The sequence below is a fragment of the Lynx rufus genome, unplaced genomic scaffold (assembly GCF_022079265.1).
Source record: "Lynx rufus isolate CCGP_SWC_20201006 ecotype Redwood Valley unplaced genomic scaffold, mLynRuf1.p SCAF_5, whole genome shotgun sequence".
Classification (NCBI taxonomy): Eukaryota; Metazoa; Chordata; class Mammalia; order Carnivora; family Felidae; genus Lynx; species Lynx rufus.
The window spans coordinates 59700579-59988936 of NW_025814867.1; the positions used below are offsets into that span (position 1 = coordinate 59700579).

The 288358-nt window shown below is 34.6% G+C and overlaps 1 pseudogene; it reads left to right on the forward strand.

Annotated features, from left to right (window-relative positions):
- The first annotated feature begins 42005 nt into the window (after positions 1–42005).
- On the forward strand, positions 42006–158741 carry LOC124527173 (dysbindin-like; annotated as a pseudogene).
- The last annotated feature ends 129617 nt before the right edge of the window (positions 158742–288358 follow it).

Genomic DNA, 288358 nt, shown 5'->3' on the forward strand with positions numbered 1-288358 from the left:
ACTATATAAAATTTAGAAAAGCATGATACCAAAGAAAATTTAGGTAATCTCAGAAATCAGTGTTATTTTTTCACCAATATGCACTTATTACTTATAACTATTTTGTTTTTCTTGTATTCATTTATTGTTGATTCATTCAACTTTTATTCATTCATTTTTTAGATAGGTCTTTATTTCATTGAGAAAAATTTCTCTCCAAGAAGTTTTTATTCCCTGGAAATAGTTCTATTCCTTATCAGTATTTCAACAATTCTTATTTTATCTTCTCAAATATTATAATAATATTATTTTCTCAAATTTATCCTTTTCATAATAAAAAGTTACAAGGTCAAGATTTCCTTATTTAACTTAGTTTGAAGTTCCCTCATTGTTCTACTTATTTCTCTTATTCAGTTTAGTTCTTGCAATGATATTCTAAAGTTGAAGTTTCTGTGTGGGGCACAGACATATGATACATGTGAATTTCAAAAGCAAATGCAATATGTAGATTGTTAAAACAAATTGAAGAGAGTTTGTTCCAGGGTTCTTGTCGACTCTTAAACAGTTTCCCTTACATGAAGAATAATTAAAACTCAAGAGAGTAGCAGAAGGGAAGGTTGTGAAGACACTTATTTGTTAACAGGGAATAGGTTTGTTTTAGATTTTGCTTACTGCAGTCACCTGGAGGGGAGAAGCGAGGTCAGTGGAAGGAAATTTAGCAAACCAAGGGAAGTCCTGTGGCTAGGAAAAGAAATGTTCACAGCCACAAAGACTCACTCTCTTGGGTAAGAACTGTTCATGGATGTGCCAGTGATGGAGATCTCCATCTCAAAAAGCTCTCAAAAACACCGTGAAGAAAAACCTAGCTTTAAGCCTCTGACATCTTAGAACCCTCTAAGCCAGATTTTGAAGATGCTAATTCAAACAAGAATTTATTGATCCTTTTCATTCTTCCCTTCGCATATTCCTGCTCCAACAAGGGGAAGTGTTGTACTCCAGATGGTCCTATTTGTGACTTCATTTTGGTATATTACTTTATTTATTTATTTATTTATTTATTTTTTATTTTTAAATTTTTTTCAATGTTTTTATTTATTTTTGGGACAGAGAGAGACAGAGCATGAACGGGAGAGGAGCAGAGAGAGAGGGAGACACAGAATCGGAAACAGGCTCCAGGCTCTGAGCCATCAGCCCAGAGCCTGACGCGGGGCTCGAACTCCCGGACCGCGAGATCGTGACCTGGCTGAAGTCGGACGCTTAACCGACTGCGCCACCCAGGCGCCCCATTTTGGTATATTACTTTAATTACAACTCATATTTTCCCTCCTGAAGGGACGTCATATTTTCTGAATTCTAGACTACATGTTTATTTTAGTTATTGTTTTCTTTGTTGTCATTGTAAGTATTTCTAAACTATCTGGGTTTGAAAAAGTTAGGGGTTCACGATTTTAGTCCCCTCTATCTTTTGAAATCTACTGTTAAGGAAAATAGACCTAAAATAGCTTCTATATATATTTTTGGTTACGTTTTAGGTCATCCGTTTCTTTTACTTGATCAATGTTTTTGAACCGACTAAAAATAATCAAAATTGCATAAACAAGGTGTTCTAGCAAATTCCACTTCTCTTATACTTAATTTGTTCTCTTATTCATGATAGTCCCTTTCTTTTTTATGTTTATCTTGTTAGTAACTCTGTGACTCCTAAAGCCTATTACTATGCTCAAGAGTTTTTAAAAGTAGTGCCACTTCTGTATTTTAGGTGTTTATAATTTATTTTTAAATCTGTGAAATCACTGTTCCTATCAACTAAATATCTCTCCTAGGTATTATCAGATATATTTTTATTCCATTCTGTTATCTTAATATCTTAACTTCCATTCTTTAAGCAATGGATTCTTTTTAATCTGATGCAATTATGAAGTAGTTTTTACCTAAAGTTAAATATGTTCTTACATCTATTGTATCTCTCATCTGTTCTTTCCTATATAGGAATTTCCTATATCATTTAGAATTTTTCCAAAACATCTGTGTCATTTTCAAACTTTTGTTTATTTCCCTGTTTATCTTTTAATGACAGCAATAATATCATGGATCCCTGTAAGTATAGATATGTACAGGAGTTTTCTTTTAAAGAACTTATTGCACTGATTAGGGAAAAACAAATAATAAAAAAAATCAAATGTATTTATTGGTTAATAGTGAAACTTTGAAAAAGCTAAAGCATCTTTTAAATTATCAGAAATTTTTGCAGTAATATCGTGCTATTCTCTAATGTTAATATTTCCAAACATATAAGAAAATATGCCAGTAAAAAGTAAGAGCCTTTTTTTTTTTTAACCAAAAACTCAGGGACATATGTTCCTCTTGAAAATCTTCTACTTTTAGGGGCGCCTGGGTGGCTCAGTCGGTTGAGCCTCCGACTTCAGCTCAGGTCACGATCTCGCGGTGCGTGAGTTCGAGCCCCGCGTCAGGCTCTGGGCTGATGGCTCAGAGCCTGGAGCCTGCTTCCGATTCTGTGTCTCCCTCTCTCTGCCCCTCCCCCGTTCATGCTCTGTCTCTGTCTCAAAAATAAATAAATGTTAAAAAAAAATTTAAAAAAAATCTTCTACTTTTGACAACAAAAGTAAGAACTAACTTTGGTAAACAGTGGCCAAGGTATCCTATTCCTTTAGGTGATATCTTGAAAATTGAATAATTCTACAGTTTCTCTACAACAATCAATTAAGGTGAGCATTTCCTATTAAGAAAGTTGAATTTCAAGGGGAATTCATCACAAGCCACACTTACTTCTAAGTGTTTTGGCTGGCATATGAATGGTTCTCAGGAATGAAGAAATAAAAGAGTATGGCTACAGTTGTTGTCAAGTGTCTATTCTTGGCTTCTATGGTCTCAGTTAAGATATCTCGTATGTGTTTAGGCTTAAATTTGTTATTCTACAAAGTTTCAGAAATTACATAAAGTCTTAAATGGAGGATTTGAGTTATATATTCGTACCAGATATGATACTTATCTTTTACAATATGTCTAGGACAGTGACTTTAAATTTTTAACTTTGTCACATAAAAAAATATACTTTTTAGGGGCGCCTGGGTGGCGCAGTCGGTTAAGCGTCCGACTTCAGCCAGGTCACGATCTCGCGGTCCGTGAGTTCGAGCCCCGCGTCAGGCTCTGGGCTGATGGCTCAGAACCTGGAGCCTGTTTCCGATTCTGTGTCTCCCTCTCTCTCTGCCCCTCCCCCGTTCATGCTGTGTCTCTCTCTGTCCCAAAAATAAATAAACGTTGAAAAAAATTTAAAAAAAAAATATACTTTTTACATCTTGACACCACACACACACACACACACACACACACACACACACACCTGAAATGTATGTTTATGCATACAATCTATGATACACTCTGTTAATTCTTTTTGTCTATTTCATTATAAATTATAATAATGGTTTTTACCAATTAAATTTATTTTGTATACCATAATCAGTGGCAAACAACAAATTTAAAACACTACCCCAAAAAGCCAAGGCCACAATATTTGAGTTTGAAACCAATTTAGAAAGATAGAAGCCTATGAAGCCAAAGATAATTATACTAAAGTATAAGTTTTGTTATTAGATTGAGACAAGACCTAGAAAAGATGAAACACAGGGATTCTCACATTTTATGTGATTCACCTCCAGGTTTATTCAAGAATATTTCTATTGCCTTTGTCTCATCAGAACCTAGAACTCTCTGCATCCAACAGACTCAGCTAGGTTTCTCTGTGTAGAATTCATCCTCTAAATGAGTCCATCTGAGATACTCTAGGCTCTTTTCTTTAGGAACTGTTAAACAATGATGTATATTGATAATATATATTATCTGTTTTGTCATTAAGCTGTCTGGTATCCAGGTGATAGTACAGTTTGGAAGTTTGGTTTCTGGAAGCTTTTTCTCTGAATGTGCTTAACCAGAAATACCTTATTAAGATGAGAGATGGGTTACTCAGGATTCTCGATATTTTGACTCACCAGAACAAGCTAGAAAATTTCTTTAAAAATTGGGCTAGAGAAAAGTTACTCTTTATTTGTTAGTTTAGTTAATATTTCTACATAGTCCCTGTTTCAAAATTTTGTGAAGGATGTTTCCTTTCTGTTAAGTGGCCTTCCCAACCTACCCATGGCTAAGAACATCTTCCTTCACAACTCTTTTTGGTATAAAATAAATAACTCATTTATTTGCTGTCTATCTTTTAATAATATTTTTGAATGTTTATTTTTGAGAGTGAGAGAAAGAGACAGAACATAATGGGGAGGGGCAGAGAGAGAAGGACACACAGAATCTGAAGCAGCCTCCAGGCTCTGAGCTGTCAGCACAGAGCCCAAGGTGGGGCTCAAACTGATGAACCACAGGGTCATGACCTGAGCCAAATGCTTAACTGACTGACCCACCCAGGTGCCCATTTACTGTCTGTCTTCTAGACTTATCTTCACCAGCCTGAGTTTGGGGATCACCATGTTCAAAATAGCCAGCCACATCTCTACCCTTATCAGTAAGTCTGCAGATAATAGAAATTTTTTACAAGTTTTTAATCTAATTACTGTAACAGTTCAATTGAATGGTAAGTATAAAGTAGACTACTGACATTCTTTTTCTATGTGTTCCATAGTATTAACACACAGATATAGTAAAAAAGTATTTAAAATTATGGAATGTGGTGTAAGTATTCCTTAGTTTTAGAATATATTTTTCAAATCAATTTTGGATCTTTGTTCTATTAAGTGGTGTAGTGTTCTGGCATTATGAAAACATACACATTTTCTCTCTTTCAGGAAGTCTTGGTTACTCAACTTTGTCTGAAATTTTTATTGTATTGTCAATGACAAATATAACCACTATTTTAATTATTTTTATTGTTTAATTCATATGTAGATATATTATTTTTTGGAGTATAATATACATCTACCCAAACAAGTTGAGTAAAAACTATTTTATTTAAAATTTTCTAAAAAATGTATATCCGTCTTTTTAAATATATAGCATATGAATTGCACTTTAATGATTATGAAATATTACTTAATTTTTATATATCTCTGTACTCTTAATTATATTCTAATTATAGGATTATAGCTTCCAATTTAACCTTAATACAAATAGTCTAAATATACATTGGTGTTCTTTATTTTCTTCAGTTATCTCCTTGAGATAATAAAAAATGACATTAATATTACAAACACTTTTATACATTTTCCAGATTGTTTTCCTGAATTTTTAAGAGTATTAAAGCAAAAAAATATATATAATATCATTATTATATCATAAATTCACATAATTTTAGAGCAAATATGACAGAAGAATGTAGAACAGCTTGGAGCTGGTAAATAATGTCTAGGTCACTAGTAGTAGGTGATAATTTCAGTAATTTAAAAGAAAAATGAATGTAGCCTGGCGTAAATTAATGTGACTGGACAGGAAAAGAGTTAAGGACACTGGCCTTCCACTAACCCTCTTTTTATTAAAAAACAGTAAACATGTTAGTCTCAGAGATTTTTTCTTCATAAATCATAAATTCTTGATACATTTATGTTTAAAAATAGTTCTGGTGAGATAAACTTAATTTGGAAAATTACAAGAAAGTATGCCTTAAAGAGGTACCTGTTTTAGTTATTTAGTTTATAAAGTAAGTGGCCAGATGCCTGAAATAAAGTGCTCAGAGATTGAAAACCATTGTTTCCATGTGTCCAAAGCAGCAGAGAAGGGAAGTAAAGGAGAATTGAACAAACTGTTGGAGAGTTCTTTGACTGGAGAAGAAAATTCACATGAAGATAAAAAGGACTTTATGATCTTTGTTTCTTCTGACCGCAGTGGGCACAGAAATAGTTGAAATTGATATTTTCCTTATTTTCCATTGATAAAAGCTACTTAATCAATGGGGTAAAAGGCCGTCTGGGTAGGAAGTTCACAAAGAGAAAATAATGTGCTAACAAGGTTCTTAACTTCTTGAAAGTTTTACAGAAAATTAAAGATTTCCCCTATCAGAGAAGAGGGGCAGGAGAAGTACTTGTAAAAGCCTTTTATTGTCAAGTCCTAAAATAATCTGGGACTAACATTCAGAAAGCATTAGTTACAGAGAAATACTTCAAAGCATATTCATTTTTAGACTTGGTTAAGACTAGAGTTTCACTTAGCAGTGATTAACAACCTAATTTAAATTTGGTATTAGAAAGGTAACCAGGCATTAACATTTTATCAAACTATCTTCTAATGTATCCATTCTTTAAAAAGGCACAGAGGGGCGCCTGGGTGGCGCAGTCGGTTAAGCGTCCGACTTCAGCCAGGTCACGATCTCGCGGTCCGTGAGTTTGAGCCCCGCGTCGGGCTCTGGGCTGACAGCTCAGAGCCTGGATGGAGCCTGTTTCCGATTCTGTGTCTCCCTCTCTCTCTGCCCCTCCCCCGTTCATGCTCTGTCTCTCTCTGTCCCAAAAATAAATAAACGTTGAAAAAAAAAATTAAAAAAAAAAATAAATAAATAAAAAGGCACAGAAAATCAGTGTTGAGTGATTATCAATTCTAGTAATTTATTAATATTGTGTTAGAGACTAAATTACGTCTCACCCAAATTCGTATGTGTAGACTCTAAACCCGAGTTCTTTAGACTTTGACTTTATTTGAAGATGAAGCCTTTAATGTGGTACTGAAAGCTTTTAAAAGAGACCATTAGGGTAAGCTTTTAATCCAATCTGACTGGTGTCCTTATAAGAAGAGGAAATGTGGGTACTCAGAGAGATACTAGAGGTGCACAAGAACAGAGGAAAGACCATGCATGGACACAAAGAGAAGGCAGAAATCTGCAAGCCAAGGACAGACGCCTCAGAAGAAACTAAACCAACAAACTCCTGATCTTGGACTTCTAACCTTCAGAACTGTGAGAAAATAAATTTCTGTTGTTTAAGCCACCTAATCTATGGTACTCTTTGTGGCAGCTCTAGCAAACTAATACAATATGTTTCTTGAAGGAAAAAAGAAAAAATGAGCAGTGCTAAGTAAGTGTTCTCTCTCTTATTGTTTCACAGTAGCAGAAAATCAAATGTTAGATCCATTAAACTGAAATTTCAGTCACTTTGTTTCACTTAGTATCAAATTTCTAAAATGTCATTGTGGTGACTAGAAGATAATTAGGAAATAGTGACTTAAGAATAAGTAGTTTTACAGGACAAAGTCAAGATGGTGATAAATTTCACTAGGTATATATGAGGAGGAAAAGGAAACAAAACCATAAATAAACCAACAGTCTAGATTCTCTAATGGTCTCAGCTCAGTAATATTAAAAAAAAATCTTTAAATATCAGAGTTCTTAAGGAATCAGCTGGAACTTCATACAGGTGTGGCCTTAGGTAGGTTTCTTAACTGTAGTGATTCATTTTTCTTGTGTTTAAAACGTGGTATAAGAATACGCACCTCATAACATTGTCTTGTGCATGAAATGTTAGTGTACATAAGGCACTTAGAACAGTATTTGCCACAAAGTACATGATAAAAAGTGTTAAGAAATACTGATTCTGACCTGAATATTTTTCAATATTCAGTGCACATAACAGAATATTTTTCAGTGAATTAAATATTCCCTGGAGGCTAACAAATAAAATTAATAAAAATATTATTACTAATATTAACAAAAATAATAAAATAAAGTAAAGGCAATGAGATAAAAGGAACCCAGAAAGAAACAAAATAGAAAAAGTAAGAATTAGCAAGAATATATATGAAGAAGCATGAAAACGCAGAGAACATTTCCTTCTATGAATCTATAAATATTTCAAATACAGAATGGCAATAAGTGCTTGCATTTTAGGCAGGGAAAATAAAAGCCATCTTAGAGTTGTGAATTTTCTGATAAGATATATGGTTTTAAATATTCAAATTAAGTATAACAATATCAAACCATTGTCACAATTTATCAAATAAAATATTTTTTTTGCCAATCATATTGAATATTCAAGCTCAGTTTCACAGACAGCCCACGTTCAATTTACATGTACTATGTGATATGTAGGACATGAGCTAGGAGAGGAAAGGCATGTTTGCTAATTAAGATGTCAACTTTTGTTTTTGATGAAGTGACATTTCTTTCTTTTTTTAACATAAATTTTATTCTGTCACTTTAAAAACTCTGCTTACCCATAAGAATGTGTCATTTTGGAGGCTATCAATATTGACATTTCATTAGTTCTTATATAGACCACATTTCATAGGTAATTTAGTTTCTTCTCTGACTTGCCTTCTCTTCTCTTGATGATCTGGACAATACCCTGAAATTTAGAATACAGAGCAACCAAAAACAGTTGAGAAGGAAAGAGGAGGACAGTAAGACTTAATGATTGCTTGCATGTGTCAGTAAGGGAAATGAAAAACTCACATGTAACACTGACTAAGTAATTACAAATAGTGGCCCCATTCATTGAAATGGATTAATACTGAAGGGAAAGCAGATTTTAGAATTGTTGAATTTGCTTGTAGAGATGTTCAACATTGATGTGGTAAGTATCCATGGGAACTAGTAGGTACATCTGTGTTGATGTGTAGGTTTCTGGATATTTAATATATCATAATGCTAGTAAATATGGTAATGGTTACTGAAGAAGAAAGGTTACCCTTTCTGAATATTATATACATGTATACATGTATATATATACACTGGTAAATATGGTTACCCAAGGAAAGGTTACCCTTTCCTTGTCCAGCAAAGAACAAGGTTAAAACCGCAAGGAAATCAGTTTTAAGAGAGAAGGCAATGAAAAGTATTTTCTAAGGTGACTTAAAAGGAGCAGCCACAGAAGGGGGATTGAAGCCAGCAGTCTAGAAGAACAGAAACCAAACAAAGTGTTTCAGAGGTCAAATGCATTTCCCCTGGAGAAAAACAGAAAGCATTTGGTTGATTTGGTAAGGTTAACTAGATGTGTCTTCTCTATTTCATATCATCTTACATAGGAGAAATTCAAGTGTATTTTTGCTGCTATATTAAAGAAAAAACTGAGAGTGCTTTTTGTTTTATTGTAGCAATTGTTTTTTGCTCTAGTATCTGATAATTCCTTTATGATTTAATATATATCCTTTCTTTCAAATATGGGACCAAAATTGCAAATTTTTGGCTGAGCATCATCACCTAAAGGAAGTTGTCCTTGAACTCTCAAGTTTGGCTGAGTTTCCAACTCCAACTCTTCCACAGCAATTTGTCCTGCAATCATTTAAAATCATCTTCAATTTTTTGCTATGTTCAATAGACTTTCTGGGGCGCCTGGGTGGCTCAGTCGGTTAAGCGTCCGACTTCAGCTCAGGTCACGATCTCGCAGTCTGTGAGTTCTAGCCCCACGTCGGTCTCTGGGCTGATGGCTCAGAGCCTGGAGACTGCTTCCGATTCTATGTCTCCCTCTCTCTGCCCCTCCCCCGTTCATGCTCTGTCTCTCTCTGTCTCAAAAATAAATAAACATTAAAAAATTTTTTTTAAAAAAAGACTTTAAAGAAGTAAAACATGGAACCTCAGTATACACAGAACTAAATTTTCATTTATATGCTTTCTAAAATTGAGGTTAGCTATGTCCCCCTTCTGATCTATAAGAAAAAATATTTTTGCTCAACAAGAATTCTTCTATGAACAAACAAATTGAATGAAATAATATGAGAATTTTCTTCATTCTTTACATACGGAATAATAGGGCAAGGAGCAAAGCCATATAGGCTACATCTGGTGAGTCCTTTTCATTTCTTTGCTGTACTATCAGGGATCATTAGGGGCTTGATCCTCTTGGTGGTAAAAAAAAAAAAATCACTCCTTTAACTGCAATTCTTGATTTTGTTTTTTAATCCAAATGTACAGAATTCTTGTGAGTTTCTCTGTAAAGAAAGTTTCTGACAGATCTAACATTTTTTATCTCTTTGTCTCCTATGTCAGAGTAGATTTTCTCATCTAGTCAGTAGTATTTGAAGGTCATGAGGGCTCCAAGACAGAAAACTGCATGATTCTTCCTTTCTAAACTGCTGTTGTCATCATTACTTCTCTCTAAACTGTCCATCCATTCATTTATTCATGTATTCATTTTTTCAGAACCACTCTATGACTTTTTACATAAGGAAAGTGGGAACAATCATATGTCAGAGTTTAAGTGATTTCTAAGAATGTTTATTAAGGGAATTTAGCTAACAGAGCAGTATAGATTGCAAATATTCCAAATCATTTATATGGGTTAAATTCAATGATCTTTTCTAATCTGGCCCAGATAGTCTACACTTGTTATATATGTAACCATTTAATCACAGTGGGGAAAAACTACTTAGTTTGACCTTCATTTGAAGAGTTTGTAATTATAGAGTTGTATCATACTGTAATATGTATTTTGTTTTAATGACTTTTAAATACATATATGTATATATATATTTAAAACCATAAAAGATAAAACTTATTTTTATTAAAACTTGACTAATATTTACCCACAGTTTCTTGAAATCAGGAACCCACCCACAGACTTGAAAAAAATCAACCTCAACCCCCTAGTATTTGGAAATGAATACAAGGAAAAAAATGTGCCAATATATTTATAAGAAATAGTAAAACAATGGAAAAATATATAGGGGTGCCTAGGTGGCTCAGAGCACCCGACTCTTGATTTTTGTTCAGGTCACGATCTCATGGTTAGTGAGTTTGAGCTTTGCATCTGGCTCTGCACTGATGGCACTGAGCCTGATTGGGATTCTCTCTCTTTCTCCCTCTCTCTGCCCCACCCCCCACTTGCATTTTCTCTCTCATTCTCTCTCGCTCTCTATAAATAAATAAATAAATAAATAAATAAATAAAGTAAGTCACTCCTCGCTGTGACTTTCCTCTTTCCATCAATGCCCCATTCCACAGAGGTAGTCACTTAATTAATACATATCTCTTCTGGTATTGCCCTAGATATTTCTACCAAAACTATCCACAAATTGTTCCATTTTATCAATTTTAGACTGACTTCCAATTATAGCAGTTGAAATGTTGATTTCCTTACATCACTGTGTCTACCCTCTAACCATAATCACAAAATAGTCAATCACAATCTCTTGGCCTAGTACTTGTATATTTTTTGTAAATGTTGTATATTGCATATCTTTATGAATAATTTCTTGTTGCATATCCAAGCTGTGTTCTATGATTAATTTTTTTCTTGTGTCCCTTTCTGTTATCCTTGACACTGAAAATTCCTTTTCTGTGTGCTTAGTTTACTTTAAATCCCCTATAAGCTATCCCTGTCTAATAATATTGCAAAATCTACCATTATATCTGATTTCATCCAAAGCTATTTAGGAAGTTTGTCCATAACATTTACTCTTTTCTGCGGCACTGGTATCCTACCTGTGTTTGTTGCAGTTTGGAATGTTCCCCATAGGTTTGCTATTGGCTGTCATCTGGGCCTTCCCTTTCTTTTACTCTGGAAATCAATCTGTTATATTCCTTTAATTTTAACTTCTAGCACCTTTATTGATTTTTTTTTACTTTAGCATATAAATAATGTACTGTAAATATTGTGTGTGCATACATGTGTCTCATTCTGTTTTCTCTACTATGTAACATTCTACTCTTGTTTCCCCATTAAATAGAGCTCTTTTGGAGTTTTCTTCTGCTGATCACATTTTCTCTGTTCCTTTAATACTCTTTGTTTGGGCTCTGTGTCTTTCATATTGGAAGCTCTCTGCAAATGTCTGATGATCCTTCTGTATGCACTATATTTGAATGAAGCCCTGAAGAGTTGACTAGAATGTCTTTTTGGAAGACTCCACTCAGCTAACCTTCACCTGCCAGAGACTAGAGACATAATTAATCTGATTGTTTGTTTATATTACTAGGCAGTCAGCATAATTGTTTCAAAATAAAGGTGAGAAGAAAAAAGGAAAGGAAAGGAACAGAAAGGAAAGGAAAAGAAAGGAAAGAAAAGGAAAGGAAAAAGGGAAAGGGAAAGAGAAGAAAAGAAAAGGTCAGGCGATGGACACTGACCAGGGAATTAAGTTGTGTGATTGCAACCCCCACCCTTTTTTTTTTGACAGACCAACTCCAGTAGTTGGCAGAAACTTAATCTAAAATTGAATTTGTGGTTTCAATTTATAAAGCAGTGTGAATGGGCTTTATTAATTTTGGGGTTTTCCTATGGAATTTTGAATAATTGGAAGCCCTGAGTTTTACATTCAAAAAGGATTGTGGTCTTTCCTCTGGGGCGAATAATCTCTAGACCAGTTGTTTTTTTCCAAAGCATCATGCCATAATCACTTGCCTGGAGTATAAGTGCCTGACGCCTAAATTTCTGAGATCAAGTGGAGCACATTAACAATGTGAGGGTATTTTCATTTGGAATATTATTTCAGTCCTTCTCTGGAACAGGATTCCAAAGCTTTCTGTCCTGGAGAAATGCTTGTTTTTTTTTAGAATTGGATTGAATTGGTCTTTAGGCCCAAGTACTCTTTAAACAGATGGTCACATAATTCCCCTGTTTTGGGGGGTTTTCTTCTTTCCTGCCACACCCACCTTTTGTTACATGTTTTTCCAACTTCTGAGACTGTAGAGCTACATGAGTTTTATTAATCCACTGGCTCAGGATATTTTCTTCTGTATGCACAAATTTCACCCTCCTCATTTCTACAAAATCATCTAGTATTACAATTATTTTTAGTCTTCATGTACAGTAATGTAGTCTTACAATTATCTCCCAGTTTCATCATAATTGCTATTTGTGTTCTTTTTCCCCTGTTTTTAAAGTAACTTTTCAAAGAAGAAGGAGTATAATGTCTATACCTCACCATCAAAACAGGGAAGTTGTATTGCTTTTAAATTAACCAACAAGCTTTGGAGGAATTGTAGGCTGTTAAGACAAAGATATAGGAGAGTTTAGATCATTGGAATAATCAAAACTCTTTCCTCCAAGAGAATGGTAAGAAATAATGTTTCAGATTGACAGAATTCAGTCAAGGAACCAAAAATGATCTTCTGCCTCATACACAAAACAAAGTTCAAAAGAAAGAAAAAATAAGATTGGAGGGTGATTTAAGGTGATTTAAAATAAGGAAAGTTTTTGCATTTGATTTTGAAGTTTGGATTGCAAATCACAAAGATTTCAGGAAGTCTTTTGATCACTGAAGTGTGAAAGAGAAATATATATGTATACACATATGCATATATGCATTCATAGCCACGTAGAAACACATTTTATATGTTTAAGGTAAGATGACTATGATGGGTAATTTTATGCATCAACTTGGTTAGTCCATTGTACCTACTTTTTGGTCAAACACCAGTCTAGACATTGCTATGATGGTTTAGTTTAGTTTAGTTTAGTTTAGTTTAGTTTAGTTTAGTTTTGTTTTGAGATGTGATTAACATTTAGGTCAGTAGACTTTGAATTAAGCCGATTACTCTCCACAATGTGTATGGGCCTCATCTGATTGGTTGAAGGCCTTAAGAGAAAAGACCAAGGTCCTCAGAAGAAGAAGAAATTCTGCCAGCACTCTGCCTTTGGACTCCAGCTGCAACAACAACTCTTCCCTGGGTCTCCAGCCTACCATCAAGATTTGGGATTTGCCTTTCCCCACAATTGTGTGAGCCAAAATAAAATAAATTTTCTTTTATTATATATACACATTCAATTGGTTATGTTTCTCTGGAGAAAGTTAACTAATACAGTAACCATTGTGCTATTTATCAGAGACATGAAACATTCATCACTATAGTAGGAGAAGTTTGGATCTCTACAGGTATCAGTACATGTGCTACTCTAGATTTTAATATGGATCTAGCATAAGTTTACAGAGCTAGAAAACTTCTCCATCTTTCCCTACAGATCCCTAAGCCCTTTGGGCAGCGCAAACTGACAAGGGGATATAATAGTGTGATGTCTCTGCATTATGCCCAATTGGCTCTTACTTGTACATCAGTCACCTGGACGGGATTTTCACTTTGTGGAAGAGTAAGGGAGTTAACACCAACTTTAATCAAAGGGGATGGAAGGGATGAAGGGAAGGAGAAGCATGAGTATGTTGTGGTCAGAAATAAGACCAATGCTTCTCTACCACTCATGGCCTGCTATGGGCTGATCTCAGACACAATAATTCCTGGGTTCACTATGAAGATGCCCCATGAAACTGAGCAATTAACTGAACTTGTTTGGAAAGTGTGGATAGCCTAGAAAACATACCCTTATATTTGTTCTACTTCCTTCCTTGCTTTACATCCCTTTTATCCCTCATCCCTGCCTTCTTGGGATTGTACTGCTCAATTAACTGCTAGCACATACACTTTTGCCTCACATTTATTTTATATGGGACTCAGGCTAAGATAGAACCCCTGGAAATTGTATAATATTTTGTCTGGGTAAACTCACGATTCTGCTCTTTAGTAAGAAATGAAGATGTATCTGTGCTGCATCAGAGATGAATACGATAAACAGTAAAATGTATAAACTTCAATTACACGCGATTGGTAGGCTTCATTGAATATAATGAATTGATGAATAAAATGTGTCATTTATTAGTAGGAAAACATGAATAATAAGAATGTTGTTTGAACTATGATTTTTTTTAACTGAAAGTATCAATAGATTTTGAGCAATGCATCTTTAAAGGTAATAAAATTTGCAGTAGTGGAAGAATAGATCAATTTCAAAGGGTATCTCCTGCATGTTTTTCTTACATTTTGTTATTCTAGCTGAGAGTTAAATATAAAGATGGAATTCAAATTCCAATATCTCATTCTCCAGAAAAAAAAGCATAATTCTGTGAGTGTATAGTCTATAGTGCTAATAACCATTTAATTCATAGGCACTCACTATACTAGAAGACAATTGCTTTTTTTTCCCAGATATTAGTGACAATTCCCAGAATAATAATGTTATCCCTGGGAGTTAAATAATTCCAATTTTTAGATCCATGCTTATGAAAAGATTTATAAGGGTTACTTACATTAACATACAAATGTGGAGAAATAAATTTTGATTTTGGTGACTAAAGTCAATCTGAGAATTAAATCTTTGATGATATGTGTTATGGGTACCAATACTAGCTCACACCTTTAGCTTCTCAATCTCACTATATCCATCTATGCATAATATTTTTCTGAATATCTTGAGTCTTTTTATTTTTAAAAACAAAATATACTTTCTAGAACCACTTCTTTTCCCTGCCTTTAACCCAAATTGAAGTTTCCCCACTTAGTCCTTTGGTTCAAAGTGGCTAAGTTCTATGTACTTTAGCTAAAGTGTCTCAATTTTTAAATTTACTTGCTGAACAAATAGGGTATCAATGAGTAAGTGTGCCCGCCTTCTGCGGTGAGATTAAAAGTAAATATGTGAAATTGAAATATTTTTGTAATTCCATAATTCAATTTTAATTTCAATCTGTGAAACATTTTATTCTAACATGATTATACATCTACATTGAATCTACAAGACAATATATGACTCTACAGAACACATGTTTGTTATGCAAAGGTCATTTTATATTATGTATAATTAGCAGTGATGCTTCCAGTTGCTCACCATCTTATTTTTTAAGAAAGAGAGAGAGGGTGTGAATAGGGGAGGGGCAGAGGAAGAGGGAGAGAGAGAATCTTAATCAGGCTCCAAACCCAACACAGAGTCCAACATGGGGCTTGATCTCATGATGGTGAGATCAGTACCTGAGCTGAAATTGAGAGTTAGACACTTAACCAACTGAGTCACCCAGGTGCTTCACTCACCAACTTTTGTATAATTTTTCTTTCCCTTTATTATTTCTCTGAACCATATACCTCCTTAATAGGATCACTTTTGTTCAATAAAGCAATTATTTCCAAAGATTTTCCTGAAAATATGTTTAAAGAACATGTGGGTTTTTTTGTTTGTTTTTATTTTGTGGTTTTTTTTTTTTTTTTTTTTTTTTTAGGTTACATAAAGACAAATGTAGTACAACACGTAAAAAGGAAAAATGCATAGGCATTGGGGAGTATCTTAACAAGCAATTTGAAATTTTGATATTTTCTTTTCTATAGATAATAGGAGAGGCAATATAGGCTTTTGATGGAAATGTGACATAATTTCATTTGAACTTGAGAAAGCTAACCTGGTATCCATTCAATGAGTGAGTAGACAGCATAGCAATGGGGTGATCAAATGATAAACTAAAGAAATTGTTCAGGTAATAGGGAGTTTTTGAACTGGGAAGCAGGAGATAAGGATGTCCGATAGGATATGACCTCCACATTTCCTGCTCATAGAAATCAGTTCCGTGTTTGGAGAACCTCTACTCCCACGGTTGTGTTTATTATGCCAATTTTAAAGTTGGTAGCATTTGTTTTTTGAGTTTTCCATGAGGCTGCCCATCACTCCTCATCATTTTGGTGATAAGATCCCTTATTTTCCCATAGTATTAAATCCTGATCTAAGAAAATATGTGATAAACTTAATTCATAAATAATAGGTGAATAACAAATAATGTTTACTGTATCATCTTTCTTTAATATAAGAAGGAATATTTATAATTGTTGATGAAGTGTGGACCTCTTAGGTGTCATCTAGCATATGAGATGATTTTTAAGGGTGTACTCCTAATGTTTCCCCTTAAAATAGCACCACATAGGTGACAGCCTATTTTAGCTATGTGTAATGTGTATCATATCAACACAATAAATTTAAACAAATAATGAAATGGGAAATAAGAAATCTGATTTTTCAAGTCACCTTAGATTTTGAGAACTTTAGTTCACTTCTTTAGGTCTATAGGGCCATGATGAGCAAAATATGACTCTTTAATACCCTTCCTACTTTAGAATTCTATATTTAGATCCATTCTTAGTTTTAAGGTGGTAGGCTAGATTTAGACTAAAAAATAAAGACCATTAATATTAAGGACACCAATATAAGTTATATGTTAAAAGGAAACTTGGTAGTTTACAAAATAAGAACAGCCAATTCAGTCATTAAGTTACCTAGAACAGAAGTAGAATTTTACATATAAAGGTATTGATAATTTAGTCAATGATTGGACAAATTTTCAAAATTATAAAGAATATCACCTCCCAAATTCTAGTGATCTTTTGTGTCATGTTACTTTGTATCTTATAATAAAATACTCTATTATTTCACTCTTCACTTTTTTCAGATCACATATCACTTAAAATATATTGTATTTCACCTCTTTAATTATTACTTGCTTTTCCAGTTCTTCCTGAGTTCCACAAAAGAAAGAATTAGTCTTTACTATCCAGTGTATCACCTGTCCCTGCAGTAAAGTCTAGCACTTAGCATTTGATATTTGATGGATGACTATTACAAAATTGTAAAAATGGGGAAGTATTCAAATACTTTAGTTATTGAAAACTCACAGTCCCTGAAAATTATTATGACAGATATATCAGAGATTAGTACATTTAAAGTAGAAATCATATATTAACATTTTTTCATATGAAATCTGCAAACATGACACTCTCATTATGTTACAACTACTAGGGGAAAAAGAAGATACCTGCTGGGTTCACAGAGCTAAATTATATTCATAAATGAAATCAGAATGAATTTTGTTAATGTAAAGGAAGCATGGTTATGTCACTAATGATAGGAAGATCACTTCCCTACAACCTCTAGCAGCTACCTGCTGTGTGTACCAAAATTATAATTTAAGGCTTTCTAAGTCTCAGTTTTCTTAAGAATCAGATCAAAACTCCTGTTTTGTCAAACACAGGATCAGGAGACTGCAATATTAAAATGTCAGGATATGTTAGAAAGGTAGGAAAGACTACACCAAATATATTTGAAATTTTTCATCTTAAAATGAGCTAAAAATATTTTGTTAAAATATTCAAAAACAGAGTTTGAAATCATCTTGAAATTCTAAGTTTAATAGAGATAATATCAGTAAATTGGAGGTAGGAGGAGAATGAGAACTTTTAAAGGCAACTTTTTTAATAATTTTTTTTAACGTTTATTTATTTTTGAGACAGAGAGAGACAGAGCATGAACGGGGGAGGGTCAGAGAGAGAGGGAGACACAGAATCTGAAACAGGCTCCAGGCTCTGAGCTGTCAGCACAGAGCCCGACGCAGGGCTCGAACTCACGGACCGCGAGATCATGACCTGAGCCGAAGTCAGAGGCTCAACCAACTGAGCCACCCAGGTGCCCCAAAAGGCAACACTTTACAGTATTATTTTGCAGCTGGACTTGGTACTTTTAATCCAATTTCTCCATAACTTCATTGGAGAAATTAGAGAGCATCTTTATCAATCAAGGCACAATAGATATTTTTAAAAGAAAAAAAAAAACTAAAAGGGATATATAAAACAATGTTGTACATACTAAGAATCTTTTAGACTTTTTCTACTGACAGTTAAATCATGTTGGAATAACTTTGTAAGTTGATGCCCTTGCTCATTGTTCTTTAGAATTATAGTGATTTTGTTACTGACTTGTAAACACACTCCAAAGAAATTTTTTTGATATTTTGAAAAACAATGAAACTGACATCAAACAAGTTTCCCAAATCATTTTTTTTCTCTTCTTCCATTATGTCTTATAAGATTATATTGATTATATGTCATTTTATAAGATTATGTTGACATATGCCATCACATTTTCTTATAACATGTATGATGTGGTTATACAAGGTCTTGTTGCTTGTCTTCTAGATCCAGAATTTCTATGATTCTCCAAATTTGTGTGTAGAACTATTGTAACATCGGATAAAAGTAAAAATATGTAAAACACTGTCACACTTTGATAGTAACTCTTTTCATCATTTTTATTTGTTTATTTAAACTAAGACTTATTCATGGGTAATTATATTTTTAGGCATTGTTCTAAGCAGAGTATTCTATTAGTTAATACACATAAAAATGCTTTTTTCCTGCTTTATTGAGATATAATTGACATAATATTGTGTAAATTTAGGTGTACAACCTGTTGATTTGATATACTTATATATTGAAAAATAATTACCACTATAGTGTTTACCAACACTGCATCACATCACAAAATTACCCTTTCTTTTGTTGTGAGAACATTTAAGATCTACTCTCTTAGCAGACATTTGTTTTGATGAGCACTGTTATATATGTGATGAATCACTGAATTCTACTCCTGAAATCAATATTACACTACACGTTAACTAACTAGATTTTAAATAAAACTGTGAAACAACAATAATGACAATAATAATAATTAATAGTAATAATACTGATGCCCATTTATTCTAGGTGCTGTTCAAAGTGTTGAGACACAATAATGGGGAAAAAAAAACAACCAGAGATTATTGCTGTCATAGCACTTATCTGTTTTATACAGAGCTGGATTGAGTTTGCTAAATTTGTTTATAATTTCTACATCTATGCTTTTGAATAAAATTGGCCTGTAATTTAAGAATAAATATCTACTTCCTCAGCAACTTTCAAATACATAATACAGTCTTATTAACTACAGTCACTATGCTGTCCATTAGATCCCCAAAATTTACTCACCTTATAACTAAACCTTCGTACTCTTTACCCGGAATCTCCCCTTTTCCCCTAACCACCAGCCTCTGGTAACCACCACTCTAGTCTCTGTTTCTATGAGTTCAGCTTTTTTAGATTCCACTTATAAGTGATATTATACAGTATTTGTTTTTCTGTCTGACTTATTTTTTTTTTGCAGAACAATTCTTGAGGTAGATATATTATTATCCCATTTTATACAAAGAAAAAACAGAGTCACAGAGATACAGACTATAGGCAAGGAAAAGGAAAAAAAAAGATAGTGATAGTGATAGTGATATGAAAAATGTACTAATGAAAATGTACTAGTGAAAAAAGATAGTGATATGAAAAATGTACTAATAATCAAAACAAAACTTTATTTTAAAATATTGTTAATTATTTCATAATTTTAATACATTTAATCTTCTAATACTCAAGGGGAAACTCTTTATTAAGCCAAGGATGAAATTCCTGGTCATACAGAATGGTGATCAGGGTAGTATGAAACCCAATAATGATAGCATGAGATTATATATCTATGTCTCCATCATCTGTATCTCTATACCTATCTCTATCTCTGTTATCTCCATCTGAGTCTTCTTTGGAGTTGGATGATCTATGTTTATATACTGAATCTGCCAATTAATAAGTATGTGATTTTTCTAAGTTTCAATTTCTTCATTGGCAAAAATAAAAAGAAGTAAAAGATAAAGAATTAGGAAGATGAGGAAGATGAGAAGAAGGAAAAGAAGAATAAAAATGTAGGATATGCCTTAAAGCAATGAATCTCAATTGGAATTGATTTTTTCCCCAAAAAAACATTTGATAATGACTGACGACATTTTGGTTGTCACAACTGGTGTGGTGGGTGTATTACTGGCATCCAGGGGATAGAAGCCAGGGATGATCCTAAACATGCTATAATTCACAAGACAGCATCTCACAACAAATAATTATCTGGTTCAAACTGTGAATAGTATCGAGGTTATGAAATCATGATTTAAAGGGACATATTATGAGGATCAAATGCAGTTAACATATGTAAAAAAATTCTAGTGACGTACTTAAGATTTTTCATGTCTCTGCCCAATTTCTATTGAATGACATTTCATTGGCAGGTTGAAGTTGGCCATACTGAGAGTATTTATACTACAAAAATTGACAAAATACAAATCAGAGCTCTTTCCCACTCCGCTGCTAGTCCCAGTTTGTTGTTAAATATTTACTAACCATCATTGTCTGGCCACTGGTTAACATATTGTAACCATTGCATAAACGTTAGCTATTATTATGATCATTATGAAGCCTTCTCAATTCATCTGGATAAACCAGTCTATATTTTATTCTTTCCTTTCCCCATTGTATACCAATTGTTCAGGTTCATAAGCACTGGCGATAAACTGCTAAGTGCCCCAATTTGTAACCACTTCCTTATCTACCTTTCACCCTTCAGTCATAATGTTATGGAATGCAAATAATTTAATCCTGCTACTCCTATATTTAAGGTTCTCCAATGCCTTGCTATTTCTTATGGTATAAATCTGAACTCCTAAAACAAAAACAAAAACCCTGAACTCCAACGTGTAGCATTGTGGGTCCTTCAGCATCACTCCAGAGTGCCCTGCAAGTCACAGACCTTCTATTCAGATATCTGTACCGTTGTCTATTCCACTGTTTTTCTTATATTATACTCTCCCTCTTCCCAGTCAAACTAATCTGATATATTATTCAAAGTTAGGAAAAGCTAACTTTGTCATCAAATACTGATCCAGTATTTTTTACATATGCCTAGACCTTAGCTTTCATAATTCAAAAGCCAATGATTTGACTTTTTTTTTATTGTTGTTCTGAGGAGTCATACTTTGTCTGAGAGACATGACCATATGATGCTCCAAATACTTCCCCAAAAAAGAGAAAGGCCAAAAGAGGTAATATATCAAAATTCAGTTGCCTTGTTTGTAACAATTTGAACATCTTTACGTTCTAAATTCTACAATGTAAATATCTCTATTATATGTTTTGTATAATTTATATTATTCAAACTGTCCATTACATTCCAGAAACCCGATAAATGTTAAGTATAATAGTTGGATATTTTAGTAAGAACGATACTGGACAGTTTATTCATATGAAGCTCAAAATTGTTTGGAACAAATTTCATGTAAACTATAGCATTATTATAAAATCTAGAAATAAGTACCTGTTAACATAAAATTTATTTTGAGCAACATTTAACAGAAAACAAAGGAAAACATGTCCACTAAGACATTTATAAATGTTATGCCTTATGAATTCCCACGCATATATGTAAGAAAACAAAAATAAAGATAGACTCAGGAAGTATTTTCCACAGCAAGATTCCACTACTTCCAATTGTTAGTATTAAGCTAAACAGAGGAAGCCATGCACACCATTTCTAGTAACTATATAATGCTTCTCCTTTGTAGAATATCTTTAGATTTAACTCTTTAAACCAAGCATATCACAATCAGAGACTCAATGGGGATCCAGGCTCTGACTGGTAACATAATTGTAAGAACTTAATGTAGTGGTTATCACATGAGAAAGATATAGCAAAAACCTGCACTAGCACCTACTGCACTAGCTTATGACTTTCAATTATCAAACATTTATGGAGCATCGTAAAATCCCAGGGTAGAAAAATGAATAATACATGGCTTCTGCCCTTGAGGATATCACAGGCTACAGAAAAGATGGTCTTGTAAACAAATTACAGGAACTTTGCATGATGAACGTGAGTAAAAGGAGGTAAAATACGTGGCACCTTAGGGTAGGGAAAGACTTCTTCAACAGAAAATCCTAAACTGGAAGGTAAATGATCAACAGATTAATACATTTGATTATATTATTTTTAAAAAATATGGGTATCAAAAGACAACATTTAAGAAAAAAATGATAGTCAATGGCTTGGAGTAAATACTTGCAGAAATGTACAATTTTTTTTAATGTTTGTTTATTTAATTAATTAATTAATTAACTATTTATTTTTGAGGGAGATACACACAGAACACAAGTGGGGGAGGGGCGGAGAGACAGAGGGAGATCTAGATTCTGAAGCAGGCTCCACACTTGTAGCTGTCAGCATAGAGTCCGATGCAGGGCTGGAACTCACAAAGTGCTCATGACCTGAGCTGAAGTCGGACGCTTAACCGACTGGGCCACAGAGGCGCCTCTGAGAATGTACAATATTAATGTAAAAATATATTTTAAAATGTTTTTTAAAACTAAGAAAAAGAAAATTACTACAGTAAAAACTGGAGGATAAAATGAATGGGCAGGTTACAGAAGAAAAAACACAAAATGACCAAGAGGATATGATGTTAGTGAAAATTAAATGAAAAGCACAGTGAGATACTGTCACATCCCATTGAATTATGAAAACATAAAATATCTAGCAACGTCAAATGATGATAAACATGTAAAGCCATGGGAACTTTTATGAACTATTAGTTAGGTATAATTGGAATACCACCCTGGAAAATAATTCAGCACTATTCAAAAATTAAGGTAAAACATGTGCATCCTAGATCCTAGCAATTCCCTTTCTTGGTACGGAGCCTACAGAAAATATTTCACATTTATGTACAAGCATTGGAGTACTATTTTCCATAACATCAAAAAAATCAGAAATACCCAAAATGTTATCAGGATAAAAATGGAATAAATTATATGTGTGCCATGCAAGGATATTGTGTTTCCTCATGAATACCACAAATATATTGAACCCCTTCCACAAAAAAGTCAGTTATAGAAGAAAGAACACATATGTACATAGTACATAAAAGCTTTCTCTTTTATGGGGAAATGAAAAAATATATTTTTTAGTTCCAGTATAATTAATGTAACAGTGTTATATTAGTTCCAGGTGTACAATATAGTGATTCTACAATTCTACACATTACTCAGTGCTCATAATAACTAACTGTACTCTAACTCCCTTCACCTATTTCATCCATCCCCTCACTCACCTCCCCTCAGGTAACCATCAGTGTGTCTCTGTAGGTAAGAGTCTGTTTTTTTGGTTTGTCTCTTTTTTTTCTTTGTTTGTTTGCTTGGTTTGATTCTTAAATTCCACAAATTAGTGAGATCATATGGTATTTGTCTTTCTCTGACTGACTCATTTCACTTAGCATTTATCATTCATCTATCAATGAGCATGTGGGTTGTTCCCGTAATTTGGCTATTATAAATAATGCTGCAATAAACAAAGGGGTGCATCTAGTTTTTTGAATTAGTGTTTTTATATTCTTTAGATGAATAACCAGTAGTAGAATTACTGGATCATGATAGTTCTACTTTTAATTTTTGAAGCATCTCCCTACTGTTTTCCAGAGTAGCTGTACCAGTTTGCATTCCCAACAGTGCACAAGGGTTCCTTTCTCTCCACATTCTCATGAACACTTGTTGTTTCTTATAATTTTGACTTTAGCCATTCTGACAAGTGTGAGGTGATCCCATTGTAATTTTGATCTGTATTTCCCTGATGAGTGATGCTAAACATCTTTTCATGTATCTGTTGGCCATTTGTATGTCTTTGGAGAAATGTCTGTTCTTGTCTTCTGCCCATTTTTGATTGGATTATTTGTTTTGAGGGTGTTGAGATGTATAAGTTCTTTATACATTTTGGATACTAACTGTCAGATTTGTCATTTGCAAATATCTTCTATTCAGTAGGTCTTCTGTATGTTTGTTGACTCTTTCCTTTGATGTGCAGAATTTTTTTTTTTATTTCGACGTCGTCCCAATAGTTTAATTTACTTTTATGTCCTTTACCTCAAGAGACGTATCTAGAAAAATGTTGCTATGGCCAATGTCAGAGATTACTGGCTGTGCTCTCTTTTAGGATTTTTTATGGTTTCATATCTCACATTTAAGTCTCTAATCCATTTTCAGTTTATTTCTGTATCTAGTATAAGAAAGGAATCCAGTTTCAACCTTTTGCAGGTAGCTGTCCAGTTTTCCCAGCACCATTTGTTGAAAAAAATTCTCTTTTACACATTGCATATTCTTGCTTCCTTTGTCAAAGATTAATTGACCATATGATCATGGGTTAGTTTCTGGGGTCTCTATTCTGTTCTATTGATCTATGTGTCTATTTTTATGCCAGTACCATACTGTTTAGATTACTACAACTTTTTAGTATATTTTGAAATCTGGGATTGTGACATCTTCAATTTTGTTCTTTTTCATGATTGCTTTGGTTCTTCAAGGTCTTTTGTGGTTCCATACACATTTTAGGATTATTTGTTTCCATGAAAAATGCTGTTGGTATTTTGATAGAGATTATCTTAAACCAGTAGATTTTGAGTAGTATGGACATTTTAGTAATATTAGTGCATGCAAAATCTTTCCGTTTGTTTATGTCATTTTCAATTTCTGTCATCAGTGTTTTACAGTTTTCAGAGTACAGGTCTTTCACCTCCTTGGTTGAGTTTATTCATAGGTAATTTATTATTTTTTTCCAGTTGTAAATGGGATTTGTTGTTAATTTCTCTTTCTATTTTTTAATTATCAGTGTACACAAATGTAGTGGATTTCTGTGTAGTGATTTTGTATCCTGCACCCTTACTGAATTCACTTAACAATTCTAGTAGTTTTTTGGTTGAGGTTTTAAGGGTTTCTGTATATAGTGTTATTTCATTTGCAAATGGTGAAAAGTTTTACTTCTTCCTTACCAACTTAGTTGCCTTTTATTTTGAAAAGCTAATACTTTAAGTTTAGTGTCAGGGTGCTTAGAAAGTATAAGAGAGAGACTGTGAATTTGATGGCACAATTGTCTGTATCTGTTATTATACACTTAATTGTACAAGGACATTATAATTTGGCAATTAAGATGATGAACTCTAAAGTCATAAGTCCTGGCTTTGAATTCTAACTCTGCAATTTACTACAAATAATCTTAGACAAAACACTTAATCTCAGTGTCCTGACTTATTTTTCTGTAAAATGAGAATGATAACATTGTCTAATGTATAGATTCGTGAAGAGAATTAAATGAGTTAATGCGTGCAAAGTGGTGAAACTTTTTTCTAGGAAATGATAAATACCAAAACAAAATGATCTGTAATGTAGGTGCCTGTAATACTGTAATATCTGTAGGAGATACAGTTCCATGGATGCTGTTTTGGGATTTTGGAAAAATTATTCTTTATTGTTACCAGCTGGGAAAACGAACAATAGATGCCTTTGATTATAGGGCCTATAGAATGAGCTTTCTCTAAATTCAAACAGGGACTTTTTACCAGCCAGCTTTTTAAAAATGAATTGGTTTGATGGTTTGTGTTTGTTTTTGTTTTGTTTTACATTTCTTTTTACCATATATTTTGAGTTCACACCCACCATTTGACTTATTTCTCCTATGTATTTTTTAACAAACTATTTTAGAATAATTTTATTTATTATTATTTTTTAAATTTTTTGTTTATTTATTTTTGAGAGAGAGAGAGACAGAGAGAGACAGAGAGCATGAGCAGGGGAGGGGCAGAGAGAGAGAGGGAGGCACAGAATCCAAAGTAGGCTCCAGGCTCTGAGCTGTTAGCACAAAGTCCAATGCAGGCTTCAAACTCACAAACCATGAGATCATGAACTGCGCCAAAGTCAGATGCTTAACCAACTGAGCCATTCAGGCACCACTAAAATAATATTTTTAAATGTTTAGTTATTTTTTAGAGAGAGAGAGACACACAAAGACAGACAGAGAGAGACAGAGACACATAATCCGAAGCAGGCTCCAGGCTCTCAGCTGTCAGCACAGAGCCCAATGCGGGGCTCAAACTCATGAACTGCGAGATAATGATCTGAGCCGAAGTTGGACTTTTAACTGAGCTGAGCCACCCAAGAGCCCCTAGACTAAATTTATTTTTGAGTTGCATTTCTCTGATGATTAGTTTTTGGGAAAAATAAAATTGCCCACCCTATTTTATTTTTATAAAAATACTGCAAAGATAGTACAAGAGTTCCCCTACACCCCATACCCAGTTTCTTTGATGTTAATTTCTTACATTACCATAATACAGTTTTCAGAATGAAGAAACCAATATTGATACTATTCACCTAGTTTAGGACTTTATTTACATTTCAATAGTTTTTCCATTAGTATCTTATCTCTCTTCCAGCTTCCTATCCAGGTTACTACACTGCATTAAGTTGGCATCTCACTTTCGTTGTCTGTAATCCATGACAATTTCTGTTTTTCATTATTTATCATGACATTGACATTTTTTTGGCCTTGACATTTTTAAAGAGTCACAATATTTTCCCTTTGCATCTTGCTTATTTAATTTAATGTAATGTTTTCAAGATTCAGCAATGTATCAGAACTTTATTCCTTTTTATGGCTGAATAAGATTCCATGGTAGGTATAAACCATATTTTGTTTTTTCACTCATCTCTTAATTGGTATTTGCATTATTTCCAGCTTTTGACTATTTTTGGAAATACTGCAATGAGTATTGGCATGCAAGCAAGCATCTGTTTAAATTCCTGTTTTTAGTTCTTTGGGGTATATATTTAGGAATAGAATTTCTGGGTTATTTGTTAATTCTGAGAGAGAGAATTAGAGAGAGAGATACATTATAAGGAATTGGCTTACATGACTATAGAAGGTGAAAAGTCCAAAATCTGCAGGATAGGCTGGCAAGATGGAAACACAGGGAAAAGTTGATGTCTCAGTTCAAACCCAAAGGCAGTCTGCTGGCAGAATTCCTTCTTCCTCAAGTGAGGTCAGTCTCTTTTCTGTTAAGGCCTTTAAGCAATTGGATGGAACCCAACCAAATTACTTAAAGGCTACCTATTTAAATGTCAATCTCACCTAAAAAATATCTTCACAGCAACATCTAATGTTTGACCAAATATCTGAGTAGCATGACCTAGCCAACTGACACAGAAAATCAGTCATCACACCCAATAATTCAGCTTTTGGACCAGTAATTACAACATAACTCATTTAAATTTATTTTAGTACTGTATAAATTTGGTTGACTACTCAGATGTTTTCCAAGACATAGTAATGTAGAATTTATCTGTGATCAACTATAAACATGAATTTGAAAGACCAAACGCGAGTTTTAGCTGCTACCCAAAAGTAGATCATTCCTAGAAAATGCTTTGTAAGCCATAATTGTGTAAAGTGAAGAAGCAATCACCATTAATCTATATGGAGAATTTTCTGAGCATTTCCAGACCCCAAAAATAACTTCTCTTGGGCTTTTCTGACAGCTCAAGACACATCTTGCTAAAAGATGCACAAAGTAAATTGAGCTAAAGGACAGATTCTCACCAACACAATTCAAAACTGTGGTAGCTTGATGCTGAGGTGCTGAGTGGAGCTCCTGGGGAAGGAGCTTGGCAGGGCCATTCCTACTGCTCAGGGTGCATGCTGCAAGTGTTGAATGCTATTTTTGCTTTTTGACTTTTTTCATGAAAGCAAAAACGCTCTTCAGATTTCTTTCAGTTAGCAAAAACAGCTACTAATATAGGTCTAATATAAAAGTAAAGTGGCATAAAGCAGACTTTCAAAAAGCAGGGATACTATAGACTTTTGTTTGGGTACTTTAATCAGAAAAGTTTCAAGTTTGAAATATTTCATCTTTAATTTCTATGGAAATCCAATTTATAAAAGTGAGATGGTAATTATACAACATATTTTAATTTAGAGCTTTTGGAATACAGTTAAAATGATCAGTCTTCTGACTTTTAACATTAACCCAATATAGGTAAGCAATGTAGTGCACCGAGAATGAGTTCATTCTTTAAAAGGTATCATTTTTGTAGGTATTTTTCTAATATTTGTGCTCCAGTGTCATGTTGAAATTTAGAGGAAACAGTGTGGCCAATTTTTGTTGGCTTACTTATTAATCATACTGCTTCAAATCAGTGATCTAATCTATATGGTCGGTTTTCATGATAGAAAGAAAACTGCATCAGAGAATGAGACGTAGATTCTAGGTATGGCTTAGCAACCAAAGCAAGTGGAATTTTAGGCGAGTGGTTTAATATCTTGGAGCTTAGATATCCTTCTTTGCCCAGTTAGAGAAAAGATTAGCCTAAATTTTGATAAACATATAAATATCAAACTTTATATAAATATTTTTAAATCAATTAAAAATGAGATCATAGAAATCAAAGGATTTATTATTGCAGTAGTAAAAGGTACTTTGGTGTATTAACACAATGTGTTTCATGCTTTTGGTAATTCCCTTCTGCCCCATAGCCCTTTCCCCAGTCAGCTTATTGTGTGCAGGATGAAATGCTGCCTTAGGAAAGCAGAAAAAATGATTCTGAGTATAAAATGTATGTGCTTTCATGTTGTTACATCCTGAAATTTTGGGTTTTAATCCCTGAGGGAAACTGAACATAAATTATATTTCATAAAATACCATGAATTTGCAAGAATGCTTGATTAAATAAGAGCCTGGCTTTTACCTTTTTCTAACACCGTGCTGGATATTCTGTTCTTTCCTCTCCAGATATATTCTTCGCCTACACATGTGCTCTGTGTCCCAGGAGTCTGCATAGTATTGACTGTATCAGTGACCTCCTTGCCCTCTGGCAGAATATCAGAGTTGAAACAGAGAATACAGTCGGGGTATGTATTCCCCACCTCCCTAGACCTCTCTTGCCATTTATCACCATTGGTTATCTGTGTCCCTTTTCTGGGGGGCATTCTACTAGTTACCCTTAACATGCAATTAATTTTTCCTATTTCCAAATCTATTTCCTTCCTGGCTCCTCTGAGCTAGGGCTGCTAATATTTTATTGTTGTTTCTAGTTCTGGGGAGTAGCAACATCCTGTATTAGTTGAACAATCCATCATTTGAAAATAGTCTCTTCTTTAAACCCTCCTTAATTGCTCTATTTGAATGTGCCATCTTTTCCTACCAGAACACTGACACAGTGCCAAGTGATTTAAATATTTATAGATTATTGTTGGAAGATAGAAGAGAAATCATCTAGGTGTGAGTATATGTTGGAGTTTACCCCAATAAATCCAACCTCTGCCTTTGTGCTGAATTTAATTGGGCATCCGAAAATTGGCCTCTACTGTTGGCTAAATTATCTAAAGAACACTGAACCCTGATCAAGGCAAGAAGCACACTGATGAATGATGTTGCTTGGTAGCCACGGGTCTATGGAGTTTGGAGATGGTTTGTATCGGATAGTTAGCATGTTTTATTGATAAGAGTGAGATTGATGATTTGCACCCGGTCTCAATGAGATCTCTGGAGTCATTTGCCTTTGGGGCTGACTAGGTAGAATATGTCTACATGACCATTAGGAGCCTCATCTGAGTTCCTATTATGGGCTTTATTTCTGAGGTATTTTGTGCACATATAATGGCCCAGATCTTAGAGCAAAAGTGTGTCTGGTACAGCCCTAAAGAAAGAGGACAATTGTAGCTCACACCTGGCTTCTTTTGACACTATCCTATGAGGCAGATGTGTGTGTGTGTGTGTGTGTGTGTGTGTGTGTGTATATATATATATATATATATATCTGTGATGTATATATCCTTACATTAATGTTATTGTACTGTATCCATTTTCCTGCAATAGACTATATATGTATAATTATACATGTGTGTATTTTTATTTGAGGTATATGACTGTCTTTTAGCAATCAAACCCTTCTAACCAAAACTGTTAATGTAGCCTCACTTTCCATATGTAGCCTGAGGAGTTGGCAAGCCTCACTGTATTCACTGGCATCTGGCATGGTTCACAAGTGGTAGATCAGAGATCGTAGCAAGAGCTCTTTAGTCACAGGGGCCTATGAAAGCTTCATTAGGATTTATGTGGCCATCTGTGAATGAATTTTGTTTCAGGTTTGCCCAAGAAAGGTGTGGACATGGTATTGACAGCCAAGTCTAGAAAAGTCTTGTGATGAGAAGGAGGCCCAGCCATACTGCAAGGCCTGTGACACTCGATAGGGACAGAAATGACTCAACCAGGGCCAGTGGGGTGAGATGATTCCCACCAAGTAAACTAGAAGCTCACGCTTGCTGTGGGTTACTGCCTAAGCTCCAGATCATGGGATCTACTGGGGATGAAGGAGAACTATTTGGAATGGGAAAAACACATAATGGATTAAGTTTTTCATTATTGATTGGGTAATATTTTTCTATCATAGAATGTAATAAAGCTCATTTTATAAATTAAGTTCATTAATAGAAAAGTAAAGTTACATTGGAAATACCTGAGGTTCTAGCCTAAGATTGATATCCATTTAAAAAATTGACTTCTTTACTTCTAGACCACACAGAAGTCTCATAAATTTAATACCTGTAGAGAATCTTACCCAGTAAACCACACTTAACAAATATTTATTGAATATGTGGTAGGAAACAAATAACATTATGAACAAAGTAAGAGTCTTGTTGAAAATAGCCTGGCAAATAATCACAGATAAATGTTAATTTATTAGTTAATAAAACTTCTGAATTATGAATACAAAGAGCATGGTCCTAGGTATCTGTTTAAAGTATGGTCAGGCCTAATACTGGAAGGATGGGGCAATGAAGGTATATCTCTTGAAAAGTAATTTGCATAAAATGTGAAAGATCAAAAAGAGATAAATAGGGAAATTTGAGTATAGTGAGACAGGAGGGAGATCTGAGGAGGAAAAAGCAGGATGAATATTTAGTAAGTTAAAACAAGGGTATTGCCAAGTATCTCTGAAAAATCCTCCTGCTATCTCACCTGTCTCTGATAATCTCTGTCTCTGTGTGTGGGTAGGTGGGGGGGTGTGAATGTGTGTTTCAAAAGCAACTGTAATAACAATAGGATTTATTATCAAGAATGAAAGAGGCTTTTTTTTTTTTTAAGACTTTGACTTTAGCCAAAGATCATAAACTCAAGTTGCTCTATGGCCAAAGAAAACTTTAATCATACTAGGAAATGATAGACTGGAGAGCTCATGCTCATTCAGAGTGGGTAGTTACCAATATTAATAATAGTGTTATTGAGTATTCATCTCAGGTTGAGAATGATACCAAATATTATGTGCTAATAACTATGATAAAAATTATAGCTGCACAAGAAGGCAGATGATATTATTGTTCCTTCTTTACTTCCAAGAAATTGAATCTAATAAAGTTACCCTTTAATATTCATTCAGTTTTTAGAAGTGTTGATCTTCCATAGTGATAGCTACACATATATTTATATTTTTGTGCTATGAAAGCTCTGAATTAGGAACTTATATTTACTTTTCCTAAAGAAGGTATGGAGCGAGTCTTTGTGGTATCCATGTTGTTCCATCCCAGTGTGCAAATGCTGCTTTTTCCTTTTGTAATAGAAACCTGGCTCTTTCCTATATGCTTCCCTCATGATCTTATCTCATGTGCCTCAAGGAAAACTTATGGGTGCGGGACAGTCTATTCAAATCCTGGTAAACCCATTTTCCCTTGCCAGTAACTGACTTACAAAAGGGCAGGCCTAAGCAAATTTGGTCAGTTAACCTATCAACAATTTGATAGAGGGTTCCTGGAAAGAAGCTTCCTTTTATTAAAATACAGCCTGAGGAAGACAGGCTTCCCTGATCACAACAGTGCTTAAGGAAGTATAGTCTAAGTGGTTGTCATAGTCTCAGGATGAGACTGCTGGGGGCAGTGCAAAGTCAAGGACATTACTTAGTCATTTGAGCAAAAAGTTTTGTCTCTGAATCAACCATTTATCTGCATTCTTTTTAAGACTCTGTTTCTGTAAATTGGTGGGAGTATGTGTGTATGTTTTAAGCAAATTTTAACTTAAATTTATTTCATTTGTTTAATTAATATACTAATAATATATGCAGCCTTAAATGATAGAGAAGCAGTGCTTATTTTTTAAACAGTTTTTTAATGTTTATTTGAGAGAGAGAGAGAGAATGCAAATGGGGGAGGGCAGAAAGAGAGGAAGACAGAGCATCCAAAGGCTCAGTGCTGTCAGTGCAAAGCCTGACATGGGGCTGGAACCCATGAACCTTGAGATCATGAGATCATGACATGAGCTGAAGTCAGACTCTCAACTGACTGAGTCACCCAAGGTGCCCCAAGAAGCAGTGTTTAGAGGAAGAGTTTTCAAACACACAGAAAAGGAAGGAGGATTTTTAGGAAGATGGAAACGATGGATTGGAAAGAAAAGCATGACAAGTGGTCTGGAACCAAAGAAATTTCAGTATTATTGAAGCAGAAGTTAAAGTTAGGGTAAAGATAGTTTAAAATTTCAGAAAAGAAGTTCTATTTCAACTGATTGCTCAGTTAGGGAATCCTAAGGCAAATTATTATATTTATAATTATAAATATACACATGCTTAAATAACTATGTAGATTTTCTAACATGGAGTTTGATGAGTAAGGAACACAGTGAAATCTAAAGAGTCACAGCAGTTATGAAAATAAAAAAATGGAACTATGCATACATGCCAATAAACAAGCATAGCACTAAATATTTTATGAAGGCGCATATATATCCAAGGATAGAATTCAAATATACTAGAGTACGTGTGTGGTGAGAGAGAAAAATGGTACCACGGATAATGTGGAAAAAATAAAATGATTTACATTTCCATGAATTTATACTGAGTTAAGGGACATGGTTAACTCAAGTCCCTGTATCTAAGGTTTAAAACAAAACAAAACAAAACCTGTGTTTGTGTACATATATGAATAACAATACAAAAGAAAATTAAACATAATAGGAAGAAAATTTTATAGTCTCAGTCCTTGTCAAATAGTCAAATTGATATAAATATAAGGTATAAGTTAGTATACTGAACAAAACATATATATAATTAATAAGACTGACTTAAGTTTTTCCCCCAAAATTCAGTAGTAGTTTAGAGAAAATACTCCCACTAGAAAAAAAAAAAAACTGAATTCAAAATCCTTTGAATATCCGAGTTGGACATTAAGTGGGAAAATTCCAGGTACCCTAGAAAACTGGTCAATATAGGACAAAATGAAAGATCCTGTGTTAATTCTCCATCCCTTTGGTACCAGAAGTGCAAAAAGAGTTGGATTCCAGTATTTTCCTGATAACGTTAGAGTAGGGATAGTAACCTAATCACATGGTGACATTGAAATATTTTTAGTATTTATCTCCATACTAATTACTTTATTCTCTTCATTGTTTCATATTTCATAGAAAAAAACAGAGAATGTATAAGCCACTTTGTATCGACTAAGAAAACTATGGAATAATCAAACTGCCACAATAATCCCATAGTAAATTTAATTGACATGTTCATTTTCTAAAATTTCTCAGTGATGTTTCCAGAACTATTAGGTTTCCTTGATATTTTCCATTGCATTAGTCTTAGCTATACTTCTCTTCCTCCCAGCTTTACTGAAGTATAATTCACAAATAAAAATTATATATATATATATATAGTGAAATGTTTGCCATAATTAATCTAATTAACATATCTATCAACTTACATCATTACCAGTCTTTTCATGTGTTTGTAGCAAGAACACTTCAGATCTATACTCTTAGCAAATTTCAAGCATACAGTACAATTATTAACTATAGTCACTGTTCTGTACATTAGGTCTTTAGAATGTATTCGTCTTATAACTGAAAGTTTGTACCCTCTGAACAACAGCTCCTGTTTTCTCCCACTTACAGCCCCAGTAGCCACCATTCTATTCATATGAGTTGAAATCATGTAGTATTTGTCTTTATAAGTGAGATCATGTACTATTTTCTATTTGTGGCTAGGTTATTTAACTTAGCATAATGTCTTCCAGGTTCATCCATGTTGTTAAAGCTAAGTGATATTCCATTGTGTGTGTATATATGTACGGGTATATGTATATGTATTTGTATACATACATACAAATATTTATATGCACATATATACATATCAAATTTCCTCTACCCATTCATCTATTGATGGACACGTGGGTTATTTCTGTATCTTGGCTACTGTAAATAATGCTGAGATGTGCATGGGAGTGCAGTATCACTTTGGGATCGTGATTATATTTCTTTTGGATGTATTCCCAGAAGTGGAATTGTTGGATCTAATAACAGTTCTATTTTTGCTTTTGAGAACCCTCTATACTGTTTTCCATATAGCTAGATAAATTTATATTGCCTGAAACAGTATAAAACAGTCCCTTTTTTTTTGCCAATACTTATCCTTCATTTTTTTGGCAATCACTCTCTGCCAGATGGAGGTGATCTCACATTGTGGTTTTGACTTGTATCTCCATGATGAATGGCAATATGGGGAGCATCTTTCACACCTGTTGGCCCTTTGTATATGTTTTTTGGAAAAACGTCTATTTAGGTTCTTACCTATTTTTTAAATGGGTTATTTCTCTTGTTGAGTTGTATGAGTTCCTTATATATTTTGGATATTAACCCCATAGTCAGTATATGGTTTGCAAATATTTTCTCCCATTACCAGGTCACACTTTCATCTTTTTTATTGTTTCCTTTCCTAAAAAGCAGAAACGTTTTAGTTTGATGTAGTCCCACTTGTCTGCTTTTGCTTTTGTTACTTGTTTTTTTGGTGTCAAATCCAAAAAATTACCCTGTCCAATGTCAAGGACAGTGTTCTATGTTTTCTTCTAGAAAATTTATGACTTCAGCTCTTAATTCAATCAATTTTGAGTTGAGTTTTTGTGTATGATATAAGATAAGGAGAAAATGTCATTCTTTTGCATGTAGATATCCAGTTTTCCCAACATCATTAAGTGAAGAGATACTATTCTTTCCCATTGAGTATTCTTGATCTCTTTGCTGAAGATTAGTTGACTTTATATATATGGTTATTTCTGAGCTCTTTATTCTGTTCCATTGATTTTTGTGTCTTTTTTTTTTTGCCAATACCATACTATTTTGATTACTATAGCTTTCTAATATAGTTTGAAATCAGAAAGCATGATACCTCCAGCTTTGCATTTCTTTCTTAAGATTACTTTGGCTATTTGGAGTCTTTTATGCTTCCATATGCATTTTAGGATTTTTTTTTCTAGTTCTGTGAAAAATGCCATTGGGATTTTGATAGACATTGACTTGAATTTATAGATTGCTTTGGGTAGTATTGGTAATTTCAAATAATTTGTCTACTCTACATAGCATTTAAAATTTTTTTTAATATTTATTTTTGAGAGAGAAAGAGAGAGAGCAGGGGAGGGGCAGAGAGACAGGGAGACACAGGATCTGAAGCAGGCTCCAGGCACTGAGCTGTCAGCACAAAGCCACATCTGAGGCTTGAACTTACGAACCACGAGATCATGACCTGAGCTGAAGTCGGATGCTTAACCGACTGAGCCACCCAGGAGCCTCTCTACATACCATTTTTAATTTTATTCATCGTATCCCTGAGCTCCAGAATTTCTGTTTGGTTCTTTGTTATGATATTAATTGTACTTCTTTTAACAATTGTAAATGACTTATATATCCCCCTCTTTAAAATGCAGTTCTCTACAATTTTATCATTATCCACATTAATATATCCTATTTTTGAAATAAGATAGTGCTCATAAAATAGATGCATTTAGTTCATAGTCATTTATGTGTGGATTTCATTTCTTTTTTCTAAGTCTATTTTTTATTTAGAGAGAGAGACAGGGAAAGAGTACAAGCAGGGCGAGGGCAGAGAGAGAGGGAGAGGAAGAATCCCAAGCTGACTCTGCACTGTCAGTGCAGAGCCTGAAGCAGGGCTCAAACTCAGCAACCATGATGAGAACATGACCTGAGATAAAATCAAGAGTTGGACACAATAAACCATGCGATCCTGGTGACCCTGGATTTTATATTTATATGAAGTGTGACTATCCATGTTTTCAAATTAAAGGATATTCTCTGAATGTAGCAAGAAATTATGAAATAGATATCTATTTTGTATTTTTTCAAAAGATGAAACTATGACAAAGCATTTGATCTTAGTAATCTAATGAAGGAAAATAAATGGAATTGTATTCAGAAAATATTACATTTGTGGGGGAACAACAAACATGTAAAATAAATAATGTAATGTAATGTAATGTAAATAATGTAATGTAATTCTCTACATGGTACATTAAAAGCTGAGAACTTATATAGGAAGTAGCAGTTAATAAATACATTCATGTATTTAGACATTCTTCCACAGGTTTTATTGCTTGCCAATCTTAGTTCTTCCTTACAATGTGGGAAGTTGCAGTCATCAGGTCAATTTACCTAGTTGGTGAAGCAGTTTCATTCATAACAACACTCAATGAGCCATAAAAGTAATTTTGAAATATAGAATTGGGTGACTATTTTATTATAAACATAATCTAAAGTATGCATAAAAATAGGTTATATATTATAGAATATACAGTTTTAGTCAATTATAATATGTAGTCATCAACTTAATATTTTCAGAAGAAAGAGGAAAAGAGTAAGGATGTTATGGTTGTTGGGGTATTACCATTTTCTCTTACAACTAACACAAATCCTAATTATATGCCACTTCTGGAAAGCAAAACTATGTTCTAAATTCATGGTTTTCAGTCTAATGTTTCTCAACTTCACTGCTTCTGCTTAGACTCCTTTCCCCTCATTTGTCCCTACATTTGTGTGTTGGAATTGTATTAACCTATCAAGACCTTCTTCTCTTACAAGATTTGCTAGAAGACGTAAGTTAAAATTAATTACTCATTTGTAGCATTTATAAGGCCCAACTATGCATTAATACTATTTATTACATTCTGCAATATCATTATTTTTTCAGGGATCTTTTTCACATTCATGTTTGTAGTATACATTTATAAGGTGAATCACAAATGTTCACTATAAATAGCTGTGACTGGTTTCAAGAACTCATTTTGCCCATGGTAAGAGATGATGAGTAATTGTGATTAAGTTTCAGATAGTTTAAAAATATTTTTAAAATAAAAATAAAATTAAATAAGCCTCAGATAGCATAACATAATATAAAAAATAACATGCTTTGGAACCATACACACTTGCATTACAATCCCAGCTCAGTAACTTGGTAGTTCTACAATATAGGTCAAGCTATTACCCTTGAACTGCATGTCCTTCTCCTTTATATAGTAAGGATAATATTACATAGCATTCACAATAGGTCTGAGAATTATAAATCATAAATGTGAACACCTAGAGTAGCATCTCTTATAGCGTAGGTGTTCAAAAATTGGTAGCTGGTACCAGGAGAAGTATTACCAGTCAAAATTTCAGTCATCTAAAAACTGGCTAGAACACCAATCAACCTATCATGTTGGAATTAAGATAATGAATAATTTTGCTAGGACATATACATATAATGTTTTTAGTTGGGTACTTATGAATCTAAATTGAGTGTCCCAAAACCTTATGATAATATTTATTAAAGATTAGATCTTCCCATCAGAGTAAAAGCTAGAAATAATAGACAAGTTTAGCTTCATCAGGTATTTCATAGTTGGTTGTGGGGTAATGAAAACTTTAAAATATGTAATAATAGCTGATATGAAAATGTATGCTATTAATTGACAAAATAAACTTGTTTCTCTTAATTGAGCTAAAATACTTATTTGACTTTGATGCATACAGATCTTTCTTTATATAACTTGAAATGCAATTGCATAAATACCCCAAGTATCAGAGACAGCTATGTGTACGCCTCTTTGAGTTCTACCTTATTTGGCAAAAAATGTTGTATATTTTCCAGGCAGTGTAGGGGGAGAGATGGGAAGAAAGACACTGCTATCTTTCAATGGGATTTAAATTTGGGAGGAATTTTGTATGTTCCCCTAATTGTAGTTATCAAGGATAGCATATACTTACATTAAAAAAATACTACTCTGATTTTCAGAAATCATTTTTAAAATAATTATTTTCTAAGAACTCGTTTTGTGCTGTCAAATGGAGTTAGCATTCACAGTCTTACATTCAATTCTTCAGAGGCACAAATCCTTTCAAACACAAGAGGATCCTAAAAATAGTCACTGGCCAGTAAGGATTAATCAGACTCCCCTCATGTTATCAGTTATTTATACACCATTTTCCCAACTGAGCATCCCTACTGCCATAATGGCCTGAATGCATGCAGTGCTCATCTGCCAAGGCGATGCTTACAAGCTGATTTTATTGCTTTAGACACATTGAACAACAGAAGAGCCCATCAGTACAGGAACATTAGGATGCCAGAAGTGTGTTCCAATCATTTGTGATAGGAAATCACTCTACAGTATGAGTATGTAGAGGCATACGTATGCTTTTTCCCCCCAAAGTCTACAACACCTGACAAACTTACTTTAGTAGTAGTGATAAATTGATTTGCTTAACTGAAATGTAAATTATATCTTTATGATATCTTTATTTGATATTTAAGTTAAATGATCACCATCCCATTAATGGTTCTATGGCTAGCCTCCTTGCTTTCTTGGCTCTACTAAAATTTGGAGCATATTGAATAATCTTCTATTGACTGAGAATAATAACTTATATCAAGTAATTCATTTCCATGATACAGAGTAGTACTTTTATTTTTTGGGTTGAGTCACAGACCTTGCATAGAATATTCCTAGGCTTATACCATAGTAAGTGAATTTTTGTTCCCTTTGAGTCATTGAGTTGGATAGTTATTTATATCTTATTCATCTGTCATTTAAAATAAAAGGGATTTTGCATGTGAATATATACATATAACTGTAATATATCCATTCCAGAAGCCAAAGAAAAGAAGGCATAATTGTCTCTAGTTTGCAAATTTGAGTCTAAAGCTTTTTCTCCTTAGAAATTTCACATATGTCAATTTATAGTCAGTATGGTTGATGATTTCATATTGTGATATTCTTATCTTATGCAAAATAAACATATGCTTAAAGCCATACTATGCTAGTAGGTTGACAGAATTAGAAATTGTTGTAAAAAGTATCTCTGTAAGCACTTATTTTGATATCACAATTTCTTTTCTTGCCATATAAAATCTCAGACTGGTAAAAACGTCCAAAATACTTATTCACTGTCACAGTTCCATTATGGAGAATAATAATATAATAAAATTGTAGTTTTTTTTTTTAAATCCTATTTTGTTTAATCTTATGTTGATGGCTTCAGTAAGAATCAAAAGCTTTTAAATATTTGACAAAACATTTGCAAAATGAGTAAATCTAAAAGTAAATTTTTAAAATGCCACCATTCTTCCATTTCTGTATTCTGTTGTGATAGTAACATACCTATGTATTTAATTCACTAAACTTGTCATTGTTCATGGATATTTTTAAAGATAATATTGTTGAAGTTGTCTATTTGAGCCTATCACCATAACTTGATCAATTTACCAATATAGATGTGAATAAAATCTCGCTTCTATCTTAATTATTTAACAATACATTGCAAAAAATAGCTGATAGAAATAAATACAGGGTAAAATGTGTGGCCTGTGGAAGTGCTCACTTTCCTAATAATGAGTACAGCTCACACAAATACATTAAGCATAAATCTGAATGATTGTGAATAATAGAGCCATACTTAAATTGTGAAATACTCTGTGGCATGAATTAAGTTGTCAGGTCATCTAGCAAAGTTCATGGCTTGTAGCATGTGCTTAATAATATTCATTTTCTGAATTAGTTATAAAGCAATATTTAGAAACACTAGAGAAAATACTAGATGAATACATTTGAGAATCCTGTGGCCTTGTTGAACAATTAGAATTTTTGATAGTTAAACATTTAAATATTAAAATGTATTTTGTCTTGTCTTGGACCTTCAAAGCATTGAACTGATTAAAAATAATTCAAAATAATTCAGAGTAAAATAGTATTTGGAAATATTCTCTTAGATATTAAAATCGTACTACATGTAAAGATGGAAGTGATGGTATGATTTCGGTCATGGTCAAGGTGTGTCAGTAAAGGTGGATTATGGGTGAAGGATATAGAAATCAGTAGGACTAAAGGACCAAAGAGTAAAATTGTGAACTTTAATATGCTATTGATTTTAATATTCAGTTCAAAGATGGTGTGACCATACATGGATGATAGTTAAATATATATATCGCACTATGATCTCATGTCATGTTGACCAGGACGCTTGGGCATTTTCTTTTAAAGTTCTCGGGTGATCCAGAAGAAAGACTCTGACTGATCTATAATTATGGAAAATATCAGCTGTTAATTGGATAAGTAGTGGAATAACTACAATTAAAAAGGACTTGAGGATTTTGTCTACGGAAGTAAAGTTTATTATATGAAAAACACGTAAGGGTGAAAACTGGCAAAACAACTATATTATTCCTCTATGGAAACATAAATGCATGTTATTTTAAACATTAATGTATGCTACTTTACAAAAATATCAGAAAAATAGGAAAGGGGAAAATCATATGGGACAAGTAAAATGCAAATAGCAAAATAGCAATCCTAAACTGAATCATAAATAGCATATACATAAGAACATTAAATACACATTGTCCAAACAACTCAATACATAGCAGAGATTATCAGATTGGAGCAAAAATCAAGCCGCAGCTCTATGATACCTATTAGAAACCCATTTTGAATATTGATATACATGCTTACACTAACAAAAAAAAATTGGAGTGATTATATTAATATTAAACAAATATTTTAAAGAAAATAACAAAAGGCATAAAGAAAGGTATTCCATAATGATTTGGTGTTCAATTTATCAAAATAATGTTGTTGAAGGAGGGAAAGATGGTGGTAGTGTAGGAGGACCCTAGGCTTATCTAATCCCACAAACACAACTAGATAATTAGCAAGTCACCCTAAATATCCCATAAATTGACCTGAAGGATGGCAGAAAAAAACTCCTCAACTAAAGGTAGAGAATAGGTCACATCAAAGAAGGTAAGAAGTGAGGAGATGTAGCTTGGGAAAGAAACAGATCTTGGCCATTATGGTATGTGGGAGCCTCAGCCACAAAGAAAGGTGAGAGACCAACTAGCACAGAGGGGAGCACACGGATCAGGATCACTTAGAAAACAAAAAAAGCCAAATTTCATGAGATCTTGCAAACCAGTGGGGCTTAAGCCTGCAATTCTAAAGGTCACTAGGCTTGGTTCAGGGAGAGCCCAGAGGGCATTAGGGCTGTTCTTGGAGAAAAGGCAGGGCAAACAGCCCGTTGACATATAGCATGGAAACAGCAACCTAAAGAGCACCTGGGCACACAGTGGGGAAGTTATCCACTCATTTCAGAGTGTGTCCCAGAGAGATAGCATTCACAGAGAAGAAAGAAACTGGCAGGTGCCATTTCCCTCCCTTACAACTCAGCATAAACACAGAGCCACCCCGTGGGAACCAGCATAGCACCAACACTCACTACCTAACTTGCTTACCTCCAGCCCCACTCCCACGTGCTTTGGTGGAACCACCCTTCCCAGTCACCCTTGCATCAGTCCCAGTGTGGTGGGCCCCCACCCCTAGAAGACCAGTCCAAACCCCTGCCCACACTGCATCTCATAACCTGGGAGTTTTTTACGACCTTGGTTCTGGTGGCAGTGGCAACAGGTCGAATTTCACAAGCAGACCAGAACACACCTAGTTAAGACTCACCATATTCAGGCTAGGGACCAAACACTGCACAATAGGCAAAGAGAGCCTCTGCCGATGACTAGCCTGAAGGGTAAAGTGGCCAAGACACAAGAGCAAAGCACATGCAGCACAAATTGGAGACACTCTGAAGAGCCAGGCCCTGGGAGTACAGGGGACACTACACTGCAGGGCACTACAGGACCTCTTCTTTATAAGGCCATTACCCATAAAAACAGGAAAAGTGGCTCACTTTCCTCATACCCAGAAGAAGGCACAGGACTTAGACAAAATGAGAAGATAGAGGAATTTGTCCAAAATGAAAGAACAAGACAAGGCCCAACCAAAATTCTAAGTGAAACAGATAGAAGTAACATTACAGATAGAGAATTTAGAGTAATGATCATAAAGATACTCACTAGACTTGAGAAAAGAGTGGAAGACATGAATGAGACCCTTAACACAGAGATAAGAAATAACATAGCAGAGGCAAAGGGCTCAATAAACTAAAAGAGAAGCTTGCTTGATGGAATGAACAACAAGATGATAGAAACAGAGGAATGAATTCTATCCATGTGACATTTGGAAAAAAAAAAAACTATGGAGACAGTAAAAAGATCAATGGTTACCAGTGGCTGGGGAAAGGGACAGATGACTAGGTAGAGCACAGAGGATTTTTAGGGCAGTGAAAATATTTCATATGATACTATAATGGTAGATATATGTTGTTATGCATTTGTCCAAACCCATAGATTGTACAACACAAAGAGTAAACCATAAGCTGTGGGATTTTGGTGATGATGTGTCAATGTAAGTTTATTGGGAATATGGGAAATCTCTACCTTCTGCTCAGTTTTGCTATGAATCTAAAATTGTTCTAAAAATGACCAAAAAAAGCACTTTAGCATTTTTTCCTTTATAAAATTCAATAAAGGATAATTGAAAAAATAGTCATTGGTGAGGTAAAATATAAGGATCAGCAATCATCTTTTCTCATGGGGAAAAAAAAAAACTTTGACAAGTATTTACCTGAAACTATAGGAGAGATCAGTGGTTCACAGAATCTTGCAATTCACCCATTTACACAGGAAACAACCACTCAGGAAAAAAAATACAGTGAAAAAAATTTCATACTATATATATTCTGTGTCTTTAATACCTTGGTAGTATTCTGGTCTTATACTTCATAAAGCATTGGAAACACTGAAATTTGTAGCCACTTTAACATAAGTGTGAAGTCGTAAAATTCTATACGTTGATCCAGGCCTGGAAGACATTAGAGCAATCCACCTCCTAAGTCATACATATCAATTCATAGAGGAACATATTTCTCAAGCCAAGTCAATGAAATTGTTGTCAGGAAGTACACTAGAAATATTTTCTGTTAAATTGTCTGAGTTTGATGGGATAACTGTATGGCTCATGGAATCCAGAGCTCTCTAGGGCCATTTTTGTACCACAGATATTCTGGTTGAAAACAAATTAAACAAAAAGAAGACTACAGTTGAAAGATAGAATGAGGGATTCTTAAAATAGTGTTTGCACATTTGAGTCTAGCTATATCTTAAGCCTTTATGTCCCTGGAATTCCAGCTCTATGAATTGATAAATTCAATTTTAATTTCAGTTTGAGAAAATTATCTGAAAATAATAGTCCTGAATGATACCAATATCATATTTAAAAAATGAAGAACTCATTCAAATTGATGAATGAAAATCCCCTTAACGAACAAATGATGAACAGATTATACACACACTCACATGCACACACCTCTATGTATCAATCAATTGAAAAACTACTGAAATTTATTTGTAATTGAAACTAGAAAACTACGTCTTTTTTATTGAGGTAAAATTGACATAATGCTATATTATTCTCAGGTGTACAACATAATGATTTGCCATTTGTATGCACTGTAAAATGATCACCACAATAAATCTAATTAATGTTGATTAGTTATAATTTTTTGTGATAAGGACCTTTAAGGTTTATTCTTGGCAATATTAAAAAAATTATTCTGTTAACAATTTTAAAAAATACAATATAGTATTATTTAACTATAGTCACCATGCCGTGCATTATATTCCCAGGACTTATTTTATTTATAACTGGAAGTTTGTACCTTTTGACATTATTTTATACATCAAATCTTAATGGTTTAAAATGATGTTTATTTTAGTAATGATTCTTCAATTTGGAAAGTCCTTGAAAAAGAAAGCTAGTCTCTGCCATCCCTGAGGCAGCTGGAGGGCTGCTTACTGGTGTTATCTGATGGCTTGCTCACTCACACATGTGGGACCCACGATAGGAAGCCTCAAACAGCTGGGACTCCTTGGGCATTTCTCTCTGTCTCTAATTAGTATCTCCTTGTGTCTTTCCAACATGGAGTCTTTAAGGTAGCAGAATTTCTGACATGTTGGCTGTTCGCTCATAAGAGCCTCAGGAGCTTCCCAGTTGTAATCTGAAACTGGCCCCCAAATGCAGAGGTCAGGGAGACAGCAAAGAAAGAGGCAGGCCACTCCAGGTTGGTAGGTAGCTGTTGTAAAATGCAAAGCATACTTTCATATGAGTCTTGTCTTGGGCAGCAGCAAGACTGCCAAACTTTAAAAGTTTATATATGGAGAGGGCTTAACTGGGTTTAATCAAGTATACTATGCAGGTGTCCTCAATATCACTAACTCAAGGCTATGTCCCTGGAGCACCTCTGAGAGCAACAGGAAAGGCAAGCAGAATCCACATTCCAAAGACAGGGAAGCAGACGAGGAGCCTCTGATTACCCAGATCCAGCTCATGGGTCACTGGTGGTAACATCATCTTCCCCGTCATTTCTTCCCCGTCTTTGGTTCATCTATTCTTAGGTGAAAACTTCATTGTCTTTTATGACCTAGATCTCGGAAGCAATACAGTATTATTTTTACTGTATTATCTTCATTGTGGTAGTTTCAAAGACATGGCAGCAGTTCTGAGGGAGAGAAAACAGATTCTTGATTGAAGCAAGCTTCTGAAAGATCAGGTGAGAATAAAATTACTCTTATGGCTATTTTTAGAAAATACTGTGTACCACAAGTAGATCAGAGCTAGAAGTTTTCACTAGAAAATTCCCCCAGAGATTCCCAGTCACGACTATTTTAAGCTTCTCTCCACCCAAATCACTTCAATACCTTTCCTTTAAGACAGTCTGATCACTGCATGAGTGGGATTATAGTTACTTTGCATGTGTGTGTTCTTCATATAGACTGTTTCTTGAATATAGGGACCATATCTCATTCATTTGTGTGTGTGTGTGTGTGTGTGTGTGTGTATGAAATGGTCAGTGATATATGTCACATAGTAAATGTACCTTGAAATATATTGACTAAAATTGAATTGCCATACTATTGGTCTAATTTCATCCCCTGTGAGCGCAAGAGTCAGTAGACTGGTAGAGTTAGTATACCATGTTGGGTCCCCCAGAAAGCAGAAGCATAGAGAATTGAACATGAACAGAATTTATTGAAGGTAATATCTAGGAAAGTTGAAGGGGAGGGGGATCAGAGGTTGGCAAAGAAAACTTTCAATGCAGATCTGATAGCTGTAGAAGAAGGGGAAGAAAGAGAGTAGATAGTAGGAAGGACCTCAGACTACAGTTATAGTATCTCTAGTTCCTCTGCCATGCTCAGGCATTAGCGGGGAAAGCCCAGAGAGAGAGTATGGCCTCAGTGCTACAATGAACTCAGAAGGAATAGAAGGCAGAGGCTGTCATCTCTAATTCTCAGAGCAGGGTTCTATATCTGAAAAGTGGTTCATGTCTGGGAAATGAGAAAGGGATAAGTTTTTATTGGGGAAACCACCTTCAGATTCCTGCTCCTCCATTCATGCTTTCTTCTGATGATAGTTAATGAACAGCAACTTCATTTGCTGTCATTTTGCCTCAGCAATGTCACGTTCTATTAATTAAGTCACTAATTCCCTCTCTGTAAAGCCCCTTTTACCACTCTCTGACCTTGCTGGTGTTTACAGCAATTTGTGACCCTCTGGTTTCAGATTTGTTAAGCAACAACACCTGACCTTTGTTACTCTGGGGACCCATTATTTCCTTTCTGTTAACAATATCCGCGGCTATATCTTCTACCATCAGCTTTGACTTGTGGAGGAGAACTTTCTCTTAGCAAAGCTCGTGTCCCTCTCATCACTGCAGTTATCATGTCTTTAGCTAAAGGTAAGTCCTCTGGGCCTTCCCCTGGAACAGTGTTCTTTTGTTATTCATTAATGGTTATTCATTAAATAACCATTTTATGTACATGCCCCTGAACATTTTTATCCTTTTATCTACCATTTGCCAAGGTAACTCAGGCACTTCAACCTCACTCAGCTATCAGTTCAGTCTCAGCTATCAGTTTCTCCAGGTTTTAAAGAGCCACCTAGCCATTAGTTTGCATAATCCCTAGGGTCCTGGCCAGGGAGTTAAATTTTGTTTTCTATAAAAGTGCCCCTAAATCAATGAATTCTTGTTTACTTAGTTTATATTCCAGGTCCCTTGAAATACAGCAGTAGAGGCCAGGTGGTGCTGCTTAACCACTGTAAAAATCAGCAAGGTCAGAGAAGCAGCCAAGGGGGCTTTACTGACAGGAAGTTGATGAGTTAGTTAATAAAACATGGTGTTGCCGGGGACAAAATCCAATATCAGGAGTACTCCCTTGGATCCTGTTGTTACATGCTAGCTAATTTTTGCAGCTCCTTTGGGTTGTAATCTTTTTCCTCCTCTATCAAACTTAGCATATTGCCAACCTGGTTATGCTGAAATTTAACTATAATTATCAGCCTGGGACATCACCTGAGGGGGTTGCCTATTAGTCTGCAGTATCTCCCCAAGAAAAGGAAATACTAGTTCTTAATGTATCAGGTGAGCCATCTCTGTAGGCTCCAAGTGTTCAGAGAAGTCTGAGGAGCCCCAATGATCACAACTCACTCTGATGTCTTCATTCCTGGTTTCCCTGTCTTAGGTAAGAGACTATCTTGGCTGAGAATTTAATCATCTCTGGATCTCTGTAGAGACAATTAAAGTTCTGAGTAGGACACCTCCATGTCTACTATCCTGGATTATATAATAATAAGTGTTTTTTTTTGGGGGGGGTTCAAATGCATTAATCTTGAGGAACTAATATTATTTATCTTAAAAATTTACAAATACACAAAAAATGCAGTACCCCTGTTTCTAGGGTTGATGCAAAAAAAAAAAAATCAGAACTGATAAGGATGAATTTAAATTTGTAAATTATTAACTCTGGTAGATTTTTCCCTCCTTCCCCCAAAGAAGACTTTGATTTCTCAAGACATATTTTTAAATAAATCTACTGACTTTTGATTAGAGAGCAAAGGGAGTTTATACTATAAATTTAATTATCCAGAATAATTTCTAAGACCAGATTAATAGATGAAGTTAAATAATATCTCCATTTTTTTACTTTTTGAAATAGTTTTTTGTTTTTATCTTCCAGTGATGTAAGTTTAATTTATTGAAAATAATTTATATGAACTGGTTAGTCACTACTTGGTAAAAAAAAAATTAGGAGTATCTTGAGAGTTGAAACACGGAATGCCTACTGGTATTTTGTATGTCAAACTTTTTATGAGATTAAAGTTTCTATAGTGTTGTCCTTTCTTTGGCAAAAAATGAATTCCCTTTAGTAAAAGAGGTTCCCATTGGTTTATTCTTTAATAATCTATAATATTTATTGAGAAATCATGTAAATTATTAATATACTTGGATGACACATTTTAGATAAAATAAACAAATTTCAAATACTAGAGTTAACAGAAAATAATACTGTTAAATGAATTCTTTGATGTTTACTGTATTATAAATATACTCAGTTTTATGGATTCAAAAATGATGTTTATTATTTTTTTAGTTTTTTAATATTTATTTTGAGAGAGAAAGAGAGGGCTGAGAGAGAGAGGAAGAGAGAGAGAGAATCCCAAGCAGGCTCAATGCCATCAGCACATCCTGCAAACTGCGAGATCAGGACCTGAGCCAAAATCAGGAGTCAGATGCTTAACTGACTGAGCCATCCAGGTGTCTCAAAAAATAACGTGTTTCAGGGCACCTTGGATGGCTGAGGCAGTGAAGCATCGGACTTCAGCTTGGGTCATGATCTCACGGTTCATGAGGTCTCGTGCAGTTCTGTGCTGACGCTCAGAGCCTGGAGGCTGCTGAGGCTGGAGCCTGGATTCTGTGTCTCCCCCTCTCTCTGCCCCTCCCCCACTCATACTCTGTCCTTTCTCTCTCTCTCTCTCTCTCTCTCTCTCAATCTCTCTCTAAAATAAATAAACATTAAAAAAACCTTAAAAATAATGTTTTTCAAATAAGATGGTGTAAAATAAAAAATGTAGACACCAAGTGAAAAAACAAATCATAAAACCTGAATGAATTGGACTCCATTGATCCATCAATTTGATAGCTTCCTCTGGGTGCCTTGGAATTCATTCTCTTATTTTATTACCCAAGAGATGGCTTGCAATTATATATTAGTGGAGAAAATCCATACTTTATCCTTAAAACAAATAAAATATTTTATTTCTAAAAATATTCATTTTTTTTAAAAAATGATTTTATATGTGGTACAAAATGTGATAGGTAGTGGGAAAAACAGATTTTTACAAGTTAAGTAATAACTCATCAAATAATATGAAGTTTAAAATATTTTTCTGCTTCGTCAATGACATAAAACCAATCCTCCCCATCTCATCTCCATAGAGTAAACAATGTTTCTTTATGGGAGTGAGATGACTTTCTATAATATCAATCAGTTTCTGACTAAAGTGAAAAGACACACAATTTAGATGGATAGAAAATAGGACCTATACATAAATTTATCTCTAGGATTGTTTTGTTTTCGTGTGTCATAGTGTTCAGTTTTTATTCTATATTGAAATGTTCTATCACTTAAGTTGAGAACAATAATAGGTTATAATCAAAATAATTGTTATATTTTAAGCTAATTTCCATGTTGATAACACAGCTAAATACAGAATTTGGTTAACCATTAGATTGTTCACCTATTATCATTTACCATTAGATTGTTCAGCTAATATCAATCTATGATCAAAAAAAGATCATGAGGAATAATAATTTTTGTCATTATGCAAATGTCAAATGCATATACAATTACTTTACTTTTTAGAACCTTCTAAATTGTTAGCAGAGTCTCCCATTAAGAAGCTGATTTGTATTTCTACAGTTGACCTTTGAGTAAATGGGTTTGAATTACACAGATTCACTTATATAGGGTGTGGGTTTTTTTTATAAATACAGTACCATAAATGTATTTTCTCTTCCTTATTTTCTTAATAGCATTTTTCTCTATCATACTTTATTATAAGAATACAATACATGATACATATGCAAAATATGTATTAATTGACCATTTATGTTATCAGTAAGGCTATTGGTCAACAGGAGGATATTAGTAGTTAGGTTTTGAGGGAATCCAAAGTTACACATGGATTGTCCATTGACTGGGAGCTAAGCACCCCTAGCCCTATATTGTTCAAGAATCAACTATATATTTTTTTGTCAGTTTCTGCAAAAGTTTCAAAGCTGACAGCTTGCCATAAACTCTTAGAAAATGAAATGGTAAAACAAAAAATAGAAAATCATAGTCAAAGAAGATAACAAATGCACCAAAGGCATTTGAATGCCTTTTTTATGTATGAGCTTCAAGTCTGTATCAGAGTTTCACAGAGAACAAGGCACAAAGGAAAACATAAGCAGTTATCCAGTTTTCATTGTCAGAAAAGATGATGAATACAAGTTCTTTAGGAGAAAAGCTCTCTTTCACTAAAATTCTGAAAGATCTCTCTCTGCAGCTTTATAAAAAGGAAGAATTATATAAGAACATGATATATCCTTAATAATCCCAGAAATGTTAAGTCATTTTCACTTAGTGTTTTTTTTGTCTTCTAGTAATATTAGATTAGTGTTCAGGGGATGATATTGATATGTAAATAGATAAGGATTTGCCTTATGATAAACTTTATTGATCTATCATTGGAACTTTTAATTCCATAAATATCAGTTTCCTAATGTTTATTGACTGAAGGACCAAGAATGCTAAGATGAGTTATTTATTTCAAGATATGGGGAAAGTCAACGATAGACTATAATGACTGCTAGAAAGACCCCTTCACTTTATTCATTTAGTCTCACTGAGTTATATACCCTTCTAACAACTTGACACCTGTAAGTTATTTACTTGATTCATTTTGAACATTTTGTGATTTGTCCTTAAATCACAGGTACAAACAAATGGAAGGAGGTGATGGTTCTAATGAAGAGACAGGTAAGGCATGACAAATGAGATGGTGGAAGATGCAAGGGGTAAGAAAAGAAAAGAAAAGAAAAACAACAACAACAACAACAAAATAAATGAAGTCTCAAAATGAGTAAGATCCAAGGAAAAAGAAGTAGATCTTGACAGAAGGAGAAGATACAAACAGTAAAACCAAAGAAAGGACAATATGATGCAGATTTCACTTACAACTATACTTACAGCATGTTGGACAAACTTAAGTAAATTTTATATCCTAAACCTTTTAGAGAACCAATTCACTGAAACAGCAGAAACAGACCCAAAATAACTTCAGATACTGAAATTATCAGACAAAATTATAAAATGTGTTTAGTGTATTTGATACATTAGAAGATAAAATTGTGAGCTTGGGACAAGAATATTTGAAACAAAGCACAATGATATAAAAATATAATGAGGCAGTTCAAATTTAAATCCCATTGATGAATTAGCTAGCAGATTAAACACAGCTACAGAAATAGTAAACAAACGGTAAGGTAAAATGAGTTATATAGAATGCAGTTTAGGGAGAGAGATAAAAAATATGAAAGAAGGTTAAATCATATGAAGAATAGCATGAGATAGTTGAATATATATCTAATAAAATTTAAACAGCAGTATAGAATGGAAAAGAAGAAATGTCAACAATATAATGGCTGGAAATTTTAAACTTTTTGTTAAAAGACAAAAATCCCCAAATACACAGACTTCCTGAGAACCTAAGGCATACCACATTGGCATCTAGGAATAAAGGAAAGTGTATACATCCTCATGATGGAAAGAGTGATAAATCATTTGTACAGTCCTTTTCTGTTGCTGGCTCACTCCACTGTGAAGTAACTCCTTTTTTCCTGAACTCCTGTCGATGTTTTCTATCATTGTTTCTTCTAATGAAAGTTACTTACATCTCATTTATGGTCTCACATCTGGATGTAGTCAAGGCCCACTATCATCCAATCTGTCCCCTCCATTTCTCTCTGGTTCTGTAAATACGGAATTCTTATCTAAGTCCCCTATATGGCCCTTGGCTAAATTATACACTCCAAAGATTCCAATTCAAGTTCTTTTCACTGTACTATGCCTTATTCTTTGAAAGTCAGCTCTCATTCCCACATCTCCACTATGTTTACTTTCTGCTCAAGAACCTCTGGATCTCTTACATGCCACATAAGAAATGAGGAAAGCTGAGGTGCCATAATCTGAACCAATCTATGCCTACTTGTACCCTCCTTTCATCTTTACAATACCAAAACATACATGATGTTGGTGAGTTTCTAGAATTATAACAGGAACTCTAGCCCAGGTGTCCCTTGTTTTGGTTTTATGCTCCTCCTATTTGGCTTCTATTCTCTCACACTCCCCCTTTCCACATAGCTAAAAGTCTAGAGTGGCAGAGAAGCTGTGTATATTAAGTCTTGGGCTATACAGCTTGCATGATTTAGTCCTATTGTTTGTTTGGGTTTTTTCTTCAAATTTTTCTTTAAATTCTAGTTAGATAACATATAGTGTAATATTGTTTTTGGTCGTAGGATTCAGTGATTCATCATTTACGTATAACACTCAGTGCTTAACAGTGAGTGCCGTTCTTAATACCCATCCCCCCTTTAGAACATCACCCCCCACTAGGCCTCAGTTTGGTCTCTGTAATAAAGTCTCTTATGGTTTGTTTTCCCCTTTTTCTCCCTTCCCTTATGTTCATCTTTTTGTTTCTAAAAATCCACATATTAAATAATATGGTATTTGTGTATTTCTATGCCTGACTTATTTCGCTTAGCATAATGCACTCTAGATCCATCCACATTGTGGAAAATGGCAAGATTTCATTTTTTGATGACTGAGTAATATTCCATTGTGTGTATACGTGTGTATACATACATACATACATACATACCACATCTTCTTTATCCATTCATTAGTCGATGGACATTTGGGCTCTTTCCATAGTTTGTCTATTGTTGATAATGCTATAAACTTTGGGGTACATGTACCCCTTTGAATCTGTATTTTGTATCCTTTGGGTAAGTACCTAGTAGTGCAATTGCTGGCTCATAGAATAGTTCTATTTTTAATTTTTTTGAGGAACCTCCATATTATTCTCCAGAGTGGCTGCACAAGTTTGTATTCCCACCAACAGTGTAAGAGAGTTCCCTTTTCTCTACATCCTCACCAAAACTTATTGTTTTTTTGTGTTTTGTGTGTGTGTTTTTAATTTTAGCCATGCTGATAGTTGTGAGGTGATATCTCATCATGATTTTGATTTGCATTTCCCTAATGATGAGTAATGTTGAGCATATTTTCATATGTCTACTAGCCATCTGGATGTCTTTTGGAAAATGTCTATTCATCTCTTCTGCCTGTTTCTTAACTGGATTATTTATTTTTGGGGTGTTGAATTTGATAAGTTCTTTATAGATTTTAGATACTAACCTTTTATCAGATATGTCATTTGCAAATATCCCATTCCATAAGCTGCCTTTTAGTTTTATTGATTGTTTCCTTCACTGTGTGGAAGCTTTTTATTTTGATGAAGTCCCAATAATTCATTTTTGCTTTTGTTTCCCTTCCTTCTGGACATGTGGTTAGTAAGAAGTTGCTAAGGCTGAGGTCAAAGAGGTTGCTGTCTGTGTTATCTTTTAGAATTGTGATAGTTTCCTGTCTCACATTTATGTCTTTAATCCATTTTGAATTTATTTTTATGTATGGTATAAGAAAGTGGTCCAGTTTCATTCTTCTGCATGTTACTGTTCAGTTTTCCCAACACTATTTATTGAGTAGACTGTCTTTTCTCCAGTGGATATTCGTTCCTGCTTCATCAAAGTTTAGTAGACCATAAAGTTGTGGGTCCATTTCTGGGCTTTCTATTTTGTTCCATTGATCTATGTGTCAATGTTTATGCTAGTACCATACTGTCTTGATGAGTACAACTCTGTATTGGAGGTTGAAGTCTGGAATTGTGATGCCTCCAGCTTTTTTCTTTTTCAGGATTGCTTTGGCTCTTCAGCATCTTTTGTGGTTCCATACAAATTTTGGGATTGTTTGCTCTAATTCTATGAAAAATGCCAGTGGCATTTTGATAGGGATTACATTAAATGTATAGATTGCTTTGGGTAGTATACACATTTTATCAATGTTTATTCTTCCAGTCCATGAGCATGAAATATTTTTCAATTTGTTTGTGTCATCTTCAATTTGTTTCATAAGTATTCTACAGTTTTCAGAGTATAGATCTTTTACATCTTTGGTTAGGTTTATTCCTAGGTACAATTGTAAATGGAATAGATTCCTTGATTTCTTTTTCTTCAGCTTCATTATTGGTGTATAGAAATGCAACAGATTTTTGCATGTTGATTTTATACATTGTGACTTTACTGAATTCATGTATTAGTTCTAGTAATTTTTTGGTGAAGTCTCCAGGTTTTCCACATAGAATATTTTGTTGTCTGCAAATAGTGAAAGTTTGACTTCTTCCTTACCAACTTGGATGTCTTTTATTTCTTTTTGTTGTCTGATTGCTGAGAGGCTAAGATTTCCAGTACTAAGTTAAATAGTAATGGTGAGGGTGGAGATCCCTGTCTTGTTCCTTAGCACAGAGGAAAAGCTCTCAGTTTTTCCCCATTGAGGGTGATATTAGCTGTGGGTCTTTCATATATGGCATTTATGATGCTGAGGGATATTCCATATATCCCCACTTTGTTGAGGGTTTTTATCAAGAAAGGATGCTGTATTTTGTCAAATGCTTTTTCTGCATCTATTGAGAGAATAAGGTTCTTATCTTTTTTTATATTAATGTGGTGTATGATGTTGATTGATTTGTGAATATTGGACACCATTGCAGCCCAGGAATAAGTCCCACCTTATCATGGTGAATAATTATTTTTATGTACTGTTTTATTTGCATTGCTAGCACCTTGCTGACAATTTTTGCAACCATGATCATCAGGGATATTGGAGAGCAATTCTCCTTTTTAGTGAGGTTTTTGTCTGGTTTGGTTTTTATTTTTTATTTGTTTGGGATTTTAATGCTTGCTTGCTTATTTATTTATTTATTTATTTATTTATTTATTTTAAATATTTTAAATGTTTATTTTTTGAGAGAGAAAGACAGAGCATGAGCAGGGGAGGGGCAGAGAGAGAGGGAGACACAGAATCTGAAGCAGGCTCCAGGCTCTGAGCTGTTAGCACAGAGCCTGACATAGGGCTCAAACTCACAGGTCATGAGATCATGACCTGAGCCAAAGTTGGACATTCAACCAACTGAGCCACCCAGGTGCCCCAATGCTTATTTATTTTTGAGAGGGAGAAAGAGAGAGAGCGAGAGAGAGCGCACACTTGAGTGGAGGAGGGGCAGAGAAAAAGGGGTCATAGGATCCAAAGAGGGCTCAATGCCTACAGCAGTGAGTCCAATGCAAGGCTTGAATCAGAAACTGTGAGATCATGACTTGAGTCACCCAGGTACTCCTTTTTAAAATTATTTTTTAATGTGTATTAATTTTTGAGAGTGAGAGAGAGCATGAGCAGGGGAAGGGCGGGGGGGGGAGCGGTCAAAGGATCTGAAGTGTTTATCTGGTTTTGGAATCAAGTTAATGCCAGCCTCATAGAATGAGTTTGGAAGTTTTTCTTCCATTTCTATTTTGTGGAACCATTTCAGAAGAATAGGTATTAACTCTTCTTTAAATTTCTACTGGAATTCCCCTGGGAAGCCATCTGGGTCTGGACTTTTCTTTGTTAGGAGATTTTTGATTACTGGTTCAGTTTCTTTGCTGGTTATGGATCTGTTCAAATTCTCTATTTCTTATTTCTTCCTGTTTGTTGCCATATAATTTTTCATAATAGTCTCAGAATTGTTTGTATTTCTGTGGTGTTGGTTGTGATCTCTCCTCCTTCATCCATGATTTTATCTATTTGGTTCCTTTCTCTTTTCTTTTTGATAAGTCTAGCTAAGGGTTTATCAATTTTATTAATTCTTTCAAAGAACCAGTTCTTAGTTTCATTGATCTATTATATTTGTTCTTGTTTCCCTATCATTTATTTCTGCTCTAATCTTTATTATTTCCCTTCTTCTACTGGCATTAGGCTTTATTTGCTGTTCCTTTTCTAGGTCCTTTAGGTGTCAGGTTAGGCCTACTTGATTTAGGCCTGCATTGCAATATACTTCCATCTTGGGACTGCCTTTGCTGCATCCCAAAGCTTTTGGACTGTTGTGTTTTTATTTTCATTTGCTTCCATGTATTTTTAATTTTGTATTTACATTCCTGGTTAATATATGCATTATTTAGTAGGATGTTCTTTACCCTCCATGTATTTGTGGTCTTTCCAAATTTTCTTGTGGTTGACATCAAGTTTCAGAGCATTGTGGTCTAAAAATATGCATGGTATAATCTCAGTCTTTTTGTACTGGTCAAGGGCTGATTTGTGAACCAGTATGTAATCTATTCTGGAAAATGTTCCATGTGCACTTGAAAAGAATGTATATTCTGCTTTAGTATGAAATGTTCTGAATATATATTTTAAGTCCATCTGGTCCAGTGTGTCATTCAAAGCCATCATTTTCTTGTTGATTCTCTGCTTACAGGGTCTGTCCTTTGTTGTAAGTGGGTTGTTAATGTCCCATACTACTATTTTATTATTAGCACTGAGTTTTTTATATTTGGTATTAATTGATTTCTATATTTCAGTTCTTTCAAGTTGGGGCATACATATTTAAAATTGTTAGATCTTGAGGGATATACCCTTTAATTATCATATAATGCCTTTCTCCATCTCTTGATACAGTCTTTGATTTAAAATCTATGTCTTATATAAGCATGGCTATTCTGGCTTTGTTTTCATGTCCAGTAGCATGATAGATCATTTTCCTTCCCTTCACTTTCCAGCTGCAGATTTCTTTAAGTCTAAAATGAGTCTCTTGTAGGCGACATATAGATGGGTCTTGTTGTTTGTTTTTTTTTTTCTTTTACTCCATTCTGGTACCCTATGTCTTTTGATTGGATCATTTAGTCCATTTACATTCAGAGTGATTATTGATAAGATATCAATTTAGTGCCATTGTGTTACCTATAATGTTGGTGTTTCTGGTGATGTTTTCTGTGTTGTTGTTTTTTTTCCTAGACTTTGTTGCTTTTGGTCCTTTTTCCCCACTCAAAGAGTCTCCGTTAATATATCTTGCAGAGCTGGTTTAGTGTTACAAACTCCATTAGTTTTTGTTTGTCTGGGAAACTCTTTATCTCTCCTATTTTGAATGTCAGACTTGTTGGATAAAGTATTCTTGGCTCCATATGTTTCCCATTTAGCACAGAATATATCATGCCACTCTCTTCTGGTCTGTCATGTTTCTGTGGATAGATCTGCTGCAAACCTGATCTGACGTCCTTAAGGACTTTTTTCCCTTGGTGCTTTCAAGATTCTGTCCTTGTCTGTGTATTTTGTGAATTTGACTATAATATGTCTTGCTAATATCTGGCTTTTGTTGAATTTAACGGGAGTTCTCTGTGCTTCTTAGATTTTGATGTTGGTTTTCTTCTTCAGGTTAAGGAAGTTTTCAGTTATAATTTGCTCAGATAAAAGTTCTACCCCTTTTCCTCTGTCTTCATCTTCTGGGACTTCTAGGAATGAATGTTATGATGTTTTAAGGCTTCCCTGAATTCCCTAAACTACATTTGTGATCCAAAACCTTTTTTCCCCCTACTTTTCAGCTTCATTAGTTTCCATAATTTTATTTTCTACATCACTGATTCATTCCTCTGCTTCATCCATACTGCTTGTCATGGCATTATTTGGATTTGCATCTCAGTTATACCATTTTTAATTTTGGCCTGACTAGTTTTTAGTTCTTTTATTTCTGCAATAAGATTCTGTAGTGTCTTCTATGCTTTTTTTAAGCCTAGCTAGTACCCTTATAATTGTTGTTCCAAATTCTAGTTTAGACATCTTACTTATATTTGTATTGATTTAAATCCCTGGCTGTCATTTCTTCCTGTTCTTTCTTTTGGGGTGAACTCCTTCATCTTGTCCTATTGTCAAGGCCAAAAAAATAATAAAATAAATTAGCATTGTTTTAATGTTTACAAACTTTTTTTCTGTATCCTAAGTGGAAAAAGGAAAACAAAGGAAGCTAGATTCTATTTCTCCTACAGCTGAAGCTTTGTTCCACTCTATGTTCAGTAAACTTGGTGTGTGTGAGAGGTTTGTGCTGGTCTTTTGGGGGTGGGACCTGCTGCACTGATTCTCAGGTAGACTTGCCCTAGTGTCGATGCACATGCAGGGTTCAGGGTGGTGGGGTTTGGTGTAAGCAGCTCTGACCTCCACTTGGTGGTACTATTTTCCTCACTAGAGGCAATCAGTGCTGATGGAGAGTGTTGCCCCACTCTCTTGTTCCTGGAATGGGGAGCTTATCTCTGCCACTCTTCAGGAAGCCCTTACAGAAGAGCAAACAATCACCTCTCTTATGTCCCTGGCTTCTGCCAGAAACTCGCCTTCACTGTGCCTATATCTGTGCTGTACACCTTCTAGGCAGCACAGCATTCCTGTGTTTTATCTCAGGTACACGGCTTGGTTTCAGAACTCTAAGTTTTAGAGATATGTGTTGTGTGGATCTGCACTGTTTCTCTGGGGGAGGGTCTCACTGCACTGTGGCCTTTGCTGGCTTGCTCCAGAACTCTGTTGTGTGACCACACAGCATTTCAGAGTTTATGGTAAAGCACAGCAGAAAACTGACACCAAGACTCACTGGCAGTATACCTGTTGCTGTTTTAGTGAGTGGGGCAGCTAAATGTTGCCTACCAGGTCTTTTGCCCCTGGAGAGGCTATGTCACCTCCAAGCAGAGGAACCGCTTCTTCCTGTGTGACCCGGTGCATGCTGCCTGCTCCCGCACCTCAGCCTTCCTTTCCCAAAGGAACACTGCTAAGCCCTCCAGATGCAACCCTGGTGATTATATGGACCTCCAAAATTTCAGACCCTGTGCTCCACCATTTATAAAACCTTGTGGAATTCAGGCCCTCTATTTTACCCAGTGAGTGATTTGGGGGAAGATTTTTTCTTGTGAAATCCCCAATGAGCACTTTCACTCTTTTTCTTTTTCTCTCACTCTTCTCTGTGTGTTCAGGGCTCCCTGACTATCACAAGTACCTTCAGCTCTTCTCTCATCAAATCAACTCTCCACAGCTCCTACCTTCCATAATGTGGCATTTTTTTTCACTTCTAGTTGTGAATTTTTGCTCTCTTGGTCCTCAGATCAATTTCTTGGGTGTTTGAAATGATTTGATATTTATCTAGCTGTGTTCAAGGGACAAGGCAAGCCTACGGTCTCCCAACTCCTCTGCCATCTTAACTCTTCCTCTGATTAACCTTTTTGTTAAGGTGGCATAGAAGAGGAAAATGAAGGTGAATTCCAAAAGAGGAAAATGTAAGGAAGCTTGGGTCAAATCCTATGACAAAAAAATATTAGTGAGCTCACACTTCTTTCTCTCTTATTTAAATGTACACCTTCAAGCTGGCTTTTAATTGAAAGTCAATGTAAATACATTTCAAATTACCAGAATTTTATAAAGTAGATGTACAATAATTATTTCCTTATAAATTATTCATTAATATGACATGAATTAAGACAAATATTGGGGAAAAAAAGAACAAATGTTTTACTTCATTTAATATTTTTTACTATGTAATCATTATACTTCATTGGGTTCTTAATAAGTAAGCAATGTTCATGTATTTTTTATGTTATGTATTATGCCATAATTCATGAAATGGCATCTTATTTATTTGATATAAAATTTAATGATCCATTATTGATCTCAAAAGGACAGGGAAATAATATTTATGCTATCTCAAGATTATAATATTTTACATATAATAATTTGCATATTAAATAAATATGAGGTCTATCCATTATGGTAAAGAATCAAGTTGTATTGAATTTATAAAATTATTTTATCAGAAACCTATGATATAAGTAATAGGGAAATTTGCTTAAATAATGACTTAAAGATATTATAAATTAACCCTTAGAAAACCTATGAAATTTATAATTATATAAAATGTTAATTTTTTTTTTTAATTTTTTTTTCAACGTTTATTCATTTTTGGGACAGAGAGAGACAGAGCATGAACGGGGGAGGGGCAGAGAGAGAGGGAGACACAGAATCGGAAACAGGCTCCAGGCTCTGAGCCATCAGCCCAGAGCCCGACGCGGGGCTCGAACTCCCGGACCTGGATCGTGACCTGGCTGAAGTCGGACGCTTAACCGACTGCGCCACCCAGGCGCCCCTAAAATGTTAATTTTTAACTTTCATAAGCAACAACTATTTTGCATATGTCGACATATCTTCATTTTTCAAAAAAAAGGTCATTATCGGTCCAAGGGCATGCCAAACCCAAACAAATTTATCAGTCTCATACCACATACTTTGGTTATTCAAGTCATATTCCCAGAATACTGACTTGGCTCTGAGACTAATATCCATCATTTTCCCAGTTAGCATTTCATTTTAATGAAAAATTACTGTGATGTCCAAAGTATAATTTACCAAATTCCAAACTGTAGGAAGGGGATATAATACAAATTATAAAAAATGTTTGAAAAATTGTCACTGAAAATATGTAATAAAATTTAATCAGATTTCCAGCAAAATATAATTATTCTAGAGAATCCTGTAATTTCAGATATTACCCCCTTCCAACAACAAAAATAAATCTCAATATTTTATAACTACTCAATAAATAGATATTTTAAAAAGAAGCTTATGCGTACTACAAATTATGGTTACTTTTAATTGGGAGTGGGGCATTATGAGCACAGAGTAAGAAAGGGGAAGGGACAGATTGGAAAAGAGAATATGGGGGGGGGGGTAAGGAACATAATATAATTTTGGGAGTAATATTTTAAAATTAATATCTCCATAAATCAAAGGGTCTTGAAACTTTTTTCATTACAGTAATGTAACAATAGACTAGAATTCTTTTACAGAGTTTCACAACAGTTGTGATTCTCAATCTGAGCAGTCTCCTGCTTTAAGTGGGAACAAATTTTTGTAATCTGAATAGTTGCATTGGGGGACTATACCATGAAACCAACCTCTATATACAATAGCCTCAGTTTCTCGCTTGCTTGCTTGCTTCTTTTCACTCACAAAAATGCCAAAAATATTCTACTTTAAAATGACCAAAAGTTGATTTCTCAGCATGTAAAACTAGAGGACCATATCAATTATCTGATATATTTGAAAATTATAAAAATAAAAAACTTTGCATTTATGACCATAAATTTTCATGAGGCTCTATATATGATCTTATTATTTAATTCTCAATGATATAAGCTTATTCAGAGAGAGAAAGGTAGCCATAATTACATATATATATATATATATATATATATATATATATATGCTACAGAAGAAAATAAATTTAATATAAGAATGTAGCTATATTGAAAACTATGCAGATAAAAACAATAGCTTAAAAATAAAAGTTTTTTGGGAGAGAAGAAATTTTGTATTAAGCTACTAGAATATAAGCATCAAAATAAACAAAACCTAGATTATAGTGGCATCCACATTACCTGATGACTCATGTGAGAAAAATGGTGACAATGAAGATGAAGTGCATATTTTTTTCTAATATCATTCATTTTCTCTTCCCTTTCTCTTCTCTCCACTCCCCTCCCCTCATTCTGTCTCTCTCTGCCTATAGAATTAGAGATTTGTGCTCAACATAACTTTTAATTTCTAATTTTAAATTTAAAGCTTCATGAATTAATTGTATATGTATGTATGTAAAATGAACCATATTTAATATATAATTTGCTTCTGTTTATATGCATTTGGTACATTTTCAATAAGTAGATGATAGATATGTTTAATTGAATGGGTACTCTGTGATTAGTGCTTTATAGTATCAAAGTCTGGACACTGAAACTCAGAATTAAAACTCTGTTATCAGTCACCTTATACTTAAGCAGTAATTCAAAGACTTCTCTTCCAGGAATATATCTCTCTGACTATATAACAAATACCTGCATTTAACATTAAATTACAATATCTAGGTCCTCCCTCCCACAAATTCTGACAATAAATATGAAAGTTTCTCTAAATTTGTTATTATTTTGTTCCTCAAATCCAAGGGATTCTGATGTATATTTCAGTTTTGGGAACATAAAAAAAAAAATTGGCCAACCAGAGTTAGCACTTGCTGTCCCTCTAAAAATATGGAACTATTTTATCTTCGTCTTGCTGACCAGGATACAGTATCTTTTTTGTTTTGTTTTGTTTTGTTTTTTGTTTTGTTTTGTTTTGTGGTACCAAGCCACAGGAATGGACTCTTGATAACTGAATCAGAAATAAATATATGTATATTTTTTTCACATGACATGACAAGGATGACTGCAAATATGTGCATGTGATATTTGTACATGCACACACACATATTGTTCATAACATTTCCATATAATCCTTTTTATTTTTGTAACATCAGTAATAACATACCCTTTTTCAGTACAGATTTTAATTATTTGAGGCTACTCTTTTTTTTCCTGGTTAGTTAAGCTAATGGTTTGTTATTTTTAAAATTTCTTCAAATAGTAACTTTATTTAGATAAATAGAACGAGACATACATTTATTAAGCATACATACATAATTATCTATCTATCTATCTATCTATCTATCTATCTATCTATCCATCATTATCTATCTATCATCTATCACCTAGCTATCTTAAAGATTGGGGATTTGGAATCACTAACAGAATCTACCAGAAGGATGCAGATTGAGGTTCAGGCAGTTTATGAAACAAGATAACATTTGGTATCAGGTGATTTGAACCAAGAATGCATGTTGATGAATCTCCCAAACTTGGACTGAAACCACATTAATACCAAAAAAGTATTCGTGACTGTATCATAGCCTATGAAAACCATCATTCATTAATTTTTTCCAATTAAATGTTTTATTTGCTAGTTTACTGATTGAACATATTCCAAGCTTCATAATAGAGTTGTCATACATATCCATTGCTTTAAAAAGATATCTCAGAAGGTGCTAGAATTAGAAAGAATCTAGAAATCAATAAAATATTCTATCACTCTCATTTTTACCAATAAGGGTACTCAGACAGACTCAAAGAGGAAAATTACTTGCACAAGGTCACAGGAGCTAGTCAGTGGCACAGCTAGAACCCAGATTCATGATTTCAAGTCTTATTTTACAATTTGAATACCAAAGAGTAAGCTCTATCTAACCTGCAACTGTATTGTAACCTGAATAAATCTTACAAGGTAAATAAAGAAACTAAATGGAATTTTAAAATGGAGTTTCTCTTAATAGACTTGTAAAATATTTAGCAGTACTCAAAATTAACACTAGGTGTCAGATCATCAGATTTGAAAAGTTAAACCTGAACAGAATTTTTATGTATTTGATCAAAAATTATCTTCCAAAATTTATTACAAAATTCTATAATTCATTAATATTTTTTAAAACACAGATGAAATAATAATGGCAGCATCACATTGTCAAGACATTTAACTTATGCACTAAAATTTGATTTAAAAACACCCATATTGATCAGCATAAACTTTCACTTGACAAGGCTTGACTGCAAATATCACAAACCACTTTAGTAAAGTTAAGAGAATAAAGCTATAAACTTTTCTGAAATCCAATATAGTAATTTAACCTTTCTCTAACAGACTCCCATCTTTTTTGACATTTGAAGCTCCCTTTAGGAAATAAAATGCCCTCCATTGTGAATCTTTAATTGGAGGATTTTTATAATATATATTGTCTAAAAGTATATTTTATTAATAGATTCCGTAATATAATTTAAACTTATGTTCAGAAAAAAATTACTGTTACTGATGTATTCACTGACTGAATAAAATTCACATTTTGAAAATATAGCTTCTTAATTTTAACCTACTAAACAATTCCATACTGTTCTAGTTATTTATGACAAAAACTAACTTTTGGCAGTAGTGGTCATCATTGACTTTAATGACCAAAAGTCAAAACCTATTGCCGTATAAATTCCAATTTGAAAATCTATCAGGCACCAAGACACTGGATAAAACTGGGGGGAAATGCAAGTAAATAAGCTAATATAATAATGGAATTTAATAGATATAACATTGTTTCTTTTTACATTCATTAAAGAATCTAAAAATATTCACTAGAATAACCCATATTTTTTCTCTGTTTTAAATAATGCCTGTCATTTCCTTAAGTCTTTTTAAGCCTTAAGTCATGTTATACCTCTTTATTGCCTTGCCTTATTTTATTCTTATCTTCCATTTTGGGAGTTCTAACATTAACAAACAGAAGATCTCAAATGAATCTTATTAATACTAGATTAATAGAGAGTACTGGCTCATTGGAAACATTAATTTTGTGTTCTATGTTCAAATAAATTCTTCTTGGAGTCAAATTATTATATTCAGAAAACAATCTTACCATCTTTTTTACACAGCTTAAGTTGACACGTGAAATGTTTAAGTATATCAGATAAAGTCGATGAAGATGGATTTTCTTTTCAAAATAGAGTAACTTTTTTCTTACTTGAAAGTATTCCTTTCATTTTTTAGCTAAGTATGTCAAATCTGGGAATATTAAAAATGTGCTTATAGTTGAATTAAGACATCTGATTCTAAGACTTGTAAAATTCCTATTTGGGGTCTAATATTTCTATTCCCTCTCACCCACCCAGCAAGTGTCACTGATGATACAAGTTACTGAATTTATCTGTAACACAGATTATAGAGGTCATTAATTTTCTTCTACACCTGTTATATACATACGTGCCATGCAGAATATGTATCTGTCTTGCTTTTAGGTCCAACACTGCATACTCACTATGATTAATATGCATTGACAAATACTCCTCATTTTGTGGTGAATATATGCATTTCTGAATACATTTTCTATTGCACATATAAGATTTTAATAATTATGTTACACACATAACTATATAAAAATATTGTTTCTAATATCTATGTAGTCAATTCTTACTATTTTCTTAGGCACAAATTAACTAGCATATTCAGAAAAAAGTTTGCCTTTTCTTCTGGTCTCCCTTGAGCTTAGTTATAGCCAAATGATTAAACTTTGGCCAGTGAATTATGAAGGGAATAATGTATGCCTTTCCCATGCCAATTCTAACAAAATTGCCTTATTACCTCATCCCCACTTTCTTGTAGTGCCTGCTCCTTGTTGAACTGAGTGTTGCTCTCAGGTAAATCTCAGTAGCCAGATATAAAACAAGCATTCTCTATCTCCCGAGTTAGCAAATTCCTAAAAGACTATGAAGCATAGTGCCAACACTCTTACCACCGACAGTTGGAATAGTGAAAAAGAAATAAACTTCTGTTGTGTTAAACTGTTATTTTGGGGGTACCTGCCACAGCGACTTCTGTTAACATAACTAGTACAAATTCTAGTTAGTGTTACCTTGTTTGTATCTGTGTTCCTTTGGTATTTTATGGTTTAATGGACATTATTTTATTAAGTTATTATGACCTAACCTAAAAATAGAGATAGAAGAAACAGAGTTGACTGTGAAGATAATCATTGTTGGAGAGGTAGGTGTAGTTATGATTTTTGTTTTCCTCAAATTTTGAAAAAAATGGATTATAATACAGAAACACAAGAAAAGCAAACCAATATTTACTGAGCACCTATTATATGTAGCTACAATGTGCCATTTGATTTGCTTGTTTTTTACATTGATTACTTCATTTCATTCTCATAGGAATCCTCTTATATATGAAGAAACTGAGGTTCAGACACATAAAGCAAATTGTAAATGGATGTGTTGGAACTGGAATTAGTCCTATATACTATTATTATTCTAATCTTTAAAAATGCAAAATTGAGGCACCTGGGTGGCTCAGTCAGTTAAGCATATGACTCTTGATTTTGACTCACGTGGTGATCTCACAGTTCGTGAAATCTAGCCCTGCTTGGAATTCTCTCTCTCCCTCTCTCTCTACCCTTCCCTAGCTCATGCACACATTCTCTCTCTAAAAATAATAAATAAAGAAAAATAAAATAATAAAATAAAATGCAAAATTTAAGGATGCATTATACTACTTTACTGTTATGAAATTTAATATGTGTTGTGATATTTTTACTTTAAAATTTTTATTTTCTTATTTTTCCATTCTAACAAATATAGAAGAGTCATAGACATTTTCCTCTTATAATATTTGTAAAGTACTTTTCATTTAAATATCTGGTTGCTTTCTGCAAAGCTTAACTGTTCCTAACTGCTGAATGACATCATTCAGCTGATAAACTGTTTCAGCATCATTCAGCTTGGTAAGCATTTGTTTTTGTTTTTGTTTTTGTTTTGGGGGGGTTGCATAAAATATGGAATTTGTAAAGCTCATTTTGCAAAATGATGCATTCATAGGAATTTCAATGTGCATTTCTCATATTTAATTTGCATCTGCCACAAGGACCTAAGAACATACATTTGATATATTCTGTAGGTCAGGAGATACAGTTTCAGTGATCATTTAAAAAGTTTTAATTAATATGTGCAGAAAAATACATTTTATGCACAGAATAATATCCCAGGGGAGATTTACTAAGGACAATATTGGTACTCAGTTTCAATATCTAATTCCAGCTTAACACTTAATTTTTAGCCAGTCATCTATATTTATAGTTAGTGTCTACATATAGAGAAAGGACACTAATAAATATTTATTTGACAGTAATCCTGAAATTCAGATAGAAGCCCTAAGGACCATAGTATTAGAGTCTATCCTTATCTTTCTACTCCACCCTCTCCTCATTACCATTTATAAGTATTAGGCCATTCAATAAATAAAGTAAATGCTTGAAAATTTGACACCAATCCATACTAATGACTTCAATTGCATATTGGAATTCACTTGAATTGATAATTCCTTAGTGTTAACATCACTCCACAAAGCTTACAGGCCTGGCTGCTGATTTTTCAAGTAGGTCATGCTTCTTCTGCATCTGTTTCAGATTCTCTGTCATAATTAGAAAACAAAGAAAGAGCAGACTCAGCAAATTGAACAAACTAATTAAAAAGCAAGCATTGAGATGATTTGTCCCCATCCATGTGAAATGACCAAATTCCTTTAAAAAGTGCAACTGTTTGTACCCTTGGATAAATACCTAGTAGTGCAGTTGCTGCGGATGTAAATTTAAAAAAAATAAGTTAATTTTTAAAAAGTGCAACTGTTTGAATAAGAACATGAAAGTATAAGACAACAGATTGTTCAAAACTAAACATATGATCTCAGATTTTAACTGTCTATTTTGGAGAAAGCTGATCTCATTCTCAAGAAGAAATCGGTTCTTATACACTTAGACATAACCAAATGTTATTGCAGTTTCCATAGAGATGATAGCTACTAAAAATTGAGAAAATATCACTCAGACAAATACATATTCTAAGAAAATTCTATGCTTCACTATAAACTAGTTATCATTAATGTGGGATCAGTCCATGTGTGAAGAGACCAGCCACTAAATTGAAATTTTTAATTCAATCAAATAATTCAAGATACTTAATAAACTCTTAAGCTGTTTTTATTTTTCAGGGGTCCCAGATATATACATTGCATCTTCTTTAATTATGCTCCGCATTTATCACTTCCTTTCTAACCATTTTTCCCTTTTAAATTTGGATTTTTTTTCATTTCCATTCTCTAGTTTGTTTACTGTGTTTTTTGTTTTTTTTTTTTTGTGGTGTCTATTGTGTTCTTATTTATTCCCCCTAATTTAGCCTTCATTTCCAGAAATGGTTTTAAATTTTTGTTTATATTTCCTTATTATTTTCACTTCTCATTTTTTTTATTTCTTATTATCTGGATATCTCATTTCCAAGTTACCCTATTTCTGACTTTTTCATTCTTTTGAGGCCTGTATAGCTTTATTAATTTATTGTATTTAAGTTAAAAATATTAGATAATTGTTTCATAAGATTTGTAGTCCCTACTTTTCTAATGTATCTATTTTATCTTGAAGAAAATTTGATTCAATTGTATATTTTCTCAGGATAACTCTGAATAAATCCTTTTTGCTCTCCATATTTGAATACTATTAATTCTTTGTGAATAGGGTGGTGAAGTCAAGGAATTTTCCAAAATTTCACAATTTCAATGTTTCAATGGTTCTTCATGTATTATTACCGCAATCCACTCAAAATGTGACCTTTGTGTAGCCTCAAGATCTATTAGCTGTATTCTCATTGAGAACGTTTTTGTTGTTCTCTGTGTGTTTCCTCATTTCCAGATCTTTCTAAAGCTCTATAGGTGCTGCCTTTCTAGAAGGTGCTCTCAAGTTTTTATGATGTGTTATTTTACTATCACTGTACTTTCTACCATCTGCTTTCTTTCTACCCCTCCATCTTCTAAATTAATCTCTTTTCTTTTATCTCAGGTTGTCTGGCTTGCTAAATTTGAATGTTGCATGCAGGGTAGATTTCTGTTCTTTTGAAAATGAGTATTTAAAGTATATCCCTGAGATCTTTACGTGCTCTGGCCACCACACTGCTATTTGATTACTGCCGACCCAACAGGTATTTTGTTTTTGCACTTACCCACAACTCAAAGACTGTAACTTATTTTCCTAGTACTTCAAATCATTTACAAATTCAATTCCGTGTGTTCTCCCTCATGAGAAGTCTTTTCCTTTGAGCCTATTTGTTGGAGGGTCCATAATTCGAAAGCTCTCAAAACTTGGTAACATCTTCCTACTAGCCCCTGCACAAAGCTACTGATGCTGCCCAGGTTGTGCTTTTGGGGATGATGGTTTGGATAAATTCACCACTAGATGCAGTTAGTACCTTGTGTTGAGTAATTATATAATAAAGGAGTTCTCATCTGATAACTACTCTTGTCTCTGTAAAGCAAGGTAATTTTCTGAGAATAATGGGGAGAGTTAGAAATTTCAGACTGAAAGAAAATGTTAAATCTGATTCATAGAGAGTTGGAGAACAGTTAGAAACATGATAAGTCTGCTTAGTATTTCTAATCACCCCCTATTGTTTGTTTGTTGTGAATTTATGGTGGAAATAATTTGTCTTGGTATGTTTTTTTCAGAACTGCTAAAGGGCCAGTGTAGATAATATTCAGAATTAGATTCATTCAATACTGTGATTTTTCCAACACGATTTGATAAAACTTAGGCCAACAAAGTATCTTTGTGAATTAGCAATCTAAGCTGGATCATGAGAAAATTAAAAATAATAGGATAATTTAAAATAATATTAATGGAATGTAAAGAAAAGGTAGAGAAATGGATTGCATATTTTGAAAAGACTGAAAAGAGATCACAGTGAAATGAATAAACAGAGTGGCCAAAGATACACTCAGAGGAAGATAATTGAATGAATGATTTTGAATTTGGATTGATTTAATGTGTCAACAGAGCTGTAGGTATCAGTGTGGGAGTGGCTGATTTAAGTGAAGTAGAGAAGTGGTTATGAACAGGCTAAGGACTTCACTGGACAGAGTGATTCATGAAATGTTCGGCTTCTCGTAGAAGTTGCACAGTAACGCAGCAGGGCTTGGAGTTTAAAGACAGAATAAGTTATATGCCAACATAAGATGAATTGTTGGTAGCAGGAATCAATGAAGGGCAACCACAAGGATGTGAGGGAGAACATGGCGTGTTTTAGTCTGTTCAGGCTGCCATAACAAAATTACACAGACTGGGTAGCTTAGAAACACCAGAAATTTCTTTTTCACTAACTGAAAGCTAAAAGGTCAGAAAAAGGGTACTAGAATGGTCAGATTCTGGTGAAGGCCCTCTTTTGGGCTATAGACTTCTCTCTGTATACTCACATGGTGGAAGTGACTGGGTAGTTCTGTGAGATCTCTTTTTTAACAGCATTAATCTCATTACCTAATCATCTCCCAAAGACTCCACCTACTAATACCACCACCCATCACCTTTGGAGGTTAAGATTTCAACATTTAATTTTGGGAGACATAAACATTCAAACCAATGACAGTAAGGTTTTTGTTTGTTTGCTTGTGTTTTTACTTGGGGGATTAGAACAATCTCTGAACTATCTGTACAAGATAATGGGCAACACTGACAAAAGATCCAAAAATCTGCAATAATTAATTACCCAAAAACATGACTGAACAGCTATAACTAGGGTGGTGTTCTCAATAGTGAGTCATGCAAAGAAACATGGAAGTGGAAAGAACTTCTAGCTAGGAGATTAAAAATATTGGGGGGCGGGTTTCGTAGCATGCATAATTCTTGAAAGTACAATGGAAAAGTTTGGGATTCAGGTAATAAGAAAGTTCAGAACACCTAAGGATGATAGAAAATAGACGGTCCAGGCCACATGCACTTAATTTTATTTTGCATTTTAATTTCAGTTAACATACAGTATTATATTAGTTTTAGGTGTACAAAATATAGTAATTCAACACTTCCATACATCACCCTGTGCTCATCACAGCAAGTGTACTGCTTAATCCTCATATTACTATTAACTAGTAAAAGCAGAATAATTAATGTGGAGGACTTAGTCTCTTTTAGGAGAGTAGATCCTGGGCCAATTATGCAGAGGTCCTACCAATGCAGAGTTCCTGCCCCAGTCTAGAGTAATGATCAGTGATGTATTCTGAAATATAAACAACATTTTACTGATATAGAAACTATGTTAGCTTAGACAATTTACTCAAACTGTTTGTTTCTTCATCTAAAAAAATGACTATAATATCTATCTCAAAGAAAATCATACTAAAGCTTAATAGTATTTATTATATTATTACTTGGCACATAAAATGTATTTAATATTTTATATCATTAGTCCTTTTTAAATCCCATACCTGTTCTTTATGACCTAATTCAAATTATATGGAAATAATGAGTTCTTTATGTGAAAAGTCATGGTGTTCTATTTTTTATCAAACTATGTATTTCAAAATTGTATCCTTCCGAGACTATTGATCTTGTTAATTATGTATTTAAAAGGGGGAAATCTATGTTAAAGCCTGAAAGAGAGATCTAGGTAGACTTTCTGGTTTATTAATGTAAGATATTCATCAAAGTATATATCCAGAAACTTGAAAATTTAATTGCTCAAGGCATTCAGCATCTGCATTGTCAAAACATTTGCGAGAGTAACTTTTTAGGTCATGGTACAATCAAACAATTTCAAAAAATTTTATTGACTCTGTTAATAAATATTAAACAGTATAATCATGAGACTGCATATGAAAAAAATAACAAATGTGTTTTCTCACTCAAATTTATTAACCCCTTTGGCAGCCTAGTTAGAGATTTTCTAAGCAGAAATGCTAATATAAAATGTATTAGCTCTCATACTGAAAGCCACACAGGGCCTTCTTGTAATGCCAGCATAAATTTTTAATAATACATTGACAGAGTTTTCCACTGTTGTGAGATCTGTAGCAAATGATCCACAAACATTTTTCCAACTTTGGCATAGAGAAGTTTCAGTGCAATAATTCATAGATAATACTGATGCATATGTTACTTCACATTCCTTTGTGTGATAATACCATTTATTCCATTAAACCGACAACGTGGCTTTAGAACAAAGGTACTATTAGTGGGTGGCTTCTGTGGGAATACTGTCAGTATGAGAAACTGACCTTAATTGTATGATAGTAATTCATTTATTGGGCTGGAGGGCCAGTGCAAATAGTTCAGAGAATTTAGCAGAATGTATTCTATATGCTACAGCACAAATTCCCTCTTTAATTCACAATTTTCTCCCATCTTCATTGGGGCATTTTCCCCTCCAGAAAACTATAGTTTTCTGTTTGTTTGTTTGTCTGTTTGTTTAATGTTTCAGTTCTTAGCAGATTTTTAAAATACAATTAAAATCTAATTGTTTGAAATACAACTGTTGACTTGCAATTTATTTTAAATCTGGTATGTTTTCCTTAAAATTCTCCATTGCCTAAATTTTGAAAGGATAGCTTTGTATTTTCTGCCATTACAGGTTACAGGAAACTTTCTATATTTGCATTTGAGCTTTACACACACACACACACACACACACACACACACTTTTGAAATCTAAGGTTTATGCAGAATAGCTAGTAAATGTTGTGCCTGTTTAGATAAAAATTATTACTGACAGGAATTTTCTAGTTTGAGATACTCTAAATTGCTATTATATAGCACTTGAAGTGGTTAAGGCTATACAGCAGAAGTACATCGTGTTGTAAGAATTCTAGATGAAGAATCAGGAGAGCAAGGATCTTGATCTTGTTTTGTCTATATGTGGTCCTAAAAAGTTCTTTCTTTGTCTTTGTTTGGGACCTCAGTTTTCAAATTGGCAAAATGAAAGAGTTGGAATAGAGGACATCCAAGAGTGACTCAATTCCTGAAATATATTCATCTTCGTTGGGAAGTTGATTTGGCATAGTGCATCATCTTATCCCTTCTCATTATAACTTTCTCTAATTGTAAAAGTCTTAGGATTACAAAATAAAAATCACTTTAAAATGTAAATGTATAAATATAAGCACCTAATATTACCCACTTCTCCAGGGGGAAAATTTTAGTAAACAGAAATTGAAGTTATTTAAAATTTTGTTTGTTTCTATATGTATAAATCACTAAGTATCAAAATTTTTATTCCCAAGTAGTTTGGGAAAAGCCCATATGGATTTCTAGTCTAACAAAAATTGTTTTAAGTCTAGTCTCCAATTCTATAACATAGAGAGTCAACATCTATTTCAAGCTAGAATTACCTTAGTGGGAAAAATAGGGAAAAAAAAAAAGATCTATCCTCTTTACCAGCCACTAACAGAACTAACAGAACTTTGATTTATTTTTAAAAGTATTTGTTTTACTATAAGAGAGGAAGAATCCTTTACCAGTTTCTTCCCTTCTAATATTTTAATCTTTAAATAAACAAAAGGGCTTCGCAAGTGTCAGAAGAGAACTTTCAATACCTTCTTGACTTCATCTATTCTTTCTTTCTCTATACTATATTTTTGTTGTGCATTCCAATGGTGCATCTTGCCAGAGGCATGATGTAAACATGAAATCAAACACTATGTTAAAAATATGACTTTGGATGATGCTTTCTGTCTTTTCATTTTGGAGTCGAGAGAACTGACTTGATTCTAAGTCATATAGATTAACCCAGCCTTTCGAACTTGGCAGGTATCCATTAATTATTCTGCCTGCAAGATTCAATTGTCTTAAATACTGTGATCTTTAAAAAACAATAGAGTCACTTGTACAATGGAAATAGATTTATATTGTATACAGCGAACAGCATCTCTGGGTGCTTTATATTTTATGCAACCCTAATTGGGAAGTTAATAACTAGGCAAATGTACAAAAGTAATAAATACTTCTAGAGAAAAAAATGATCAAAGCTTTGAAATTATTTATTTGATTATAGACAGATGGACAATATAGGGTCTGAAAGACAGTCTGCAAAACACACTTGAAAATTGTTTAGCATCCAGTTTTTCCCTTGCTCAATTATTCAAGTGCAAAGAAATTGTATGGGACATAAAAGTAACAAAATCAGATACAAATTAAGAGATAAGACTTCTTGATTTTATATATATCCATATATATATATATATATATATATAATAATTTTAGATTTAAATTCTATTTAGTTAACATACATATACCTATATATGTATACGTATATATATATATATATATATATATGTATATATATACGTATGTGTGTGTATGTGTATGTGTTGCACTCCCACCAACAGTGTGAGAGGGTTCCCCTTTCTCCGCATCCTCACCAACACTTGTTTCTTGTGTTATTAATTATAGCCATTTTGACAGGTGTATGATTTGGATTTGCATTTCCCTGATGATGAATGATGTTGAACATCTTTTCATGTCTCTGTTAGCCATCTGTATATCTTCTTTGGAAAAATTCTATTCATCTCTTCTGCCCATTTATTAACAGGATTATTTGTTTTTTGGGTGTTGAGTTTGATAATTTCTTTATAGATTTTGGATACTAACCCTTTATCAAACATCGCATTTGAAAATATATTCTCTAATTCCATACGCTGACTTTTAGTTTTGTTGATTGTTTCTTTCACAAGGGAAGATTTTTATTTTGATGAAAGCCCAATAATTCATTTTCTCTTTTGTTTCCCTTGCTTTCAGAGATGTGTCTATTAGAAGTTGCTTATGGCCAAGGTCAAAGAGGTTGCTTCCAGTGTTCTTCCCTAGGATTTTAATGGTTTCCTGTCTCATATTTAGGTCTTTAATCAATTTGAATTTTTGTGTACAGTGTAAGAAATTGGTTCAGTTTCATTTATGTATGTATGTGTGTATTTATGCATGTTGCTGTCCAGTTTTTCAAAAACCATTTGTTGAAAAAAGTGTCTTTTTTTCATTAGATATTCATTCTTCCTTTTATGAGGATTAATTGGCCATATAATTGTGGGTCCATTTCTGAGTTTTCTATTCTGTTCCATTGATCTATATGACTGTTTTTGTGCCAGTACCACACTGTCTTGATCACTACAGCTTTGTAATATAATTGAAATCTGGAATCATGATGCCTCCAGTTTTGTTTTGTTTTGTTTTTTCTTTTCAGGATTGTTTTGGCTATTTGGGTCATTTGTGGCTCTGTACAAATTTTAGGATTTTTTATGTCAGTGCTGTGAAAACTTCTAGTGGTATTTTGATAAGGATTGCATTAAATGTGTAGATTGCTTTGTATAGTACGGATATTTTAACAATGTTTGTTCCAATCCATGAACATGGAATGTTTTTCCATTTCTTTGTGTCCTCTTCAATTTATTTTATAAGTGTTAAATAGTTTATAGATATTTTATTTCTTTGGTTAGACTTATTCCTAGGTGTCTTATGGTTTTTGGTGCAATTGTGCATGGGATCGATTCCTTGATTTCTCTTTCTGCTGCTTCATTATTGGTGTATAGAAATGCAACAGATTTCTGCACTTTGATTTTATATCCTGCAACTTTGCTGAATGCATGTATTAGCTCTAGCAATTTTTGGTGGAATCTTTTGGGTTTTCTACATATAGTATCACATAATCTCTAAATAGTGAGAGTTTGACTTCTTCCTTACTGATTCAGATGCCTTTTATTTCTTTTTGTTGTCTGATTACTGAGGCTAAGATGTCCAGTACTATGTTAAATAGTAATGGGAAGAGTAGGTATCCTTGTCTTATTCCTGACAGTTGGGAAAAGACTCTCAGTTTTTCCCAATTAAGGATATTAACTGTGGGTCTTTCATATATGGCCTTTATGATACTGAGTATGTTCCATCTATCCCTACTGTGTTGAAGGTTTTTACCAAGAATGGATGCTGTATTTTTTCACATGCTTTTTCTGCACCTATTGAGAGAATCATATGGTTCTTATCCTTTCTTTTATTGGTGTATCACATTGATTGATTTGTGGAAATTGAACCACCCCTGTAGCCCAGGATTAAATCCCACTGATTGTGGTTAATAACTCTTTTAATATACTGTTAGATTTGTGTTTCTGGTATCTTGCTGAGAACTTTTGCATCCAAGTTCATCAGGGCTATTGACCTGTAATTCCATTTTTAGTGGCGTCTTTGTCCGGTTTTGGACTCAAGGTAATCCTGGCCTAGTAGAATAAGTTTGGAAGTTTTCCTTCCATTTCTACCTTTTTGGAAACATTTCAGAAGAATAGGTATTAACTCTTCTTGAAATTTCTACTAGAATTACCCCTGGAAAGCCATTGGCCCAGGACTCTTGTTTGTTAGGAGATTTTTTTTTTTTCAACGTTTATTTATTTTTGGGACAGAGAGAGACAGAGCACGAATGGGGGAGGGGCAGAGAGAGAGGGAGACACAGAATCGGAAACAGGCTCCAGGCTCTGAGCCATCAGCCCAGAGCCTGACGCGGGGCTCGAACTCACGGACCGCGAGATCGTGACCTGGCTGAAGTCGGACGCTTAACCGACTGCGCCACCCAGGCGCCCCTGTTAGGAGATTTTTGATTACTGATTCAATTTCTTTGCTGGTTATGGGTCTGTTCAAAGCTTTCTATTTATTCTTGTTTCAGTTTTGGTAGTTTGCATGTTTCTAGGAATTTGTCAATTTCTTCCAGATTGCTCAGTTTTTTGGTATCTCATTTTTCATAATCTCATAATTGTTTGTATTTCTGTGGTGCTGGTTGTGATCTCTCCTCTTTCATTCATGATTTTGTTTGTGTGGATCCTTTCTCTTTTTGATAAGTCTGGCTAGGGTTTTATAAATTTTATTAATTATTGCAAAGAAACAGCTCTTAGTTTTATTAGTCTGTTCAACTGTTTTGTTGTTATTGCTATTTCCCTATTGTTTATTTCTGCTCTAATCTTTATTATTTCCCTTTTTCTGCTGGATTTAAGCTTTATTTGCTGTTCCTTTTCTAGGTCCTTTAGGAGTAAGGTTAGGTTGTGCATTTGAGACTTTCCTTGCTATTTGATTTAGATCTGTTTTGCAATATACTTCCATCTTGGGACTGCCTTTGCTGCATCCCAAAACTTTTGAACTGTCGTGTTTTCATTTTCATTTGCTTCCTTGTACTTTTTAATTTTTTTCTTTAATTACCTGGTTAAGCCATATATTCTTTAGTAGATGTTCTTTACCCTCCATGTATATTTGGTCTTTCCAATTTTTTTCTTATGGTTGATGTCAAGTCATAGTGTTGTGGTCTGAAAATATGCATGATATGATCTCAATCTTTTTGTACTGGTTCAATGTTGATTTGTGACCAGTGTTTGATCTATTAGGAGTATTTTCCATGTGCATTCAGAAGAATGTATATTCTGCTTTAGGATAAAATGTTCTTAATATATCTGTTAAGTCCATCCAGTCTAGTGTGTCATTCAAAGCCATTGTTTCCTTGTTTTCCTGCTTAGATAATCTGTCCTGCTGTAAGTGGAGTGTGAATATCCTCTAATATTATTGTATTACTAGTAATGACTTTCTTTGTTTGCTTTTAATAGATTTATATATTTGGGTGCTTCCACGTTGGAAGCATAAATATTTAGCATTGTTTGATCTTCTTTTTTTTTTTTTAATTTTTTTCAACGTTTATTTATTTTTGGGACAGAGAGAGACAGAGCATGAACAGGGGAGGGGCAGAGAGAGAGGGAGACACAGAATCCAAAGCAGGCTCCAGGCTCTGAGCCATCAGCCCAGAGCCTGACGCGGGGCTCGAACTCCCGGACCGCGAGATCGTGACCTGGCTGAAGTCGGACGCTTAACCGACTGCGCCACCCAGGCGCCCCTTGTTTGATCTTCTTGATGGATAGACACTTTAATTATGATGTAATATCCTTCTTTATCTCTTGTTACAGTCTTTCTTTTAAAATCTAGTTTGTCTGATAGAAGTGTGGCTACTCTGGCTTTCTTTTGATGTCCATTAGTATGATAGATGGTTCTCTATCCCCTCACTTTCCACCTGGGGGTGTCTTTAAGTCTAAAATGAGTCTCTTGTAGGTAGCATATAGATGTGTCTTGTTTGTTTATTCATTCTGATACCCAATGTCTTTGATTGCAGCATTTAGTCCATTTATATTCAGTGACATTTTTAAATTTCTTAAAATTCTACTTTTTAAAATTTTATTTATTTATTTGTTTGTTTGTTTGTTTATATTGAGAAAGAGGGAGTGAGTGCAAACATTGGAGTGGCAGAGAGAGGGAGAGACAGAATCCCAAGTGGACTCCAGGCTGTCAGCACCAAGCCTCATGTGGGGCTTGAACTCACAAACTGTAAGATCATGACTTGAGCCAAAATCAAGAATCAGATGCTTAACCAGCTGAACCACCTATGCTAACTTAATTTAGTATCATTGTGTTACCTGTAATGTTGGTATTTTTGGTAATGTTCTCTGTTCCTTTCTAGTTTGTTGCTTTTGGTCCTTCTTTTCCCCAAAGAGTACCCATTACTTTTTATTGTAGGGCTGATTTAGTAGTCACAAACTCTTTTCGTTTTTGTTTTTCTATCAAACTTGTTCTCTCTCTTTCTTTTCTGAATGACAGCCTTGCTGGATAAAGTATTCTTGGAAGCATATTTTTCCCATTCAGCACATTGAATATATTCTATTATTCCCTCTGGCTTGCTAAATTTCTGTGGATGAATATGCTGCAAATCTGATTTTCCTTCCATGGTATCTTAAGAACCTTTTTCCCTTGCAGTTTTCAGGATTCTTTCCTTGTCTGTATTTTGTGAATTTGATTAGTGTATGTACTGGTGATGTCTGGCTGATGTTGAATTTTTGGTAGCTCTCTGTGCTGCTTGGATTTTGATGTCTGCGTCCTTCCCCAGATTAGGAACATTTTCAGCTATAATTTTTTCAAATAAACCCTCTGTCCCCTTTTCTCTATCTTCTGGGACTCCTATGATATATGAATGTTATTATCTTGTATTAAGTCGCTGAGGTCCCTGAATCTGCCCTCATGATCCATTACCTTTGTTTCCTTCTTCATTTCAGCTTCATCATTTTCCATAATTTTATCTTCTATATCACTGATTCTTCCCTCTATTTCGTCCATCATCATTGTTATGTCATACATTTGGTTTTGCATCTCAATGATAGCATTTTAAATTTGGGCCTGACTAAATGTTAGTTCTTTTATCTCTGTAGTAAGGGATTCTCTAGTGTCTTTGATGCTTTTTACCAGGCCAGCTGGTATCCTTATAATTGTTGTTTTAGATTCTAGTTCAGACATCTTACTTATATATGTATTGACTAAATCCCTAACCATCATGTCTTCATGTTCTTCCTTTTAGGATGAATCCAACCATTTTATTATTTTTTTCAACGTTTATTTTTTTTTTTTATTTTTGGGACAGAGAGAGACAGAGCATGAACGGGGGAGAGGCAGAGAGAGAGGGAGACACAGAATCGGAAGCAGGCTCCAGGCTCTGAGCCATCAGCCCAGAGCCTGACGCGGGGCTCGAACTCCCGGACCGCGAGATCGTGACCTGGCTGAAGTCGGACGCTTAACCGACTGCGCCACCCAGGCGCCCCCAACCATTTTATTATTTTGGCAGAAAAAATATAAAACGAATTTTTTTAAATAATAAAGGAAGTCAGATCCTAGGTTTGTTGTGGTGTGCTTGTTAAGAGAAGTTTGATAGAAACAAAAGATAAAAAATTAAAAATAATTCAAATAAATATTTACTTCAAATTGTTGTTTATGTATCCAAAAATAAAAACCAACAAAGAAACAAAACAAATAAACAAACAAAAGGACCCAAATGGAGCTAGTTCCTGTTTCCCCTAGAGCTAAGGATTGCAGCACTCTATGATCGGTAGATTTAGTGCCTGTGAGGTGTTCGTCCTGGTCTTCTGGGGAAGAGGCCCGTTTCACTGATTCTCAGAAGGACTTGCCCTAGTGGAGATGTGCCTCCAGGGCACAAGGGGGTGGGACCTGGTATATGCCAGGCCAGTCTCTAGTTGGTGGTGCTGTTTTTCTCTCACTGAGGTTGGTCACTGGTGGTGGGCAAGGGGTGAAATTGTGTTTACCTCCGTCTCTTGTCTGTGGAACAGGGAGCTCACGCTTACCACTCCTCAGGAAGCCCTCACAGATAAGCAAACAATTGCTACTCCTGTGTCCCTGGTCTCCATTATATCCCTTCCCTCACCCTGTCTTTTTCCAAGCTGTCCACCTGTCAGATGGTACAGTACTCCTGTGTTTTATCTCAGGTGTAGCTAGGTTTCAAAATCCCACAATTTAGAGATCCCCCCATGGCAGGGGCCCATGCTGATCATCTGGGAGAGGGTCTTGCTGCACTTTGGTTATTTCTGACTTGTCCCAGAAAATAGTCACAGGACTGTGCAGTGGTTCGGAGTTTATGGTACATCACAGCACACAGCCAGTGCCAGGATTTGCTGCCCTAAGTTGGCATTTCTGTTCCTATGCTGGTGAACAGGGGAGCTCAGTGGTGCCTACAGGGTCCTTTGTCTGAAGAAAGGCTGTATCACCTCTACCAAATGCACTCCAAGCAGGAGAACTGCTTTTCCCTGCATGACCCAGGGGATCCTCACACCATCCTGCCCACTCCTGAGACTCCAACCTCCTTCCCCTCTGGAGCACCACCAGGTGCTGCCTTAGTGATGGCACTGACCTCTGAAACTTCAGAGTCTACGCTCACTATTTATAGAGAACTGGCAGTATTTAAGTCCTCTCCTTTTTCCCAGTCAATGGTTTTGAGAAAGTGTCCCCTGTGCATGTTCTGATTTTTTTTTTCAGTCTTTCTCTGTCTCTCATTCTCTCTTTCTTCTCTCTCCACAATCAGGGCTCCCTTCCTTCCACCACAACCGCAGCTCTTTTCTCCCCCAAATCAATTTTCTGCACCTCTTACCTTCCATGGGTCACTTTTTCTGCATATAGACATGCGGCTTGGGTGTTCAGAATGATTTGATATTTATCTAGCTGTGTTTGAGGGAGGAGGCAAACTTAGGGTCACCTTACTCCTCTGCCATCTTAACTCTCTGAGAGATGTACTTACATTAATTATAGTTAAATTTTACATGTGAAAATGCTTATTTTTAAGTTTATTTACTTTGAGAGAGAGGGAGAGAACAAGCAGGGGAGGGCCAGAGAAAGAGGGAGAGAGAGACAATCCCAAGCAGGCTCCACACTGTCAGCACAGAACCCAATGTGGGGCTCGATTTCACAAACCGTGAGATCAGGACCTGAGCAAAAACCAAGAGTTGGATGCTTAACTGACTGAATCAATCAGGATCCCTGGAAAATGCCTAATTTTAAAATATTTAAAATATTACATACTTGTCTTCTTTGTGAATAATTTAAAAAATTATAAATCCTAATAGTAACATCTCAGATTTGTATCATTCACTGAACCTTGGTCTTTTATGCAACCCAATTTCCACATCAGACGTTAGAACAGTAGAAAGTCTTGTCTCCCTGAAGTCAGGATGAAGATGCCCAGATACCTGGCACAACTCAATATGCCTCCCATTGTAACAGTTGTTTCAAGCTTCAAATAAAGCATTTATTATCGCTCACCTAGTTAGAAAGCTACTGACTCCAATTTCACAAAATTTCTTTAAATACTCTTGGTTTTCTGTATAGCACATAATTTTAAGGAGTATAGCAGAGACCTAAAACTTACATTGGGAACAACAAAGTAGCCATGAAACAGGGCCAAATAGTTTAGCCTTTTGACAAAACATAAACTGCCTATCATCTTCAATTATATCTGGAGTTATGTTTTCATATTACTACCATTTTGGGTGGGAAGCTATACGTACAATGAGGAACAAGGATTATTGTATAGCTTTATTTTTTGTTTGGCTAGAATTATTTCAGCTTTCTTTATGCTGTTTCTGGCATTGTTCACTTTTATATTCAGATCTAATTAAGAATTTATCGATTATATAGATCTAGATCTAGATCAGTATATGGATATCTCAACTCATATTCTTCTGTAGATAATTCTTTTAGCTATTGTCCAGAATTTTAGTGTCTAAGATATGACACATTTACCTAAAATATCCAGGATTTCTTCCTCAAGGATTCCATTAATACAGCCATTGCATAAGTCACAGAAATACATAAAATATTGAAAGAATTGGAGTTTTAACACTGCTTGAATATGGACATAAATATACGATCTCTGCAAAATCCTTGGTAAAGGTACTACAAAATGTCATTTGCAGTGGCAATGAGATGAGTTTGTAGAAATCTTTTGATTTAGATAGAAGAAACACGTCTTTTGGGATTCATGTTTGAATTTCACATTTAAAAATATTTTTCAGTTCACATTAAAATTCAGTAATTCTGATTTTTGAGATAATATATGACAGTTAGCCACCCCAAACTTTAAGGGATTAACAGCTTTTGTTTTCTTTAGAATGCTTGCTCTGGGGAATCCAGATGCCATATCAGTAGTCCAGCTACCCTGATCACCATGCTGTGAGGAAATTTAAGCAAACCATGGGGATAGTCTTTATGGAGAGAGAAAGAGACTGAGAAACATATATACACACACAGGTGCTTGAAAACTCTTTGATTCTTTAGATATCTCATCAGGAACAAGATATATGAGTGAAGTAGCCTTTGGATGACTCTAGACCCATCTACTATGTAACTGCAACTGTATGAGGGGCCCCAGAGTATAATCAACCCTCTGGCCTGTGAGGAATAATGATAAATTATTGCTTTAAATCTTGAAGTTTTACTGTGGCTTGTTATATAACAGTAGATAACTGGAATAGTGATGGCCTCTTGGTTTTTATTTTCTCTTTAAAACTAGTTATTTCTAAATTCTCACAAATAAAAGGTATTATTTAGTAATAAAAAACTATTTACAATATCTCTGTAGACTTAACAGTTGATGGTTACAGTATAATATTGCCTCATTTAGGTTTTTAGTTGTACCTCTGCCATGCTTATTCTATGTCAGTTTTATGTATGGCCAGCTGGTCTCATCATATCTGACATAACTCAATTCTGATATAACTTCACCTCCATCGCCATGAGCTACTGTCAGTGATTGGTTAAGGTTCTAGTGTTGACATATCCTTGATTAAAAAATTAAGTTCATGTCTAATTTTACTGCTTAATATTAATTGCTGGATTAAATCAGAGACACTGATTTAAAAGGCAGTCAAATGAAAGCTATCATTTTTAAAAGAACAAATCCTATACCAGTCACTCTTCTAAGCACATTAAATGTATTTAATTATCAGTCATTTTTTTAACATAAGAACTATTATCCTATTCATCTTAGATCAGAAAATGGAAACCCAGAAAAGAAAATAACCCATGCAAGATCACATAACTTGGTCTTATCAAACTAACATGAGAGTGCAGATTCTGTAGTCAGCCTGATTTCAAAGGCTGTTTTATCCTCTGTCTTAGTTTACTCATGCCTAAAATGGAGAAAATAATAATAATCTACCTCAAAGGACTGATGCGAAGAATGGGAGCTTGGTAAGAATCTAAATTTAAGCAGCATATTTATCCTCTTATACTATTGTTGAGAGAACTGAATTAGTTAATAGAATTAACACACTTAGGACAAATACTGGGAGTGAGTAAACTTTCACTAAATATTAAAAATTATATGAAAAATGTTTCAAACAGGCTGTCAGGAAAGTCCAAATAAAAACGGTGTTTCATTTTCCAAAGTAATTGTTTCTTAAGTGAATGCAAGATAAGAGAATGGGGGGAAATGGACTAGTAGTAGGAATAACTGACCCCCAGATCAACCAGTTATTAGCCATTGAACTTGGGCAAGTCACTTTTCTTTTATCTTATTTCTTCACTTATCAACAAGAATATCTACTTTCCCTACTTTACAGGTTGACTAAATGGAATCTATCTGTCTATCTATTCAAATAATAACCCTCTCTCAAATTGTTTGCCAATAGATTCCTCACGTGCTTGTAATTATCAGTGTAGAAAACTTCAGGGTAGAAAACAAGGTATATCTCCTTGTATTCATTTTCATAGATAACTATCTCTTTAAAGGGATATTATTAGCAAGAATTAATGGAATGTTCCCAGGATGAAGTCAAGACTCAGATTAGCCAAATTGTACAATAATTACATTTTTTTCTTACAAATTTCATAATGCCACACTAAACTTATTTTGTACAATTTTTCCTGGTCATTTTTTTCTGCAGACTTGTGATTCTGTCACCTAGTTTTTTAATTTACATGATAATTCTAAAAACAAGACCCCAGTAGTCATGGCTAAGAGTACTGCACAAATGAACAATGACCCACATATAAAATCCAACTTTTCACACACATCCTTTACAAACTGACCTCCTTAGTTTTAAGGTGAGGATTGCTACAAATAATTTAGCAGGAAGCAGAATCTAAATAGGCACAGAGTGTGGAAAAAAAGATACTGGATGAAGTTGATTCCAGATGGGGGAAATGATTGATTCCAGGCAATTTTGTTTCTAGCCATTTATTAGAAAAATATTGTTATTTAAAATAATGCTCCTGGGGCACCTGGGTGGCGCAGTCGGTTAAGCGTCTGACTTCAGCCAGGTCACGATCTCGCGGTCCGTGAGTTCGAGCCCCGCGTCGGGCTCTGGGCTGATGGCTCAGAGCCTGGAGCCTGCTTCCGATTCTGTGTCTCCCTCTCTCTCTGCCCCTCCCCCGTTCATGCTCTGTCTCTCTCTGTCCCAAAAATAAATAAACGTTGAAAAAAAAATTTTTTTTTTTAAATAATGCTCCTAACCCAAGTTTCCACATTTATACAAAAATGGTATTTACAATGCTTTTTTTCCAAAGACACTTATTGAATGCTAATCTTTGCAAATTTTAAAATTGAATTTATGGATATTACACAGAATATTGAAGGCAAACATGTACACACTGCCTATTGTAGAAGACAAAATGTTTCACATTGTAAATAAGAGTAATACTGCAGATAAATGGTAGAGGAAAAGCTTTATTCCCACAGGAAAAAGTTTCATGTGGATGTGTCTTTCAGTTACGCTGGAAGAAAAGGCAGTGATCTTTTTAGATAGAGGTGATAACTTTGCACTCCAGGTGTAGTTAAGAGTCTAAGCTGAGCTCCAGTAGAGGGAAAGATCAATGTGTTGAGGACACCTCAGGAAGTCTGCAAAGGCCAATGCAGAGAAAAAGAATGGTATGGATATTTCATGGGGATATATATAAAAATAGTAAGTAGAGCATAGGAATGGTTGATGACTATGCCAAAGTGGCATGGATTTTTATGCTAGTTAAATTATTAAGTCCCTGCAGTATATGTGAAGCCTTGACCAAACACAACTAATTGGAGAGGTAACCAGTTTATTAATCTAGATACAAAGTCCTGCCTGGAGGCCTCTCATCAATTGGGAAAGAAAAGAAATCACACTGAGTGATTTTGTTCAGAACTCAAAGCAACTAAACATTACAATAGTTATCAATGAACATGTTAACTTAATTTTTTAAGCAAATAAACTTTTTACTCTTATTTTTATAAGAATAAACTTCATATGTACATCTTGGAGTGAACATAAAAATAATCACTGGAAATAGTATAAGTTCTACCAATACCAATATTAAAGTTTTATATTATTTTCCTCTGTTTCCTTATAAGGAAAGAGATACAGAAAATAATTTTCATCTCTAATTTAGAGTAGTTTTGATCAACTAACATCCATTAGAGTATATCACTTCTTTTTTTTTATTTTTTATTTTTTATTTTTGAGACAGAGAGAGACAGAGCATGAACGGGGGAGGGGCAGAGAGAGAGGGAGACACAGAATCGCAAGCAGGCTCCAGGCTCCCAGCCATCAGCTCAGAGCCCGACACGGGGCTCAAACTCACGGACGGGACCTTGAGATCGTGACCTGAGCTGAAGTCGGACCCTCAACCGACTGAGCCACCCAGGCGCCCCAAGAGTATATCACTTCTTAGAAATAATACTAATATATTTTGTAATCAATCATAAATGCATTGCAATTGTATGTGACAAAAAACTGCAAAGTACAAAGTAGTTGCATGTGTTTAGAATTAAGTGGATATATAACATAAATATTGTAAAGGATATTAAATTAGGTATATATATAATATATATAAAGACAAATCTATCTATTTCTAACATATTGTTACAACTGCAAGAAAGAAGAAAATATTATGCATTAACTTCTAATGGATTGATTACCACGACAGATAAGGATTTATAATATTATGTTAACCTTTCCTTATTATATTTGATTATGTTCTGTCCAGGGGGTGAAAAATATTTTAGTAATAATATTTTGTGAGTTTTTTTATTGCAGTTTTGTTTTGTCTTATTATTTCTTATGTTGCTTTCTCTGGCAGACAGAAATGCCAATGAAGCCACTGGGGCTGATGACTTTTCATAACTACAAGTCATGGTTCATTACAGGTAGGTTATTATGATAGCAGAAAACAAGGACTTTCCAAGAATAGTTAATTGCACTTTAAAACTGCTTGCAACGGAACTGCAAAAATCAAATGGTAGTTTGAAACAGTTGCTTGGTTCGCAGGCAGAGAAACATTTTTAAACACCTGTGGTATAAGAAATATTCACATCCAAATTATGAGAAATATACCTTTCACTTATAACTTCAGTGTTTGGTGTGAAAGTCTGTTAAAGCATTGAGAGTGCTCTGTGGACAAATGGGGAATAGGCAAAGGGACCTAGAACAAATTCATGAAGGTGGAAATTTGTAAAGATCAGAGTCAGTAATGGAAGACTTGACTGTGGGCACATCACAATTGTCAGCACTTGTTCTAACTTTCCGGCATATAAATGCAGTATAAACCCAATACTCCTTATAAAGGGTCATCCATGAGAATTCTGTAGTTCAGTTCTGCTCTTAGTTATAAGATTAAAGTTTCTGCATGAATAGCTTAAACATAGAAAATTATATGATTTATCATTATGTCCCTGTATCACTTATCACTCCTTCCTCATAGTGATTACTTAATAATTGATGATGATGATGATGATTAATGATAAAGCTAATCACAATGGTTGCATTTATTTGATCATATATTGAGTGGCAGAAATTTTGAAAACATTATTTTATATAATTCCAAGAATACACATCCTAAGCGGATACTGTTATCTTCTTTTTGTAGACGAGAATAGTGAGGCACAGATAAGTTGAGGAGCATAGCCAAAGTCAAATAATTATCATGTTGAAATTACCATATTTAAAAAGAAACTGTCTCTAAACCCAAGCACTTTAGGCAGGTGGATGAATGAATGCTATGAGTTAAGCCTCCTGTAAGTGCAGGGTGAGGGGTGTGCACATTTCCACACATACTCAAAATGTTACAATTTAATACTTAGTAAATGTCCATAAGAAGGAGAGGGATTCATTTATGCACTTAGTGGAAAAGTATTAGTTCTTTTCCAGATATTTTCACACTGCAATATTTTGATGTGTTCATCTCCACTTGATCACTTACGGCTTTTATATTGAATTCCAGAACACACAGTAGTCCATTCCACACAGACTCTATCAGAGTATGTAAGTAACTATTTAAGTAACCCATCAAGTAACTATCAAGGGAAAAGATTAAGATATCATCACATGAACTCTTGTTCATCTTGTCTCTTCTGGTCTACACAAGGTCAATTGGAAATAGGCCATGTACCCATTCTCCCCTCATCTTGGAAGTAATTTATATTTTAGTTTGCTCTGATAATTTCCTGGAAAAAAAATTGAAAACAGTGATTGTTTCAATTATTATTTTTTTAAATTCTGTTTATTTTGAGAGAGAGAGCGTGCACACAAGTGGGGGAGGGGCAGAGAGAGGGGGAGAGAGAGAGAAAGAATCTCAAGCAGGCATCAAGCTGTCAGCACAGGGCCTGATGTGGGGTTCGAAATCACAAACTATGAGATCATGACCTGAGCTGAAACTGAGTCAGATGCCAAACTGACTGAGCCACCCAGGCACCCCTGTTTTAATTTTATTTTAAAGGAATTTGGCTTTAATTTTAGTTTTAAGTAGAGATGAATATCACAATGAACCCTTTGCTAGTTCAGGCTATTCCACATATTTATCTTTAATCACCCATATCATTTTAGAAATATAATTATCCAGACCATCTTAGAAATAATTCTATCGACTCCTTTCCAAGGTAACATCTAAAAGAAGATTAGTTCTACTCAGACTCAACATTATCAAGTTATGGCACAGTTGATATTTGGATGCCAAACAGTCCAGCTTGGGTGAGATTATTTTTTTCCCTAAAAGAGAAATATACTCTTCGATTGTAGAATATACTCTTTGGTTCAGGGATTATACCCTCTCTGAGGCCAGTTTCTTAAATGTAGGAGGGTAAGGCTTGGTCATATTAATTGAACTGCTTTACCAATGAAACTAGGGGATTGAAAACATTTTAATAAGGATGGGTGGGATTTATTGAAAACACCAGGGAAGACAGGGAAAGGAGGGAAAAAAGGAGAAAGTGAAAAAACACACAACATTTAACTTACTGGTTCCATTTCACTGCTATTGTCTATTCCAGGCCCTTCATTCCTCTTTTCTCTTCATAGTTAGGCCTTTAAACTAATCTAAATATATTTCCAACTGAGGACACAGTATGAGAGAAAATACTGGGAAAAAGAAATAGAACATTTTCTAGTTGCTAAAGTTACATATTAAAAAATATGAAATGTAAACACAATGAATTAGAATTTTACAAAATAATGTAAATGTTTCAACATGTATCCTGGAAGATTATTTAAAGTTTTTTTACATTTTAATATGTAACTAATAATTTCCATAAGAGTCATAATCATGTATGCATATTAAATTCAGTATTAAACTAAATATATGTGTTAAGTTTAAGAATACACAGAGTCTCCATCCTCTAAATAACACCAGAAAATGATGTAGTTAAATAATTAAAGGAGTGTATTTCTGCTGCTGAAGATCTCAGAATAAGACTGGAAGAAAGTGTCAGCTTCATTAAACTGGGATTATTTTTTATAATATACTCTTCCCATTTGCTTTCAAATTTACAGATGAACTTTTAGAAACCTCTAAAAGACATATACCATCATAATCAAACTGATAGAAAACATTAGATCACAATACAAACTAAGTTTATTGCAATATAATTAAAAATTTGGTGATGGAAAAAGAAACATAAATTTGTAAGTAGTATTTCACATAATCAGTGTGTAGTGAGAAGTAGTTATTTTATCACTTATAGCTGTAGAGGAATTTAAAGAGGAAATATATCTTAAGTGATAATTTGCTGAGCTAAGGAGCTGTGAGAATGACCCTGGTTTACAAGATATTTCTCTATTCAAATTTAATTTACTTTTACTTTTCTTCATACATAAAATGAAGCTATGATGAATTCAGTATTTGAAAGGATTTTTAGCTCTCAACAACATTGGTTCGTAACCCTCCCTGGAGCCTCCTTGTAATCTGAAACTGTCCCCTGTACTCAGAAGGCAGAAACCAAAGAAACCAAAGAAAGAAGTAAGCCACTCCAATTTGGTAAGTGGCACTTTTAATGAGCAAAGGAAATTACACAGGAGGCTGGTCTTGGGCAGCAGCAAGACGAATGGATCCCCGCTCCTGCCCACCAAATCTTAAAAGTTATGAAGAGAACTTAACTGGGCTCAGTCGTGTATACCATGCAGGTTCTCAGGATTATGTTTCTGGAGCAGCCCCTGGGAGTGGAAAAGATCAGCAGAACCCACATTCCAAGGACAGGGGAGAGGGTGAGGAGCCTCTGAGTGCCTGGGTCCAGTTGACAGGTCAATTGGTGGTCATGTCTTTTCCATGACATTCCCCAACAAGCAAACCCTAAATTCTAATAAAGTATTTCTCTTTCCAAATTTCCCTTTATGCTCCAACACAATTACCTTATTGTTCCTGATTATGTACTTTATTTTAAACATTTCCTTAATAGTAGTTTCAATTTTTAATAATCACTGTTTTGTCAATGAAAACATCTTTGACTCTTTTTTTTTTTTGCCAACCCACAAAACTTTTGTTTCCTTGCTTCCTCCTGTCTTTCCCTAATGTGAGTAAATGGGAACTCAATTTTTCTATTGCTCTGATTTAAAACTATGGTGTCATCTTTGATACATCTCTCTCTCTCTCTCTTTCTCTCTCTCTCTTTCTCTTTCTCTCTCACTCACTCACTTATGCAACCTTTTGAGGCTTTCTTTGAAATATAGCCAAAATGCAACTGCCTCTTAAAATCACATTTGCTTCCATACCAGTCCCTTATAATCTTTTTTTTTTTAACTTATTAGCCCTTAAAATGCAACCTTCCATTTTTAGTTAAAAATGTAAAGAACTTGAAAATCATCACTGTTTTTAAGTTTATTTACTTATTTAATTAAAAAAATTTCTTAATGTTTATTTATTTTTGAGAGAGACAGAGACAGAGTGTGAACAGCGGTGGGGCAGAGAGAAGGGAAACACAGAATCTGAAGCAGGCCCCAGGCTCTGAACTGCCAGGACAGAGCCCGATGTGGGGCTCAAACTCACAATCCATGAGATCATGACCTCAGCTGAAGTTGGATGCTTAACTGACTGAGCCACCCAGGAGCCTCCTTATTATTGATTTTTGAGAGAGAAAGATGTAATTAAAATAATAGATAACATGTGAAAATAAATGTATAAGAAAGACTAAAACTTAAGAATCAAAAGGAACAACTAGAAATAAAAAATGTTGTAACATATGTGAAGAGTTCCTTCAGTGCAGTCATCAGTAGACTCAAGGCAGCCAAAGTAAGAATCAGTGACCTTAAAGACAGATCAAGAGAAATGTTACAAACTGAAATGAAAAGAGAAAATATATATTTTTACAAAAAACATGTGATAATTTTTAACAGTAAATATACACATAATTGGAATACCAGAAGGAAAAATATAGAGAATAGAGCAAAAGAAAAAAGTCAAGAAGAACACTATACTTTATCACAAGAGAAATAAGGATGCAAATTAAAATAGACTAGTAGGAAACTATGAAACTAAAAATAAACTAGAGTGAAATATTTGATGTTAAAAAAATCCGAGAATTCTATGTTCAGAGAAATTATCCTTTAAATGTGAAAGATAAATGAAGAGCTTTTCAGACAAACAAAAAATTATCATCAAGGAATTTGTCACCAGCAGACTTTCTCTGAAAAAAATGGTTAAAGAAGTTCTTGGGGAGAATAAAAACGATATGCATCAGAAACTCAGATCTACAAAAAGAAAAAAAAAGAATCAGAGAAAGAATAATTGAAGATAAAATTAAATATTTTAACTCTTTCATTCATAATTACCTAATATGTAAATATTTGAAGTAACAATAATAGCAACGTGATGACAGCATATGGCAAAATAAGATGAATCACAGCAATGCCACAAGGAATAGCAGGAAATGGGAGTATTCTCTCATACGATACATGCACTAAATATGAAATGGTATAAGGTTATGTGAAGGTGGATTTAGATTATTTAAAAACATATTATAAATTTAAGGAAACCATTAAAGAAAAAAATTTTAAGGAATACTGTGCTGAGAAAGGAGAAAGAATGGAATCATAGAAATGCACAATTAAAACAAGAGAAAGCAGAGAAATAAAAGAAAAAAGAAACAAAATGCAATAGATAGAATAATAGCCACACAGGTAGCAAATATTAATCTAACCATATTGATAGTCAGTTTTAAGGTTAATAGTCTAGATACAATTAAAAGATGAAGTTTCCGATTGGATTAGAAAAACAAACCCACCCAACTCAAATTGTTATTTATAAAAAAACAACTTTAACTCTTTAAAAAATTTTAATTCCAGTGCAACTAACATATAGGGTAATATTAGTTTCAGGGGTACAATATAGTGATTCAGCAGTTCCATATATTACTCAGTGCTCATCAAGGTAAGTGTACTCTTTTTTCAATTTTTTAATGTTTATTTATTTTTGAGACATAGAGTGAAAGCGGGGAGGGGCAGAGAGAGAGGGAGACACAGAATCTGAAGGAGGCTCCAGGCTCTGAGCTGTCAGCATAGAGCTGGACTCAGGGCTCGAACCCACGGACCGTGAGATCATGACCTGAGCTGAAGTCAGATGCTCAATCGACCAAGCCACCCAGGTGGCCCAAGGTAAGTGTACTATTAATACCCTTTACCTATTTCACCCATCCCTCCACCCACTTCCCCTCTGATAACCATCTGTTTATTCTCTAGAGGTAAGTGTTTTTTGGGAAGAAAAACTTTATCAACTGTAAGATAGTTTATTTTTTTTCTAATGTTTACTTATTTTTGAGAGAGAGAAAGAAAAAGACAGCACAAGCGGGGGGGGGGGGGCAGAGGGAGGGAGACACAGAATCTGAAGCAGGCTCCAGGCTCTGAGCTGTCAGCACAGAGCCCAACACAAGGCTAGAACCCACGAACCTCAAGATCGTGACCTGAGCCAAAGTTGGACACTTAACCTACTGAGCCACCCAGGCACCCCCAACTCTAAGATAGTTTAAAACTGACATGATAGGAAAATATATTCCATGGTAACACTAAGTGAAAAAAGTTAGCTTTAGGAGGCTACATAATACATGATTCCATTTATATGACATTCTGGAAAAGGGAAAACTAAAGATATGAGAAATTTATCAGGTTTTCCAGGGGTGAGTGGGGAGGAAGTGTTGATTGGATGAAGCTCAGGGAATTTTTAGGGGATGAAACTCTCCTGTATAATTCTGTAATGATACACATATTATCCTATGTTTTTGTCAAAACTCATAGAATTTTGTTGAACGAAGAGGGAACCTAGTGTATGAAAATATCTAAGAAATCATTTAGTAGACCAGGAGATCTCAGAATGATATGCTTAATGTGACAAAAGAAATTAACTTTATTATAAATGTATGAAAACAATCTCACTGAAGAGAATGGGAGGAACTGTTGCTGGTCCAAATGCTGTTGGGAGTGAGTCGCAACCTTAAGAATAAAGGCAAAGTAACTGTGTACAACACTGTACTCTAGTTAATAAAGTTGTTTCCTATCAGTTAATATCTGAAACCACTGTACGTGTATACTGGAATTGAACAGTTAAGTACATGAAGATGGATGATTGCAGCCAGCTTTCTTATAGTTGGAGTAGGAGGTTACAGATGAGCAAAGAGAGTAGGCCACAATATTCTATGTGGTAATAGTTTGGCTTGAAAACATCAGTATGATCTCATATTACCCTAATACAGATACATATGGGTACATATAGAACTATTCATGGATATAAATATATTGTACCTTACCCCGCTGAGAGTGTCTAGAAGCATTGACACCCAGTAGCTAGGAACTCACCTATCTTCCAGATCTAAGCTTCTAATACTTCTCTCCAATTAAATATCTATATCTAAATATCTTTATCTATATCTAATCTATCTTATGCTCTCACAATATTTCAAAAGCATCCTATCTTTTTCAGAATTAAAGCAAATCTTACCACTGCTGACAAGCCCCAGCTCTCTACTATCTGGAGGATCTACCAACTAATTCCATACTGGCCTATTGGTTGTTCCTTAGATATGCTTAGTATATTACTGCCTCAAGGCCCTTCCATTTGCTTTTCATTCTTATTGGAAAACTACCCTAAGAACTGCCAGATATCACTTATCAGAGAGATACTTCTTGTGTTCCTGATACAAAATAGACCTCATTGTTATTCCCATAATTTTACTTTATTTCTTTTCCTAATACTTATTTCCACCTGCTATGTATGTATGTATGTGTATGCATATGTGTTTGTGTGTGTTTAATATCTATCTCTCCCAGCAGCACATGTAATTCATGAGAGAATTCTTTTCTCTGCGTGCACTACTTTGACTCTAGGGTCTAGAGCGGTTCTTGTATAAGATAATGCTTAGGAATAGTTGTTGAGGGGCGTCTGGGTGGCTCAGTTGGATGAGCATCCGACTTCAGCTCGGGTCATGATCTCACAGTTTGTGAGTTTGAGCCCTGCGTCGGTGTCTAACAGCTCAGAATCTGGAGACTGCTTCAGATTCTGTGTCTCCTCCTCTCTCTGCCCTTCCCATGCTCATGCTCTGTCTCTCTCTATCTCTCAATAATAAACAAAAATTAAAAAACTTTTTTAAAAAAAGAATAGTTGTTGAATTGGGACGCCTTGGTGCCTCAGTCGGTTAAGCATCCAACTCTTGATTCTGATTCAGGTCATGATCTCACAGTTTGAGTTTGAGCCCCACATCTGGCTCTGTGCTCATAGCTGGAGAGCCTGCTTGGGATTCTCTGTCTCCCTCTCTCTCTCTCTCTCTGCCCCTCCCCTGCTTGCTCTCGATCTCACCCACCAACATGGGTGTTAAAGGTAACATAAGTAAATATGTAAATGAAATAGTACTCGAAAGTAACAACCAAGTATGTACAACAAAATATATAGAATGTACATAGTTATTTCAATTCATAAAAGTAGACTATAAAGAATCCCATTTATATATATGCAGGCTAGAAATTAAAAAGAAAAGCTAATTTTATTAGTTTTACCTCTCATCTCATACTAACCCACTACTAAGCTTTTTTCAACTTTGTCATGACATGATCCATAAAGCACTCACCATTTAAAAAAAAAGTAGGGGGGAGGGGAAGGTGGGTGATGGGTATTGAGAAGGGCACCTTTTGGGATGAGCACTGGGTGTTGTATGGAAACCAATTTGACAATAAATTTCATATATTGGAAAAAAATAAAATACATTGAGACAAAAAAATTTTAAAAAAAAGTGGGGAGGGGCACACCTGGGTGGCTCAGTCGGTTGAGCATCCGACTTTGGCTCAGGTCATGATCTCACAGTTCATGGGTTCGAGCCCCGCATCAGGCTCTGTGCTGACTGCTTGCTCAGAGCCTGGAGCCTGCTTCAGATTCTGTGTCTCCTTCTGTCTCTGCTCCTCCCCCGCTCACGCTTTGTCTCACTCTGTTTCTCAAAAATAAATAAATGTAAAAAAAAAAAATTAAAAAAAGGATCATATATTTCCTTCTTTGATATACACAACTACAAAGGGATTTTTCCGATATTTAAAGAGATTTCTGACAGAAATGCTAGCACTGACATACAAAGTATATAATTTCAGATTCTACTGTGATTTATACTGACTTTCATCCAACTTTATTTTGATCTATATTTAAAATGTTAGAAATGAAATTCAATGATTTTCCTCAGATATGAAGTTTATTAACTATCTTCAAACTCAGGGTAAGTTATTTCGTGGACGTAAATGCTGCTAGCCACAATCTTTTTGAATTATTATGACCTGTGACCAGGAACTACTTCATGGCTAATACAGCCAAAGTGCACTTAAAAGTAAAAGCATGATTAAAGAAATTAAAGATACTGTTATGTATTCACATTTTATATTGAATAAGGACCCATAATATGCTAGTTAAAAGATTTGTTTACTGTTAATTTTAGAGTTCAGTTTATCATGGTATTCAAACCCCACTGATAACAGGAGTTTGCTAAAACTCATGTTCTATCCAGAAGACCACTAATCCTGCAGGTAGCATTGTAAATCTTTCTTTAAGGTTTGTATTATCAAATTAAAAATATTTTACCAGTTTTTCTTCTAGCATGTATAACTTCAGTTGAGTAATAAAACTACAGTTTTCCATTTAACTACTACAAATTATATCTCATTCCAGGCATGATTTGAACTGCTAGTTCATAGAAAGAATTCTCAAGCACTATTTGGAGGAATACTTAAATTCCAGAGTAATAATTTGTTGCCTTGCCATTTAGTTTCCAGAGAAAATTATTCATATGGAATTTTTGAGATATATTCCTTTATAATTTTATAAAATTTAATTAATATGTATCACCTTACAAGCTGAGCTATAAAACCACCAAATGCTCATAGTTTTGACTTATCAATTTTTTTTTTGGTTTTTTTTTTGTTTTTTTTGTTTTTTTTTTGTTTTTTAGGAAGAAGTAATTACATTTTGAAAATAACAAGTTACTTTGAGTGAATGCTCCTGATTTATCTTTGGAGACCTCACCCTCAATAATAAATTAAAAATTAATGCTATATCACCAGTTATCTAGTCTGCCCCTTCCACAGTCGCACATTTCTTTAGTGGCCCATTAAAAAACAAATTTAAAAAAATGAATCTACAACTTGCTTCACCTCTGAGAGTTGAGGGGTTTACAAAATTGTTTCTCACCATGTAGTTCTGGAAATTCCCAAGAGATATTTACATATCCTACAAATATGTCCTGATTTCCCCTTGTCATCTTATCCAGTCATCTAACCTTAGACAATCACTAGCTTTTACTGCAGATCACATTTTGCCAACTCATAACTGTCTTCACAAACTGATGTTTCTTTAGAAAGGCCATTGTGTCAAAGTAGCAATAGGATCAAAGATATTACCAAAGATTATGGTATAATTAGAAAAAAAATTAGAAAATTAAAAACTTAAAATAAATTAGATATTTTTTAATCAAGCCATTGTATGTCCTTATTCCAGAAAACAATCCTCATTTTGCCTTCAAATCAGTGAAGGTCTAATTAAGAATTTATTTCCCACCACCAGCAATCATTTCCAAAAATACAAATTAAACATAACATGACTTCAGAGGAGAATTTGGACCTCAGAAAAAAATCAATCTCTGGCAAATGTCAGACATACACAAAAATATCCACAAAAATCTCTATCCATTACCCTGTTTCAGCAATGATCTCATCATAGTCAGTCTTGTTTCCTCTGAATCCAGACTTAACTCCCAACTTCAACCACCAGCAAGGTTATTTGAACCTGATATCAGACACAATATGACTTCATCCGTTAATATTTTAGTGTCTCTCTAAACAACAAAGAATCAGTTGGAGAAATAGGACAACATACTTGATTTTGTTGGTATTTGTAATTACTGAAAAATTTTAGGCATGATTGTGTTGTGATTCTTTGTGACAAGCTTTTTTACAGTTATTTTTTTTTGAGTTATATACAAAAAAGTCCACACATTGTAATTTAGTATTGTCTGAGAACTCTTATTAATGTGAAGTCTTTGAAATGTATGTATTTAAAACTTAGAAAATATAATTAATGAATATTTTTAATTTATAGGTTTATGTACTATATTACTTAAAATTATTTATTGAAGAAACAGTTGTTTATACTATACAATTTTCCCCAAATAAAATTTGCTTATTTCATCCAAGTGGTAAGGTTGCACATGTTATTCTGTAACGTGTATTTTTTTATTAGTTACATCTAGAGGTTTGATCCAATTAAGTGTGATTTTTGTTTTTAATTAATATGCCTTCCAGGAGGAGGCACAATAATGTTTGGTCATCTTTCTTTTGGTTATGTTAGTAGATATTGGTGATCATGTGACCTTGATTCATTAATCACATAAAGATTGTAATATGATCAAAAGATACTTCTCTCATTCCTATTTCACTTATAAGCTGGAATACCTCTATAAATTAGAAATTTGCACTAATCAACATTAGGGTTACCCTGAAGCATAATATTAGATAAAATGAGATTAATTATAATTATATAATTATAGTTATATGAATGCAATTGATACATAGCCCAGATTATAATATAAAAAGGTGAGTAAAAGGTATTTGCACATTTATTCCTTTTTGACACAAAGTATTCTATTGCTGCCTTAGCCACTGAATCTAAGGTAGGTACTCTTAGATGTTTACATGTTAATTTTTCCTTTCCCCTTTGTCAACACATTCTGATTTCTTTTTATAAGGGGATGTGTGTGTGTGTGTGTGTGTGTGTGTGTGTGTGTGTGTAATGTATATTATATATGTATATACACAAATTTTTTCCTTCCCAATATAAACACATAGCCTCCCTCACCATCAATATCCCAAGCCAGAGTGATATGTTTATTACAATTGATGAGTCAACATTTGCACATCATTATCACCCCAAATCCATAGTTTGCATTAGAGTTTGCTCTTGGTGTTGTACATTCAATGGGTTTTTGCCAAATGTATAATGGCATACCTCCACAATTATAGTGTCACACCAAGTTTTTTACTGTCCTAAAAATCCTCTATGCTCCACCAATTTATTCCTTTCTCTCCCACAAACCACTGGCAATGACTGATCTTTTTTACTATCTCCATAGTTTTACTTATCCCAGAATGTCTTATATTTGGAACTTATATGATTGTTCAGATTGTCTTTTTTCAGTTAGTAATAGATATTTAAGTTTCTTCCATGTCTTTTCATGGTGTATTAGCTCATTCATTTTTTCTACTAATACTTCATTTTATGTATGTACCACAGTATATTTGTCTATTAATTTTTCATTTGTCAACCAAGAAAGACATCTTAGTTGCTTCCAAGTTTTGGAAATTATGAAGAAAGCAGGTTTTTGTACAGACATGTTTTCAACTCCTTTGGATAAATACCAAAGATCACAGTTGGCTGGATCATATGCTTAGTTTTGCAAGAAACTACCAAACTGTCTTCCCAAGTAGCTGTACATTATGTATTCCCACCAGCAATGAATGAGAGTTCCTATATCTCTACATCCTTACCAGTATTTGGTGTTTTAGGTGTTTGGGATTTTGGCCTTTCTAAAAGGTGTGTAGTGGTATCTGTTTTAATTTGCAATTTCCAAATAACATCTGATATTGGTCATTCTTTCACATGCTTATTTGCTATCTGTGTGTCGTCTCTTAAGGTATTCAGATATGTTCATTTTTAAATTGTGTTTCTCTTATTATAGAGTTTTAAGAGTTCTTTGTATATTTGGCATAATAGTCTTTTCTCAGATATGTCTTTTGCAGATGTTTTCTCCTAGTTTATTTCTTCTCATTCTATTGACTGTGTCCTTCATGGATAAGTTTTGTTTTTGTTTTTAATGAAGTCCAGCTTATCAATTTTTTCCTTCATGAATAATACCTTTGGAGTTGTATAAAGAAAGTCATCATGAAACCACATTCATCTATCTTTTCTCCAATACTGTCTTCTTGGAGTTTTTAGTTTTGCATTTTACATTTAGTCTGTGATTCATTTTGGATTAATTGTTGTGAAAATATGTAAGATTTGTGTTGAGATTTATTTTTGCACATGGATACAAAGCTGTTCAACACCATTTGCTGAAAAGACTATCCTTTCTCCATTGTATTCCCTTTGCTTCTTTCTCAAAAATCTGTTACCTATATTTGTGTGGGCGTATTTCTGGGTTCTCTTCTGTTCTATTGATCTACTTAATTATTCTTTCACCAATACTTTGCTTACTTGATAACTGGAACTTTATAGTAAATCCTGAAGTTGCATGGTGTCTGTCCTTTGACTTTATTTTTTCCTTCAACAGTTGTGTTATTGACTATTCTTAATCTTTTGCTTTTATATATGAGCTTTAGAATCAGGTTTCTACATACATAAAATAACTTGCTATGATTTCTTGCCTTACTGCATTAGGTAGGACTTCCCACACAATGTTGAAAATGAATTGTAAGAAGGGACATTCTTGCTTTCTTCCTGATCTTAGTGGAAAATTTTTCTAATATCTTACATTAAATATAACATTATCTTTAGGATATTTTTGTAGATGTTCTTTATCAATTTGATGAAGTTCCCCCATTCCTCTTTTTTTTAGTTTTTATCATTAATGGGTGAATTTTATTAAATGCCTTTTCTGCATCAATATAATCATTTGATATTTCTTCTTTAATCTGTTAATGTTATGGATTATACTAATTGATTTTCAAATATTAAACCAGCTTTGAACACCTGGAATAAGTCCCACTTGGCCATCGTGTATAATTCTTCTTATAGGTTGTTTGACTTCATTTGTCAATATTATATTGAGAATTTTTAAATCTATATTCATGAGAGATCTAGATCTGTAACGCATTCTGCTTTGAAGCAATAATGGGGCCAACTCCAAGCCATGGTGTGTGATTGGTCCAAATTAACTGTAACATTGCATAACTTATTGTCCTCTTTTGCAGATAAATGTGGTCAAGTGATTAAGTTCTTGCCAGTGAGACAAAACCTGATGAGAGGAAAGGGTTTCTTTTTTGGTGGTAAAGGGGATAGACGTGGTTTTCCTCAGTCCTTTATCCTTCCTACTTTCACATTCTTCATCACTGAATGTAGGTATGGTGGTTTGAAATGAAATAGCCATCTTGTGATCATGAGAAAAAGGCCCAGAGAATTATAAATATGTGTGATATTTAAGTCACTGATAAAATTCCAAAAGAAAGGATTAATTATAGATTTTGTTATATTAGCAAAATAAAGCTTTATTTTTAAGTTATTATTTATTAGTCATCTGTTTACTTGCAATGAAAACATTTCCAATGATATGGTTTCCTAAAAATATTGGTCTATTTTATTTTCAAGGGACTAATGGTTTTGAATTATGTCTGTGTGTTTCTAAGTATGTTTTATAATAGGAGACCAAGAGGTAATAGTTTTCTATCAGTCATTATTTTAACAATATTTTCTATTATTTGATAAGAATTTACTGAGCACATACTCTACATAATAATAGCACAGGTAAACCGGTGACCAACGGGTTAATGGGACTAATAAGCACAGCTGCAACTTTTTGCCCAGGCTTTTTTATTTGCCTTTAAATTTCCCTGACTCTCCTCCTCTGAGTAGGTGGGTTTAAGGCTTGCTCTCCCACTTCCTTATTTTGCTGCCTCTCAAGTATACCCTTCTCTTGTTGCATACTTGATGTCTCAGTAACTGGCTTTGCTGGACATCTGGCAGACAAACTTGGGTTTGGTTACAGATTTGGCCAGCCAACCAGGAGATCTTTGCCCATGATTTGTTAGGCCCCAGCCAGTAACCAGAGACTGGTGACAAGTCCAAGCAGCTGCCTAGGCTCTTTGTTCTTGGGCCATCCTGCCCCCCCACCCCCTGCTGGGAGCTCTAGCCTCAGTGCTTAACTTAAATCTTGTGACAAGGAAAGTTTTTGGGTTGGGTTTGGTTTGGACAGACATCTCTTGGTGAGTATTTCGTGTGTAATAGCACATGAACTTATTCCTCCCATTTGGTTTGACTTAGAATTTTTCCATTCAGTTGCCTCCAAATAGAGGATTTGTGTTCTTTTCTTGCTTAAGAAAAGGCTGACTAGAAAGCTGTTTAGTTCAGTGAAACACTGACTTTTAGGGAGAAACTAGAAATCGGGAAGCCATTTGCTTCAGTTACTAAAGCCCTGACTTTTGGGGAGGAACCAATGCTCACAGCAGCACTCAGGGCTTCATTTGGTTGGTTTGTTGATGCAGATTTTAGTATCTTTGAATAAAACCAGCCATGTTCTAATTGAAAAATGGGAAATGAGAATTTGATCCCCACATGCAGGCCTTCAGACTGTATTTTCCAAAGTTGTCAATTTTTTGCAACACTGCTTGGCCACAATATTAGACACCAGAGAAAAACGACCAGTTAATGCATCCATAAATTATAATACCATCTTGCAATTAGATTAGTGTTGTAAAAGGGAGATACCTGGAAACTGTGTCAAGATTTGTTTTTCATTTTGTTTGTATATTTGTATGTGTGTCCATGTATGTTTGTAAATGTGAAAGATTTTCTCTACCCCTGGATGGTACTGATAAAATTAATTTGTAAAGAGGCTTTACTTAGTTGGTTTAAAGGTAAGTACTTGTAAGAATTGTGTACTTTAAATCTCAGAAAGATAGACACTAACTCAAATGATTTACAAGTCAACATGATCTGGGAAAAATAGTTGGTATTAAAGGTAATTTAAGGTTATCTTAATTAAGATAGGCTTGTCTCAAGAATTATCAGTATTACATAGAAAACTTTTATTCTGCCTATGGTTACTGAAAGTCAAGTAAGTTCATGTTATCTCTACTGCAAAATTTGTAAGAAAAAAAAAAACCTTGAACTTTGTCTAATGCCTTATTTAGTTCCATGGGCAAGCTTTATGGGCAATCTAAGAACAGAAGCAGAGGTAAGTGATATAGATAGATAGATAGATATAGATTTATTAAATTTTTTTGACGTTTATTTATTTTTGAGAGACAGAGCATGAACAGAAGAGGCTCAGAGAGAGAGAGGGACACACAGAATCGGAAGCAGGCTCTAGGCTCTGAGCTGTCATGACAGAGTCTGGTGTGGGGCTTGAATTCACAAACTGTGATATCATGACCTGAGCCGAAGTCAGATATTCAACCTACTGAGCCACCCAGGTGCCCCGAGGTAAGTGATTTTAATAAGTGTAATAAAGACTACTGAAAATAAGGGAAACAATATGCAAGGAAAGAGACCAGTTGTTTAAGAGGGAAAACTTAGGACAAAATCTGAATGAATGTAAAAATGTATGTTGTAGAGGTTTGTGAGAAGGAAACATTTAGAAAAGAATTTTGGGCATAGTCAACAGTAAGATTAAGGAGAATTAGTATATAAAAAAGCTTATTAGGGACTGATCAACACATGGAGAAGAGAAGGGAGAATAAAGAAGCAAGTTTAGGCAGAATGTTGAGAGGTGATACAATATTAACAGAACACTTCGTTGATTTTCTAAGAAGTTCTAAAAGTTGGATTGCCCTTGAGAACCATCTTAAATTGGAGCAAAGGGCTACACTTTTATAATGGTCATTGGATGTGACTACCTGGGAAAAGGAGATAACCTTAGCAAACACAGCTGTCTTTCATCAAGGCAATCCCCAATAACATCTGAGAGTTGAGAGTTTTGGTGGCCTCCCTACAGCTGGAGGCCCTTCATTCCTGTTGGAGACTCTGAACATTTCAGCACTTACCACAAGAACTCAGATCCACACAGTGCTCTGAATGTCCTAGTCCCAATAAGTATATATCAACATGGGAGTGACAGGAGGAAAAAGGAAGGATTACATAAAGTGTTTAAAAAATCCATCTAGTAGAAATGAATGAGTTTTAATTCGGAAGTACATAAGATTGCCATTTGGTTTTTCTCCTTGCTAAAATGGCAGTGTTATTAATACTATTGGTCTAAATTGTAAACAAGTGTTTTTATTTATCTTTAATAAGTCTAAAAATCAATCTAATCAGTCTAGAAAACGAAATCTCTGTTTTGTCGTTATAGGTCTTTAATTACTTCAGAAAGTTGAATCTTCTCAATATCAAAAAAGCTGTTTTGGGGCACCTTGGTGGCTCAGTCGATTAAGCGTCCGACTTTGGCTCAGGTCATGATCTCGTAGTCTGTGAGTTCGAGCCCCGCATTGGGCTCTGTGCTGACAGCTCAGAGCCTGCGGCCTGCTTCAGATTCTGTGTCTCCCTCTCTCTCTGCCCCTCGCCTGCTCACGCTCTGTCTCCCGCTGTCTCAAAAATAAATAAAACATTTAAAAAATTTTTTAAATAAAAAATAAATAAAAAATCTATCTTGTTAACAACTATATAACCCTCTGCATTTGCCTTTAGAATCTCTTATAGCCACCTTCTCTAAATACATAATTAAGTTTTCTAATAATCTATATTTCAGACAAAATTCTCAAAATTCAACTTATGTTTTTAATTTTTTAAGTTTATTTTACTTACTTGGAGAAAGAGAGTGAGAGAGAGCACAAGAGGGGCAGAGAGAGGGGAGAGAGAGAGAATGTCTAGCAGGCTACACTGTCAGCACAGAGCCCAATGTGGGCTCAAACTCTCAAACAGTGAGATCATGACAGCCAAAATCAAGAGTCAGTTGCTTACCCAACTGAGCCACCCAAGAAGCTCTCAAAATTCGACTTCTAAATAAAGTCTTTTTGAGTAATTAGGCTTGTTGATCTGGTATATCAAATTACAAGGGAAGCATTGTCAAATAAATGATGGTAAATCTTCTTAGGTTATATTGTATGGGTGAATGTGATCACTGTTCCAGAAACTTTCCTAAAGTTTTGATATGTGCTAGTATAATCACAGAAATAATCAAATCTCCTCGTCAATTGCATTGGTAAACCACGGCCCTCTTTGAGTCTTGCCATTTACAGTTATAGTTTTACTCTCATGCTCTTGCAAATGTATTTCTTCTTTAAGGAAATTCATAAAAATCTTCATAGAAATATTTTGACAACTACAGGTCTGTGATAATTTCTACAATTGGAAAACAGCATTCAAACAGACATGGGATTGAATGAATTGAGGAAGAAGAGTTGTCAGTCTCAGATGCTATAGAGTCCTTTTGTACATTGAAGCAAATTCTATTAGCAATAGCAAAGGACAGAAAAAAAAGGCTTCCAAGTATGCATGTAAGTATGAAACACTGATAGATTTATCATTTTATGCTATCTAAGAGATCCAAGATGAATAAAACCTGTTTAGACTCATTGTCAACTTGTCCTATCATTTTTTATCATGAATTTGTTAGGGCTGATTTGGCATCAGCACTCTTTGAAGGAAGCCCAAAATATGCAGGTGACAACCCAAATAAGGATCATGACTTATTCTCTGAACATGTGATTGCAATAAGAGCAGGAAGGCAAAGAACTGTTAGCAATGCCATAGTAACTGCCCAGATTCAAATATTTCTGACTTGAAGTGGTTTCTTAAATCATTATCAGAAAGATTAAAGGTGGTTCCTGGAGAAACAATAGATCAAATTTCCCCCCAGCTATTGAGAAAGTACACTGTTATGTTCAGCAATATGTCTATCCAAGGCTATCCACAGAAGCTTCCCAGATTCCTAAAGATCTTTACCTTCAGCTCTGGAAACAAAGCCAATGGTTAAATAGCTCACCAATCACTGCTAGGGAGCTGGATTATCTGATTTATCTAATGAAGGCAGGAGCAAGGTTAGAAATGAGAGCAAAAACAGCCAAAGATTCTAAAGATTTCAATTTTGTCAACTTTGGAAGACTGCCAAAGAGCTATACATTCAGGTTCCTGATTTAAAAGAACTACCAACTCAATACCTCCAGGGATTACTAGAGAATATGAAAAAAAAAATACTATGACTCTCATTAAAAACACTGCTGATTGTCTGTTTACTCTTCCAGATTTAAGAAAACTGTTTCTTGTAAGCTATGTATAACTTAAAGAAATTTGGTAACAAATACCCTTTTCCTCCCTCCAGAATTCAGAAACTGAGTATTCTTATATTTTCATGGCACTGCATTTATTTGCAGAAGTTCTATAAGAATCTGTTCTCCTTATGATAGGACACCATTGGAAATGTTGGTCATATTACCAAAGATTTGACTGGAATGTCATATTTAGGGAGATATGCATAGACTCAGATATGACCTTACAGCTTTAAGGAACTAAGGTTGGTATTATGGAGCCAATGAAATCCCTTGGAAAAATCAGCCTGTTACCTTGTTTATTACATGGTTTCCAACAGCCTTGACAGGTGAGTAAAGAGGGTCACTTCCTGGCAGGTGCTAGATCCTCAGGATGTTTTGAGGACCTTGAGAAGAGAGGAATCCATCAAAATGTATAGGTATTACAGGCAAAACTCTGATGGCAAATATTTGGTTTGGCTTTTTAGCCCCAAAAGGCTCTTAAAAGTAATTTTAAATTCCTTTTCAAGGAGTGAAAAGTTGTAACAAAACAAATTAAACAACTATGTGGCCAATCATTATTCTTTCTGTGCTTAGGCCAAGTTTGTTAAAAGTGGACTTATTCTTTTTTTTTTATTTTTCAATATATGAAATTTATTGTCAAATTGGTTTCCATACAACACCCAGTGCTCATCCCAAAAGGTGCCCACCTCAATACCCATCACCCACCCTCCCCTCCCTCCCACCCCCCATCAACCTTCAGTTCTCAGTTTTTAAGAGTCTCTTATGCTTTTGCTCTCTCCCACTCTAACTTCTTTTTTTTTCCTTCCCCTCCCCCATGGGTTTCTGTTAAGTTTCTCAGGATCCACATAAGAGTGAAACCATATGGTATCTGTCTTTCTCTGTATGGCTTATTTCACTTAGCATAACACTCTCCAGTTCCATCCACGTTGCTACAAAGGGTCATATTTCATTCTTTCTCATTGCCACGTAGTACTCCATTGTGTATATAAACCACAATTTTTTTATCCATCAGTTGATGGACATTTAGGCTCTTTCCATAATTTGGTTATTGTTGAGAGTGCTGCTCTAAACATTGGGGTACAAGTGCCCCTATGCATCAGTACTCCTGTATCCCTTGGGTAAATTCCTAGCAGTGCTATTGCTGGGTCATAGGGTAGGTCTATTTTTAATTTTCTGAGGAACCTCCACACTGCTTTCCAGAGCGGCTGCACCAATTTGCATTCCCACCAACAGTGCAAGAGGGTTCCCGTTTCTCCACATCCTCTCCAGCATCTATAGTCTCCTGATTTGTTCATTTTGGCCACTCTAGCGTGAGGTGATATGTGAGTGTGGTTTTGATTTGTATTTCCTTGATGAGGAGCGACGTTGAGCATCTTTTCATGTGTGTGTTGGCCATCCGGATGTCTTCTTTAGAGAAGTGTCTATTCATGTTTTGTGCCCATTTCTTCACTGGGTTATTTGATTTTCCTGGTGTGGAGTTTGGTGAGCTCTTTATAGATTTTGGATACTAGCCCTTAGTCCGATATGTCATTTGCAAATATCTTTTCCCATTCCGTTGGTTGCCTTTTAGTTTTGTTGGTTGTTTCCTTTGCTGTGCAGAAGCTTTTTATCTTCATAAGGTCCCAGTAGTTCATTTTTGCTTTTAATTCCCTTGCCTTTGGGGATGTGTCGAGTAAGAGATTGCTACGGCTGAGGTCAGAGAGGTCTTTTCCTGCTTTCTCCTCTAGGGTTTTGATGGTTTCCTGTCTCACATTCAGGTCCTTTATCCATTTTGAGTTTATTTTTGTGAATGGTGTGAGAAAGTGGTCTAGTTTCAACCTTCTGCATGTTGCTGAAAAGTGGACTTATTTTAAAAATTAGTCTTAATTTGACTATCTTTGGTGGAAATGAAGCTTTTAGAGAACCACCTTTCAGTAACACACCTTTGTGTATGTTAGATCCTATTTCTGATTAACTGTCTTTGAATGTTTGTTTGCCTATAAAACTGGACTGGATCCTAAATTCTGATTTCCTCTAGGTCTGGATATGACTATTCAAATTAAGGTTTCCAATTTTCTCCCATTCTCTTTATTTATAATCATTGAGAACTAAAAGTACTATTTCTTCCTGTAGCCCTGCCACCTGAAGCTAGGCAACTTGAGGTAATATCCAGAGAAAAATTGCCACAATGGCCCTAGACAATCTTCATGCCTGCAGCTGTATGGGCTATTCAGAAAGATCACCAGATACCTACAGGTAATTGAATATGTTTATTCCAGCTGTCCTGATTTGATAGATCAGCAATTGTAAAATCCAGACTGAGATGTTCATGGTAGGGAACAGTTTTCTGGATCAAGGACAATGAAGAGCTAGATACAGTGATGACTCAGCTCTTGTCCATTGCAGAGGACCCCAGAACAATTGGGCAGATTAAGCTGCCAAGATGGCAGCCTATACAAGATTCCAAAACTCTATAATGACTTCAGTACCAGACACAGACTTCACTAAATAGCAACTCTAATATTCCCTGGAGGTCCTGAGATGAGCAAAAAATGGGACTTAGACACCATGTTGGCACTAAACACGGCTAGAAATAGAATAAATCCTTATCCCAGAACTTTTTATGGAAGAAATAATTAACCATATTCACCAAAGCACCCATTATGGGTGAGGCGCTACTCCAGTAGATCCAGAAATATATAAAGGTCCCAATCTTCAGAGACCTGTTTTAAAAATGTGACATTTTTGCTAAAAACAATCCTAAAACAGGAGCCCCAGCAGTTCTAAAAGCTATACAACTTAGAGGCATCTTTACCTGGCAGACTTTACCATGGTGCCGAAAACAGGTAATTTTCAATATTTGCTGATCTATTTTTTAACATTTTTAATCAGAGTACAGTTGACATGTAATGTTATATGAGTTTAAGTGTACAACATAGTGATTCAACATCTCTATACCTTATGCTTATGACTAGTGTAGCTACATTCTGTCACCATACAATGCTATTACAATATTATTGACTGTATTTCCTATGCTATACCTTTTATCCCCATAACTTACTCATTATACATCTGGAAGCCTCTAGTTTCTACTTTCTTTCAACCATTTTTCCCATCCTCCCACTACCCCTTCCCTCTGGCAACAGTTATCTGTATATTTTTTTTCTGATTCTATTTTGTCTTATGTTTTTTGTCTGTTTTGTTCACCATAAAAAAAAAGTGTGGGATTTTGCCACTTGTGACAACATGGATGGAATTAGAGGGTATTATAGCAAATGAAGTAAGTCAGAATGAGAAAGATAAGTACCATATGATCTCACTCAGATATTTGCTGGTATTTGTGGACACCTTTACAAGCTGAGTTGAAGCTTTTCCATACTATTCAGAGAAAACTTTAGAAGTTGTAAAATTTTTAAGCAAAATCATTTTTAGGTTTGGATTGCCGCTAACAATGCAGAGAAACAATGGAGCAGTATTTATGGCAAAAATCACACAAGTAGTGTCCAATGCCTTGGGCGTTCAATGGAAGTTACCCTTCCTGGATGCCCTCAACAATCTGGAAAAAAAAAACAGAAAAAATCAAGTTTGGCAAAGATATGCCGAGAAACCAACTTAACTTGGGAAAAAGCCTTACTAATTACCCTGAGGTAAGGTAAGAGTAGCCTCTAGAAGTAGGCTTGATTTAAGCCCCTTTGAAATGTTATATGGAAGACTTTTTTGACACTCTTTTCATGACTTGATGGGGCTCACATTAGAGAATTAGATACTATCAGGTACATTAAGTACATAAATTTACTTCATCAGGTTTATGTACCCCACAGATGTGCTTTTATACCACCTGAATCTTGGAGACTTATTAAAGACTTGGAAGAGCAAGCACCCAGAGAACCAAATCCAACTTTGTTGGACAATACTTTTATGAGGTGCTGTTAACTACCAACTCTTCAGTGAAATCATAAGGGATTTAAGCTGTGGATTCATCACACTGAAGTTACAAAGAATCCACAGGTTCCCTATACCCTGTCAGCAAGGAGAACATCAACAAGAACACTGGTTGGACCAACAAGCCTCTGAGGGACCTAGAAATATTTGGGAGAATTGATCCAAAGAAATCCATCTGTAAGTACAACAAGCTATTTAGTTGCAACAAATCTCCGCTAAGGCTCTAGATAAAACATAGTATAAGCACTATTAACCAAAGTACAAAAACCTTGTTAATTCGGAATGTTGGGATTCAACCTTGAACTAAAGAATATGTATAAATGGGTGAAGAAGGGTTCAATTCCTATAATTGTGATCTTCACCCCATTTCAGCAGGAAGTAACTAGAGAGGCCATCATCCCAATTGCCTCAAGAATGAGAAATGATGAAAAGAAAGTGGGGGTTGGAAGCCTAATCAAAGGGTTATTTGGATTAAGAAGGGCAACTGCAACTTTTTACCCAGACCTTTTTTTGTTTGCCTTCCAATTGCCCTCACTCTCCTCCTTTCTGGGATGTGGTTTGAGGCTTGCCTTGTCTTTCTCCTGTTTGCCTGCCTCTCAAATAACCCCTTTCCTTGTTGCATACTTATGCCTCAGTAATTGGCTTTTCTGGACACTGGGCAGATAAACTTGGGTTCCGTTACAAGTACCTTGAACCTGGTGTAAGGAATAAGATTGTTTAATATTGTTAGTACTGATATTGTTAGTATATTTTTGAGTGACAATTTTATTTGCTTTAAAATGTCTTTTAAATGTAATAATGTTTAAAGATGACTCACAGTCATGGTTTTGAAGGTAGTCATTTCTATTTCAGTAATTAGAATGCATTTCAAAACAATTTCAATAAACCACTGAAGCTATTTATTGAAAAATAGGTATTAAGTGTCAACAGTATCCAGTATTCTACATTCTTGAGTTACTGCAACAAACAAAGCAGACAAGTTCTTGCTTTTATGAAATCTATAGTATACTTAGTGGAAAGAGACAAGAACAAAGTAAAACAATCGATAGATAATTTTAAAGAGTATTGTGATCAGAAAAACATTAAGACAAAGTTTTAGAACTGGTAAAGTGAAGTTACTTAGAGTGATACAACATAAAATTACATCACAGGAGTAATTTAGAACTGTCTTTAATGTCTCAAAAGAAATCTAACATTTGAAAAGATGAATAACTTCAATAATAGTTTCAGCTTAATGAGCCTTGTCAAACTGCTTGCTCAGAGATGAAATAACTTACACTCTTACTTTAAAACTCTGATTTGGACTAAAAATTCTATGGCATTCTTTTGGATAACTTTACTAAGGTACCTGGTCATTTAGATCTCAGGATGGGGGAATCAGCAGATCTGGGTTCTAGTCCCAGCCCTATACTAACAAGCTACCTGTCTTTGGAAAATCGTACCATTCAGTTGTAGGGATTTAGTTCCTCTGAATTCAGGTTTTCTCATCTGCCTACTGAAGGGCTAAGGCTAATGATATTTAATGCCTGTTAACATCGAAGGGTTGGGCTTCATCAGGGTAAGATTCTGGGGAAAAAGTTTTTGGTGAGAAATACAGTACATGAATATCAAAGCACATTGTACAAATTTACAGATACAGAGGGTTGAATACTTTTTTTTTGCAGTTTCTTTTTTTTTCCTGTATTATATCTTTTATTTAAAAAAAAGTTTTTGAGGGGCGCCTGGGTGGCGCAGTCGGTTAAGCGTCCGACTTCAGCCAGGTCACGATCTCGCGGTCCGTGAGTTCGAGCCCCGCGTCAAGCTCTGGGCTGATGGCTCAGAGCCTGGAGCCTGTTTCCGATTCTGTGTCTCCCTCTCTCTCTGCCCCTCCCCCGTTCATGCTCTGTCTCTCTCTGTCCCAAAAATAAGTAAACGTTGAAAAAAAAAAAAGGTTTTGATATAATTTATTGTCAAATTGGGTTACACACAACACCCAGTGTTCATCCCAACCAGTGCCCTCTCAATGCCCATCACCCATTTCCTCCCCTCCCATACTCCCCATCAGCCCTCATTTTTTTCTCTGTATTTAATAATCTCTTACAGTTTGCTTCCCTCTGTCTCTATTTTTTCCCCTTCTCCCCCCACACCCCTGGTCTTCTGTTAAGTTTATCAAGATCCACATATGAGTGAAAACATAGGATATCTGTCTTTCTCTGACTGACTTATTTCACTTAGCATAATATCCTCTAGTTCCATCTATGTTGCTGCAAATGGCATGATTTCATTCTTTCTCATTGTCAAGTAGTATTCTATTGTATATATAAACCACCACTTTATCTATTCATCAGTTGATGGACATTTAGGCTCCTTCCATAATTTGGCTACTGTTGATAGCGCTGCTATAAACATTGGGGTACATGTGCCCCTATGCATCAGCACTCCTGTATCCCTTGAGTAAATTCCTACTAGTGCTATTGCTGTGTTGTAGGGTAGTTCTATTTTTAACTTTTTGAGGAACCTCCACACTGTTTTCCAGAGCGACTGCACCCATTTGCATTCCCACCAATAGTGCAAGAAGTTTCCTGTTTCTCCATATGCTCACCAGCATCTGTAGTTTTCTCAGTTATTCATTTTAGCCACTCTGACTTGTGTGAGGTGATATCTCAGTATGGCTTTGATTTGTATTTCCTTGATGATGAGTGACGTTGAGCATAATTTCATGTGTCAGTTGGCCATCTGGATGTCTTCTTTGGAGAAGTGCCTATTCGTGTCTTCTGCCCATTTCTTCACTGGATTATTTGTTTTTTGGGTATGGAGGTTGGTGAGTTACCAATTTTGGTAACTAGCCCTTTACCAATTTTGGATACTAGCCCTTTATCCGATATGTCATTTGCAAATATCTTTTCCCATTCCATCGGTTGCCTTTTACTTTTGTTGATTGTTTCCTTTGCAGTGCAGAAGCTTTTTATCTTGATGAGGTCCCAATATTTCATTTATGCTTTTAATTCCCTTGACTTTGGAGATGTTTTGAGTAAGAAATTGCCACAGCTGAGGTCAAAGAGGTTGTTGCCTGCTTTCTCCTCTAAAGTTTTGATGGTTTCGTGTCTCATGTTTAGGTCCTTCATCCATTTTGAGTTTATATTTGTGAATGGTGTAAGAAAGTTGTCTAGTTTCATTCTTCTGCACGTTGCTGTCCAGCTCTCCCAGCACCACTTGATAAAGAGACTGTCTTTTTTCCATTGGATACTCTTTCCAGCTTTGTCAAAGATTAGTTGGCCATACATTTGTGGGTCCAATTCTGGGTTCTCTATTCTATTCCATTGGTCTATGTGTTTTTGTACCAATACCATACCATATTGATGATTACAGCTTTGTAGTAGAGGCTAAAGTCTGGGAATGTGATGCCTCCTGCTTTGGTTTTCTTCTTCAATATTACATTGGCTATTCAGGGTCTTTTTGTGGTTCCAAACAAATTTTAGGATTGTTTGTTCTAGCTTTGAGAAGAATGCAAGTGCAATTTTGATTGGGGTTGCATTGAATGTGTATATTGCTACGGATAGTATTGACATTTTAACAATATTTATTCTTCTAATCCATGAGCATGGAATGTTTTTCCATTTCTTTGTGTCTTCTTCAATTTCCTTCATGAGATTTCTATAGTTTTCAGCATACAGATCTTTTACATCTTTGGTTAGGTTTATTCCTAGGTATTTTATGGTGCTTGCTGCAATTGTAAATGGGATATTTCTTGCTTTCTCTTCCTGTTGCTTCATTATTGGTGTATAAAAATGCAACCAATTTCTGTGCATTGATATTGTATCCTGTTACCATGCTGAATTCATGTTATCAGTGCTAACAGTCTTCTGGTGGAGTCTTTTGGATTTTCTATGTAGAGTATCATGATGTCTGCGAACAATGAAAGTTTGACTTCTTTACCAATTTTGATGCCTTTTATTTCATTATGTCTGATTTCTGATTCTAGGACTTCCAACACTATGTTAAACAACAGTAGTGAGAGTGGACATCACTGTCATGTTTCTGATCTCAAGGGGAAAGCTCAGTTTTTCCCCATTGAGGATGATATTAGCTATGGGCTTTTCATATGTGGCTTTTATGTTTAAGTATGTTCTTTCTATCCTGCCTATCTTGAGGATTTAATTAAGAAAGGATGTTGTATTTTGTCAAATGCTTTTTCTGCATCTATTGACACAATAATATGGTTCTTATTCTTTCTTTTATTAATGTGATGTATCACATTGATTGATTTGTGAATATTGAACCAGTCCTGCAGCCCAGGAATGAATCCCACTTGATCACGATGAATAATTCATTTACATGATGTTGAATTCGATTTACTAGTATCTTGTTGAGAACTTTTGCAGCCATGTTCATCAGGGATGTTGGCCTGAAATCCTCCTTTATAGTGGGGTCTCTGGTTTGGGAATCTAAGTAATGTAGGCTTCAATAGAATGAGTTCGGAAGTTTTCCTTCCATTTCTATTTTTTTGGAACAGCTCGAGAAGAATAGGTATTAACTCTGCTTTAAATGTCTGGTATAATTCCTCAGGGAAGCCATCTGGTCCAGGACTCTTATTTGTTGGGAAATTTTTGATAACTGATTCAATTTCTTCACTAGTTATGGGTCTGTTCAAATTTTCTATTTCTTCCTGCTTGAGTTTTGGTAGCGTGTAGGTGTTTAGGAATTTTTCCATTTCTTTCAGGTTGTCCAGTTTTTTCCTATAGAATTTTTCATAGTGTTCTCAGATAACTGCTTGTACTATGAGGGATTGGTTGTGATAAATCCATTTTTATTCGTGATCTTACCTATTAGGGTCCTCTCTGTTTTCTTTTTGAGAAGCCTGGCTAGAGGTTTATCAATTTTTTTTCAAAAAACTAACTCTTAGTTTCATTAATCTGTTCTACTTTTTTTTGAGTCTATATTGTCTATTTCTGCTCTGATATTCATTATTTCTCTTCTGCTGGGTTTCAGTTTTTTTGTTATTTTTGTTCTGCTTCTAGTTCTTTTAGGTGTGCTGTTAGATTTTGTATTGGGAATTTTTCTTGTTTCTTGAGATAGGCCTGGATTACAATGTATTGTATTACATTGTATTTTCCTCTTAGGACTGCCTTTGCTGCATCCCTTTGTATTGTTGCATTTTCATTTTCATTTGTATCCATGTATTTTTTAATTTCTTCTTTAATTTCCTGGCTGACCCATTCATTCCTTAGTAGAATGTTCTTTAACGTCCATGAATTTGGAGGTTTTCCAAACATTTTCCCGTGGTTGATTTCAAGTTTCATAGCGCTGTGATCTGAAAGTGTGCATGGTATGATCTCAATTCTTTTATATTTATTGAGGATTGTTTTGTGACTCAGTATGTGAACTATCTTGGAGAATGTCTCAGGTACACTAGAGAAGAATGTATATTCTGCTGCTTTAGGATGAAAAGTTCTAAATATATCTGTCAAGTCCATCTGGTCCAGGGTATCATTCAGGGCCATTGTTTCTTTACTGATTTTCTGTCTATATGATATGTCCATTGTTGTAAGTGGAGTATTAAAGTCCCCTGCAATTACCACATTCTTACCAATAAGATTGCTTATGTTTGTGATTGTTTTATATATTTGGGTGCTCCTGAATTCAATGTATACACATTTATAATTTTTAGCTCTTTTTGATGTATAGACCCCATAACTATGATATAATGCCCTTCTTCATCTCTTGTTACAGCCTTTAGTTAAAAGTCTAGTTCGCCTGATATAAGTATGGCTACTCCAGCTTTCTTTTATCTATCCAGTAGCATGATAGATAGTTCTCCATCCTCTCAATTTTAATCTGAAGGTGTCCTCAGGTCTAAAATGGGTCTCTTATAGACAGCAAATAGATGGTTCTTGTTTTTTAATCCATTCTTATACCTTATGTCTTTTGATTGGAGCATTTAGTCCACTTACATTCAGTGTTATTATTGAAAGATATGGGTTTAGAGCCATTGTGCTATCTGTAGGTTTCATGTTTGTAGTGATGTCTCTGGTCCTTTGTGGTCCTTGAAATATTTCACTTACAGAGTCCCCCTTAGGATCTCTTATAGATAAGGTTTAGTGGTGATGAATTCCTTCAGTTGTTTTGTTTGTTTTTTGGGAAAACCTTTATCTCTCTTTCTATTCTGGATGACAGGCTTGCTGGATAAAGGATTTTTGGCTGCATATTTTTCCTGTTCATCACATTGAAGATCTTGCCATTCCTTTCTGGCCTGCCAAGTTTCAGTAGACAGGTCTGCTCCTACACTTATGTGTCTGCCCTTATATGTTAAGCCCTGTTTAACCCTAGCTGTTTTCAGAATTCTCTCTTTATCTTTTTATCTTTTATCTCTTTGTTTTTGCATCTTTATCTTTGTATCTTTTGCCAGTTTCACTATGATACGTCATGCAGAAGATTGATTCAAGTTATATCTGAAGGGAGTTCTCTGTGCCTCCTGGATTTCAATGTCTGTTTCCTTCACCAGATTGGAGAAGTTCTCAGCTATGATTTGTTCAAGTACACCTTCAGCCCCTTTCTCTCTCTTCTTCTGGAACTCCTATGATACAGATATTTTTCCATTTCACTGAATCACTTAGTTCTCTAATTCTCCCCTCATGATCCAGAATTTTTTTTCTCAGCTTCCTATTTTTCCATAATTTTATCTTCTATTTCACTTATTCTCCTGCCTCTTCAATCCTTGCTATGACTGCCTCTGTTTTATTTTGCACCTCATTGATAGCATTTTTAAATTCATCATTACTATTTTTAGTTCCTTTATCTCTGCAGCAATAGACTCTCTGCTGTCTTCTATGCTTTTTTTCAAGCACAGATTATTATTTTATTATTCCAAATTCTTGTTCAGTTATATTGTTTATAACTGTTTTGAGCAATTCTTTAGCTGTCATTTCTTCCTGGAATCTTTCTTGAGGAGAATTCTTTTTCATCATTTTGGCTAGGTTTCTGTCCCTTCTGTATTTTAAAAGATTGTTATGTGCCCTGCACCTGCAAGCACTATTATTTTAAAGAGGGGTCTGGGGCGCCTGGGTGGCGCAGTCGGTTAAGCGTCCGACTTCAGCCAGGTCACGATCTCGCGGTCCGTGAGTTCGCCCCGCGTCAGGCTCTGGGCTGATGGCTCAGAGCCTGGAGCCTGTTTCCAATTCTGTGTCTCCTTCTCTCTCTGCCCCTCCCCCGTTCATGCTCTGTCTCTCTCTGTCCCAAAAATAAACGTTGAAAAAAAAATTAAAAAAAAAAATAAAGAGGGGTCATACACTGTCCAGGGCCTGACCCTTCAGGAGGGTGTATTTATATTAAGAGAGAGCACATACATATGAGGGAGGGGCAGAGATGGAAAGAGAGCATCCCAAGCAGTCTCTGCACTTCCAGATGAACCCAGGGCTCAAACTCACAAAACCACAACAACATTACCTGAGCCAAAAACTGAGACAGACTTTAACCGACTGAACCACCCAGCTGCCCCTATTTTTAACTTTTTGAGGAACCTCCATACTGTTTTCCAGAGTGACTATACCAGCTTGCACTCCTACCAGCAGTGCAAAAGCGTTCCCCTTTCTCTGCATCTTCACCAACATCTATTTCCTGAGTTGTTAATTTTAGCCATTACAACAAGTGTGAAGTGATAGCTCATTGTAGTTTTGACTTTTATTTCCCTGATGAGTGATGTTGAACATCTCTTCATGTGTCTGTTAGCCATCTGGATGTCTTCTTTGGAAAAATGTCTATTCATGTCTTCTGCCCATTTCTTAACTGAATTATTTGATTTTGGTTGAGTCTGGTAAGTTCTTTATAGATTTTGGATACTAACCCTTTTTCCAATATGTCATTTTCAAATATCTTCTTACATTCCATGGGCTGCCTTTCAGTTTTGTTGATTATTTCCTTTACTGTGAAGAAGTTTTTATTTGATTCAGTCCCAATAGTCCATTTTTGCTTCTGTTTCCCTTGCCTCAGGAGATACACCTAGTAAGAAGTTGCTATGCCTGAGGTCAGAAAGCACAGGTTGCTGCCTGTGTTCTCCTCTAGGATTTTGATGGTTTCCTGTCTCACATTTAGTTCTTTCATACATTTTGAATTTTTTTTGTGTGTATGGTGTAAGAAAGTGGCCCAGTTTTCCCAACACCATTTGTTGAATAGACTGTTTTCTATTGGATATTATTCCTACTTTGTCAAAGATGAGTTCACCATATAACTGTGGGTCCACTTCTGGGTTTTCTATTCTGTTCCACTGATCTACATGTCTATTTTTGTGGCAGTACCATACTGTCTTGATCACTACAATGTTGTAATATAACTTGAAAAAGAAAAGCAAAGCTGGAGGCATCACAATTTTGGACTTCAAGATTGCTTTGGCTATTTGGGGTCTTTTGTGATTCCTACAAGTTTTAGTATTGTTTGTTATAGCTCTATGAAAAATGGTGGTGATAATTTGATGATTTCATTAAATGTGTAGATTGCTTTGGGTAGTATAGACATTTTAACAATATTTGTCCTTCCAATCCATGATCATGGAATGTTTTCCCATTTCTTTGTGTTGTCTTCAATTTCTGAACAAAGTCCAAGACAATGGGCCTGGTAAGGATAAGTTGTACTTCAAACACTTTTCTGAGGTATAATCAACAGGAATTTTCAGTCAGTCGGTCATAAAGAGGGAGAGGGTTGAGGTAATTTTCAATTACTGAGCTTTCTACCTTGGAAAATGGAACAGTAAATGAATTTAAGAAAATTGAAATCCTACTATGCATCTTTACCAATCACAGTAGTATGAAACCAGAAATCACAAGAAAAAGCCTGGAAATAACACACACACTTGGAGGCTAAACAATGGGATACTAAACAACCAATGTGTCAACAAAGCAATCAAAGAGGAAACTAGTTCCTTTCGGTATAAGGTTACATGGTTTATTTGAGCTTTTTCTTGTTCCTTCAGGTAGGCCTGTATTACTATATGTTTTTTCGCTTAGAATGGCTTTTGCTGCCTCCCAAAGATTTTGGACTGGTTTGATTTTCGTTTGTCTCCATATATTTTTTTTTAATTTCCTCTTTTAAATTTATTCAGGCTTGTTTTGTGCCCTAACACGTAATCTATTCTGGAGAATGTTCCATGTATACCTGAAAAGAATGTGTATAGGGGCACCTGGGTGGCTCAGTTGAGCATCTGACTCTTGATTTTGGCTGAGGTCATGATCTCATGGTTCATGAGATTGAGCCCTGTGTTGAGCCCTTCACTGGCAGCATGGAGCCTCCTTGGGTAGACTATTCTCATTGGTAGGTGTATGTTTCCTACCCCCACCCCCTTTTCTACATGTTAATCATGTCCTTCCCTTGTGGCTTACAAGGTTTCTGCTGAAAAATCAGGTTTTCCCACGTAGGTCACTTTTTGTTGTGATTTTACAATTTCTTTGTCTTTGATGTTTTAATTATGATGTGATGTGCTGTGGACCTCCTTGCATATATCTTGTTTGGAACTCTCAGTACTTCTTGGAACTTGAGGTAGGTTAGTGAAGTTTTCAGCTATTATTTCTTCAAATCAATTTTCTACCCCTTTCTCTATTCTACTGGGACCCCTATAATATGAATGTTTGTTCACTTGATGTTATCTAATAGATGTCTTGACTTATTCTAATTTAGGCAGAATGGTTCCTCTTAAACTTGCTGCAATGTTCTTATGTATCCTTTCTTTGGTATCTGGCAGGAGCTATGTTTTTATGTTAGTTATTCTTTTAAATTCCGGCTTTTTCCTGAATGAAGAAAATAAGAAATAAGATGACAAAAAAATAGAAAGTACAAAAATGAAAACCACAAAGTAAAAAAACCCAAAATTTATAATTTTTAGTTCATACATAATACAAAAGATAAAACAACCCATGGTTTATTTTCTATGTTCCAGCACCACACAGGATGGTGTGGGCTTGAGAACTCTGGGCTCACAGTGTTTGCCAACTCACACTGAGCACCAGATCTGTTGATAATGGCATCTGGATCCCACTCTAGTCTAGGCTTTTAAGGTGGGGTAGTAACAGTTTCCCACCCCCTCCACTCCCTGATACCTGGAGCGTGTTCTTGTAGCACTTTGCATTGCTTGGTGTAGTTCTAGTTTTGTCTTTCTTGTGCTAGTTGCTCTTTTAAACTGTGGCTATTTTCCTATTTCCAGAGACAGGGGAATCTATGCCTGGTTGCTCAATGCTATCCCTCCCTATGACCATTCCACTGCTTTGGAGTTTCCTTTGTTACAGTGTCTCTTGTTCTCTTTTACTATTCTATCTTTAGTTGTGTAGAAGATGTTTAATGTGCCCTCAATTCTTCTTCAGGAGGAATTATTGTATAGTTATAATGTGGTGTTTCATCCAGGAGGTGAGTTCAGGGCCTTCCTATGTTTCCTAAGGAAACTGTTCAACTCCATGAATGGCTGTTCACTGAAAAACAACAGTATCTCTAAACAAGGTTTTAAAAGATGGGAATTACTAGTTTTAATGAGCTCAGTTGCCATACTCACTTGCTATTACATGAACAGGCTTTGTCAGAGCATTTCTCTTAATATCATTTTCACATGGAACTATACTTGTAGAAAATGTTTGATGTTAGTATGTTTTAATGATACCATTGGCCAATTACATCTGATATTGAACATAGAAGTGATTTTTATGCAACATAAGGTTGTTTTTCTTTTGGAAATTAAATGGAGAAATATATTCTTTGTCATATGATCTATTTGATCTACAAACAGAATATGTATAATTATTTAAAATTTACTGTTAATACTTCAAAGTTGTACTTTTTCTCTTAAAGTCCTGTATTCCCATTTTTAATATAAATTTTTATACTTAAATATTATGAATGCCTTGATGGAATAACCATACCTGCTGTGTGTGTTTGTATGCGTATCTATATATTATTTTATGGAACACATACAAACTTTGATTATAATGTAAAAAATGATACTTTGAAAATTAAGGTCAGAAGTGGTGAGATATTGGTGAAAGGGTACACATTTCTGTTGTAAGATGAATAAGTTCTGGTGATATAATGTATAGCATGGTGATACAATAGTGTTAAGAAGAAGATCTTAAATGGCACCACTACATATGCAAAATAGGAAATTATGTGAGGTAGTGAAGGTGTTACCTGTCAAAGTTTATATATGCTTTATCAAGTGCTTAAACTTACACAATGTTGTATATCATTTACATCACAAAAAGAAAAAAAGAAAACGTTATGGTATATGAAAGAAGTCCATAACAAATACCACAAACTACTCCATTTATATGAAAGGTCCAGAATAGGGAAATTCATAGAGAATAAAAATAAAATAGTGTTGGTCTAGAGCTAGGAGGGTAGAGGGATGTGGGTAATAAGTGCTTATGTGTACAGGGTTTCCTTTTGGGGTGTTATAAGTGTTTTATAATAGTGGTGATAGTAGTGCAATTCTGAATAAACTAAACTATACTGTACATTTACTTTTTTTATTTAAAACATTTTTATAATGTTCATTTTTGAGACACAGGGAGACACAGAATCTGAAGCAGGCTCCGAGGCTGTCAGCACAGAGTCCGGCGCGGGGCTCAAATTCATGGACCGTGAGATCATAACGTGAGCCAGTCAGACGCTTAACCAATTGAGCCACCCAAGTGCCCCAAATATAGTGTACATTTTAAACGGTGATTTTATTGCATGTATATCCTACCACAATATAGCTATTTCTTTCTTTATTTATTTATTTATTTTTGTTCTCAGTATAATATTCTTTTTTTTTTTATATGAAGTTTATTGACAAATTGGTTTCCATACAACACCCAGCGCTCATCCCAAAAGGTGCCCTCCTCAATACCCATCACCCACCCGCCCCTCCCTCCCACCCCCCATCAACCCTCAGTTTGTTCTCAGTTTTGTTTTTTTTTCAAAGCAAATATTTTATTTTATTTTTTTTATTTTTTTATTTTTTTTTATATGAAGTTTATTGACAAATTGGTCTCCATACAACACCCAGTGCTCATCCCAAAAGGTGCCCTCCTCAATACCCATCACCCACCCGCCCCTCCCTCCCACCCCCCATCAACCCTCAGTTTGTTCTTAGTTTTTAACAGTCTCTTATGCTTTGGCTCTCTCCCACTCTAACGTCCTTTTTTTTTTTTTTTTTTTTCTTCCCCTCCCCCATGGGTTCCTGTTAAGTTTCTCAGGATCCACATAAGAGTGAAACCATATGGTATCTGTCTTTCTCTGTATGGCTTATTTCACTTAGCATCACACTCTCCAGTTCCATCCACGTTGCTACAAAAGGCCATATTTCATTTTTTCTCATTGCCACGTAGTATTCCATTGTGTATATAAACCACAATTTCTTTATCCATTCATCAGTTGATGGACATTTAGGCTCTTTCCATAATTTGGCTATTGTTGAGAGTGCTGCTATGAACATTGGGGTACAAGTGCCCCTATGCATCAGTACTCCTGTATCCCTTGGGTAGATTCCTAGCAGTGCTATTGCTGGGTCATAGGGTAGGTCTATTTTTAATTTTCTGAGGAACCTCCACACTGCTTTCCAGAGCGGCTGCACCAATTTGCATTCCCACCAACAGTGCAAGAGGGTTCCCGTTTCTCCACATCCTCTCCAGCATCTATAGTCTCCTGATTGGTTCATTTTGGCCACTCTGACTGGCGTGAGGTGATACCTGAGTGTGGTTTTGATTTGTATTTCCCTGATAAGGAGCGACGCTGAACATCTTTTCATGTGCCTGTTGGCCATCTGGATGTCTTCTTTAGAGAAGTGTCTATTCATGTTTTCTGCCCATTTCTTCACTGGGTTATTTGTTTTTCGGGTGTGGAGTTTGGTGAGCTCTTTATAGATTTTAGATACTAGCCCTTTGTCCGATATGTCATTTGCAAATATCTTTTCCCATTCCGTTGGTTGCCTTTTAGTTTTGTTGGTTGTTTCCTTTGCTGTGCAGAAGCTTTTTATCTTCATAAGGTCCCAGTAATTCACTTTTGCTTTTAATTCCCTTGCCTTTGGGGATGTGTCGAGTAAGAGATTGCTACGGCTGAGGTCAGAGAGGTCTTTTCCTGCTTTCTCCTCTAAGGTTCTGATGGTTTCCTGTCTCACATTTAGGTCCTTTATCCATTTTGAGTTTATTTTTGTAAATGGTGTGAGAAAGTGGTCTAGTTTCAACCTTCTGCATGTTGCTGTCCAGTTCTCCCAGCACCATTTGTTAAAGAGGCTGTCTTTTTTCCATTGGATGTTCTTTCCTGCTTTGTCAAAGATGAGTTGGCCATATGTTTGTGGGTCTAGTTCTGGGGTTTCTATTCTATTCCATTGGTCTGTGTGTCTGTTTTTGTGCCAATACCATGCTGTCTTGATGATGACAGCTTTGTAGTAGAGGCTGAAGTCTGGGATTGTGATGCCTCCTGCTTTGGTCTTCTTCTTCAAAATTCCTTTGGCTATTCGGGGCCTTTTGTGGTTCCATATGAATTTTAGGATTGCTTGTTCTAGTTTCGAGAAGAATGCTGGTGCAATTTTGATTGGGATTGCATTGAATGTGTAGATAGCTTTGGGTAGTATTGACATTTTGACAATATTTATTTTTCCAATCCATGAGCAGGGAATGTCTTTCCATTTCTTTAAATCTTCTTCAATTACCTTCATAAGCTTTCTATAGTTTTCAGCATACAGATCCTTTACATCTTTGGTTAGATTTATTCCTAGGTATTTTATGCTTCTTGGTGCAATTGTGAATGGGATCAGTTTCTTTATTTGTCTTTCTGTTGCTTCCTTGTTAGTGTATAAGAATGCAACTGATTTCTGTACATTGATTTTGTATCCTGCAACTTTGCTGAATTCATGTATCAGTTCTAGCAGACTTTTGGTGGAGTCTATCGGATTTTCCATGTATAATATCATGTCATCTGCAAAAAGCGAAAGCTTGACTTCATCTTTGCCAATTTTGATGCCTTTGATTTCCTTTTGTTGTCTGATTGCTGATGCTAGCACTTCCAGCACTATGTTAAACAACAACGGTGAGAGTGGGCATCCCTGTCGTGTTCCTGATCTCAGGGAAAAAGCTCTCAGTTTTTCCCCGTTGAGGATGATGTTAGCTGTGGGCTTTTCATAAATGGCTTTTATGATCTTTAAGTATGTTCCTTCTATCCCGAGTTTCTCAAGGGTTTTTATTAAGAAAGGGTGCTGGATTTTGTCAAAGGCCTTTTCTGCATCGATTGACAGGATCATATGGTTCTTCTCTTTTTTTTTGTTAATGTGATGTATCACGTTGATTGATTTGCGAATGTTGAACCAGCCCTGCATCCCAGGAATGAATCCCACTTGATCATGGTGAATAATTCTCTTTATATGCTGTTGAATTCGATTTGCTAGTATCTTATTGAGAATTTTGGCATCCATATTCATCAGGGATATTGGCCTGTAGTTCTCTTTTTTTACTGGGTCTCTGTCTGGTTTAGGAATCAAAGTAATACTGGCTTCATAGAATGAGTCTGGAAGTTTTCCTTCCCTTTCTATTTCTTGGAATAGCTTGAGAAGGATAGGTATTATCTCTGCTTTAAACGTCTGGTAGAACTCCCCTGGGAAGCCATCTGGTCCTGGACTCTTATTTGTTGGGAGATTTTTGATAACCGATTCAATTTCTTCGCTGGTTATGGGTCTGTTCAAGCTTTCTATTTCCTCCTGATTGAGTTTTGGAAGAGTGTGGGTGTTCAGGAATTTGTCCATTTCTTCCAGGTTGTCCAATTTGTTGGCATATAATTTTTCATAGTATTCCCTGATAATTGTTTGTATCTCTGAGGGACTGGTTGTCATAATTCCATTTTCATTCATGATTTTATCTATTTGGGTCATCTCCCTTTTCTTTTTGAGAAGCCTGGCTAGAGGTTTGTCAATTTTGTTTATTTTTTCAAAAAACCAACTCTTGGTTTCGTTGATCTGCTCTACAGTTTTTTTTAGATTCTATATTGTTTATTTCTGCTCTGATCTTTATTATTTCTCTTCTTCTGCTGGGTTTAGGCTGCCTTTGCTGTTCTGCTTCTATTTCCTTTAGGTGTGCTGTTAGATTTTGTATTTGGGATTTTTCTTGTTTCTTGAGATAGGCCTGGATTGCAATGTATTTTCCTCTCAGGACTGCCTTCGCTGCATCCCAAAGCGTTTGGATTGTTGTATTTTCATTTTCGTTTGTTTCCATATATTTTTTGATTTCTTCTCTAATTGCCTGGTTGACCCACTCATTCGTTAGTAGGGTGTTCTTTAACCTCCATGCTTTTGGAGGTTTTCCAGACTTTTTCCTGTGGTTGATTTCAAGCTTCATAGCATTGTGGTCTGAAAGTATGCATGGTATAATTTCAATTCTTGTAAACTTATGAAGGGCTGTTTTGTGACCCAGTATATGATCTATCTTGGAGAATGTTCCATGTGCACTCGAGAAGAAAGTATATTCTGTTGCTTTGGGATGCAGAGTTCTAAATATATCTGTCAAGTCCATCTGATCCAGTGTCTCATTCAGGGCCCTTGTTTCTTTATTGACCGTGTGTCTAGATGATCTATCCATTTCTGTAAGTGGGGTGTTAAAGTCCCCAGCAATTACCACATTCTTATCGATAAGGTTGCTTCTGTTTATGAGTAATTGTTTTATATATTTGGGGGCTCCGGTATTCGGCACATAGACATTTATAATTGTTAGCTCTTCCTGATGGCTAGACCCTGTAACTATTATATAATGTCCTTCTTCATCTCTTGTTACAGCCTTTAATTTAAAGTCTAGTTTGTCTGATATAAGTATGGCTACTCCAGCTTTCTTCTGGCTTCCAGTAGCATGATAAATAGTTCTCCATCCCCTCACTCTGAATCTAAAGGTGTCCTCAGGTCTAAAATGAGTCTCTTGTAGACAGCAAATAGATGGGTCTTGTTTTTTTATCCATTCTGATACCCTATGTCTTTTGGTTGGCGCATTTAATCCATTTACATTCAGTGTTATTATAGAAAGATACGGGTTTAGAGTCATTGTGATGTCTGTCTGTTTTATGCTTGTAGTGATGTCTCTGGTACTTTGTCTCACAGGGTCCCCCTTAGGATCTCTTGTAGGGCTGGTTTAGTGGTGACAAATTCCTTCAGTTTTTGTTTGTTTGGGAAGACCTTTATCTCTCCTTCTATTCTAGATGACAGACTTGCTGGATAAAGGATTCTTGGCTGCATATTTTTGCTGTCTAGCACCCTGAAAATCTCGTGCCAATTCTTTCTGGCCTGCCAAGTTTCAAAAGAGAGATCAGTCACGAGTCTTATAGGTCTCCCTTTATATGTGAGGGCACGTTTACCCCTTGCTGCTTTCAGAATTTTCTCTTTATCCTTGTATTTTGCCAGTTTCACTATGATATGTCGTGCAGAAGATCGATTCAAGTTACGTCTGAAGGGAGTTCTCTGTGCCTCTTGGATTTCAATGCCTTTTTCCTTCCCCAGTTCAGGGAAGTTCTCAGCTATTATTTCTTCAAGTACCCCTTCAGCACCTTTCCCTCTCTCTTCCTCCTCTGGGATACCAATTATGCGTATATTATTTCTTTTTAGTGTATCACTTAGTTCTCTAATTTTCCCCTCATACTCCTGGATTTTTTTATCTCTCTTTCTCTCAGCTTCCTCTTTTTCCATAACTTTATCTTCTAGTTCACCTATTCTCTCCTCTGCCTCTTCCATCCGAGCCGTGGTGGTTTGCATTTTGTTTTCCATTTCCTTTAAAGCGTTTTTCAGCTCCTCGTGACTGTTCCTTAGTCCCCTGGTGTCTGTAGCAAGAGATTCTCTGCTGTCCTGTATGCTGTTTTCCAGCCCAGCGATTAATTTTATGACTATTATTCTAAATTCACTTTCTGTTATATTATTTAAATCCTTTTTGATCAGCTCATTAGCTGTTGTTATTTCCTGGAGATTCTTCTGAGGGGAATTCTTCCGCTTGGTCATTTTGGATAGTCCCTGGTGTGGTGAGGGCCTGCAGGGCACTTCCCCTGTGCTGTGGTGTATAACTGGAGTTGGTGGGCGGGGCCGCAGTCCGACCTGATGTCTGCCCCCAGCCCACCGCTGGGGCCACAGTCAGACTGGTGTGTGCCTTCTCTTCCCCTCTCCTAGGGGCGGGATTCACTGTGGGGTGGCGTGGCCCGTCTGGGCTACTTGCACACTGCCAGGCTTGTGATGCTGGGGATCTGGCGTATTAGCTGGGGTGGGAAGGCAAGGTGCACGGCGGCAGGGGGGGCAGGCTTAGCTCGCTTCTCCTTAGGTGATCCACTTCAGGAGGGGCCCTGTGGCAGCCGGAGGGAGTCAGATCGCTGCCGGAGGTTTGGCTCCGCAGAAGCACAGAGTTGGGTGTTTGTGCGGAGCGAGCAATTTCCCTGGCCGGAACCGGTTCCCTTTGGGATTTTGGCTGGGGGATGGGCGGGGGAGATGGCGCTGGCGAGCGCCTTTGTTCCCCGCCAAACTGAGCTCTGTCGTCCGGGGGCTCCGCAGCTCACCCTCCCTTTGTCCTCCAGCCTTCCCGCTTTCCGAGCAGAGCTGTTAACTTATGACCTCCCAGAGGCTAAGTCGCGCTTGCTGTCGGAACACAGTCCGTCAGGCCCCTCCGCTTTTGCAAGCCGGACTCGGGGGCTCTGCTTGGCCGGCGAGCCGCCCCTCCGCCCCGGCTCCCTCCCGCCAGTCCGTGGAGCGCGCACCGCCTCGCCGCCCTTCCTACCCTCTTCCGTGGGCCTCTCGTCTGCACTTGGGTCCGGTGACTCTGTTCTGCTAATCCTCTGGCGGTTTTCTGGGTTATTTAGGCAGGTGTAGGTGGAATCTAAGTGATCAGCAGGACGCGCGGTGAGCCCAGCGTCCTCCTACGCTGCCATCTTCCCAGAATCCCTATAGCTATTTCTTTAAAAGGAAAATCAGTGGAAGGATAGTTTCTATATATAAGTTACATTAAAATAAAATTCAAGTTTAATTTTCTTAATCTACCCGTGGCAAAAAGAAAATAGGAAAAAGAGAATGTAACTATTTTAATTACAGTAAACGTCATAGTTATCAATAATAATGAGGCTTCTAAAAAAAAGAGAATACCAAATGTGTATCCAGAAAGAACATTTAGCTAAATATGGCACATGAAAATGCATTTATTCTCCCTGTTAAAATGAAGGTAATGTATTGTAATGCATATAGTTCCAAGCAAAGTGTTTGACATAAAAATCATCATTTATTCTGATAGACCTGAATTGGATTGGTAAAAGGGATCAGATATATGAAATTGAAGAAAGTCAGAAGTGGAATGGAGAGTAGCAGTGGGCCAAAGGAAAAAAATATAAGGTATTATAAGATTCTCCATATGGACTGGCTATCCAATTCCTCATCCAAATTCTTCAGTTCAGCATTATTCGCTTAAGCAGAAATTTTTGCAATATTTATTTAAAAAGCTGAACTATCCCAGACACAAAATCTTTATCTATATTTTAGAGGTCACTCAAAAATGTCAGGTCCCTTGTTCAATCACCCTAGAATAAAGCCTTATAGTGAACAAATCTTCTGATTGAAATACACTTTCCAAGGTTTTTCTTAATGACTTACTTTGAAATTTGAAAGGATGGCCATGAATTTTATTCCACTTGAGGAAATTTCTAATGGAAATATCAGAAAGCACAGTAGGCAAATAAAGGTGTCTGGAGAAACACTGACAATTCAGAGCATACAAGAAAATTTAAATCAAGAAAAACAATGCAACATATTGCATGTATTACATCCATGCAGAGAAGAGCAGTATCTTTCTGAATAATATATAGTCAAAGAACAAAATACTTTAGGGTAAAAGACCAGACAGCAGGCAATGAAAGATAATTAAAGGAAACTTCAAATAGATACACACTGTGTCAAAGAAAAAATGAACATGGACAGTTGATAGAGGGACTTATCAACGAAGTCCTGAAAAAAAATTTTTTTCCCAGAACTGAAGGATAGGAATTATCAGTTTGAAAGCATAATCCAAATATCTAAATTTAAAACATTTAGAGAAGTCCTAAAGACTTGGAGTAAGACACAGGATTTAGGAATACCAAGAATTACAATCATAGTATCGTTGGTCTCCCAAATACTAGTTGTTAGAATACACAGAATAATTTAAAAAACTTTTTCCTTCAGGGAGTGAAGGAAAAAAAACCTGTTATATTTTCTAGCAGATATATATATTTAATATATATGTAATTTATATACATATAAATTTATCTATCAGATTATAAGAAAGATAATAAGAAAAGTATTTTCTTATAAATGATTAAGTGATTAATATTCCATTTTAGTTTTGTTGATTATTTCCTTTGCTGTGCAGAAGATTTTAATTTTTATGAAGTCCCAATAGTTTATTTTTGCTTTTGTTTCTCTTTCCTCAGAAGACATACCTATTAAGAAGGTGCTATGGCCGATGTCAAAGAGGTTACTGCCTGTGTTCTCCCCCAGGATTTTAATGGTTTCATGTCTCATATTTAGGTCTTTAATCCATTTTGGATTTATTTTTGTGTATGGTATAAGAAAGTCGTCCAATTTTCCCAACACTATTTGTTGAAGTGACTGTCTTTCCCACTTTGTCAAAGATTAATTGATCATATAATTGTGGGTCCTGCACAGCGAAGGAAAAAAATCAACACAACTAAAAGGCAACCTATGGAATGGGAGAAACTATTTGGAAATGATATATCTGGTAAAGGGTTAGTGTCTAAAACATATAAAGAACTACAAAACACAGCATCTAGTGAAACATAATACAAGTAAAAATGGGCTGAAGACATGAATAGCCATTTTTCCAAAGAAGACCTACAGATGGCCAACAGGAACATAAAAAATGCTCCTCATCCTTCATAAGCAAAATACAAATCAAAACTAAATGAGATATTACCTCACACCTGTCAGAATAGCTAAAATCAACAAAAGAAACAACAGATGTGGAGAAAGGGGACTCTCTTACACTGTTGTAGGGAATGCAAACTGGTGCAGTGCAGCCACCATGGGAAATGGTGTGGAGATTCCTTAAAAAGTTAAAAACAGAACTATCCTATGACCAATCAATTGTACTACCAGGTGTTTACCGAAAGAATACAAAAATACTAATTCAAAGGGCTACATGCACCCCTATGATTATAGCAGCATTATCTACAATAACCAAATTATGGAAACAGTCCAAATGTCCATCAGCTGGTGAACAAAAGATGTGGTGCATATATGCATGGTGGAGTATTACTCATCCATAAAAAGAATGAAATCTTGCCATTTGCAAGGATATGTGGATGGAGCTAGAGAGTCTAATGCTATGCGAAGTTTAAGTCAGAGAAAGACATTTGCCATATGATTTCACTCATATGTGAAATTAAAGGAACAAGGAAAATGAGTATAGGGGGAAAAAGAGAGGGTGAACCAGGAAACAGACTGTTCACTCTAGAGAACTGATGGTTACCAGAGGGGAAGTGAGTGGCGTGATGGGGATTGAGGAGTGCTCTTGTGATGAACACCGGGTGTTGCATATAAGTATCAAATCACTAAGCTGTACAATGAAACTAATTTAACACTGTATGTTAACTGCAATTAAAAAAAAAAAAAAGGTTTAATATTCCCAGCACCTTTTCTTCATAAGCTCCTGGAAGAGTGCAACCAGACCCAAGTGAAACAGTGAGACTGAGAAACAAAATAGTAAGTCTGCCTTTTGGGCAAATAAGACAAACAAAAAGTATATGTATTTAAACTATGACAGTACTAATAGGTCAAAATAAGAATTGGTGTTTGCAAATTTGTAGGTGAAACATAAAGCAGTATTATAACCAAACATTGCACACAAGAAAAAAGAATCATAGTGAACTACATAGATAACACACCATGAAATTACTGATTCAATCAGAAAGTGTGATATAACTAACGAGTAAACAGAGACAGAAGTGTATTGTGTTGGGGTAAAAAAGCTAAATGTTCATCTCTAATTGATCAAAATAGAGATATAAAATTATCTGGAAATATCAAGGTAAGTACCAGGATAAATGGATTACACCATTAGAAATTTTACCTTGTCATAGTAGAACTGATAACGTAGAAGGATGAGATGAGATTGTTAAGACTTAAACTGCTACTTGTATATCCCTAAATAATAATTACATATGTATATATAATAATTACATAATTACTATGTATATTTATATATCTATATCTATATCTATTTACTATTTTAATAAAAATAAAATTTGTATGCCTTTACCTTGTTATTTTCCAGCACAGTTGCTAACATAAGAAAGCTGTTCAATTTGATGTTAGCAGCATTTTTTGGATTCAATGACTTACTTTGGCTGATGACTTCTAGGTCCAACTGTGACTTGCTTTCTTAGCACACCTGTCAATCTTAATATTATCAATTTTGGTAGTCTATTTCTTTTTCATTTCAGTTACAGACTTCAGTGAATCATAAGAAACTGTTAAACAGAAAAGGATATAACATTTCTCAAGTACGGTAATTGAACAATGTTAAAGAATAACTGCAGTAAAATGCTATTAATGTCAAAACAACCTTGGAAAAATACGGATTATTTCTTAAGTGACAGTCCATTCAATTTAAATAACTAAAGGAAAAAAATGTGACAATTGCTATCATTAAAAAGTGACATCATCTGAATGTTTTTGAATATACATATGTTGCTAAAATACTATTAGGTTTTATTTCATAATCATACTAGGAAAACATTATCAATACTAGATACAGCTTTGTATCAGGAATATTCCATTCATACTAATGATCAGAAATATAAATTAGTCTATATTTATGAAATACAGATATAAATCAATCTAGATTATGGTTTGTGATTACATTGCAAATTTTTTTCTCTGATTTGGTGTCTATTCTTTTGGAAAATAACAGGAACTTGAAGTTGTAATATAACTGGAATTGATAGGCACATTTCAAAGCTAAGAACAATTTGATAATTACTGCTAAATAAACAAAATGAAAGGGACTTCAACGATTTTGCTGCAAATCATTACCAAAATCTTACAATAAAGCAAGGGATAAGTAAGTACTTATTTGTATTAGTTGAATAGAGGAGAAAATTGATCCCTTACATGTAAAGTAAATAATAAAAGAAAAAATACCTCAGAGGACACACAGAGAGAATGTATTCTATTTTGTTGATGATTATAAATTTTGCCAGGTTGAGTAAACTTATCTAGTGATAAAATACAGGGGATATGATGCATTTGAGTAATGCACTTAGGTTCCTTAGTTCAGGCCTCCTGAGATTGTTTTGTAATTGGTATTTTCAAATAAGTAGTTCACTATTTTCTGCAAAGACCAAAGTGCTAAAGATTGTGTCAAAACATAGGAGGAACATACAAATATGTAGATCCTTTGGCTTTCTATAAGGAGATGATCATTAAATTTTAATGTTTCATAGGCTTTCTTTAGAATCAGTTCTCAGATACTGAATCCAAAGTAAAATCATGACATTTAAAGGAAATAAAATACTTCCAAAAGTTTAAAAATAATTTAAAAAGAGAAGAGGCAATTTTGTTGATGGAAAAGATCAACATTTTGGCACTAAAACTGAAGATTTATCCACATTAGCATCCAAAATGAAGCATTTTTCCCACTGTCCCAGTAAACAAATACCCTTGTGATATTCTACAAATATAAATAGGGGTTATAAGGCTTCCACACTTCAGCCACCATAGGCACAAGGACATTAGGGCCATATCCTCTGATTAAAGATGAAAGTCTGCCAAACATTTCTTTTATAGGTTTCTCAGACATTTGAAGTACCATGTAAAAGACTTCATTAGGACACTGCTTATAGACAGAGAAGATGTCGTTAAAAGGCCCCAAAGATTGGCAATATCTCTAACTTTGCCTTAGTCCATGCGAATGACTAGAACAAGGCCTTTCCTGGGCCTCTAGAAGATTTGGAAATTGTCAAGAATTTCTGAGAACAGGAATCCATATCTGCAAAGACACAAGAACTTGCCTGAGAAAACAAACTCCGTATATGTGAACTTGAAGAAATGGAGGTGTGGATTAGGATTTTTCAACATCCACATATACCTTTATGTAGGTAAAGAGATTGGAGAATAGAAATTTATGAGTGTGGTTATTAAGCAACTAAATGTAATAGAAAATCTGTACAGTGGGGAATTTTGAAAATCTTATTCAGTTGTAGATTTTATACATATTTTGCTGTTGTTTCCTTTGTGTAGCTGAGTTTATAAGACTTAACTTTATAAACTTGAACTAAATATATTCTAATACAACCACAATTTTGTGTTTGTGGGTAGTGAAGACAATATGAATGACAGATATTATGCAGTGATATAAAAGCTTATAATCTGCAGAACTTATAATTTTTATTTTTCAATTATATTTTAGGAAATAGTTAAATGTGATTTATGCATTTTTCCATGTTAAATACATTTTATGGTTATTTGTAAAGAAAATATGTGCCAGTTTACACATACAAGGACACTTGCAGAAACTACCTTGAACACTCTCCACCTAACTTGCTAATAGCATGCTTCATCCCTGTGCTCTTCTGTGGGTCCATCCTTTCTAACCAGCTCTCAGCAGTTTTCCAAAGATGGTACAGGCATCCTCCAAGCATATCAGTCCAAACTTTACTAACACCATGACCGGCCACCACAAACATGACCTTGGCAAGAATCCATCGAAAGCCATACCACAGACATGACAGTGTACAAGCAGCCCAGAGGCAAATATGACTTTGAAGTTACCCTTTCCCTGGGGAGTAGGGAAGATACCCACCTAAACCACTCTTATTGTGGCCCCAGCACTGGACAGGAAGTAGACATCTGTTCTGAGAGCAGGCCCTGCCTACAAAAAAAAAAAAAAGATTCTCAGAGGACAACATAGGGATTATGTCCTACAGTTCTATACAATGGTAGCTTTGGCAAATGCCTTGTCTGAATCAACTCTGGCCCGAGGTTACTCTAGACTACTAGTCATTAACAATAAAGGGACTAGGGGTGCCTGAGTGGCTCAGGTGATTAAGCGTCCACTGTCGATTTCAGCCCAGGCCATGATCTCATGGTTCATGAGTGAGCCCAGCATCAGGCTCCATGCTGATGGTGTGGAGCCTGCTTGCGATTCTCATAAGAGAGAGAACTTAAAGTAATTGTCATAAAGATACTCACTGGACTTGAGAAAAGAGTGGAGGATCTCTGTGAGACCCACAATAAAGAGAAAATATAAAAAAAACTATTCAGAGATGAAGAATTCAATAATTGAAATTAAAAATACACTAGAGGGAATAAATAGCAGATTAGAGGAAGCAGAAGATACGTGAGTGACTTGAAGGACAGAGTAATGAAAAGGAACCAACCTGAAGAAGGAGAAAGAAATAAAGAATAAAAAAAATGAGAATAGATTAAGGGAACTCAGCAACACCACCAACCATAATAACATTTGCATTATAGGAATTGCATAAGGAGAAGAGAAAAAAGTGGGCAGAAAATGTATTTAAAGAAATAATAGCTGGCAACTTCTTGAGTCTGGGAAAGGAAACAGAAATCCAGATCCAGGAGGCACAGAGCGCCCCTAACAAAATCAACTACAGGAGGTCCACACCGATGTCTAGTAATTAAAATGGCTAAAAGACTGACAAAGGGAGAATTTTAAAAGGGGCAAGGAAAACAGTTACATAGAAGCAGAACCCCATAAGGCCTATCAGCTGTTTTTCATCATCAACATTGCAGACCAGAAGGGAGTGGCATGATGTATTCAAAGTGATTAAAGAAAAAACCTGCAACCAAGAATACTCTAACAAGTAAGGCTATCATTCAGAATAAAACAAATAGTTTCCTAGACAAAGATTAAAGGAATCATTACGAATAAAGCAGCCTTAGAAGAAATGCAAAAGAGGATTCTTTGGGAAGGAAAGACCATAAACAGGAGTAAGAAAAGTAGGAAACACAAAAGCAGTAAAATTAAGTATATCTATAAAAATCAGTCAAGGGATTCACAAAATAAAAGGATGTAAAGTATGATACCATATACCTAAAATATGGCAGGGAAAGGAGTAAAAATTTAGTGCTTTTAGAATGGGTTCAAACTTAAGTGACCATCAACTTAATATGCTCAAGATGTTATATACAAACTTAATGGTAACCATAAATCAAAAATTAATATTTGCAAAAAAAATGAAGAGAAAGGAATTCAAGTATATCAATAAACAAAGCCAGCAAACTGTGAGAGAAGGGAGCAAGAGAAGAACTACAGAAACAACTGTAAAACAAGTAGCAAAATGGCAATGAGCATCTACCTATCAATAATTACTTTGAACATAAATGGACTAAATGCTCCAATCAAAAGGCATAGGGTGATGAAATGGATAAAAACGTAAGACCCATCTAGTTGTTGCCCACAACAGACTCATTTCAAATCTAAAGACACATGCAGAATGAAAATAAAGTGATGGGAAAGCATTCATCATGCAAATGGAAGTGAAAAATAAAAGCCAGAATGGCAATAATTACATTGGAGAAAATAGACTTTAAAACAAAGACTATAACAAAAGATAAAGGACTATATAATCATAAAAGGAACAATCCAACAAGAAGATATAACATTTATAAATATTTATGCACCCAACAGTGAAAGAACCCAAATACATAAAGCAGCTATTAACAAACATAAACAAAGTAATCAATAGTACAATGGTACGGGACTTTAAAATCCTACTTAAATCATTGTATAGATGATCCAAACAGAAATCAACAAAACAGTGCCTTGGAATGACATATTGGAACAGATGGATCTAATGTATGTATTTAGAACATTCAATGCTAAAACAGTGTAATACACATTGTCTTCAAGTGCACATGGAATATACTTCATAATTGATCACATGTTAGGTAACAAGCCTCAACAAATTAAAAACGATTAAAGTCATACAATGCATCATTTCTGACAACAATGCTATAAAACTAGAAATCAACCACAAGAAAAAATCTGGAAAGAACACAAATACATGGAGACTAAATAACATGCTACCAAACAATGAATGAGTCAACCAAGAAATCAAAGAGAAAGTTAGACATACACAGAGACAAATGTAAATAGAAACACAATCATCCAAAATCTTTGGTATGCAACAAAAGATGTTCTAAGAGGGAAATTTATAACACAGGCCTATGTCAAGAAGCAAGAAAGATCTCAAACAACCTAACCTTACATTTAAAGAAACTAGAAAAAGAAAAAACAAAACACAAAAGCAGTGAAAGGAAGGAAATAATGAAGATTAGAGCAGAACTAAATGACATCTAAACTAAAACACCACCACCACACAGGAGAACAGATCAATGAAAGCAGGAGCTAGTTCTTTGAAAAGTTTGACAAAATTCATAACCCTTTGCCAGGCTTATCAAAAAGAGACAGAGAGAGGACAAAAACAAACAAAATCAGAAAAGAAAGAAGAGAAATAAAAACCAACATAACATAAATACAAAGAGAATATTATGAAAAATCATATGCCAACAAACTGGACAACTTAGAAGAAATGGACAAATTCTTAGAATCATACAACTTCCAAAAATAAATCAGGAAGAAATAGAAAATTGGAACAGATTGTTTACCACCAATAAAATTGAATCAGAAATAGAAAACTGGCAACAAACAAAAGTCCAGGACCAGATGGCCTCACAGGTGAATTGTATCAAGTTTTTTGTTTTTTTGTTTTTTGTTTGTGTTTGTTTTTTAAAGAGAGAGATAATGTGAGTGGGGAGTGGGAGAGAGAGCGAATCTTAAGTAGTCTCTGTGCTCAGTGTAGAGCCCAATGCAGGGCTTGATCCCTCAACTCTGGGATCATGACTATTACTTTTTCTTCCTAAACTATCTCCAAAAATAGAAGAGGAAAGGGACTTCCAAATTCATTCTATGAGGCTAGAATTACCTTGATACCAAAGCCAGATAAAGACATTACAAAGAAACAAAAAGGTGGGAGGGGGGGACTACAGACCAATATATCTGATATGTATAGATGGAAAACTCTCAACAAAATATTAGCAAATTGAATCCAATAATACAGTAAAAAGTCATTCACCATAATGAAGTGGGATTTATTCCTGGGTTGCAAGGGTGGCTCAATATTTGTAAATCAATGTGATATATCAACAAGAGAAAGGATAAAACTACACGATCATTTTAATACATGCAGAAAAAGCATTTGACAAAGTAAAACATCCATTATGATTAAAAAAAAAACTGCAACAAGGTAAGTTTAGAGGGAATATGCCTCAACATAAAAGGCTGTATATGAAAAACCCACAGCTAACATCATTTCAATGGTGAAAAACTGAGAGCTTTTCCCCTAAGTTCAGGCACAAGGCAAAGATATCCACTGACAACTTAAAAATTTTATTTATTTATTTTGAGACAGAGAGAGAGTGAGCATAAGCAGGGGAAGGGCAGAGAGAGACAGAGAGAGAGAATCCCAAGCAGGCTCCATCCTGTCAGCACAGAGACCAACACGGGGCTTGATTTCATCAACCACGAGATAGTGACCTGAGCCAAAATCCAGAGTAGCGTTGCTTAACTGATTAAGCCACCCAGGTACCTGTACTATCAATGATTTTATTCAACATAGCATTGGACATCCTAGCCAAAACAGACAAGAAAAAAAATAAAAAGCATCCAAATTGGTAAGGAAGAATTTAAACTTTCACTATTTGCAGCTGACATGATACTACTATACATAGAAAATCCTAAAGATTCCACTGAAATTTCCTAGAATTTACACATGAATTTAGTAAGGTTGCAAGACACAAAATCAATATTCAGAAATCTGTTGCATTTCTACACACTAATACTGACATAGCAGGAAAAGAAATTAAGAAAGCAAGCCTATTTACAACTGCACCTAAAATAATAAAATACATAGTGATAAACTTAACAAAGGAAGTGAAAGACCTGTATTCTGAAAAGTATAAAACAGTGAGGAAGGAAATTAAAGATGACAAATGGACAGATATTCCTTGCTCATGGATTGGGAGAACAAATATTATTTAAATGGTCATACTACCCAAAGCAATCTACAGATTATATGTAATCCCTGTCAAAATACCAACAGCACTTTTTATAGAACTAGAACAAATAATCCTAAAACTTGTATGGAATTGCAAAAAAAAAAAACACCAAATAGCTAAAGCAATCTTGAAAAAAGAACGAAACTGGAGATATCACAATCTCGGATTTGAAGTTATACTACAAAGCTGGAGTAATCAAAAGTAAGATAATGACAAAAAGCAGACACATAGATCAACGGAACAGAATAGAGCCCCCAGAAATAAACCCACAATTACATGGTCAATTAATCTATGACAAAGAAGGCAAGAATATGCATTGGGAAAAAGGCAGTTTCTTCAACAAATGATGCTGGGAAAACTGAACACCTACATGCAAAGAAGGAAACCAGACCCCTTTGTTACACCATACACACACACACACACACACACACACACACAAACTCAAAATGGATTATGAACCTAAATGAGAGATCTGAAACCATAAAAATCTTAGAAGAGACAGCACAGGCAGTAATTTCTCTGACATGGGCCATAGCAACTTTTTTCTGAATATGTCCCCTCAAGCAAGGGGAATAAAAAACAAAAGCAAAAATAAACTATTGAGACTATATCAAAATAAAAATCTTCTGCATAGCAAACAGTCAAAAAAAGGCAATGTACTGAAATGATATTTGCAAATGATATATTTGATATACAAAATATATAAAGAACTTATACAACTGAATACCAAAAACCAGATAATCCAATTAATAAATGTGAAGATGTGAACAGACATTTCTCCAAAGAAGACAAACAGATAGCCAAAAGACACATGAAAAGACGACCATCAATCATCAGCAGGGAAATGCAAATCAAAACTATAATTGGATATCATCTCATACCTGTCAGAATTAAAACAAAACACAGGGCATGACAAATATTGGCGAGGATGTGGAGAAAAAGGAACCCTCATGCATTGTTGTAAATATTATTTAAAAAACCCCTTTATTTAACAAATTTGAGTGGTTAAAATGGTCAAATTCTTCAAAAATAACCTATATCTTCACCATATTTTATACACATGAAAAATAAATGTAAATATTATTTTTTAAAAAAACTTTATTTTAACAAACTTGAATGGTCAAAATGGCCAAATTCTTTAAAAAAAAAACCTACATCTTCACCCCATTCTGACACAAGGTGAAGTAAAATATTTATAATAGGTTGATATCTATTTAAAGAAACTGAGTATGAAAACTCTCACATAAGAAATAAAATTCACAGATCACTATTTTGTCAAATTCAATTTCAATTAAACCTTAATGAAAAAAAAAAACATACATACACACACAACAACAATCTTATACAAACTCTTCCAGAATAGAGGACACTTTCCAAATTCTTTTGTGAGGCTTAAGAAGACAATTTTGTATTTTCAACTTTCCATGTCGCTAAGGTAGTAATACTTTCGTCATCCTAGCCTCCCTGAGTTATTACAATGGACAGAATTCCTTCTCTGAACCATGCTGTGTATGTAATGTGAATAAGAAATAGATATTTGTAGTGTATGTTTAGTCATTCAGATTTTGAGATTTTTGTAATTTCAGCATAATTTATGTCATCCTGGTACTGATTCCGAATGTGGGGAGAAAATTAAAGAGATTGGTAGTATAATATTCCATAGTGGAATCTGCATGGATTAAAGACATAAATGTTAAAGATAAAATGAAAAAAAAAAATATATATATATATAACAATATATTGTTCTAGAGACAATAATTTCTTTTTTTAAAATGTGTTTATTTTGAGAGAGAGACAACATGCAAGCAGGAGAGGGACAGAAAGAGAGGGAGAGGGAGAGAATCCCAATGTTGCCACTGTTAGCACAAAGCCCGATGTGGGCTCAAATCCACAAACCATGACCTCATGACCTGTGCCAAAGTCAAGAGTCAGATGTTTAAACAACTGAGCCACCCAGGCACCCTAGAGAGAAGAATTTCTGAAGCTAAGTCACAAGTGCATAAACCACACAAAAGATCATAATAGTTATATCATGATTTTCACATTTCATTGAAGATAGATAATAGACAATTTGCAGAATATGACAATATGTTTACATCTAAAACAGACAGGAAACTAATATCTAAAATATAAAGAGAGAAAATACAATAAAGAAATGGGCGAAATATACCAACAATTTACAGAAGAGGAAATCCAATAAATACCACAAAAAAGTGATGGTCAAATGGACTGGTAACTAGAAAAATGCAAATTTTATCACGAAAAATAAATCTTTGTTCACTCACCTGACTAGTAGTATAGAAATTAGAAATAATATTTTGTTCATGCGTAGCAACTGAAAGAGTGATTGGAACTAGATATGTAGGTGTTGAATAATTAAAGCTGAATAATGCAAAATTTGGCAGCTAATGTGATTCAGAAACACACACTATTGGTAAGGGTTCTGTGCAGTTGTCTGAAGACAAACCTGTGAGTGCTTACTCAAAATAAATATAACTGATGATCCCAAAGTCCTATCTGAGAGAAAGGCATGCATATGTTCATAAGGGGGCATATGTGAAGCTGTTCCTTCTAGCACTGCTGTGGTTAGGAGGAGTTGGACGCCATCTAGAAACACTTAATAGCTATCTTGAAAGATCAACACATTTTAGTTTTTCTTGTTACTTATTTTTCTTCTTTTTAAAAATCAGTGTAAAAGGAATAATGTGTAGCCTGTAACGCATTCTAGGAATTTGTCATTTTCCCCAAAAACATTATTGTATTTAACTGTATATATACTTCTGTATTTAAAAGTATTTTCTCCTATGTGTATATATGTGTATAAAAGGCAGAGATCAGAGAAATACATTCCAATAATATTTTGAGAAATTAAAGAGGCTAAGTAGACAACTGCTTTCCTCTTCTCACTGCATATTTACTATATTATTAAATGTTGTTTGTGGACTTGAGTTTGTAAATATTTTTATTCTCCTCAACTGTTCTCCACCAATAACTTAAATTTCTCCTTTTCTTCCTTCGCATACCTCTCTTGCTTCATTTCTTCACTTTCATCTCTCTTACCCATCTGGCACGTTGCATTCTTTAAAATTACCTCTTTCATATGGAGATCAAAATCACATACAATTCAGAAGTTATTCAATGCCTTTATTAAAGTTACTGAAAATCAAAAGTGAGTCAGTTACATAATAGATGTTGGATTATTAGTCAAGAGGACTTCTGCCAAGATACAGGCAATGAACACAATTTGTTTGTAAAATCTTCCCAATACATCACATTCACTAGCACTTTCTGAATAAATATTTCACAATAAATCAATTGTGAACTAGAATCCAATTAGTAAAATCTATTCACATAAATGTATGAATTAAATAGAAGTTGCCCTACACATAGGGTAACAGCACAAGCATTTCCCAAGAGAAATAAAAATACCTTGCAAACATCTAGTTAATATAAAAGTTATTTTTTCCATTAAAAAACTATACAAAGCACCTAATACCTAATGAAGTGTACTGTAATTTCAGTATCACCTAGGGGAGTAATTATTTGTCAGGGATTTCTAATAGTAACTAAACAAAGCAGCTTTTGAAAATAACATAAGAGGACTTCTGGGCAAGATAATAGAGTAGAAAGATCCTAGGCTCACCTCATCCCAGGGACACACCTAGATAACACTCACATTGGTGTAAATAACCTGGAAAATGACCTAAAGACTGGCAGAACAGATTCTCCACAGCAAAATGTAGAGAAGAGGCCAAATCAAAAATGGATCCTAGGACCACATATCCTAGGTACGTGACCAGGAACCAAGCTGGCCCAGGAGACTATTGAGAGAGAGACAGGGACACTACAGGCAAAGAGAAGGGTGCCCACATGAGGCACCCAGGCACAGAAACCCCACACGGGGAGGATGAAGCCCTATAATATTTGGGCTTGACAATCAGAGGAGCTTAACTTCTTGAGTTCTTACAATCAGTGGTGCTAAGTATCTGGAATTTAAAAAATCAGGGATGATTTAAAAAAAAAAAAAAAAAAAGGACTCCATGCCCTTAAAGAGATGACATAACAAACAGCCCTCCTAAGATAAGGCATTCAGGCAGTAATTTGAAAACCACCTAGAATATAAACAAAGGAAATCCATTTACAAATCTCAGAAAGTGTGCGGGAAGAGCAGTGATCTTTAAGAGACTTATCCAGGAACAAAAGAGATGGCAGGCATGATATCTCCCCTGCCCCAGCCTAAATACAGGGATACCTGTGGAAACCAGAAGATCATGAACATTCTCCATCTAACCTGCTAACAGTGCATCCAATCTGGATACTCACCTGTGTACCTACCCCCTCTAACAGTTCTACCCCCTCAGCAGTTCTCTAAAACAGCTCCAATTCCCCTCTAATAGCAGTTCTGTCTCTGCATTCTCCTGTGGCCAACCCTTGGTGGTTCTCCAAAGCTACTCCAGGTCCCCTCCTACAGCAAACCTGTGCCAACTTTGCTAATACCACTCACCCTTCCCCTGTATTATCTTGCAGTCTGCTCCTTCCAACACAGACTTGGCGGGAGTCCATACAAAGCATGGCAGTATGCAAACAGCCCTGACAGTGGCTGGCACCTCTCCAAAGTGACTCTTGTCCTGAAAGGATAATGACACACACCAGTCTGACTGCAGCCCCAGCACTGCACTGGGGAAAGACATCTTGTCTGACTGAAGTCACTGCCCAACAGAAAAATCTTAGAGGACCTCATAGGGAGAGTGCCCTGCAGTTGGGTGTGACTGCAGCTCTGGCAAACACCTGGTCTGACCAAACTCAAGCCCAAGTCAGCCCCAGACTGGCACATTGACACAGGGACCAAACCCTTCACAAAACTGGCAAAGAGAGCCATTGCAAATGACTGAAATGAAGGCAAAAACAACTCAGCTGCAAGAGTAGGGTGCACACACAAACATAAGAGAAATCCCTGTAGCTCCAGGTTCTGATGAACAGGAATACTGCATTTCAGGATACCACAGGACCTCTTCAAAAGGCCACTACTTGCCAGAGCAAGTACTTACATAAGTGTACATATGAGGAGACAGAGGATATGCCCCAAATTAAAGAAAATGACAAAATCATAGCAAGAGAACTAAATGCAACCAAGATAAGCAACATGCCTGTTGAAGAACTTCAGGCAATGGTCATAAAGATACTGGAATTGAGAAAAGAGTGGAAGACCTCTGTGAGATCCTCAACAAAGAGAAAACATAAAGAATGAACGAGAAAAGAAGAATTCAATAACTGAAAATAAAAATATACTAGTCCCTTTAGACTAAATAGATTAGAGGAAGCAAAAGAACTATAGATATGCAGAAGGAGAAGAGAGAGAAGAGGTGGCAGAAAATGCATCTGAAGAAATAATAGCTAGAAACTTCCCAAATCTGGGGAAAACAAAAACAAAAACAAACAAACAAACAAACAAAAACAGAAGTCTGGATCAAGGCGGCACAGAAAAGCACCACACTCCACCCTGCCAAATCAACCTAAAGAGGTCCACACCAAGACACACACTAACTAAAATGACAAAACGAATTATAGAGAATTATAAAAGCAGCCAGAAAAAAAAAAATTACACACAAGGGAAATTCCGTAAGGCTATCAGCTGTTTTTCAGCAGAAACTCTGCAGGCCAGAAGGGAGTGACATTATGTATTCAAGATGATTAGAGGGGAAAAAAATCTGTAATCAAGAATACTCTATCCAGAAAAGCAATCATTCAGAATAGAAGGAAAGATAAAGAGTTTCCTAGACAAAGATTAAAGGCATCATCACTAGTAGACCAGACTTAGAAGAAATGTTAAAGGGGATTCTTTGCATGGAAAGGAAAGACCATAAGAAGTAAGAAAAGTAGGAAGCACAAAAGCAGTAAAATTAAAAATATCTATAAAAATCAGTCAAGGGATACACAAAATACAAGACTGTAAAGTCTGACTCCATATACCTAAGACATAATGGGGGGGGGGGAGTAAAATGTAGTGTTTTTAGAACAGGGTTTGAATTTAAGTGACAATCAACTTAACACAGACTGCTAAATGCTTAAAATGTTATGTACAAACATAATGTAACCACAGATCACAAACCACTGATAAATATGCAAAAAAAGTAAAGATAAAGGAATCTAAGTCTATCACTAAAGAAATCCAGCAAACCCTGAGAGAAAAGAGTAAGATAGGAAAAGAGAACTACAAAAACAACCACAAAACAATAAGTACATACCTATCAATAATCACTTTGAATGCAAATGGACTAATGCTCCAATCAAAATACATAGGGTAGTGAAATGGATAAAAATGCAGACCCATCTGTATTCTGCCTACAAGAGACTTATCTCAGATCTAACCACACAAGCAGAATGAAAATAAAGTGATGGAAAAGCATTTGTCACACAAATGAAGAAAAAAAAAAGCCGGGCAGGGTAATTACATTGGAGAAAAAATAGATTTTAAAACAAAAACTGTAACAAAAAATAAAGGACACTACATAATCATAAAAGGAATAGTCTAAGAAAATATGATATTTGTAAATATTTATGCACCCAACATGAAACACCCAAATGCATACAGCAGCTATTAACAAACATAAGCAAAGTAATCAATAGTAATGAAATAATAGTAGGGGACTTTGACACCCCACTTAAATTATTGGATAGACCATCTAAACAGAAAATCAACAACAACAAAAAAAACCCAGTGCCTTTGAACGACACATTGGAACAGATGGATTCGACACATATATTCAGAACATTCAATGCCAAAACAGTGGAATACACATTGTCTTCAAGTTCACATGAAATACATTCCAGAATAGATCACATGTTAGGCAACAAAAAAAGCCTCAACAAATTAAAAAAGATTGAAGTCATATGATACATGCTTCCTTTCCAACCACAATGCTATAAAACTAGAAATCAACCACCAGAAAAACATCTGGAAAGGACACAAATATAGAGAGGTTAAATAACATACTAGTAAACAATGAATGAGTCAAACAAGAAATCAAGGGAGAATTAAAAAAAAATACACACAAATGAAAATGAAAACACAATGGTACAAAATCATTGGGATTCAACAAAAGTTGTTCTAAGAGGGAAGTTTACAGCAACATAGACCTATCTCAAAAAGCAAGAAGATGTCAAATAAACAATCTAACTTACATTTACAGGAACTAGAGAGGTGCTTGGTGGCTCAGTTGGTTAAGCATCTGGCTTTGGCTCAGGTCATAATCTTGCGGTTTGTGGGTTCAAGCCCCATGTCAGGCTTTTTGCTGACAGTTCAGAGCCTGGAGCTTGCTTCGGATTCTGTGTCGCCCTCTTTCTCTGCCCCTCCCCCCCTCTCAAAAAATGAATAAACATTGGAAAAAGAAATTTTGAAGGAACTAAAAAAAGAACAGAACCCAAAAGTAGTAAAAGGAAGGAAATAATACAGACTAGATCAGAAATAAACAGAAACTAAAAAGAAAAATAAAATAGAATGGGTCAATGAAAGCAGGAGCTGGCTCTTTGAAAATATCAACAAAATTAATAATCCTTGGCCAGACTAATAAAAAACGAGAGGGTATGCAAACAAACAAAATGCAAAAGAAAGAGGAGAATTAAAAACAATGCAACAGAAATACAAAGAACTATAAGAGAATATTATGAAGAATTGTATGCTAACAAACTGGACAACCAGAAGAAAGGATAAATTCCTAGAAACATATTCCCTCCTAAAACATAATTAAGAAGAAACAGAAACTTTGGACAGATGGACCTCCAGCAATAAAACTGCATCAGTAATCAAAACACTCCCAACAACCAAAACTCCAGGACCAGATGGCTTCACAGGTGAATTCTACCAAACGTTTAATACCTACTCTTCTCAAACTATTCCAAAAAAAAAAATAAAAGAGTAAGGAAAGCTTCCAAATTCCCTCTATGAAGCCTGCATTACCATGATACCAAAGTCAGGTCATGATCTCACTGTTCATGGGATCAAGCTCCACATCAGGCTCTGTGCTGACAGTGCAGAGACTGCTTGAGATTCTCTCTCTTTCTCTCTCTGCCCCTCCCCTGCTCTCTCCTTCTCTCTCAAAAATAAATAAATAAACTTTAAAAAAAAGATAGTTCAAAAAGTTTTATTTTCCACAATTTACCAATTAGGTCATGCCATGAAACCAATCATATTGATAATGCAATTTTGAATATGTTTCTAATCACTCTGTTTTATGCTTAATGTTTATTATTAGTTTTAGTCATACAACCTTTAAATGGGGTTATATTTTGTCCCCATTTTACAGATGGGTGAAGTGGGATGAAGACCTTGTCTCACTCATTGTTATGGAGATGATTTCAGTAATTAAAATTTGAATCCTGGACATTTAAAAATACCATCTTGTGGCAAAGACAATCTCTTCAACAAATGGTGCTGGGAAAACTAGACAGCTACATGCAAAAGCAAAAACTAGACCACTTTATACCATACACAAAAATAAACTCAAAATGGATTAAAGACCTAAATGCGAGCCTTCAAAATAATAAAAACCTAGAAGAGAAGAAAGGTGATCATTTCTTTGACACTGGCCATAGAAATATTTTTTCTAGCTATGTCTCCTCTGGCAAGGGAAGCAAAAACAAAAGTAAACTATTGGGACTATACTAAAATAAAAAGCTTTTGCACAGTGAAGCAAACTATTCACAAAACACAAAAGGAACACACTAAATGGGAGAAGATATTTGTAAATGATATATCTGATAAGGGGTTAGTATCCAAAATATATAAAGAGCATATAACTTAACACACAAAAAAACAAACAATCCAATTAAAAACAGGCAGAGTATATGAAAAGACATTTTCCAAGGAAGACATACAGATGGTCAACAGACTCATGAAAATATACCCAATGTCTCTAATCATTAGGAAAATACAACAAATCAAAGCCACAATGAGATATTATCTCATGCCTGTTAAATGGTTAAAGTAAAAAACAAAACAAAACAAAAACAAGAAATAAAGGAAAAATTGTGCACTGTTAGCTGGAATGCAAACTGGCACAACCACTATGGAAAACAGTATAAAGGTGTCTCAAAAAATAAAAAATAGAATTACCATACGACTTGTTAATTCCACTACTGGCTATTTACCCAAAGAAAATCAAAACACTAATTTGAAAAGATATATGCTCCTCCATGTTTATTGCAGCATTATTTACAATAGCCAATACATGGAAACAACTCAAGAGTCCACTGATAGATTAATAAAGAGTGGTATACACAAACATACATACACACACACAAAATGAAATATGATTGAGTCATAAAAAAGAATGAGATCTTGCAATTTGCAACAACATGGACCTAGAGGTTATAATGCTAAGTAAAATAAGTCAGTCAAGAAAAGACAAATACCATATTATCTAACTCATATGTGGAATTAAAAAAGAAAAACAAAACAAATGAAGCAAAAAAAAAGAGGAAACTAAAAAATAACTTAAAAATGAAGAACTGATGGCTGTCAGAGCTGAGGTGGGTGAGGGGAATGGGTGAAATAAAGGATATTAAGAGTATCCTTATCTTAAAAATAAAGTATTCTTATCTTGACGAGCACTGAGAAACATAGAATTGTTGAATCATATTGCACACATGAAACTAATATAACACTGTATGTTGATTATCCTTGAATTTAAAAAAATTCTAATAAATTAAAATTAAAACATAAAAAGACCACTTTGTAATGTAACATAAGCCAATATACATCATAAGCCAATCTAGAAACAAGTTTGGTAATTCACTACCATGAGAAATTAAAACATGTTTAAGAGACTTGTATGTGCACATACAGAGAAACTATGTATAATAACTAAACGTCATCAGTAGGAAAATGGAAAAACAAGTTATGGTATACCTCTACAAATGAACCTATACAATCTATACAATGGAATACTACTCATCAGTAATAGGAACAAACTATTGCTTTATACAACATGAAAAAATTTCAAAATCCTTTTCTAGAATAAAAGAGGACATAAAGAAAAGATTGCATATGTTATTATATTTTTATAAAATTTTGGAATATGTCATCAATTCAATGGTGGCACAAATCTGATCAGTTTTGGCTTGAGAATGGGATAGTGAAGGGTGTGTATTAATAGGGCCACAAGAATCTGTAGGATTTGATAGAAATATTTAGTACCTTGAATATGATGATGGTTTAAAATGTTATATCAAAAATGCAGAATTTAAATATATGCAGTTTATTGTACATAAACTAAACCTCATTAAAGCTTTAAAAGCATTAAAGAACTTAGGTAAACCTGAAATCTGACATCTGTGACCTACATTACAAGCCTGAAGTTTTCTATTTTCTTGAAACTTTTCACTTAGCAAAACAAGAGGTAACGGAGGACACCATGCATCTCATTGAGAATCTCACTGTTATTGTGATGAAATAACTAGGTCTTTGACCCAAAAGACTCAATTTAAGTGTTTAATTACAAATGCTGTGTTTTCCCAACAAAAGGATTGCACAAATCCACTGGCAATTTATCTTGCTGCAGCACCACATATGATACGAAAATGGCTCACAGTAAGGATCAGTAATGTTCTCTGCAATGTGGCTAAGAGCCTAGGCTGCTTATGCAAGGAATTATGTAACCTGAGAATAGATGAATATAGACACTGAATAAGTGTCATCTTATTCAAGGAAAAGCAGAGTGAAAACAATGTCTGTAACCAAATGCAAATGGCATGCCTAGAATGAGAAATGAGAATTAGGTCTAAGTGGTAAGAAGAAAAGGGTTACTTCAATGGAGTTAGCAGCAAAGAATAATCACAAAATAAGTAAAGGGCATCTAAACCATGACTGCATGTGGACCTGGCAAAAACAAAAACAAAATAGAATCTGATTGATGAAAAAAATATGCGAGAAAATCCTAGGTTAGTTATAGAATGAACATTTTACTTTAGAATGATATTTTAACTAAACCTTGGTACACGTGTTAAGATATACAGAATGTACCATTTCAGGAATTATACTCATCTTCAGGTGAGTATAGATCTGAAGGCAAACCACATTATAGTATGTTCTGGAAGTAGATGTAGCCAATTGCTATACATCTGACCCTTGAACAATGTAAGCATTAGGAACAGTGACCCCTCTTACAGTGGAAAATCTGCATATAACTTTTGACTCCCCCCAAATTTACAAATAACCTACTGTTCACCAGAATCTTATTGATAACTTAGTCAATTAACACACATGTTGTATGTTATATGTATTACATGCTGTATTCTTACAATTAACTAAGCTAGAGAAAAGAAAATGTTATTAAGAAAATTATAAGAAAAAAATCATGAGGAGGAGAAACTACATTTACAGTAGTGTATGTACATTTCTTGAAAAAAAACCACATATAAATTGAACCAGAAAGTTTAAATACGTGTTAAGACTCAACAGTAGTTTAAGTGAGAAAGAAAATAACAGGTTAAAGATTGCAAAGATAAGAAGAAGTATATCATAAAAAGTCTCTCAGTCTATTTTTTTGAAGTTTGAGATCTATTTTGTACATGACAATGGTCATTAAATATTTTTAAACAGGAAAATAACTCAATTATGACTTTAGTACAAGTATATAGTTTGCAGTTGCGAAGGGACATTTGATGGGGCACTCCAGACTGTGTGATTTTATATTATAATGCTAGATATTACAACATTAGATAACAATATCCAAGATACTATGAGACCGAAAACTGCAGAGGTGGAGACAGTCATATTAAGTTCAATATACAGAATCTAATGACAGCTCTGAAAAAGGGATAAAATGTTTTAAGTAATCTAAACTGCTTCCATAATTCTGGCTTTAGCCACTTGTTAGTTACTATAGGAAATAGTAAGAAAGAGCATGTTTCACATTTGGCTTGCTTGTTTTACATATCTATGGGTGCACTAGGAGAAAATGTATATTTAGTTATATATTTTTCCAGAACCCAGGGTAGTTACCTGGACTAGAGATACAGATTTAGAAGCCTTCCGAGTACGACTAACCAATCAGGAAATGGATGAAACAACCAAGGGAGGAGTGTCAGATTGCAGGGGAAGGAAAGAAAACAGACGTATGGATTGAGAAGAAATGTTCGTAGGTGAGCAAAATGGCTTTGTAGAAGCAAAATAGTAAAAAATTTCAAGAAAAAAAGGTTATGAATAGTTTCAAATGTTCAAAGAACAAATGAAAAAGACTGAACTAAATCGCTAGAATAGACAATTTTCAGTGGCGAAAGATGCCAGATTAAAGTAGGCTGGATACTAATTAGAAAGTATGTGACCAAGATATTTAGTTTGCCTTAATCCTGTTTGATGCTGAGATACAAAGAAGCAAAGAGGGGAGGGGGAAATAAATCATAGTAAGAAACTGGTCCAGAGGACAGACCAGAAATTTTACTTATCTGGTAGCTTAATTTTAAGTTCATAAACATCCAATATTTATTCAGCACTAGGTATTTATCTTCACTAAGTACACAAATCAAATGACCACATTTTTCATTCTATTTAGTAGGAACTGCTTGAATGGAATCGGAGTCAGTTTATCTGGTTTCAGGATCAGTTCTCCACTCAGGGAGGTAGTGAAGGATGACAAAACAACAATAAACACAAGAACTGAATTGGAAATAAGCAGGTAGGTTAAAAACAAGTCCCATAAAATAGGTTTCATAAAAAGTGGGAAAGATAACCATATACAAAGCCCCTAATATTTGGTAAGAATTTATTATATGATTCACATGGATTTACTGTTTTTATATTTCAATATTTTTTTTACATTTTACATAGCTTTCCTTATATACTATTTCATTTGATCCTAATGACAACTAAGTAGTTAGGATATCACTTTGTTTTGCTTTATTTTGTTTTAGGTGAAGAAATTAAAGTTTCAGAGACTCCAGGGAGTTGATTAAGATTATTATTCTAGAGTTCAATGTTTGAAGATTATATAAGAACAATAAGGCTATAGACATTACTAATATAGACTCCCAATTAATTCAAGTTTAAGGAGAAGAGTAAGCAAAAGATATATTAGTATTCAGCCTCTCATGAACTTCCCAGTACATATTCCTATTAGCTTAATGATTCTTTAAAAATTGGGCATTTAAAGCAGGAAACACAAAAGATATGCAGGAAAGAAGACTATGAAGGAGTTACATATGGAGGTGGGCATGGATGATGAATCATGTTCACCATGGATAAAGGTGCTTGCTGAGTCTTTGAAATATGCTGTGCAATTAGTTTATTAGAGGCATTTGCACATCATTCTTTGCCTTGCTCTTGTGTCTGTATTCCTGCTTGTGCCCTCCCAGTTATGATTTAACATTAAACATATTCTGATATATATTTAGTCTTAGAAAAAAAAGTGAATTTAAGTTTAGAATCATTCTTTCAGTATACCCCACTTTTCTTGAGATGTATTCTAGCCTTTTAATTTAGGATGATGTAGTTGAAAGAGGACTGGAATTATATTTAGATTTTCCCTTTCCAGATGCCACTTGTACCTCTTGTTGCATAAGCTTGCGCAAGACGCTTGAATTATTTTTATTTGTAATTTTGAGCTTGATTATTTTTATCCATAATTTGAGCATACAATAAGCTATCCTGACTACTTCACTGGTTTATACTAAAATTCAGATGAGATAACAGATGTATCATTAATAGAATATATATTAGGAGCAACATGGTATAATGGTTAAAGAGTGCAGACTGAAGAACCAACTCTGATTTTGCCACCTTCCAGCTATGTACCGTTAGCAGGTAACTTAGTCTCTTTGTGCCTTAGTTTAGTTATCTGCAAAATAAGTCTGACAATACTAGTTTGATCTTATGGATAAGAGGAAATACTCTACCTAACGCTCTTTGAACTGTGCCTAACATACCGTGAGAATTATCCAAATGGTTCATGACGATCATATTGATGTGCCAGACACTGATAGTGCTGAAGATCTCACAATCATTTATTTCAGTAAGTAACTTGGAGAGATATAAAAGCTCAAAATCGCAATGCTGAAATTCTGTTAATGAAACCCATGGTATTTCTGAAATTTAATTTATAAAGTCTACAAATCAACTTAAGCTTCCTTTAGTGACTTGCAGGCTAAATCAAAATGGAAGCAGATAGGGCCACTTTTAGTTGCTTTCTTGTGACAGAATCCCCCCATCTCCACACTCTAAATCCCTAGAAGGCAATGAGATGTACTGAGGAGGTCCAGGATCTGCCTCAAGCAATATTATATTGAGATATCATCTGTAAACAAACTCACTGAATAACCTGTTTCTTGGGTCTATACAGGCTGAAATTTAATGCTTTAGTGATTCTTTTATGTGTAATTCTACAACTGAAAGTGCAAACTTTGGGACTTTAAGGATATGACCAAATGTAGTAACAGTAGGTGTGAATTAATAATTCAACATTTGAAGTGCTGACCATTAGCATATATATTTTCAAAAGATCATCCTACAAAAAATTTAAAAAGTTGTTCACTTAGCCTAATTGTTTCCTACTATTGAGAACTCTAATTTATTCATTATGAGTGGGTTGACTGGTATGCTAGGAGAGTCCCACATTTTTCCTCTTGTTCTGACACATTTATTTTCACTGTCCATTTCATTCTCAAAATTGTTTCAGTTCACATGTAAAATATGCAGCCACCTAATTTACAATTTTAATGTAACTTTTAAAGAAATCCAAATCAAATCAAAGCAACTACCTATGTCTTGATATGGTGCATTTTTAGACCTAAAAATTGAATTCAACAAAACTGGATCTAACAGAGTGCAGTTTAATCACAAAATAAAAATGAATGGAATTTTGAGGATATGGAAGTTATACAATGCACTTGCAACAGTGCCTAGATATAGTATGCATTATTTAAATGTTTAATGAGGAAGGGGAGGAGGGGGAATAGAAAGAAACTAGGATACGATGGTTAAGGATTCACAATTTCAATAGGTAAAATGTAGGTGTAAACTGAAGATACATGAATAAGGAGAATACTAATAGTTCTAATTACATATTTCACATAGCAATCATGATTCATCAAGACCCTACGTCTCATAGTAGTACATTTTTCTTGAAGTCAGACACTTTCATTTGAATCCTGGATCATACTTGAGACCTTAAGTTTTTATTTCTTACTTCCCTATCTTGGGAAAATTAACTAACCTTTTGAGACCTCAATTTGATTGTCTTTAAACATAGAAAATAACAAAACTCTTAGGAGTGTTATGAAGATGAAATGGCATAAGAGACAGATATACAAGTATTCAGAATTATTAGCTATTGTGATTACCAATTCTATGAAGATATCATTACTTTGAAATTTTCAAGTTTCATTGCAAACATTATTTATAATATAGGATAGCAAAAGGAAGTACCATCTAAAATTGCGTGCAATCAAAATTAGCATATATTTCTTTTTTTTTAACTTTTTTTAACGTTTATTTATTTTTGAGACAGAGAGAGACAGAGCATGAACACGGGAGGGGCAGAGAGAGAGGGAGACACAGAATCGGAAACAGGCTCCAGGCTCTGAGCGGTCAGCACAGAGCCCTACTCAGGGCTCGAACCCACAGACCGTGAGATCATGACCTGAGCCGAAGCCGGACGCTTAACTGACCAAGCCACCCAGGCGCCCCTTTTTTAATTTTTTTTTAATGTTTATTTACTTTTGAGACAGAGAGAGACAGAGCTTGAGGGAGGGATGGACACAGAGAGAGAGAGAGGAGACATAATCCTAACAGGCTCCAGGCCCCCCAACGATGGGCTCGAACTCGTGAACCGTGAGATGATGACCTGAGCCGAAGTCGGCCGCTTAACTGACTGAGCCACCCAGGGGCCCCAGCATATATTTCTTTTTTAAGTAATTATTCTTGAAGAAGTTGGTAACAGGTTTCATAATTCCAAAATTAAAATTTTGGGATTATCTGTACCCACAAATTCCAAGAGGCAAGTAAATTCTCAAGGACCATTATTTTTGTTTTAATTTTTCTAGATTTATTTTTGAGAGAGAGAGACAGAGAGAGTGAGCATGAGTGAGGGAGGGGCAAAGAGAGAGAGGGAGACAGAATCCAAAGCAGGATCCAGGCCCTAAACTGTCAGCACAGAGCCCTTGTGGGGCTCGGACCCACCAGCCAGGAGATCCTGACTTGAGCTGAAGTCGGACGCTTAACTGAGAGAGTCACCCAGGCGCCCCTCAAGGACCGTTACTGAATGTTTATAATATATTTTAAAAAAGAAAGGAATAGAAGTAAAACAACATTTAGCAAACAGTATTCCAAAAAAAGAGAAATCATGTGTGGATTATGATATTATAAAAAAGCAAAATGAAAAAAGTTAACTGCATTTCTGCTTGGATATGTGAGACTCCCGAGTTATTAAAAATTATACAAACTAGGGGCACCTGGGTGGCTCAGTCAGTTGAGTGTCCAACTTCAGCTTAGGTCATGATCTCACAAGTTCATGAGTTACAGCCCCCCATTGGGCTCTTGGCTGTCAGTGCAAGCCCGCTTCAGAGCTTCTGTCTCTCTCTCTCTCTGCTCCTCCCCTCGCCCGCTTGCTCTCTCCCCCCTCTCTCTCTCTCTCAAAAATAAACATTAAAAAAACTTTACAGAATACTCCATTTTTATCAAAAAACCATCACAACACCCTCAAAGCTATGTAGTATTCCAGTGACATATATTCTCACAGTTCACAAATTTATTTCTGTAAACATTTCCTTGCACCCTCTCAAGAACCCTGTGATTTAGGCAACATTAAGTCTCTCAATCTCTGGAGCAACATTCTATCTATAGTGCTACATCTTCTCTAGATAGATAATCTGATAATAGTATCACTCCAACATCAGAAAAATAAACACATGGGGCTACTTTGTGTTGAACCTAAAGAATGGCTTAATTGTAATACTGTGGGTCAAAGACTGACTTATTCCCTTGTCCATAGAAAGCAGTGTTGGCTCTGCCACATATTTATAGACTAGAACTTAGTTTCAGCATCTGCAAAATGTGAATACGAATAATTACTTCAAGATTGTTGTAAAAATTCAATCACATGCTTAAAAGTTTGCACATCATAATCTGCAGATAATGAATGCTTCTCCCGCTACTGTGTTGTTTGTCTTCCAAAAAACACTAAGATTTCAGTTGTACATTAAGAATGGCTTCATTATCAGGAAGTTGAAATTTATATTCTACCAAAGGCTATCAGAAGAGGTTATTGCGTTTTTATGGCAGATAAAATTCAAATGATAACTACCTTCAGTATTACTAACACTAGCAGTAGTTGGTAGTATAGTATTGTCAGCAAAGATGATAACAATTATAATAATAGTCATGACTAAATTTTATATAGTGCTTTTTCGTGTCTGATACTAATCATTTTTATTTTCATAATAACCTTATTTTAAAGATGAAGAAGCTAATGAATACGACTTTCTCCAAATCACATTTCTGATTACTAGTGGAACCAGGATTTGAATCCAGAAATTTTCACCTCTAGGGCTCATGCTTTTTATAATTATTTTATAGATTATTTATAATTTATAGAAGCTCTGTGATACAGTTATTATGGTATTGTGGGAAAAATGCCTATTGTATTCTTGCTTGACTAAACAGATGAAATCACTTGACTGTTTAAACATTTTTTCAGACAGGCACAATGTGGAGTAAACACGTATGTTAAATAACATATATCATCATCCCTTTTTCGTTGTTGTTAATTTGTTTCCCATGTCCACTGTAGTAAAATGTAAGGATTTCTTGACAAAATGTTAAAATTGACAAATAATTTGTAATGGATCATAATGTGCTTCCTGAGTGCCTTAATTGTGTAATGAACATTTGCTGCTTTTGATATTCTACTTTACCATTTGATAAACAAGTCACTAGATATAAATCATTTAATAACTGTGAGGAATCTGCTTTTCCAGATTCTATAACATAAATTTCCTATGTATTTTAGGACAAGGAGAGTTAATTTTTCTTTTTCTTTCCTTTTTTGTTTAAAAATTTTTTTATTTAAATTCCAGTTAGTATACAATGTAATATTAGTTTCAGGTGTATAATATCGTGATTCGACACTTCCATACAACACCCAGTGCTCATCGCAACAGGTGCCTTCCCTAATCCCATCACCTGTTTCACCCATACCACCCACCTCCCCTGTGGTAACCATTAATGTGCTCTCTGTGGTTAAGAGTTTCCCCGATTTGTCTCTTATACACTGGAATATTACTCAGCCATCAATATGCCATTTGCAACAATGTGGAAATATTGTCATTTGCAACAATGTGGAAGGAACTGGAAGGTATTATGCTAAGTGAAATGAGTTAATTTTTCTTAAAGATATTAATAAGTTAGGCAACTATAAAGAAATATTCAACTGATCTTAAGGCTTATCTCTCCCTAGTCATTCTTTTTTTTTAATGTTTATTTATTTATTTTTGAGAGAGAAAGAGCACAAGCGGGGAAGGAGCAGAGAGAGAGGGAGACACAGAAGCCAAAGCAGGCTCCAGCTCCAAGCTCTGAGCTGTCAGCACAGAGCCCAACTGAACTTTAACTCATGAACTGTGAGATTATGACCTGAGGTCAGATGCTTAACTGACTGAGCCACCTGGGCACCCCATCCCTAGTCATTCTTGCAATGATGGTTCTAGCTTGCAACAGAAGGTAATAAGATCTTTTGAATTATTAAAGCATACATTCATTTACTCTTACCATTGATGAAAACTTCAAAGGTATGTCTTACTACAACAATAATTGTGAGGAAAAATAAGTATTTTTTGATATGCGCTTTGTATTTTTATACGGTAATAAATGTAGCATTAACATCAACAATATAGCATTATAAATATTGGAATTGTTGTTTATTTGGATCTTGGCAATATTCCATATTTTTATGAGAAATACACGTTTTTTGAGAAAAATAACATGAAGCAAAACAACATTAAAAATCATTCTAACTATGTGGCTATTATCCCAAAACACATGAGATAAAATAATCAATTTTAGTGATTTTTTTCTTTTCCCTAATTGTTCAGTATTTTCTAAAATATTTATATTAATTTTATATGTTGAATATCAACATTTATGTCTCTCTAGAAATATATTTTAAGTTATAAAATTAGAATTTATGAATTTAAGTTAATTTTCATTTTACTTAATTATGTAATACCTTTCCGTAAAGGTAATTATTCCTAAAAATGAAATTGATATTTCTATTTTTCCCCAAATATGAGTGCCATAATTGCCCTCTAGATATTTTAACTAATTTTCACACCCAACTGCAGTTTTTAAGGTGTCTCTTTCTTTACCCTTGCTAACAGTGTGCTTTATCATCAATATAATAACTTCAGTTTTGAAAAAAAATATGATGTATACACCCCACTTCATAATCCTTTCTGAATCATCATACAAAGTATAAATTATAGCATAATGGTGATTACATTTTAGGGAAAAAACATTTTAATGTATATTTATAAAGTATACTGCCTCCATTAATAATAAATATTGTAATTAATTTTAATACTAAGGGTATTATAAACAAAACATGTAAGTATATGTGTACATATGCATTTGCACATATGTATAGAATATACAAACTATAATGTTTATTACTGCTTGCATTTGAGGTGAACTCTTCTTGAATTTCATTAAAGTTATATACAGATTTTTGTATGGATTTCTTTTTACTGGGATTTAACATTGGTAAACTATTGGAAAACTCAAATAACTTGTTAAAGCGGAAATCTTGCTTTTTGTTGTGAAAATGGCCTTTATCAAATACCATTATTTTATCAACAAGACAATTCTGTTACATCAAATAGGAGTTCCTCCTCTTCATGTGGTATTGCTGAAGATCAGAAAGATAGGGGTCTCATCTTAGTTCACACCTAACATGCACTGGAACTTTCACTGGATTATAAAACCCAAAATTTCATTTGCCCTGTTCCACCACAGTGAGAGTAGAGCCATTGTTTTCTTCACCATTGTATTCTAGGTCACTAGAAAAGTAAACTCTAGGGGCGCCTGGGTGGCGCAGTCGGTTAAGCGTCTGACTTCAGCCAGGTCACGATCTCGCGGTCCGTGAGTTCGAGCCCCGCGTCAGGCTCTGGGCTGATGGCTCAGAGCCTGGAGCCTGTTTCGGATTCTGTGTCTCCCTCTCTCTCTGCCCTCCCCCGTTCATGCTCTGTCTCTCTCTGTCCCAAAAATAAATAAACGTTGAAAAAAAAATTTAAAAAAAAATGAAAAGTAAACTCTGAAGCTTTTATATATGTAGATATATAGATATATAATACATCTATATCTATAGTATATGATCTATAGAGTATATACTATATACCTAAGTAGATCTGTACCCCGTCACTTTTTTCATTTATTAACTAGAACATCTCTATAAAACTTCTCTAATTTGCTATATATCTTAGATCTTTATACATACACACATACACATTTCTTTTCACTTTTGCCTTTTTAAATATTGTTCTTGCCTTTTTTTTTTCACTTTTATTGTCTAAATCCCCTTTATGCTTTTGACTGTATCTATTCTTTGTTGGAGACCTTGCAATTTAGTCTTCATCTCAGAGACTATTGTCTTTTATTTAATTTCTTCAGTCAGCTCTTATTTTATATGCTTTCATGTGTCCATTTGTAGCCAGACTCTTTGTATTTCTGAGTTTTAGTGCTATTTTGATTCCGAAAATGCTTGTTGAATTACATTTAATTCATATCAGAATGGTGTTACAGTTTTTGTTTTTTAATTTAGAGAACTTTTTGGTTAAGAAATAGAATGCTCATGTTTTCTTTTATTCTTACGGTAACTTTAATGGGTTCAGGGTTCACATTTTGCTGTTTTGATTAGTGTGTTGAATTTTCTGGGACTAACAGTATAAAGAGCCTATAAAGGTGAGGTTTGGTGACTTCCTTCACTTCTTAGCTCAATACCAAGCTATCCCGTTGCTACAGTGATGTCTCTAACAAATGGAAATTAACGGAATCTCTTCTGGTCCAACATTTTATATTTTTTGCTATTTTCTAATTCCAACAAGGCTTTAATTTTCAGGCACTTCTTTTTTTTTAAATTTTTTTAACATTTTTTATTATTTATTTTTGAGACAGAGAGAGACAGAGCATGAACAGGGGAGGGGCAGAGAGAGAGGGAGACACAGAATCTGAAACAGGCTCCAGGCTCTGAGCTGTCAGCACAGAGCCCGACGCGGGGCTCGAACCCACAGACCGTGAGATCATGACCTGAGCCGAAGTCGGATGCTTAACCGACTGAGCCACCCAGGCGCCCCTCAGGCACTTCTTTATATCTCTTCACCATCAGGCCTCCAAGGAGTCCCTTTATAAAGATTTTCCATTGTCTGCAGACTTGATGCCTGCATGACACCACCATCTTTGGTAGCACACATTTTGAAGTGCAATTAATGTTCTCTGTTAATGTTTTCTGTGCTTTCTTACCTGGTTCTACTTTTTCTTTCATTCTTTTTTTTTTTTTAATGTTAATTTATTTTTGAGAGAGAGAGAGAGAGACAGAGCATTATCAGGGGAGGCGCAGAGAAAGAGGGAGACAGAGAATCCCAAGTGGACACCAGGCTCTGTGCTGTCAGTACAGACAGAGCCCGATGGGGGACTTGAACCCACTAACCATGAGATCATGACTCGAAATGAAGTCGGACGCTTAACCAACTAAGCCACCCAGGCCCCTTGTCCTGGTTCTACTTTTCTACTATAGAAAATGAATATTATTAGGTGTTATCTGTAGTCATTCCCAATAGGACCCAACAGCAGTCCCTTATGTTCATCACAAGGGATGTGATGACTCATCAGTGACTCTGATGAGTCACTGCCTGTGACTCTCCATTCAGGTACTGGCTCTATTTAAGTACAGGCATTAAACACAATCTGTGGTCTTAGGTAGTTATTTACCATTAGGTAAATTAAAATGTATGGCATTCTCTTTGTCCTAGTTATGCTGTTGGTATTAACTATGGATGATTTTATTATCTAACTTTACTGATCTGTAATTTTTTCCCTTGAAGGATGTGCAGAAATTCAAAATTTAAAAGTTCTCATTATCCTTGACGTACTTTGAAATTCTACATTAATATTTTGAATGGAACAAAGATACCATAGTTTAGAAAGAATTCTAAATCACAAACTCCTCCAGAGAAGGAAGACAATTATAATTTACAAAGCTAAGCTTTATTGCTAGAATAACTTTCACTCATTCAAAGGTCTTTGAATAGGAAGGGTATGAAAATAAGAATGTTCTAAGTGATATAGGCAATACTGCACTGAAGTGTAAGCATGGTGAAACTAAAGAAGACAAAGAACTGGGAATGTTTCATTTTCTCAAAAGGCAGAACTCATGAATTAAAATGTCTCAGTGCTTTAGAAAAACAATTTAAAATGTACTACTGAAAAGAGATACTATTCAAGGATTAAATAAATCAGACAAAAATATTTAGAGTTAGGTTATAAGAGTCTTTATATAATTCCCCTAGCTAATAAAATTCAGAAAGCTTTTCAGCAACTGGAAAAATTGACCCCAGAGTATTCCATATTTGCCAAAGTACTCTGTTAGACTAGAACCACTTAGCAGATATGAAGATACATGAGCTACATGTCACAGAAGAGCCAAGCAATGTGCACGTGCTGGAGGGTTGGTGGATAGTGAGGTGGCTACGCTTTCAACACACTGGGAGAAAAAGAAGATAAGCCCTAATCGAATTACAGGAGTAACTTCAGCAGCTTCCAGCGTTCATAACAGACTTAGAATCCATGACAGCAAATCAGACTTTTATTAGAGGCTAGTTTTGAGAAGATAGAGAACTGCCTGCCGAATCTGGAGGATTTATGTGGGCAGTGTGAATTACAATGATACATAAGTATAAGAAAAATAAAAGGAAGGAACTTTAAAGCTTCAGAGCTGAACTAGATGCAGAGCATACCAAGAAGGTCCTGGAATGCAGCAAACCTAGCAAAAGTTGTTTAAGAAGCTTTTTGAGGAAGACTTCCAACAGATCATGGAATAGTATCTTTCCACAGGTCACCTTCAGAAAAGCTGAGAGGTGAGGCTAGTTGGGGAGAGAGTCCACTGGCATCTGAAACTCTTCCAGGGTGTGCAGAGATGGTGTTTTGTGCTTCCCAGATTGGGGCATGGGATAAAGTCCTCGGAAGTCCCTTTCTATTATTAGTGGATGCATCATGCCATATTTGTCTTGTCATTGCTTTTCCTCTTCCTACAGTTCTAGGCTTTAGTTGAAAATAATTAGAATACATGGAAAATGTTGAAGCAAAAAAATAAAAAAGACAAAAGAGGCATTACCCATAATTCTACAGCACAGTATAATCCCTACTACTATTTTGGTGTGGTTCTTTCCAGTCTGTGTGTGTGAGACAGCATTTATCAGTGTAATTGGAATCAAACTATACATAGATCTGGACTTGTATCTAACTTTTCTTAATATTGTTTGGCAATCTTGCCTTCTAAGTAATACTATCATATCATTTTAATTTTTCTATGAACTTTTTATTTTTTCATTTTGTATTTTTTTCTATAATTTTGGATGGATTTCATCTGCTAATAAGTATGTTAGAATAAATGCATGTGTTCAACATTTATATTTAGATTATTCTTTATTTGGTATTTATGTTCCTAATTTTTGAAATATTTAAATATTTAGCTTTATTTAAATTAGTTTATAATTAATTTATTTTATGAATTCTGAATATTTGCAGTGTAACAGTTATTAATTTTGTATTCCAAAAAATATATAAAAACTTGTGTTATTATTTTCTTCCAACATTCAAATCAGTAAATCGGAGATATAAGTTTTAACTTTAAATATTACATAACAAAGAAAATTCAATTAATCCAATACAATTTAGAAAAGAAAAATTAGAATGCATGGTAAGTTTCAAACATAAAATACAATAAATATAATGACATAAAACTCACAAAACATGTGAATATGTTAAATTACAAGATTCAAAGTAGAAAGTCCTATCTTTCTATATAAAGCATATAAATGATGAATAATTAAAATATTTATGTGTATCTACTTAAATTATACATACTTAAAGCTATCACAAAAAGAGGAAAAATAATAGAATTCACAGAAAGGCACCAGATAAAACCTATTCAAAAGCAAGCAACTGTAGTCAAAAATAATGTAAGTTTAAAATTTATAATATATCTAATATGCAGAAAATGTAACTTTCTTCCCAGGTGTATAATAAAGTTAACTTAGTTAACAAGCTTCCATTTCTACTTATGGTGGAAAAATCAATCTTGTCCCCTTCATTCTAGTTGTAAGGAGAGAATGGGAAATCATCTCCTTTAGAAATATAGGACAGGAAATAAAAAGAAATGTATTGCAAACCTTTACCTCAAATTCCACAATTGTACAAAATGTATAATGCTCCGCAAAAAAAAAAAAAAAAAAAAAAAAAGACAAGGACATTGGAATAAAATAAGACAGGAGGGGCACCTGGGTGGCTCAGTCAGTTGAGCTTCTGATTTTGGCTCAGCTCATGATTTCAAAGTTTGCAAGTTCAAGCCCCATGTGGGCTGACAGCTCAGAGCCTGGAGCCTGCTTCAGATTCTGTCTCCCTCTTTCTCTGCCCCTCCCCAGCTGTGCGCTGTCTCTCTCTCTCTCTCTCTCTCTCTCTCTCTCTCTGTCTCTCTCAAAAATAAATAAGCATTTTAAAATTTTTTTTAAAATGAGAGGAATTAAACATCTCAAATACCTACACCTTATAACAATAGGATTTTGTAAGTGATTAAAAAAAAAAAGGTTTCAATTTTTTTTCAAAAGCAAGTAAACCTTAAGATAATTAATTAAATTAATTCTCTGATGTTCCAAAGTACAACTTATATTGGTTGTTCCCATGGATGTTATTAGTCAAGAAAAATAACACTAGTTGCTATAATTAAAAAACAAAAAAAGCCTAAACACGATGGCTTATTACTGCAAAGCTTTTTTGTGTCTCTAATAAACATTCCATGAGGGTCAGAGATTATGTGTGTATATTTGTAGGACATGTATCTCCATGCAACCATTCAGTGACTAAATACTATTACCTAGGGCACTGGAGATTTTTGTGTATCCTCTTTATAAGATATACAAATGGATAAAGAAAGGAAATATAGAATGTTGTGAGAGAAGTACATATAGCCCCATCACAAAAGTATTTGTATATCATTTTCTTCTACGTCCCATTGGTTATAACTTAGGACTGTGGCCCAAACTCACTCCAAAAGGGCACAGGAAACATATTCTAACTCTATTCCTAGAAGAAAGAGAAAATACTACATTTAATGAGCACAGAGTGCTCTTTAAAAAATCTAACATTTTGGTTACCAAATGTATGTTTTACTGCCACTCTTTTACTTAGGATGTTTGTTAATGAAGACACCACACAATTTCATCCAATTCCTTCATCTAATTCAAATTCATGGATACCAATATCCTTGAGATGGCAATATGGATCTTTTTAAGAAATCAATGTAAGACCTAGAAAGTTTTCTATGCACCACCCCTAAACAATCAAATTATAGTAATGGAGCGGGAAGAGACAGTCACAGAAAAATAACCAGAATATATGAGTAAAACTAGGAGATGAGAGGAGTGCCCTGCTAAGGGCACTGACAATTCTTAAATCTTGCCATCATTGTGCAATGGTCATTTTACACACTGATTCTACTCTCTGAAAGGAACTGCTGTTTCTGTTTTCCCTGATGTTCTTGATTCTAGTCTTTTGGAGGCTGCTACTCATGTATTAACTTCTCTGGTTATATCTGAAATGAACGGTGGTGGGTATTCCCTCATTGCTTGCTGGGCAGCCTCTACAGGCTATTCAGCAATTGTTTTAAGATGAATTGAGGAATCACAGAACATTTTAGACAAGGCTTACATTCTCCTTGGTAATAGGATTTCCTGCAAATTTAAGTCTTGAATAAAGAAAACAAACTAATCTAATTATTGCTATAGGGCATTAAATTTTTAGTGAGTTTCTACCACTCAAAAACTTCTTCAAGCTTATCTCTTACAATTTTAGTTCTAGAAATGTCAAAATTTCCAAACATTTTATGCCCAAATTGTGGGTCTCCCTGTATTCCCTTTCCTTTGCTAAATGACCAATTGTTTGCTGAATTTACACCATTTTTTTGGTAATACCTTATGAATGGCAATCACTAGTAACTAATACACAATTCATTGTGATGCTTCAAAACTCTTTTTATTTTAATGTTCATTTATTTATTTTGAGAGAGAGAAAGCATGAGCAGGGGAGATGCAACGGGAGAGATAAAGAGAATCCTAAACAGGCTTCATTTTCAGTATGGAGCCCAAAACAGGGCTCAGTCCTACAACCACGAGATCACGACTAAGCCAAAATCCAGAGTCCAATGCCCAATTGACTAAGCCACCCAGGCGCCCCTAAAGCTATTTCTAAAGCTAAGAAAACACACACAGTACTTCCTTGGTTGTTGACAGTGAAGATTGTACTCACAATTTGCCATAGTAAAACAAGTGTAACCTACATTCTAACAATTGTCTGCCAATATTAAGGCAAAGGCACATATTTAATATTTTATCGAAATATTAACATTCTACTTCAGGATATCAACACATGTGTTAATTTGGAAAAATACAGCTGGCTTACTCATATTTACTTAATGAAGTCTGCTCTTCTTTGTGTTAAATATAAAATAATCTTAAAGTTCTATTTTGGAGAATTTTTACTTACACATACTCCTATTATTATCAGATCAAGATATAGAGCAAATTTCAGCTCAGAACCCTCCTTAACACTCCCCTGAACCTAGTCACTACTCTTATTACCATAGATTAATTTTGCCTGCATTATTTGAATGAAACTATATAATATATGTACTTTTGTGCTTGATGTTTTAATTCAGGATTATGTTTATGACATTCACCCATGTTGTGGCTTCAAGGAACGTTTGTTCTTTTTCAAGACTGTGTAGTATTTTTGTAGTATTTTGTAGTATTTTGTAGAATATCCTACCACTGATTTTTAAAATTTTACTACTCATGGACAACTAGGTTAAGTTATAACTCTACTGTGAATAAAGCTTCTCTAAGCTTTTCATGGAAATACACAATCATTCTTGGTTATATACAGGAGTGAAGGTGCTGGGCCATAAAATATGCAAATATTTAACTTTATTAGACATTGCCAAAATTTTCCAAAGTTGTATGAATCTATATTCCCAAGGCAAACTGTGAGATTACTAGTTGCTCCAAAGCCTTTCAAACATTTGTATTGTCACTACTTTTAATTTTATTTATTTTTATCTTTAAATTATATTTATTTTTAAATGTTTATTTATTTATTTTCAAATGCGTATTCAATTTTGAGAGAGAAAGAGTGTATGAAAGCTGGGGGAGGGGCAGAGAGAAAGAGGAGAGACAGAATCCCAAGCAGGTTCTGCACTGGCAGTGCGGACCCTGACCCAGGGTTTGATCTCACCAACAGTGAGATTATGACTGCAGCAAAAACCAAGAGTTGGTCATTTAATGGACTGAGCCACCCAGGTGCCCTGCCCAGGTGTCAAAGGGATGCAGAAGTATCACAGTACGGTTTTATCATTCATATATCTCTATATATAGAGATATATAATGGTTTATTAATCTATATTTCAAGTTGATTAAAATTTTTGATCATTTTTACTACTGCAGTATTTGTCTTACAGGTTTATTAAACTTCTTTGTGCATCGTGGATGTGAGTTATTTTTTGTTATAATAACATTATTTTATTATAGACATTTGTAATTTATTTATATTAAAATATAATTCAATTTTAATGTTGATTTTTGAGACTATCTTCTTAATATACTTAAGTATAATTTATCAATTTGTTCTGTTATAGGGAACTTGTGATTTATGAAGTTATTTTTGCCCTCCTGTAGTTCCGGAAGATATTCTGTCATTTAGAAGTTTCATAATTTAAGCTTTCACATTTAGGTTTACAATGTATTTTGTGTATTTTTTATGATGCAAGATAGTAATCAACTTCCTTTCTATTGCATGTAGATATATTATTGACCTTGAAATATCTATTGAAAAGGCAGTTATTTTCCTACCAAATTGAATTGGTGTCTTTCATGAATCAGGTTGCTATATATGTACAAGTATGTATCTTAACTCTCATTTTATTGTCTGTATAAATCTCATCAATTTCATACAACAAGTCTCATTATTTGGTAGATAATAAATCATCAGGTTTTGTTGCTCATAAACAAAATTTACATAAGTATTCTCCATATAAGTTTTCAAATCACATCCATTTGGACACAGATCTGATGGAATTTTATTAGGACTTCTTTAGTTTATAGATCTGCTTGGGAAAAAATAAAATGCTAACAATATTAAATATTCTAATCCATCTGAAAATCCATGATGATTAAGTTATATCAATTGACTGATTTAGGGCGCAACTGATTTCTCTCAGTCGTGACTTTTATTGTAAAGATTTGCACTTTTTTACATAGATTCCTATGTATTTAATGTGTATAGGTAATATCTTAAAAACTTTTCCTCTTAAGAAATACATTTAATTTTGTATTCAAACTCATATCTAGAAAATTTAAAAATTCATATTTTAATTCTCATTGTTTATTTTGGTAGATTCTTTTCAATTTCACATATCCCCAGTTATGTCAACTCTGAATAATAATGATTTAGTTTCTCATAAAATGACCTGAGCAGTTTTTTTCCCCTCTTTTCAATATATTGGAAGAGTTTGTACGATTAGTAAGTGTTGGTAAATTTAACTCCAGAGTTTCTACAGTAGGAAAAATTTAGGTAGAGATTCAATTTTTGAACAGGTATATAAGTATTTAAATTTTTTTTTCTCTAGTGTGCATTTTGGAAATCAGTGAGTTTCCATTAATCCTAGTTCTCAAGTTTACTGACATATTTTTTCAAATATTATTGCTACCCTTTTAATTTTTAATGATGTCCATTTTCCATTTTGGATATTTGTAAAAAGTTTTATTTTCAGTCATCATTTCTTGATTATTCTCTGCTTACTCTTCTAGTGTGTATGTGTTGTTGATTTCATTGATTCAATTGCTCACTTTTTTTTTTCTTTCTAATTTAATTAGTTTCCAGTATCTTTGGGTTTTCTATGCTGTCAGGTAGCATTTTGAGAATAAATGTTAGCTCACAGATTTTCACCTTTTCTAATTTTTGAGATGTCACATTTTCATTATTTTTCAGTCCAATATCTTCTAATATTTATTCTTTTTTTTTTAAGTTTTTATTTATTTACTTTGAGAGTGGGGTTGAGAGAGAAGGAGAGAGAGAATCCCAAGCAGGCCCCACACTGTCAGTACAGAACCTGATGCAGGCAGGGCTCAAACACACGAACTGTGAGATCATGACCTGAGCCAAAATTGAGAGTTGGATACTTAACCAACTGAGCAACCCAGCCACCCCACTTCTAATATTTATTCCGACTTCCATTGTTCCAAAGGCTATTTTAAGCCATATTGATTAGTTTTCAAACATTAAAAAAAACATTAAAAATTTTAATTCAAGGCTATTTTTTAAGTGTTTGAGACTTACTTTGTGTCCTATAATATGGTATATTTTTGGAATGCAGACCAGATTCACCCAATTAAAGTGGTTTGGTAGTAGTCTGTAAAAATAGAAGTTATGTTAAGTTGATTTTTTTTAAATTTTCACATATTTATTGACTGTCTGCTTGCTCTATAATTTATTGGGGGAAAAAAGTATTTTGAAAATATGAAAGTACAATTTTGAATTTTTTTCTTCTTTTGATTCTTTAAGCTTAAGTTTTGTATATTTTAAAGGGTGTCTACTAATTTCATGTAAATTTAGGATTCTTATATTCTTTTGAATAATCTTTTTTTCACTGTGAAGTATTTCTCTTTATCTCTGATAACACTGTTTCATTAAAGTATATTTTCCATTAATATAATTTTTACCATTTTGGCTAGTGTTTTCATATTGTTTTATCATCCATCTTATTATTTTCAAAGTTTCTGTGTTTTTACATATAATGTGTGTCCATTGCAAATGTCCCACACTTATTTAAATCATTTTGTAGTTTGCTATTTAAAATAGACATTTAGTCAAAACCAAAGTATATATTTATATTTGCACATATATTTATAGAAAACAGACTAAAATTATGAATAATATTTAACTGAGTTTCCATTTGGGGAAGAGAGTGGACCTTGGGGAAGGAAGTAGATCAAAGGATACATTTGCCTATTATCTGTTTTTTAATGTTATGAGAATATAATTGTGAAACTTAAATTATTTTATGTAATATTTCACTTTAGCAGCTTTAGTAAAATTTTCAACAGAAGGACCAGATTTTCCTAATAGTTTTGAAATCATTCAGGTTATTCAACACCGGGTATTTTACTTTCCAAATTTATCCTCTGTCACCTGCATCACAATCTATTTCTCTACCAGCCCATACTGCTTACTACTCTTTTCTTCTGCCAAATTCTTGTTCTTTATACACATTATTTTAGTTATTCTTGATTCCTCCCCTGGCTTTCATAGAGTTCATCTACTAATTGTTAGATGACATAAATCTGTAGCATGTGGAAATAGATTTTTTTTTCTTTAGTGTGATCCAATTCAGCAATATTCTCTAAGGATAAAAATCACTGAAGCTAAAATTTTATAGCCCTTTTGTGAACACAAAACAAACCAAAAGAAAAAAAAAAACCCAAAAACCAAAAACATGCACACCCAAGGTTTAAAGGAGTTATTTTTCTTCTGGTGATATAGTTAAACTACAGGAGATTACGAACTGAGATATACTGAAATAATAACCTTGTTTTACCTTGTCTCTAGTTGGCACTCCTAAAATGGGATCAGTAAAGAAATTTGATAGTAAAACCCTGATCAACAGTTAAATCCCCTTGATTTCCTGTAAGTTACATTCTCACTCAGAGTCTATTTCTTTTTGGGTGCCATACTGACCAAAATACTTTATTGTGATCTACTTTTCTTTACATGGATTCACAATATGTTGATATTGGCAAGTCTTATAGAATATACTTAATTCAACATTTTTCCATAAAGGAAAATTACTGATTACAGAATAAGCAACTTGCCCATGATCAAATTTCCAGTTAATGATATACATATATTTGAATTCAGTTCACATGCCTGGTACTGGTAAAATACCTTTATTCTTTTCTTTTTTCTTTCCTTTTCCCCTTTCCTTTCCTTTTCTCACTTCCTTTCCTTCTCCCCTTTCCTTCCCTTTCTCTTCTCTTCTCTTCCTTACTCTACTCATCCCTTTCCTTCCACCCTTCCCTTCCTTCTCTTCTTTCACTTCCTTCCCTTCCTTCCTTTTTAAAATGTGGCTGGGTATATGTAATTATATGTATTTGTAATTAAATAAGAATTGGCATATTACATACATAAATCAGTCATGATCAATGAATCACACTTGAAGTCCATCTTGAAATTCTACCCATTGAAAAGATTCACGAGACAATTAAATTTATCTAAAAGATGAATCTCTCCAAAAGAACAGAACAACAAAAGATTTACAAGTTCACAAACAAGTTCAAGAAAAGCCTACAAAGTCTGTAACTTTTTGAATTTTAGAGGCTTTAAGAAGGTGGACTGGATAAAAATACAATCCAGTGAAATCTTGTAATGGCTTAGAACAACAAATAAACTCATGGTCTTGAGAAACACAATTCACCAGGACTCAGTGAAACAACATTCCTACCAACAAGTGACTTAGTATTGTTCTCATAGCTCATGAAAAAGAGCTTAAAAACTTATCTAATGCTACATCATGTTACTTACCCTTCATATTTTCATCTGAATTTATACCAAAAGGAAATCCACATCATTAAAAAAAGCTGAGATGAATTTAAGAATGAGAAAAATAAGAGACAGAAGAAAACATGGAGCAATCTTGAAGTCAATGAAGTGTTTATAATTATGCATCTACAACCTCTTAAATCCAGAATTCTATCAACATGTGGCATTACATTAATTAAGTAAAACAGGGTTTTTATTTATTTTCAATGAAAAAAAAATTAACTCAAATAAATAGGGTTTACTCTGTTTTTTAATTGTACAGTTTTTGCCATAGGAAGGTCATACAGTGCAAGAATGACAGTCCACAGTAAAAGAATTTAAGATACAGAATAGCTTAGAAGATATATCACTTTTTGTGTAAAGTGAAGATATAACAATATCTGAGATATAAAGTAAAAAATTAAGAACTCAAAAATAAGATAAAGGTACTACTGGTAAATCTAGAATTAACTTTCCTTAAAAAACAGGTCTATACAAGATTTCTGTTTTTTCTTAATTTTGATAATTTATATCTTTCAAGGAATTGGTGTACTCTCTCTGATTTGGTCAAGTAACTGTCATAAGCTATTTTATAACACTTCTTTATTTTCATGCTAAGGTATAGGAATGCTAGTGATACCCCTTCTTTCAATTCTAATATCAATGATTTATACCATTTTTAAACTTTAATATTTATCAGTAAATAAAGATTATTTTATTTTATTGTTAATTTTTAAAAGATCACTTTTAGAGGCACCTGGGTGGCTCAGTAAGTAACTGTCTGACTTTGGCTCAGGTCACAATCTCAGTGTTCGTGGCTTTGAGCCCCATATAAGGCTCTATGCTGACAGCTCAGAGCCTGGAAGCTGCTTCAGATTCTGTCTCCCTCTGTCTCTACCCCTCCCCCACTCATACTCTGTCTCTCTGCCTCTCAAAAATAAACATTAAAAAAAACTTTTTAAAAAAGACATTTGTCAGTTTTATTTTCTTCTATGTTCTCTTTCATTGATTTCTGCTTTTTATTTTTTCCATCTTTTTTTCCTGGGTTTATTTTACAATTCATTTTCCAGGAGTTTTTCCCTCTGGAATATGGAGAAAACAAAAAGTAGCTAAAATTACCTTAATTTTTATGAGAAATATTCAAGTTGGTCATGTTTTATGTGTACATACACATGTCACACACATACACCCTTACTACTAAAATAGGAATAGTTTATGCTTATACAATGTTTTACTTCCCACAAATTATACAGTTGTCTTTCTCTATTCCTGTTTTTTATTTATGCTATTTATGTTATTTATTTTAAAATGCTATTTTCAAATATGTGAACTGTTGTACCAATTAATGTACAAAATATTTTAGTCAAAATAATTATGTTCTACAATCACATATTAATGTGAAAATTTGCAACTGCTATTTATCAGAGTTATTTGCTATTTTATCCCATAATCTGTCTATATTATTTTATTGCACATAATTAATAATGGCAATAGCTTAAATTTTCATTATCATTACTGTGAAAAATATCCCTATAATTCATTAATTTATTTAATAAAAATTAATTTATTAATTTACTTGCTTCCTTTGGTTTATTACAAACCTATGAATATAATTTCTTTTTCTCCATACCTCCCATTCCCAGCTAGGACCTATTGCTGAGAATTGTATATCCAGAATTAGATTGTGAACTGATGAAAAATATATAAAAATTTACCTGAAATATTACTGATAGGACTACTGGTAAAATAGTTTTCAAATTTATTTTGGTGTTTTATTTCTATGCTCTTATTTCTTAAATTAATTGGAAAAACATAAATTTTAGATAAACCTTCAAGCAGAAAAAATGAGAGAGGTTAAAGACCACCCAAATTAAAATGCTGACACTTCAGGGAAGAGAGTGGAGTAGGAGGACCTTAGGCTTTCCTTGTCCCATGGATATACTGAGATAACATCCATATCAGTGTATATAAGCCAGAAAATGACACAAAGTGTGACAGAATAGACTCTCCACAGCTAATCCTAGAGAAGACACAACATCAAAAAAGGTAGGAAGGGCAGAGACGCATTCAGGAACCAACTCAATCCCAAGACTTTCCTTGGGATAGAGGGACAACAGAAGTGTGGAAAAGGAAGAGAATCAGACACCACACCAGTTACCCTAGGCACCCAGGGCACAGGGGCCCACACTGGGAAGACAAATCCTTACAACATTTGGCTTTGAAAATGAGAGGGGCTTAACTTCATGAGTTCTTACTGAGCTTAACAACTGGAACTTTAAAAAGCAGGTCTCAGCTCTAGGAGAACTTGGAGGAAAATAGGAAACTGAGTTCCTTCCCTTAAAGAGACAACATAACAAACAGCCTGCTGAGATATAGCATGGAAGCAGCAATTTGAAAAATAGGTATACATGGGGAAACTTGGCATGGTATATATAGTAAGGAGATTTATTTCCTAATCTCAGAACATGTGCCAGGGGACAAGGATCTTTAGGAGACGTCTTCAAAAACAAGAACTGGCCAGTGTTACTTCCGACCTTCAGCCTAGATACATGGACAGTTGCAGGAATTTACATGAATACTCTTTCTAGCTTGCTAACAACTCATCCTACCTCTGCAATCTCCTACAGACTGCCTCCTCCAACCCACATTCAGCAGGAGTCCAAAGAAGAGTCACAAAGGCCCTGGGTGGCTTAGTTGGTTGAGTGAGTGACTTTGGTCCATATCATGATATCCTGGGTTCGTGAGTTTGAGCCCTGCCACGGGCTTTATGCTGACAGCTCAGATCCTGGAGCTTGCTTTGGATTCTGTGTCTCCTCTCTCTGCCCCTCCCCAACTCATGCTCTGTCTCCCTCAAAAAAAAGAATTCAAAGAAGAGTCACAAAAAAGGTATTATGTAAGTAACACGGATAAGGGGCCCACAATACTCCTAAGTGACTCCACCTCTGGGAAAAGGGGAGACAGCCACACATACCAGCTTCACTGCTGCTCCACAAGTGGGCTGAGGGCAGACAACTGATCTGACAGCAGGCTCTGCAAGCTAATAAAAACCTCTCAGGGGCCAACACAGGGAGAGCAACCCGTAGTTTAGTATGACTGTAGCTGTGGCAAAAGCCTGGTTGATCCACCTCAAGCCCAAGGCAGCCCCAGACCAGCCCACTCACAACACAGGGACCAAACCCTGCCCACAACAGACAAAGACAGCCATTGTAGATAACTAGAATAAAGGCAAACGTGGCTCAACCACAACAGTAGGGTGCACACAACACACATTAGAGACACCCATGAAGCACCAGGTTCTGATGAACAGGGGACACTGCACAGCAGGGCACTACAGGGTCTCTTCTTCATAGTAGAGAAGTTGCAAGGCAATTACTTGCAAGAGGAGATGTAGCTTACTTTCCTAACACATATAAAAACACATAGAGAGTTGGACAAAATGAGGAGACAGAGGAACATGTCCCAAATGAAAGATCAGGACAAAATCACAGCAAGAGAGCTAAATAGAGATAAGCAATATATATGATAGAGAATTTAAAGTAATGGTCAACAGTAAATGAATATCTACAAATAATGACTTTGATTGTATACAAACTAAATGTTCCAATCAACAGACATGTGTGACACAGTGAATAAAAAGACTCATTCTAGGGGCCCCTGAGTGACTCAGTTGGTTAAGTGTCCAAGTCTTGATTTCAGCTCAGGTTATGATCTCATGGTTCATGAGTTTGAGCCCTGCATCATACTCTGTGCTGACAGTATAGAGCCTGCTTGGGATTCTCTCTCTCTGCCCTTTCCCCACTCATGCTTGCTTGCTCACTCTCTCTCTCTCAAAATAAATAAATAAACTTAAAAAAAAGTCCTATGTATATGCTGTCTATAAGGGACACATTTCAGATCAAAAGACACCTAGAGACTGAAAGTGAGGGGTGGAGAAACATTTACTGTGCAAATGAATGTAAAAAGAAAGCCAGAGTAGAAATACTTATACCAGACAAAATAGACTTTAAAACAAAGGCTGTAACAAGAGACAAGGAAGGACGCTATAGAATAATAAAGGGGACAATTCAACAAAAAGATATAGTAATTGTAAATATGTACACTCCCAACATGGGGGCACCCAAATACATAAAACAGTTAATAACAAACATAAGGGAACTAATTAATAGAAATACAATAATAGGAAAGGATTTTAACACACCACTTATACCAATATACAGATCATCCAAACAAAATCAGTAAGGAACCAATGGCTTTGAATGACACACTGGACCAGATGGATTTAACAGACATAGTCAGAACTTTCCATCCTAAAACTGCAGAATATACCTCCTTTTCAAGTGCATACAGGGAACATTCTCCAGAATAGACCACATACTAGGCCACAAAACAAATCTCAGAAAAATTAAAGTCATACCATGCATCTTTTTGAATCATAACTCTATGAAACTACAAGTTGGCACAAGAAAATATTTGGAAAGAACATGTAGGTGGAGGTTAAATTAAACTAAACAATGAGTGGGTCAGCTAAGAAATCAAAAAAGAAATAAAAAATTACCTGGAAACAAATGAGAAGGAAAACACAACAGTCCAAAATCTTTGGGGTTCATTAAAAGCAGTTCTAAGAGGAAAGTTTACAGCAATAGAGGTCTTCATCAAGAAGCAATAAAAATATCAAATAAACAACCTAATCTTGCAACCAAAGGAGCTAAAAAAAAAAGGCAAATGAAACCCAAACCAGGCATAAAAAAGGAAATATGAAAGATTAGAGTAGAAATAAATATATGATACATAAGCTAAAAAAACAGTAACAACAAAAACAAAAACAAAACAAACAAACAAAAAACAATAGAACAGATCAATAAAATCAGGAGCTGGTTCTTTGAAAAAATCAACAAAATTGATAAACCTCTAGTAAGGCTCATAAAAAAAAGAAAGAAAGAGGACCCAGTTAAACAAAATCACTAATGAAAGAGGAGAAATAACAACATGATAGAAATACAAACTACTGTAACAAAATATTATGAAAACCTATATGCCAACAAATTGGACAACCTACAAGGAATGGATAAATTCCTAAAAACATACAACCTACCAAATCTGAAGCAGGGAGAAACAGAAAATTTGAAGAGACCAATAACCAGCAATGAAATTGAATCATTAATCAAAAAACTCCCAACAAACAAAAGTCTAGGACCAGATGCCTCTATGTGTGAATTCTACCAAACATATAAAGAAGAGCTAATATCTCTTCTTCTCAAACTATTCCAAAATATAGAAATAGAAGTAAAACTTCCAAATTTATCCTATGAGGCCAGCATTACCTTGATACCAAAACCAGATGAAGACTCCACTAAAAAAGAGACCTACAGGTCAATATTACTGATAAAAATGGGTGCAAAAATTCTCAATAAAATACTAGAAAACTGAATTCAATAATATATCTTAAAAATCATACACTATGATCAAGTGGGATTTATTCCCAGGATGAAAGGTTGTTCAATATTCACAAAACAATCAACATGGTATGCCACATCAATAAGAGAAAGTATAAAAACCATATCATCATATTAATAGATGCAGAAAAAGCATTTGACAATGTACAACATCCGTTTATGATAAAAACCCCCTGCAAAGTAGGTCTAGAGGGACTATAATTCAATGTAATAAAGGCTTTCTATTAAAAACCCACAGCCAACATTATACTCAATGATGAAAAACCAAGGGCTTTTTCCCTAAGATCAGACACAAAACGAGGATGTCTACTCTCAATACTTATTCAGCATAGTAATAGAAGTCTTAGCCAAAGCAATTAGACAATATAAAGAAATAGAAGGCATTCACATTGGTAAGAAAGAAGTAAAACTCTATTTGCAGATGACATTGTACTATATACAGAAAACCCTAAAGACTTTACCAGAAAACTACTAGAACTGATAAATGAATTCAGTGAAGTAGCAGGGTACAAAATCAATGTACAGAATATGTTGCATTCCTATACACTAATAATACAGCGGGAAAAAGTGAATAAGAAAACAATCCCGTTTACAACTGCACCAAAAACAATAAAATATCTATGAATAAAGTTAACCAAAGAGGGAAAACACCTGTACTCTGGAACTATAAAACACTGTTGAAAGAAATTCAAGACAACACAAAAACCTGAAAGACACTCCATGCTCATGTGTTGGAAGAATAAATATTGTTGAAATGTCTATACTATCAAAATCAATCAACAGATTTATTGCAATCCCTACTAAAACACCACAGCACTTTGTGCAGAACCAATGCAAACAATCCTAAAATTTGTGCAGAACCACAAACAACCTTGAAGAGCCAAAGCAATCTTGAAAAAAAAACACAAAAAACTGGAGGTATCACAATACCAGATTTCAAGTTACATTACACAGTGGTATTAATTAAAACAGAATGGTACTGGCATAAAAATAGACCTATAGATCAATGGAATAGAACGTAAAGCCAAGAAATAAGCCCGCAATTATATGGTCAGTAAATCCTCAACAAAGGAGGAATGAATACACATTGGGAAGAGTCTTTTCAATAAATGGTGCTGGGAAACCTGGACAGCCACATGCAAACAACTAGACCATTTTCTTTCACCATACACAAAAATAAACTCAAAGTGGATTAAAGACATAAACATGAGACCTGAAACCAGAAATGCCTAGAAAAGAACATAGGCAGTAATTTCTTCTACATTGGCCATAGCAACGTTTTTGTAGATATGTTTCCTCAGGCAAAAGCAAAAATAAACTACTGGGACTATATCAAAATAAAAAGTTTCTGCACAGTGAAGGAAACAATAAACAAAGGAAAAAGACAGCCTACTGAATGGGAGAAGATATTTGCAAATGATATATCCAATAAGGAATTAGTATCCAAAATACATAAAGAACTAATACAATTCAATATCTCCAAAACAAATAATCCAATTAAAAATGATCAGAAGACATGCACCTGGGTGGCTCAGTCACTAAGTGTCCGGCTCTTGATTTCAGCTCAGGTCATGATCTCATGGTTTGTGGGATTGAGCCCCATGTTAGGCTCTGCACAGACAGCAAAGAGCCTGTTTGGGACTCTCTTTCTCCTTCTCTCTCAAAGTAAATAAAAATAATGTTTAAAAAATGAGCAGAAAACATGAAAAGAATTTCTCCAGAGAAGACATACAGATGGCCAACTGACACATGAAAAAATGCTCAGCATCACTCATCATCAGGGAGATACAAATCAAACCACAATAAGATATCACCTCACACCTGTGAGAATTGCTAAAGTCAGCACCACAAGAAATAATAAGTGTTGGTGAGGATGTAGAGAAAAAGGAACTCTCTTGCAATGTTGGAGGAAATGCAAACTGGTGCAACCACTGTGGAAAATAGTATGGAGGTTTTTCAAAAAATTAAAAATAGAACTATTCTACAATACAGTAGTTGCATTACTAGGTATTTACCCCCAAAACACAAAAACACTAATTCAAAGGGATACAAGCACCCATATGTTTATTGCAGCATTATTTACAATAGCCAAACTATGGAATCAGCCCAAATGTCCATCAAAAGATGAACAGATAAAGAAGATGTGGTGAGTGTGTGTGTGTATATGTGTGTATGTGTGTGTGTATACACACACACATACACACATATACACACACACATATGCATACAATGGAATATTGTTCAGCCATAAAAAAGAATGAAATCTTGGCATTTGCAAGAACACGAATAAAACTGTAGTATATAATGCTAAGTGAAATAAGTAAGAGAAAGATAAATACCATATTATTTCATATATATGTGGAATATAAGAAAACAAATAAGCAAAGGAAAAAAATGAGACAAACCAAGAAACAGATCTTAACTACAAGGAACTAATGATGACCAGAGGGGAGTAGAGTGAGGGCATGGGTGAAATAAGAATGTGGATTAAAAAGTACATTTATCACGATGGAAATATCATAAAATGATTAAAAAGAAGACAGTGGGGAGGTTGGGGTGGGTAGGAGCAATATGAGAATTCTGTAAATATAAATAAATAAATACATACATACATACATACATACATACATAAATAGCCAGAAAGATATTCACTGAACTTGAGAAAAGTAGAGGACCTCAGTGAGACCCACAGCAAAGAGATACTAAATATAAAAAGGAACTAATCAGAGATGAATAAATCATTAATTTAAATTAGAAATACACTAGAGGGAATAAATAGTAGACTAAAGGAAGCAGAAGAATGGATCACTGACCTGAAGGACAGAGTAATGGAAAGCAATCAAGCTGAACAGAATAAAGAAAAAAAAGAATAATTAATGAGAACAGACTTAGGGAACTCATTGACCCAATGAAGCATAATATCATTTGCCTTGTAGAGATCTCAGAAAGAGAAGAGAAAAAGAGGACAGAATATGAATTTGAAGAAATAATAGCTGGAAACTTCCCGCATCTGGGGAAGGAAAAGGAAATTCAGATCCAGGAGGTACAGAGAACACCTAATCAACCCAAGAAGGTCCACACCAACACATAGTAAATAAAATGGCAAAAAGACAGATAAAAAGAGAATTTTAAAAGCAGCAAGAGAAAAAGAAAACAGTTATATTCAAGAGAAACCCCATAAGGCCATCAACTGATGTTTTAGCAAAAATTTTGGAGGCCAGAAGGGACTAGCATGATATATTCAAAGTAATGAAAGAAAAATACCTACAACCAAGAATACTCTATCCAGAAAAGTTATCATTCAGAATAGAGAGAGTTTCCTAGACAAAAAAGGTTAAAAGAATCATCACCAATAAAGCACCCTTAGAAGAAATATTAAAGAGAATTCTTTGAGTGAAAAGGAGAGATCATAAGCACAAGAAAAGTAGGAAACAGTAAAATTAAGTAGATCTATAAAAATGTGTTAAGACATTCACAAAATAAAAGGGTGAAAAGTATGACACCATCTATCTCAAACATGATGGGGGAGGAATAAAAATTTAGTGCTTTCAGAATGGGTTCAAACTTAAATGACCTTCAACTTACTATGGACTGCTATATGCATAAGATACTATATATAAACCTAATGGTAACCACAAATCAAAAACCAATGCTAGATATGCAAAAAATGAAGAGAAAGTACTCTATCACTAAAGAAAGCCGTTAAACCATAAGAGATTCAGAGAAGAAATAAGGAGACATTTGGGTGGCTAAGTCGGTTGAGCATTCGACTCTTGATTTCAGCTCTGGTCATGATCCTAAGGTTATGGAATGGAGCCCCATAAGGTTCGTTCGTTCGTTCTCTCTCTCTCTCTCTCTCTCTCTCTCTCCCCCCTTCTGCCCCTCTCCCCTGCTCATGCTCTCTTTCTCTCTCTCTCTCTCTCTCTAAAATAAAGAAGGGAAAAAGAAGAAATAAATCAGTCAGAGAAGGACATATGCCATATGATTCCACTCAAGTGTGGAATTTAAGAAATTATACACAGAAAAATAATACAAATCAAACCAAACCAAACAAAAAGTTACACAGACTATTAACTATAAAGAAGAAACTGGTGGTTACCAGAGGGGAGGTGAGTGGAAAGATGGGCGAAATAGACAACGGGGATTACAAGTACACTTACCATGATGAGCACTGGGTAACGTACAGAATTGTTGAATCACTATATTGTACACCTGATACTAATAACACTGTGTGTTAATTATACTGGAGTTTAAAATTTTTTAAACAATTAAAATGTCACTTTCTGTGTCACGTTATTCTGTATTTCCAAAGATTTACGGAGGGACAGGGTCTAAATATCCACTTAGCTCCTAAGGGAGAAAAACCCTAAAAATTTTTAATACTCTTTTTGTCTTAATTCACCCGTCTAAAGCTTCCTCTGCTCTGTCATGTCCACTGTGATTCATCATATTCTATAATAATCCTTATGCCTATTAAAGTGTTTTAATCATATTATAGTCTTTTCTCAAATTAACACATTGATTTTACCACCCATGTTCAAAATATCTGTAATCCAAAGTTGTCAGAGTAGTTATAGTAGCTAAGGTGCAAAATCTTTTCCATTTACAGCACTTTTGTTTAATCCCACTTTGCTTAACTTCTATCTTGCAGTTACAGAAAAGTAGAGTTGTTATATGGAAATATTAATGGGTTTTATCACCTGTAAGGCTTTTAAAATAACTGTGAGCAATCATTTAAATTTGAAGATGCATTTAGGTTATTTGAGTTTCAATTAGATATAATTACAGAAAAATTATAAACACTAACTTCACTGAAAAAAGTACTTTCTTGCCTCAAAATTTTAGTCTTAGAACTATGTATTGGAAATCTTTACAAGAATTAGTAAGAATGAAACAGTACATTTTGTGATTGTTCTAAATAGGTGATAGGTTTACAATTTACTGTCTTTTAAGTATTGTGTGACTTGTGTGACAATGTGATTTATTGTTCCTGCCACATACTTTTTGAGACAAAAGTAGTGTTAACCAGACAGGATAAAGGGACAATGAAAATAAGCCTAGATTCTCCCAGGAATACTAAGTTACAACTTTTTAAATCTTTAACTCACCTAATTTTTAACCCTACCCAATATGACCATATAATATCCTCAATCTCCTTTTCTTTTTTAGATTTAATCATTTAAATTCAAACTGTGTTCTCTTTCTATTAATATTCCTTCCATTCCTTCCTCCTCTCTATCCTTCTTCCTCTTCCCTTTCTTTTCCTTTTAAATCTCTTAAAGTAAAAATCTGTGCCTGACATACGAGCAGGTCCCAATTTTTCTTCTGATGTTCCTATTTAACTCACTCAACACTTAGCAATGTCAGAGTTTTCATAAATGTTTAGTATACTTAACACTTACTTTAAATTCTATAAAAATACAAACAATGCCTCAAATTGCCTATTCATCTTTATATATTATTTCTAATTAGTATATAATATACGTAATATATTTCCACTAAGTTTATATTTACATCTTGAAAATTAAGCATAGTTTAGGTTAGTAAATTACATCACTAAGCTCTTAAATTTTTCAAATGCATAAGTCCTGAATAAAGTCAGAAAAGTGGGAATGTTACAGTGAAAGGCAAACAGTACTTGGTTAAGCATTTTGCCTTCCCAAATCTGTATTAGTAAATTTTCTATATCTTACTTATAGATCTGATATATTCACTTTTATACAGAAGTAAAAAATATTAGTAAACAAAATCAACTACAAGAAGCCAAAGCTACCTTGATGAAATTATAAGCTTTAGTCAGAGAAAATTTTTATGTCTTAATCATATTTAATTCTCCACATACCAACACTCTACCACACACAGTTTTCATGAGATTTATGGTCTATTTCCCCAGCTTATGAACAAGATATTTGTACGATAACACATCTGCCACAAAAAATGATGCCTCTTATTAAAAGGAATAATGTTTATGTTGTCAGCTAAATAAAACCAGTAATAAATTAGTAGTGTTTTTAGATATCAACATAAAAAAAAACCCAATTCAGGTATAAAAATCAACACAGTTAAGTATAAACCATGTATTTGAATTGGAAATGTAGTATAAATTCATAAATTATCTTTCATTTCTAAAAAACAACATGAACCGGTTTTGTTTACTGAGATGGCCTTGAAGTAATTAAATGCACTCCTAAGTGCCCAGATGCGGTCTCTAAAACCCCAAAGAAACAACAGAGTCTTGGGGGAATGGAAAATGCAATGTCTGGGTTAAAAACATACAAGATAAACCTTGGATAATCTGTAGTGCCAGAAAGTAATCTATCATAGACTAATAAAGTCTTGACAAAAAGTTACAACTTGAAGGGGTTTCCACTGGCCACACATGGAGACCATTTAAGCACCATGAACAGACAGCAAAGTGGTTGAAACACACAAATATGTAACAATCTCTGACTTTATAACGAATGATGCAAAAAAACCTAGCTGTTTTCCTTATACAGTAGTAAAGTCACCACCTCACTATTCTGAAAACTAACAAAGGGGAAAAAATCAGGCATTTAGCATGCTTTTCACGTGCAAAATGTATTTCAGGCTAAATCATTGGCAAATAAAAGTTCTTCCTTAATTACAGGTGATAAATCCAGAAGGTTTGATAGAATTAGAAAAAAATCACCATTTTGTAAACCCTAATGACAACAATAGATGTAAGCAACAATCATCAACGGTTGCTGAAACCTTTAGGTGAGAGTTTAATGTAGATGAATCAGGCTGACAAAACCTACACCCACTTGTATTAGCTTTCTGTTTACGCCATAAGAAATACCAGACATTTAGCAACAATTTACTTAAATTTAACTAAATTAAAGCTATTAAGTTTAAAGAAATTTAACATACGATTCTGCAGGTGAAAAGTCCAGGTTGGCTTAACTGATTTCTCTGCTTCAGATTTCACAAGGCCAAAATCAAGGAGTCAGCCATCCTGAGCTCTTCCCAGGAGGCTCTGGGGAAGAATGGCTCCCACACTCGCTTAGGTTGTTGAGGGAATCAAGTTCCAGTTGGCTGTCAGCTAGTTACTGCCCTTAGCTCCAGGAGGCCTCAATTCACAACCAATTATTAAGTATCTGCTACAAACAGCTTTAGGCCTACAGTGGAAGAAGGCATTTTTTGTTAAATAAAATGAATATGGAAATAGAAAAGAGTAGAACGTAAATTATAGTAAATGTCATTTTAAAGGGAAGAGACCCCCTTATAAAAAGTTTATAGGAAAGTGTTACTTTAAGGAAGGAATTTGTAAAACTATTTCGTTAATGGCCACATAGTAAAAGGTTTAGGCTTGCAGAGTTAAGAAGCAAAATTGAGCCTAGTATGCAGATATTTTTATATAAATACAAACACAAATGTTCATGAATATTTCACTGTTGAAATTCAAAAACATAATTGTATTAGGCATTTCAAGCTTCCCTAAGAAATACCACAGATTGGGTGGCTTAAATGACAAAAACATAATTTTCTCACAGTTTTGGAGGCTAGAAGTAAACCATCAAGGTGCTAGCAGGTTTGGTTTCTCGTGAGACCTCTGCTCTTGACCCGGCAGATGACTATATTCTTGCTGTGTCGTGTCAAGTATCATGTGTCACATGGTCTTTCCTCTGTACTCACACATCCCTGGTGTCCCCTCCTCTTCTTCTAGGGATATCAGTCTTATTGGATTAGAACCCCACACTTATGACCATAATTAACTTTACCTCCTTTCAGGCCGATCTCCAAATACATTGGGTGTTAGAGTTTCGACATATCAATTTGGAAGGAACATAATTCAGTACATGACAATAATAATAATCTAGTAAAATGAGAAGCATGGGAGTATTTTGGGGGGGATAAGCTTTACTCAATTAGAGTTCAAAGTTAGTGTTACCTACCTCAAAATCTTTCCCAAAAGTTCATCAGTTAATGTTCATCTGTAATGACATCTCATGTTTTTCATCTTCAAAATGATCTTTTCATATAGGTAAGTGATACATGATACTTCAAATATTATCAAATTATTACTGTATCACTGACATTTGTAATGAAAGAAGAAAGGAAATAGGGACAGGAATAGAACAGAAGAAAATGGTGGTTTGTTGTTTTGTTGTTTTTTAAATATATTTTTAAAAAAAATTTGAGTAATTTTTATACCCAACATGGAGCCCAAACTCACAACTCAGATCAAGAGTCACATGCTCTACTGAGTGAGCCAGGCAGTGACCCCTTCTCCTTTTTTTATAAAGTTTTTTTAGGGGTGCCTGGGTGCCTCCATCAGTTGACCATCCAACTCTTGATTTTGGCACAGATCATGATCTCAGGATTGTGAGATCAAATCCTGCATCAGGCTCCACACTGGGGATGAAGCCTGCTTAAGATTTTCTCTCTCTCTCCCTCTACCACTCATGCACTCGCTCTTCTTTCTCTCTCTCAGGAGATAGATAGATAAATAAGGTTTCTTTTTTTTTTTTTTTTTAGAACACAGTGTTTTTATCAAGAGATTTTCCTTCTGTCTCCTTTGCAAGCTCCATTGAGTCTGTGTTGTTAGAACCACTAATAGAATAATGAAAAGTGAATATATTATCTAATATAATTAAATTCTCACAAGTTAAATGGATGTTCTGACTCCAAATGTATCATAAGTATAAATTAAGGAAAGTAATAAAATGCAATACAATTGATTAGAATTAGAATCTGAATTAATAGAAAGATATATTTCTAGTCAGATCCCAAAAGTATCCCTATACATTGTTTCTGCCAAGTGATCAACCCAATGAATACATCTGGTTAAGTGAATGTTTAAATGTCCTTCTATTCTTTTCTTTTTACCTGATTCTCTATGTTTAAAAAATCTAACTCAGTTTTTGTTCTTATTCCATTTTAATTTTTTTATTCACATTAGGTAAAAGTTTTTATTCAGCCATATTTCTGAGTCTAACTCCACTTTTTAACATGTACAGAAATTGAAAAAGTTATATAAACTATGTGTATCACAAGCACATTTGAATTTGGAGTGGTGAGGAATATAAGAATAATGTGACTAAATATGCCATGAACTGATCATTTAACCTTGAGTTTTATTGAAAGAATATCCACCAGAAAAAGAAAGCACAGAAAATGTGCTACCAACACAGTCAATTTATAATTTTAGTCAAACAAATATACATTACACCTCAAATGTTTTAATGACTAATAATTTTTAAAAATGTCTGATTAAAAGCAATAAACATAATGCATGAAATTAAAATGTGTTAGTTTATTGTATTATATCAATAAGAAAGCCAAGCTTATTTAATCAATATTTCAATGTTTGAACTCCCCTTAGATGTTATTTTGAAAAAAATTATATTTTAGATTTTTGATGAATTTATTTTAAATGCTGCTACTTAAACATGTAATATTATTTAAAACATGAACTATAACTTATTTCTTAATAAAGCTCTTCTGAAGTTAAGTGTTGACGTACTTTACAGTTACGGGCAGCACATGGATTTCCCTGCAAAGTTATTTTATTGATTATAATAAACTGTGAAACTATTCAGAGGCAAATTGGAAGAAAAAAACTCTGTGTCATACTTTTCATTTCAATGAGGGACATCCAAACTTCCTACCAGTGTCAACATTTATCTTTTCATGATATTTCATGGAGAACTTCATATCACCAGAGATGAAATAAACTATCATTGAGAATAATACTGACAGTCATTTTTAAATGTATAAATTATTTTATGATGCAAGACATTGTGTAAGAGCAGAGTCCTTTGAAACTTGAAACACATCAATTTCCCTTTCCATAGAAGAAAAACAATAACAATAGAAAAATAGGAAACAATTTCACAAAATTTTAGATTTCTGAAGTATAAAACACCTTAATTAACATTTAATAAAAATTGTATTTATAATGTATCTATGTTATAGGCCACATTTAAAACCAGGTGGTCTAGATATGACATGATTATGTCTTCTGTATACTCTTTACCCCAAGTGATCATCCCAATCAATGATTGATAAAAACTCAACATCTGTTAAGATATTACATTCTATCTTTGTATTATTACAAAGGTATTGTCAGTGGAAAAGATGCTCGAAAATCTGGGAAAGAACACAAGTTTTCTATTTATAACTGCAACAAATTGAAATCACATTTTTTTTTTTAAATTTTTTTTTTCAACGTTTATTTATTTTTGGGACAGAGAGAGACAGAGCATGAACGGGGGAGGGGCAGAGAGAGAGGGAGACACAGAATCGGAAACAGGCTCCAGGCTCTGAGCCATCAGCCCAGAGCCCGACGCGGGGCTCGAACTCACGGACCGCGAGATCGTGACCCGGCTGAAGTCGGACGCTTAACCGACTGCGCCCCCAGGCGCCCCTGAAATCACATTTTTTTAAAACATTCTATTCAGTCTTCCTTAAAAAGTCAATAAGGGATATATAAATGGAAATAATATTCTATGTCACAGCATTTTAGTATATTTATTCACTGACAAATAATATTATGCTTCTATTTTTATACGCAATTGGATAAACATGCAAAAGTTCTCTTTATTATATTATTTGACACCTCTAAATATACAGTGTTGATCCTTTATGTTATAATTAAAGTTTCCATCTTTTAAAGTTAAACTCAGTATTCAATTATATTCTTTTTCATACTAACCTGTACACAGAATACATATATATTCATATACGTGAACAGTTGTGTAAATTGCAAACTTCCATGATTTCAATTGTTCAATTCATCTTACTTTCCCATTATTAATTATTTAATTAATCTTAAAAATTTTGGTACTATAAAAATTGCTTAATGATTCCTTCAATGGCAACTAAACATATTTTATTCTATATTTTATATAGAAGCAACACATACTAATTATAGAAAGTTGTACTTTATCAAAAATACATACATATTTCTCCACCTAAATGGAACAACTGCTAATAATTTTTTCTATTTGGATTTGAGGTTAAAACACAAGGGCTTTTGACAATTTTCATATATACCTGCATCATTACTTTTTTTCTAGTACTAAACTACTAGAAAGAATATGCTGAAATCTAATTTTTCTCTGCACAGTGCTCTTTAGTGAGGGCTATACAATGCACTAAATTCTCAGTTATGTCCCAGCTTTTATTTTCAATTTTATCCCCCAGCATTTTCATGTATATAGTATTGTATGTTAACTAGAACTTATGCTTCAGCCAGCTTCAAATATTACTTACACAAAATTTCTACACCAAGACCCATAGCACACTGTTGTGTTGCTTTTTTTATGTTTATTTTGAGAGAGAGATAGAAAGAGGGTGCACATGATTGGGGGAGGGGCAGAGACAGAGGGAAAGAGAGAATTTCAAGCAGGCTTCACGCTGTCAGCACAGAGCCCAGCAAGGGCTTGAAAGCACAAACCATGAGATCATGACCTGAACTGAAAGCAAGAGTCGGATGCTTAACTGACTGAGCCACGAAGGCATCCCTACATTGTTTTGTTTCCAAGATGAATGTTGTAAAGAGTTATAATACCATTACGATGTGAAATTCCATATAATCCTACAGCAAAAATAAAGAGAAGTTGTTTACTTAGAGGCTTACACATGCTGTGTGACAGAGTGTGACAGTTGCTCGGCATCACTGTCCCATTGTATTGTTCTTCCATTGTCCTATACAAACACAGTATTCAAATTAAAACAAAACAAAACAAAACAAAACAAAACAAAACAAAACAAAAACATCTCCCGTCCTTTACTCAAGGTTAGGCAATAAGATAAGCATTGTATGGACATTACACTATTCAATCCTTAGAAATACCTCAATAAAGGTACATTATTAATCTTGTATCACAAAGAAGGCTGATGTTCCCTTTGTTACTATTAAAGACATTTTTAATAGTTTTTCAGAATTGACAGAACTTGTAAAAACCAGCTTAAGATTTGAAAAATATTGTCTTAACTGAGAACATCGTCCTTCATGACTATTTCTCTATAAAACTGAGCTCTCCACTCAAAGAACTAGAGTTATATATTCATCAAACTACATATTTCGACTGCTATGAAAAGTGTCTCTTCTCTCAAAACTTTTTATTTTTTTAATTTTTTAAATGTTTATTTATTTTTGCCAGAGAGAGAGAGAGACAGAGCATGAGTGGGGGAGGAGCAGAGAGAGAGGGAGACACAGAATCCGAAGCAGGTTCCAGGCTCTGAGCTGTCAGCACAGAGCCCGATGCTGGGCCCAAACTCACAAGCCATGAGATAGTGACCTGAGCCAAAGTCGGATGTTTAACCGACTAAGTCACCCAGGCACCCTGATGTTCTCCTATTTTCTAATGTTTCTATTGCTTGTCATTTATGATAGTATTGTCCTAATGTTTCTGATTATCTGATTACTTTATAGTTTGCTGTCTTTATATATATATATATATATATATACACACACACACACCCATATTATATATATTGTATATATATATATATATATACAATATATATGTATACAATGTAAACAATATATAACATTTATATATATATATACACACACACACAAACCCATTTTATATATATATGTATGTATATATATATATATATATATATATGTATGTATATGTGTGTATATACATATATACATTTGTATAAATAAACTTAGGTCTAGGTTCATTATGTAATATTGACACTCTTCCTTGATGCCTATCTGCTACTGACACTCACCTGCTGATGCCCACAGTTCTTTTTTCCAAAAAAAAAAAAAAAAAAAAAAGAAAAGAAAAGAAAAAAAAATTGGGGCTGAATTTGAATTTTTTAGGGCCACTCACATGTATTTAAGGCTAACTGAAGTCCATATAACAACATGTTTACTTTTAGTTCATCCTTAAAGTTACACTGAAGTCCACTGTAGTCTCAATACAAAGGATAACATGTTTACCAGTGCCAGAATTCTTGATAGTCTAAGAAATCATATTTTAAGTTGATTAAAAAAGCATAATTTTGGGGTGCCTGGGTAGCTCAATCAGTTAAGCATCTGACTCTTGATATCAGCTCAGGTCATGGATCTCAAAGTCATGGGATCGAGCCTGGCTCTGGCTCCACGCTGAGGACAAGGAGCCTATTTGGGATTCTCTTTCTGCCTCTTTCTCTGCCCCTCCCCCACTTCCTCACGTGTGTGTGTGTGTGTGTGTGTGTGTGTGTGTGTCTGTGTGTGTGCTCTCTCTCCCTCTCTCAGAATAAATAAACATTTAAAATTTTTAAATAAAAGAGCACAATTTCGTGTCATTAAATATTTTTGTGCTTTTTTTACAAAGCTTTGTCTTTATTGGGCTAAAAAACCCATTAATCCAGGTGTAGGTAAAACACCTATTCTGAAATGATTTTTTTTTAATGTTTATTTATTTATTTTTGAGAAAGAGAGACAGACTGTGATTGGGGAAGGGGCAGAGAGAGAGGGAGACACAGAATCGGAAGCAGACTCCAGGCTCTGAGCTGTCAGCACAGACCCCATGAGGGGCTCAAACTCACAGACTGCAAGATCATGAGCTGAGCCGAAGTCGGATGCTTAACGGACTGAGCCACCCAGGTGCCCTTGAAATGATTTTTTTTAATCACCTTACTTCATAGGCTTAACTGAACTAATTTTGAGGGCATTGTTTAGTAACAGATTTATAATAATCAGTAACATGCAAACACTGTGAAAATAAACATAAAATAAATAAGTAGGTTATATAGGTAATTACATTTAAATTAAAAATGCATATAATCAGAAATAATTGATTATTGAAGTAATTGAAGATGGTATTAAAATTATACTTAGCTGCTTAAACCATTGAGATAAGTATTTACTGATGCTTGTTATAAAAATATTGTGGAATGTTTATAGATAATTTTCCTAATTGTCAATTTATATGTTTCTTTGTGTGGTTTGAATTCATAAATTGCTTTGAATTGGGTGAGCCTTTACTCAGGTGGTCAAAGAATTGAACAGAATTTCAGTATGGTGTAGATGACCAAGAAAAAAAAAATCAAACCTGTGGCATTGTTGGCTTATAGTCAAAAACACAAATAGATCTGAAAGAATGCAAAATGAAAAAAAAGATAAAAATTAAAGCAAAATAAATTTATATATTAATAGTCTTTAGGAGAGACAATTATAGTAACCGTATCTTCACTTTACTCCTTCCTTGCTCAAAAATTTTGCTGAAGATCAAGTTCAAACCTTAGAAACACTTGAAGGCTGGGAAGCATTCTATTTTATGTGTTGTCTTCTAATATATGCTACACTACGCCTTTTGGACCATATTTTAATTAAACATGTTAACTGATGTCTTGCAGTGTTCAAAACATTGTTTGGGGTGATAATGGTAATATAAAGCTAAATTTGACATAGCCCTTGACTTCAGAATTTACAATATTGTAGAAAAAGTGAGACATAAGCCCAAGGAGTACTGTGTAGACTGTGTGTAGTTAAAAAGATCCAGAATATTATATAATAAGTGCCACCAGCAGAATGTGGCAAGTCAGTTATGTAGATCCAAGAGAACTCAGTAAATCATGACAGATAAAGTTAATTATTTTTAAATGCTTCAGATATCTTTATTTGGACATATTTATTCTTTGGACTTTGAAAAGCAGCTTTTGTATGACTGGCAACTTCACACAATTGGTATTTGTTATATTGTTTTTAAGTGGTTGTTTCAAAAAAAAAAAAAACCCAAAGAAACACACCACTCTATGTATACACAAGCTTTACACTTTGATTTTCCAAATTGCATTAATAACGCTATAGTCCTTTAGATCTAAATCAATAAAAATGCATATCCTGGAAACTTCTAAGCATCTAGTAATTCATTTAAAATGTAGCTAAGGGGCGCCTGGGTGGCTCAGTCGGTTAAGCGGCTGACTTCGGCTCAGGTCACGATCTCACGGTCCGTAAGTTCGAGCCCCGCGTCGGGCTCCGTGCTGACAGCTCAGAGCCTGGAGCCTGTTTCAGATTCTGTGTCTCCCTCTTTCTGACCCTCCCTCGTTCATGCTGTCTCTCTCTGTCTCAAAAATAAATAAACGTTAAAAAATTTAAAAAAAAACTGTATTCTTTAAATAAATAAAATAAAATAAAATAAAATAAAATAAAATAAAATGTAGCTAAAAAAGAAGAGCGTACTTTCAGGACAGATGGCAATAAGGTGCAAGCAATCATGAAAATGTCATTGAACATTGTCATTAAATCATGGTATGTCTATATAAGACTAAGTTCAATTAACAAAAAGCAGGAAACTCATTGTGACCAAAAAGTCAGCTCAAGCTGGGCTGAAGTAGCTTAGAACATTCAGTACATTCCATGAATACTACAGTTCAATTTAATCCTGTTACTCAGGTGATTATTTAGAAATTTAGGCTAGAAAATCCAAACAGTTCTTGCTGCAAAAGTCCTTACCAACTTTGCAATTTAAAGTTTATTTATTTACTGAGAGAGAGAGAGAGAATCCCAAGCAGACTCTCTGTCATCAGTACAGAGCCTGATGTGGGACTTAAATCCACGAACCATGAGATCATGACCTGAGCCGAAACCAAGAGTCAGAGGCTTCAGCAACTGAGCCACCCAGGCACCCCTAGGAGTCCTTACCAGCTTCTTGAATCAAGTAACAAATGAGCTTCATATATCTCCCACGAGTCTGAAAAAGTTTGTTTGTTCTAGTAAAGGAACACTATTTGGTCAAAAATACACAAAACAACATAATTGGATTTTAGAAACAAATAGTTCATCTATCCACATTAAGCTGAATGCTTCGTTCTGGGTTAAGGCAGTTCACCAAATCACAAAATGCAACCTCTCAACACCAAATTGTACCTGTCTACTCTTTTGTAATGTCATCTACGTGACTCTTTCATTCTAAAACCATGGTCTTACTCCTACAACTAGTTTCACAGAATTTCCAAATTCCAGAATACGGATAAACAAAGATGAGTTACATCAAAATCCATTATTTATTAAACATAAACACACAAATACATATACATATTTTAGGGGTCAAATTTACGTAAAGTAAATCTACACATCTTAAACACAAAGTATGAACAGTTTAGACAAATTTATGCCTATACACAAGTCATGCTAGTGTAAATATGGAAAATATTGGTGATTCTAAAAAGTTTACACCTCAGAGTGCCTGGGTGGCTGTCGTTAAGCATCTGACTCCTGATTTTGGCTTAGATCATGATCTCACAGAGATGAGCTTGAGCCCCACCTCCACTCTCTCTCTCTCTCTCTCTCTCTGCCCCTCTCCTGCTCACACACTCTCTCAAAATAAATACATAAACACTTAATATAAAATAAAATAAAAAGTTTACACCTTTTTCAAGTCAATACCAACCATTCCTAAGGCAATTATGTATTATTATCTCTATCACCATAGATTATGCTTGACTTTTAATTTTATAAAGATAGAATATTATCACATGAAATCTTTTGTGCTTGCCTCTCCTCCATACTCATCCATGTATCTGCAGTTAGTTCATTTTTCTTGTGGTAACAATATGATAAAATTTGCTTATCTACTTACTTATGAAACTGGACTATTGTTTTTGGCTATTCTGAATGAAGCTTCTATGAGAATTCTTGTCATGTATTCTAATAGAAATATGTTTCCATTTCTCTTAGGTCAATAATTAGGAGTAGATGTGCTGAATCATAGGGCAGAAGCAGATTAAGTTTATAAGAATCTACCAAATTTTGGCTCCAGCCATGATGGAGTAACAGGCTAGAGATTTACTTTATTGCCACAAATAATTGAAAATATGGACAATAGGGGCGCCTGGGTGGCGCAGTCGGTTAAGCGTCCGACTTCAGCCAGGTCACGATCTCGCGGTCCGTGAGTTCGAGCCCCGCGTCGGGCTCTGGGCTGATGGCTCAGAGCCTGGAGCCTCCTTCCGATTCTGTGTCTCCCTCTCTCTCTGCCCCTCCCCCATTCATGCTCTGTCTCTCTCTGTCCCAAAAAATAAATAAACGTTGAAAAAAAAAATTTAAAAAAAAGAAAATATGGACAATATACATCAAGGAAGTATTTCTAAATATTAAAAAAAAAACTGCAGAGGAGGCCAAGGCAAAACTTTCCTCAATTATCATGCATCTGGGTTCATCCAACACCAACCACTTCCACCAATCTGCCCAAGTTTGACCCAGGAAGAACAAAGTCGTATACCCGAGGGACACCAGTAGGGAATTTGGTATTACATCTGCCCTAGCCTCAAGATCAGCTGCCTGAATGTGCATCCAAAAAGCATTGATGGTGACATTTCCAAGGCAACTGGTGACTGGAAGGGTCTAAGGATTACAGTGAAATTGTCAGAATGGATAGGCCCAGATTGAAGTATTCTGTCTACTACATCAAATTTAGAATTATGTAATTATTTGGTAGACAGAGTGGACCTTGAAGTATTCAGCAGAGAAAAGACATCTAATCAGAACATTTGGTCTGCATGATTTGTTAAAAAAATAGAAAAAAAAACTTTGGTTCAAATTTTATTTTATGAGCAAACACTATACTTGGTGAGTAATATATTACATTATTTGGGAAAACCTTTTTGTCTATATTATTTTTTGTGGGTCATATATATCAAATAATTGTATTATAAAAAGTAAAAAGTAAAAGTTCAATATAGGACTGTTGTGGATTTCAGTATGTCATTTAGTGATAAATATGAGGACACTTTGATGAAATAATGTTAAAGTGTAAGTAGGGTATTGTACGACCAGATAAATTATGATTGGGGCCAGTTTAATTTTTTCTGGGGTTACATATGAATGAGAAAATGGGTGTTAGAATTTTCATGAGGTCACAAAATGTCAGTTGTTGAATAATGACTATGAATAAATATCCTATCCACAGAATTTTAATCATCTTCCTGTTCTACTTTGAAGGATAATTTGGTAATGGATAGGTACTTACCGCCTACCATTTATTTGCAGGAGTCATTTTTTAAACTTTTTTAAAAGTTTTTATTTATCCATTTTGATAAAGAGAGAGAGAGGGAGGGAGGGAAGGAGGGAAAGACTGTGTTCACGAGTGGGGGAGGGGCAGAGAGAGAGGGAGACAGAGAATCCCAAGCAGGCTCCGCACTGTCAAAGCTGAGCACAATGCAAGGCTCCATCCCATGACCTCCCATGACTGGGAGATCACGACCTGAGTTGAAAGCAAGAGTTGGCCACTTAACAGAGCCACCCAGGTGACCCTTTGCAGGAGTCATTTTAAAAATACATTTTAACATTTAGCAGTTGACTTATATTTTCATCCATTTCACATTAAAAAGAAAATTATCTCCTTATTACCTCTTTACCACGAATCTCTTGATGTGACTGATACAATACAGTGATAAATGATATATAATAAAATCTACCCACACCAGACAGGACAACAATGTAATAAGACTGCTATGTCATGTGTTTGTGTTAGCAGAGCATTTTATTGTATTTTAGGAAATCTTACTTTATCTGATGGTTTGCTGGGAGACAGTGTCAAAGTGGCCAGGGAGAGAAAAACAAGGAGTGAGTTTTATGGCTGTAGAACTTCAAAAGGATAGGTTTTCTCTACAAGAGCTGCCTCAGATGAAGTATCAGCTACAGTTTTAGAAATCCCCTCACCACCTAATTATACAATCCAGACTAAATTGTCCGATAATTACATTCGGATTGACACAGAAAAGTACAGGGATTTAATGGCTAAAGAAGGGGGCTGAAGAAATTATGGAAGAATTACGGCAAGAAAAAATGTCAACTAATTACTGAAGCAAAGAACAAGGTTTACTTTAACTGGGGGCCTTACCCCTTCAAATATTCTTTCCCCACTACTTTATAGAATCAGCATGACCCCCTCCCCAGTTTTACTGAGATATAATTGACATATAACACTGTATTCATTTTAAGTGTATAATGTGATTGTATATAAGTATATATTATAAAATATTCACAGTATGTTACCATTTGTCACATAGTTACATCTTCCTTGTGTTGAGAACTCTTAAAATCTAGTCTATTAGCAACTTTCAAATATACTGTTAACTTTAACGGACATACTATACATTATATCTCTAGAATATAGAGATATTTGTCACTCATCACTGGAAGTTTGCACCTTTTGACCACTTTCATCTGTTTTCCCCACTCACCATCCCCTACCTCTGGGAACCATCAATCTGTTCTCTGTATCTATGAGTTCCGTTTTTCTTTGTCTGTTTTGTGTTTTTACACTCCACATACAAATGAGATGATATATTTGTCTCTCTCCATCTGACTGTGTAACATCAGTCTTGATGAATCAAAATGGAGAAATGGAGAAATGGAAAAAACACTGGCTCTAGATTCAGAAAGACTGGTTCTTCTCATCACATGGGACCTTCAGCAAGCTACACAAACTTTCTGAGCCTCCATTCTCTGTCCTATACCATAGGGATAATGCTATTTACAGCACAGATTGTAGTAAGGATAGATTTGCATATGTAAATGTCTAAGATTATCTGGCAAAGAGGGGTCTCAAACCATTGAGACTATTTTAATTATCTTTTTCTCCCAACTAGCTTCTTAATTTTGATTCTTAAGCGTGTTCCTGTCTTTTTCTTTCTGAAGATGTTTTCTCTAGTCTCTGCTCTCCCCATGAGTTATCCTACTTAAAAAAAAAAATCTTTAATTACTAAAATGTTCACAAGGCTTATCTACCTCCATTGCCTTACAGTATTCTGACTCTTTAACTCTTAAAATCTGTATCTTGATCCTATCATCTTGCAGAATTTGCTAGGGGTCTGTTTTCCATGCTTGCTTATGTATTTTTAGCTCTTAAACCACTCCTTCCCTTCCCAAGCCTCTCGGCTTTTGGCTTCCTTAATTCTGTTTTTGTTTTTGTTTTTCTTGATCTTCTACAGGTCCAACTGCATCTTCTCAATCCCCACACAAACTCTCCTTTACTTTGTCAACCTTAAGATCTTATTCCTTAACATTATGCTCTAAGACTTTTCCAGTTTTTTCTCTGAGCTCTCTTGTTAGCATGAATCTCCCACAATTTTCAGAAAGCATGATTATGTATCACTTCTGAATGCCAGCTCGGACTTAGTGAGGTTCAAACCTTTATTTCAGGCTGGGCTGAGCACATATCATGCGGTTCAGACAATAGCACATATTCAATATTTTCAAAATCAAATGTAATTGGCTGTCAAAAAGTGATCTCCTCCTTGGTTTCTGTTTCATGTTTAAAGGTCTCATTATCCTTTTAATTTCCCTGAATAGAAATATTCTCTAGTTTTCAACATTTCCCTTTCACAATCCTTGTCATATCCTAGCTTTGAGGTGGTTTCCCTGCTTCTAGTCTATTCACACTGTTCTTCAGATAAAGATTGAACTGCTCTGCTCAGAATGCTTTAGTTTCCCAATCAAAACTCTTTAGTGAGACATCAGATGTTTTCTATAAGATTTTGCCAGTATCGTGTGAAAAATTTCATCTAGGCATTCTATGTCCCCCTTACATAGAAATAATGCCCATTCCCTACCAATCCATCTACATTTTCCCTTTTAAACTTCTATTCCCTTTCTCAGGCTTTTACCACTGAGCTAGCTTGCAATGCTAGCTCTTCCCTTGAATTCTCCAGCTATTACATTATATTACAGTATAAATTGCCCTCCAGAAGTCATCCAGGGAGTTTCTTAGTCTTCATGAAATGCTAAATTATGATTAGTTGGCATTTTCCAGTAGTCAATAGGCATATTGGTGTTTTCATTCATTCTCATTTTTTGTTTCAACTTAGATGGTACTTTATTTGTGACTCTCCTTTGCTAGACCTTAAAGTCTTCCCTCAATAAACCATGAAACGCTTGCATCATAAACATTCAACAAACATCTAATGAAAGGACAAGAAATTAGAAAAACAGAGGCCTAATTATAAAATTTAGTTGAAATAAACACAAATCTCTTACAATTCAGGAGAAGCAACATGGTGCTGTGAGGGAGGAGAACATCTGCCTAGAGAGCTAAACAACTTAAACAATATTTGGTAAACAACGGTGACATATGTTGCAACATGATTGCCCTTAATTTGGAGCAAGTCTATTCCTTCCTAATGTTAACAAGGTAAATCTATCAAAACTGGGCAAAAGTTGTTACAATATGAACACAAAATTAATTTTGTATGTTTCAACTCTGAAGAAATCCAATATCAGTGTTTAAATATCACTGATTAAAATGTGAAAATAGCAGCTACCTTTTTGGAAGCTATGGCTATGGATGCTTATAATAGCTTGAAATTTTACCTACATTTAAAAGATCAATATTTCACACTAAAATGCTTTACCTCCAGTGTGCACATTTTATGGAAGCTAAAGTTCACAAAATCCTTTTTAGAACTTTGGAGATTAAATATTTTACTTCTAATCTATTAGAAATAATAATAGAATTTTAGTGATATTCTATTTCATGCCAGCATGAACAATCAAGTCTTCAAGATATGAACATGCCCCAGAAAAATTAGGTTTAAATGAATAAATAATAGTTTTTTTTAATTTCATACATTTTTAATGATTAACTCTCTTATTCTTTCTTTCATTTCCAAAACATTAGAAAGAGAGGTTGGCCTACGTTTTCTCACAAGCGTATTATTCTCTATCCCCTTAAATATAAATCTTTTTGAGTTGAGATTGATGAAAATCCTGAAATTTAACTAGTACAGGAAAAGATAAAAGTATGCTAACCCTTGGTCCATGGCTATCATCATCATTTCTTTTTCTTCTTCTGATACACAATGCTATTCTGGAATTCTTCCTCATGTCTCCTGGTCACTTTCTTATTAAGCTCACATGTGGCTTCATAAGCGGACATCAGGTCCTCTGCTTATATTTCAACTATCTATTTTCGATTTACTTGTTTTCCCTTTGTCTTTATAAATGAGCCCATGGTGTTAGAGTTCAGCAATTTTCCCATAATAGGTGCAGATTCTAATGGTGGTTCCATCGTACACTTACATGTTTCCACTGATTTGTGGCAACTCTAACTTTGCAACTTTTTCAGACTATGTCTCTCCTTCTTCTGTTTCACTTAACATTTTGCAAGAGCAAGCAGTACAGGTTAAGTCTCATCAGTGGCAGCACTGGGCTTTCCCTGCTCTCTGAATCTTTCCAAAATCCAATTTGCAAGTCTGAGCTTTTGAATAGATACTGTGGGATTTGTTCCTCAGGTAATGTCTTCCAGAAATACCCTTTTTCTTAAGTAGCCAGCCTAATGGGAAAGGATAGTAGCTTGGTTTTGTCTCAGTTGTATCTTAGGAACTGTTCCAGCTTCCCAAGTTAAGCAATGTCCCTCTCATTTTCCTCTGGAGTCTGAGCTCCGTCCTATATGCAAAGATTTTATGTAGGTGCCCAGCATCATCATGTCAATGGCACATTAAGGTATAATACTGGATTCCTCTTGCTTCAGCTGCTCCCTTTTAAGAAGCCTGAAGAAGGTTACACTACTGAAGGTCCCAAAAGCCCATAGACAGAAGTCAGGGCACTAAACACCTTGATATGTCCCCATTTGCCCTTGATAGCAGGGATATATCCTTCAGTATTCTGTTTTCTTCATTTATAAATATTAGTAACCTTTTCTTCTTACTCTACCTTTTTCCTATCTTTATGAATGTAAGATTTTGGTGGTGGGGTATTGGTGAGGGGGTGTTTGTACCTAATTTGGTTTAGGCAACCTTGGGGTCAAATACTGCCCTTACAGCAGCCACTGCCTACCCTGCTCTGAATGATACACCAAATGGACCTAGGGACCCATTTCCCATATTGTTGTCATTATTCTTTATATTTTAAGCATACATCAACACAATTTTAGCTGTCCTTGGATGAAAGTTCAGAAAGCTGACTCTCACATCTCTGGAGTTCTCGCTTTGCCAAATCTCTGGTTTAAAGTGCTTAGGTATTCAGACAAATCTAGTAGTCATCAATAAATTTGGAAAACCTCATATACACAAGATCCCCCTTTGGAGATGTACAATGCACATTAGCATCATAAATCCTTTAAACAAACCTATGGTAGAAAATTCTGCTTAACTTAACACAGCCTTTCTCAAAGTTTCTTGAAGTTTTTTAACCCTAGATTTTGTTTTGTTTTGTAAGTAATATTTCATGAATTTAATGTTCTATGGAACATTAAATGTTGATTTCTATACTAACCTGGAAGGCTCAATTTAAGGGAAAGAAAACCTTGGAACACACAGGGCATAACTAAGACTGTGGAAGGGCAACATTACCAGCTAGACAAATTCACACATATTTAATTCTTCTACCCTTTTGTTTTATTTTGTTTTGTTTTGTTTGTTTGTTTTCTTTTCTGGCATTGCCTGTGCTCCTGCCCAGTAGATGTCAAACTGATCAGAAAAACAACATTGGTAATCACGAGCTCGCAAATTACACTATCATTGCTTCCCCAAGCCTAGATTGGGAATATTATGGATCAAAAAGAATTACCAGTTTGCTTTAATTTTTTTTGTTTTTTTAAAATACAATATTTAGTTCACTTCAAAATATGTGCTATCCTTAAGCAAACTACACAATGTAAAGACTAATCTATGAAACCCTATATTGTTTTCATAGATTATTTTGTCTTTTTATTAATTTTTTAGAACAGCTTAAAGTTCACAGCAAAATTGAGGGGAAGATACAGAGATTTCTCCTGTATTCCTTGTGCCCATATGTGCATTATCAACATTCCTGACCACAGTGGTACATTTGTTACAATTGAGGAATCTACATGGACACATCATAATTAGTCTATAGTTTACATAATGACATAAATCCATCATTATGGTATCAGACTATTTTCACTGCCCTAAAAATCCTCTGTAGTCTCTCTTCATCCATCCACACTATCCCTATTTTGTCTTTTTAATAGGAACATAAAGGAAGAAAATATTTGACTTGGTCCTATCTATTTATCCCATACAATACTGCCTTAGTTGCTTATCAACAAAAGCATGGTATTTTATTAATCAAATTACACTGTGAGAAAATGCATGAGTTAGACATTCAAATTCCTAAGACAAAAGGAATTTATCATGAAAAGCAATTTATCATGTTTAATATAGCAATTTAAATGTTTTCTAAATTCTCTTATCTCAAAGAGTAGAATTATTCTTACTGAGCTTCTAAGCAATTGATCTGTGACCTTCAAATTTTATCCCATTATGTCATCTTAAATATCTTACACTATAGGGTCCTCTTCTTTGGTAATGCCTAATAGGTTCATCTCTTTATGGAATAATCTATTACAATGAATTAATGCTATCATTTTTGCATCAACTAATAAGGAATTTATTCTTTATGAACTCTGCTTTGAAACTAACACTTCCATAAGCTCTTTGCCTTTCAATTTAATTTCTCATTAATACTTCCGTTTTTTAAAAAGTTACTCTTTCAGAGTAACTTAAATGTTGGACAATGACACTTGGGGGGGTGGTGGGCAGAGTGATACTTTTCTATTCACTTCAATTAACTTCAATTCTTCATCCCTGTCTTTTCAGACCTATGCCACATCTATTTGCTATTTCATCTTCGTAAAGTCTGGTGGGTTACGCTACAGCTAACATGCAGTGTGGTGTATATTCTGTAAGAGTAATGAAAAAGTGACCTTTGATTCAAGTATTTATTAAAATATATACTATTATGTAACATTTAAGAAGTTCCAAAAGTATACTTTGCAAGTTATTCCTCAAGTTGCCACATGCAAATTTTGCATTTTGAAATAAATATTCTCCTATACATTTCAACTCAATTCAATCCATCAGCCATACGGAAAATATGATATATGATAACATTTCCCTGAATACTGTGGCACACTTCAATAGATGCTGGGATATCAGAAATAATTAAAACTCTCTGCTGCCTCTAAGGTCCTTCAGGCTATGAAAAAATAGCAGCGTAAATAAATCATCATAATTTTGTTATTATTGTTAATACAGATATATAAATTTTATATGGGATCATAGACTAAGAAAATCTAATACCAGTTTTCCTCAGAAATTGTTACGAAGAAGAAGTCGCATCTGACCTAGGACTTGAAGCAAGTTGTTTTCTTTTGTGTTTTTTGTTTTGTTTTGTTGCAGTCTTCTACCTCGCTTGAAATATTTTGTAGAGTGTAGACCCTTCCTAATATTAGTTGTGTTGATAGACACAGACAGCCTTCAGTACAGACCTTAGATTATGTTTCAGAAGAACAGCCACAGACAATAAAAGACTCATTAGGAACACAAGAGCAAACAACTATATAACCCGTAAGATGAGAAAAAAAAATTAGTTTCTTGTAAACATTTATATACCACATTTAAAAACAATCACTGTATCCCTTCAGCTCTTTTAAACATTATCCCTAAGAGTTAGTTTATTTCTTATTCTGAGAAGGAAGTTTAACTTTCTGAATCACCTGCATGATCTAAATTATAATCTCAAATCAAGTACCATCCATTGTTTAGTTTATATTTGATTGGATAATGATGCAATTTTGATATTATGTCATCTTCATAAATACATATAAATCTTTTAAAAACAATACTGCAAAAGAATATCACTATTTATTGGTAAAATAAAATTCATTATAATTTAAACCAACTGAAAGAAAATAAACACAATGTATCTTTTATAATCCTGGCCTTTGGAAACAGTATATTTAAAATAAATTCATGGTAGTTTATTCAGTGCTTAGTTATGTGTTGTTCCTGAACACAGCATGCTGATTCATGAGTCCTTAGTATCATTAGATATGTTCTTCCATGTTATGGCAAGCTCTCACCGTCAACCCATCAGCTAAAGCCCTGTTTATCTTTCAAGTCCCAATTGAATAAAGCCTTATATGGAAAAGCAAGGACTTGAGTTTCTACTTTTTCCAATGTTAATCACTGCCTTCATAAAGCTGACTCTGAATCTTTTTCATATTCCATGTTTCTGTCTTATGCTGCACTGCAGTTTGCTTACATATCTGCCTCAACTTGTTTTGTGTTTTTATTCCTATCAGCTGGCACGATACTGTTACATAACAGGTGCACCAAAAAGGGAGTCAATATAAACAGTCTAATTCAAAGTATATTCAAAACTACATTCAACCTGTATAACAACACGGATCTTTTGTATTTTGAGAGGTTCAGTGTGTTTCGGCATTTCTTCCTCTCAGTATACATACCATATATCAGCCTATTTTTCTTCAGTATTTTGGGAAGCACTGAGCTGTGTTAATGTTGGAGGGGAAACCAAACCAAACAAAACAAGAAGCTTTATATTTGGGAGACTGAGGAAGGTGGACTACAAAGAACAAAGTACAATGAATACAAGTTAAATATTAGAAGTAACAATCCAAGGACTGTTTAGATCATAGGCTTCTCTAACTCAATGACTAGACTTTTGTAAATACCAGTTGCCAAGGTATATCTATCTATATTATGATATATAATTCTACCCTAGCTTTACACTTTTCAGTTGTTGAATCACAGAATTTATTTTCCTTCTAATTTCATGCTTACAAAGCATCCTATTGATTCTCCTCTTGTCTATTGCCTGTAATGAAAAATATATTCTAGGTTGACAAGCTGAATCTAGTTCCATTAACAGTTAAAGATTTTATAATAAATTAATCTATGTGTATTCTGTTTTATTATAAATGAAACACAAAATGCTTGCTTTTGTCATGTGTATTTAAAACACACAGTTACTCTTTTACACTGAGAAGTGTTGCTATTTATAGGTGCTGCATATAAAAAGTATAATATAATTGAACTTATCAGGGTTTTAGTTCTCCATTGTTTAGGGACATTTGATCTCCTGAGGTTTTCTCTCCTCTACCTCTTGCCCAAGTTTAATGCCAAATTGTCAGCAGGGCAAGATTCAGAAAAGCAAGGGCTTTAGAGGATAACGTTCACTTAGCTGTACTCTACAGGTACCCCATTCACTCATTTATGCATTCCTTCATCTATCCACTAACCAATTATTTATTCAGATGTGCCAGTGCTAAAGGAAGAGATATAAAGACAATAAGAGGGGCGCCTGGGTGGCGCAGTCGGTTAAGCGTCCGACTTCAGCCAGGTCACGATCTCGCGGTCCGTGAGTTCGAGCCCCGCGTCGGGCTCTGGGCTGATGGCTCAGAGCCTGGAGCCTGTTTCCGATTCTGTGTCTCCCTCTCTCTCTGCCCCTCGCCCGTTCATGCTCTGTCTCTCTCTGTCCCAAAAATAAATAAAACGTTGAAAAAAAAATTAAAAAAAAAAAAAAAAGACAATAAGATACTATCACTGTGTCCAGGAGGTTATAATCTAGTCAAATAAGAAACAAAAAGGTGTTGGATGCCATGTTAGAAGTATATGTGAGGTGTATGAGGGCACAAGGGAGACGGTAATCATTTCTGCTTGTTGAAGGTGGAGTAATTATGAATTTATATTAATAGCAATGACAGTTTGATAATTGTTTAGAAAGGAGATAAAAAATAAACTCAGGAGTCTCATCACGGGGTATAATCTGTAACCATGATACTATAACTACACCACGTTAGGAAACTCATTGTAAAATAAATCATGTTTTTTCTAATATGTTTCAAGATAATGTTGCTGAAACTGTAATCACTGCTCTCTAGAGGTGCTCTAACATTCTTGGCTCTGCAGGTCTAAATATGGAAAAACCTCGCTTCTGATTGCCTTTATTTCCCCTTAAGGAATGATAGAATATAATTTTTAAAATGAACTCTACTTAGAAACTAAGGAAGAAAAAAAGTAGAACTAAAACACAAACAATAAGTAAATGAGTCTTCACATTGGCATATGCAACTACTTAACAATTCTGCTTGGTTGTCTAATAATAATTTTAAACTACAAATTTTCAAAGCAGAAATCTTAATTTCCAAAGCAAACTTTTCCTTTAAAAAAATTCATGTTTTAAGTAAAAAATCCTGGAACCATCCTTGATTCTCCCTTTTCTGGAACATACATGTAATTCATCAACAGGTATACCAGTTCTTCCTCCAAAACCTATCTCAAATTCCCTTCACTTCTCTCTACCTCCATGACCCTTCCCTTAGCTAGATGTCATACGGATTTCCACAACAGCCTCCTAATTGGTCTCATTGGTTCAACTTCCATTCACCATTCTCTAAATTCCATTCTTCACACAGAAGTTAAAGATTATTTAAAAAAATATAAATTAGGTCAAGTTCCCCCAAAAAAAGAAGGAAGGAAGAAGGAAGAAGGAAGAAGGAAGGAAGGAAGGAAGGAAGGGAGGAAGGAAGGAAGGAAAACATTCCAAGCTTTCTCCATTATTCTTCAAATTAAATCTAAACTTATTACTGGGGCCTATAAGATCCTCCTTCCTCTGGTTGGTCACCAGTAATCTCTCCAGGTGTAACTGACGGTAATAGCTAGTAACGCTATAGTCCAGCCACAATGACTCCTCCAGGAATCTCCATAGCTAAGCACTTCCATATCTGAGACTTTGGCACTGGTTCTCTCCTTGAACACTCTCCCTTCAGTGTTGCCCCTTGGCTGGTTTATTTTCAAAGACCACCCTTAACTCTCTTTACTGTATTCACAGAACTTAGAGCATTCCAGAAATGTCCTCCTTACATATTTATTTTGTCCCTCACTAGAATAGAAGCTGACTGAAGGGCCATTTGTCTTGCTTGCCACCAGGTCTTCACCAGTCACCAAGCTACCCAGTACACAGTAAGGGTAAAGTAAATATATAACTTGTATATAAACAATCTTAAGATAATTCAATTTGAGCTATATACTATCTGTATTATTAAATATAGTTTATGTTGCCTTCCTCCACAGATGCCTGTTTTTAAAGCAAGAGTCACCTACCTAGACAGCTAACATAAGATGGTTTCAGGAGGAAAATGTTGATTCCATTGGCAATATTCTGCTTCTTGGAGAGCTTTTCTTGATGTCTCCTTCTTAGATGTCTTCACCATTTCCTCCAGCATCAGTGTTTGCTTCTCTACTTCTCAGACTTGACTTCCAAGAGCCTTCCTAATTCTGGGCCTCCTCAGGGAGAAGAGACTGTGTCACGTGGACAAGGATTCCTCTCCAAGGAGTCCTGCTATATCCCTGTGCACAGATCCACCCTGACTCCCCCCCCCCATCTCAGACTACTTACTTGAGAATTTCCAGATGTTTGACCTCACCCCCTGGGTTGTTCAAGATCAGACAAAAACAGAGGTTTCCCTTTGTGTTTCATTTTTCAGAACAAAGATATTTAATATATTAGATATCACAATGGTCACTATCTTTTCCAATCTCATTTTGAACCCTACCTAATTCTCAAACATTCTAAATTACTTTTCCTAAGACAAATAATATATACTGATCTAAACGCATTTTCATTATAGGTAAAGACACGCTAAGGAACCATCATCAAAATCCTGGCCTCTGAGTGTGGCTAGCCTTGGAGCAATAACATTATATTGGAAGGAGCTGACATGCTAGACATGCTGTCATATGAAGATTGTTGATAAGGGTCACCTGCAGTAAAAACAAACTGACACGTGTTGGCTCCTTTAAGAGGACTTACTGGGTACTCTGGGGTAAAAATAGTTCTCCTTCTCTGATCCTCCTAGGCTGGATTTGAAAAGTCCAACAAAAATATTTTCTATAAAGATTTGATTTATTACTTAGGAATTGCTGTATTAGTATATATCTTAGAATTTGATTACTAGCAACATTCACAGTATTTTTTTAGTATTTACTAGACTGTAATAATTTACCAAGAATTCTTAGAGTGACTTAGATACTACTTTGAACCTCAGGAATAATCTTAATTCAGGAAGTCCATGTTCAGATATAGTTTCTAAACATACAGTTATACTCAATCATAGTCCTCTTGTTTTTTGGGGCTTTTTTAACAGATGATTGTAAAATCATAAGACTCATCATAAGTTTGACATTTGGACATTCCTATTTTTTTTTAATTTTGTGGGATTTTTCAGTGAAGGAGAGGTTGGAGAAGTGAAAATAAAGACTATGTCTTAAGTAAGAAAAGAATTTTCTTCAAAAACTTTGAGTTCTTCAGATTGATATGAACTTTTTGTTTAAACTGTTTTTTCATTGTTTTCTTTTTTTTCATTTTAACTGTGCAAATCTGTCTAAAAATGTTTCATTATACATGTGTGTATGTATATGTATATATGGGTGTGTGTGTGTGTGTGTGTGTGTGTGTGTGTGTGTGTATTTATAGTGAAGATAAAAATGTAGGAAATGTAGAAAAGTCTTTCAAACTGAAGGTCTTTCAAGTATGTCATTTATCACTACTTTTCTAAAATAATAAAATAATATATATTTTATCTACATCTGCAACAACAGATGTAAGTATTAATGAAGACCCTCCTAGCCTCACCCCAGCCAAAGCATTTAGGCATTTACATAAGAAAAAGCATACATCAGCACAAGCAAGAAGTGTTTGGTTTCTCACTCATTTTGTTTAAATCTTTGTCATCTGTCTTTTAGCTCTTGAGTCAGTGTATAAATATAATGAGCAGATTTAAATGCTCAAGTATGCCAGAGGCAATAAGCGATAAGCATATTTAAAAGTGAAAAAAGTGCAATCAAATGACTTTGTAGAATTAGCTCCTCACCCTCCCAATTTTCACTTAATCCTTAAATAGAGACAGTCATTTGATATATCTGTTCCTGCTGAGAGAAAACATACTGCTATGTATTGGCAAATACAGAAAATAAATACTGACACTGATCTTTTCTTATGTGAAGTTACAATTACTTGTAACAATTTCATTAATAAGTGCATTAAATGGCTAAATTTCCTCAAGCATTAGCTAAATGACTGCCAGCAAGCTTAGATGCATTCAGATGCAATCACACATTTAATTATATCAAAAAATCTAGGAGGTGAATGCTATCACTGACCACATTTCATAAAGGAAATTGAATCCTGAGTATATCAATAACTTTAACACCACTGAGTTTACTCAATCACAAACTCCTAGGTAGCCATCATTGTAATCACCAATTGGACATGCACCACACATTACTTTCGCATATTTTTACATACTTTAAATCTAGACACTTCTCCTTGGTGGTATATTTTGTACATTCATACTACTCAACAGATATTTCAACAAACGTATACTAAGTGTTCATTACATGCTAAGCATAAGCTAGATGCAAATGATACAGCAGCTAAAATAAAGTTGCAAAGTTTACCATCTTCTGTCTCCGTTTCCTTAAACAACTACTCTTCTCCCAAATTACAATACTTCCTCCTTTTGATAATTTAACTCAATTTTAACTCATAAAAATTTAATTATAGTCTCTTCTGTTATCAATCCCTCTTTAATCCTGAGCTAGTCAAAACAATAAATATTTGCCTAATCTATGTTTGTACTTGAGATCTTCTTGTCCTCCATCTAGCAAACTCTCCCTCAGGCCTTGGCCAGCCATCCAAGACATTCTCCATTGCCTATGATTCACCACGTATTCTACAACAGGTTTTCTTTCCATTCAAAGTGGATGACAAGTCAATACTCAAGGCTCCCTACATTGGGAAGATGTCTTTTTCTCACAGTTTTTTGAGACTATCCTGCATCCCAGACCAATCCATTCATGATTCAAGCTCTGATTTCTTCCTTTACTATCAGATCATCAGGAAACCTCCATGAGGCATGAATATGAGCACTGTTAGACATTAACCTATGAGGTGCTGGTACAACAGTGGTGGCTGACATGAAAGTTCAAAGTCACCGACACATGCAGTTTTCTTATGTCCTCTGGTACTGTTCAGGTGATATCCAGGATATACAACTTCATCTTATAATTGATTATTCAATTGTTTCTGGGTCTACATGACCTATGATTTGGCATATGTGACATTAGTCAGGTCATATTGGGCAGTTCTGGCCACACTTGCTGTACCATGGGTAGGCTCTCTGTCTCTACCACGGTCCAGTAGAATGCCAGGAGGTTTTTTTGTTTTGTTCTATTCTGTTTTGTTTTGTTTTAAAGTTGTATAATACTTTGATACATATAACATGGCTTTACTCCAGAACTCTGGTGGGCTTAACTATAATTTCTTCAGTGATATTCTCATATCTAAGATCATACTGGATGATATTGTTCAAAGTAACAAAACCTTTTGTACCATAGCCTGGATACACTGTAGATCCTGTCCTTGTTCTAGACTCCACTCAGAGCTGTCAGCTCTTCAATCTATGGATCAGAGCAGAATTCCTGGTGCAGAGTATTCTGTCTCTAGAACCCCAAAAGGCTTACTAGGCATTGTGCAACCTTTGTCATGGCTGAAGGAACACGATACGATAGTATATCCTTTACTTTAGATGAGATTGTGATTTATTTACCACCCTTTGGAGGACATGTGTCAACAAAGGTCTCTAATACACTAGCTCTCCTCTGGCATTATTAGCTTTGTGCCACTGATAAAGAGGCCCAGTGTGATATTCTGCAGAATGTACAGCTGGTCCAGATCTCTTTATATTATGACAGAGGGCAGAAGAGTTACCACAGCCCTGAGGCAAGGCTGTAAATGTATACCACTGGCCTTTCCAAGTGACTGCAAACTGTTTATAATCCTATTTTGGGATACAGATGAAAACATGTTCACCATATCAATAACTCAATATCCTATTACACAGCATGTGAGTTTGTGTTAATCTGCTGTAGCAATGATCCATCATCTGGCACAACAGCTACATTTGGGGCTATGATTTGTTTTAAATTTCAGGACTCCACTGTCATTCATCAGTTCAGGACACCCTACTTTCAGTCCTTAGGTCTTTAGGAATAACACTTATTTTTGCTACCTCTTTAAGGATGTGGTATGTTTTATGTTTAGTATATTACCTGTGAGGAGGACAGCTTTAGAAACCTCCATTTACCCTTCCATACAATGATAATTATCACCCTATATGGGCTCAAAAGCAAATGTTGGAATTTTGCCAAGTATCAGGTATGTCAATTCGATTAAAACTTTAAGCAGCCAGGAAAACGACCACTGGGTGAGTCCTTAGATCCTCTGGACCTATTATAAACTGGACACAGAGCAGACTCTATTTATTGCCTAGCCCAATTATGTCCTGACTCTAACTGGGAGGTCATAATAATACATTGAATCTCTGGGTATCAATGCTAACTTAGGCCCTGTATTCAGTAGCTTTCAAAATATTCTGTTATGTATTTTTGTCTCAGTATGCAATTCTCTCAGTAAAACGATCATAGTTTCCTTTGGGAAAGGACTGAAGGAGTAATCTTTGTATACAATTGTTGTGGAATTGTAGGTTATTCCTCTGGAGTTCTGACTATGCCTTTAGTCATTGTGGTTTTGGTCCAAAAATTGGTTCTGTAATTAAAAATCATGCAAGGAATTGTGGTTGTCTTTAGAGTTGTCTGCCCTGATCATCCATTCTTGCCTTGTTTTCCTTCCTCTTTTCCCTTCTTCCTTCTTTCCTTCCTTTCTTCTCTCCTTTCCTCCCTCCCTTCCTTCTTTCCTTCCTTCCTTCCTTCTTTCCTTCCTTTCTTCTCTCCTTTCCTCCCTCCCTTCTTTCTTTCCTTCCTTCCTTCCTTCCTTCCTTCCTTCCTTCCTTCCTTCCTTCCTTTCTTCTCTCCTTTCCTCCCTTCCTCCATCCCTCCCTTCTGCCCTCTCTGCCTACCTCCCTTCTCCCCAGTTTCTTTATTTCTTGATTTCTTTGGAATGTAGAGTTTGATTAGTAACCTTGTTGGCTGCTCATCTATCTTGCCTTTAGGAAGATGCTGTTCTATTAACACACTTCACACTTTACTCTCTGCTAAAGGAGCTTCCATGGCTTCCCCATGAACTGTGACCTGCCTGCTTATTACAATACTTAAGTTGGCCTGACTTCTGATGGTGAAATGCTACCATATAAACTTTTCCTGTTTATTTGTTTTTTGTTTGTTTGTTTGTTTGGTTGGTTGGTTGGTTGTCTTTGTCAAGTGATGACACCTAAACTTTGCTCTCAGGCAGCCCAGTTCTTTCCTGGCTTTTTTTATTTTTTAATTTTTATTTATTTATTTTTCATAAACAATAAGCAAGCCCTAAAAAAAAGATTAGTAAACTTCTTTGTGAGATTTGTACCTCCTCATCAACAGATTCCTTTTGGATTTTGGAATGATGTATCTTATAAGCCCTCTATGGAGCATGTTTTCATGTTTGTTTATTTGTTTTAAAATTTTGTTTGTTTGCTTTATGGAATATATCTCAAACTGCCATCTCTCTGGTACTCTCTTCCAACATCCTCCTCCGCTTTTAACATGTCTAGTGATTACTTGGGCCTACCAGGAAAACCTAGAATAATCTAATTTTAATTTTATTATTATTCTTTTAATTTACATGCAAATTAGCATATAGTGTAACAATGATTTCAGGAGTAGATTCCTTAATGCCCCTTGCCCATTTAGCCCATCCTCCCTCCCACAACCCTTCCCGTAACCCTCTGTTTGTTCTCCATATTTATGAGTCTCTTATGTTTTGTCCCCCTCCCTGTTTTTATATTTTTATTTCCCTTCCCTATGTTCATCTGCTTTGTCTCTTAAAGTCCTCATATAAATAATCTCTCTAATTTTAAAGTCAGCTGATTGGCAACCTTAATTCCATCTATAACCTTAATTTAGTGTTTCCATATAACATATGTATTATAGGTTCTGGAAATTGGGACATCTATGGCAACTATTTTTTCTGCCTACCATGGTTAGTATGGGTTATAACTTTTCCATGCTTCTAGTAGCCATTCTTACCAGTTTTTCTGCATCCCCTCCCAGAGTTCCTATTTGGTTGTTAAAATATATTAACTGCTCTATCTCAGAGATTCTTACAATTAATATTGGGATCTGGTTCTCAGTTTTCTCTATCCTCCCACTGTAGGAGATGAGGGCCTCTTTGTATACTACCAAGGAGACCTTCTGGCTTTCACACAGCATTCATTTTCAAATAACCACTCTCAACATTTTGCTTTCTTTTCCCAAAGTAATCAGGTTTAGCAGTCTTACTGTATTTAATGTTATTATTTCTCTTATAATTCCCAAGACGTTATACATTTCACAACTTTTGCATTCCCACAAATTGTACCACCTAAATTTGTCACGGGTGAAACTTGTACTGCTACTTCGGGCCAAGAACTCTCTGTTCTTTACACCACAGTGATGGGACCTTTATTTCCAGTTGGGAGGTGGATAATACCGCTCCAAAATCCCATGTAAGTGTCTTCTATTTTGGTAACAATCCTTAACCATTTCTAGGTTGTATTTCCCAGGAAACATAATTTAAAATGCACATTACATATAGGAGGCTGATTATAGAGTATTCTTGGATTAATTACTCTGGAAGGGAACGGAAGAAAGAATGGGCAAATAGACACATCAAGCAATCTCAAAGGAAACCCCACAAAATACTATGAGGAGTTTTCAAGGTGAAGACTAGTACAGTAGCCTTAGGCCAGGTGGCTCTCTTCACCTGAAGAAATTCCTGAAGGGTGCTTAAAGTAGAGTCTGAGAAACAAATCCCTCATTCCTATAGGGGATTTATGAAAATCATAGCATCTACCATACTATTGTATCTTTAATATTCTCTCCCCCACCACCTCTTTTTTCTTAAAAACTTGCCTCTCCTCATTTATATTTTGTTTTTAGAAATAAAAAGCCAGAAAACACTGCCATAAACCACCCCAATGCAAGAAGCACTGTCATTATTAGCTGCTTAACCATGAGAAGGAATGAAGGATATGCACATAGAATACATAAATCAAGATCTACAAAGTCATATGCCAGATTTAAGTTCCTAGTCCAGATTTTACTGGGTGTAGAAAATTGAAGTTCTGGTAAAATCACTGCTAAACACAGGGTCAAACTACTTTTCTATACTTTTCAGCTAAAGTATACTCAGAGAATACCACATAATCAACTTAATCATTAATTATTTAAGTTAAAAATTCTGACCATTTGTTATTTGCCTGGTCCTGAAATAAGTTCTAGGGATTCAAAAGTGTGTAAAAGAAAAAGAAATCTGTATGATAGAATTTATTTCCTATGTAAAGATAAATAGTAACAGAACAATAACTAAAAATTCTGATTACAGTTAATCATTTCATTTAAATAAACTGGGTGATATAATAAAGTATAACTTGGGAAGATATTTTAAATAAGAATTACTTAATATTAGGTTACCAATAGTCATTATTATAATTTTTATTGGATTAAAAGTTGCTTGTGGTCAAGTATTCAGTTTGGTCTTTATTCTTACACATTTCTTTTATTCCACCTTCAATCCTTCACCAAGCCCCCCCTCTTCCATTAATTCTGACAAGTTTCTAAGAAAGTGACATAGCACAAAGTTTACATTAACTCTTAGATTTTAGAATATCCTAATCTAATTCAACAGCTTAATTGGTCTTTTTTCTTAGATCTAAATATCTAATAGAGGCACTAGGTTTTTACTCTATTTCTAGAGTTCATTTTGACTTCACTTTCAATATTAATGGAATAATTGATATATTATTATTTAAGGGATTATAACAATGGTAACTACTAAGCAAAAGAAGTAAAAATTAATATTTTTATATAGAGAGTTGTTTTATTGTCTTGCAGTTTTTGTGTGTATGTGTTTACCATTTTTGCTTTGTTTGTTGATTTTTAGTGGACACTCCTAGAGTCAATTTTATTATGCTCCATATAATTTATCCTTCCTGTCATGGTTTGGCTGTAATCCTGTCATTACTAGGTAGTAAAATAAGAGGAATCTTTCAACATAGCAAAGAGAGGTAATCTTGAAATAAATGGATGACATAAATCCCAAGATATGGAAAGCAGTGTTGGTGGTCACTGCTTTCACTCTTAAACCTGTTCCTAAAGAAATGACAGTCTATAACAATGCCTAGAAGTCTACAAGAGAAATATAATATATAAATGAAAGCCAAAAGCTCAGCTACATAATTTTTTAAATGCTTTGAGAATGAGTTAGTAGTTCTACCAGATGAAGTAAGGATATTTCCTGAATATTTCCATAAATTTGTATTTGAATCAATATAGGATTTGTATGTCTTAATATATGATGGACTTCATTTTTTTCAGGTAAAAATCCCCACATAAATTCATTTTTGTTAAAATATCATCTAATGAGAATTTTTACACATTTAAAAAAACAGTAGCTAATTAAGTCACGATTTTAACACTTTACAGTTGGCCCATTATCACTTTCACACTTAGTCTTCTACTTACTGTAAATGTTAATTTTTTTTCTTTAACGCTGATTTATTTATTTTTGAGAAAGAGAGCACGCAAGTGGGGAAGAGGCAGAGATAGAGAAGGAGACAGAGGGAGAGGGGGAGGAGGAGGGAAAGAACTCCAAGCAGGCTCTGCACTAGTAGAGGGGCTACTAATGATGTGGGGCTCAAACTCATCAACCGCAAGATCATGACATGGACTGAAGTTGGACGCTTAACCGACAGAGCCACCGAGGTGCCCGTAAATGTTAATGCTTAAAAGAAAATAGGCTTCTTAAAATATTTTCTTACGAAACATGTTGTTACAGGCTTATTAGTAATTTTTAGGTAATTCTTCCTCTGATTATTTTATCTTAGAAATAAAGTATATACATAATGTAGGAACTACTGGGGATTTACTATAAAACTAAATTATTCCAATTGTTGTATTAATTAACCATAAAATGATGATCATTTGTTTAGAAAATATACATCTTGGGGTGTCTGGGTGACTCAGTCGATTAAGCATCCACTCTTGATCTCAGTTCAGAGCTTGATCTCAGGGTCTAGAGTTCAAGATCTGTAGTGGGCTCAGCATATTGTATATATACACGCACAACACATACACACATACACATACATACATATATACACACACAACACATATACATATATACACATATATACATATGTACACACATATATACATACATACACATATATGTGTGTATATGTGTGCATATAAACATTTGTTTAAAAAAGTATAAACTACATATTTAGATATATGGACATATATGCATTTTTAAATAAATAATTTCAATGTATATAAATTCCTCCTCCAAAATTCTAGAAAATATTTTTGAACCCAGATAAAAGTTAGAATTACAAAACAATATTAAATATTTCTATTAAGGCAATTAGTAAAAAACTGTTGTCTACTACATCTCATAGTGTCTTTTTCCCTCTTTCCAAACAAATGGCCACATCATAATATATTTTATCACTAGTGTCACAGACTAAACTGTAATATACAGATTAGAATAATATTTAGTGACAGATGGGAGCTCTGAGGAGTTGTACAAAGTGAAAAAGTGTTTTACAGGAAGGAGGGCAGTGCAAGAAAGTTACTAGCAAAAGAAAAGGATTGTTCCAGACAAGGTGGCTAGTGCTTAGGAGAAAGAGCAGAGCAGGGGTTCTTATCATTCAGATGATCTCATCTTCCTTTGGAGGGATGGAGAAGACCCATGTGACAGAGTCCTTGGCATCATCAGAAAATTCCTTACTGACCAGGTTAAGACTACTTTTCTGGGGAAGGTTGAAGTTGAAATTAGACTAGGTATTAAACCTTGGTTTTGGGAACTGGGCCTAAGTGATGCCAGTTTGGGCCTGTGGTTTTCTTTTAAAAGTGATATAATAAAGGGTAACTAATGTGTAAATATAATTCTATTTTTTATTTGACCAATGTAAATGTTAGTAAAATTGTGCCCTTAGATACAATTTTATTTTAAAGCTGCACCCCCCCCCAAACTTTGCCTTAATCAACCCAAGTAAATGGGCATTTTAATAAATTTTGTTAGAAATCTCCACTAAGTGTTTTTAGTTATGTTTAAATGAAGCCACTTGTTAATTCGGCTACATTTTGCAAGATATGCAATTTTTTTTTTCCTTTGGTAAATGTGTTAGTCCGCTAGGGCTACTGTAATAAAACACCAGACACAGGATGGTTTCAACAATAGACACTTATCTCTCACATTTCTGGAGATTAATTGGTCTAAGATCAAAGTGCCAGAATATTCGGTTCTTGGTGAGAGACCTATTCCTGACTTGCAGAGGTCCACCTTCTCGCAGTCCTCACATGGGGAGGAGAGAGAGCTGTTTGCTCTTCCTGTTTTTGTAAAGACATTCATGTATCATGGAGGCTCCACCTTCGTGACCTCATCTAAGCCTAATTACATTTGGAAGGCCCCATCTCCACAAACCCTCACACAAGGGATTAGGGTTTTAACATACGAATATGTTGGGGAGACATATATTCAGTCCATAACAGTGGGTATCTACTAAAACTTACGATTTTGTGTTTCTTATGTACAATGATATATTTTCTAAAAGTGTATTTATTTACAGGGCATACGAGTGGGAGAGAGAGAAAGAGAGGGAGAGAGAGAGAATTCCAAGCAGGCTAGGCACTGTCAGCACAGAGTCCAACTCAGAGCCCAAACCCACAAACTGTGAGATCATGACGTGACCTGAAATCAAGATCGGATGCTCAGCCAAACAACTGAGCCACCCAGGCGCCCCTACAGTGATATATATTTATAGTTAGAAGGAACTAATATGAAAATATCTACTAAAACACTAATGTTAATACCTTAAACACTCATAGCAAGGGGAGATCATTCCATACCAAGGTAGTCCATTCAACTTTGTGAACAGAGAAAACAATGGACCAAAACACTCAGACTATTTTATACGAATTTTAACCTCTATGCAGGTTAGGTAAGCTTCTATGAGCTTCAGTTTCTGCATTCCTAAAACAGATATTAATGCAACAACCTCTTCTTTTCCTACAACCATTGGGATGAATATAAAAAATAAAAAAGTTAAATCATTTAAAATAATAAAATGCCATAAAGACATGATTTTAGATTATTTTTACTTAATTTGTTTGAAACTAATGGATGAGAATATCAAGACCTGTGTGTGTGTGCATGAAAAAATGCTCAACATCACTCACCACCAGGGAAATACAAATAAAAACCACAATAAGATACCACCTGTCAGAATGGCTAACATTAACAACTCAGGCAACAACAGATGTTGGCAAGGATGCAGAGAAAGAGGATCTCTTTTGCATTGTTGGTGGGAATGCAAGCTGGTGCAGCCACTCTGGAAAACAGTATGGAGGTTCCTCAAAAAAATAAAAATAGAACTACCTTACGATCCAGCAATTGTACTACTAGGTATTTATCCAAGGGGTACAGGTATGCTGTTTCGAAGGGGGCACACGCACCCCAATGTTTATAGCAGCACTATCAACAATAGCCAAAGTATGGAAAGAGCCCAAATGTCCATCGATGGATGAATGGGTAAAGAAGATGCAGTATGTATACAAACACACACACACACACACAACCACATACATACGCATACACACACACACACACACACACACACACACACACACACAATGGAGTATTACTCAGCAATCAAAAAGAATGAAATCTTGCCATTTGCAACTATGTGGATGAAACTAAAGGGTATTATGCTAAGAGAAATTAGTGAGAGAAAGACAAATATCATATGACTTCACTCATATGAGGACTTTAAGACACAGAACAGATGAACATAAGGGGAAGGAAGCAAAATAATATAAAAACAGGGAGGGGGACAAAACAGAAGAGACTCATAAATACGGAGAACAAACAGTGTTGCTGGACGGGTTGTGTGAGGGGTATGGGCCAAATGGGTAAGGGGCATTAAGGAATCTACTCCTGAAATCATTGCTTCACTATATGCTAACTAATTTGGATGTAAATTAAAAAAATAAAAGAAAAAAATTTTAAAAAAGATCCATGTGTGTGTATTTATCCAGCTCTTTACTATATATTTATACATCATATGTTATTATTTATTATTGAAAGACAGTACTTACCATGTATACCTGTATTATGGTTAAGTATGATTTTCATCTGGAATAAAGATTCACTTCAAGGCCAAGTTGCATCTCCAAATTTGTAAGCAAGAGCCAGTGTTTCTTTAAATCAGAGAACTTTATCTGTCAAACAAATTACAAATAAAATCACTTGTGAATTTTAGGGTAATATAAAAGCATGATAATGAAAATATTTTTTAATTTAAAAAAAATCTTTTAACGTTTATTTATTTTTGAGACAGAGAGAGACAGAGCATCAATGGGGGAGGGTCAGAGAGAGGGAGACACAGAATCTAAAACAGGCTCCAGGCTCTGAGCTGTCAGCACAGAGCCCGACACAGGGCTTGAACTCACTGACTGTGAGATCATGACCTGAGCCGAAGTCGGCCACTTAACTGACGGAGCCACCCAGGAGCCCCATGAAAATGTTTTTAAAAGTGTTTCCTATATGTATGGTTTTCCATAGTACACATGCAAAATCCCATTATATAGTTGAAAAAATTCCACTGAAAAAGACCTAAGAGGAAGATGACTGAACCATGACAAAGCCTTATTTATGGCACGGTTATGTCATATGAAACTTCTGAATGTGATAGAATTTCCTTCAAAACAGAAGAGCAGCTACCCACCCCTCAGTATAAACCTTTTTTGTGAAACTCCCATTCCTTCCTCTCAAAGCATCAGAGTTCAACTCAGTGCTCTATTTCAAGAAGGATGGCTACATCTAATAAAATGGTTATATATGGGACCTTGTTTTGCATCTTTTCAGTCATTAAGCAGTTGGGGTTGGTGACATAGGACGGTGGGTAGGCAAACTGACAGGTAGATATGCTCTCAGAGGCAATTTGTAGAAAGGAAGAAAGGTCACATCACATTTTTTATTGTTTTGGTTTCTAAAAAAGAATGCTGGTTTCCCGGGCGTCTGCACCCCAGCATTCAACTGAAACTGAGGCAATTATTTTAGGCAAAAGCATTGCCAATGGAAGCGTTCAGTTTTTCAAAGCTAAACAGGTATCTTGCACTATACCCTCAAGTCTTTGACTTCAGCTGTGTCAGCTGAGAGGATTCTGATTCCGAATATAAAAATCTGATTCCTAACGAGTTTGACACATGCTGCTTCAGAGGAGTGAAGGAGCCTCCAAGTCTCATTCAGAGCTGCAGCCTGGCAGCAAGTTCATTTTTGTCTTCTAAGTTGTTTTTCTTTCACCCTTTTGCTGAACAGAAACCAGAAAATGACTCTGAGAGGAGCTGTGCACTGCAACAGATGTATTACACATAAATATACAGAAACATACAGAGAGCTCTGGGGAATAGAAGCTAGTGTTATCCACAAAATCTGTCAATTACATAAAATTCAATGCATAAAACAAAAGTAAATATTATACTGATCTTGCCAATCATTACAAATAAAAGAGCTTTACCCAAGTACTGACTACAAAACTTTTTGGGACTAGGAGAAAAAAAAATCTCCAAGAGTGAACTATTCCTGTATGACGCCAAAAGAAACAGCAGAGAAATTTTTAAGTTGGTAACTTTTCCTTTCTCATGCGCACACAGAGATATCTGATTTTTTTTTCTCTTTATATGGAGTTGACTAATTGTTTCAATATCTCAGTGTAATGAGTGTGGTTACCTTCAAATGATCCTGGTTCTGTGTATCTTTCATTTTCCATAACTTCAGTTCCCTCCGTGACATCAACATCCTTGGATCACAATAATAGATATGTCTAATTATTCATACATTACTTGTGCCTTACACTGAATGTCTCCCTCTGAAAATTCGTATGTTGAAAATTTAATCCCCAATGTGACGGTGCTTTGAAGTGCGGCCTTTGTGAGGTGTTTAGGTCATAACCCTCAGAAATGGGATCAATTCCCTCATAAAAGAGATCCCAGAGAGCTCCCTCATCCCTTGTGCCATGGGAGGTCACAGGGAGATTGTCGCCAGTGAGGAAGTGGGCTCTCACCAGACACTGAAGTTCCCTGCACCATGATCTGAGACTTCCCAGCCTCCAGAAGTGTGAGAAATGAATATTTGTTGTTCACAAGCCCCCCTGTTTGTGGTACTTTTGTTACAGCAGCCCGAATGCACTAAGACATTGTGAATATCAGTCAATATTTTATTTTCCCCAAGAATGTTGACTTTATGCCTAATGCAATGTTATCTAATGAGGACTCTGCCTCAGGTAAAGAAATTTTGCATTTCCACGTGTAGAAAAGGGAAGAGACCTTTCATGAGGTTAAGAAAATCTTTTTAAAGGAACATAACTTATCTACTCTGACTATACTTAAAGTTCATTCCATTTCAATATTTGGCCTTTTAGTGGATCACTGTTTAAACCCAAGTTGCAATAAAATAATTAAATTTTATTGTCTAAATATTTAAAATGATTTTAACCTACAAAAATAGTTTCAGTACACTGATTAAGCTTAAATTCTTTATTTAAGCTTATAAAATAAAATAGATGAATATATATGAATATAAATAAATATATATAAATGAATATATAATTATATATAAATGTATATATAACTAAAATTGGGACATATATAAATGTTGTATTTATAAATGTGTGATCAATTAAAATACTAATTAATTCAAACATAGTGAAGACAGGGATTTTGTCATATTCTCTGTGCCTATCATCATGCAAAGCAACATAGGACTTATTTAAATTAATGATGGTGAGGCGCCTGGGTGGCTCAGTCGATTACACATCCGACTCTTGATATCGTATCAGGTCACGGTCTCACAGTTTGTGAGTTCAAGCCCCACATTGAGCTCTGCACTGTCAGTGCAGAGCCTGCTTGGGATTCTCTGTCTCTCCCTCTCTCTCTCTGCCCCTCCCCTGATCTCTCTCTCTCTCAAAATTAATAACCTTAAAAAATTAAAAATATATATTAATTAATGATGGATTAAAATAAAGAAAAAATATCCACCAACCTTCTTTTTGACATGTGGGAAAAGTATTGCTAGGACAAGTAAAAAAAAATTAATGTAATTAATAGGCTTTTATTAATCTTTATAACAGTCCAATTTTGATGAAATTCCAATATTGTAAAATTCAATATTAAGAAAAACACCACTAGTAAAGACACAATTTCTTAAAAATGATCATTTTTTCATGTAAAATTAAGCTGGATAGGAATAGCACACTAGTCTTTCTGAATTGACCAGACTTTTTGTGTAAGAAGTTGAAAATATACGTCATCAGTAAAATGCCTGGAGGTCTCCATGCAATGCAAGGAGAATACGCATATAATGGGGTCCCAGAATGAAAATATAGAGCTTTGTTCAATCAGCATGAATTACAACTCTGACTTGCATTTTGATCAAAATAAGCAAGAAGAATGGTGCAGGTGAGAAAGAAGGGGTAAAATTAATAATTTTCATTGAAGCAGTAAAACAATGATATGAAACTTGGTAATTACTCAATTCTGAGACCAGCACATTATTTATATTTTATAAGTATAAGATGCAAATTTTTGAAAAAGTATGCATTGTACGCACTTGAATTTCTTATACAGTCATAGATTTTGCTCGTCTGTATTTTCTTATTTCGATTTCATACTTCTTTGTATTTTACTTTTTGGGTCTTATTCCTATTTTATTAATACAGGAATATATTTTGCATTATGATTTATTGACCACTATACTGTATATTTTGTGATGTATAATTTCCTCACAGCAAGCAAACTCTTCCCTGAGTAGGTTTTGGCAACCTCCACCCCATCCCAGCTCCCATAAAACAAAATCAAAACAAAACCCAAGGACACAACAGGATTTAACAGAAATTAGGGGACAATGTTATCCACTCAAGCATCGTGGAGAATAAAGACATTGTGGGAAAAACTATAAGGCACCACATGCATTTACTCAGGAATCAGTAGCTGATAATTAAAACCTGATTCTTTGCTATTGGCTTTCAAAGGTCTGAATGATTGATTCCTTTATGTGACAAGAATGTTAATACCACAGAAGAAACACCATGATCAAGGGGCTATCTCTTTTACCTTCCTCTGCTGCCAGTAATAAAGAGGGGTATTACAGATGAAAGCCATAGCAGCCATGTAGATTTAATAAAATGTCATGTCATAAATGGCAATGTCACCTAAAGAAAGATGTTTCTCTTAAGGGAATATCTGACAGAAATGTGGATGACTATCATCTTTAAATCTCTAATGGGTTTTTTAAAATTAGTCCTTGTTTACTGCAAGGGTAATATGATGGTTAATTTTATGTGTCAACTTGACTGGGCAGCAGGATGACAAGATATTAAGTCAACTATTCTGAGTGTTTCTGTGAGGATGTTTTTGGATGAGATTAACATTTGAAAAAAAAACTTTTTTAATGCTTATTTATTTTTGAGAGAGAGACAGAGGGTGAATGGGGGAAGGGAAGAGAGAGAGGGAGACACAGAATCTGAAGCAGGCTCCAGGCTCTGTGCTGTTAGCACAGAGCCGGATGTGGGGCTCAAACTCACAGACCATGAGATCATGACCTGAGCCAAAGTCAGATGCTCAACTGACTGAGCCACCCAGGTGCCCTGGATGAGATTAATATTTAAATGGATTGACTGAGTAAAGCAGATAGCTCTCCCAACGTGGGTGGCCTTACCCAATCAGCTGAAGGCCTCAAGAGAAGAAAAAGGCCAACGTTCCCTAGAGTGACAGAGTTCTTCCTGCCTGACTGCCTTCAGACTGAAACACCTGCTCTTCCTGGATGTTGAGTCTGCCAGTCTTTGGAACAGAACCATACCATTAGCTCTCCTGGTTCTTGGACTTTGGATTTGGATTGGAACGACACCATCATCTCCCCTGGGTCTCCAGCTTGCTGACTTCCCTGAAGACACAGAGCCTTGTCAACCCACGTATTTGTACTAGGCAATTTCTTAAAATAAATTTCCTTTCATACATTTGTGCGGTGTGTGTGCGTGTGTGTGCATACATCCTATTTGTTTCTCTGGAGAAACCTCATACAGCTAATATGAAATACTTTCTATATTTTAATTTTAGCTTCAAAAGTCTACCTCTAGAAAAAGAAATTGCTGAATGTAGCATACTAATTAACTACTATGTTAAGTAGATAAAAGCTAAAGTGTAATTGATATTTATCAGAATTAATGATACATTTACCTAACTGGCACTTCAATTATCTCTCTCTCTTTTTTTTTTTTTTTCTCAGCAGCTCTTTAATCATTACCATATTTTTGTTTACCAAGAGGCTGTCAGAGCATTAGTAGTGTGGATATTTCAAAATATAACTACTTTGGGAAAAGACATTTTCTTAAGTAAAACATCCATTAGCCCCTGAGCTGCCTGAGCTCCTCCCTCTAGTCCAAAAATGAAAAGACCAGAGCTTTCCACTGAGAGCACTCCTCAGGGAGTATCTGCAACAGCCCATTGAAGTAAATAAATAAATGGATAGAAGTTATGTTTCTTTTTTATTTAATCTAAAAGTTAAAAACAAAACAGAAAAAAAACCCTTACTGGTATTTAGTAGACAGGTTGCTCCTGTGTCTTTCACTGGGTCCATATCTCACATATCACACGTCATGTGGGTGATGTGAAGTATCAAGAGGGAGGGGTAGAAGTTTTAGAGGAGGGAGGGCTTGACAGTAGCACCTCTGTGTTTCAGTCCCTTCGTTTGTAATTTATTGAGGGTTACCCATGCCTGGTTCAGTGGGTTCAGACAATAGGCTGTTGAGTTTTAACTAAACTAACTCTCACAAACTAGAAAAATGACTACGAAAAGATTCCTTCAGAGAAACCATAGACTGAATATTTTGGAAAATACGAACATAAGTGAACAACAACAAAAAAAGTGATCTGATGCCAGGCACAACTCCAATACAAGTTCTTTCGGCACACAATAAGTCTAAAAAAGTAACAATGTATTGTATTTAGATATGATAAGTCCGTCACAATGTTAGAAACTGCTGTAGAAACTAGTTTAAATATGGATTTATAACCACTGTTGTTAACAACGAATAAGACACTTAACAGTGTGCCTTGAAATACCAGTAAGTGATATTTAAAACTTACATTATCTGTAAGTCATTTTAAAAATAATTCATATTTATTTAATCCTTTTTAAAATTCTATTTTTTGTGGTATCATCAAATATGGATTATAATTAACTAATAAATAAATCCACATATGTAAATATATGCTAATTTTTGCCTTTTTTTAGTAGACTTTTTATTTTGAAATAGAGATATTTTGTAGATTCACATGCAGTTGTAAGAAACAATACAAAGAGATCCCATAGATCTTAACCAACTTCTCCCCAATGATAAGATCTTGCAAATCTATAGTACAATATCACAACTTGGATATTGACATTGACACAGTCAAGATATAGAACATATCCATCACCACTGGGATCCCTCATGTTATCCCTTTTATTGCCAACCTCTTCTCTTCTCCATTAAGCCCCTCCTTAAACCCTGGAATCCACTACTTTTTTTTTTTATCTCTATGGTTTTGTTATTTTAAGAATGTTTATGTGTATTCATGCGTTAGAGATTGGCTCTGTTTACTCACATTATTCTCTGAAGATTCATCTGGGAAACTGGGTATGTCAATAGTTTGTTCATTTCTCTGTCTTTTATTTCATAGTATGGATATGCTATGGTTATTTAACCAATATATGCTAATTTTAAGTGAATGGACCCACAGAATTATAGTTAATTGAAAAGAGCGCTAACTTAGAAGTCAGTATAAAAGACTCTTTCATGGGTGACTATTAATTCTTTAAATCTTAGCTCAAATGTCAAAGCACATAAACTCAAAGGGTTTCTCTTGATCTATTTTAAGGAATATTCTAATCACGTCAATCTCTCTCAACTTATTTTTGTGTGTGTGTTATCTTACAGGTTTTATAAACTGAAGAAATCCTAAGAGACTATATACACATTTCTGTACCTTGGTTTTACTCATCAGTTAAAAAAATGTTATTCTGGAATATGTCTAAGATAACTCTGGTTTAGAATTTAAAGTAATAAAATCTGATAGTTATTTTCAAGCATAGAGTTCCTTTAGTCACTTTCTCTCACTTTTTTCCAGACTTTTAGCACATCCCTTTAGCAGGGTGAACTTCCAGATGTCACATATCTAAATAATATAAAAATGTACGTCTTGCACTTCCTGAATCTTTTAAACATGCGTGTACATTTATCTCCCTTTAAAATTTTTAGGTCCTTCATATGAGAAAAGTGGTAATAAAATACAACTTTGTGAAATAAAAAACTTCTAACAGTGAAATGAACATTAGATGAGCTCCTTCCTTACTTCCATCATTTGCATAATAAAGAATCACATCTGGTTTTCCATCCTCATTGTTTTCTTTCTCTTTTTTCTTTTCTTTTTTTTTTCTTTTGTTTTTGAGAAAGAGAGAGAGAGCTAGCTTAAGCAGGACCCATGTCCAGCTAGGAACCCAACATGCAGCTCAATTTCAAGACAGTGAGATCATGACCTGAGCCAAAATCAAGAGTCCAATGCTCAATTGACTGAGCCATCCTGAGGCACCCCATCCTCATTGTTTTCGGTGCAATAGCTGTCATCCCAAATGAATGAATCAGTCATAACAACACCCTGGCTTTTCAAAGAGTGTTCAATCTAACGAATGGGAATTAGAGAAGAAAACCAAATGATTTTACTAAACTCATCAAATCCTATTCTTATATTTCAAATTAACCTACAGGCTACAAAAAAAGGTCAATTTGGATCTACCAATTTCATTAATCTACCATAAATATTATAATATATATGTATCATAGACATTATGACTCAACAAAATGATGGAAAAAAACTCAAGTAATTGTACTCCTTGAATCCTGTAACAACAGATTTAAAATAAATATTAGGATATAAGGCTCATGTATTGATGTCATTAAGATATATTTAAAGACTGTTTTTTTTTTTTTTCATCTTCTTATCTCAAGATAAAGTGGTTCCTTTCCTTAGACTTTACTATTCTGGATAATCATTACTGCTGTTGGCAGAGTAATAATAAACTACCTGATTTATTCTTATACTTATACCAATATCACATGTTTTAAAGCACACATTTTGTGTGGGCATATATTAATATGTTTGCCTATTAATCGAAAGGATAAATAAAATTGAATTGCAAACTAATCACAGTTCTGCTTTTTGTTATAAAAACAAAGAACTGAGTCTCCATCAGCTTCCTTGAATCTAAAAATATATAAATTTATTCTCTATCATGAATAAATGTGAAAAGATGTGTCTTTTTTATAGACACTGCTCAAAAAATTTGTACTGAGTTTAGAGAAGGATAGAATTTTACTTATAATTATTTTAAAATTTAATTGAGCCATGCATGAAAGCCTTCTTTCCAAAATAACAAATGTGAAAATTAACCTTTACATCCATAATTGAAGGAGCTATGATTAGTAGAACACTGATAATAATCATTTGAGAAAATGATTTCCAAGCAATTGGAGTTTACCATATTTATATAAGCTCTAATATCAGATGGGTCCTTGTTTACATAACTTTATGACCTTATAGTCATATAGTCTTATAGCTAAATTACATAGCTAAACATTTATTTTATTATACCGTATCCTGGTATAATTTTAATCAATGCAAGTACAAATGTTCTGACTATTTAAAAATCTACCTTATTTCATTACTGTATCAAAAATCAGGACATGTAAACAAGCCATCATAATTGATTAACTCCCAGAACAGGAATATGACATGTAGACTGAAAAGTGTTGAAATGTGTTTAATACAGTCATGCATCCCAATGTATCAACTAAGAATCTTGATACCTAGGTTTTTCAAGATGAAATATGTTCCATAAAATAATTTAAAATACCAATATATACATAAATTAAACACATACATATACAAGACACATACACTCAAAGTAAAATTTGGTGATTATCTAGGGTCCATGTGTCAAAGATGTTAAATAAAAGGAAAAAAAATGAACAATAAATGTGAAAATCCATAAATAAATGGGGTAATAAAAGCCTTAATGAGTGAGTGCCTCTCAAAAATAAATGTTAAGGGGCACCTGGGTGGCTCAGTCGGTTGGGCGTCCGACTTCAGCTCGGATCATGATCTCACGGTTGGTGAATTCGAGCCCCGCGTCGGGCTCTGGGCTGACAGCTCGGAGCCTGGAGCCTGTTTCGGATTCTGTGTCTCCCTCTCTCTCTGCCCCTCCCCTGTTCATGCTCTGTCTCTCTCTGTCTCAAAAATAAATAAACGTTAAAAAGAATTAAAAAAATAAATGGTAAAAATTAAAAAAATAAAGTATAGCAAGTATAGAAAAGTATAGAAAATATTAATTATGATTATGAACTATGATTATCATCTATCACTAAACATATTAATTATTTATGGTCTCTATTAACAACCAGTATTTGAGACCTATTCTTTATACATTTAACTCCATGAAATATTGGCTCTATAAACACATGAGTTCTGCTTTCCTTATTAGTTTTATTATTTGTATTACTTATACAGTAAGCTACTATATATACAGTAATATATACTCACATATATATTATATTACAACCATAGATAGTTCAGATTTTTTTATGTAGTTCCATATTTATATTCATGGTATACTCACTATCAAAATTTTAGCTTCATTTTCTCATTCTGTTCGAAAGTTACAAGCACATTGATCATGATCTCTGAGAACCAGACACCAAGATACTGTTAGGAATACAAGAGATGTATTAAGAGAAAAAATATTGAGAGATTTATTGAGAGGAAAAAAAAAGGAGAGAGCCAGAAAAGGAGGGGTGACCAAGTCTGAATTCTTTGAAGGAGCAAGGGAAGGGAGGATTTCAAAGAAAAGTTTTGGCTGCTTTCACACTGAGGGAGTTTTCTCAAAGCTATGCCATCATTTATAGGAACTCCATACTCACAGGAATGACCTGCCTTCTATCTATGCCAGTTTTTTATTTTGTTTTGTTTTGTTTTGTTTTTTGAAGCAACAGTGAAAAGCACAGCTTCAGAGCTAATGTGCTAGCTAACGGTTTCTGCAGCACCTAAGGCTATCAGTTATGGTCCCTACAGCATAAAATCTAAGACACTACCATTGCCTTGACCACCACAATCCGCCCTACTTCTCTGGCCAGTGTTGAGATACGAGCTCTAATAGTGGGCTTCTCTTCCTGACAGAAACCTTAGAAAATGCTCCCACACTTCCATCCTTTGGTCAGATGTTCTGCTGTGTGGGCATTCAAATGCAGCACTAGCTACTTCTTAATGGTGCGTTTCAATGGCCACCACACACACAAATTTTCATAAACACACATATGCACACAGACCTACATATATATGCATACACACTTATTATAGACAGTTAATTTTTCATTCTTGAAGAATTATCTTTCTTTGAAAACAAGAAAACTTAACAGAATATGTATCAGAAATGAAAACTATGTACACAATTTTCAAGGGATGCAGAAAGTGACCTTTGACTATTTTCTTTTTTTTGGCTTTCATTCAAGAAAATATCTTTTATTCTAAACTTTCCATCATCACTTTTCATGTGCATTCTTCCTTTCATATTTTTATCTTATGTTTAATTGCTTTAATCTCTTTGGATTTTTTCTCTGATTTCTATAAAATAATCTCTTTTATATGGGTAAAGGTGGATATATATATACACATACACATACATATATACATACACATAATGCATATCTAGATCTAGATATTAATATACCTAGATATATATTAATTATGTTAATATGTTGGTAGGCTATACTATCTTGATTTGCATTGTTTTTCTAACTAAGGATATGTTTTGAATCCTTTATGTTTGAAAAAAAAAGCCAAACATTTATTTTTCATACTTTAGCCAAATCTTCACAGCATCCACCCCTGATTTCCTATCTGAAATAGGAAGTAAAAACAGGCAAAATTTCTAAATGTTGAGTAGTATAAGTTTTCAGCAAGAAAGGAAGGTTTAAATTTGGATTTTCAGTGGCCCTCTTCTTTGGGCCATCAGCAGCTTCGGTGTCCACACTGTTTTTTAAATCTCTTTTCTTGTTTTTAAATTTTGTTTCATTGTTAGAAATATCTCTTGGTAATAATTATAGAATTCATATATATATATATATATGTGTGTGTGTGTGTGTGTGTGTGTATGTACATGTACATACACATTCAGTACTCAATATACTACAGGTATATACATGTGTATACTCATGTATACATACTCATACAGTGTATGTATATGTACATACACATACAGTACTCAATAAGTTACAGGAAATATCCAACACTTTATTAAAATAGGCTTTGTGTTGGGTGAGTTTGTCCAACCTTAGGCTAATATAAGTGTTCTTAGCATGTTTAAGGTGGGCTAGGCTAAGCTATGATGTTTGCTAGGTTAGGTGTATCAAACGCATTTTGACTTATGATGTTTCCAACATACAATGGGTTTGCTGGGATGTAACCCCAGTGGAAGTAGAGGAAGCTCTGTAGCGTACCTGAAAGTGGATGGATATTAGCATGGTTTCTGCTTCTTTTCCCGTATGTCTGGGTAAGAACTATACATGGATTCCTAGAACCTTCTATGGTCTGTTTCCTTTGTGACTGCTTTTAGAACAATATACTTATGGTTTCAATGTTTTTGTTTGTTTTTTACTTTGAAGTGAGGCGTGCTGCTATTTGCTTTTCTTGTTTTAATTATCTTGTTCATTTACTTAGGTTTGGGACTAGCAGGGTACATTGTTGTATAGGTTAATATTTCATTATAAACTAGAACTCTTTATAGACCCCTAAATGTCATAAAATATAAGGAATTTTATTTCATGTTAAAAGTTTTACTTGCCATGTTAAGTAGTTTTCTTTAAGTAATTAGTTTAATTTAACAAAGCAATTATTTCAAGAAAATCACTAGAATTGCAATAATTTTAGATTTAAGTAGACCCAAGTTACTAGATTATTGAATAAGAACAGATTTGTTTACTCAACTTACGAGTTTTAAAACTGAAAAGTTTTGCAGAATTGTTTTTTCATGAATTTTGCCATTAAGAATATGTGTTAAGAACAGTAATATAATGCCATCTACTTGTTACTTTGGAAAATGACTTGGTAAAACTTTGCCTTGAAAGTAATAATAGATGATAAATATGTAATTGGCATAGCTATTATATAATAGGATAATACATTAAATGAAAAATAATCATTTATATTCCTTAGTATTTCTTTGTTCTTGAAATGTTCATGAATCCAGCATTTCCAGTGCTTATATAAATTTCTGAAAAATCTATGTCAGTTCTCATCTTCTGACAATGCAAATGCTTTGCAGTTTATGAAATTTTGTTCCATAATATTTGAGTGTTTTGCTTAAGGATACTGCTAGACTCAAATCTTCAAATTCAGTACTATGCAAAAATGTTTTTATAGGCTCATTCCTTTGTGCTTTATTGGCAAAAATAAATTAATAAAAACCCAAAACAAATTAGAACTCTTTTTTTTTTTTTCAACGTTTTTTTATTTTTGGGACAGAGAGAGACAGAGCATGAATGGGGGAGGGGCAGAGAGAGAGGGAGACACAGAATCGGAAGCAGGCTCCAGGCTCTGAGCCATCAGCCCAGAGCCCGACGCGGGGCTGGAACTCACGGACCACGAGATCGTGACCTGGCTGAAGTCGGACGCTTAACCGACTGCGCCACCCAGGCGCCCCAAATTAGAACTCTTTTAAAGAAAATGTTACTAATTAACTTATGGTTTAAGATAAATACAAATGGATTTGACTTAAATCACACTAATTTATTTTTATTCTCCTGTTTTGCCATCACAGACAGCAATAAAAATGTCCTTCAAAAGTAAAAAAAAAAAATAATAAAATAAAACAAACAAACAAACAAAAATACTACATATCCTTCATTTGCTTCTTAAGTAAATACCAATATTTGCTAACATGAAGCAAACCCGTTGAAGACTTTGGATAATATAATTTCTACCATCTGTTTTATGTTCTACATTTTTAGATAATAGGCTTATTTTCTGTGTCCAAAATCTCTGCTGCTTCAAATGTAGGCTTTTTTTTTCCTTTGTGTAACTCCTAATGCTCTCTAATTCTCTATATACTGTGTAACTTCTTAAGGAATGAATATGGAAGAAGTAAATAAGACCCAAAGAAAATAAAAATGAGAATTTTTCAAATGTGTACAATTTTTATGTGCAAACATGTTACCTAAAACCTAAAAATAAAAGAAGTGTAGTCTTCCTTAACCATGCTTAGAGTTATATATGGAGATTAGGGAGAGGGATACAACAGCATTTGAGAGATGCATGTGACCAAAATTTGTTGCTATGCAAAATGAGACTATCATTCAGATTCTATAAAGTTTTTGATAAGTAATATTTTACATGTTTTCTTGTGTGCTAACTCAAGTGTCACAAGCCACTTGTGAAGTAGGAATTATTATCTTCATGTCACATAAGCTTCAGAGAACTTTAAAGACCTGCAAACGGCCACTCAAGTGATAATTTACCATGTTAGAATGCCAACTACATAATTTTACACCAGGTGATGTAAAGCAGAAAAAGGGGACATTAGGATTGTTACCCATCAATGTAGTCAAGAATAAATGATGAGAAGATCTAACTACTTTATATAAAGACCTAGGTCTATTGACATTATCCAAACACCTATTTGTCTAGAAAATTCTAGAATAAGAAGACAGAGCTCAAATTTCTAGAGACTGACTTGTCCAAAAGTAAATCTTAAAGACAAACAGAATTTGGACACAAAAAGCCAGCATGTGGGTCTGTTGATTCAAGGACCCCCCCAAAAGGCTGACAAGCAAAGGTCTTCAATATGGTCTTCATGTAATCTCACAATCGTCAGAGGATGAAATTCTTATTTACTATCTAAAGGAAAGAGCAGAAACCTAAATGTAATTTTACTATAATAGAGAATTCTTGCTAGTCAAGCACAGTCTCCCAGGGAGAGTTAATTGCTGATTTTCCACAAAATATTTTGAAAGCATGGAATCCAAGGACTGGTGGAGTTTTACAGATGAGTGGGTTGACATAATTTGTCTAGAATGAGAGTACTGTTGAGTGGTTGGCATTCATATGAAAGTCCACTTTTAATGCTTGACTTTTAGAAGTAAGGAGCCCTCATTGATTGGTGGGCAAAAAGCGTGTTCACTGAGGTGAGGTATTGTTATTTATTGATTAAGCTGCTTTAAAAATGGTTCCAGTGGCTGTTATCATAAATATATATCTTCCATCTATTAATTAGGCATGTTTAAACTGGTTCCAGGTCTATTTTTACCATGGCTACACAATAACTCATCTTTTCCTAGAAATGTGGGGATACTTTTTATCATATATATTTGTTATTATTATTATTATTATTATTATTATTAATTTAGGTGCTCCATGAAGTATATTATACCCATATGTTTTGAAATGCAAAATGTGTGGGGCTTTGGGTGGCTAATTCAGTTAAGTGTCCGACTCTTGATTTTGGCTCAGGTCATGATCTCATGATTAGTAAGTTCAAGTCCTGTGTCTGTCTCTGTGCTGACAGTGTGGACCTTACTTGGTATTCTCTCACCCTCTCTCTCTGCCTCTCCCCCACTCTTTTTCTGTTTCAAAATGAATAAACTTAAAAAAAACAAGAAATGTGAAATGTGTACTCATCTGAGAATGATGGCAGTTGAGTTGACAGATTTCATTTAAATTAAGACTTATGTTTATCAACTTCATCTTAGCTTCTGAGGAGACAGTAGTCTATTTAAATCAGGTCATGAGTCTTTATAACATAGTTTTATTACTCTCAAGAATATTATAAGACTAAATTAATTAAATTTTATTTTTTTCAAAGTTTCTAAAGAAGAAAAACCTTTCTTTTTTTGGTAAAGTCCATTAATTTGGAAATATAGATAATATGCACAAAAACTGTGAATACGTATGCAATAAATGAATAAGGATTTTTTACTTAAATTAGCAATGTAAACAAGGTTATGCAAGTAATGCTTACATTAGTTGACATCAAAGATCTTTCAAATATGGATTTTCATGTAAGCCATTAATTTAGCACTAATTTTTATTTTGGCAATTAATTCTACTTGGCACACTTCATCCACCTGGTTAGAGTTGCTCTTCATGGTAATAAAACACATTAGCAATATAGTGCACCCTTTTAAAAATAAATTGATCTTCACCCAGAGAGTCTGAGTGAGCAGTTTTAGTGAACATACTTGAAGAAGTAACAGAAAAAGTAATGTAGAATTGGTGTCAAAAGGTCTTAATTCTAACCTCAGCACTGGTACTAACTAGCTACTTGACCTTTCTCAAACTAATTAATCTCTCTGGGCCCTCAGCTTTAGCTAGTATTATCATTAATTTTGCCAATAAAAAAATAGGTCTCATTTTATATTTGTATGTGTGTATGTGCATGTGCGCGTGCATAAAAAACACTGGATAATTTTGATATACCACCATATTAGAATGCTCAGCTGATTCAGAATGGGAAAATATTCTTTCCATTTTATTCTGAGAGAATAAAAGCATTAATTGCAAAGGTCTTAGGTCAATAGGTAGAAGATCTGTGATATTTGAGGACATTATTTAATATATGGAATGTGCTTATCACAATACCAGGCTCCAGAGGTGCTCAAGTAGTGGGAAATTTGATCTACAGGAAAACACACAAATTCTTTAGAAAGGTATTTTATAATCTGACTCCAAGCTGTATTTCCCGTATCATCTCTCACCATTTTTTCTTTTTCACACTGTGTTCCAAATAAACAAATAACTCATGATTGATCATTGGTTAACCGTTCATCTCCATGCTTTAGTCATACAGTTTCCCCCCCACCCCATAAAACAACCTTTATCTTCTTCTGTACTTGTCAAATGTAACTCATACTTTTCATGAGGTTCTCTCCTTTCCCTAAGTCAAAGTAACAGCACTTATCTCCTCCTGCCTGGTACTGGAATGATTTATAGCTATCTCATATAATTTTGATAAAGAGATATTAATAAATAGCACCATTTGTATATGACTTATATCCTGTATGTATCTAAACTTCTAATTATATATAAGTAGTTATAGTCATCAAATAATAAAGGCAGAAATATGTTCACATAATAATCAATTTGGGGGGATTAACTTAATCTATGAATGTATGTTAATTGTCCACTTCTATGTCTTTGTGAGAAATATTCTTAATAAAAAAAAAAACAGCTTAGGAGAATCCACAGGGAGTAAGTGGCTATAAACTTAATTACACACAGGATTTGCTAATAGTAGAGGCAAATAACAAGTGATGCTGGAGAAGGAGATATAAAGTTCCAAATATTAGTCAGAATGATATTTTGTAGAGAAAAGTCAAAAGACAATCATTACTTTAAATTTTAAATACCATAGCTTTATTGATCAAGTACAGGGGTAAGTTTCTACAGCTGAGATAATGAAAAAAGTTTAATGAATTCTTATGTGAATATACGGCATTTGCTAAAGGTGCGTTTTTTTTTTCCTCAGATAAATATTACCTTTAATCATTCCATACTAGGCCTGCAAAAGTTCTAGAAGATGATTCAATAATAATAATAGTGTATTATGCTGTGGCATCAAAAAGACCTGGACTAAAGGCTGAAATTTTATGTTTTGTGTCCTCTTTCAAGATTTTCTAGTGATTTTTTTGTTTTGACCTTATACTTATGTTGTTGATAGTGAATCCTATGAGGAGACAAATGTACTTTTAGCAATTATTTAAAAACAAATAGGATCTCCCTTCTGGAAGACAAAAAAGCTTGGCAAATTTGAACTCCTCTTATGCATTTTGTGTCTCACAGATGTAAGTTCTATGTTAAAGAACAAAGCAAGATTAGCATGATTTCTCTGTAAGTTCAGGGTTAAATTCTCTCACATATAGGTTCTGTTCATTCCCTTCTTTTCCCTGGGACAGATTTGGTTGTAAGGCACCATGAAGTAGGAAGAGGTGCCTGACCCACAGTTATCCTCACTGGCATCCACTAAGGTCTACAGTTGTTGGGTTTATAGTCTTTCGGGTCAATTTCTGATCATCTGACCCCATAGCTCTGTTACAGCAGCTAAAGCAGCTTCTAATTCTCTCTTTCTTGTCCAAAACTTTGGCAAACTTGCCTCTATTTGATTTTTGGTATTTGGGATCTCTCTCTCTCTCTCTTTTTTTAAATTTTTAAGTTTATTTATTTATTTTGAGAGAGACAGAGACAGCACGAGTGGGGGAAGGGCAGCTAGGGAGGGAGAAAGAGAATCCCAAGCAGGCTTCTCACTGTCAGCACAGAGCCTGATGTGGGGCTCGAACCCGCAAAGCCATGAGATCATGACCTGAGATGAAATCAAGAATCGGACACTTAACCAACTGAGCTCCTGGGGTTCCTAATCACAACCATAAGACTGTTTTGGGCACATGGCATCTTTCCCTCACCAAAATCTAAAGCCCTTTCGAAGGCTTGGGATCTGGTTTCTGCATTTGACACTAGGTCTGTGGGTTTAGGTAAGATTGCTTTTTGGCCCATGCACCAGATGTCTCACATAGCCATTGCTTCTAGAAGACCAAGGAACCATGTTGAACCCTGAGTTCAGCTTTAATTATTGTTGTTCTTCCAAAGCCAAGGATGTGCCTAATACTCTTAGCATAAAGTAGCTAAAACTGAGTCTTATTTCAGACACCTTCTTTCAGAATCTTTTTTGTGACACAGGGAGAGGATCTTCTCCCGTTCTCTGAGACACAAGCTATTTCCATTTTATTTGTCTATTGCTCTCTTTCTTACTGCCTCTGTTTAAGCAGGATAAGAAATTACTTTCTCTGTAGAATACTGCATGGTGGGCCAAAGTAGAAAAAATCTCAAGAAAAACATTTCATTCTGACCTATATTCTGCTATGCCTGAAATTATGTCAGAATCTCGTCTTAAGAATGCACAAAAGACATTTTCTATAATACTTTTGTCAATTACATTTTTCTTCAACTTCCAGAATTTGTTTGGTAACTGAAAAAGTGAATTTCTCTTTCTTTTTTACTTGTAATATCAATCCTTTCCTCAACCAGCTGCCTCTCTATATGAGATTAAACTTCAAACAGCACAAGTTGCAGATCTCCCACTCCAGCTGAAACCTCAGAACCTGGAAAATGTCCAGATTGATTATTCCCTGCAATGGACTGAAGGTTTATGCCTCACCCAACCCCCATTTATATGTTGAAACCCTAATCCAAATAGGATAATATTTGGAGGTGGGTCTTGAGAGGGTAACTGGCTCATGTGGGTGTAGCTCTCATGAATGAAATTAATGTCTTTATAAGATGTCAGAGAGCTGGCTAGCTTTCTTTCCACCAATTTAAGATACAAAAAGCCAGCACTCTACAACCAAGAAGAGGGTTCTCACCAGAACCTAATCATGCTGGCACAATGATCTCAGATTTCTAGTCTCCATAAATGTGAGACATAAATTGCTGTGGTCGATAATCCACCCAGATTATGATATTTTGTTATAGCAATCCAGAGTAAGATACCCCCTTACTTTCATAAGTAAGTACTTTCATAAGTAAGCCTTTCAAAAAAAGGCTGTTTGTAATTAATTTTTCTACTTGTTAGTTTGTTTTACCACAAACTGAGACAGAATATTAGAAGAATAATAACAATATAATAACAATAATGACAAAGTGGCAGAATGTTAATTCACTGAGGAGCCATAAGGTGTTATGAGTGAACTTGTCTCTGACCATTTTATAACTAAGGTATTAGCTAAGAACACGGCTTCTTATACATTGTTTTGAAAGTGGATAAGTACAGCTTTTGCAGACAAAAATTTAGCTCTTTTTAGCTGTGTGATATTGAACAAATAATTATACTTAGTCTCAGTTTCCATATCTATAAAACTGTAGTATAAAAACTACAGTTTTGAGTTGTTTGAACAATTTACTTAGAGAAGAAATGTAAAGTTCTAACCCAGGCACATGGTGGTACATAATAGATGGACTGTAGCTACTAATACTTATATACATATATTTATATAAGTATGCATATTTTACACATGTGTTTGCGTATATATGTATGTGTGTGTGTGTATATATATTTACAATATATATAAATATATATATTTACTATATATAAATATATATATTTACAATATATATAAATATATATTTACAATATATAAATATATATAAATATATATATTTACAATACAAATATATATATATTTACAATACATATTGTATATATATATATACAATACAAATATATATATATATTTACAATACATATAAATATATATATATATATATATTTAAAATAATGTGTGTGAGAGAGAAGACAGAGGGGGGCGATGTTCCCTAATCTTACTGGGAACAGTCTTTGAGACTTGATAAAAACTAAGGAATTTTCCTCAAGAAAAATGTGCAAACCAAAAAACCTATGTTTACAAGTCATAGATTCATACAAGCATTTTAATAACCCTCTGTATAACAAATCTACCCTCCTAGAAGTTTCAAAACTGTTTCTGAGGTCCAGGAGGCCACAGTGTTTGATGCAACCATGTAATTTCTTTCTTTTTTTTAGTCCGATTCATAACTAACAACTCATCCATACATTTATTCTTGAATCCTTGATGGTTAGCAAGACTTTTCAAATGACTACAAATTTGAGACTATAACATTTTTTTTACTGATTTGCCCTTGAGACTATTGCAAGTATCCAGAGGAAAAGTCCAACAACCCCATCTTGATGCAGATTGGTTTTCTGTTGGAGGCTCCTGCACCGGTTCTGCCAGAGTCTAGGACAAGCAATAATGGCCATTGTATTGACATTTTTTGTAAACAGGTTCATTTTTGGGTCATTGGTTAGACTCTGCTCTCCCAGTTTGGACTTCTATATCTGAAATAATAGAACTTGAGACACTTGAAACTGTGGATCACCCCTACCATTCACTGCCTCTCTAATTTCGGGCTGAGCAGGAAGCCAATTTGAGAAGTAAACAGTTGAATGGGGCAATGGTCCACTGACAAAAAAAAAAAAAATTATGTCATGGACTCAGGAATATTGAGAAATATTGTTTTCAAAGCAGATTTTTAAAAAAATAATCCTGATTATTCTTTTTAATTTTGGTTGACTAGTAAGTTTACCTAAATGTACTCTTTTAAAAAAGATTTTTTAAATACCCACTTGAGGATTAACTGTGACTAACATAAATAGAATTCTGAGGATATGTCTCTACTGACAAATTAAGTTCTAGAATAAGATTTAGATGTTCGAGTAATGGCTTTGCATTTTTAACAGTTTCTTCAAAGACAGGATTTCTACAATCTTGGCACACCACCAAGAATAAAGACGCTTGTTTCCTATAGCTATTGTTTGGAAAGTAGAGAGGGCATGAGTAACATATTAAGGATTCACTGAAGCACAACTTCAAACAACATAGATTGTTTGGGACCTGCTGAGAAACAAGATCTCAGACAAATCAGCCTAGTGGGTGGCATTGAGGAGCCAAATAGTTGTTTCCAAGTGTTACCTTAAGGAAGAATACAAGGATAAGATGTCTCAAGCAACAACAGACCATGGCAATGAACCATGGGACACTCTTCATGAGCACACAAAGGGTACAGAATAGTTGCTTCTGCATTGATATTTTCTTTAATAATATTTCCCTCAACATACACTGGTATTTATGCACATACATCATTATCACATACATATAACAGTACATATAACCTACATTTTACCATGACGTGGAAAGAATAGTGAAAGAAGGGAGGCATTCTTTCAAGAATTAGACCAGAAAACACCATTGTCTCACAAATATGGCTGGGGATTTCACTCCTCAGGGAAGTTCCTACTTCAAATCTATTTAAAGTACATATATGTTTGTTTGTTTTTATTTTTCCAAAAGTCTGTTATGAAAAGGAAGAGAATTTTCTCCTGAACTCTGCTGTGAAGTAACTAGACTCTCATCTACCATGCAGAGGCCCAAACTTCAGTCTTCATTAACTCTGTATAATGGAGCATCTTTTGACTGTGACCTGAGTGGGCAAAAGTCAAACATCTGACTAATGTGTTATATATTCTCAGAATATCATTCTCCCTTCTTTTTCTTTCTTCCCCATTTCTCTCTGACTTTGTTAATGTACAAGCTCTGAGCCTGTTTGCTACATTTTTCTTCTCCATGATTTTGTGCGTTTTATTAATTTAACAGAAATCTACTCCATAGACTGATCATGTTACAAAGCGCACTTGTAACGTCTCCTCTACTAACATGTCCCTTAAGCACACATGAGTTCACCTTTACTTATCAACATAATAGCCTCGTAGTAGTGGATCCCCACATTTATGGATTAACTTTTTATTCCATATCCTACATAGTTACCCAAATACAGAATAGACAAGAATATTTTTTCATTGACAGATCAATTATTTTTTAGAACAGATCCTAAAATGTCATTAGAAGCCATCCTGACTCTTAGTAATCATGGAGGCCATGGAATTGACAATAGGAAAAACTCAAAATCTGCTAAAGAAAATTATCTACTTTTGGCCATCTGTGGTTGTTAGAAAATTTATTAAAAATTTTAAAATACTCAAATACAATTGTGACATCCCTTAATATCTAGAATCTCCAGTTATGAAGCAAATTGCTTTCTCTTAAATACACTCCATTGTCTATATCTATGGTGACCCTATCATTCCCCTATTATGCTAAATGAAATAGGTCAGGCAGATAAATACAAATACCATATGATTTCACTCATATGTGGAATTTAAGAAACAAAACAGATGAACATAGGAGAAGGGAAGACAAAATAAGATGAAAACAGAGAGGAGGTGAACCATAAGAGACTCTAAACTACAGAAAACAAACGGAGAGTTGCTGGAGGGGAAGTGGGTAGGGGGATGGATTAAATGGGTGATGGGTATTAAGGAGGACCCTTGTTGTGTTGAACACTGGGTGTTGTATGTAAGTGATGAATCGTTAAATTCTACTCCTGAAACCAATATTATATTCTATGTTAACTAACTAGAAGATAGTAAAAATTTGAAAAAATAAAAATAAAAGGAAAAATAAACACCATTCATTAGTTCATAACCTACAGTGCAATAGCTAAATCAATGGTAATAACATTGACTTACCAAGAAATGATTCATACATTTTCTATATATTGTATTCATACGGAAAAAAAAATATGTGTATGCATGTATATATAATATAAAATATATATTTAAAATGTCATAAACATATCCCATTCAAATGCATTCCTAGAACAGGATGATTAATATTATAAAGTGTCTGACAGTCTGAGTTAAAATTCTGGCACTAAAACTTACTCTGTCTGTAACTTTAAACATGTTGCTTAACTACCATTTGCTTCCTTTTTCCCATACATAAAGTGTGGATTAAGAGTAACAGCATATTGATTTGATGTGATGAGCTAAAGAGTCAGTACATATAAAACTCTTAAGCGGATGCCCAACACAATATAATTGTAAATACATGCTTTTAAAATGATCATTTATATAAATAACCTCATTAAAATATCACCATAACTCTAGAAAGTAAAAGTGTTAAAATTTTACAAATAATGAAACTGAACCTCTAAGAGATCAATTATACTTGCCAAGTTACCCAGAGTTCCAGTGAAGATTGTAATTTAAACATTGTTTGTTCCAACTCCAAAACCCATAAGCTTATCTAATACAAAATATTGTCTCACAATTAATATCACTATTGAATGCATAGGAAGAAAATATATGCACACAAATATAAACAGGTAAAAATAATTTATATTTATGTATGAAATAAACTACAGAGCAAGAAACATCCCTTTTTTTTTTTAACATATAGACATCCAGTTGTTTCAGTACCACTGATTCAAAAGACATCCCTTTTCACATTGAATTTCCTTTTCAACTTGTCAAAAATAAGTTGGCCATGTATGTGTGAGTAAATATCTGGACTCCCCCATTCTGTTTCATTTATGTATATATCTATGATTTAGCCAATACCACACTGCCTTGGTCATGTTACCTTAATAATAAATGTTAAAATAAGACAGTGGATTCCACAAACTCTGTTCTTCTTTTCAAACTAATTTTGGCCATTCTAATTAAAAAAATTTTTTCCATGTAAATTTCAGATCCAGCTTACTGACTTCTACTAAATGCTCTGCTGGGATTTTGATTGCTATAACATTCAATATATATATCAACTTGGGGAAAATTGATACTTTAACAATTTTGAGTCTTTTAATTTATGAATACCATGTACTTCTCCATTTCTGTCTTCTTTGATTCATTTTAACAATCAGATCTTGTGTACAGATGTTGCATATATTTGGTTACACTTGCATGTTTTCAGGGTAGTTGCACTATTGTAATATATGTGTATGTGTGTGTGTGTATATATATATATATATATATATATATATATATATAATTTTATTTCGAATTCCATTTTCATCAATAGAATTTACACAGAGCTGAAGCAAACAATCCTAAAACTTGTATGGAACCACAAAAGACCCAAAATCGCCAAAGCAATCTTGAAAAAGAAAAGAAAAGCTGAAGGCATCACAATTCTGGCCTTTAAGTTATATTAAAAAACTGTTGTGATCAAAACAGTATGGTACTGCCACAAAGATAGACACATAGATCAATAGAACAGAAGAGAAAACCCAGAAATGAACCCAAAACTTGTGGTCAATTAATCTTTGACAAAGCAGGAAAGAATATCCAATGGAAAAAAAACAGTCTCTTCAACAAATGGTGTTGGGAAAAATGGACAGTAATATGCAAAATAATGAAGTTGGACCACTTTCTTATACCATACACAAAAATAAATTCAAAATGGATGAAAGACCTAAATGTGAAACAGAAAACCATCAAAATCCTAGAGGAGAACACTGGCAGTAACCTCTTTGACCTTGGCCATAGCAACTTCTTACTAGACACACTACCACAGGTAAGGGAACCAAAAGCAAGAATGAACTATTGAGATTTCATCAAGATAAAATGCTTCTGCACAGCAAAGAAAACAATGAACAATACTAAAAAGTAACTGATAGAATGAGAGATGATATTTGCAAATTACATAGCTAACATAGGGTTAGTATTCAAAATCTATAAAGAACTTATCAAAAACTTATCAAAAAAACAAATAATGGAGTGAAGAAATGGGAAGAAGACATGAATAGACATTTTCCAAAGAAGACATCCAGATGGCTAACAGACACATGAAAGGATGCTCAACATCACTCATCATCAGAGAAATGCAAATCAAAACCATGATGAGATACCACCTCACATCTGTTAGAATGGCTAGAATTAACAACAAAGGATACAACAGGTGTTGGCGAGGATGTGGAGAAAGGGGAACCTTCTTACACTGTTGGTGGGAACGTAAACTGGTGCAACCACTCTGGAAAATAGTATGAATATTCCTCAAAGAATTCAAAGTAAAACTACCCTATGATCCAGGAATTTCACTACTAGGTATTTACCCAAAGAATACAAAAATATTAATTCAAAGGGATACATGCACCCCAGTGTTTACAGCAGCACAGTCAATAGACAAATTATTGAAACAGTCCAAATGTCCACCGACTGATGAATGAATAAAGATGTCACACACACACACACACACACACACACACACACACACAATACAGTACAATACAATACAATACAATACAATACAATACAATATTGCTCAGCCATGAAAGAACAAAATCTTGCCATTTGTAATAACGGATGGAGCTAGAGAGCCTATTGCTAAGCTAAATCAGTCAATCATACAAAGACAAGTATTATATGATTTTACTTATATGTAGAATTTAAGAAACAAAACAAATGAGCGAAGTAAAAAAAAGAGAGAGAAGCAAACCAAGAAACACTCTAACCTACAGAGAACAAACTGATGGTTAGCAGAGGGGACGTTGGTGCAGAGATGGGTTAAATAGGTGATGGGGATTAAGGAGTGCACTTGTGATGAGCACCATGTATTATATGGAATTGTTGAATCACTATAGAGTACACCTGAAACTAATATTACACTGTATGTTAACAAACTGGGATTTAACTAAAACCTTTAAAAAGTACCCATTTTCTCATTGCTATATGTAGAAATACAATGGAGTTTGGTATATAGAATTTGTCTCTCACAACATGCTAAACTAAATTACTAGTTCTAGTAGCTTTTTTTGTATACTCTTTGGTATTTTTAGTGTAGTCAGATATATTTTAATCAAATACACCCAGTTTTTCCTCTTTATTTCCAATCTGTATGACTATTTGCATTTATTTGTTGATTTCTTTTTCTTTTTTTCACTATTACAATAGCTAGCATGTGTTCCAGTTTGGGAAATTTCTATTGACCTTTTGTCAGGCTGGATCCTTAGCCATACCTATTCTGCTAATAAGCCTCTGAGGAATTTTTTAATTGGAAATAATTGTATGCTATAGCTACCCATTTGTGTGTGTGTGCGTGTGCGTGTGTGTGTGTGTGTGTGTGTGTGTGTGTGTGTTGTGTATGCTGACAGAAACCATAAGAACTCTGGAGCAAAGGCAGAAGTCAGAGCAACATCTTCAAAATGTTCATTGAACTCCAGATCCCACAAGGCTATTCACTGAGGGCACATGCAGTGTGCTGGATTCCAGGAGAGACACTCTGAAATTAAAAAAAAATTCATTTAATGACCTACCTCCCTATCCTCCCCTCTGGAGTGACAGACCTTATTTCTACTCTGGAACTTAAGCAGATCTTCTCCAAAGAAGGTTAAGTAGAAAGCTTTAACTTCACAACACTGGAATGTCACTGGAGTAGAAGATATCCTTAAGCATAACTATCAATAAATATCTCATACAAAAATACTGGCCATAAACATGGATGACTAAGCTAGAAAAAAGTCTGCCTTAAAATTAAATCTGCTTTACATTTAAACCTTAAATTAATAATTTCTGGGCTGATTTACATTTTATAAAATATGAATAAATATTCTGCTAGAGTTTATAGTAGGTATTAAATGAAAACATGTTTAAGAATTGTTCTTCCAAGGGCACCTGGGTGGCTCAGTCAGTTAAACGGCTGACTCTTGATCTTGGTTCAAGTCATGATCTTGTGGTTTGTGAGTCCAAGTCCCACACTGGGCTCCAAACTGACAGTGCAGGGATTCTCTCTCTCTCTCTCTCTCTCTCTCTCTCTCTCTCTCTCTCTCTCTCTCTCCCTCTCCCTCCCTCCCTCCCTCTCCCCCCCCGCCCCTTCCCTGCTATGGTCTCTCTCTCTCTCTCTCAAAATAAATAAACTTAAAAAAAATAAATATTCTTCCAAAGTTGCAACCCATCTGAAAATTTTAGAGAATTTTCTTAAAACATTGAATGCAACTTTTTGGATTTGTAGTATACTCAGAATTTCCTCGTTCTTCACTGTTTACATCTGATTCAGTTCTGTAATGAAGGTTCAGCCTCATTCAACCAGGTAGAGAATGTCATGGCAATATTGACTGTGGAATTTTTGAGGAACAAGGTGTTAATAATCATTACATGAATTATTTAAAACATGCATATAATCATATATGTATATACACATACATGCATATACCCATATATGTACATACACATACATATATACATGAATGTATGAACATATATACCTATGTGTATTAAAAACAAATTGTCTTACAAATTGTATACCCTATCATCAGTAAATAAAGAAGTTTAATTATAATAAAATGCTATATTTTGCCTAGGAGTACTCTCATACACTGGTGGTAGAAGTCAAAGTTCGTATAATATGTGTGCGGAAATTCCACAATATATACTGAGATTTTTAAAGTCTTTAAAATCATGGGCTATGAATTCCACTTTTGGTAATTTGGACAAATAAAAAATGGAAATTGTAAGACAATGCACCCAAAGATACTCACCTGAGCACTATAATATTGCTAAATAATGTTAAAATTGAAATTTCAACCAGGACACACATATAAAATGCATATGAAATTCCAAATATAGTCACATTTTACAAAGGACATTTCCAGAAAACAGTTCCATGTTTCTTGAATCCCTCAGTTACATCATAGATTTAAAAAGAAAGCAGAAGAGAGAACAGAGAAGAATATTTTGTAGATATTTCTTTAAAGAGAGTCAGAAGACTCTGATAAGGCCACGCCCCCATACTCCCCTTTACCTCACAGAATCTCAAAAGGGTAGATGAGAAACAAATTCTACCTTCTTCTCAAGCTTCGTCAGGATATTTTTCAATGCAATCACTCAGAGAGAGATCAAAATGCCCACACCCTGGGAAGATAGTTGGGCTAATGCCTGACATTCCCCCAAATTTGCAGATCTGGCAGAACGTAAGTGGTGTGTCAGGAGAGAAAGGTACTTTCAAAAATAATCAGGACAAGAAATGTTCATTAATTTTCCTTGAGCCAGAAGTGGCCTAGTGAGAGAAAAGTTGACCTCAAGCTCTTAAACATGCTACTCAAGGAAGTGACTGCTGGAAGACTTGGAGAATCCCACAACACGAGTCTACACAAAGAGGAAGAAGACAAATAGGAGTTGAGGAGGGCTCTTGAGGGATGGGCTCTAGTAGAAAGTAAAGTGCCCATCCACATGACTTAGAATTAAAGGTTTACAATTGGCATCTCATAAGCACCTCTTAAATGAGGTTTTTCCATCTCCAGACCCAGTAAGCCTGAAGCCACAAAGTCAGACTGGAAGAGTTTCATTTCCCTACTTCCACCTGCCACACAGAATCCTCCACTTCAGTCTTGTACACTTAGAGATAGCAAGCAGGGACAGAAATGAATTGAGAAAAGAGAAGAAGCCACTCAGCATGAAGAAAATGCAGAATAATTCCTAGCCTTGAATGTTGAATAACTTTGGACTTGATCCTTTTAAATATAAAATTGAGACAGAATTTGTGACATTAAAATATCAGAAGGGTGCCACTACCTAACAAAGTACAGGTAAATCATAAACTGCCTCATAAACTTTCAACAAACAAGAGAACACAGACATTCATTGAAAAAAAATAACATCATTTTCTATACATAATCAAAATGATGGAGTATTTGTTCATTATATATGATTTAATTGTTTAAGCAATTATCATTTGTTAAACAATTAAATGTTGTGACATTTATCAAAGACTACTGCTGCAATTATGACCTTCCTTCTTTTTATAATTAAGTACTCTGTGTGTGTGTGTGTGTGTGGTGTGTAGGAATTAGAAGACCATGACAATAATTCACAACTGACACTATCCAAAGATAGGTCATTTTGGCACAGTTTTATCATTTCTAAAGCAGATTGAACTATATAATTTCTATAATTATAGTATCATGTAATTTCTACTTATGAATCAATTTCCCAAATATAACCACAATTTATTGTGTTCCTATCTTTGCGATTTTGAACCAAAAAATCCCTTTAATCCACTCAATGTTCTTACAACTTTAACGTCCTATTAGTTCATCTCATGTCAAGAAACTGATGATACTTTTTTCTTGGGTTCCTTAGAATTCTATCATTGCATACAAAAAAATTATGCATGGAATCTCTGTCAGTTGTCATTTTTAACGAATAAATGCATATTGGACCCTTCAAGGAGATAAGAATTTTAGTAAAAAGCATTACTTCAAATGTATGCCATAAAAAGACTTAAAGGAGTGAAATACTCTAAAAGATTAGATTATTTCAGGTAAAGCTAACAGCCACGGCAGACAAAAATGCTGCTTAATTCATTTTGTAAGACTTTATCTTATAAATAGAAATATAACTCAAGGTGATCATTTGTTTTCTATGAATAACACAAAACTATCTTCACTCAAAGAAAGTTATACATGGCATGAGGACACAAAATGAAATTTAATGTACCACAGTTTTTTTCTAGGCTATAATCTATTGACCACTATAATAATTACAACTCAAGCCCAAAAACAGTGTTCTTAATCCCATTTTCACAGATAAGACTCAATATGTTGGCCAAGCTTACATTATTTTATGATATATCTATCAAAAATATTGATATAGTGATATAATAAAAATAAACTATTTTAATAATTAGATTTCAATAAAAGAGCTATGCTAATAAAAGTGTGATTTTCACTTTTAGAAATTTTCTTCCAGTATTAAGTACAATATTTCCTACATTTTCCAAATGGAAGATATGCATTTTTTTCCCAGAAAAAAAAAGCAGAATTCTGTGTGTGTGTGTGTGTGTGTGTGTGTGTGTGTGTGTGTGTGTTTAATTAAAAGGCTTATTGCATCTATGAAGTAACTGGGCTCAATGAGTAGTGATGAAGAAGGTCAAAATGATTCCTACAACTTGTGGACTATTGACAGTTTTATTCTAGCCTTTCATATGTATAATTTAAACATCTTGTGGACTCCATAACCTCTAGTGAGAAGTTAGCTGTTAATCATTTCATTCTTCACTTTTAATCTAATGAATCACTTTCCCCTGACTTCTGTCAAGATTTTTCTCTCCAACGTAGGCTTTGAGCAATTTGACCATGAATTGTCTAGACACATTTTTCTTGTAATTTATATAACTTGGGGTTCATTTAGGTTCCTGGACCTAAAATTCAATGATTGTTACTAAGTTTGTGAAATCTGTGGACATTATTTCATCGAATATTTTGTTTATTAATTTTCCTCTTCTCATAGGAGTATAATATAATTATGCCTATGTTGAACCAGTTGATTTATTTCTGATATCAAGTTGTTTTTTAATAATTTTTCTCTCTGTTGTCTGATGTAGATAATTTCTATGGATTTATGGTCAAATTTACTCATTCTTTGTTTCTGCCATCTTTAATATTTTGCATCTGTCTAGTGAATATTCAGTTTACTTATTGCGCTTTTCATCTTTAGAGCTTTCCTTTCTGTCTTTTGTTTCCATTTTATCTTTTCACTCATTGGGATAATACTTTCCTTTAATTATGTGTGCATATTTCCATTAATTGCTTTAACATATTTATAATAGATTTGAACTCCTAAGTAAATTCACAATAACAACATTACAGAATGCATTCCTATTAACTATTTTTAACCCTTTTTAACCCTCACATTTTTCTTTTTCTTTGTCTAGTAATTTTGGGTTAAAAAGTGGACATTGTAGATAATACTTTGTACCAACTTTAAATTCTGTTATATTCTTGTAAAATTTGTTAGATTTTTATTCTAGTAGATAACGAACTTGCCTGAACTCAAACTGAAAACTGTTTTTACCCTGTAATGTGGTATCCCTTCTCAGCTCTTTCAGATTCTAGTTGTTGCTTTTCTTTTTTTAGAAAGAGTACAAAAACATAAGTGGGGGAAGGGTCAGAGGGAGGAGAGAGAGAACCTTAAAAGCAGCAGTCTTCACGTTCAGGCAGAACTTGATGCAGGGCTTGAACTCATGACCCTGAGATTGTGACTTGAGCTGAAATCAAGAGTTGGACACTTAAAGGACTGAGCCACTCAGGCACCCCTGGTTCTTTTTTAAGCCTGGCTCTCAAAGAACTTCTCTGTGTCTACAAAGATAATTTGGGAAGAATTTTTACTCAAAATTTTGGCCTCACATATCTGTGATTGTCTTTATTCTGAGCTTTCTCCTCTAAATGTCCACCTTCTTTACTATCTTTGTGCTCTAACCTCTGACATCTCAAGGCAATAAAACTTTAGCTTTCTGCTCCTGAAGCTACTCATAGGTTCACAAATACACAGCCAACAAAGCAGCAAAACTTGCAAAACTTTCACAGTACAGTTCCTTCTTTCAAGGGTATATTACTTTCTTGATTCTCTCACTTTGTGGAAAGCAAAACCCTGGGGTCTCTCCTGGGTATTCATCTGTTAGAGATTAAGGAAACATTGGGGAGGTGTATGTACAAATTTGAGTCTTATCCTCTCAGTTGTTCAAAGGTACTCGTACATCTAGGGCTTTTGGTCTTAATTTCCAGCTATTCTTAAACTCCTGAAATTTTTCCTCAGCCACACTGAGCTGTGCTATTGGGATTTTCTGGGGTGTCAGGCAAGACTGACACCAGCTATAAATTCTACCCATTCCTTCTCCAATCTTTCAAAAGTTAACTACTCCCAAGCTTCTATCTACCTTATAACCCAGAAACTCACTGACTAAATATTTACTAAAGAAAAATAAAAGTATATCACTGAATAAATATTTACTAAATAAAACTAAAAATACATCTCCACACACACACACACACACACACACACACACACACACACTCACACATGCAAAAATAAGTTTGGACATTAAGGTTTTTTGTAGCAACAAACTAGAAACAACCAGAATATTAACAAAAGAATGGATGAACAGTTTATGGTATGTCATACCTTAGAACACTACTAACAACAAAAATAAAAAATAAATGATTAATATGTACAACAATGCATGGATTTCAAAGCACTATGTTAAGTGGAAAAGAGAGGACAAAAGAATACACTCTAACGGGAACTGCATTTCATTTAGGGGTAAAAAATGTTCTAAACTTAGACTCTGGTGATGTTTGAGAAACTCTGTAAATATACTAAAAACACTGAACTGTACACTTTAAATGGTTTAATTGTATCTTATGTTAATTTTATTTCAATAAATCTGTTTAAAAAGAATATGGTCTATATTATTCCATTTTATGTTCTATTTAATGTACATATTCATATTTACATGAGATATATATGCCTTGGTTTATATCTTATTATACTTATAATCTAGAGATGTCAATGCACATAAAATTTTCCTTGATTATAAAACCAGTCTTGTTCCAGTCTTATGAGGAAAACATAAAAAAAATTTTAAACACTTGTAAAATTACCTCTTATTGATATCACTGTTAAATTATTCTTTGTATATCTCTGTGTATTAATTTTCAAAAATAGATGGAAGGCTGTGATTTGTGATGTTTTATTTATTTCTCCAACAAACAAACATGTACTGTTTAAAGTATTGAATAACTATGTGCAATAAATTTTATGATCATATTCTAAAAGTAAATGTGGAAAGCAAATCTTGTCACTGATTCCTACTTCCTTCACTATCTCCCTTCCGAAATTCTGTTTGTTTTGTTCTGCCATAATTGTCAGTCTGTCTTTTGTCCTATATGTCCTTCCTGTTTTTTTCTGACCTTTATTTGTCTACATTTTACTTTAGTAATCTACACAGCCATTATTGGCAGTGAGTAAGCATTATATATGTGTTTATTTTTAAATAAACCTGCATTCTCCATCTGTAAGTTTTTCAATTATGTTCTCTCACAAATTAAATTTTATTAACTTTATTATAATAAACTGATTATATTTTTTATGTTTAACTACTTACAGCTTTGAAACATAATCTTTTCTTCCAATCTGTCTGAGTAATCAAGCAACAGTAGCAACAATTACTTACCAAACTTGCCAACTTTGAGGTAAAAATCTCTAAAAACCTCTTGCCTTACAGATATCCAAAATATAAATAAAGATATACACATTTTCACATCTGTGATACAATCCACATTTCAAAGCCTCATCAAGACACTCATCTATCCTTTTTAGAATTCCAGACATTACTGATAGTGAACTAGGTACTCCTTTCAATTCTGAGAATACATAATGCTAGGCTATTGAGCAAGGCATTTAATAGAACTTTCACCTCTCTAATAACTTCAGGTTGCAGGTCTAATAAATCGCCATAATAGCTTACTTGACAAAGTCCAAATCAGTTCAATGTAACATAGCATATTTTAGTCCCCAAGCAATCATCAGGGGTGAACTGTAATAAAGACTCTCAAATCATTTGTGATGTTTGACTACGAGCCACTTTTATATTTCACACCTCTCTCTTGACCTTCTGCTTCACATATGGAGAAGATCATAAGAAATCCTGGATGTTCCTTCCTTTGGCACTAGCTAGAAGTGCAAATCATGCATAGGAACCCTCACCTGGGCACACCCCTAACTTCCTTTAAAAATACCCAACCAATTTCCTTTCCTTGTGTTCTCAAGACATTTCTGTATCTGCCTGGGAGCTATCCTGCTCTCTCTAGAAAGCCTCATTATAAGAGTAATAAGCCCATTCACACCCTCCTAATATGTGTGTGGCATCATCAATCTCAACATCCAAATCAGGTACAGTTGGGAGGTATATCCTGCCTCTGCAGAATGACCACATTTCTACTTTTATTTAGAATTACTTCATACTAAGAAAGGATAATCTATCTCAATTTAGAAAGCAAATATAGTTGTTTCTTACACTTACAGCAGTGAAATTAGAGCCATTTTATTTTTCAGCCAAACATTTCAATACACTTGCACTTAATTCAATGAACTCTACTCTCCACTTGGCAATTAAGCAAATTTAGGCAGCCTAGCAGAAAAGTAGGCAAGTACACTTTAGCAAAGATAGAGGGAGATAAGGCACAAAGTCATACTGCAGTAATACTATTCACGTTCTTTAATAAAATGTGTGGGACCTGTTATCTGTTGCCTTTATAATGCTGTGCAATACACCACACCTAAATTCAATAGCATAAAACAGTAGCTGTCTTTGAAGTTCAATTTGTGCCAGTTTTGGCTTATTGTTCCTGCTCTAGTTCACACTTCTGCAGAGACCTAATGGATAGCCTGGGGATGAATGATATCTACTGGCTTCAGGTAGAATGAATTGGCCTTGCTACACATGAAATCTCATCTTCCAACACTTTTGCTTGGGTTTGCTCTCAGAGTAACTTTAAAGAGGGAGTTGCCGCAATCAGTGCCTCTTGAAGCCTGGGTCAGAACTAGCACATGACAAATTTCTATGCCTTTTGTTGTTGTTGTTAAAGCAAGGCACATTGCAATTCCACTATGTAAGAATGGGAAAACAGAATCTCTTTCTTGATGAGAGTATGTAAACAGCTCACATTGCAAGCAAGATTGTGGATACAGAGAGATAAAGATTCAAGGTCATTTTTGTTTTAAATCCCTCACATATATGTTGCATATAAAGATATAATCACTAGGGAAAATATTTAATGATAATTGTGCCTCTCTTTAAAACCTTGGAAAGAATGATGTATTCTCAAATCTGAAATAAAAACTGACATATGGAAAATGAACACATTCCCATTTACTGTCTCCTTAAAGAAACAAAATGACTTGTAGATGAGAATAAAACTTGACATTAACTAAATTTATAACATACACATATCTAAAATTAAAAAATTTGCCTTCAGAGGAAAGTATGGTACAGGAAAGAAAAAAAGAACACATAAATAAATAGGGCTGAATTAGCAGTTCATTTTGTGAAGCGGTAACTCTGACCCATTAATTTGAATCTGTCTAATGCTTCTAGGAGGCATATACATTAGTTTTTGAATGCCATAATTTATACTTCCTGCCAAATTTTGTCTTGTTCTGGCATCACAGTTCAGAAGTACTGCCAGATGGCCAAGCCAATATGGTACAGTATTACACTCTGCATGTTTCCATGTGATTTTCCAGCCAATCTCTGCTTTCTCAGTTGCCACAGTGTTATTCTGCTCAGGTGTTTGAATTTCCTCTCTAGGAAATCATTGATTTCCCTAGTGATTTTTAAACTACTAAGGTGTAATAATGGCTGAAAAACAACAAGTAACATGCTATTTCTCACCTCAGTATATTCTCACATGCTGTCTCCTTTGCTTGGAATACCTTACTTTCTCCTTTTATATCTGAATAATTCTAATTTGTATTTTAAAATTTAGCCCAAGCATCATTCCCAGCGGGAAAAATTTCTACAATTACATTAACATTCTAATCACATCTAATATCTCAATTCTGTACTCCCTTAGCTCTCTGTTTATTGTAGCAAAAAACTGACTGTAATTGTTAGTTTACTTTGTGTCTCCTATATTATAATGAAAACTTCTTAAAGAAAAGACCCTGTGACAAAATCAGTTTTTGGCATATATTTATTTAATAGAAAAGAGTTTCCTCAAAGTGTACCATTAATGATTATGGCATTCTGAGAGCTTCTGGTGAAGCCTGAAAGACTGTTTGGAGATCAGGGCAGACACTGCTCCTCATTAAGCCAGGGGATTTCCATCAGCCATACTAAACTCTAAATTTTCTGACACTAAAAGACGCCTGATATTCAGTGAAGTCTGTTCAGAATATTGTCATTATACTGTATAATTTACTAAGTACAGAAAATAAAGAAGTAAAAACAAACTAAATAAAAACATTAAAAATTTTTATTTAGGGGCGCCTGGGTGGCGCAGTCGGTTAAGCGTCCGACTTCAGCCAGGTCACGATCTCGCGGTCCGTGAGTTCGAGCCCCGCGTCGGGCTCTGGGCTGATGGCTCAGAGCCTGGAGCCTGTTTCCCATTCTGTGTCTCCCTCTCTCTCTGGCCCTCCCCCGTTCATGCTCTGTCTCTCTCTCTCTGTCCCAAAAATAAATAAACGTTGAAAAAAAATTTTAAAAAAAAAATTTTTATTTAATCATGTGAGTGAAACCAATGCCAAGACCATTTAATATAATATTTCCAAACCCATGGGGGAGGGGAAGGAAAAAAAAGAGGTTAGAGTGGAAGAGAGCCAAAGCATAAGAGACTCTTAAAAACTGAGAACAGGGGCGCCTGGGTGGCGCAGTCGGTTAAGCGTCCGACTTCAGCCAGGTCACGATCTCGCGGTCCGTGAGTTCGAGCCCCGCGTCGGGCTCTGGGCTGATGGCTCAGAGCCTGGAGCCTGTTTCCGATTCTGTGTCTCCCTCTCTCTCTGCCCCTCCCCCGTTCATGCTCTGTCTCTCTCTGTCCCAAAAATAAAATAAACGTTGAAAAAAAAAAAAAAAACTGAGAACAAACTGAGGGTTGATGGGGGATGGGAGGGAGGGGAGGATGGGTGATGGGTATTGAGGAGGGCACCTTTTGGGATGAGCATTGGGTGTTGTATGGACACCAATTTGACAATAAACTTCATATATTGAAAAAAATATATATAATATTTCCAGTCAAACAAGTGTAATAAATCATCTTGGTATCATCTCTATACTATGCGACTAATCTGGATTTTCCAAAGAAGCAGATACTAATTAAAATGGTACAGAATTCAAAAAACATTTTAGCCTTTCCCTTGAATATTATGGCACTTTCTAGGTTCAAGATTTACATAAATCTGGTTTATTAAAAGAATAATAAGGCAACCTAAGGGTTGTCTGTTTCACCCAAATAATCAATGTTTTTTTCATTTAAGAATATATATGTACATATATATTTATTTATAAAAAGTGCTTATTTCTAGCTATATATAGTTATTTTTGTCTAAATATATGTATGCTGTTATATGTATGTGTTTGTAACAAGACAAAAATGTTTTTAAAAAGTGTACCTTTAAAAAATGTACATAACTGTCAAATATCCTAATGAATTCAGATTGGTGTGGAAATATAAATCAACTTTGTAAATAGTTAGCTATCTAAAGCCATGCATGATTTTATACAATATTGTAAAACAATAACTTTTAGGCTTTTTATTTTTTGCACAATTTCTGATTTTGAAAAGACCAGTATATTTGTGGAAAATTTAATGCTGGATCTATAAATGCTTTCTTCAGTATAATATATTATAATCAGCATGAAAAAATTATATCCTCTATTCTGTCTCTCTCTGATTGTCTATCCCTGTCTCTTTTTTCCTCAGTTTAGAAAGCACAAGTTTATGTTATTTACTATTTCTAATGCTCTATGTGAAAAAAAAGTAAAAGAGAAGAAAGTAGAAACACTAAAGGGAAAAATTTCATTTTAATAGGTCTCTTGAGGCATAACTGACATAAAGTATACACATTCAAAATTGTACATATTGGGGCGCCTGGGTGGCGCAGTCGGTTAAGCGTCCGACTTCAGCCAGGTCACGATCTCGCGGTCCGTGAGTTCGAGCCCCGCGTCAGGCTCTGGGCTGATGGCTCGGAGCCTGGAGCCTGTTTCCGATTCTGTGTCTCCCTCTCTCTCTGCCCCTCCCCCGTTCATGCTCTGTCTCTCTCTGTCCCAAAAATAAATAAACGTTGAAAAAAAAATAAAAAAAAATTGTACATATATACCCATTAAACCACATAAATGAAGGTGGTGGACATTTTAAACACTTTCAAATATTTCCTTATACCTATTTGAGCTTTGTATAGTTTTATATAAATGGAATCATATGGTATGTAGTTTATATTGCTTGGATTATTTCACTCAAAAATATTATTTTGAGATTATTCCCCGTCATGGTATGCATCCACAGTGCATTGTTTTTTCTTATTCTACTCTGTGTATAAGTCACAATTTCTTCTCGCATTCATCTGCTGCTAGCTTTTTACATCATTTCAAATATTTGACCGTTACAAATAAAGCTTGCCATGAAAATTTTGGGCAAATAGTGTTATTTTTTTTTGAGTAATTAAAAATGTAAAGACAGATCTTGTGTTAAACTAAGTTTACCTTTTTAAGAAACCATGAGGCTATTTTCCATAGTAGTTGTAACACTTTACATTCCTATCAGAAATATATAAGAGTTCTAGTTTCTCTAAATTTTTGTCAATGCTTGGTGGTATCAGGCTTTTTAACTTTAACTATTTTAATAGTAGTCTACTGGCAAATTATTGTGGCTTTAATTTGTACTGTATTATATTGTAATAACAAAGGATAGTAAGCACTTTTTTATGCTCTTATTTGTCATTGGTGTATTTTTTCCTTTCATTAAGTATATATTCAAACATTCTGCCATCTGTGTGAGACAAGTTTTATTTTGATTTGTGTTTCTATAATTGAGTTTAAAGAATTTTTTATATATTGTACAAGATACAGTTATTTATCAGAGATAGGCTTTGCAAACATTTTCTCCCAGTATGGACTTATCTTTTTATTTCTTAGTGCCTTACAAACAGCAAAATTTGTTTTCTTGCTTCAAATCATAATTTTAATAGTCTTTACTTTTTAATTTTTTTAAGTTTATTTATTTATTTATTTTGAGAGAGACAAAGACAGTGTGAGTGGGTGAGGGGCAGGGAGAGAGGGACAGAGACAATCCTAAGCAGGCTTCGTGTTGTCAGCACAGAGCCCAACATGGGGCTCGAACTCACAAACCATAAGATCATGACCTGAGCTGACACCAAGAGTCAGACACTAAACCAACTGAGCCACCAGGCAGCCTTAATCTTTACTTTTTACAAAATGTTTAGATTTACAGAAAAATTACAAAGATAATACAGAGAGTTCCTATAATAGTCCTCACCCAGTTTCTCCTATTTTTAACATTACACATTGGTATGGTATATTTATTACAGTTAATGAACCAATATAGATACATTATTATCAAGTAAAGTACATATCTTATTTATATTTCCTTATTTTTAATTAATGTCCTATTTCTTTTTTTAACATGTTAATTTATTTTTGAGATACAGAGAGAGAGCATAAGCAGGGAGAGCAAGAGAGAGAGGGAGACACAGAATCTGAAGCAGGGTCCAGGCTCTAAGCTGTCAGCACAGAGTCTGACTCAGGGCTCAAATCCACCAAATGTGAGATCATGACCAGAGCTGAAGTTGGACACTTAACCGACTGAGCCACCCAGGCACCCCATTAATGTCCTGTTTCTATTCTAACACTCCATCCAGGATGCATTCATTGTATTTAGTTATCATGCCTCCTTCAGTGTCTGTATCTTGGCTGTGAGAGTTTCTCAGATTTCCCTTATCTTTGACAACCTTGACATTTTTGGGGTGAAAACACTAATTAAGTATTTTGTAGAATATCCCTCAATTGGTGTTAATCTTGTATTAACCTTGATCACCCGGTCCAGGAAATGAAGGAGACAATATTCCTGCTAACAAAGCTAGTAAAGGAAAATAAATAGTTCTACCTGCTGACACCTAATGTCAGGTAGGGGGTGTATGGGCCTCCCTAGGTCCCACTGTTGTGTTCTGCTGAAAGTAGATTGGCTTAGCTATTACTAGTGAGAATGAGTGGAGCATGGGTAGGTCCACTGATCCCTACTGGAAACTTTGTGCCATGGGTAGTCATTTACCACTAGAGAAATCCCTGCTGGGCTTCCCCTTCCTCTGTCTTTTGTCAAGAAAGAGAGGATTTTCCTTTTAATTAATTAATTTTCTACACCTTTTGGTGGTTCTTGATTACATGCCTCCTAAACCACAGTTCAGTATATAGGGAAGATAAAAATAAATAAATACAACCCAGGGAAATCATCATGGTGACTTTCTTCCAATCCTGAAGTCCCTAGCCAGTCTACCTTCCTCTTTCCAACTTTCAGAATGACTTTATGAAAATCCTGTTCAATTATTTGCAGAAATTTAGTGGCATTTCAAGGGGAACAGCAAGTACAATTCAATCTATGACATCACATCCTAAAACCAGAAATCTTCCCTTCAATTTTGAAATATATTTTTGCTGACTATCAAGTCACAAATGGACAAATTTATTTTTTCCAGTACTTTAAAATGTTACAACATTTTCTTCTGTCTTGCTTTGCTTCTGATGAGAACTATGGTATTATCCTTATGTTCTTTTATACAAAGTAACTTGCTTCCTCTGACTGCTTTTACAATTTTATCTTTCTCAATGTCTTTTAACAATTTAATCATTATGCGTCTTGATACAGTTTTATACATGCTTCACGAGCTTGGGTATGTTGAAATAGTTCCATCTGTGGGTATTTATTTGTCATCAATTCGGAAATTTTCCAGTCATTATTTTTTCAAATAGTTTTTCTTTACCTCCTCTCTCTCATACACATCCAGGACTCACATTACACATATATTTAGCTACTTAATGTTGTACAACAGATCAATGATGCACTTTCCATTTGTCTTATCTGTTTGGTATGCTTCATTTTAGATATGTTATATGACTATATCTTCAAACTCACTAATTTTCTCCTCTTCAGTATTTAATCTAATTCTATCCAGTACAATTTTCATCCCAGACAGTACTGATTTCATTCTTAAAAGTTTGAGTCTTGCTTATGTCTTATATCTAACTTTTTTAATATATACACTTCAATAATAACTTTAAATATACTCATACCTATTATTCCTAATATCTGTGTAGTTCTGAGTCAATTTTGACTGATTGATTTTTCTTCCCATAGTAGGTTTTATTTTCCTATTGCTTTACAAACCTGGTAATTTTTTATTGAGTGAATACCCAGCATTGTGGGTTTACCTTCTTGAACTTTGTTCCGTGATACAGTCAAGTTATTTAAAAATGGTTTAATCCTTTTGGGTCTTACCTTTAAGATTTGTTGGATGGAACCAGAGTAGTCTTAAGGGATAATTATTTTCCATCACTGAAGCAAAACTCTCTTCTGTACTCTATCCAGTGCCCTGTGAATTATGAGGTTTTTCCAATCTGGCCAATATCAACAGCACAATCCCTAGCCTTGTGTAAGTGTTGAGCAATGCAAATTTTAATTTTTGGGCTTGGAAGTTTTCTTACATCTATATTAGTCAGTAGTCAGATGAATACTCAAGGGGGTTACTCTACAGACCTCTGGGGTTCTCTCTCTGCACAGTTATCTTCTCTCCAGTACTCTGTCTTTAAAACTCCATAGTCTCCTCAGACTTTCATCTCCAATTTCTTAACTCAAGGCGTCTTCCAGGCTTTATGTAGGTTCTTCTTTCCTGAGACACAGCCCATAACTTCTCTAAAGGGAGTAAGATGGGAAAACCATAGGTCTCATCACATTTGTTTCCTGTGTTTCAGGGATCACTGTCCTTTGGAGAGGGAATTGAGGACGTGAAAAGGGAGAACTATCTCACATTAATAAAAATGAAATAATAATGAATTTAAAGTGAAACTCCCTCATTGTGCTTGGATATTTTTCTCCAACAAAGTTTAGTTGTACAGACACAGTTATAAAATAGGCAATGTAGATTTTGTAAAGTTGTGATTTTGCTGAGAATAAGAAACAAGAGAAATGTTCAGGTGTCAAGGATATGTCAAGGGAATGATTACATATTAGCCACAAAAAACTTACATGTCTAAAAAGGGAAGTTAGAAAATCAAATTTTTGAGATATAGTCAAAATGTAATAGGATAAAATCATATATCCTGGTGTGACTACAAAGTATAAAACTCAAAGCATTAAGGAGACTGGTTTGGACAGAGAGGAGACAGAGTGACATAAAATTAGTGTTTAAGATAGAGGACAAAATGAATGGAGCATTAAGACAATGTGTTGGCAATAATGAATGTGAACCAAAAGTAATATTGTAAAGAAATGACAGGAATGCTCTAAGAGCTGGGAAATAACTGAAACAATGAGGATTGATGGGAATCTGATATACAGAAATTAGTTTTGGGAATTGTTAGGGAACAGGGAAGGGGAATTTCTAAAATTGGCAAGAGGATCAATAAGAATATTTACTCCCTCCCCAATTTCCACCCCAGACCTAGAGATGTGTACAAGTGCACGGGAGTAAATCACTTCAGAATTTTGCAGAGTAAGCACTGTCCTCAGGGAAGAAGAAAGTAAAATAAGTATTTGGAGAATCTACTGAGAATGTAAATGGCTTTACTGATAATGAACAGTGAGTCCCAGAGGACACAACAGACAGATTTTAGGAGTTGGAAAGGGCTGACAGTAGGAGACAAAACAGGAAATGCAGAGTATCTGTGAAAGACTGAGATACTGCATTGATCTTGTGGCAAACCCCAACAGGAGAATCACAATCACAGCAGAGAGTCCATGTGGTTTGGAACAGAGCCATAAAGTCTTCAGCAAGCGAATATACTCCTTTTGAGAAATAGCTGCTGACTTGCTACTATTGCCCTGGTAGAGACTATGTACCATGGGACACCAAGAGACTATGTTACTTGATCAACTGAATACAAAACAGGTGTTAAATGATTCACCTCAGCATAAATAGAGGCACACCTAAAGTGGCCCAAATTACGAGAATATTAACTCCACAAGTGAATATCCCCTAAAAGCTCTTACTGGGAGAGGGCAATTTATAATATCCACAACATTGCCTACTCTGTGGAAATCACCCTTTTGCCCAGCCAGTTGGGCATTTACTTAATGAATATATGAACAAAGAGGTCTTGGAAGCTATGCTTGGTTCATCTCCAAACATGTTACTGCTCCTTCCAAGTGTCCCAAATTCCATCAGGAATGATAAATCAGGTGTCCTTGGGCTGGTACTATACCCAAAAGGGCATCAAGTTTATAGGAATATATCAATTCCATTATGGAGGATGCAGTGAAATTTCTTTACCAAAATTTTCGAGAATTTAATTTTTCTTTTCCTTGCTTGCTAAATTTTGTTTGTCCTAACACTTTTCTTAACTTAATTATTGCTTAGTGTGTTTCCATGGTTTAGTTATTAGAGAAGGCCAGTCTATTCTTCCATGACAAACCCCAAAATCTTTTTGGCTTATCACATTCAAGTTTATTTACTGCCTATGTCATAGTCCTGTTCAGTTTGTTTGACTCTCCTTAATGGCTATCCTTTATGCATAACATCAGGGATCCATCATTCTTCCACCTTTAGGTCACTATAATCTTAAGCAAGTGGCCCTTAAACTTGCCGCAGAAAGGAAAAAGAGAGAAAACATTATTGACTGAGGAATTTAGTGGGTAGGCCTAGAAGTAGTATATATTAACTTCTAGTATATCCTACTGGGCAGAATATAAACCTATGCCCAAACAATATTACAAAGAATATGGGGGCGAAGAGTGTGTGGATACTTGCTAATGACATTTTGTTTTTATTTCGGACTAAACAATATCTCAAACTCTTTAATATATTTGGGAAAACTCTTACAAGATGAACTTTGGTGGGATACAGAATCCACCAAGACTACATAGTGCTTTTTCCCCAGTCCTGAGTCAATATTAGCCAATAATTAATTTTTAATCTGGAGGAAAAAAAAAACTAGAAAATTCACTAGATCAGTTTATTTTACTGCTATTTCACTCTGGTGTATCAAGCAAAAAATAATGATGCTTAGTTTCAAATACTTCTCCAAATCAATATGAGCGTCTTATTTAATGAAAGGAGCCAATTGTGAAGATTTACAAATCTCCTGGGATATGATATTCCTACAATGCAATGTTAAAATTCAGCAATAAAAATAAAGTGACTTTTGATTTCTGGTACAGAATGTAAGGAGCTCAGGAGTAGTCACTCCTATCTTTGTAACAAGAAAAAGCTAAATAGACTGAACATTAACAACTGTGAGATTCATCAGAGAATTGAAGCCACAGGGAAAATTTCTGCCCCAAACGTGGAAAGGCAGATACAGAGAATCACACCTTACTGGAGCAGAAGCTCAGGAACAGAAACTTCTGTGGGAACTGGCATCACAACAGAAAAATGAAACTGTAATTGAATTGTTGGAGGCTCAATATAAGTATCTTTGTGACTCAAAATCTCCACAGTGCCCAGTCCTAGGAAGGCCCACACATATTTTTTTTTAATTTTTACCTACAGGGGCTCTACTGGGTTCTCATAGTGAAGATCAGAGAAACCCTCCTCACTGGCAGGAGGCAGAAAGTAGCCATTCCGAAATATGCCCAGATCACCATGTTCCTAGTAGCAAGCCCTACCTTCAAGAGAAATTGTGTTACCAGAGCCTAACTGGAGTTTTTCCACAGCCTAACCAACCTGGGGAAGGAAAATAAAAATTTCAGCTCCTTCTAGTCTTGCACATGGGGAAATAGAAATACCTAACTTCAGTCCCTCTGGCCTTCCATGTAGAAGGGAACACCCTGGCCTGGGTTAACTTTCCTGTTTCATATAAGGGGGAAAACAAACAAACAAAACTGAGAAGCACATGTGAGGGTCACAACCCATGCACACTGGTTTACTAAAAGACTGAGACCTAATCATAAGATTATGGAACACTTCCTTTCTATCCACACCTTACAACTACAATAAAGATACAGACAGGGGAAAAAAATAAGTGAGTTTGAAGAAATGTCAGTAGAAACTTCCAAAACTAAAATGCAGAGAAAAGGAATCAAAATTACAGAACAGAATACCCAAAACTCTGAGGTAATCATGGGATACAACATATGTACAATGGGAATACTAGAAGGAAAAGAAAGAAAGGAGAAATTTGAAGTAATAATGACTAATAATTTCCAAAGATGAACAACAGACACCAAGCCACAGATCCCCAAAATTCAGAGATTACCAAGCAGGCAAAATACCTACCAACCATCCCTAGAAATATCATATTCAAACTGCAGAAAATCAAAGACAAAAAAAAAATCTTGAAAGAAAACAAAGAGGGGAAATAAAAACCTTAGCAACACAGGAGCAAGAATTAGAATTACACTGACTTCTTTTTAGAAACCATGCAATCAAGAAAAAAAAGTGGGGTGAAACATTTAAAGTACTAAAATAACAAAATCACCAACCCAAAATTCTGGATCCAGAAAAATTATCCTTCAAAAATGAAGGAGAAATAGTCTCAGACAAACAAAAGTTGAGCACATTTTTTTTTTTGCCAGCACATGTACCAGTAATATTAGGAGAAATTCTTCTAAAAGAAGAAAAAATAATATAGGCAGAAATTTGGATCTACATAAAAGGAAAACTGTTGGAGAAGAAATAAATGAGGACAGAACAAGATATTTTCTTTTTCTCATTTTTAATTGATCTAACAGATAACAGTTTTTTTTAGAATAATAACAGCAATGCAGTCAGTGACAACAGTGAAATGAATAGTAAAAATTCTTATAAGGAATGGGAGGGAGGAATTGAGGATTCTCTGTTATGAAGTACTTGTATTACCTATGAAGCGGTATATTATTATTTGAAAGGGGACGTGGGCTTGTTTTAAAAGCATATTGAGAACTCAAGATCACTCATTAAAAAGAAATTTAAAGATTATACTTAATATGCTGAGGATAAAAGAATTATATGAAATGTTCAATTAAAACCAAAGAAGGCAAGAAAAAGGTAGAAAGGAAAGAAAGAAAAGATAGAAAGCAATAAAAAGGAAAAAAAAGAGGACATCTTCCAGTTATAGGTTAACATTGTTTTCTCATATACCAAAAATGATTCAATTATTTTCATATTAATATGGCAATTTCATTTGATATATTCCTACACTTAAAGCTTAATCATAAGTCTTTTGAATGCTTACATTTAGAACTCTGAATGCAAGTGAAACCTGTATTAAGCTTCATTACCAATAATCATATACTTTAATAAATATAATTACCTATCAATACATATATCTGCAAAGAAGTAACTTTAAAATATTTCTCTCACATTTCTTACTGTAATAGCATATTCATATAAGAAATAGCTAAATTGACAATGCTTCATCATATTGTGCTATCATTTATGAGTATATGTGTAGTAAGCAGAATAATGGCCCTCCAATATGTTTACTTCCTATTCCATGGAACGGAAGAATATGGTATCTTACATGGCAAAAGGGACTTCGCAGAGATGGTGAACTTAAGGATTTTGATATAGGGAGATGATCCTAGAGTATTCCTTCTCCCCACTCGGCTCAATATAATGACAAGCATCCCTGTAAGTGAGAGATGGAAGCAGAAGAGTCAGACTGTTCAGAGAAGGAAGAGTGACAATGAAAGCCGAAGTCAGAGTGAAGCAATGACTGGCATTCAAGATGGTGAAGGGGCCCCAAGCCAAGGAACACAGGTGGTCTATAGGAGTTGGAAAGGGCAAGGAAGATTCTTCTAGAACCTCCAGAAGAAACACAGTCCTGCCAACCCTTTCATTGTTAGCCTACTGAGACACATGTTGAACTTTTGACCTCCAAAACTACAAAATAATAAATTTATGGTGTTTTAAGCCACTACATTTGTGGTAATGTTTTTACAGCAAAAATAGGATACTAATACTTTATATATGGAGATATATAGATATAGAAAGATATATCTATGAGGCAAATTCACTTTAGTATTAGGTGATATATCTGTGAGGTAAATTCATTTTAGTAGTAGGTACTAGAAAAGAGGTTACCTCACTTTATAAATTATATTAAGAACTACCTACATAGTTATATTTGGACATTTCAATTTAGGTCTAGGAAACCATAAAAAAATACATACTCATCTTCAACTTCAATTCCATTATAATAATTTCCCAACATTGTCCCATTATTACATGACTTCTATTTACAATTCCATTTACTGTATCAGCAACTTAATAACTATATCACATTCTGTTACAGAAATAGGTAGTTGTGAGTATTAAAAAAGGGAGCTTAAAAGGATGGACAATAATATGTGATTGATTTAATACATATGCGTGAGGGTAAAGGAATAAAATTTGACAGAATTTGAGTGTAGATGATAACTTTAGGCTTTAAGGTTCACAGTTAAGCTTTACAGTTAGTACTTGGTATACAAAATTGCAGCTTTATTTCTCTATATCAGATTCAACTTAGCTCACAATCTCTCATCTACATTGAAGCCGGGGGGGAAAAGCCAAACATGGGAAATGAAGGTCGCTTTCGGTCAAGTCAAGACTTAGGCTGAGACAAATTCATGGCTCTTCCTTGCCCCTTATTTCCTCCTTTTTCTAGGTTGTATGTGGGAAGAGAAGGGAGCCATTACTCATCTGGTCATCAGGGGAGTGGTTTCTGAACATGAAGTAAATATGACTAGCCTGAAATATTGGACTCATCTCCACGGAATCTGCAGTAATTTACCAGCCAGTGTGACTTGTAGTCCATTCTCAGTGTGCAGGACTGAGAGAGGAGCTCAGAGTCTGCACACTGGATCACTTGGCTCCATATTTTTTTTATCTAGTTTCTTCTTTTGGATATCTGTCCTACAGCGTTTACAGTTATATTTCATCCCATTCCACAGTTTCCCTCAGATAAGTGCAAGCTTACATGTTCCCCAATTCTTAGCTATTTTCCCTGGTGCTCCATAGGTGAAACATGAGGGTAAGAAACTTTTCAGATACTCCCACACCCTCAAAGAAATGATGGGAAAGGTGCTACTGCAGGTATGTGTGCAAAAGTTGCAGTCGCTTCTTTCTTTTGTGTCTGCCCAGAATAGTCTGGAGCTGCCAGGCAGGCTGGAAATATGCTATTTCATCATTCTCTTGCATCTTCCCTTCACCCAGTCTGTTTGTTTTGTTTTCATTTTTATTTATTTATTTTTTTTAACATCTATGATCTAAATTAGCCAGATTCTAGCTTCTGATTTATAAAGACAGCTTTTTGGAACTAAAGAATCACAAAACAAAACAAACACGAAATTTTCCTCTCTCAATCAAATGCTTTTAAGAAAAATTACTTCAATTACATACTTATCAAAGGTGAATTTGAAACCCTAATTGATCCTGCTCTCTGAAGTCAAGACTACAACTGAATTAATTGGTAGAAAGCTAAGGAGAGTGGGAGAGAGCCAAAGCATAAGAGACTGTTAAAAACTGAGAACAAACTGAGGGTTGATGGGGGGTGGGAGGGAGGGGCGGGTGGGTGATGGGCATTGAGGAGGGCACCTTTTGGGATGAGCACTGGGTGTTGTATGGAAACCAATTTGTCAATAAACTTCATATAAAAAAAAAAGAAAAAAAAAAAGAAAGCTAAGGAATAATTAGGAAATTATAAGGAAAAGTGAATAATAAGGAAAAGTGAAAACAGTGAAAATTAACACATAGTTAATATTTCAAGACCTGCATCTCAATACAGACAGAAATACAGACAGGGGATGTACTTCCTTGAGGAACAACATAAGTAGTTTGTTTGGACACACGCTCAGTATACTACTGGAGAATTCAGTCCTGTCCAGAATTTTGTTTTTACCATATCACTGTGCAATAGCACTGAGGCAAAGTCTCTGAGCTTTTTTGAATCTGGGCTTGTCTACCTGTTATCTGTGTAACTCTGTGCAAGAAAATTATCCTTTCTAAGCCCCAGTTTCTTCAACTTACTGTGGGATAATATAGTACTTGCAAAATTGTTATAAGTGAGTATAAAATGAAATAATCTATATAAATATGCTAGTAAGAATATTAGCTATTGTTATCACCAATATTATTATTGGTATATTTAAAATCAAAAGAGCACTGTACAATTCTCAAAATGTGCATTACTCTCATACATGGATGCTTCGGTAAAATACTGCTGGATAAACCTTCTATATACTTTGTAGACAAGTGTCTTATCATTCTACTCGTTAGGGGTTCTCCCATGATCTTACTGCAGAAGTGATGCATATTTGAGTGAAAATGGTCACAATGTACTAAGTACATAAGTATAGAAAAACATTACTTCTACCCTTTACAAGTTTTACATTCAAAAGCAATATGGTATCAGTATTTATCAATATTCTTATTTTGGTTGAAATGAGTAAAATGTTTAGCTCTATGTAAAAACAGTTTTCATTTCCACGAAAATGGATTCTTTCTCTCTAAAATCTTTGGATTATTTGACAAATCGGCCACAAAATTTAACACGATAGTAAATTCTGGAACATTTTTTTAAAAATAAAAAGCTTTACTGAAAATGTTAATCGTGAATAAAATAGACCAAAGAAAGTTATATAATTTCTCAAAAGTTTCAGAGTAAAGTAACTCAGAATAAACGATTAAATATTTCATTTTCACCTTTTTAATAAATTTGATTTTATGTCGTTTTAATTTCTGTTCCATTTATTTTTCTCTACTGAAAAGAAAAAAATCAATACAGTGGGTTACATGAAGAAGAACAGTTATAGAAACAAAATTTCAGGAAGAGAAATTCCATTTTCATACAATCTGAGAAGCTATCAGTGAAAAGGGATTTTTTAAGAAGGCAGTTGAAAAAAGTAAATGATTAGAGCAGATATATACTATCTGCTCTATGCTTTAAAATGTGTATTTTTTTACAGTAGAAGACACAGCATTTGAATTTTATCACTGTATATCTTATTCCATTTTGAAAAACAAAAGTATGCCTTTATTAGAGTATTATGATATAGTAAAATATTTTAAGTCTGGAATTACTAACATAATTTACTAATTTACATAATTTACTATTTTGTGCTCCATTTCTAATTCTAGATATATATTATGCTTAGAAGAGCTATGCTCCTGTTGTCATATCTAAAACTCAAACATAAATTTTCTACAAATAAATTAAGATTCTATTGGATACTTTGTAAATACTTATGCAACCCACATTGTATCATCTTTTGCCTCCATCTTTCAATGTGCAAACTCAACTTCCTGCCAGAACCCGCTGCAAATTTTGCCAAGTACATCCTTAGATGACTTCAATATACCCATTAAATATACTCAACATAAGAGGATCTTCTGCTATCCTTGTTTTCTCCTCTTCTTCCACCTTGCCACCCCTCCCCTACTGTGCCCTTCTACATGTACTAAGCACTATTACATCTATTGGTGTCTGAATTGAAACTACTATCTGCTACTAAGCCTTTTTAGTAGTAGCAATCTCATTTTGCTGGGCTATGTTGCAACTAAGAGTGGCTGTGTGACTAGCCTTTGACCAAAGGGATGCAAGGAAAGCAGTAAGTACCACCTCTAAGAAATGCCATAAGAAGATGCTTCTTAATGTGTTGCTTTCCCTTTTATATTATCAAGAGCACTCTCAGATACCCCACAAGATAGCAACATAAGCTATGCTCCATCATCTAAGGGCGAGTAGAGCAACAGGACACAAGAAGTCTAAGTCCTTGGATAACCACATGGAGCAAAATAGCTGTTCTACTAGCGTATCCACCAGATCAGACATTCATGTAAGGAAAATGTCTATCTTCTTTAAGATGCAGTTAAAGTAGTAAAGCCAATGTCCTATACCATTTATACTTTTCAGGTATCCACTCTCCCTGCCACCTCTAAATGGTCACTGCCCACCACTTCAGTAGGCCCTGATGGAACTGCCACATCTTCTGGGTGTTTGTGAACATCCCTGTACCTGTAGAGACCACCACCCATTCTGCTGAACACCACTCTTCATTCATATTTTTTGCGTATGAATTTCCACGCTGACTGCCATTTGGGTGGCAGTGGGGTCACTGACGTACTAGAGCCCTCCATTTACTGAAGCCTGTCAGCAGTAAAATGAAGAGAAGCTCATCCTTTATTTTATTACATTTGTGACACCAGGGTTTATCAGTGAAGCAATGTGCTATTTATTATGTTTTTATAGCAATTTGCAATTAGATACTTTTATTCTCAGCCTTTTCTTTCCTTAGCATCCACAATTAATCTTTGGGAGGCAGAGCCAAATCAGAGGAAATCATGGTATAGTCGTAATTGCTTCTTAATTCTGGTGACTAATATTACTGATTCCATACGTCTATGGGAGGAGTTCTTTCTCCCAGAAGATATATCAATCTCCTATATAACCTTTGGTGGCTTCAACAGGACAGTCAAATACAATAAGTATTATATCAACAGAAAACTCAGGTGCTTTTTAAAGTCAAGTAAGGATTCCTACTAAGTAAGTAGTTTTGCTATATATACAGAATATTTACTTCTTTAAACAGTAGGGCCTAATAATGGTAAACACTTGAGTCTCCCAACTAAATGACTCTCACTCCATAAGTGATATAACCTATCACAGGGTTCTGCCAGCTGATACATATATTATCCAAATGATGAACTCATGAATCAAGGACATACCACTGGGTGGATTTGTGAACCCACTGGACACATTACAGACGAGTTTAGGCCAGGCTTACTTTATCTCCTGATCTCCAAATACTCGAAGTCCAACAAAGGGCATGATGGCATACCAGAGCTCCTTATATCAGTGTCAGTTTAGACATTTTATTGTGAAGCCCTGAAAATATCTAGCTTAAACTCTCTGTTAATTTACATTAATATATGGCCACAGGCCCTGTGTTCAGAAAAGGGTCTGGAGAATAATGACTGTATATTCTTGTGGTGGCATTACAGGATATTTCCTTAAGGTGACCCAGTGTTCTGTTTAGTGAGCAGGCTCTGAGTCTATGAACTGAATTCAATCTAAAAAAAAGGTAAAGAATCACGATTGTTTCTTTGAGCTTAAGTAAGACTTCTACTCTTAATCTACTTCTGCTCTTCCAGTCCTAGGATTTTTTTCTTCTTAAAGCTGTATAAAAAGTTTAGCATTCTACCTATCATGTCCCTAGAAAATGCCACATCTCTCTGTGGCCTTGACAGTCTTCAGGCCTTGCAATCTATTAATGTAACTATCTAAGATTCCTCCACCTAATTACTACCTTTCTGAAGTATCACTAACACCATTGAAACTGGATGTCCTAGTCTGAGTGAAGTATCACCTATTAACTACAGCTTATAGAGGTCAAAGGACACTACTAAATATCTTATTGATGCCTTTGTCCATATCACTAGAGTATTTATTACCAAAGTGTTGAAAACAATTATAGAATTTAGCAAGATTGTAAGATATGAAAGCAATATATATAATCCATGGCATTTATGCATAACAGAACAAAATATTTAAATAAATTTTGAAAAAAATTAAACAACTAAACAAGTCTGAGGGTTGAAAACTAGAAAAGCTATTTTCAGCCCCATGTTCACTATAGCATTATTTAAAATAGGCAAGATATGGAAACAAAGTAAGTGTTCATTGATAGATGAATGGGTAATTAAATGTGAAATACACACACACACAGAGGAATATTATTCAGCCATAAAAAGAAGGGAATCTTGTCATTTGTGATGTACAGAGAAAGACAAATATATGACCTCATTTATATGAAGAATCTAAAAACAAAGCAAAACAACAATGATAAACACTGAACTCTTGGTCCCAGAGAACAAATGGGTGGTTTCCAAATGTGAAGGGAGAGGGGCAAAATGAAGGAGATCTAAAAGATATAAATTTCCAACTATAAAACAAATAAGCAATGGGGGTATAATATACAGTATGGTGACTATTATTGTTAATAACAGTGTATTGTATATTTGAAACTTACTAAAAGAGTGGATCTTAACAGTGCTAATCACAAAAAAAAATTAGCTATGGTGGTAGCTGCTAACTAGATTTATTGTGGTGATCATTTTGCAACATATATGAATATCTAATCATAAGGTTGCACATCTAAAACTAATATAATGTTATATGTCAATTATATCTCAGTTTAAAACTGCTCAACATCACTCATCATCAGGGAAATACAAATCAAAACCACAATGAGATACCACCTTACATCTGTCAGAATGGCTAACGTTAACAACTCAGGCAACAACAGATGTTGGCAAGGATGTGGAGAAAGAGGATCTCTTTTGCACTGTTGGTGGGAATGCAAGCTGGTGCAGCCACTCTGGAAAACAGTATGGAGGTTCCTCAAAAAACTAAAAATAGAACTACCCTATGACCCAGCAATCCCACTACTAGTCATTTATCCACGGGATACAGGTGTGCTGTTTCGAAGGGACACATGCACCCCAGTGTTTATAGCAGTACTATCAACAATAGCTATTTGGCTATCAACAATAGCCAAGTATGGAAAGAGCCCAAATGTCTATCGATGGATGAATGGATAAAGAAGATGTGGTATGTATATACAATGGAGTATCACTCGGCAATCAAAAAGAATGAAATCCTGCCATTTGCAACTATGTGAACAGAACTGGAGTGAAATTAGTCAGAGAAAGACAAATATCATATGACTTCACTAATATGAGGACTTTAATATATAAAACAGATGAACATAAGGGAAGGGAAACAAAAATAATATAAAACAGGGAGGGGGACAAAACAGAAGAGACTCTTAAGTATGGAGAACAACCTGAGGGTTACTGGAGGGGTTGTGGGAGGGGGGATGGGCTAAATGTGTAAGGAGCATTAAGGAATCTACTCCTGAAATCATTGCTTCACTACATACTAACTAATTTGGATGTAAATTGTAAAAAATAAAAAATAAAGTTAAATTAAAAAAAAAAGATACTACTAACCGCAAAAGAATATATTACCTTTAATTCTAAAAACACATATATACACAAAATGAACATACCTTTCTGACATTTTTCAGTTCCTACATATTTTTTTTATTTAAAATTTTTAATTTTTTTTATTTATTTTTGAGACAGAGACAGACAGAGCATGAGCAGGGGAGGCGCAGAGAGAGAGGGAGACACAGAAGCTGAAGCAGGCTCCAGGCTCTGAGCTGTCAGCACAGAGCCTGATGCAGTGCTCGAACTCACAGACTGTGAGATCGTGACCTGAGCTGAAGTCAGATGCCCAACCGACTGAGCCACCCAGGAACCCCAGTTCCTATATTTTTTCTTCTTCTATTAATTTCCTTTCAAATGAGCTAACTGAATGACTAGACATTAGAAACCACTAAGTCACAAGTCAACAAAATTTTTATATTAAAAATGAAAAACAAAAAAAGTATGATGGTAGTAGTGTTGATTGGATATGGGAAATTGATCCTCTCCTATAGCACCTGGGTAATTTGATACAATCAAATGAAAGGAAAGGAAAGGAAATGCAAAAGTGCAAAATTCTCAACAAAATATAAGCAAACTGCAAACAACAATACATTTTAAAAAATATTCACCTTGATCAGGTGGGATTTATTCCTGGGATGTAAGAGTGGTTCAATATTCACAAATGAATCCACGTCATACTCCACATCAGTAAAACAATGAATAAAAATTATATGATCATCTGAATAGATGCAGAAAAAGCATATGATAAGATTCAACATCCATTCATGATAAGAACTCAACAAGTGGGGCTAGAGGGAACATACCTCAACATAATAAAGGCCATATATGAAAAGCCCACAGCTAAAATCATAATGATGAAAAACTGAGAGCTTTTCCATCTAAGGTCAGTTACAAGACGAGGATGTCAATTCTCACCACATTTATTCAGCATAGTATTACAAGTCCCAACCACAGCGATGAGAGAAGAAAAATAAATAGCAGTTATCCATATTGGTAAAGAAGTTAAACTGTTACTATTTGTAGATGATATGATACCACATATAGGAAATACTAAACATTCCACCAAAAAAAAGTACTAGAAGTAATCAATAAACTCAATAAAGTATCAGGATACGAAATTAATACCCAGAAGTTGATAGGGTTTCTATACACTAATAATGGAATCACAGAAAGAGAAATTTAAAAAACAACACCACTGGGTTGCCTGAGTGGCTCAGCTGGTTAAGTGTCCAACTTCAGCTCAGGTCATGATCTCGTTAGGCCCCATGTCGGGCTCTGCGCTGACAGCTCAGAGCCGGGAGCCTGCTTTGGATTTTGTGTCTTCCTTCTCTCTCTGCCCTCCCCCTCTCACTCTCTTGCTCTCTCTCTCTCTCTCTCTCTCTCTCTCTCTCAAAAATAACTAAACATTAAGAAAATAATAAAAAAGTAAAAATAAATGAAATAAAAGTCAATACCATTTATAATTGGACCAAAGAGGATAAAATACCCAGAAATAAACTTAACCAAAGTGAAAGGCCTGTACTGTGAAAACTAAAAAAAACACTGATGAAAGAAATTGAAAATTGCACAAGCAAATGGAAATCCATTCCATGCTCATGGACTAAAAGACTTAATATTGTTAAAATGTCTATATTACCTAAAGCAATCTACAGATTCAATGCAATGTCTATCAAAATACCAACAGCATTCATTGTAAAACTGGAACAAATAGTCCTAAAATTTGTGTGGAACCACAGAAAACCCCAAAGAGACAAGGCAATCCTGAAAAAGAAGAGCAAAGCTTGAAGCATCACAATCCCAGGTTTCAAATTACACTTTGTAGTAGTCAAAATAGTATGGTACTGGCACACACACAAAAAAAAGACACATAGATCCATGGAACAGGATAGAGACCCAGAAATAAACCCACATTGGTCAATTAATCGATGACAAAGGAGGCAAGAATACATAATGGAGAAAAGATGGCCTCTTTAATAAATAATGATAGGAAAACAGGACAGCTATGTGTAAAATAAATTAGATTAGTTTCTAACACAACACAAAAAAATAAGCTCAAACTGGATTAAAGACCTAAATGTGAGACTTGGAACCATAAAAGTTCTAGAAGAGAATACAGGCAATAATCTCTGACATCAGCCATGGCAAAATTTTTCTAGATATGTCTCATAAAACAAGAGACAGAAAAGCAAAAATAAACTATTGGGACTACATCAAAATAAGCTTTTGTAAAGCAAAGGAAACCATCAACAAAACAAAAAGGCGACCTACTGAATGAGAGAAGATACTTGAAAATGATGTATCTGATAATAAATTAGTATCCAAAATATATAAAGAACTCATGTAAATCAACTCCAAAAAACCCCAAAGAATCTGATTTAAACATGGGCAGGGGACCTGAATAGGCATTTTTCCAAAGAGGATATACACATGACCTGTAGACACATGAAAATATGCTCAACATTACTAATCATCAGGGAGATGCAAATCAAAACCACAATGAGATATCACCCCATGTCTAGAGAATGGTTAAAATTAAGACAAGAAAAAACAAATGTTGGTGAGGATGTGGGGAAAAAGAAATGCTTGTGTACTATCGGTGGAATATAAATTGATGCAGCCACCATGGAAAACGGTATGGAAATTCTTAAAATTTTTTAAGGTAGAAATACAATATGATACAATAATTCTACTGGGTATTTACATAAGGAAAATGGAAATACTAATTTGAAGACTTATATGTACCCCTGTGGTTGTTGCAGTATTTACAATAGCCAACACATAGAGGCAATCTAAGTGTCCATCAATAGATTAATGGATAAGAAAAGGTAACACACACACACACACACACACACACACACACACACACACACACTGGAATATTATGCAGTCATAAAAGTGGGTGAGATCTTGGAATCTGAGACAACATGGATGGACCTAGAGGGTATCATGGCCAGTGAAATAAGTCAGACTAAGATAAATGCCATATCATTCCACTCATAAATGGAATCTAAAAAGAATAATAAACAAAAAGTAGAATCAGAACTATAAATACAGAAAACAAACTAATGGTTGCCAGAGGGAAGGAAGGTAGGAGACTGGGTATAAAGGGTGAAGGGAAGAGGGAGATATAGACCTCCAGTTATGGAATGAATAAGCCACAGGAATAAAAAGCAGAGCATAACAAAAATAGTCAATGATATTATAATACCAATGACCCATGTAATGAGACAGATGGTAGCTATACTTGTTGTGAATGTAGCATAATGTATAAGCCTGTCAATCACTAATTGTTACCATGTATGTTAACTAACCACAATTTAAATAAAAATTTGAAATAAAAAGTTGTACACCTGAAACTAATGTAACATTTTGTTTCAACTATACTCAAATATTGTAAGTGACATAAAAATAAAAATAAAAATAAATGTTAGTTCTTCTTGCTATTTATTATCATTATTGTTATAATTATTACTTTATTGAAAATAAAATATTAGATTATTTGAACCAACCAAGAAATAAATCATGATTGTGAGGTTGAGAAATATATTGCTGGGTAGGTCAATTATCCCTTAATTAAAGAAAGGAAGAAAAAAAAAAAAGAAAGAAAGGAAGAAATACAGTTAAAAAAATTGGTGAAGCCTACAAAGCTTGAATTCAGTCCAATTACTGTCAAAGTAATACAAAACTGAATTTAATAGTAAAACTGTATTATAAAGAGAAAATGTTTTGTGCATAATGTGAAGAATTGACAAGAAAAATAAAAGGGAAATTATAAAATGTTGACAACTAATAATTGGGAGAATTTTTATATATCGGTATCATTTAAAAAAAGAATAAACTTATGTTTTAAAGTCATAGTATGGAGGTAAAACTTAAATACATAAAAGGCATTCATTTTAAGCATATAGTCTGATAATTTTAACAAATTTGTACATCCACATAGCCACTGACGCTTTCAAAATTTTGAACATTTCCATCACCCTGAAAGTTTCCCACGTGCCTTAATTCTAACACCCAGGATATATGAAACAACCGATCTATTTCTATTACTCTATAGTAAATTTGCTTAAGATACAGTTTCATACAGTGCAATCATCCAGTCTAGACATGGGATGGAGTAATTTGATCTTGGTGTGTGACTTCTTTCACTAATATCTTGAGACACATCCATATAGTTTAGGTATATTTAGTAGTTCATTGCTTTTATTGTTGTATAGTATTTCATTTCATTTCACAACATGTGACAATTTGTTTATTTATTTACCTATTGGTGGCCATGTGGGTTGTTTACAGTTTTTGTCTATTTTATATAAGGCTATTATTAACAACTGCACACATGTCTTTGTGTAGAGAAAGATGTTCTCATTTGTCTTGTATAAATATGCAGAAATGGAATATTGGGTATTTGGACTACTAATGTAAAATTAATGGAATCCATTTTTTATACAGAAACATTTCAGATGGCAGAAATTTAGATCCTAACATTATGGAATGTATACAGTAAAAAATACCACTGTAATGTTAGGTAATTATCTATTGTCAGCTGGTATAAGTCTTGCTGACCCCAAAAATCTATGGCAATAGAGGATACAAAAAGTCGTCTAATTAAATATTGATAAAGAGATGAATTTTTTTTTAATTTTTTTTTCAACGTTTATTTTTATTTTTGGGACAGAGAGAGACAGAGCATGAACGGGGGAGGGGCAGAGAGAGAGGGAGACACAGAATCGGAAACAGGCTCCAGGCTCTGAGCCATCAGCCCAGAGCCCGACGCGGGGCTCGAACTCACGGACCGCGAGATCGTGACCTGGCTGAAGTCGGACACTTAACCGACTGCGCCACCCAGGCGCCCCAAGAGATGAATTTTTAATAAAGACAAGTGCTATCATTTTTGAAAAGAAACGTAATTATATTCTTATTTCAAAAAATTTCTTAATAGTTCCTGGAGGTATAGCAAATAAATTTCTCAATATTTTGAAAGTGATAACAAGAAGATCAAAGTTCTAAACACAGCACAGAATATATGGACCCTATGGATAAATCTTTACACAAACACTGAGAGTGACAATATGTTTTAGTTATGCTTTAGGGCATACCGTATATATCATTTTAATGAAAAATACAAAATAAATGGTTATGTTTTTAAGTGCTCTGTATCTGCTGAGACTGATTCTATGACAGTTGATTTTATATTTTCATACTAATTATCATAGAATTTAACAACACTTACCTGATTTTTTACAAGTTATCTCACACTTATGTAGATTTCACATGTTTTCATTATGTTTCCAACACTTTGTACTTAGACATGCAAAATGAGTGAACTAGTAATTTGACAAATTCAACTGATACTTTTTTATTTTTCTGTTATTTGTATGGCCAGATACCAATAAATAGTAGCGGTTATGCCATAGTAAACAACATGAGATTTAATATAACCTGAACACAATTTTCATTTATTTAAAAAAGAAAAACTTCGCCCAAAATATGTAAGAACTCTTAAAATTCACCGATAAAAAAAACCACACAGCCCAATTAAAAATGCACCAGATATTAGATATCTTCCCAAAGAAGATATGTATATGATGAATGGGTATAAGAAGAGATGCGCCATATATAGAAGAAATGCAAATTAAAGCAACAGTAAGAAACCACTAAACACCTATTAGAATGGCCAAAATCCAAAACACTGACAACACCAAATACTGAGGAGGATGTGGAACAACAGGGACTCTTATTAATTGCCGATAAGAAGGCAAAATGGTACAGGACTTTGGAAAACAGATTGGAAATTTCTTATAAAACTAAACTTGCTTTTAACATACAATCCAGCCATTGCACTACTTGTTATTTACCCAAAGGAATTGGAAATGCATGTTCATATAAAAACCTGCACATAGATGTTTATAGCATATTTATTCATAATTGCCAAAGCTTAGAAGTAAGCAAGATGTATGTACTTCAGTAGGTGAACAGAAAAATGAAAATATTATATCCAGGCAATTTAATAATATTCAGTGCCAAAAATAAATGCACTATTGAGAGATGGAAAGACATGGAAGAATCTTAAATGCAAAGACGATCCAAGTTTATGATGGTCTCAAAAAGGCAAAACTACAGAACAGTAAAACGATCAGTGGTTGCCAAGGGTTAGCGGGGGGGGAGGGGAGGGAGAGGAATCAATAGGTGAAATACAGAGTATTTTTAATACTCAGTGAAACAACCCTGTATGATATTATAATAATGGGTACATATCATTATGAATTTGTCAAAACCCATGGAATGTACAAGATTGAATCTTCATGTAACCTATGGACTTCGAATGATAAGGATGTGTCAGTGTAGATTAATCAATTGTATGTTGTACTCTAGTGAGGGATATTGATAATGGTAGGGAGGCTATACATGTGTTGGGGCAGAGAGTATATGAGAGATGTCTGTACCTTCCTCTCAATTTTGTCATGAACCTAAAATTTCTCTAAGAAATACAGTCTATTTTTTAAAAAGACTTCAAATGAAAATTTTTGTTTTTTTTTAAATAATCACTTTATAAGCTATATTACAACACAATATGATGGAAACAATTTTGCTCATAGTGCTATATAAATTAATTCTAGTAGAACAAGTAGCATATTAGACATTAATTTATTTCATCCATTCTAACTCCTGAAAGGAACCTAATCTTAGATCAGGTATAAAATGTAGTTTCAGTAGATTCTCTGAGTTTAGGCAATAAGTCATTTAGACAAAGTGAGAGTGCACCTGAAATAGCTGTTATAAAGACTGTCCAGACATTGGTCAAATTGCCTTATTAGTTCTTTCTTGGAGACTGTCAATTCAGTGTTAAATATAAAAAGAGTTTCTGGGGAAATCTCAGTTTTGTTAAAACAACCTCCTAAGATATGATGTAAGTTTTGCCAGAGTCTGTCTAATAAAATAACATAATAAATAAATTAGTGAGTGGAAAATTATCTTGATTAGATTCCTAAAATATACCTCTTTAGTTGGCTATTATTCCCAATGTCAAAGTATCTATTTCTTCCATTATTTATTTATTTATTTATTCATTAATGTACAAATAGAAAAACATAGTTTGTACAACAGATAGCCTAAGAATAGAAGAATATGTACAAATACTTTTGAATATGTTAATAGAAACATGAATTCTACAAAGTTATAACTCACAAATAAGCTGAAAAAATAAGGATAACTTGAAATACATTACTCGGTTAAAAATGAATTGAGGAGAAGTAAAGCATTATTAAAGACATTAATAAATTAAATATCAGAGAAAGAGAATTAAATTATTGACATGGAAAAAAGTGTTGAGATTATATTGAATGAAAAAAAATAAAGATTAAAGCATTTAGGAAGGCAATAGTAGATAAGGAGAACAAAGATTTTCCAAAATATGAATAGCAAATGTCCTTGTAACTGAAAGCCGCAAACTGCATAATGCATTGAAATATAATTTTAAAAATACTTGAAATATTTTGAAAGACCCATGTATTACAGGTATAATGAATATAGAATAATGTACACTAAGGCCTTATTTATTTTTTAATTTTATTAATAACAAAGTTATTTTTAGTAATCTAGGAATAAAATAAATCACCTATGGGTAGTTAAGAAAACTCATTCACATCAACATTAAAAATCAGAACAAAACGTAGCAATACTGATAAAATTATCAGGGAAGTAAAACTGAGCTGAGAGTATTGTATACACTGATTTTTGTTTATTTTTAAAGGTAATGAACACACATTATAAAACATAAGAATTAAAAATAAAAGTTCCTGAGTTCTTGAAGAGGAGTTAGGATAGCTGTGTAGCAGGGGAACCCTGGTTTAGCCTCATCCCCCAAATACAGCTGTATCAATATCAAACCATTTTGAACACCTAGGAAATCAATGTGAGAACTAAGAGAACAATCTGCATAATTTGAGTGAGAGAAGTACACAGTACAGAGACAGGACTTGGGGGGAGAAAAGCCAAGGTGCTGCAGAAGGGTAGGCACCCTTTGCATGGAGAGGAGAATGAGAGTGGGGGAGACAGAGTTCCCACAAGAGAAACCCTCTCCCAAATCCATTCAAGTCGGGAATCATGAGGAACTGAATATACCAAGGTTTTGCAAACAGTGGAGCTTAAATTCTTGAGTTTTTGGAAGTCTGTGCCATTTGCTGGAGTAGATCAAGGTGGGCAGTGGTACTGGGGAAAAGGAGGGGAAGGAAGCATGGGAGTAAATAGCTGAGAACATTGTGTAGGGATCCCCTGGGTCACTCTGGGAGAGAAAGTTCCCCTTCCATGAGTGCATTTAGAAGTGGGTATATTGCCTCTCCCAGGACAAAAGATCCAGCTGGTGCCTTTGAACCAGTTCAACAGCAGGGCACAGAGGCATTCACAGAGGGTAAAGTGGTCTCAGCTATTTGCTGTGCTTCATCATAAATCCAGGCACCTGAATAGCTGGTCCTGGGACTGCTTTTCTGGGACAGGACAGTGCCAGGAAAAGGCTGTGAGATTCTCTTTTGGAGGAAGGAATCAGGTCTGAACCTTGCCAGTCCTTTAAGATTTGGAGGTTTGAATACCAGTCCATTGCCAGAGATAAAACACAGGAGAGCTATGGCGCCCGGTTTATGTAGGGCTGGGCACAGAATGGTTAAGGGCAGGGATCTGAGGAAGCCTGGGACACAAGAGGCGAGACTGTCCCCTTGTCTGTTAGAGGAACAGCTGTAGGCATCAGCTCCCCTAGTTCCCCTACTGGGGAACAGGAGAGCAGATTGACACTGTCTTACCAACCCACTAGCACAGTTGGACTTCAGCCAGTAACACAGCGCCCCCCAGTGGAAACTGGAATGGCTTACACCAAATCCCACTCACTGAGGCCTGCAGGGGCATCTTTACTAGGACAAGTCTGATTACGAGCCAGCGAAGCTGGCCTCTCCCTCAGAGGACCAGCACAGGCCCCCCACATGCACCAAGTTTACTTATCATAGAGTTCCCCAAAGTTTCAACTTCAGTTTTTCAGTTCAGGTGGAAACAGGGCCAGGCTTTTTGTTGTTGTTGTTTTGTTTTGTTTTTTAATAAGCTTATAGTTCTGTTTGTTTCCTTTTCTCATTGTTTAAAACAGACTTCTTTTCCCTTCTTATTCTTCTTTTTTCTTCTTTCTTGCTTTCTGTCTTTGGAACCAGGTTTATAGCTTTGTGTGTGTGTGTTTGTTATTGTTGCTGTTCCTTTACCTTTTCTCTTTTTCTTTTTTTTTGGATAAAGACTTTTTCTTTTCTTTCTTTATTATTTTAATCAGACTTATTCTAACAAACAAATCAAAGCACACATAGTTAAAGGTCCAAACACTCTCCACTGCAAGCAAGGAGGAGCTTTGAAGACTACTGACCTGCAGGAAACAGCAGCCAAATCATAACAGCAGAGTGCACACTATATATGCCAGAAACACTTCCTAAAACTGCGGTTCCTGGACAGTGTATAGCACCTTATTAATATAGCATTACACCCAGGAGCAGGAAACATAACAAGCTTTCATAAAACACAAAGGATAGACACCTAGACAAAACGACAAGATGGAGGGATTCTCTCCCAAAGAAAGATAGAGAAAAAATTATACCCAGGGATTTGCTGAAAACAGATATAAGCAATACATTTGAACAGTAATTTAGAGAAACAGTCATAAGAATACTAGCTGGGTTTGAGAAAAAGCATAGAAGACTCTAGATAAACCCTTGCTGCAAAGATAAAGACCTAAAAACTAGTCAAGCCAAAATAAAAAATGCTACCACTGAGATGCAAAACCAACTGGATGTAATTATGAGGATGGAAGAAGCAGAGGCTTGCATAGGTGATACAGAAGATAAAATTATGGAAAATAATGAAGCTGAAAAGAAGAGGGAAAGAAAACTATTAGATCATGAATGTAGACTTAGGAAAATCATCAATTCTATAAAGCACAATACTATCCAGAATATAGGAGTCCCAGAAGACAAAGAGTGGGAAAAGAGGTCAGAAGATTTATTTGAACAAATTATACCTCAGAACTTCTGTAAGCTGGGGAAATTCAAGTCCAAGAGGCACAGAAAACTCCCCTCAAAATCAACAAAAACAGATCAACACCATGACATATCATAGTGAAACTTGCAAAATACAAAGAGAAGTAATTCTGAAAGCAGCTAGAGACAAAAGGTCCTTAACCTACAAGGGTAGACATAAGGTTAATAGCAGACCAGTCCACTGAAACTTGGCAGACTAGAAGGGAGTGGCATGATATATTTAATGTGCTAAATGAGAAAAATATGCAGCTAAGAATACTTTATTCAGCAATGCTGTCATTCAGAAAAGAAGGAGCTGTAAAGAGTTTCCAAAACAAGCAATAACCAAAGGAGTTTGTGAACACTAAATCAGCTCTATAAGAATTGTTAAAGGGGACCCATTGAGAGGGAAGGAGAGACCAAAAGCAACAAAGACTAGAAAGGAACAGAGACAATCTACAGGAACAGTGACTTTACAGATAATACAATAGCACTAAATTCATATCTATCAATAATTACTCAAAATGTAAATGGACTAAATGCTCCAATCAGAAAACAAAGGGTGTCAGAATGGATTAAAAAAAAAAGAGCCATTGATATGCTGCTTATAAGAGACTCATGTGAGGCCCAAAGACACCTTCAGATCGGAAGTGAGGGGATAGAGAACCATCATGCTAATCAAAAGAAAGCTGGAATATACACACTTATATCAGAAAAAGTAGATTTTAAACCAACAACTGTAATAAGAGATGAAGAAGGGCACTATATCATAATAAAGGGGTCTATCCAACAAGAGCTGACAATTGTAAATATTTATTCCCTCAACCTGGAGGTACACAAATATAGAAATCAATAACAAACATAAAAACCTCATGGATAATAATAATGTAAGTGAACTTTAACACCCCACTTACAACAATGGACAGATCATCTAAGCAGAATAGTAACAAGGAAACAATGGCTTTGAATGACACACTGGACCAGATGGACTTAACAGATATGTTCAGAGCATTTCACCCTAAAGCAGCAGAATATACATTATTTTTGAGTGCACACAGAACATTCTCCAGATAGATCACATACGGGGTCACGAATCAGGCTTCAACAAGTACAAAAACACTGAGATCATCCCCCAACGCTATGAAACTTGAAGTCAACCACAAGAAAAAATTTGAAAAGACCACCCATACATGGAGATTAAAGAACATCCTCCTAAAGAATGAATGGGTTAACCAGGAAATTAAAGAAACAAATAAAAAATACATGGATGCTGATGAAACTGAAAACATGACAGTCCAAAACCTTTGGGATGCAGGAAAGAGGGTCATAAGAGGGAAGTATATAGTAATCCAGGCCTTCATCAAAAAGGAAGAAAAGTCTCAAATACACAACGTAACCTTACAACTAAAGGAGTTAGAAAAATAACAGCAAATGAAGCCCAAAAACAGCGGAAGGGAAATATAAAGATTAGATCAGAAATCAATGATATCAAAATTAAAAAAAAAAAAACAGAACAGATCAATGAAACTAGGAGCTGGTTGTTTGAAACAGAATTGATGAAAACCTAGACAGATTTATCAAAAAGAGAGAGGACCCAAATAAATAAAATCATGAATGAAAGAGGAAAGATCACAACCAACACTGAGAAATACAAACAATTGTAAGAGAACATTATGAGCAACTACATGACAACAAATTTAGCAATCTGGAAGAAATGGATAAATTCCTAGAAACATATAAACTACCAAAGCTGACACAGGAAGAAATAGAAAATGTGAACAGACCTATAACCAGTCAAGAAATTGATTCAGTAATCAAAAATCTCCCAACAAATAAGAGTCGAGGGCCAGAGTCCCAGGGGAGTTCTACTAAACATTTAAAGAAGAATTACACCTATTCTTTTAAAACTGTTCGAAAAAATACAAATGAATGGAAAACTTCCAAACTCATTCTATAAGGCCAGCATTTCCTTGATTCCAAAACCGGGCAAAGACCTTAATAAAAAGGAGAATTACAGACCAAAATCCAATTTTGCTGATGAACATGGATACAAAACTTCTCCACAAGATACCAGCAAATCAATCCAACAGTACATTAACAGAATTACCCACCACAATAAAGTGGGATTTATTCCTGGGCTGTGTGGTGGGGGAGGGGTTCAATATCTTCAAACCAATCAACATGATACACCATATTAATAAAAGACAGCATAAAAAACATATGATACTTTAAACAGATGCAGAAAAAGCATTTGACAAAATACAGCATCATTTCTTAATAAAAACCCTCAAGAAAGTAGGGATAGAAGGAACATACCTCAAGATCATAAAGGCCATATACAAAAGATGCACAGATAATATCATTCTCAAAGGTAAAAATTGAAAGTTTTTCTTCCCATGAACACATCAGGGATGTCCACTCTCACAATTGTTGTTCAACATAGTACTGGGAGTCTTAGTTCCAGCAATCAGAAAACAAAAATAAATAAAAAGCATCCAAACTGGGAAGGGAGAAGCCAAACTCTCACTCTTCACAGATGACATGGTACTCTATGTGGAAAACCTGAAACATTCCACAAAAAATTTGCTAGAACTGATACATGAATTCAGCAAAATTGTAGAATATATGATCGACATACAGAAATCTGTTGCATTTCTATACAACAATAATGAAACAGCAGAAAGAGAAATCAGAGAATTGATCCCGTTTACAATTACACCAAAAACCATAAGTTACCTACGAATAAACCTAACTAATGATGTAAAAGATCTGTACTCTGAAAACTTCAGAAATTCATAAAAGAAATTTATAGTACACAATGAAATGGAAAAACTCATGGTTTGAAAGAACAGACACTGTTAAAATGTCTATACTACTCAAAGCAATCTACACATTCAATGCAATCCCTATTACAATAACACTAGCATTTTTCCCAGAGCTAAAACAATTAATTCTAATATTTGTATGGAATCACAAAAGACCCCAAATAGTCCAATCATGTTGAAAAAGAAAATCACTGCTTGAGGCATCACAATTCCAGACTTCAAGCTATGTTATAAAGCTGTATTCATCAAGACAGTATGATGCTGCACAAAAATAGACACATAGATCAATAGAACAGAATAGAGAACCCAGAAATGGACCCACAACTTCAACAAAGCAGGACAGAATTTCCAATGGAAAAAGAGAGTCTCTTCAAAAAACTGTGTTGGAAAAATTTGACAGCAACATGCAGAAAAATGAAACTAAATCAATTTCTTGCATCATACACAAAACAAATTTGAAATGGATGAAGGACATAAATGTGAGACAGGAAATCATCAAAATACTGGAGGTCAGCCAAAGCAACTTCTTACTAGACACGTCTCCAGAGGCAAGGGAAACAAAAGCAAAAATGAACTATTGGGATTATCAAGATAAAAAGCTTCTGCACAGCAAAGGAAACAATAAAAAAAAAAAAACCTAAAAGGTAACCTACAGAATGGATGAAGATACTTGCAAATGACATATCAGACAAAGGTATAGTTCCCAAAATCTATAAAGAACTTATCACATTCAATGTCCAAATAATAAATAATCCACTTAAAAAATGGGCAGAATACATGAAGAGACACTTCCCCAAGAACACACACAAATAACAGACCCATGTAAAGATGCTCAACATCACTCATCATCAGAGAGGTACAAATCAAAACCACAATGAGATACCCCCTCACACCTGTTAGAATGGCTAAAATTAACAACATAGGAAACAATAGATGTTGGCGAGGATGAAGAGAAAGGAGAACCCTCTTACACTGTTGGTGGGAATGCAAACTGGTGCAACGACTCTGGAAAACAGTGTGGCGATTCTACAGATTAAAGATAGAAATACCCTATGATCCAGTAATTGCACTACTAGGTATTTATCCAAAGGATACAAAAATACTGATTCAAGGTGGCCCTTGCACTCCAACATTTATAAGAAGCACTACTAACAACAGCCATATTATGGAAAGAGCCCAAATGTCCATTGACTGGTGAATTGATAAAGAAGATGTGGTATATATACACAATGGAATAATATTTGGCCATCAAAAAGAATGAAATCTTGCCATTTGCAAGGATGTGGATGTAGCTAAAGTGTATTATGCTAAGGGAAATATGTCAATCAGTGAAGGAAACAAAACAGATGAACATAGGTGAAGGGAAAGAAAAGATAAAAACATGGAGGCAAACCATAAGAGACTCAACTATAAAGACAAACTGAGGGTTGCTACAGGGGAGGTGGGTGAGGGATTGGCTAAATAGGTGATGGGTATTAAGGAGGGCACTTGTGATGAGCACCAGGTGTTATACATAAGTGATGAATCACTAAATTCTACTCCTGAAACTAATACTACACTATATTTTAGCTAACTGGAATTTAAATAAAAACTTGCAACACACACACACACACACACACACACACAGAGGAAGCATATGGAAAAAAATAAATACAATAAATCAATGAAATAGTACTCAGCCATCAAAAGGGATGAAGTCTTGCCATTTGCAATTATGGGGTTGGAGCTACAGTATATTATACCAAGGAAAGTCAGCCAGAGAAAGACAAATACCATGTGATTTCACTTATATGTGGAATTTAAGTGAAGGATGAACATAAGGGAAGGAGAAAAAATACAAAGAGAGAGAAGTAAACCATAAGTGACTCTTAACTATAGAGAACAAACTGAGGGTTGCTCGAGTGGAGGTGGGTGGGGGATGGGCTAGATAGGTAATGGGCATTAAGGAAGGCACTTGTTGGGATGAGCACTGGGTATTGCATAGAAGTGATGAATTACTAAATTCTAACACTATATGTTAACTGACTTAAATTTAAATAAAATCTTGGGAAGAAAACAAGAACCTGAATCCCTCCTTAAAAAACATTTATCAGTTGTGAAATCATACACACATACACACAGAAAATACAAAAATATTCACTATTTTTTAATTATTCATTATTCATTATTCAATATTTTCCTAAAGTAATACAATATTGGACCTCATTTCAACTCCAACCCTTTCCTCAGTAATTCCCTCACTTCTAGAATCCAATGAGGGTCCATTTGAATTTGAATTTCCATATATGTATGTATGTGTGTATGTGTGTGTGTGTGTGTATACATATATACACATATATGTATACATATTAGCAGGTGTGTGTGTGTGTATATATATCATAGCATAGGAGGTCAGAGAAAAGGGTGATTCACTGAATATTTTTGCTTTTCATAAATATTTTCCCTAGGAAGAAAATTATAAGTGGAGAAGACAATACAGATTGTGTTGATAGCCATTAGGAAAGTACAAAGAAAGAAAATATCAAAGCCAGGGTGGTTACATCTGACTTAGAGGCTAGACAAGGACCAGTGGGAGAACTTTTTCTGGTGGACTTAGAATGAAAGGTAATATTACATATAGGTGGTAATATGGGGCATGGAAGGAATAAGGAAAGAGAAAGTAATACTCAAAGGAGAAAAATACATCATAAAATAAGAAAGCCAGGGATTCTACGTAAATTAAAATATTAAATCATGGGGCACGTGGATGGCTCAGTCAGTTAAGCATCTGACTTCGGCTCAGGTCATGATCTCACTGTTGGTGGTTCCAAGCCCCACGACCTGCTCTGTACTGACACTCAGAGCCTGGAGTCTATTCAGATTCTGGGTCTCCCTCTCTCTCTGCCCCTCCCACTCATGTCCTGTCTCTCTGTCTCTCAAAAAATGAATAAACATTAAACAATTTGTTTGGAAAAAAATTAAATCGTATAATTGAACTTTAGGAAAAAAACATCAGATGGTACATTTTTAAAAACTGAAGTGAGTTCTAAGACTAAAATTCTAAGTGTGATGGAAGATGGAAAGTTAATTTTACAGGAATAAGGCCCTTGAATAATGTGGCTCCTTGAAGGGAAAAAAAAGCAATTTTATGAGAGCTGGAAGAGGTGAATTTTTAAAATGTTATCTCTCTTAGGGAATTTATGACTCTGATGTTAGGATAACTAATGATGCTGAAGAGCTTTTGATTTAAAAAGGAAAGGATTAAGTTTTAGAGTTAAATTAGTAGTGATCCTGAGAGTGTTTTACTAATTTGGAATTTAGAAGTCAAACTTTAAACCTCTGAAAAGGCCTTGTTTTCTTTATTTGGGGCTAAATTAATTCAGGGGCTAATTTCGCAAACATGTAAAATTTAGTATTCAGAAGTTGTTCAGAGGCATGAAATAAATACACCCTGGTTACTGTTAATTTAATTAAACCTGCTTAATGATAAATATCAGGTATGCTACAGAGAGGTGTCTACTCTACTGCAGATAACAGCAGGTTGTCTCAACTGGAAAATTATGTGATTAAGAGTTAAGGACCTTTTCAATTACTCATTAATATTTTTCACTGAGCTGATAGCTTATATAATATATTAAGACAGTATAATAATCACCTATTTTTCCACAAATTCACTATTTCTAAGCTTATATAGCATTAAAAGTTAGTTGTTTGTTTGCTTATCTATTTAAATAGATAAAGGGGATTAAGAGTACACTTATCCGGATGAGCACTGAGAAATATCCAGAATTGCTGCAACATTACATCGTACACCTGAAACAAACATAACACTGTATGCTAATTATACTTGAATAAAAATAATACATAATAATTTTTTTAAATGCTTTGGGCAATCATACTCTCTCTTCAAACACCATGTGTTCCAATGCTGTTTCAATAGTTTTCATTAGGTTCAGGATCAAATATTAACACCATCTAATTTCACTTTCATCAAGGAGCATATCACCTCAGCTAAACTGATATGAGGAACTTGGAGTGACAACTAGGAGTAGAGGGAGAAAAACCCCATGAGGGCACACAGAAAATCCCGTGCCCTCTCATTCAAGAGTAAGAGAGTTAAGAATGAGTGTATGTGTGTGTGTGTGTGTGTGTGTGTGTGTGCGTGTGTGTGTGCATGTGTGAGTGAGAGAGATTTAAAGAATTAAGTAAGCATATGGGATCAGTTCATTCATTTATTCAATAAAGATTTGTTGAGTATCTAAGTACTATTTTTTAAGTTTATTTATTTCTATTCAGAGAAAGCAAGAAAGAGAGAGAGCAAGCACATGGAAAGGGCAGAGAGAGAGTATCCCAAGCTGGCTCCACACAGCATAGAACCTGATGCAGGGCTCAAACCCATGAATTGGGAGATCATGGTCTTAGCCAAAGTCTGACACTTAACCAACTGAGCCACCCAAGCACCCAGAGCATCTTAGTACTATTAATCCAAGTACTCTTCTGGGGACTGGGAATACATTAGTGAACCAAAGATCCCTGCCCTCATGTAATTTACATTCTAGCTGAGGACAAAAGATGATAACAAACATAAAAAAAAATAAAATAAAAAGTAGAAAAAAGCAGGATAGGGTAAGGAATATTGGGGCTGTCAAGCTTAGGGAGGGGTAAGAATGATGGTCAGGGTAGATCCCACAGAGAAGGGAACTATTACACAAAGACTTGATCAAAGTTTCAGTCCTGAGCAGTAAATCATTCATCGAATAATAAGAAAAAGAAAGAAAGAAAGAAAGAAAGAAAGAAAGAAAGAAAGAAAGAAAGAAAGAAAGAAAGAAAGAAAGAAAGAAAAGATGAAAATTGTAAGATAGGTGTTTTAGCATAAGAGTTTTTCCTATAAATACATATCTAGTTATATTTTTCTCTTTCAATAAAACAAAGTTTTTACTTTTAAAAGAAAGTTAAAAAATTCATGATTGAGCCTCCTTAGATTGCTATGATATTAACATACTGACAGTCATTCGCTTTTTTATCTTTTGGACACATTTTCATCTATTTTATGACTCAGAAAAATTAAAATAGTAGGGCTATCTCAACCAATAAATGTAAGGTTCTTTCTACATTTGCTTTCATATCCAAAATTTTGATTGTAATCAAAAGCAACAGTAAAATACATTGAAAATTTGGATTCATTTTTAATAACGCCACCCCAAAAATATGAATATTATTATGCATTGTTTTGATGACTCACACAAAACATTTTATCATTTCTTTTCACATTGGATTTTTTCACTTTATTATAAATTTTGTGAATTAAGTGGTGCCTATGTGGTTCATTTGATTAAGCATCCAGTTCTTGGTTTCCATTCAGGTCGTGATCTCGCAGTTAGTGAGTTTGAGCCCTGCTTCAGGCTCTGTGATCACAGCACAGGATTCTGTGCCCCTGTGCCCCAGCCCAGCTCATGTTTTCTCTCTCTCTCAAAGTGGATAAACAAAAAAATTAAATTTTGTTGAGTAATATATGCACATACTAAAAAAAATAAACAGCACAAAAGAATGTATAGTAAAAAAATATTTTTCATCTCAACTCTTGTTTCCTAAGATCATGATGCCTAGTTGCCAGTTTCTATTTTGTTAGTTTGATTCGATATAGCCAGAAATCCAAACACATTCTGCTCTACTATTTTATTCAGTATATCATGGAATTTTTTCTGTATCAGTATTTCCAGGCTCACTTCATTTTTTAAAGGCTAAATAGTATTGCATTGTATGGATGTACCATAATTTATATAACTAGTTTCCTAGAAAAAAAATTTTCAAAACTTTGAATTATGATGATACTGTATTTCAACCCTTTCAGCATAAGTACCATGGAATATACATGATTCTATTGGTAATATCCTCAGATGCTTTTTGTAAAATACACATTACAAACTGTTCTTATTTTCTGTAAATTAATTATACAATTCTGTGTCAACAATTATACATTCTCACTCACCTACCTGACCAGTTTTCAGTTAGCATCACAAATCTATAGAAACACCTGGAGAAATTATCTCTAATCTGATGACTCCCAAAAATATATTTTGTGGCATTTAGGGAAATGGGTTTCTCCTTTAAGTCAAAACCAGAAAATAATTGAGTGATTGTTTTTTCAGTCCTCTAAAGACTATTATACAACGAGTACCATTCTAGATGCACAGGAATAAAGCTAATTCATTAACATGGTGTTTTGCATGAAGACTTGATTCTTACCAGGAACCTTGCTAGAGAAATATTTATGAATGGCTATTGTGAATATCATAAATACTGTAGCAGAGGTAATAAACATTGAGCTTTCTTTTTCTAGGGTTATTTTTTAAGCATAATCAATTTCCATAAAAATATTATAGAAAGATAATACAGAAAATAACATTCTCTCTCTCCTCAGGAATCTGAGAAGATAATCTGATAGATAAAGCGAATCACCTAAATTTACCTGATAGTATCTCTAATATGTCAATCCCACCAGATTTATGTTTCTAATCTACACTTTATTTATGAAAAATTCAGAGTCAGAGATATCATTTTTTCCAATGCCACACCTAATGCCAATGAAGATTCAAATTAATATCTGTCTCTGATATTCAGGAAGAGCTTTAAGGTCTCCTATAAAGATGAAAGAGAAATCACAGTTTGACATAGCTAAACTCAGACTAGCAAAGATCTCCATTGCCAAGGTTCATATTTCATTTTTCTTCTATAATCTTATCAATTCTAATTTTATTTTATTGAAAAAATAAATCATGAAGTGCATCTCTTTGCTGGAATGCAACTATTGTGAAATTCAACAGATCATAATGTGCTATAATTAAATGTAAAGTATAATTCAATAGAATTAATAAGAATAATAATTACTGCTCTTTGGTGATAATCTTATTGCTTATCCACCTTGAGTAATGTGTGAATTCTCTGGAGTGCACTGTTACTAATGTGTTAAATTTTCTCTTTCTTTCAACTCCTCTCTGTTCTTAAACTTCATGTTATCATTTTATCTAATCATATATAGTTATATTTATTAAAGTGTGCCCCTTCACATTCAGGAAGTGGGGTTTAGTGTTCAAAAAACTTTTCACCCCATAATTCCAATTGGAGACAAGTGAAATCCAGGAATATAAGATGTGCCCAAGTTCTTGGTATAATGATTTTTAACTTGTCTATTATGTTTATTGTCTTCAAATATGCCCTATTTAGGCCTTCTCTAATTTGTTGTCCTTATCAGATCCTTTACTCAACACATAGTTTATGCTCCCTTTTCTTTAAAAAAACTGTCAAAGAAATCAGATTACACTGACCCAGCTTGAGTTTGAGTGAACAACTCTGCTTTACCTTTTACTTTTAAACATTACAATATACTTTGCATAGATTAAATTTTTTTGAATGGTATTTCAATTTTGCTTCATTAAAAAAGCTGTATAAAAAATGAAAACTCCAAAGATTTGAAATATGGGTCTTCATGGACTTATACAAAGGAATGTGCATTTCTGAATTGCTATAATTAGTGAAAGGAGGTATATTTTGTCCTTCACTACCCCGGACAATCCAGAGTTTCAAACTATTTAGTAAAAGCTTTGAAAATGAATTCAAATAATTTCTCTTTTAAAATTAAATCTCTATAAAATTAAATCACTAATGAAAGAGAGCAGATGGATATTTGCATACAATTTTAATAAAAAATGGATTCCAAATTTCTAAGACAATATATTGAGCACAAAAGTAAAAAAGACCAGGGGGAAATATGCATAATTTATCATAATAGGTGGCATATATGGTATTTTTAAAAATTACTATTAAATACCCCAAATCCCAATATCTTCTACCTGGCAAGAATATAATAATCTTGCTCAAAAGTCAGCATGCCATAAAATAACCTAAGACTACAATCTACATAATTTTTAAATGAACCAGAATGATATTCAAATTGGTAATAGGTTTGTAGTCACTGTTTAAGTTTGTGAACTGTTCAAAAACATAAATACACATAAAGCCCAATCAGGCTTTGTTTATATTTTAAAATTTAAATGATTGAGTGATAACAGGAAAACCCCAAAAAATTTATTTAAAAAATTGGAAAGAAAAATGAACACAAAATACCCTGCAGCTGTAGAGTATTAAAAAAGCACATACAATTAAATAAGCAAACACTGAATTTCCTTAACTCTATTCAAAGAAGATCTCAAATGTGACATGTTCCAGAAATTCCAAGTGTAAGATATTATTTGTTAGAAACTAAAAGATACAGCCAAAGAAACTAAGAAAGGGAAATGCATTACCTGCAATCCTTACTAATTTTGACAAGGTAGCCAAGGATACTCAATGGGAAAAGGTCAGTCTCTGCAATAAACAGTGATGGGAAAACTAGATAACCACATACAGAAAAATTAAATTGGATCCATATATTTCTTAATATTTTTAAAGTTTATTTATTTATTTTGAGAGAGAGTGCATAGGAGACCAGCAGAGAGAGAGGGAGGTAGAGAGAAAGAATCCCAATCAGGTTCCGTGTCAGAGTAGAGCCCAACTCGGGAATCGATCTAATGAACTGTGAGATCATAACCTGAGCAGAAGCGAGAATCAGACGCTTAACCAACTGAGCCGCCCAGGTACCTCGGGAATCCTTATCTTACACCATGCACAAAAATTAACTTCAAATGGATTAGACTCAAATATAATACCTGAAACCACAAGGCTCCTAGAAGAAAACATAGGATCAAAGCAATGAGAAAGAAGGAAACCCTGACATTTGTGACAACACGGATGGATCTTGAGGCCATTATGCTAAATAAAATAAGTCTGACA